This window comes from Mya arenaria, chromosome 11 (assembly GCF_026914265.1).
Source record: "Mya arenaria isolate MELC-2E11 chromosome 11, ASM2691426v1".
Taxonomy (NCBI): domain Eukaryota; kingdom Metazoa; phylum Mollusca; class Bivalvia; order Myida; family Myidae; genus Mya; species Mya arenaria.
Window position 1 is genome coordinate 39,464,309 of NC_069132.1, and position 258,912 is coordinate 39,723,220.

Here is a 258,912-nt window from a genome sequence, read left to right on the forward strand (position 1 = left end):
TCAGGCCAAAAAGTATGTTTTAAGATATATTTTGTTACATCCAATGATAGTTGATCCGAAAAAGCGATCTGACGATATGACTGGTGAGATGACCCTTAAATAGTCTCTTAAACAGGGAAGTCGTAAACGTTTTGGCTACTGGACTTGTCCATGTAGTTCCCGTGATATTATTTTGAGACGGCTATGACGTATTTTTTTCTTTCCGCGTACACTTGTTTATACCAGTGATTGAGGTTTTCCCAAGACAATAATTTAAAAAACAAATGTGAACATTTGAAGGATATGAAGTTGCTGATTGCATGCATTAACAATAACATATTGGTATCAGATTTATAATATAATGAGCAATGTATTTTGATAATGCCTTATTGTCAGATTCGGGTTGGTTATTGTAAGATATGTCATGGCAATATCGTAAAAAGGGAACAATTCAAATAACTGTAGCCGGATCCTTAACAGAAAAGGGTCACTGTATAACATTGAATTACGAGCTATTAGAACAAACATACTATGGGGTTTGTTTTGCAATAATAGACTCATGTATCGCAGACATTGAAAAAATACATATGTATCCATAAATTAGATGTACTTGATAAGTGTTCGACGGTTATTTAGATATTCTATATTCATGCGTAAATTGTATTTTTTCTTTTCATTTTTTTTTGTTAAAATGCAAGTGCAACACACAGGATTTGAGTGAACGTAAAGTAGCTTCAATTCAAATTATTACATGAAATACAACGTTTGCAACATTCTATCAGCTGTTGTGTTTTTATTGACAAAACAGTCAAAACACCATAACCAATGAATAGAAACTGAATACCATATTTATATCTTCAACTATAAGTAAAAACGCCCAAGATTGAATGCCGTTACAAAATAAAACTATGTCAATAAATATGAAATAACATGAAATAAATGTGCACTTATAATAAAATAAAAATATTATTCATAAACAAGCAAATGCCTAAGAATTTCAAAGAACTTCTTAAGATAAACTTGCATTTACCCTGTGGCATCACCAAACATCGCGATAACAATGGTTTTTCTGCCAAAGGTTATAACATTTTTTGCAATGAAATGTACATACACCGGAATAGCTCTGCTGTTCTAGGATTGTACAAAGCAGACATACCAATGTAAACAGTCCAATGTTCCACCTACGTAAGTAATTTCTCGCGCTGAAAGTCTGAATGGCCATGTGTTTAATATAAATACAAGTGTCTTATTGCTTCAATGTTACGTTGAATCAATTACTAACAAAAATGAAACTATGTCCCGATCGTTCAAAGTAAGTTGGTTGAAAATAATCGTATCAACATTGCGTCAATTTACCTGTTGTCAGTGTTTATTGTACTTACGTTAATTTTAAAATAGATCACAACCAGACAATGTAACCAATTGCGAAAACCAGTTTTGAAAGTTATAAAAGCATTTAAAATCCATGGCGGTTTCGCTGACGGTAAACATTTAGTCGAAATGTTGGAATCAGTTTTATACAAATGTTAGAATTAGTTTGTTGATACTCAAATGTAGTCGATGTTGGAATCAGTTTATTGATACTTAAATGCTGCTCAAATGCTGGAATCATTTTATTGATACTTAAATGTCGCCAAGATGCTCAAATGTTGATTAAATATTGGAATGAGTTCATTGATGTCTGTGACGTATTGTATACATGTTACAGTTGTCTCTTATTGTTGGCTTTTTTTAACCCTTACACCAAACACCTTGTATTCCGGCTTGTGCCTGTATAAGCCGTAGATGTAAACAAATCATGGAAACAATGGTAAAACACATTACAAGTGGCACTAACGAAGACACGTTTCATCGGACATGAACGCAACACATGACATCTTGCAGAAGTACAGTTATTTGCAACACTTCTGATTACGGCTTATTTTTTTTTCGTTTCTGATACCAGACACACTATAAAGTGTGCTTCTGCGTTTGTTACAGGTTAGTGGTAAGTACACGGATAACAAAAGATTGCCCAGATCAGTAGCGTGTGTCGTATAAAAAAAATAATTTCATTTTCGGCTGATTGTTTCGATATACGATTTTATTTTATAATTGGATGACCTTTGTGACTTTTATTATAGATATATCCATACCTGTAATTTAATAATCTAGATTGATATGTTTTCATTGCATCAAGATCTGCAAATATTTATTGCCGTTATTAGGTTCAATATGATATATTTTTGTTATAATAACATTATCACGTAATCAAAGTTTTTGAACAAGCCCCTTTATACACAACAGTATTTGAGAAATTAAATCTATAAACATTTGATACACTTTCAATTTTATTTTCAATCATCACAAACAATAACGATTTTACAATATGATTGAACATGTATACACTAGTTCAAAATGAAATAACCCATGAAACATTTATATATAGAATATATTTGCACCGCTTTATCTAAAAATCATCAAATACGTTTTTATATTGGGAAAACAAACATATCGTTTGATCTTACGGATTTGTTTTCTTTCATCAACACATTTTATCTAAGGAAATTCTGTCACTTAGGTTACTCGACTTTCCCTCCACGAGGTTCCACATTTTGCACACTCAATCACATAGTATACATACATTATACAGATATACATTTTTTCAATGGAGGTAAAATTAGTGCACAATCTCTTTCAGAACTTGAACATGTATACACTTAAACTAGTAAATGAAGGTATAGAGTGTAAACTTCAATATTTCACTTTTTAAAAGCATGGGGGAATTTATATCAAACTCATTTAGCATAGACTTGACACAACATAATTTTCCAACTTGAAAATATGAGATTAAAATGTATGTTAAATTTAATATCTAAACAGAAGCTGCACGTGAAAATGTACTTCCAGCCCTCCTTACAGGATTCTTTTCACCCATCAATATCTTCTTGTACGCTGTCCTGAAGTTATTGTCCATCAAAGTGTACACAACAGGGTTAAAACAGTACAACACCCAATCAAACATAGTTGTCCAAATGTGGTGAATAGGGTGTTTAAAACCTTTGTCCGTCACGTTTAAAACAAAGTACGGAAAGGTACCGAGGAAAATTATTAAAAATATACACATCATCATTGCTGACATTCGTATTGCCTTTGACTGGGGAGAGTTGCCCTTCCATCGGCTAACACGTTTAAAGCTTCTGTAAGCGGTGCATCCAATCCGGGCGTAGCAGTATATGATAAAAAGACAAGGTACAATAAAACCAGCGGTTACCATGGCAACTCTGTTGCTTTGGTCAGCACTTTTGTCAAACGTACACGAGAGAATCTGGACTGAAATCGAAATACACCCCACACCGAAGGTAGAAGGAATGGGGAAAACCAAAGGCAACACCCAACAAACAACAAGAGAAATGACGAGTTGTCGATTGTCTGACTTATATTTGTACTTACTGATATCAACGACATTTAGAAACCTGAAAAGGGCGATGGCAGCTAAGTGTGCCATTATCACTCAAGTCAGGGTATAACGAATTTCTCCTGCTGCCAGCAGAAGTCGTGCGGTATTTTGTGAGATTTCCTATGAAAAATCACTGCTTGCATCGACATGATTAGCGAGCAGTACAAAAATCCAGCGAAGCTGAGACTGCCTATCAAAATACAGTTACGCTGTATCGGAGGCTTGAGAATAATATAGCAAGCACAGTTACAAAATTTCCAAAGCTGCCCACTAGACACAAATGATGGCCACGGCTTCCAAAACAATCAGAGTGGTGTGTTCAAAGCACCACCATTCAAAACAATCCGTCCCATTGAAGGTTCCATCACCAAGTTCTGCTGAAATGTTATATTTGTCATCCGATACATTTACAATCTTATTAATATCTCCCTCGTTCATTTTGATGACAGATATTTCACCAATTACTGGCTTTTATATCAATTTTGACACAGACTTCAGTATAGTTTGTAAATGATCGTCTATTAAACTGATTATTTATGTCGTCTGATATTATAATGCATTTAAAATGCATGAGTTTTGCTCGTCGATATCCAAAAATTGGTTCACTTTTGTGGAATAAGTACAAAGTACAAAGCTCAATATTCATGTACATTTAGTAATTTAAAATTTGAGCAGTTTGCAGAGCTCTTAAAGTACAGCATTTGTGCTTTTATCGAAACATCGGAAACTAAGCCAGTTAGGCAATGTACATTTCATCGTTAGTTTATGACTCACCAAATGAAAGTGATTAAAATAATATATCCAAGGAAGAAATTTCCCTCAAAAATAGCACGTGCAATCAATTAAATTTGGCTTGTTAAAACGTTTCATCAGAGTTCACACTTCTTCAAAGTGATCAGTACATAGCTTATATCTCGGGTTGAATATAAATTAAAAGAATGGCAATTACACTTTAAATTTTCATTTCGATAGTATTAAGATGAGTTTGCCAATTTCAATTCACCTTCGTCTTTCAAACACTATTTTTACCGTATATAACTAAAACCAATCCAATCACAAATACCGCCAAGTAGTTCCTCGATATTCGAAACCAATATAATGGAGAAGTATCTTTGCAATGCCGTTTCACGATTAGGATCCAGTCAGAGTAATCCAAGCACAGTAAGTAATTGGTAGTTAACTTTGAATTAGTCTCGTTTGAATGCGCCTATTCCAGATGTGTTTATTCAAAACTCTTCCGAAAACAAACAATTTTCCCGAAATTCCAGAATCCTTTCAAGATTAGCACAAACGCTGGGTAGTTTCAAATAATTAGTTTGACAGTTTTCAGTTTGCTTTCTGTTCTACAATTGTCCGTTCTTGTCTATTGCGGACAGTTACTGGTTTCCTCTGTCTTATTTAAGATCAAGCTTCTTTGGAATTCTGAAAAATACAAACACATAGATATATATAAGTGTAGCCTTATATTATCAACAACATTAGGCCAATACTTACAATCGCTCTATTGTCTGCACTTATCAGTATTAGATACCCTGGGTTTTATCCAACATCTTTAAGATTTAGTGCTGACAAGTCCTTCGATCTTAATTACATTTTAAGCGATATGTTTTGATTCATTTCCTAGTGTGGATGACTTCATCTTTTTAGCACATTCATAGTGGGAGTTTGCTTGTAGAGTATCGGCATGTTTTTCTAATCTCGAAATATATATATAAATTATCTGGAAAGCCATAAAGGGTAGATTGTTGTTCTTACACTATATACAATTGCGTCGATAGTTAATACATTTTCAACCAAAATCAAGTTTCAGCTAACCATTTCGATTGTTCGTATGTTTTTGATATGTGTTTCAGATTGGATGTTACAGAAATAACACACATATCATATCAGTAGTATGAATTATTAAATGCAAAACATCCACACATTCATGAATTATATAGTTTATAAAAAAAGACCTCTTATTTCATGTATTCTTATTTCAATTATAAGTAAACAAATTATAAATCTATAAAAAATAATCTCGGTATTCCCACAACTGCGTGACACCATTACCTGCACTACGTCGCCCTTGTTGCTGTGTTCTTCAATAAAAATATTCGCAGTACAATTCAGTTATATCAATGTTTACATCAGAACATTACGAATAACTCTTTAGCATGAAATAAAAAGCCAACCATCGTTTATTATTAGCTCGATTCACGTTCAGGTAGCCATTACTTTCAACGCATATACTTTTTACTCATCAAACACACTAATTATTGCAAGCTACGTTTGTCCGTACTTCCTTTATAGCAATTCCACCGTATTCTATTTTGCTTAAAACAATATAGAACAAAAATGTTATGTAATTCATTAGGTTGTAAAGACCCCTATATGTGAATTGAACCAGTTATGTATATAAAACGTTTACGAGAGGATACACGCAGGACGCTATTCAATTTACTATAACAGGAGATAATAATTGATTCCTTCTATCATTATAGAAATAATCAAGTTAAACTGTGTTGAGATTGATGTCATAGTTTTATCAAGGCAAATAAACTTTTGCCTGTTTAGATCCATTATTAAAATCATAAACAATTAACTAACCTGCTTACATCCATGTAATATGATTCCGCTTTTCTATTCCCAGTCATTACACAAGGACAAATGACAATATCAATATTTATTTAACGTCCATGTACAAGACCGTATTGGTAATTGATCATTATTATCAGACTTACTAATTGACACATTAATATCACGGTCAGGAAGGAACATAATATATAATAAAACAACAGACAAAAGGTCAATATTTCATTTAGTTTGAAATCAGCTGCTTCACTTATCAATCCCGGAGGCTCTACTACAGATCACCTTACGGACTAATGAGAAAACGTTATGAGAACTGTTCAATATGTTTGACTTTTATGCGTTTTAGTAAATAGTATTGCAGTTATGCATTGATAAGCATGAGAACTACTACAAAAAAAATATCTTAAATAATATTTTAGACGTGAGCTACATTGTACCAAATGTATTTTAATCCAATATTTTGGATAAAACCGCCTTAAAAGGACATTCAACAGATATTTCGCCTTATTTATGCGTCCTTTTTCTTTTGAAACCGTGTTGTATCAAACAGCGCGAAAAAGGTTATTTCATGCCTCAGACACGTTTTAGAAGAATAAAACAATAAAGTATAAATGATTATTTCGTGAGGTTCTAAAATATTTTACTTAGATGGGAGCAAAATACTATACTTGATCAGGACTAACATCCGAAATATTAATGATAATTTAAAAAAACAAAAACAGTATGAGTATTGCTTTCAAAAATTATATCAACAAAATGCGAATTCAATGGGTGGTCCTCTTTCTTCAGCCCCGTTTTTCTTAGGTGAAGTACAACATTTATGTCCTACCCGTAAATAATGTCTGATAGGTGCTTTGGAATAAAAGTCGGAGTGAGAAACATCTTAGGAAGAAGAAAGGTTATAATTGTCCATATTTCTATTGCATTCCGTTCATACCGATCTGAGTTCACCGAAAGGTAATATAGATATGCAGGTTTCTGGTGGCAATATTTGCCTGATATTCAGACGGGTTTTTACAGGAGTTCACTCTTATTACACAGAGTTACACTGATGATTGCTTGACTTCATGCAATAGTATCGTTTCAGTAGTAAAGTTCATTTCAAAGCATCACGTAAAATAATTCACATAATTTGATAATATTCTGCTAGATCTAAACACGCATATATAAGTTATCTAAAGTTTCGACCATAATGACAAATGAATATCATTCGTATCTTTGGTGAGCAAACCGTTAAACTGATTTGAGATACATAACAAACCAAAACTAAATTATATTTAGTTATCGAACGCATCGAATCTGCGCACTGTGTGGTGTTGAACTTTTTATTTGTGTCATCCTGATTTGTATGTTTTAAAATGGTGTTTGCATTATCTTAGCTAATTGATTCCGGACACGAAAAGAGAATTGAAAGTAAGTGTGTAGAATGTTCGTTTAAGTGTGATTGCTCAAAATAGGCAGTATCAAAATAGTACGAGCCTATCGTAAGAGTAAAGAAGCTTTGCAGATAGGTTCTGACTTACTATAACATGTTTAACATTCCATAGTTTTGGTAGATCAAAGAACATACTGTAAATACAGACTTTCTAGAAATATTCATATCATGTATTTCGAGAATCGTATGTGTATTACAGTTTAAACATTCGTAACGTTAACAGGACTTTTTTTAGTTTGTTTTTGACAATATATGCAGCTTTAGAACGGTATCAAAGATACAATGGCACCAAATATTTTAACCATTATTTCAATCATGAACGCCAGCACATTTCTAAAGACAACACATATGTGTTGTTATGAAGTTGTTTTAATGGACTTCTCTTTCTCTAAATTAGACAATTATTAATTAGAACATAACACCTGCATTTATTTTGTGTTGACTGAGTCCGCCAAAAGTCCAAAGAAAACTGAGCTAAAGAAAATATTAGTTTTGTGGGAATCAATTTCTTTTCGAGACGATCTGCTGTTTGTAATTCAAGGTAGCCAGAAATATAACTTTACTCTTATCAAACCTGTCAATGTTAAAAAGTGTGTGGTCGTGCGGGATCAAATGTGTAAAAATTCAAAGCAAACCCTTCTGCAATGGTGAAAATGTTTTTTTCACCAACATAGCTCAACCATACTTTTTGATTATAGTATTTGAACGAGAAATTAGGCTACATCATCAAAACTTTTAAGAAATCAGTACATCATCTTTCAAAATTGCCTTCAAAGAATTTTTCTTGCTAATCATCCTCTTTGTAATATCGTTCGTGTTTTACTGAAGACGTAATGCATCAATAAAACGCACTGCAGTGTGCATATTACTTTTATAACTGGTTTACAATGTTGTTTTATTTACTTTGGCAGACCATGTTGAAAAAAATACATGCTTACTATGCAAACTACTACTTTGGTGGCATACGCCATAGTTCGAGCATGGCCTATAACATAGTTCACGAGTGTCTGATCTGTTTGTGGTGTTGGTATTTGTGTATATGGAATTTATACGTCTGCGTCTCCTATTCATTGTCGTTTGGCCATTGCCTTGTGCCTCTTTTGATTTTCTCTTTCGACTTCTTTGTCCATGTAAGTTCCATTGTAATATGTATTGTAAACCGGATAACTTTCCATCCCCGCAATGAGTTTTTAGTATGTTAGACTCCGTTTGCCATTAAACAGGACACAGCTTACATTTAAAGCCGGTCTTTTAATTGTTGTATTATGTAAGTTGACTTATGTAAATAATAGCGAACCATTCTAAATATGGCCGATAGAGTGCAATCCGAACAATTTAGAGAACGTTATAAGATGTGTTTGTTTGTTGGCAGTTAAAACAACGTATTGCATTAGCCTTTCATTGATGTAGGCAAACACTACTATTGAACGTAAATATATAATACGCACGAATCACAAAATGCTTTGCACTCTATGGTGCCGAATACGTCACTATGTTGTTGTTTTTTAAATTCATGTAAAGAGGCAAACAGTTTGATAATAACAGGAAAACAAACTTAGTGACAATCTGGAGGGTTTTCGTAATGTTACATTACTTGTCTCTGTGGAATTAAAACGACCCTTTATTAAAAACAATATAAATGCAGAGCATTTTACCAAATACATACATTGCAATCCATGATTTAAAAAAACATAGATGGAACACCGAATCCACTTGCATGTAGTTTATTCTCCAACCAGGCCAAAACGACAACTCAAATGTACGCTCATATCTCCTGGGTTATATATTGGGTGGTCCTGGGTCATCATACCAATGTTTCGCCTACGAAGAAATTCTCACCTGTCAGCCGTTGACGATGTATAGTTTGGGAGGTGGTAATGGTCGGGAATTTTATCGCGTTCAGCTCACGCCTATCGGAGTTTACCGGGAGTAAACTGCGATATACATAAGTAATGGTGCCGTTAATTGGTTGTAATGCAGGTGCATCTTGATAATGTTTTTCTACGCATGCATAAACAGACATTGGTTACACGTGTAGTACATGCAATTTAGACACCGGCAACAACAATAATCACACGGTTGTACGATTGAAGCTTGATGCAATTTTTCAAAACATTTGTTCATTTGTCAACTATTTCAAGTTATATTCCATAAAGACTTTCTGAAATATATATTATGATCACCGACAAGATCATCGAGCTGCTACAATTTAATATTTGGCTGTGGTAATAAATTAATCATATCGGTTCATGTTTTGTTCTCTTACGATGTTGGTAAATATTATTAAGTAGGGACATAAAGTCGACATGCCTCCACGTATCGTTTATTGACTTAAATCATTTTTCTATTATCACTGCCTTTATCATTTCGAAGACGATAAAGGATACGATACAGCTTATAAGACGCTGTCCGGAGTAGTATCAATGTTGTGTAAATTATCCACATGCGTTAGGGTACTAAATAAATCATAAGATTGTTAGAGGCTTTTATACTTGTATTAAAGGGAATTGTTCATGCTTGATTGGCTCAAATAATGATTAATATTTCGAGTAAAATGTACACAAAATGCTTAAAGCAATGATAGCTATCTACAAAAGTTTTAATTAGCTTTATTTTTAGTAATTATGGGAGAATGTGACAAGATAATTATACTCTACTGGGCCGAAAAATGTTAATAACGCTACTGAAAAATGTATCATTTAAGGCTTGAATTGACTAAATTCTTTTTAAATGAGTATCTGTCAGTTGGTATTTTGCCTTTATTCATTAAAATATTTAAAATATATTAATTTAAAACAATTTAAATAAGTGGAATCCCAACATTTGACCTTAACCTGGGTCCCTTTAACACGCTGGCTCAAAGATGTATTTTCAGGTATGGTTTAATAGCGAAAAACCAAGAAATCAGTCAAAAATATTCAATAGAAGTGCTTTATGGAGAAACAAAGAACAAAATAAACTTTTAACGAGTCTTTGTATTAACAGTACCGTACCTTACAGACTCCGTATATACTTTTATTTGCATTTTGTATTCACATTTTAATAATAAACCATCCCGATTCTGGTGTTGAATGATATGGCCGAAAGTATATTTTGTTCTGACAGACATTTACTTCTGCTACAAATAATTGAAAATAAATGCTATGAGAGAATATGTGTTCCCGTTGTAGAGCCCCAAATAACATAACTGGGACAAGACTTGCATTCCCGTGACAACGTGTTTCTCTGACTGTTCCAAGGCGGTAATTCATTTATCGGCTAAGCTTCTTTTTGTGAGTGTGTAGTCTGTTTATATTTGTGTATATTGTGTTTACACGTGTGTGTATATATGCTGTTGTCATTTTGGCCATTGCATGGCGACTCTAAACAGAGGTAATGTTTTATATTTTCCATTACAGGGCTTGTACCTATATTTTGGCACCCGTTAGTATATAGTGGATATTTCATTGCGTTCTAACTTTTTTTTCTTTTATTGGATATCTTCGTATGAAACACGATCAGTTATTAAATATATACTTATAACCTAAAGAGTGTTTGTCATGATGGCCTTAGATAGTAGCGTATGAAAGAATCCTAATTGTCTGAACTCTGCTATGCTGTTCCAGACATACGACTTAACAGAATGGTAGGCGATTAATTTTCCAGTTTGTACTAGATCACGAAATAATTTCCGTTCAGAACGGTTATTTATATGGTGAGAATAAACATCATGCAATGATAAAATACCTTAATCGCATAAGGCCGATTGTTTAAACTTTCAAATCTTTATTATCGACGTTTTATGAATAACTCTGTGGTATTTCAAATTAGAAATAAGACAGTTGTTTCAGCTGTTTGTGTTTTATCAAAATATAGTGAACACATCAAAACGTACTACACGTCTAAAAATTAACAGCGATAAAGCTGTTAAGTTCAGAGCAATCGGCCCATTGTCTGGTGTATTAACTGATACATCTCGCTCTGAGCTTCGTCATCCTCTTGTGACATGTTCAGTTATGAGTAAAATGGTGCCGTCGATAAGAAACCCATCTTGCATCCGTTATGACCCCACATCCGAGTTGCTTTTCTGGTTTTATCATAGTTCAAAAGTACAAATACAAACTACTTCAGATACATGAAACAGTTTATACAGTTCGTTTTAGCCAACCATACTAATGCCATTAAGATGCATAATTCAAAGACAGAGACACGGTGATGATACAAAGCGGATTCTTTCCGTCCACATTTTTCATTTTCGGGTTCTATCCGGCACCGATGCGGATTTCATCCGTCATTTTTACATGAAAAAGTGGAATGCCGAAATGTAAATCGGTGTTATTATGTTTGTGATTTTTTACCTAAAAAATAACTCCATCAACTATCGACAAACAAACAAAAAAATGAAAGCCCCATTTATTTTTATTCATCTAAACGAATGAAAAAAAAAAACAGCTATCATAATTCTGACAGCAAATAGCATGCAAACGAAACCTTAATATTTTCTTACTATCAGCTATTTACATCCTGATAATTACGTTTATCTTTTCAAAGAAGGTATCGAAGTAGGTATAGTTTAATTTCTTGCTTCTGTATATACTCTTTGCGATAAAAATGGAAATAAAGTCCACGCTTGTCGGTTCAGCGGAGCTCCGGATTCTGAGTAGTTGTATAGAAATTTGGGCACCGGATATATTTTGACACTCGCACCAGGTTCTATCCAAGATTTGATCTGCTTTTTTTTTGTTCGTTTGTTTACAGCCGGAAAAGAAGATCAAATCAACGCGTATATCATTCCCAGGCATTCTAATGACATAAACAACAAAATATACTAATTCTTGTTACTCTTAAGATACGGGATTAGATCGTCTTGTATGAATAAATATGGAGCAAAATCCAAATTCCTTAATTCACATATGAGAGTTATGAAGTCTTGAGAATTATTTGCTTATACAATTTAAAGTAAATAATAACTTAATGCTTCTTTCCTTTTGCCTGAAAACAAATGATTATTTTTGTTTGGTTTCGATTGTTGCAACAAGATCGTTATTTTTGGAGCATAGATGCTAATTAACAAAAGTCCTGAAAAGAAACAAATTGTTGATTAGTTTTAACTACTATCCATTTAGTCATTTATTGGCTTTATTACGTGAATCGAGAAGCTCGCGCATGCGCATGTGCACAGGCAAATATAAAGGCATGCACGAGACTTGTACAATTTCTACATTGCAATACTCCCTAGGCCGTAATCTGTAAACTAAAATACTTCATCCCTACATACAATAACGCACTTTTATTGATTACTTTCATTTTGCATAATTTTAATTCATCTTCCCTTTTAATGACTGTTTCCTATCAAGAAAAAGCATCATGATTATTTAATTACAGTAACAATGTATATGAATATAGAACTCATGCCATATTTGCGACACAAATGAGCAGTGAGTTAAACTAATACCTTAAATACACTTCTATCAGACTAAGACTAAAAAAATGTTTCTGCATGTGTAAAAGGCAACCTGATATACCTAGCATCCCTATTCCGGAACAAGGAGTGCCTTCGAGTATATGATAAATATATGTTTTGCAAACGTTATATTTGACCTTAGTGTCACGACCCTTCTTTTACGTTTGAGACCGCTACGATAAACACATATTTTTTTTTCTTTTTCGGCCTATTCTAGGCCCAACCCTTTATTCGGTCGAGCATACCAGAGTATACCCTTACTAAATACACACACACTCCTCTAGCACTAACTACTTACAGACTCCAAAACAATATAACATGTAACGTGCCAGTAGAATTCGGTGAACACAAACGCTAGATTCCGTTGCCGTGTTAAATCGAAAAAAAGTTCTTAAAACACGATTAAACAATGAATTTAGTTTGACTTGAAGCATGATTCTAAGGATAAAACTGCTATGCGTTCATATAATGTGTTAGAATAAGTGAAATTTCAAAAATAAAAACAAAAAACACCGTTTCTGCTCGTCGCCTACGTTTTTCATGTACAATTTCTTCATTTTTTTGGTTAATATGACACGACAACTCTTAAATAAAAATAGATTTACATTCACTAATAATATGGTCATTTTTTAAAATAAAGATATTTTCCTAAATCCAAAACGATAACAGTAACAATGCGAAGAAAATGCTGAGATGTACTAAACTTTGTTGCGATGTTACGGAAAGAATCCGCATCGGTGTCGGATAGAACCAGCAAATGAAAAATGTGGACGGAAAGAATCCGCTTTGCATCATCACCGTGAGAGATATACATAGGAATATGATCATTGACCATTTTATTTATATCCAGTCACCTTACTTCATAACTACGGTTACGTGTATCCGCTAATCGCATTCCTTTAATGATAAACGGTGAATTTATATGTATGTAAGTATTTGGTTTCTTTTCAATTGTTTTTTTTATATTTTATAGTTCAATAACTGGGTAAAATAAACCAGACTATATTGAATACATGTACCTAAACAAGAGCTTTCTCTAAAGTATTCGGTGATTAACATAGCAATAATTCAAATAATACCAGCATGGCCAACGGCTATTACAATTTCTGTTTCTGTTTCTGATAACTCTATGAATTCCCATCGGCCTTGATGCTGGTCTACTTATATGCCAGAGTGACGGTAATTTCTCAATGTAATGACTGTCAGACAAAATCATAAAATCCTTTTGTATGTATTTCTCACGACAAATGCACAAACATTGATATAAGAAAAATATGTCAATTCTCAGCAAAAACAGGAGTAATCCATTTATATTTATATCTCACGAGAAAAGCACAAATAGTGCTAAAAGAAAAAGTATGTCCATTCTCAGCAAGATAAGAAAGAATGCATTTGTATTCATTTCTCATGAGTACTGTACAGGTATTGATACAATAACTATCCACAAATAAAAAGTAACGTTAAGTACTAGAATCACCAAAACGAGTTTATAACACAGCTGAAGATTACCCAAATTCGGCAGTACATTCCAAAATATTTATATAATCAAAAAAAGCAATGATAATTGTGGCGCCAAAACCATCGCTTCGTCTAAAAACATCACATAGCATCCAATGCTTATAAGTATTTTATCATAAATCGTTTATATTTAAATTTATTTCACCCGTCTATGTCTCCTCTATCACTCCTGGATGGGATTCAAAGTGATGACATGCTACATCTACAATAATTTGGAACATCAGAACGAGGCTTTAGTTTGGGCTAAGCTACAAGTTTTAATTGAGAGTCCAACTTCTTTCCCAGAAATTGATATAACGCATTTATATAACTATTTATCGATTAGTTTATACTAATACTTATCTCTGTTGTAATAGTTTGCGACTACTCCATGTAGCGCAAACGATAAGTTCTGCTGATAATTTTGGATTCTCTCGTATAGTCGCTTACGTAAAACAGTCTTTTGCCAGTATGATAAAATAAATGAGCATATCAAGGCCTCATTTAATTTCGTTTCTGCTATCAATCAGCATTGATGAGATGCTTAATGGTTTTTAATTGCTTACTTCCGTTGAAACTGATTTGAAAACACTAATTGATGTAGGTCAAAAGCTTACTGCATTAAGAATGGCTTTACTTGAAAGTATACACATCTTCTCATGTAGACCTATAAAAACTTTAACAACGCAAAGATTAAAATCAGTTTACAATATTGCTAGAAATGACCTAGTTAGTTTGACTCACCTGAAAACAAATATGATTAATCAAGCGATTGTCATTTTATAAAAAGAAGAATTCTGCATTATGTACTTTTTTGTTACAAATAAAACTATATTTCATACAATTTGGTGGGACACTCAATGATTTAAACAATTACTGCGAATAAGCCGTTTCAATTATCACACTAAAATAAAATTAAAATGTTTTAGAACTTGAAAATTCATACAAAAAACTCATTTGTAAGAAATGATTTATACAGCGATTGTTTTTTAAGAAAACAGTTTAATATGAAACGAAATTAAATACTGTTAATATTATCTGAATATGTTTCAGATCATTTAAAATCGTACGTTTTTTTGAATGTATTTAACATGTGTTTTAGTACGTTTGCTAAAATATGAACCATTAACGTGTCAGCAAAATGTAACCATGTTCGTTGTTTGGTAAATCGATAAACTTTTAAGATGAGAGATGCAACAATGCAAATACTTTTTTCCCTCAAATTTACAATCAAGAAGTTCATAACTTACGAGTCGCACGTCTTTAAGGGAACCTTCAGTAATATTGTCCTACTAAACCTATCTGCCTGGTAGATGGACGGTCTTTTAGTCCATATGAACATTATTTTTACATTTATTATCAAAATACAGCGATAAAGACATCCGTTTATAAAGCTAACATGATTACAAGTTTAGAAGTATACTATATACCGTAAACGTTTTAAGCTTTATTTACTACAAGTTCTGCATTGCTGAGTGGCTGCTGTATAGATCACAAAGACGTTGAAGTATGGTGGTTATGCTTGTTTTTTGTTCTTGAGATTTAGTTATTAGTCGGTATGCTTTGAAACATGATTATTAACATTTTCAAATGGCATATTAACTGGCGTGTAAACTTTCTTTATGTGTTTCATCGGCGACGCAATTTAGTAATTCGTTTGTGCATCAATAAACTTAAACTGCAGTTTATATAATACTGTAATTGCTTTTCAACCTGCTTTACGTGTTTTGGCAAATCATGTTGAAATACTACATTCCTACCATGCAAACCGCTTCAAATATGACATCAATAATAATTCGAATATGGCGTTTTGGTTATAAAATATCATTAAAATAATTGGTAGCCTGCCGTCGGAAAATGATAAGTGTGCAAATGTTTGGTTTTTTAATTGGCAACTGCAATACTCATTCAAACTATTATTTCGCAACGTCCCTGGCACAAAAGAGAGTATAGGCCTTTCTAAGGGCTTAACACATGGACAAAATGTTGCCTAGGTTAGAATTACCCTAATTCGTGAAGAAGCGCAAGGGTATAGCACTGTCACATGGGACAACGTATAGCCTCAATCCCGGAAAACGATTAGTATTATGTGCGAAACCGTTAATAAATGCTTTAATTGGTAATAAATATAGCTCATGCTGACTTTCATCTTAATTCCTTTTTTTTCTCATTCATTGAAAGATGAATCAAGATTTGCTATGTTTATATTTTGATTTATTCTTCGTTTACAACAATACGCATAGGGGTTGCGATATTCTCTAAATGGTTGAGATGTTGTGGCATCGATAACGTCATATCATGGAACACATTCCGTTGACAAAGTGGCAATGTACATAATAAAAAAAATCACTCTTAATTCTTTAATCTTAAATTATTGACAAGAACCCAAGCGTTCTAATGAGAATAATAAAGCAAAATTTTGAAAACTGATCAAATTAGCATTGGTCCATGAATAACTGCATCAACGTTTGCTTGACCCATACAAACTTATCACAGACATTAGCTATTTATTATTCCTGTTTATCAAAATTAATATCAAGTAGATTATAAAGTGTAATAAAGCCAAATTTTGAAAACTGATCAAATTAGCATTGGTCATGTGATAACAGCGATTATTTCCTTTCTTACCTTTCCTTAGAAAATTGAACTCGGCATATCGAATTATGTGCTAATAAAACCATCATGCTTGTTTGACCCGTACAAACTTACCTCAGACATTGGCAATTCATCATTCTGGCTTATCAAAATGAAATATGTATTCTTATATCAAGTAGATAATTATTTTGACATTTATTTCGCCATTTTTGATGGCAGTGCTCAACACCGAGAATGTGTTTTTTATCGTATATCCAGTTTACAGCTTGTGAGAGATTCGCGATCATGTTAGTTTTATTCTGAACGAGGTACCTGAATTTGTACAGATATTACGAAGTGATACATTAGTGAACACCCTATTGTGCTGACCACGCCAACATTACCACAACTTTATGACATTGTTGTATTGTGGCGTTATGTGTCTCTCTGTCGTGTGCATGTTGGATTCGCGATTATGTTAGTTTTATTCTTAACGAGGTACCTGAATTTGTACAGAACAGATACTACGAAGTGATACATTAGTGAACACCCTATTGTGCTGACCACGCCAATATTTCCACAACTGTATGATATTGTTGCTTTATGTGTCTCTCTGTCATGTGCATGTTAGGGCCGCATAACCAACGAGCAGACGACAAGATGTCGTACGATCACGATCTTCAGACAATAACTTGTTGAGTGTGAGACATAAAGTTAAATATACAAGAAGTTGATATTAATTATCCAAGCGTAATACTTCAGGCCAAAATGTATGTTTTAAGATATATTTTGTTACATTCAATGATAATTGATCCGAAAAAGCGATCTGACGATATGACTGGTGAGATGACCCGTAAATGGTCTCTTAAACAGGAAAATCGTAAACGTTCTGACTACTGGGCTTGTCTATGTAGTTCCCGTGATTCTATTTTTGAGACGTCTATGACTGTTTTTACCAGTGATTGAGGGTTTCCCACAGTGATAATTTACAAAACAAATGTGAACATTTTAAGCACATGCCGTAGCTGATTGCATGCATTAATAATTACATATTTGAATCAGATTTATAATAATTAATAATGAGCAATGTAATTTGATAATGCCTTATTGTCAGATTCGGGTTTGTTCTCCAAGCACTTTTTGTGTAAGATATGTCATGTCAATATCGTAAAAAGGGAACAATTAAATTAAATGTAGCCGGATCCTTAACAAGAAAAGGGTCGTCATATTACATTAGATTACGTTTGAGTAGAAACAGACAAAACTTTATTTGCAGTATTAGACTGATGTTTCCGAGACATTGGAAGAAATATATATGTATCCTTAAATTAGCATGTACCTGATAAGAGTTCGACAGTTATTAAGAGAACCTCTATTCATTAGTAAATTGTTGTTTTTTTCTTTTCATTTTTTTGTTTAAAAAGCAAGTACAACACACAGGATTCTAGTGAACGTCAAGTAGTTTCAATACAAATTGTTACATGAAATACAAAGTTGCAACATTCCATCAGCTGACAAAAATAGTCAAAACACCATTTCCCATTAATAGAAACTGAAAACCATATTTATATCTCTAACTATAAGAAATAACGCCACAGATTGAATGCGGTTTCAAAATAAAACTATGTCTATAAAATTATCATAACATGAACTTAATGTGCACTTATAATACAATACAGTTATTATTCGAAAACAAGCCATTGCCTAAGATTTTCAAAGAACTTCTTAAGATAAACATGCATGTTCCCTGTGGCATCACCAAATATCGCGATAACAATGGATTCTTCATGCTTCAGGTTAGAACAATTTTACAGTAAGACGCACGTACACCTGAATATCTCTGATGTTTTAGAATTGTACAAAGCAGACATACCAATGTAAACAGTACAATGTTCCACCTACGTAAGTTCTTTCTCGCGCTGAAAGTCTGAATGTGTCTTATATAAATGCAAGTGTCTTATTTGTTCTATGTTACGTTGAATCAATAACTAACAAGAATGAAACGTCCTGATCGTTAAAAGTCAGGTGGTAAGAAATAATGGTGTCAACAATTCGTTAACTTACCTGTTGTCAATGTTTCTTGTTCTTACGTTAATTTTGAAATAGATCGCAACTACCAGACAATATTTGCAATTGCGAAAACCAGTTTTGAAAGTCATAGAAACATTTTAAACCTATGGCGGTTTTGCTGACTGTATACATTAAGTCCAAATGTTGGAATCAGTTTTATTCAAATTTTAGAATTAGATTATTGATACTCAAATGAAGTCGGTGTTTGAATCAGTTTACTGATACCTAAATGTCGCTAAAATGCTGGAATCAGTTTATTAATACTTAAATGCCGTTTTAATGTTAGAATTAGTTTATTGATACTTAAATGTCGTCCAAATGATGGAATCTGTTTATTGATACTTAAATGTCGTCCAAATGCTGGAATCATTTTATTGATACATGTACATAAATGTCGTCCAAATGCTGGAATCAGTTTCTTGATACTCAAATGTCGTCCAAATGATGGAATCTGTTTATTGATACTTAAATGTCGTCCAAATACTGGAATCAGTTTATTGATGCTTAAATGTCGTCCAAATGATGGAATCTGTTTATTGATACTAAAGTGTCGTCCAAATACTGGATTAAGTTGATTGATACTCAAATGTCGTCCAAATGATGGAACCATTTTATTGATACTTAAATGTCGTCCATATGCTGGAATCAGTTTATTAATACTCAAATGCCGCCTAAATGTAAGAATTTAGTTTATTGATACTTAAATGTCGTCAAATGCTGGAATCAGTTTATTGATTCTTAAATGTTGTCAAAATGCTGGAATCAGTTTATTGATTCTTAAATGTTGTCAAAATGCTGGAATCAGTTTGTTGATACTCAAATGACGCCTTAATGTAAGAATAAGTTTGATGATACTTAAATGTCGCTCAAATGGTGGAATATCTTTTTTTATACTAAAATGTCGTCCACATACTGGAATCAGTTAATTGATACTTAAATGTGGTTCAAATCCTGGATTCAGCTTATTAATAATCAAATGCCGCGTAAATGTTAGGATTAGTTTATTTATACTCAAATGTAGTCGATGTCGGAATCAGTTTATTGATACTTAAATGTAGCTTAAATGCTGAAATCAGTTAATTGATACTCAAATGCCTCCTAAGTGTTAGAATTAGTTTATTGATACTTAAATGTCGCTCAAATGATGTGATCGGTTTATTGATACTTAAATGTCTTCCAAATGCTGGAATCAGGGCGGGACGCACGGCAGAAACTCTACCCAATTTTTTCTGCCGAAAAACAGAAAGGACATTGTGTACGATTTGCTGGGGACAAACTTTACATCAATAACAAAGTGTACACCCAACCCCAAACAACTCCCCAATAAGTCTAAATTCATGCCTTGCACATGTATGTATTTTGTATTTGCTATAAACATGTATGATAAGTTTATTGCAATAAAATGTTGAATTGAATTATTGATACTCAAATGCCGCCGAAATGCTAGAATTTGTTTATTGATACTCAAATGTCGTTTAAATATTGGAATGAGTTCATTGATGCTGAATAACTGTGACCTCTTGTATACATGTTACAGTTGTTTATAATTTGGGCTCTTTTTAACCATACTCAAATCACCTTGTTGCCCGTCTTGTACCTGTATAAGCCGTAGACGTAAACAAATCATGTAAGAAACAGTAAAATATAAAACGAGTGGCACTAAAGAAGACATGTTTCATCGGACATGAACGCAAAGCATGACAACTTGCAGAAGTTAAGTAATTTGCACCACTTCTGATTACGGCTTCATTTTTTGTTTCTGATACCAGACACACTATAAAGTGTGCTTCTGTGTTTGTTACAAGCAGGGCTTGTGGTTGGTACAAGGTTAACAAAAGAGGCCAGATCTATATCGTGGGTCGTATACAGATATTTTTTTTTTCATTTTTGGTTGATTGTTTCGAAAAACGATTTTATAATTTATAATTGGACGACCTTTTAAACTTTTAGTATAGATCTATCTATACCTGTAATTAAACTATCTAGATTGAAATGTTTTTATTACATAAAGATCTGCAAATATTTTTTGCCGTTATTAGGTTCAATATGATATATTTTTGTTATAATAACATTATCACGTAATCAAGGTTTTTGAACAAGCCTATTTATACACAACAGTATTTGAGAAATTAAATCTAAAAACCTTTGATACAATTTCAATTTTATTTTCAATCATCAAATTACCAACAATAACGATTTTACAATATGATTGAACATGTTTACACTAGTTCAAAATGTAATAGCACAAAACAAATATATATAGAATATCTTTGCACCAAATTCATTGACATGTAAAACTGAGTTTTATGACAAAGATCTTAACATATTAAATAGCTTTCATAATATGTATAATCCATTAATTAAAGCAAGAAAGTATACATATTAACGCTTTATCTAAATATCATCAAATACATTTTCATATTGGGAAAACAAACTTATCGTTTGATCATACAGATTTGTTTTCTTTCATCGACACATTTTTTCTAAGGAAATTATGTCATTTAGGTTACTCGACTTTCCCTCCACGAGGTTCCTCATTTTGCACACTCAATCACATAGTATACATACATTATACAGATATACATTTTTTCAATGGAGGAAAAATTAGTGCACAATCTCTTTCAGAACTTGAAACATGTATACAAACTGGTAAAAGAAGGTATAGAGTGTAAACTTCAATATTTCACCTTTTTAAAGCATGGAGAATTTATCTCAAACTGATTTAGTATGGACTTGAAACAACATAATTTTCCAATTTGAAAATATGACAATGAAATGGATGTAATATTTCATATCTAAACAGAAGCTGCACGTGAAAATGTACTTCCAGCTCTCCTAACAGGATTTTTTTCACAATCACCCATCAATATCTTCTTGTACGCTGACCTGAAGTTATTGTCCATCAAAGTGTACACTACAGGGTTACAACAGTACAACACCCAAGCAAACATAGTTGTCCAAATGTGGTGAATAGGGTGTTTGAAACCTTTGTCCGTCACGTTTAAAACAAAGTAGGGAAAGGTACCGAGGAAAAATATTAAAAATATACACATCATCATTGTTGAAATTCGTATTGCCTTTGACTGGGGAGAGTGGCTCTTCCATCGACTTACACGTTTAAAGCTTCTGTAAGCGGTAAATCCAATCCGGGCGTAGCAGTATATGATAAAAAGACAAGGTACAATAAAACCAGCGGTTACCATGGCAACTCTGTTGCTTTGGTCAGCACTTTTGTCAAACGTACACGAGAGAATCTGGGACTGAAATCGGAATGCACCCCACACCCGAAAGGTAGGAGGAATGGTGAAAATCAAGGGCAACACCCAACAAACTATAAGTGAAATGACGAGTTGTCGGTTGTCTGACATATATCTGTACTTATTGATATAAACGACATTCAGAAACCTGTACAATGCAATGGCAGCTAAATGTGCCATTATCACTCCAGTCAGGGTATAACGAATCCCTCCTGCTGCAGAGCAGAAGTCGTGCGGTATTTTGTGAGATTTCCTATGAAAAATCACTGCTTGCATCGACATGATTAGCGAGCAGTACAAAAATCCAGCAAAGCTGAGACTGCCTATCAAGATACAGTTTACGCTGTATCGGAGGCTTGAGAATAATATAGCAAGCACAGTTACTAAATTTCCAAAGCTGCCCACTAGACACAGAATGATGGCCACGGCTTCCAGAACAATCAGAGTGGTGTGTTCAACGCACCACCATTCAAAACAATCCGTCCCGTTCAAGATACCGTCACCAAGTCCTGGTGAAATCTGGTATTTGTCGCCCGATACGTTCACTATCTTATTATTATCTCCCTCGTTCATCTTGATGACAGATATTTCACCAATTATTGGCTTTTATACCAATTTTGACACAAACTTCAGTATATTTTGTAAATGATCGTCTATTAAACTGGATCATTTATGTCACCTTTTCTTTTTATACATTAAAAATGCATGATTTTTGTCTCGTCGAATTCCAAGAATTGATTCACTGATGTGGAATAATATAGTAATTCGAGTATAAAGCTCACTGTTCATGTTCATTTAGAAATTTAAAATTTGAGCAAATTGTACATAGCTTACATCTCGGTTTGAACATAAATAAAAAGAATGGCAATTCCACTTTAAATTTTAAATTTGATAGTATTAAGATATTATGAATATAGTTTGCAAATTTCAAATCACCTTCGGCTTTCAAGAACTTTCAAGAACTCTTTTTACCGTATATAACTGAAACCAATTCAATCACGTAAACCACTCAATAGTTCCTCAATACTCGAAACCAATAGTATGGTTAAGTATCTTTACAATACCGTTTTACGATTAGGAAGAAAGTCAAAGTAATCCAAGCGTAGTAAGTAATTGGCAGTAAACTTTGAATTAGTCTCGTTTGAATGCGTCTATTCCAGATGTGTTTATTCAAAACCTTTCCGGAAACAAGCAATTTTTCCGAAATTCCAGAATTCTTTAAACATAGGCACAAACGCTGGGTAGTTTCAAATAATTGGTTTTACAGTTTGCTTTCTGCTCTTCTGTTCCCACGTTGTCCGGTCTTGTCTGTTGCGGACAGTTACGGTTTTGCTCTGTCTTATTTAGATCAAGCTGTCGGAATTCTGAAAAATACAAACAAATAGATATATTAGCCTATTAATATCAATAGCATAAGGCCAACACTTACAGTTGTCCTACTGTTTGCACTTATTAGCATAAAGAAATCTGGGGGATTTCAAACATCTTTAAGATTAAGTGCTGATACGTTCTTCGATCTTAATTACATTTTAAATGAAATGTTTTGATGTATTTCCAGGAGTGAATGTCTTAATCTTTTTTTAGCACATCCATAGTGGGTATTTGCTTGTAGAATACTTGCACTTTTACTTATATGTATATATCCATATATCTGATAAGCCATGATATGCAGGTTTTTGTACTTACAAAATAAAGAATCGTCGACAGTTAAAACACCTATGGCCAAAATCAATTATCAACAAACCATTTGGATTGTTCGGTTGTTTTTGCTATGTTTTTTTAGATCTGCACATGGGATGTAACAGAAATAACACACTTATTATATCAGTAGTATGAATTATTAAATGCAAAACATTGTCCACCCATGTCATGAATTATATAGTATATAAAAGAAGACCTCTTATTTCGTCTTTTTTTCTTATTTCAGCTATAAGTAAGACATATTATAAATTTCGGTATTCCCACAACTGCGTGACATCACTACTATGTACTACATTGCCCTTGTTCCTGTACTTTTCAATAAAAATATTCGCAGTATGAATCTGTTCTATCAATGTTTATATCAGTACATAACGAGTAACTCTTTAGCATGTAATAAAATGCCAACCCTCGTTTGTTCTCAGCGTCAATCACGTTCAGGTAGCCAGTGCTACATAGCTTTTAAAACATATATTTATCATATTTCCGCATCAAACATCTTCAGACACTACTTATTGCAAACAACGTATGTCCTGATTACATTTAAAGCAATTCTGCTGAAAACAATAAAGTACGTAAATAATATGGAATTCAAAAAATTGTAATATATGTGATTTAAACTAGTTATGTAAATGAAAAAAAGGTGACGAGGTGATACACGCAGAAATGATAACGCTATTCAAATATCTATAACAGGAGATGATAATTGATTCGTTCTATCATTTATTTCCGATTTTGCCAATTTGATTACAATAATTGGAAGTAATTGACTATTCCCTCTTCCCTTCAGAGCCATCAACAAAATCATAATCAAGTTAAACTGTGTTGAGATTGATGTCATATTTTTATCAAGGGCAAACTAGCTTTGGCCTGTTTATATCAAATTATTAAAATCATAATCAATCAACTATACTGCATATATCATTGTATTATGATTACGCTTATCTATTCCCAGTTGTCATAACACAAGGAAAAATGACAAAATCAATATTCATTTAACGTCCATGTACAAGATCCGTATGATGTTTGGCATAAACATTAGACATACACATTGATACATTACTATGACGGTCAAGACGGAACACAATATCAAATAAAATTGAAATTTTTATCAGCTGTTTCACTTATCAATCACGGAGGCTCTACTACATATCACCTTACGAACAAATAAGTAAAAACTGTTCGATAAGTTTCTCTTAAATGCTTTTTAGCAAATTATATTGCAGTTTTGCCTTTAAAATCCGTGAGAACTACTTACAAAATAAAATATCATAGATAATATTTAAGACTTGAGCTATAATGTACCAAATGTATTGTAACTCAGTTGATATTTTGGATAATCCTCTTTAACAGGGACTTTCAACAGATATTTCGAGTTATTTATGCACCCTTTTTTAATTACCAAATGCTACAAGTAAAATATTTGTTGATACCATACTGCATCAAACAGCGCAAATGTAATTTCATGTCTCAGACAAGTTTAAGAAGAATGAAACAATCATTATTAAACAATAATTTCGTGATGTTTTTCGATAATGGTATTCTAAGATGGGAGCAAAATACTACTTTTGTTCAGGAATATCACGCGAAATATTAATGATATAGGGAAAAGGTAAATTTTGCTCACTAGTTTTTTAAAGATTTTTTTTTTCATTTTTATAAACAAACGTGCAAACAAACAAATAAACATGCTTTCGAAATTCATATCAAACAAAACACAAATTCAATGGGTGGTTCTCTTTCATCAGCACACCATTAATATCCTACCCGTAAATAATGTCTGATGGAATAAAAGTCGAAGTTAGAAACATCTTAGGATGAAGAAGGTTATAATTGTCAATTTTTCTTTTCCATTCAGTTCATACCGATCTGTGTACACCGAAAGGTAAAATAGATATGCAGGTTTCTAGTGGCAATATTTCAAAAACAATACGTCAAATAAATCAAATAATTTGATAATGTTCTGCTAGATCTAAACAAGCGCTTATAATTATTTAAAGTTTCAACCATGATGACATACACTCGTAAATGAATATCATTTGTATCTTTGGTGGGCAAACCGTGAATCAGATTTGAGATACATTTCAAACCAATAATAAAATAAATTATATTTAGTTATCAAACGCACCGAATCTGCGCACTGTGTGGTGTTGACATTATTATTTATGTTATCCTGGTTTGTATGTTTTAAAGTGGCGTTTGCATTGTTTTTGCAAATGGATTCTGGAAACAAAGAGAAAATTGCAATTGTAGTGAGTCCGAAGAATGTTCGTTTAAGTATAATTGCTTAAAATAGGCAGTATCAAAATAGAACGAGCCTATCGTAAGAGTTAAAAAGCATTGCAGATATATTTTGACTTACTATAACATGTTTAATATTCCACAGTGTTGGTAGGTCAAAGAACGTAATGTATAGAAAGACTTTCTAGACATATTCACATGATATATTTCGAGAATCATATGTGTATTACAGTTGAAACATTGGTAACGTTAACAGGACGTATTTCAGTTTTTTTCTTGACAATATATGCAGCTTTAGAACTATATCAAAGATACAGTGGCACCAAATGTTTTGACCATTAGTTTAGTCCATACTTAAATACTGAACGCCAGCATGTTTCTAAAGACAACGCAAATGTGTTGTTATGAAGTTGTTAAAATGGACTTCTCTTTCTCTAAATTAGACAATTATTAATTCGAACATAAAATAACACCCGCATATATTTTGTGTTTATTAAGTCCGCCAAAATTCCAAAGAAAACTGAGCAAAAGAAAAATAATATGTTGTGGAAATGAATTTGTTTTCGAAACGATCTGCTTTTTGTACAGTCAAGGTAGCCAAAATATAATTTGACTCTTAGAGAAATTAGTTAGTATTTACTTATAATTCGAAAAGTGAAAGCAAAAAGTATTCACTTCCATTTAATATAAAAGAATCTTTTGCCCGTCTGTATACTCAACGCGATAATTTATATTATTTTATTATAATGAAACACCCTTAAGAAAAAACAAGAACCAAACATAAACCAGGTAGGTAATAAAAATGAATGAATTTAATCAACAATCAATTCAAATGATACACAATTTTCAGCTGTTTGTTCATACAAGTCAACTGAACGTAAGGATAATATATAGATTTCTCAACACAATTTCGGAACTGATTTAAGCCCTGCACGACATATACAAACAGACTGAGTCATTTCCTGGTATGGTTTATTCACTTTTAATCAGAATTCCTATTATTTTTAAATATATTTACAATTAAATGAGTATCATGCAATAACAATGTATTCATTGGTAGCTATCAAACATTAAATTAATAAAAGTAAAAAACATAATGTTTGGTTATTCAAGTATATCCACCATACACTAGTTCTGTTTCAAAACACAACCTTACGTTCTCCAAGCGCATTTCTTTTCTAAAATATTTAAAATTCACAATCATAAACTTATTATCAAATATTAACAAAGGATTTTGTCAACTGATACTGTTTTCAAATAAACAAAAGTTAATAATACGCTTAAAAATATGTATATCTTATATTACCAGTATGGGTTATAACAGCTATTCCTGTTTCAGAACACATCCTTACATCCTTCTCGTGAGGTGCTTCCCTCTAGTAACAGAGTTTTTTGTGCTTCCATTGGTTTTTATACTGTTACAAATGGCCAGTGGTACGCTCAGCATATCAATATTACAAGAAGATATTCTGCCAAGAAACTATTACTTCACGTGATTTCTGCTACAGATAAGTTAAACAGATTGTTTTGTTTTTTACGCTATGTAACATAACTTTTACAGAATAATAAGTATTTTAGGCGACGTAAATTGTATTCAATCTTTTTACACATGTTTATGACCCACTTCGAAAAAGCTAATGTCGGTCTTTCGGTCAGTCGTTTGTCCGGCCATCATTCGGTAGACTAAACTTTGCTCGATTGGTAACTAAATAATGCTTAGGTCTAAGGACCCCGAACTTAGTAAGAAGGTTGTTAATGAACTTGCTTTGCCCACATTCTTTACCTAATATTATCCATTTAACTTATGCACTCTTGTCAGGAGGACGCATTGCTCGTTTACTAGGAACTATAATTCATCAACTCATCAACTTCTATTACAACATTTAGAACTGGTCAATTACTATACCTACTAACCTCATCGATGTTCCGTTTAAATCACCCCAAAGACTTTTAAGGCGAAATGCCTAACTAGCTAACATTAGGTTTTACGAACAATTTTTTTGTTTGATGGTGTTACGGTTCAAAACCCAGCGCTTTATTTGAATAAACGAATATGCTTTTAATATTGGCTTTTAAATTGTTTTAATCACGCGACATATTTGTCGAAAAAATGATGAGTTTATTCATTTTTCGATAAAATGTTTGTCGCTCAATCAGTTGGGCAAAATGACATCAATGTCAAGATATATTACACTAGCGTAGTTTAAGAAAATGCCTTATAGTTGAGAGACTCTCAAAACAATATTTTGTTACATAACTTCTGCTTTCAATCAGCAATTGTAATAAGAATGCTGTTTTTTCAATGCTTATTTTTTATACGAACAGTAAAGCAGAATTGAGAAAATATTTTAGAGAGAATAATTTAAACTGTAATTAGTACTCCGTATAAACATAAGGTTCGACCTCTTTCTCGAATTGATTATCCTCAGTTGTAATATTCCAAAATTAAGATTATACTGGTAACGATTTAACAGAGAGTCTGACTTTGCAGGTGACTTTGCAATTAACTCACTTAATTCATTATGATATTTTCACGAAATCTTTTTTCTATAACTTGATATTGCGATAAAATGCCCTTAACGTCTCAAACTTGCTATATAATGAGTGATCAAATTTGAAGAAAGTCAGCCTTTCAGCAATGGTGAACATGGTATTTATTACCAACATAGCCTAACCTCTTTTGTTGATAATAGTATTTGAACAGGAAATCACGCCACATTATCAGAACTTTCAAGCAATCAGTACATCATCTTTCAAAATTGCATTCAAAGAATTGTTCTTGCTAATCATCTTCTTTGTAAACTCTTTCATGTTTAACTGAAGAGGTGGTGCACCAATAAAACGCACTGAAGTGTGCATATTACTCTTATAAATGGTTTTGATTTGTTATCTTTATTTTGGCTGACCATGTTGAAAAAAGTACATGCTTACCATGCAAACTACTACTTTGGTGGCAAACACCACAGTGCAAGCATAGCTTATAACCAAGTTCATGAGAGTTTGGTCTGTTTGTGCTGTTTATATGTGTGTATATGGTATTTATACGTTTGTGTCTCTACTTCATTGTCGTAGAAGCCATTGCTTTGTGCTTCTAAACTGGGATTTTCGACTTCCTTGTCCCTGTGAGTGTCATTGTAATATCTATTATAAACCGTTTAACTTCCCTCCCCAGCAATGAGTTCTCAGCATTTTGGACTTTATCCGTTTAACAGGACATAGCAAACATTTTAAGCCGTTGGGCTTGTTTGTGTACTTATAATTGTTGTATTTTGTAATACATTGTTATCATAGGTAGTAGCATACCGTTATATGGAAACGTATTACCGAACCATTCCCACTGATGGCCGACAGAGTGCGATCTTAATAACTAAGCGAAATTTATAAGATGGGTTTTTTGTTGGCAGTTAAATCAACGTATTGCATTAGCCCTATCATGGTGTAGGTAAACACTGCATTGAACGTAAATCTACAATACGCACGAAGTACAAAATGCTTGGCACTCAATTGATCGCCGAAAGTGTCACTATTTTTAAACTGCATGTAAAGAGGCAACAGTTATCTAGTAAAAGGAAAACAAGTTTTGTGACAAGCTTGAGGGTTTTCGTAAGGTTACATTAATTGTCTCTGTGGAATTTAAACGACCTCTTTAAAACAATATTATAAATGCAGAGCATTTTTTACCAAATATATACATTATAATCAATGCTTTTAAATCTCAGATGGAATACCGAATCAACTTGCACTAAGTTTATCTTCCAACCAGATAACTCAAATGTATGCTCATATCTTCTGGGTGATAAAATGGGTGGTCCTGTGTCTTCATACTCATTTCTTGCCTAGGGCGAAATTCTTAACTGTCAGCCGTTGACGATGTATAGTTGGGAAGGTGATAATGGTCGGAAATTTTATCGCAAACAGCTCATGTCTATTGGAGTTCACAGAGAGTAAAATGCGATATACATAAGTAATGGTGACATTTATTGGTTGTAATGCAGGTGCATCTTGATAATGTTTTACTACACATGTATTACTACACATTGGTTACTCATGAAGTACATGCAATTTCGACATCGGCAGCAATACGAATCATTTTGTTGGTTTAACCATTTCTATTTTTCAAAATACTTGTGCAATTGTCAAATAGTTTAAGACATATCCCATGCAGCCTTTCTAGAAATATGTTTTAATGATCACCGACGTGATCATCGAGCTTCAACAATTTAATATTTGACAGTGGTAATAACATCTGTTTATGTTTTGTTCTCTTACGACGTTGGTAGATATTGGCTTCACATTTCGTTTATTGTCTTAAATAAGTTTCCAATTATCACTGCCTTTATCAATCCGGAGACGATATAGGATACGATACAACTTATTCGACGCCGCTCGGAGGAGTATCAATGTTGTATAAATTCTCCACATGCCTTGGGGTTCTAAAATAATCATCAGTTTGTTAGAGGGTTTAATACTTGTATTAAAGGGACTTGTTCGAATTTTATAGGATCAAACAATGATCGATATTTCGTGTGAAATGTACACAAAATGCTTGTACCAATGACATCTACAAAAGCTCAAATGAGCTCTATTGTTTAGTAATTGTGAGAAAATGTGACACGAGATGCTTTTGTTTGCCGAAAAGCGTTAGTAACGCTATTGAAAATTGAATCGTTTTAATAAATTATGTCTGAATAAGTATCTGGCAGTTGCTGTTTTGTTTTTATTCATTTTGTAAGTAAAATATTTAATTTCAACAATTTAAAAAAATGGATTGCCAACACAAAATCTTTCAATTAGTCCCTTTAACAAGCTGGCTCAAAAGTTTATTTTCAAATGTATTTTGAGATGCAAACAAACAAGAAATTAGACAACTATAATCAATTAAATATGCTGTATAGAGAAACAGTAAACCAAATATACTTTTAACGGCTCTTTAATCAACCAGTACCGAACCTTACTTATTTAATACTTAGTGAGGTTCTCATTTCTATTCACGTTTAACGATAATTAACCCAATTCCGGTGTTGAATGATATGGTTAAAAGTATATTTTTTCTGACAAACATTTAATTCTGCTACAATATAATTGAAAATAAATGATATGAGAGATTATTTGTTGCCGTTGTAGAATCAAAGATAATTAGGATTTGGAAAAATTAACTTGGGACTAGACTCGTGTTTCTTGTGGCCTCGTATTTCTCTGACATTTCCAAGGCGGTAATCCAAACATTTATCCGTTAGTTTTTTTTAAATGAGTGTGCAATCTGTTTGTTTTGTGTATGTGGTGTTTCTACGTCTATGTTTCAATTATTTTGTTATTTTGTCATTGCATTCGGACTCTTAACAAGGTTTATGTTTTGGATTTTCCATTTGATGGCTTTTCCCTGTAATTTTTATTGTATTTTTGAACTCGCTAGCGGATAAAGGATAATTAAATGCATTCTGACTTTTTTTCTTGTATTGGATATCTTCGTATAAAACACGATCATTGATTTAATATATACTTATAAACTTTTAAGCGTTTTGTCATAGATGTCATTAGATAGTAGCGATTGAAAGAAGCCTAATGATCTGAACATTGATCTAACGCTCTTATGCTATTCCAGACATACGACTCAACAGAATGGTAGGCGATGGATTTTACCAGTGTACATTCGATCACGAAATAATTTCCGTTCAGAACAGTTATTTAGATGATGGTGATAGTCAACAACAAGCAATCATTATGATAAAATGTCTTTGGTCGTACAAAATCGCAAAAACATTTCAGAATACACTTGTAACACGCGGTATTTAAAATGATATATAAGACTTATATTTAATTGTTTTAGCTGTATTTGTTTTATTAACATATATTAACATATACAAACGCATTACACGTCTAATAATTAATTCTTAACAATCGGCTCATTGTCTGCTTTATTAACTGAAACATCTTGCTCTGCGCTTCGTCATGATCTTGTGACGTGTTTTAAGTAACTCGGTGCCGTCAATGACAAAACCATCTAGCATCCGTTATGACTCCGCATTTCAGTAACTTTTCTTGTTCAAAAGTACAGATACAAACTTCTACAGAGACAGGAACCCGCTTAAACAGTTCTGCCAACCGAATTATACAAATACCATTAAGATACAAAGTGCAAACGCATATGAATAAATAGGAATACACAAAATAAAGATGGACCAATTTATGCGAAAAAAATATATACCAAGTGACCTCATTTCTTTACTACGGTAACTTGTATCCGCTTACCTCATTCCTTGAATGATAAACGGTATATCAATATGTATGTAGATGTGGTTTCTTTTCCGTTGTATTGTATATGTTTTATAGCTCAATAACTGGGTCAAATAAACCAAACACTACTGTCATGAATACAAATAAAATGTCGATTTAACTTCACCGAGCATTAATAATCATTCAAATAAAGGTCATAACTTAACGAGAGCTCTCTCTTAAATTAAACGGTGACTAACATAGAAATAATACCAGCATGGCCAACGGCTATTACTATTCCTGTTCCTGTTTCAGTAATCAACAGAATATCAGGGGGATTTTCTCTATGAAATCCCATCGGCCTTGATGCTGGTCTTCTAGTAGACCAGTGTGACGGCGACAATAGGTAATTTGTCAATGCAATGACTGCTAGACATTACCAAATACTCAGAGAGAGAAACATCCGTTTGTATTAAGTTCTCACGAGAAATACACAAATATTGATTTCTAAAAAATATGTCCATTCTCAGCAAGATATGAAAGAACCAACCCGTATTAATTTCTAACGAGAAAGACACAAATTATGATATTCGAAAAAATGGCCATACATAGCAAGATAAGAAAGAATCCACTCGTATTTATTTCTCAGATACCGTTCAGATATGGATACACTAGATCTATCCACAAATAAAAAGAATCGTCAAATATAGGGCGTCAAATATGGTAAACTTGCTCGTTTTTACATGCAACGATTAAGACAAGACGTAAGCAACAATGCATAACGCTTTTCCCCTCAAATTCACAATCAAGAAGTTCATAACTTACGAGTCGCACATCTTTTAGGGAAACTTCAAAAATATGGTCATACTAAGCCTATCTGCCTGATAGATGGACGGTCTTTAAGTCCATACAAACAACTTTGAAATAATCTAAAACAAGCGAGAAAAAAATGCGTTTACGAAGCTACCATAATAATAAAATATGTTTGAAGTATATTGTTTACCGTCAACATTTTAAGCTTCCGTTACTTCAAGTTACTTAAAGTTCTGCATTGCTGAGAAGCTTTGCCAAAGATCTGCTGTACAGATCACAAAGACTTATAAGTTTGGTAGTTATGCTTGTTTTTGTTCTTGAGATTGATGTTGGTAGGTATGCTTTGGAACATAAGTATAAACAATTTACAATGGCCTAATCATTTGCATGTAAACTTTCTTTATGTGTTTCATCGTCGACGAAATTTAGTAATTCGTTTGTGCATCAATAAACTGCCACATCAATTTATATAATACTGTAATTACTTTACAACCTGCTTTACATGTTTTGGCAAATAATGTTGAAATTCTGCATTCCTACCATGAACACTGCTTCAAATATGATATAATTTATAATTCGAATAAGGCATTTTGTTATAAATTATAGTATTAATATAATTGGTAGTCTGCCGTCAGATAATAAAATTAATTTACAAAACATTTTTAAGATGTACAACGGCAATACTCATTCATACTAATATTTCGCAACGTACTGGCATAACAAGATAGTATAAGCCTTGCTAAGGACATAGCATATGGACAGAATGTTGCCTTGGTTAGAATTACCCTTGTTCATTTAAAAGTGCTAGGGTATAGCACTGTAACACGGGACTCAGTTTAACTTCAATCTCGGAAAACGATTAGTATTATTATAGTGATTCAGCGGGTGGAGGGGGAGGGGGAGTTGCTGCAACCCCTGGCTTGATCAATTTATTAATTGGTTTTAAATGAAGCTCATGCTGACTTCCATCTAAATTGGAGGTTTTCTCATTCATTAAATGATAAAAGCCTGATGTGTTCATCCAGATAGTTTTATGTTTATATGTTGTTGTTTTTCTTTGTTTACAGCAATAAGCATATGGGTTGCGATAGCCTCAAAATGGTTGAGATGCTTAGGGAAGCGATAATGTGATATAATATTATAATTAAAGTCATCATCAGACATCATATTTAACATGACAATATGTGGCTTTCCAAATCAGTCATTCTGAATATAAAATTTCGGAGAAATATCAACAGTTTGTAAATCAATTTCAATTGTTTGAAACTAATATTTAGAGATCGCCTTGTTAAATTAGGTTCTATTCACATGTGTTTAGGTTCCGGTTTCTATCAATATATAAATTGCGTAAGGATCTATCAAGAACACCGCATTTAAAAAACAACTGTTCAGACTTGGTATTGAAATATTTTTTCCAGCCAGATCGTTGGTATTTTTTGACGTGCCTGCTGTTTTTATCCTCTGGAAAAAAAACAATGTAAGTAACTTTTCACTACGAAGTGACATTTTAGCACAGAAAGGTCACGGCGATAAACAGGATTACTTTTGACATTAGTTGGTTGATACTTCAGGTACACCCTAAGTATTAAGTGTGTTCATCCAATACATACACTGACATGAGTTACCTGTTTACTTATTTCTACTTGCATGTTTTTATCTCGAAAAAAACACTCCTCACTACGGATGGACATGTTGGCATAGAAAGGTAATGGCGATATAAAGGATTACTTTTGACATTAAATATTTGATGCATCAGGTAATTCCATGGTATGCATCCGTTATATACTGACGTGGGTTACCTAGGTAAAATATGCTCTTTTGACATTAAGAACGACAATAATCAAATGTGTATACGAATATGACACGGCTTGAGATATACGTTGATAATATAACGTGAGCGGCTTTAATTTTCCATCGCAGTTAACGAGTTTTCAAAAACTGATAAAAATGCGAGCCTTGGACAGATTGTATGAATTTCAGAAAACAGGTTTTATAAATATGGTATGTAATTAACACAATTGTGTACTGATTTGATGATTTACCGCTAAATACATACAAACATCGCTATATAACGCAAATACTTAACAAGGCTATTACTTTATGACTTATGGTAAAAATGGTTATTACAGTAGTTATATACAAATAATTCATGGTGGCAACAACAGAATTATCACTGAGATTGTCTGTTTTTATACGACTTAAACATGACGAGAGTTGGTGTTAGCTCCGCAGGACTATTGTTTAGCGTTATGCTACTTGAGTCTGTGTGGTTCAAACTTGCATTTGACTTGTTAATTGTTATTGCCATTGTAGAGTTTCACAAATGTTATTGTATTAGTCAATTGTTTGGATTGTCGCTAACTTAACCGGCATTTCAAATGATTTATTTCATAAAACAGAAATTGGGTCCGTTATTAATGCAAGGTTTTCTTATTTTGATTATATTGATAATAATTTCGAACTGACCACTTTTTATGTCACGTGTTGGTAAGACTCGTAAAAGGTATGACAGACAATCCCCAAAAGGTTTATGAGAATACCACAAATGCTCGATCTATATTTATATTTATCAGTCATGACTTATTTATGTTAGGATATTGGTAAATATGCATAAGTTAACGAGATACATGTAGACACATTGGCGACATATTTCATGTATTGTCTTAAAATAGTCTCTGTTCCATATGCCTTAAAATACCAAAGGAACTAAGAAGAGAATACAGAATTATAGTGGAAACCAGTCGCTAACAAGATGTAAGTCGCTATAGTAATTTGATCCGGTATAGAAATCTGGTAATTATGACGCCTTATTATTCGTGCTCAACCTGTCAAAACCCATCGGCAAATAAGGACCTTGTGTACCAAATTTAGCTGTTGCCAGGCGATAAAAAACATTTTTATATGAATAGTCTATTTATATTGCTAAATACTAAATCGATAAGCGCTTGGCTGTTCTCTACATTGAATACATTGTAGTTGAGGATTGTTCGTTGCTTTATTCTGAATTTTGAAAAGGCGTGTTCTAGGGTTGTTCGGAAAGGTTGGACTCTGTTCATTGATAGATGGTTACTCGTTACGCTCTACACACAATTGCAACACCTGTCAGATGCATTTATTGCAGCCTGTTATTTTAAGCTTAATATGTTAAGGCATATATCGAAAACTTCATTTTATAAATACCACACTTCAGGGTTTGTATTAGAAATAAGTCAGGTCGTACAACATTGTAAAACAATACTCCATTTTACAATGCTTATTGAAAAAAAAATCATATAAAAGCTGCAATGTGAACACACTCATAGATTATTTAGAGGTAATGTCAACGTATTTTGATGTATTTTTCCTTTTACCTGACATCTTCCGATAACAACTGAAATTTCTAGCCAAATGGTACATAGAATGTCAATGTAACTAGGTTTTGTTCCTCGGGAAAGAAAATTTATTAATTAATATTTTCTCACTTCTGACGGACATTTTGGCACAGAAAGATTATGGTGAAATACCGGAATACTCTGACATTGTTTGGCTGATACTTCTGGTACACCCTTGGTATCATGTGTATTCATCCAATATACACACTGACTGACATCAGTTACCTGTGTGAAATATGCTTTTTCGACATCAAGGTCAACACTAAGCACATGTGTTTACAATTGTAACACGGCATGAGACATACGATATAACGTGAGAGGTCGGTCATGTAATACGGAATGGATTAAATGAGTCTTCTATTTTATGTCCTGAATCAAATGATTTACTGCTAAATTCGCTAAACGTCGCTTAATTACACACACACAATACAGAGCAATTTATTTATTAGATATGTCAAGAATACTATTAAAGCAGTTATATGTTACAATTTATGTATAAATGACTTAATTTAATGATGGCGACATCATTAATGTTTAAAAAAAAATGTTTTTGAAACTGCTATCTTAACCAGCATTTAAAATGTACCATTTAATAGAATATATTTGGACGATAATAAGCAAGCTTCAAATGCCTTAACTGGCCGTTCAAAGGTACCTTAACATGTGATTGTTTGGCCTTATTTACGTTGCTATTAAATAACATTACATAACAAAAAATGTCTTTAGTCAGCATTAAACGGCATACTCAAATGATATAAACCATAATATTGAACAGTGAAGACACAAATTGTTTTATAAAGACTATACATCTAAATTTGTATTAGATTTTGTAAACATAACCCACTTTTAGATTGTTTCAAGTTATTGAAAAACAAATTATTAATTGATATAATAGCTGACATCTGAACGCATTCATAAATTATTCAGAGTTAGGTTATTGCGTTTTGATTTATTTTGCCTTTTACAAGATATCTTCAGACAATATGTGGAATGCCGTCCTTGGTATTTAAAGGCATAACACCATTGTGACAAACATTTCACATTAACACTCTTGAAATATGTTGTAGTTTGACAGAAGCATACTTGTCTGAAATAACGGTGAAATAAACACGTTATCCGATGTTTACGACAATACAGAATTTCCTTCAAAGATTTAAACTGTGAAAATGCATCGGGGAGAGAATACCTTCCAAATTATAAGAATAACAAATGTAAGGAAATGCATTTTATCCTACACACACATCAGCATCTGTAAGCAAAATAAATAGCGAACTCATCGGAATAATTTTGCCATTGGACACGTCTATGGTATGGTTTTAGTTACAAGGTTTGTCCATGTAATTACCATTGGAAGTTTGATTCTAAAATAACAGGTACAATTACTCTCATTTTAAGCAGTACTGATCAGAGAGCATGGCCCCTGTTATTTCAATTGTTTGTTTAATTTTAAAAGAACAGGTACAATAGTTCTACTATTTAATCATCACTAATTAGATCACCATAGGGCCATTTTACAATCACAATGTACAATTCGCTGTATGCACAACTAACGTATGCGTACTCTCGTATATGCGTCAGTTAAAGAAGATATCGCTTGCACAATGCTTGGTCAGTTTTAGAGTACATTAATGAACTGCTAGAAATGAAAAGCTATTGATGTTTAAGGAGATATTGCTTGCAAAATATGTAAAGTTTATTTTTGTGTACATTAAATAACTGCTAGAAATGATAAAATAATAGCAGAAACTACCACTAAGCAACAACAAAGACTCAATTATGCTTAGTGATTTTTAGCATTCTTTCGGATATAGCACGGAAACCTTAGCGCACACACACCTTTAAGTCTGCCTTTTATTGGAGTTTTGCTTTCTAAATAAAAATGAAACATTAGACCAGAAAAACCTCATTATTGTAAAGTGTTTGTAAAATTGCATTTAATGAGAACATATAGACACGATGGCACTTCATACATTTTCTTAAATCAGACTCCTATTATGAATTTCTGTTTTTTTCCAAGACAACACCAAATTGCTGTGCAATTGAAGTTATTTTGGTGTATAATGAACATTCGTAATTAATAAAAAAGACATTTGTATTCCTTCTGAAATGGTAAATATTTAGGTCATTATTCCTCCGAAATACGAAGGCAAGATTAATAAGACAAACGATTATTTGTTAAAAAAAAATTCGCTACAACAAAACTGCTGTTTTTATGTTTAGTCTACTAAAAGCAATGGACATTTTATCAAAGTATAACCTGTTCTATATTCAAGCTTATGTGTTTTTAATATGATGTATTTGCGAATTCATGCAGTCTTACTAGTTATTCAATATTGCTGTATAATAGTATTTTATTTTACCATGCCAATTTAGTTGTACCATAAGCATTGTATGCACAATATGTCTTATGGTGAAAATAAATAGACCAACAAATGGTGATCTTTTTTTCTTTTGATTTTCTAATATTTTACAGAGCAAAAACATTCTTATTGCCTGCGTCACATAGACCAAACGTAGTTTTTATATATATATAAATTATGTGTAAAAATACTTACCTCGTTATTATAATTATCCCTCAAATGAACAACGATTACCAATGAATTAACGAATTACCTCCCCTTAATTATACTGCCATACAAACCGAAATAAAATGCACACTAATTCACCACAGGTAATTCAAGAATGATCAACTTTGCCAATAGCTATTAGAACACAACAGATCGTCCAAGTATTCGTATTGCTAATATCAATGATCTAGGAACTCCAATCGGCTTGCTTACAGTCACGTATGCGCTCTAGCTGAGTTTGTCAGAGTGATAGTGACAATAGTTCATTATGCCAAGGCAATGAATGTCAGACCAAGACTCATATAAAAGTACCCTTAGCAAAAAAAGAATATTGTTTTTATAATATATTCTGTCATTTAAATCTGCGCGAAAAAGGGTCAAAAATTAAACTAGTATCTGAGTGTCCACAAACTTAAGAAACCGTAAGCCCAACAAACAGACGGTATCACAAAAAGGTAAACGAAAAATGTCAAATAATTATAATTAAATAAAAAATATATATTTAGTATGGCGTGTTTTAATGTCTTAATATTGTGTTATGTAAAGGACGCATGCCTGATGCACATGAATCAAGCTCAAAAATGTTACTTCCTATTTATTGTTTTGATTATAGGTTAGAAAATGATTTATACTGTTGAAATATTACCAATTGTTTTCAAATTGATTGATTAATTCAGTTTCATATACAACCAGATATCGTGTGCATCAGAATCAAAACACACCAACAGTCAGTATGAACATCACCAAACTTACAATCAGTAGTGTCGACATTTGGATATCACTCACAAGGGATTACTTTTACAATTAAAACCCAATGCAACAATTGCTGTTGTATGTGCCTAGGAATGCAAACAAAGACAAAAATAGTGTTTAAATTAGCAATCGTCCTATTGCAAAATTGTTGTACAGCTATATATATAGCTTTCTGTTTCCATGCATAATGCTTGATCGTAGTCTATAAATATTCCATGCACTCATTAGTATTTAACAATGTATACGGAATAAACTTCACCGAATAAACTCCTATAATGAACACGTCCAAACAGCTTCCAGATGACAAATATAATTAAAAAAAGACGCAATCACCGCTGAAATTATCTAATAAACAAGAGTGTTTTTAACCGTTGATTCTTGTTTTATCACAACCTGTCTATGAATGTCGGCATAATATTTCTCCTTTAGTGCATTCAAAGTGAAAAGACAAACGCGCTCTGAAAACAAATGAACTAAATACACACTTTTAGAAAATGTGCAAAACTTTCATATTACTTAAAAATAGCTATTCAGTGCAGAATCTTGATTATAAATATCGGTTCAATTTGATCATTTAATGACAGTCTATTGATAATACAATGGAATTGTATTTGTAAGGTGGTTTAAAGCGGCAGACATCAAAGCCAATCAAAGTAATCAACGAGTAAGAGACAAACCAGACAACAATATCACAGCCTGCATGAATGTTAAAAAGCCTGCATCAAGAACTGTCGGCATTTCCGCCGCCTCGGGAAAGTCATTGAATATTGTAGTCCACTGCTTTTTAATCGTATTGACAAAGTCTCCACACTTGAGCAAACGTTTATCAATAGTAGTAGTACTTTAGACATATAATTGTATTGTTATATGATCAGCATTTTAAATTAAGCATGCATTAACATACTTAGACCCCTTGAAATATATTTTAACCTTAAATTCAGACAAAGAGTGTTTTAATGACAAACATATGATGATATGTTGTTAAAACAGGGACTATGGATGTTTGTTTTCTTCTATAAGGGCTTTGTTAAATTTGCATGAACTCAGAAGATTCAGACACGATCGCACTTTATATTTTTTCTTATTTTAATCCAACATTATAAACGTATGTTTATTCAGAAGACAACACTGCTGAAATGGAGGGTTGATGATGGATTGTTATAAGAGATCAGAACTCATAGAAACACATTTGTATTCATTTTCTTTTTTATAGTTTAGTTAAAGGTTATCAGCCCATCCCACGAGGAAGGAAAGATGATGAGTGTTTCTTAAAACTTACATACTCTGCAAGGAAATGATTGCCTTCTGTTTGTATTCGTGTCTGCTAAAAGCAATGGGCATATGGTTAATGATAATGTACAAAATAGAATAATATTTAATAGATTCTCATATTGATATCTCTGTCAATGCATACCTGGATCTTAATGGATTATGATACGTGAGAATTTGCTTAACAGACAACTGGAATAACAAACAAAATTGGTTTTAAAAAATTAAGGAGAAAGGTGTTAATGTTAAACGTCAAATAACTATTTATTATTCAGTAACCATCTAAAAATATTATATTTCATTGTCGATTTTAAAGTCAAACATTGTTTAGATAATTTATTAAATAATGATTATAATTAGTCGCACTAAGTGACAGGAAGAGTCAGTAAAACGTTTAAAATATTGTGTTTAAAAATGTTACAAATGTCATATAATCACATTTTCGTTTGACGCTGAACTTAAGTACTTACGTTTTAAGGTATTCGATGTATGAAAGTTTAAATACCCGTTGACCCAATATTATGTTGGTATCCATTAAAAAGGTTTTAACGTATTGGGAAAAATGCTAAATAATAAAAATACAGACATTTGTATTGCAATTACAAATGTTTGGCCTTGAGATTTCGCGGTATTCCACATTCAATTTTACATGAACTAAAGAACAGTATTATAAAATGCCTTAACTTTATCTGTAATGCATTTGTCATTTAGGTTAGGATAACCGTAATCAGTAAACAATATCGTTTCAAAACAAAACACAATTAAAACGGAATCACATTTACAATTAACACCAATGGTACAATAATAAAACATAAGCAAAATGTATTGTAATTCACTGAGCCAAATTAAGAAACAAACTAAACTAATCTTAGCTTACCTGATCGTAAGTTATTTGTTCACTGGAAAAATATAATACGAAAAACAAACCGAATTTGTTCCCTTAATTCATTCATCAAATAAAGATCAATGAAGTACACAGTTCAATGAGAATAATACCAACAAAGCCGAAGGATATATGTCAATTCCTGTTTCAGGAGACAACAGACCATCCAAGTATCTCTGTAATTATAGTATTGTTCAAAGAATCACAATCGGATTATATACAATTACATATGAGCTTGAGCTTCGAATGTTAGAGCGACAGTGACGTGGGTGTTTTGAAACGGCAAAGACAAATATGCGCACGTGATTATATTTATATATATATTTACTACAAGCAATAGGTATCGCATACGTTATTGACTTGGTGTTAAAACTTCCTGGTGTCTACTTGACGTTTCTTCATTGGAAAAAAGTAAAACAAAATGTTTTATAATATTACAAAGCTTAGTCGTGCGGAGAACTTGTTGATTGCGTTTTGGAGTTGTCTTTCAATCATCCTGCCTTGTCGCTGTGATTTTACACTTCACTGTAACATGTTTAGAGTAATGAAAGATTTGAATAAATACCGAAAAACCGAATACATTTACCTAACTTAAGTTGAGTTTTATTCTGAGTCAGTACATATTGTAGTTCCGGAAATGAATATAAACGTTGTCTAAGCATTCAATTATTCATCGTGCCTGTGAGTAAATCTTGGAAGGATTGGTAACCCATTCATAACCACCCAGCCGCAGGTGTTCAGAGGTTAAATCGTTAGCTGTCTGATGACTGATGACAGCCTTACAAATGTTCTTTGCCAGGAAATATTTATTCACTATTCACATCCTCGTTTGAAGATATCTCGGTTGCTGCACCTTTGTCAGTTTTGAAATGTTTTAAAAGACATAAAGCTGAGAATTTTTTTGTTCTTGTTTATCAAACAATATAATAATAGTATAGGCATTACCAATTTGGGGGCACATTCTGTGACGTTCCATTGAATTTTGTTTAATGCTAAATGTATTTAAAGAAAAAAGTACTGAATGTAATTATCCATTGACAATAAAAACAATTCAGCCATAACAACTAATAGCGTCTCAAATACAAGAGACAGTAAACGAAAACCGGCAGATAGTCCCCGAGAGCGTCTTAGTGTCTTATAACCGCATTGTGATTTGCAATACATTTGTGCTGGGTATCTGCTGAAAAAAACTGCCGTCAAACTATTCAACTAAATTTGCAGTCATCGAAACATCGCTCGATATTGAGTTGCATATGTTGGTGTGTTTTTTCTTGTTGCAATTGTTTGCTCAAATTTGCTCAACGCAGTTTATCCTCTTTTTTGTCAATACCGAAATTCAAAACTTTGATACAAAGTTTATTCAAATGTAGAAAGGTTGTCAAACACTAGTTGTGTGGGAGCGTGTACTTCATGTTTTTGGCTATGCTCCGTCATCCAGGTTCTAACACTGTACAAGTTTTGAATGACATGTACGATAGCACAGGGAAAGTGATGTATGGGTGTTTAATTTGCAAACGTCTTTTACATGTACTTAAAACTCGCGTACAATTACACGTACACGACCGTGTCCTGTCTCTAGTATTATTTTCAATTCCATTGCAACTTTTTTGAACTATAGAGATAAACTCAGAAGTAGAACTTAACCCCTACCTACCGTAATGATATGACGATCATGAGATGAAATAAAAGAGGAATTATGAAAGTTAGCTCTAACACAGAAAACACTTAAGCAATTTATTTGCTATTAATGGTAATTGAGCTTCCCACGTTGTCACGATCATACAATTACACGGAGGATATGAGAAACGCTCATCTTGGCATTGTTCCTAACGGTTGGACGTTACATATCACGAACAAATACAACGTAAAACGAAAGTATAGAGGATATCATTATAACACTTTGTTTTCTGAAGAATATAGAGGATATTTGTTGTTTTCAGTGTAAGGTAGTATTTTATTTCACGAGTGGCAAAGAAAAACGTAATTTTTCTATGATCACCATTTTCTCTATGATGACGTCTGTAATATGCTTTGTAGGAAGTCAAATGTTTTAACAATCAGCTACAAAATTCAAGACATCGTTTGAAAAACAAGATGATCATTTTTCTTATAAACGGTAGTTTGATTATTTCCAAAAATATCTTTATTTAACATTTTGCAACATTTTATAAACTTTGACCTGTCTCTTTTGGGAGGCTTTACTTGAAAGTTAACAAATCAAGGCACATAGACCTTTAAACTTTAACGAAGCTAGGAGCGAAATCATATTACAATATTGCTAGAAATAGCCTAGTTAATTTGAAAACATAAATGATTAATGAAACGATTGATACTTTAGATTAGAACACATGATAGAAATTCTGAATTTTGTATTCTTTTGTTACACACATTAACAATCATATGTTAAACTGAAGTGGAAAACTCAATAAATTATTCAACAAATATTGCAAATAAAGAGTCTGTCAATGATACTAAAAATGAAATACAATTGTTCAAGAAATGCAAATTCACTGCTTTTGTTCGGAATGCACAGTCAAGAAGTATTATTGTTTGTTTTTTTAAAAATATAATAATTATACTCTGTTCAAAGACATTGGTAGCAATAAATATCACTACGTACATAGCATGTTCTTTTGAGTAGCTTTCACTTATTCATTAACAAAAAGGTTTTCTCTTCAAAGATTGTAATTTACAATTGTGGGATAATGAAACAATATGAAAAAGAATAAAAGATAGCAAAAAGAAAAAAGGTTTGAGTAGATGAAAACAAAACAAACCAAATTGAAAGACAATAAAGGATTCGTTTTACCAGGTACGTGTTTAAGCCTGACTACAGCTCAAAAGTATATGAAATCATTTTTTTCTCGTATTGTCCCAATTTACCATTTCTTTATTGTGTATTATCTTAAATTGAATTAGAATAAGTTAAATATACTTAGCATATATATCAAAAGTGTAGAATATCGTCGACTTATTTAAAAGCAATATACATACAGAAGCGTAAATCATAGAGGGACCCTTAGTGATATTGTCCAACTATGTCAATGAATTAAGCCTTTTCTTCCTAGTAGACTTACGAATTTTGACCCAAAACGAATATTTCAAGAGTCAAAACATTGAATGGAAAATTGCAATTGCAAGTAAATTATTTATCATTAATCATTTGTAGTTGTTATATTCAATTCCTTCATTGTTTGGTTGATTACATCTGCTGTTTATATCTAAAAGGCGTTGATATTAAGGTAATTGTGCTTGTTTTGTTCTAAGATATTTGCCTGTTGCTAGGTGGATTTTGAGATATGAACCTGACACTAAATATAGAATCAATGTTGTGTTGCCTAATTATTGGAATGTTACCTTCATTTATGTATTTCATCGTCGATGTAATCTAGCAATTCGTTTGTGCATCATTAACCTAAACTGCAATTTGCATATAACTAATTGCTTTACAACCTGTTTAACGTGTTTGGCAAATCATTTTGAAATACTGCACTCCTACGATGCAAACTACTTACATTATGACAAACTTATAAATAAAATATTGCGTTTGGGTTATAAATTGTATTGTTACAATAACTGGTAGTCTGCCTCCTAATAATGATAATAACAATACTACACCGGCATACGTATTCAAATTAGTGTCTCTCGATGATGGGAGAGTGTACGTTTATTTCACGACGTCTCTGGCATATTCATGAGCGTCGGCACTAGGGAGTATTAGGCTTGTTAAGGCATAATCAATGATAGTTAACCATATCAGTCAGGCTGAATTATATTCGAAGGAGGTTGAACAGTTTGTTATATATAATTTCAAGCTTTTAAATTTGATGTTTCAGGTCGATTGTCACAAAAGATTAGATATCGTCTCCTTAATGCAAAACCTAAATATTTGCTTCTATTCCTATATGTAGTTGTTGAGTTATTGCGCTAAGGTGACGATAGGTTGTATTAACAAAGAACGTTTTCTTTCGATATGACAATTACAAGGGTCTTTATCGAAAGCCATAGTTAAAGAAATACTCCCCTGACTTGGTAATCAAAATTTTCTTTATCCAAATGGTAGATTTTAGGTCCATGCGCCTAGGTTTTGTTTCTAGAGGAAGAGAAAAAAAAACATAAGTCACTACATGCTGCTGATGGACATTTTGGCACAGAAAGGTAAAACGTTATAACTTTTGACTTTAATTGATGAAAGGGTAATATCACTTCAGGTACACCATTTGTATAATGTGTGTTCATCCAATACATTCACTGGCAACAGTTAGCTGACAGGTGTAAAGTACGCTCTATCGCAATCTAGGATAACATAATCGCACAAGTATACAAGTGTACCACGGAGTGAGGTATACGTACGGAAAATTACTTGAGTGGACGGTCATTCAATACGGAATGTTTTAAAGTGAAAATCTTTTTTCAAAATCAATACATACACATGTATAACAAATATAAATTTTGAGTTATACACTTTGAACTACTTCCCAAATAATACATTTATGGAAAATATTAATTACTGATAAAGAGTTTGTAACCGTGTGTGTTATAGCTTGAAAAAAAAAATATCATTTTTTTTGTAATTGCGAAAAGATTTACTGTGATCTACTATTGTCGCATTAGGTAGAAATATCGTATTTTCTACAACTTTCTTTCAAATTAAATTCTGTATTCTCTATGAAACCATTGTTTTCGACATTTCTCTCATCATAAAACATTTGTATTCATTGTGGTAAAATATTTTGGGAGTAAGAGTGCATCTTTAAACGAGTCTGGAGAAAGGAGTTTGATACATGTGGTATGGAATTAACGCAAATGTGATAATCTATTTAAATTATAGATATTAAATACATAAAAACGTTGCTATTCAGCGCATACAAGGTTATTAATTCATGACGTTTGTAAAAGAGTGCTTATCACAGAAGCTATATATAATTATTTCATAACGACGTCGTCATTTTAATAGAATTAATATTGGGGCTGCTGCAACCTTTGCTAGTATTATTAAACCTATTAACTGGCACATACATTTGGTCCATTAAAAGCGAGCTTCTCATGTTTTAACCCACTGTTCAAAGGCGGTAGTCTGAACATCTGAATTATTTTGTCGTAATTGAGTGTTTAATATTGCGTTAAAATTCCAAAGAAGATATCAAGACGATAAAGAATATTTGTGATATACAAGCCCTTAAATGTTATATAAGGCTATAATAACAGAAAACTACCAAACAACTCCACCAGAATAGAAACCCGGTCATTATTGGCGCCACATTATCTCACTCGTGCTTCACTTGTCAAAACCTATTGGCAAAAAAGACCTCGTTTACCAAAATAAGTTGTTATCATGCAAAAAAAAACACTTTTCATTCGATTGATTTTTGTTATTCTACCAAATATGAAATCGAATGAAGTTGTGCTATTCTCAACTTATACATATATTGTATCCGAGGGTGTTTGGAAGGTTATGAGGCTGTGTTTATTAATGGAAAGTTACTCGTACATCCAATACATTTGAATCATATGCATAACCCAGGTATTAAATTCCAGATGAGCTTTCAATTGTTAAAGGTCCCTAGTACATCCGCTAGGTTTAGAAGGTATCGTTATAACAAAACGTTTGATCAGTTTTATATCAATAAAGTGCAAGAAAAGAAATAAAAAAAACTATCGTTGTTTTAGGAAGTATTGCTTTACTTGTTTGCGCGTAAACCGTTTGTATGCTATCGGCATTTTTGCCTGAATGCATTAAACGTTGTTGTTGTTGTTGTTTTTGTTGTTGTTGTTGCTTGCACAATATGATTGGTCAATTAATTTTACATGAATCATCTGCTAGAAAAGGAAAATTATCTAGGTATAGCTTTTACAATATACTTAATTCATTTAAGAGTACATTAATCAACTGTCAGAAATGAAATTTTGTCGTTGTTTTAAAACGTATTGCTTGATCAATATGATGGTATCGCTGACTAAGCATCTTGTGCAAGCAAAAAGATTACATACTAAACACAAAATACAAGTAACAACTGAAAAAAGACAGGTAGAAGAACAATTTTATTACCAAAAAGAAACAACAAAGACACAGTTATGCTTAGTGCTTTTTAGCATTCCTTCGGATATTGCACACACACTTTATCTCGCACAAACACCTAATCTTGAACCTTTTCCTATTGTTGTGTGCATGTTTTATTTCCTTGTAAAGTTTCATACTGTAAAATTCCTTGAACAGAGCACCAAATTAATTTATGGTGTATGATTATGTGTGTGGGTATTGTATTGTTTCGTGTCAGTATTATTTTCGCTGTAAATTTGTGTGACTACTAACAGCGTCACAGAAGGGTATTCGATGTTGAGCTAGTCCTTGTGTTTTTAATTGTATTATATCTAATTTTTGTTTGACGCTGTTTATTTTTGTGTTGCCCGAAGTAAGATCAGCGTCTTTATTATCTTAAGCCACTACTTATTTGTATATTCCGTTAGAGAATTAAGATCGAGGTACGGAACATAATCGGTTTATCAATCGCTTAAACATCATTATTCAATAAATTGTTTATCAATAAATGTTGAGATTTTTGTTTATGAATGGTCAGATAACGGGCGATACACCTGTTTGCAACCTTAAACCCAACATTAACTTCAATAGGTATAAGCAATTATTATTACAAAGTACAAACCACATCAACAATGTAAAAATAACAGCCTCGGTTTCATTTAGACTGCTCATCGGCGGCAATGGTGAGTGTAAAACATTCACCAGGCATATAAGTAATTCTACTTCAAGAAACCTATAGTAAACCAAGCATCCTTATTGGAACCAGCATCAACGTACTGAATGTTATTAAGACACACTTTCTAGACATAGATATGTTATGAGATTAATACAAAAAGGTTTTAGGTCGACACTAGGCGACATAATCATGCTTTATATGTTGTTGAAACATGGACTATCCATGTTTGTTCTTTTAGAGAATTTGTTATTATGCATAATATGAGAAGATACAGACATGATGGCATTTCAAACATTTTCTGAAAACTAGACACCCGGTGTGAATCTCTTTTTCTTCCAAACAACACCATAAATCAATTATTTTGGCTTATAATGAGGAGTCAGAATTTAAAAAAACAACATTTGTTTTCATTCTTTTAGTGGTGAATATTGAAGTAGTATTTCGTATAAATACGAAGACAAATGAATACAAGAACATAGGAATCATGACTGATGCAGATAAACCAAAATTAAAAAAGGTTTCAAGCTGTTTGATTATTTAGTTTCATAAACAGCCAGGTTGGCATCAAAATCAAAACACAACATCAGGTAGTATGAAAGAAACTGAACAAACAATCGCTATTTGTCGACATTGAGATAACACATACATGGGATTGCTTTCACATCTCACTGTTGCAAGTTAAATATTCTTACAAATGCAAACAAAGACAAAATTTATGTTACAGTTGCCTATTGTCCTATTGTCAAATGGTTTTTGCTTGCTTTTAGCCTTCTTTTTCCATGCATAATGCTTGATCGTAGTCTACACAAATTCAATGAACTCAATAAGTATTCTACTATGCATACGGAATAAACTTCAGCGAAAAAACTCTTAACATGAACAGGTCGTAACAGCTTCCAGATGACAAACATACTTAAAAAGCGCAATCATTGTGGAAATTATCCAATAAATTGAGTTTTTTAGCACCGTTGATTCCTGTGTTTACACAACCTGTTAATGCTGTCAGAATAATATTTGTTTTTTCTAGTGCAAAAGAGTGAAAAGACATCAGCTCTGAAAAGAAATGAACTCAATAAATCCCATTAGAATAGTTATGGCACTTGCTGAAAAAAATGTTGTTTAAGGCATTTTAATTTGAAAATTAACAACATAACGAAAAGCTCTATGATAATTCCTGTTTCAGAGGATATTTGTTTGTTTCATTGTTATGTCGTAAGGTGAAATATATTGCTTTCTCACACTGTTTTTTCACGTTTTATTATATGCCTCAAATTGGAATTTAAAGTCATTTGATTGCACTTTCATAAAGAACGCGCCATTTTTTCTTCGGAAATGACGTTGTTGCAAATGTGTCCCGGCACTGTACGCGCTAAAGTTGGATTTGGAACCTAGAGCGGACTTGCAATAAAAAAACAGCGAACTATCACATTTTTCTGTTCACTGTTAATAACATGGTGTTTAAGAAGAGTCATGGAGTCTACTTTACGTATCTTTATTGGTCAGAAAATAATAACTTTGTTTGTAAAATATAATCAGGCTTAGCTCACTTAATTTCAACCCGCGGCCCAAATATCATAGAAATACTTCAGACAAATCTCACTTTATCAATCTCGACTAATTCAAAAATATAACATTAACAGCTTACTGGGGAAGCTTGGGGAAGACGTTACTAATGTTGTTAGAACTTGTGTTCAATCCATTTGCTTTTTGTATACTCTATATTATTGTTGTAAATACCGATTATGTTGAAAGAAAAAAGGCAATAAAATATGTTTAAATCAACAGCTTACTAAAATAGTATTTGTGTTTACCCATCTTATAAGCGCTTTTTTCTACATAATGTGTTGATCAAAATATTCGGTCACGATTCCAAAAGAAAATATAGTTTACAATAAAAAAAAAGTAATCGAGTACAATTAACTTCTGTATAAAGTTATTACTCAAGTACATTATTGCCCTTAAAAAAGAGGGTTTGCTGCTAGTGCTTGTCTCTGCTATTCCTAGTGCACTGGGAAAACGGTAGAACAAAACGCGGACAAATTTCAAAATAAACATTCAACAAAAACAAACTAGCTTCGATTGAGTATGTTCTATTTAAAAGACAGAACGTTGTTTAGTTCAAAAATGAATAAATTGTTAAACAACGTCATTTTCTAAGCCTGCAATTATTCATCGTGTGTGTGAGTAAGACTGGTAGCGATCATTCCCACCAAATAGCAGGTGAACACAGGTTAGAAAAATAGCTTTCTGGTGACTGTTGCTGGTCTGTTACTTGCCAAGATTATTTTTGACACTTAACACATCATTTCTGGACAACAACCGGGTTGCAATACGGTGCATCATGGTTAAAATACTTTCTGCATATCTTCACATCCAAATACCAATAAGGATTTTATGATTTACAAAAAAAATGGTTTGAGAAATATGATTTCATGAAATTAAAATCGATCTTTTTTCAAACTGTTTATTTTAATAAACTTTATCTTCATTTGGTTGTATATGTGTTATAAGCATTGACCACATTGAAGATTGGTACTATTAAAAGGTGCCGCACTGAAATTTGTTGTATCATTATTATAGCTAATAGAAATATTTCATATATAGGTTACACTGTTAGGAACACAATGACCATTATTGTGGAACACATCATGACGAATCACTTAAGAGTCTTATGTACCAGCTATTTTTTTCCACGATTCACCAAGGTCCGAGGAATAGCGGGGACTCAGACTTTCGGTCCTGCCAATCCCGGGTAAAATACCCGCACTATGGGGACACACTGATCCCCGCCAAAGTGCACCGCACTCCTGGGATATCCTAGGTCAGTCACATTCCCCGCTCTTTTCGGCGTGATAACAAACACACTGCACTCACGGGGCCACCTAAAAGGTTAAAACACGGCCCAATTCCCGCCGCTATCCCCGGTATACCCCCGGACCTGGGGGCCGTGGTTACAACTGACTGGTGCATTATTGCTAAACTTATTTTTGAAATCATCTACTTATTACATAAAAAATGCAATAACGGATAAAATAAGTTCATCCCTAACAACGGATATGGCCTAAAAAGAGAGTCAGTGAAGACAAATTGCAGCTTATACCCGGGGACGTCCGTGTTTCATGTTTCAATATTATGGCAATAAAATAGTATTTGCTGAATTTGGCCTTCAGCCTGCTGTAGAGTTTATCAACTGAACTCGCAACGTTGCATATGTTGCATATGTTTTTGTTCTTTAGTTTGTTTCTTGGTATACAATTGTGTGCTTACATATGCAATTGATCTCCTTTTTGTCAATACTGGAATTCCTTACTTAGGTACACAGTTTATTCACTAGTAGAAGGTTGCCAAACACTAATTGTGCGGGTACGTGTTCTTAGTGGCTACTTTGTCTGCACTACATGATCCAGGTATCTTTACATTGCACAAATTTATTATGACATAAACGATATCACAGGGAAAGAGATAATGGCGATAATGTGCGATAATGAAAAACCATATAGGTAGAGGCTAAACGTAAACTTCACAAACAATTTATATCATCGTTTACATGTAAGTGAAAAGGCGAACTACCCAACCCTGTCGTGTTTCGGAACAGTTCTAGTATTTTATTTTTAATAAGTTAAAGACCAACATGCAATACCAATGCGAATACTGCAAGTACATACAAAAGCTCCTTAGTAAGTCTCTACATTTACCTCTCCCTTCCGTTATGGTAAGGGAATAAGATAAAAGAGGAATTGCCAAGGTCAGCTCTCACGCAGAACCACTTAATAAATTGCAATTAATGGTTTATTAATGGTAATTGAGCTTCCCACTAAGGCACGATCATAAAATTGCGAGGAAGTAAGGATGAGCGCTCAACTCCATTAATGCTTAAGGCTGCACTTTTAAAAGCAACAGTAAAAATGGTATTATTATAACATAGTATTATTATTAATAGTAGAAGTAGTAGTAGTAGTAGTAGTAGTAGAAGTAGTAGTAGTAGTAGTAGTAGTAGTAGTAGTAGTAGTAGTAGTAGTAGTAGTAGTAGTAGTAGTAGTAGTAGTAGTAGTAGAAGTAGTAGTAGTAGTAGTAGTAATAGTAGTAGTAGTAGTAGTAGTAGTAGTAGTAGTAGTAGTAGTAGTAGTAGTAGTAGTAGTAGTAGTAGTAGTAGTAGTAGTAGGGGTAGTAGTAGTAGTAGAAGTTGTAGTAGTAGTATCATTATTATTATTATTATTATTATTATTATTATTATTATTATTATTATTATTATTATTATTATTATTATTATTATTATTATTATTTTATTTTTATTTTTTACTATTATTTTTGCTTATTATTATTATTATTATTATTATTACTATTATTATTATTATTATTATTATTATTATTTGTATAATTTTGTGTTTTTGTATTCTAGTAGATATCGGGGTAACACAAGGAATTGATAAAACAATTAAAACCTGCTATGACGCACTTTGTCTACATAAGTTGTCTGTATTAAAAAATGCAAATACAGTTGTAGTTTTTTGTTTTAATATTGTATTGTCCTTTGTCCTAATGTCGAAGTGTTTCAAAACGTAAAATAAACATTTATTCTTCTTATTCCTTAACAACCTAGCTTGGTCGTTGCATACAATACACTGTTATGTTTATGTTTTGTTTGTAGACAACAAAGCTTCGAATTCATATACGATTATTCCACATAAAATGAAATACAAAGATCAAAACCGTTATGCGCATTATTAAAATAGCATGTAAAATCAGATAAAGCTTTGCAATCGTGACATAATTCTATATTATTGGCATTCGTATTTTTAACAACTCAATTTAAAGCTCGTATATAAAAAGAAACATGAAGTCTAACATTTAAAATATGACCTTGACATTGTTGTATAAATGTATTTGAATCTGTGTCGATATGAATCACAAACAACAACATGTAAACGGTTTGAAGTTTAGCCAGGAAAATGGGCCGTCAAGAGAATAATTCGTAAAACGAACAAAACAAAAGCTAACATTTAACCATTGTTCAGAGAACAAATTTACAGTGCATACGCAATGAACTCTTTCAATGAACATCAGGTCTGAACAACTTCCAGATGACAAGGAGATAATCAACTGAGCAATGACGCAAACACCGGCAAAATCATCCAATAAACGAGCGTTCTTTACAGTTAGAAACTTTCCCGGCCATAACATGTCTGTGTTCTAGGTGGAACTATTTGTAATGCACACGTAATGAACTCAGTATACTTTTTTAAACAGGTACAACTATTACAACACTTGTAAATGATCGAAAATAATGGGTCATTTTCCAAATATTTCCAAGGGTAATGAGAAGAGCATGTCAAAATTTGGATCACCTACGGCTACAACTTGTTTGTCTTCACATAGGCAACCATGTATTACTACTTCTTTTCTCAGAATCACCTACGGCTACAACTAAATGTTATTACGTTGACAACCATGTATTGATATTACTTTGCTAAGAATCAACTACGTCTACAACTATATGTCCTCACATAGGCAACCATGTATTACTACTACTTTGCTAAGAATCACCTACGGCTACAACTTTATGTCCTCACATAGGCAACCATGTATTACTACTACTTTGCTAAGAATCACCTACGGCTACAACTTGTTTGTCTTCACATAGGCAGCTATGTATAACTACTACTTTGCTTAGAATCATCTACGGCTACAATTATATGTCTTCACATAGACAATCATGTATTACTATATCTTTGCTAAGAATCACCTGCGGCTATTACTTAAATGTTTTCACATACGCAACCATGTATCACTACTTCTTTGTTGTGCACCACATGGGACTACTACTTGCTTGCATGCATTCACAAAGACAACGAATATTGTTTAAATTATGTACTGACGTTACTGATACATGGCTTAACAATCCATTTTGAAATACATTGTAAAAAATGAGATATTTTCATCAATATTTAATTAAACATAATTATCACTTGACAATTCCAAGGGCCGTTACTCAAATACGATCAATGTTAGAATTTTGAGATTTGAATGTTCACCATTAGTTTCAGAAACGTTTTTGTCTTGTTAGTAATTGCTAAATGACTTCTTTCTATATATTGCTCTAGATAATCTTGTTTTTTTTGTTGATTATATTGTGATGTGTGTGCGCGTGCGTGCGTGCGTGCGTGCGTGCGTGCGTGTATATGCGTGTGTGTGCGCTGGTGTGCGTGTGCTTGTGCCGTTTGCGTGCGTGTATGTGTTTCTTCAAGACAATATGCATCTTTCAATTATATACATAATAATTAATATACATATTAAACCGGCACTACCTGTACTTTATTTTAAAATGCGACGACTTAATGTTTGTATGAACAATTGAACTTATTTAAATGACACTGGAGACAAAAATCTTTATCTAAGGGCTTTTCTTCAAACTCGGCGAAAAATAACGTGGTTATTTGTTAACTGGACGTAAATATTCATGAGCTTAAAACCACGTGATATAGACTTGATTTAATGCAGAGGATGACACTGACATAAATGATGCTAGATATCACCAGAAATCTAAAACTGAGTCCCTCCCAATAGTCAGCCGGTAATGTGGGGACGTTTTAAGAACTATTCAGGACGCAAGGTGACTGTACACTGTACGGAGAAAAATGAAATTTGGCAATGATTTTTGCACCCAAACTCTCAAAACCGTTTTAAATTATCTGTTACGCCTAGATTCAGGTAGAAAATGAAGGAAGGTTCGGTTCCCTACAACTGTCTTCCATTAGCCTTCCATAGTCTAGGACAATATTATCAGACAAAACATTTTATAATCAACGACGTATTGGTCTGAAATCCCTACAATTCCAAACATGTTAGTCGTCTGCATCTACGGAAAACATCTGTATAACTATTAACAAATGTTTAAGTTTAAGATAAATCAATTTGCTGTCCATGTTTGCAATTTGTTATGACAACAGTTTCTTCAAAGAAGGATACACGATGTAGTGCTCCTGTGTGTAATATTCAGAATGACTGTTTTCCTAACACTGCAACTTCGATTGCGTTAGGCCAACCATTTGCTCTTTTCATTTTTGTCATGTGACATTTGTCATTTTTTCCCAGTCAATTTAAAAGACAGGTATATGACGAGTGTTCGTAATTAAACCCCTTCAACATTAACGATTACTTAAAACTGCACTAAATTTAATAGATTTTATCGAAAAACTTCGTTAAATGTCAATGCAATGAAATGGCAACACATGTCAATGGTTTTTGCCTATGAAAATGTGCCTGTCATGTTACCAAAGGCATATTATAAACAACTTTAACTTTAAATGGTTTTTGAGCACGAAACAAGTAATATGATATACAAAGAAATTAAGATCACATAATATGAATGGCATCAATCATAAGGAGAGTGTACACAATCATTTTGCTATTGATTATAAGATCATTAAATGAAATAACATATTCTTTTGATATGTGTAAGAAAGAATATTGACATAATCACTTTTAATCAACTTACCTCTTGAATCAAAAGACCATTTAATCGAAATGTATGAAGAAGGATGTCCGGTTAGCGCAGTGGTAAGCGCACTCACCAAAGCAACCCTGGTTCGATTCCCGGCCTGGGCGCATATCAGTTTGGTTGGTGGTCACCATGCCGGACAAGTGGGTTTTCTCCGGGGTCTCCCACAACACAAGACCACACTCTCGCGCAGCATCGTGCCAATGAGAGTGACTTAGTATAAGTTAACTTTCTTCACAATCGTTTAAAATCAATAAAGTTTAAACTAAATATAGCATGCACCTCGATCAATATGACTTCCTGCCAGTGAAAATCAGATCATATTCAATGCCTCGCTAATCAATAAGCGTATAATATTGCATTAACCAGGTGTGTCTTTGTCATCAAAATGAAAGTGTACTGCAAAACAAACACAACTGTCTCCAAACCTGAAGATGATCAATCAACATACTTCTATAAATGATTATAAAAGATATCCGTTTGTTTCAATGCTTGATCCTATTTCGATTACAAAGTGTACGTAGAAAGAATGTCTCATTTAATACCGTTTTAATTCTCCAAACATTTCAAATAGGTTACCATAAGAATTGTTATTATCGAATTAATAGTAGTAAGCGTATTTGCGTTTTGCATCCGGTGTTTTATTGTTGGCCATCGAAATCACAGTAATAGTTTGGTCTACTCTGGATCGTTAAGATGGAATCTAACAAAAAACTAAAATTGAAAGCTAAGGCAATGACTTCGTAAAATTTAGCAACAGTTTTCAACAGCTTCCAACGACAAAGATTATACAACGTCACGCAAATATCAGTACAATAGTATAGACATTGATTATAAACCAGCGTTTTTGACAGTTAAGATTCCAGTCAGTACATACCCTGCTAATGATGTTGGGAGAAGGAATGAACTCATCCACCCTTTTAAAAATATAAAAAACCAATCTCACCACTTGAAAATGATAGGGAGTAATGCGTTATTTTTAGACTTTATCTTTTATGTCATTTACGAAGCTCATCTGAATTATCGGAATGCGTTAAGTTTTATTTCGAATATTTTGCACATGGGTTGATTTATACTGAGACAATATTTTGATCATTTTATGGGGATTTTTTGTTCATATATTACAAGTCAGTAAATTAAAAATTGAATAAATTATATTTATTTTTTCAAATAAATATTAAATAAATAAATCATTTCCGTAGTTTGCGTGTTATGTTAATTAATAAGAGACATATTACCAAAAAACACAAATGTTTATCAAGAAAATTGCAAAAGAGGGCGTTATGTTATAGCTGAGACGACAACATTTTGTACTTTAATGTCAGTTATTTTAATTGAATAGATTTGTTTCTATGTAAAAAACAACAACTGCATCGTCTGAAAATATTTTTTTTTAATTATTGACACAAATATTGTTTTGAATGCAAATCAGTTTTGCCCAATGTACTGCTATTTCGTTCGGGGAGACTTTATCTATTATTATAACTTATGATTTATATAAACTCAGTTGAAATCATCTTTATATGAAGTTATAGTCTATCAAATCATCAGATGAAAAAAATGGAAAAGTTAGTATTACCTGTTACATCAAACGCTAAATATTGTGTTAAGATCCTCACCAAGGGAACATACTCATGGCATTACAAAATGGGCATACGTTCTATCTAGGCATTGTACTCGAGCGAACTTCTATATATTAATATATTTCGTCACAATAGAGCTTAAAGCACGATTTTGTTCGTTCTTTAAGATCATTCAGTCGTTCCTATGTTTCAAACAAAGAAAATGACCTCTACAAATTTGTTCTGGTGGTTGAAGACAAAATGGGATTACTTTTTCTGCAAACAACACCTGATAATTGTCATTGTGTTCGCCATCGTGCTTGGCTTTGTCTTAAACCTGTTGTTTATATACTCTCAATTAAAAGCATTAAAGTCAAATCAAATGTCAAATATCTTTTTAATAACTGTTATTAATTTACGATCAATGCTCGAAACTTTGATAGGATTTATCGAACATTGTTTTAATAGAATCAAATGATCATTCATTGGCAGTTTTTCAACTATTTGCTCTCTTATATTTTAATGGGCAACAGAGTGAGTTGCAAATAAAACAATTATGTTGTTTTGTTATTTTGATAAGAATAGTGTTAAAAGAAGTAAGAATGTACCATGAAAAGAAAACTAAATTATTATCATGAAGATGTCGTTAACCATAAGTACAGCTAATATTCCAAGTATGTTATAAATAACGATAACATCTAAATTGTAATTAAAGTGTTAATAGAGATGTACATACATACCACAGGTAAAACAAAAAAAAACAGCACATCAAATAGCTATTCCTGTCCCACAATAGTAGATTTCTCCACTAATATCAGTCTTTCTGGAACTAGATCGTCTTTTATACAATACGTCTTAGCCTGGAGCTCTGCTCTGTTTATCGATATCGCAGTGACTAGGTGTTTTTTTGCTTAGACTGCATTGCCAAAACCAAATGTAACCTCCCCTTGAACATGGGTATACGCTGAAGATGACCAGTTGCAAGATTCAAAATATCATTTTATTTTTAATATGGTGGCGCCAAATTTGTGCTTGAAAGCTCTTTTGTTTTAATGCTTGATATATATAATGTCTTCAAGGTTGTTAACAACTGTTTGAACTGAACGTTTGTTTCTTAACGACCTTATTCATATTTGTGTTGGATTTCTATTTTGCACTAATTGTTTGTGTGTTAAGCGTTTGGACCGTGTTCACGGGTAAGTAAAGAAATCACAACATGATGAAATAGCGTGGCTTGTCTTAGTTATTCCGATACATTTATAGATTTAATAGATTAATGTTTGACAAAGGCTTAAGAAGGACGATTACAATATAATAGAAGAATTATTTTTAATTACACTTCAGTTTTCACACAGAAAAAGCTTAAGCAATTGATAGTATATTTAAAGTGATCGAGCTTCCAACCCCAAGATCACAAATTGCAAGGAGGTAAGGAAAAACGCTCAGCTCCATTTTCCCTAACGTATATCCTATCACAATGACAAAGACGGACACTATAAAAAACAGTTTAAAGGTTTTAGCATAACACTTTGTATTTTGGTAGGTATTGGGATAAAACAAAAAAATATATATATATTTCTAATAAAATTCTATTATATATTGCTGTAACGTGCGAGCCGAACAAGGCCAACAGATCTCTTTAGAGAAAAACATGCTCGATCCTTAAGGGATCCGCTGGTCTTTATATACATTAAATTCTCAATCCACACAGAGCCCGAGTTTTGCAAATTTCCATATTCCCAAACAAGTAAACAAACGTACTAAGAACGTACTTCCGGCTATATCGGAATGTAAACTATGCACGCACATCCGCCGCCTACAGCGGACAGTTACATTACTTTTCCTTCCGAGAAGACTCGTCCCTGAGAAACTCATGGGTAAGGCAATTCCAGTCCGGCAGTTGTCCTTATCCCACCGCTGCAACCCTTTTGTAACGCGCGAGCCGAACAAGGCCAACATATCTCTTCAGAGAAAAGCATGTTCGACTAAAGGGATCCGCTCTCAATCCACAAAGAGCCCGAGTTTTGCTACTTTGCATATTACCAAACAAGTAAACATACGTACTATGAACGTACTTCCGGCTATAACGGAAGGTTACACTATGAACGCACATCCGCCGCCTACAGCAGACCGTTACACTGATATGCATTGTTTTAGAAAACAAAGCCCCGAATTCATACACCATTATACCAAAAAAAGGTAAAGAACAGAACAAAACCGTTAGAAACATTATTGAATTAGCCAGTGTACAATCAGACAATGAATTGCGATCTCGAAATTAGATTATATTCTTGGCATCAGTATGCATTTAAACAACCCAATCGGATCTTGTGCATACAACCAAAAAATTGACGTCCAGCATTTGAATGTCATCTTACCATTGTTGTATCGATGGATTCGTTATGTATGACGATAAATAACAGAAGGTTTGAAGTGTAGTCGAGAACAGGTGACGTCATGAGAATACCTTTTAAAAAAGAATATATAGCTCATATTTAACCATTGTCCTGAGAACAAGTTTAGATTACGAACGCACTGAACTCTTAAAATGGATTATCAGGTCTTAATAACTTCCAGATGACAATCTCAAAGTTATCTGAACAATGACGCAAACACCGGCAAAATGATCCATTAAAAGAGCGTTCTTTCCAGTTAGAATATATCCATGCCATATCATTTCTGTGTTCTGCTGGAACTTGTGTCTGGTGCACACGCAATGAACTCATTATTACTTTTTTAAACAGGTACAACTATCAAAAAAACTTGGAAATATTCGGAAATAATGGGTCGTTTTCCAACTATTTCCAAGGGAAATTAATATGAGGAAAGCATGTCAAAAATCAAGTATCACCTGCAGCTACTGGCATGTCTTTAAATAGGTAGCCATGTATCACAACTTCTTGCTTAGAGCCACCTGCGGTTACTAATTGCACGTCTCCACATAGTCAACAAATTGTGTTGTTGCTATGAACTAACGAAACTGATACAGGCTCAACAGTCCATTTTAAAAAAAAATGTTAGAGACTTGACAAAAAAATTAACAAAAATTAACTTTAATGTAATGATAATTCAAAGGGACCTTTATCGAGTACGATTAATGTCAGACTTTTGACACTTAAATGTTCAGCTTTATTTTTAGTAGCGTATGTTAATATGTTACATATATATGTTTATATGTTTAAGACAATATGCATTTTTCAATTACTTGAATATACCATCCACGTAGGTTCGTTTTCTATTCTAACCATACTTACCTGTATTACATATTTCACCGGCACTACCTGGTTTACTTTAGTTTAGGAAACAAATTCGACGACTTAGTATCTGTATAATATAATTGAACTTATGTTAAGGATGCCGGATACAGAAATCAGTATCTGTAAGCTTTTCTTCAAACGCGGCGAAGATAACGTGCCATTTCTCAATTCGACTTGAATTTCTCATTGGCTATACTATTATGATATTGACTTATTTTAGTGAAAATGAAAACAAATGCATTAAATGGTGCTAATATCACCAAAATTTTTAAACTGAATTCCTCCTGTAAAGTGAGCCGGTAATGTGGTAACTTTTTAAGGTCTACTCACCACAGGATGATGATTCACGGAATTGATGTGGTCGCTCCAACTCGTCTCGCTTAATTACGAGTATTCGGTTCTCTACAACTTCAATCAGCTGTTCATAGTCAAGGATTTTTAACTGAAGACGATACATTTTTCAATTCGCCGTATTGATCTAAAATGCCTACGTGTAAGACGTCTTCTGCTTTTACGAAGACACTTCTGTATCTGCTTTTAAAATCCATGTGATGTCAAAGTTAAATCAATAAACAGTCCATATTTGCAAAATGTTATGACCACGCATTCTTCAAAAGTAGATACAGATTGTAGCGGTGTTGTGTGGGAAACAGATTATATTAAGTAGCACTATTTCCCTAACACAGTATCTTTAAATGCGTGCGGAACATTATTTTTTGCTTTCTGTATATTACGAAGTGCAACTTGAAAGTTCTTTTTCAAACTTAGTACAATTTCAAATTTATTGTAGAGACTAGAACCAGTCAATTTAAGTCACAAATACATTACGGATGTTCATAATATAAAATATTCAACGTTAACGTTGTTTGGAATTTTATTAGTTTCTATAGATTTTATCGACAAACTTTGTTTATTTGAAGCAAATGATATCACATAGACAATATTTCAATCATGTATTAACTTTTGAAATGCAGTCCAATTTTAATTTGTAACAAAACAGAGCTACCAAAACAAAGGCATTAACACATTAAGACATGTAATATTGAATTTTGAGGGTGCACGAAAATGTTATATAATAAACAAGGAAGAAGTTAATTGCACGAAGATGTCGTCATTTATAAGGACAAAATTCAAAAATAGTTTCTCTTTAATTATGTAATCCTTGAATTCAATATAATATTCATTTGTAATATGTAAGAAGGGGGGTAAATTGGTATCATCATTTTCAAACAATTTATCTTTTTAATTAAAAGACTTTCATATTAAATAAGTTTCATGATCGATTTTGGCTTAGATACGATGGTATGGTTCTGATTGGTGCATTATTAACCGTTATATGTTCCCTATCACACGACAGTCTCATTGGTGAAAAAATATATATATTTAATATTCACTGTGCATTATAGAACGCGCCTACGTTAATAGGACTTAAAACTCATATATCAGTGACCAAATTTAATAGCTCACTAGGCAACAGTTCTATAATATTGCATTGACAAAGTGTGTCTTTGCCAGCAAAATGAAAATACCTAAAACAACAAGAACTGTCTCCAAACCTAAAGATGAGCAATATATATATATATATTTTAATGAGTGCCTGATAGCTTTTGGTTTCTATGAATATTCCCTTTACGATAACGAATTGTGCGTGAAATGATGACTCACTTAATACCACTTTTTGATAAGAATTTAAAATAGGTATCCACACCGTTTCTTATTATATGATTTGATATTTGATTTCATGTGTGCATATTGCTTCCAGTTTTTGACTATTTACCATTTATCAATATCACAGTATAATTTCGGTCTGTTCTGGGTCGTTAGAATAGAATCCGACAAAAACAAAACACATCTTCCATATTTAAAGATTAAACGCCATCATACAATGAACTCCTACAATTTAGCAACAGGTCTGAGCAACACTCAAACAACAAAGATTATACATCAAACATTGCTGCAAACAACAGTTCAATCTTTTAGACAATCGTAATAAAACGAGCGTTCTTGACAGTTAAAATTCCTGTCAGTACATACCCTGCCAATGTTCTTAGGAAAAGAAATGAACTCATCCACCCTTTTTGAAATATAACAAAAACATTAACACTTCAAAATGATAGAAAATATTGTGTAATTTCTAGACTTAATCGTTTAATACATGGCAAATACAAAACTCATTTCGAGTTTTGAAACGCATTATTTTCACTTCAAATACTTAGTACATGGATGCAAGATGCCAAATGTGAAGTAATAATCAACTGTTGCTTTAAACGTTTACAGTTGTTGATTAGATCCCCACTATGGACTCTTTTTTATAATTTGATTCTTCTAGTATTAATTAATGTTTTCTTAACAGGGCATTGTTTAGTTGCGTTCCTATCATGCACTTTCCCCTCCTTTATCGTGATGAAGAGATACCCAAAGTTATATTTTAAACGAAGAAAAATGGCAATAACAAATTTCTTCTGGTGGTCGCAGACAAAATAGTATTACTGTTTTGTAAACAAAACATAATAACACTTATTGTATTGGCATTTATGCTCGACCTTGTTTTGAACTTATTATATTAATACTTTCAATTAAGAATACTCCACAGTCAATTTAAATAACAAACATCTGTCTGATAACTGTTATTGGACATTGTTATTGAACACTTTACAACTTTTACGACATTACGCTACTTCATGATGTATCGATACGTCTAATCGAACATTATTTTAACATAAGCAAATAATCATGCTTTGGCAATATTTCAACTATATTGCACTCTTACAACTTAATAGGCAACTACTAAACAACTCTGTTATTTTGTTGTATCGTTAAGAAATGCGTTGTATAATGTGCGAACAAAACTAAGTCAATATCATAAAGATGTCGTTAATAATGAGTGCAACAAATAAAACAATATTATTATTTTTAATTATTAGATCAACTAAACTGCAATTAAACATAAAATTGAGATATATTTACATACCACAGGTGAAACAAATATAACCAACATATCCTCTCACAGTATTAGTCTTCCCCGCCAATGTCTGTCTCTTTAGAACTATATCGTCTTTTATACGATACGTCTCTGCATGGTGTTCTGTCTATCGATATCGCAGTGACTAGGTTGGTCGTTGCTTGTCAGCAAAACATTTCTTATGCATACGGTTCAAAATTACCTATATCTTTATTGGGAATCGCCAAACTTGTGCTTGGTTGCTTTTTTGTTTTAATAATTTGTCCTATTACGTGCAATTATGCATTCAAATTAGTTAACATTTTTCTTAAATGTGCGTTTGTTACTTAAAGACTGTTGATATTCATGTGTGTTTTACTTGCATTTTATATTATTTATGTGCAATGCGTTCTGTTCTTGAATATGGGTTATTACACGAATCACAAGATGATGTAACAATCTTGCTTGTCATAATAGTTTCCATGCGTATTTAGAATCTTATCTAACAAAAACTTTAAGAAGACAATTGTCCAAATATTTTCTTCCTTCTACTATTTCTTTGTGGGATGCTGTTTGTGACGAAACTCAATCAGTCCATACTTTCAAGCTTTTAAACGCAGTCTAAAAATGAACCCCAACAAAACTGTTCCTCAGTTTTAGTACGATCTCCATGAAATGGTCTCTTTTTGAAAATGACAAACGGGTCTGTTCATTTTACAGATTTTGCAAAATTCGATGCATAAAAAGCGAAATCATCAAATGATCGAGCGTTCCTTCGTACAGTTAGAGTACTGTATGTATATAAAATGTTTGCAAAAGATGGTATAAAGTTTGCCTGGTGCAAATGCAATAATAAGAAATGTACTCATTAAACCCTTTTAAAACACGAACATAAATACATCCCTTAAAAACGATTGGAAATAATGAATACCTTTCTGACATGATCGTAGATTAATGCTGAAGAGGAAAGCATGAAAAGACAATATCCAGATTTAACTTTGCACATTGGTTCATTTAGTACCTTTCGGCCATTTAATTACATTTTAATGTTTTACTACATATTTTATTATGAACTTATATATTTTTTTCATCCAGATATATAATTATTTTAATTTCTTGTTTACCATTGTTAGGAGATAACTTCAGAAGACCATAATTCTGTAAAAAATCTAGTAAATAATTAAATCCTGCCATATCTTATAAGCTTTAATGCAAAATTGGAAAAGAAGGTGAATCTTATAATCGCTTAAATGTGTTTGTTTGTGTTTTGTTGTTTTTTGTTTTTAGTTTAATGATATCAAATCGATTCAAGGATCAAAGGGAAATAGACACAATCGCGGTGTCTTTAACCAGTTTCTACAACTTGTCATTACAAAACCAACATTCTTTTCAGTTGTAATCAAATTTCTATTGGGTCCCAATTGTACATTAAGACCCAATAGGACTCACCTTATATTCAATCGTAAAACAACCATACCTATTATATTGTAATAGATAAACATTTTGCGAAATGGGTTAAGTGCAATTTTGCAAGAAAATTATCCTGTATTTGAGCACAAAGAAATGTTTTCTTTAAGATAGGTTTTGTTTGTGTTATGTTGTCTTATTGCGAGATTTCCGACGCGCTAAGCGCTGTTTTATTTGTTCTCAATAGGACTCAATTCATAGGACATGAATAATTCTATCCTTTATGTCATGAAACGGTACTTCAAGTCAGTTTTCAAACAAAATTTCATGTCAATATCAGCTTTGATCGAGAGTAAAAACACGGAATGCGATATGGCTTTGTCAGAAAATGAAAAATATAAAGCTGTACTTAAAGTCTGTCTTCAATCTAAGAACAATGTCAACAGGAGCTTTGTTCAAGTAAATCAAGACAAAATTGATTTATTTCTCTGACAACAAATCCTAATAGTGGTAGGGTTGTTGGCCAACTGCCACGGCCAACTAACACACTGGTAATCAAAAGTATTTCACAGTCATATTTAACTACAATAATATCTCTTTGGTGGAATTAAAATAAATAAATACAAGCAAAATGCTACAAATAATCTTGATTCAAGATTTCTTAACTCGTTTACGCTGCTTTTGCAAAGCATTTGATTGATTTTATCGTATATTGTGTTTTCCTGAAATCAAGTCAACCCTTGATAAAAGAGAGCAATTATTTAACTATTCTGTAGTACTCTTACATTTTCATCAACAACATATATTTGCAGACTGAAAAAATAAATACCCATACAAGCGTTTTAATATTCAATTGACTTGAAGAATAAAACCATGTTTATGAGATGTATCTTCATTTACTAGTACAGTTAACAATCGAATAATCAAATTAAGATCATTCAAATATCAATTTATAAGTTACTTAATGTACAAAAACATACCACAGGTAATGCAAATATAACCAGCCTGGCCTGAAGATATTCCTGTTTTAGATTATAACATGCTCCTAGAAGTTTCTCTTCTGATACTAGACTCTCAAGAACTCTATCGGCTTTTATACAATGATGCGCCATTGGCTGGTGCTGGTCCACCAATGTGACAGTGATTTGGTTTTGTCTGTCGGCAAAGTGATCATAAAGTTAACGCAAATAAAAAAGGCTTCAGACATATAGATTGATTTTTGTACGATCCTACAGTGGCGGGATGCATATACTTTCGTTACGGAATCGAAATAAAATATGGAACGAAATGTGCCAAAACAGATACTTATTTGCATTGTAAATGTTTGACATTGGCATTTTCTGTTAAAAAGCGTTTTTCAAAAGATGTGAATTATATGTTTTCATAACAGACATAAACTAATTCAATAAAGACATACAAATCAAACCAATAAAAAGAACAGAACTTTATTAATGGGAATGAAAATAGCTGATATTCTTTCGAAAAGTGGAAACAACAGCAGAATGAACAAAACTTGTCTGATGGTATATGAAATCTTCACGAATGCAGTCTAGCAAATCAAAACTTCCAGACGCTCATCAACAATTATTTAAGTAGGATCATGGTTCAAGCCTCGTTCATAGTTCAAATTCTTTATGATAAGAAAACTTCTGTTATTTTGGTTTCATCAGAAATAATTGTATATAATAACAGACATGAGCATTGGATACTCCGAGGAACATATAATGTATTCAAATCAGATCCATGCATATCAGTGGTATACAAATTGAAGAACCGAGATGTAGCCCGGATCTGTATACACCCGAATCTTCAGTCTGAATTTGTGACACAGACTCAGAAAAGTGATTTTGAAATGTCACAAATTATCTTTAATGTAGTCATTGTTGACCAAAAGTATTTTATAATTGAAACATGTAGTGTCAGTTTTAACATAATTGCACAATTATCTAACACGCTGTACCAAAAAAAAGTATAATTACAAATTATTTGTCAATTTTTTAAACAATATTTCAACATGTACAGAAAAAAAGATCATTCAATCAAAGAGCAACATGTTATAGTAACATGTAACCTACATTTCATTTTTCACGACTTAATATTTTATATCACTAATAATTCGAAACACTGTTATATTCTTATACACCGAACCATCACTGGCCCAATTTTTTTTATCTGAGTCCCTATGATTTCGAACCTACGGTGATTAAATACAGTCTTATTTTCTAACCTTAAAGAATTATCGAAAAGCGTAATCCCCAAGACAATTTATGTTCAGTTAATAAAAGTACCTGTGTCTTCTTCACCATTATTTCATTATTAATGTTGTGTATGTCAAAAACATGTCTCATTCCCCAAGAAACAATGTGTGAAACACATAGCACTTGTATTAATGCTTGTTAAAATTCCCCCTGAATTTGTATTCTGAGAGAGCTTAGTCATTTAAAAAAACACTATAACCTTCGATTACTTTGCTTAGTCATACAGTGTCCTCAAATACTACTAGCATATGTAAATATATATTACTCAAGTGTTCAGTTTAAGTCTTTGTCTTTATTTTGCAACAGATGAGTATACATAAGAGAGCCTTAGAATATTTGCCATGTCAAGGATATAATAAAAAGCTATACATTTCATTAATTCCTACATGTTCTTGTCGTTAGTAAGAAAAGCATATATCTACATTTAAAACACTTTGTCAAGCATGTCTAGAATTTCATTCATTCTATTAAAGTGCATGATGTGAACAGACAGTTTGCAAAAAAATACTGTGCAAGCATTTGCTGTTTACACGAATGTAATGTTACTAAAGCAAAACAAAATTCAGCAAACTATGTTTGCTTTTTCATGTCAAGTTTTCACTGCCAGCAATTTTGGAATGACCAAGCATACCATAATGGTATCTTTAATTCATTTTACAGAAACAGTTGTTTTTTTCTGCTCTTAACATTCTTATAGCTTGGACCGTAGAGGTTTGTAAACTTTCTACGTGTATACTTTCAGAACAAGTTAGGGTCAGGATCGAGTGGTAATAACCTGGTATTCAACGCAGGGAAGAGACAAAATTAAGGTTGGTTCAAGTATTGTTCTTTGATAACGTGGTGGTGAGGGAGAGAGCTTGAATATCAAATAAAGCCATTATTACTGGCGAAGTATTCGCCTCTTTCAACGCACCAGGGAATCAAAGGCTATAGCTCAGATCAAATAAGAGCCATTTATTTCCAACCATATATTAATCTGTGACATGGGATATGACGTCAAAGCCAAAAGTCACAGAAGAAAGACTTTTTTTACTGCTGCAAGGCAAAACATTAGTATTTCAATAATCATCTTACGGAAATTTTAACACATTGTCTAACATCTATTTTGCAAGGTAAACCTCACATTACAAAGTCCGTTGCAAGTGCGAAGTTATTCCAGTAAAACTGCAATTACGTTAATGAGATAACCAAATAAATAACGTTTTAATGCATTTTCGTGGCAAATATAATTTGGGCACTTGTCATTTTGTGTGAATAAGACTATAAATACAAAAATGATTTATTTGTAGCAGAAATTTGCAAGAACACGCAACACATCATGTATATGCAAATATGCACTCGATGCTTGAATAAAGCAATCTTCTGTAGTAATAACGTATTATTTACGCTCTGATAAAAATGATTGGTCTTTCTTTTCATCATTGTTGAAGTGCTACTGCAACATTAACTTTGAACGAAATAGCGATAACGGCTGGTACTAATTATTTGGAAGATAACAATAAGACTTCTTGACTTTTAACTCATAGCAGGTGTTTTTGAGATTAGTTTTTTTCCATTAACAAACCTCGGGACTTTTAAAAAAGGTTGATAGATAAAGAGTTTTGTGTTTTAAAAATTGTCCCAAACAAAGTTAAATGCTTTATTTAAATTCAACTAATTTGCCCATAACTTCGCTTTTGAAAAAAGGGATGATTACAAACAACCGACTGTACGGTTTTGACACAACTACACAGAGAAAAACACCATAAAGAACGTTTGCTGTCAAATGAAAGTTTTATTAATGCAGTATATTTAGGGAATGGAAATCGATTCAAAAGTCGTACATCGGAAACATAGGTAAAGCCATTTTTATCATTTTCTGATTATGTAATCGAAAAAAGAGTTTATATCGATCTTTCTTTCTTTATATTAAAGAGAATAAGATTACGCTGAAAAATACAAATAGAATATCTCGATTGGATTAATACATAACAAACGGAGTTATAAAATTAAACAGTGAATTTAACAATACATACACCCAAATTGTTATGCTGTATTTTGCTTTTTAAAAGATTTGTTTAAACGAAACTTCGGCGCTATTTACCTGACCTTAAAAAAGCTGAAACTATTGTTCTATCATTTGTTGTTGTTGTTTTAATATTAAAGAATTAAGCGATATTCCAAGATTATTAATTAAATCAACAATCGACAACCTCAATCGAAAAAGATTTATATTCGACATTACACGATCATCGCTTTATCACCGAGTAGGAGGGGCATTCAATAAAATGTGTCACTTATGGCCTTCCGTAGAATTCATGTGGCTTAAGAGCATATGATTTCATGTAGTTGATTGCGGGTGTTTATTCTGGCTTTCATTGACCAACATGTTTTGTTGACAAGCTAACATTTCAGCTCGATATACTATTTCCAAGATAACTAATAGTCTAGGCATTAAAGAAGATACCGTACACAATATTTTGACTGACTGTTTGAAATTAAAGAAGCTCTATGCAAGATGGATCGTCTACTTCTTAATACCAGACCAAAAGGCCTTAAAACATAAAACTTGTTTTTGAAGATGAAACATCGTTTGTTATATGGAGCCACAGCGACGCATTAATAAATACAATGGCTTAGTAAAAGTCGGACAAGAGAACAAGTAGCGCCAAAAAAGTTGAGATACCATTTTCTTCAATTCAAGTGGCCCTTTTGTACAAATTACATACCAAGTGAGAATAACATTCACATGCATGAACTTATACAGCACTTACATCTGTCAAAATATGTATCGAAACAAACGCCCAAGTGATGCATACAGCTTATTCACGACAAATGCTTCAGCCCACCAAAGAAAAAAAAACGTTACAATAATTCTTAAACAACAAAATAGTATTCAGTTTATCCACCATCTTCTTCCCCTGACCTAAGCCACTGTGTCATTTTCTATTCCACTTGCCAAACATTGCACTCAGGTTAGCACTATGCTTCTTAAAGAGCCTTTTGTGCTGCAATATCTCATTGTGTCGTCAGTATTCCGAGATATACTACCGTGCAGTATTAAGATCGTACGTAGCAATATTTCATAAGAGTGTATCTATGCATGGAGTATGATTTAAAGATAAACATGACTATTTTTCGGTGCTAAAAATATAATACATTCGTAGACCAATGACTTCTATTTCAGGATTTTTAATGATTTACGCAAACTAGCTTACGCTTCACGTTTTTATTCTATTAGGATTTGAATTAATTGATAATCTACATTAGAAACACCTCCTCAGTATTGGGAGTGTTAGACGCCAGCGTAAAGCTAGTGCATTAGAAAAGTATTCAAACCATCAAAAGTCGATCTGTATTGTAATTGGTTCAACTTTTGTAATCATGTTGGCACTGAAGAAGTTACTCATTCTTACCGTAACGTATATCATGACAAGGAAGTACGAACAAATGTCCGCTTGTGCTTTCTGTCAGGCAAATTGTGGTCCTAATTTACTCAATATGGGATCCTCGTAAACCGGTAAACCTCGTTTCCGCAAAACACTCTACGCTCGGGTCGGAATGAACCTATCTTACAATCTCGGCCACTGTTCATGTGCCATTATCAAAGTAGCCATTTAATCATTCCGAAAAACCATCTGCAAAAACTGATAGAGACACAGATTTGTTTAAGTCTAACAGCAAAAGCTAACTTATTTACGGACAAAATTCTGTTTGCTACAGGAGAATCAGCTTGAATAGATATCGCAGAAATAAAGAGGAGAGTAGCATAATTTTCCAATGATTAGTGTTTCATAGCGGAAGCCAAACATGCAACACACTGTCATTCTATAACAATAATTATTTTAATCTAACTATGGTATGGCAATGTTTAATGATGAAATGAATGGCAAGCAACAACCCTTAGGGTTTACCTAAGTTGCTTTTGATTAGAGTTTTGGAAAGTATGCACATTTAAACCCGACTCACTTATTGAAACAATTGACATTCGGGTTATTATCATTAAATACGGTAACGACTAATTACAATCACAAACCCACCGACATTCATATTAATATGTGAGAAGTTCTTATAATTATCAAATCCTTTTATAAAATAAGCTAATTATTTATTAAAAATATGTTTTCTTGACAAATTTATTATTTGCTTTCGACATTACAAGTGATATGGACTATTAATACGAAATTGTCTTCAAATGTAATAGAGATGAGAGAGGTAACTCATTTTTAAATTCTTTTAAGTGGTTTTGATATGTTGTTTCTACCGGTTGTCGTTTTTTCTAAGTGTATTAATAAGTTTTTCAAATAATTATAAGTTTAAACACGTCCTTAAACAAGATATCCAGATTTCACATATCAAGTTAGTTTTGTTGAAAAACTACCGAATGCCCTTTTGACAACATGAGATAACCAATCTGAACCAAAGCAAAGTTTATCAAGGTGCACTTTTTCTATATGTTAATGTTGAAAATATTCAAGGTTTTATGTAGAAATAGTACAGCTGTTTAAAACTTGGCATACAATCAATAACCAAATTTAATTCAATGGGATTCGCCTTTGTGTTTGGAACAATATTTTCTCACGGCAATGCATCAGAAGACACTTATATTATAACTTTGTTTTTCTTTGATACCGAACTCGCAGAAAGAAAATGCAATTCACGTAGAGAAATGATTAATGTGGGAAGCGAACTCACAACGGTACAGCAAGAAAATTAGAGAAAACTGACACGAAAACAGCTCACCCACCAGGACTCGTACAAGTTCCGATCGAAAATTTAACCTTTAATCCTTTTGTTTATTCGCGTAACTAACGTTATTCAAAATTTTCAAAGACAATATTGGAGCATATATCAACATTGAAGGGTTCCAAATGTCAGTATCTTAGTTATAACACTCCTTATAATTTGCCACACTTTTTGTCAGAGAAACTGCATCTTACATGAGCAATTTCTGTTATTATGAAAATATCTACACGCCAAACATTGAAGTAAAAAATCAAACATTCAAAATGAATTCAAAATTTTGAAACTTAAGCTCATTTTTTGACTTGTAATGACTTAAATTTTGGCTCAAAACTGACATATAGTATATATGCAATAGTTAGTACGTTTTTTCCACATACATAGCTTATCATGATTAAATGTAACTGAATTAATGTTGTTTTTTTTTCATTTTTCACTAAATCCAAATTTGACAAATTACAAACGATGAGGTGTACATGTTGATACAATTGTATTGCCTTTTCTATTATCGAAATGAAGCTTTAAATATACTATGAACATTCTTTTTTATAAATCAATTAATAGATCTTCTGACCTCAAGCAACATAAACTGATTGGAGAACTACTGCAAAATGAGAAAATCTCAATTTTGAATTTTAGATTAAACTAATACTCCGTAGTGTCAACATATTTATTATGTTTTGTTTTTTAAATCAATTTTCTTAAAATTCTTGTTTCTTAAACTGGCACTCTCCGTGTTTGTACTAGTATTGAGTTGTTTCATTTGCATACCGACGATATAAATTCTCATCTTTTAAGATATCCTTCAAATTTTGAGATAAAAAACTGCTTTCATTTGTTAAAATGGGAACCTCGCTGATTTGTTCTATACATGTACTAGTAAATTTCCATTTGGTATACGTAGACACGGTGGCGCAATTTATCAAAAAATGTCCTAAATCAGCCTCTTATTTCCAATTACCATATAAGAGTGAAGACCAAGGGGAACTATTATTTCTTCTTCTCAGAATTCCCAAAAGTTCTTTACTAGGAAGCGGTCAGAATTAATAAAACCTCATCCTAAAATTGCATACAATGGGAGATTGTTTTTGTATTTCATTTTCAAGAAACAGTTGAAATTCCTTGGAATATAAGATTCACACACCAGGCACAATTCCATGATTTAAAATTCAATAACAAGTCGAAGTATCACCTGTAACTGCACAGATAAAAGGAAATTCATCATTTGAAGGACAAAAAAAAACATTAAAAAGTTAGAAAAATGTAATTATTTCTTTGAAAAGTCCTTCTTTCAGACAGAAATCGATTTTCTACTTCTTGACTGTGATCAATAGCTTCTTCAAGGTTTAATTTGAACAAATGAGTGATAATGGCTTTGTAATTATTCTGAAAGAGAATGCAAAGAAATGTTGTTGACTTTGGCAAACACAACTTAATGAAATCAAATTAAAGTAAAGTTTTTTTTTAAATGAGTTTCGCAAACGAATTTTCTATACATTTTGATTTATTTTTTTTGTTTTAATTTTGGCAAATTTTGACCAGTTCAGCTCAAATTGTACCTTGCAAACCCTGTATTTGCCGACTACCTTGACATTGCTTATTTGACATATTTGCTTTGGGTTTATTAATTTAGCATTGATGATTCAAAAAAGGTAGAATTCTTGTGATTAAGAATTATATAATTGCATCAGAATAGAATTGAAATTTCTTCAAAATGCATGATTTCTTCGCAAGTTAATCTTAAAATACCATGAGAACGATCTCTGTTAACAGCAAAAAAGAGTTAATCAGATTGTTACTGATGAAAGCTAAGGTGTACAATTGGAATGCAGTCAGTGAATGAACAGGCTCTCAAGGCTTCTTGGTGAGATCTGAAATGTCCTTCTGCGCTGATGTTATATGATTTCATTTTATCGAAGACTGTTTTCAATCAGTTGATTAAGGCACCAATCATAACAAGAGCGTATATAATGCAAACACATGTACCTATTTTAAAGATGCCAAACAGCATGCAACAATCCAAACCAAATTCGGTCGACGTCAAAAATGTGCTAATCCAAACTCCAAAAATTCTCTTCTTGTTCATGCCAAACCGTTTTATTTTATCTGCGTGTATAGGTCGATGGATGGACGCAAATATGAGCTTAGAATAAAACAATTGAGATTCCGATAAGTTCTCGGTTTCATCCCTAAAAGTTTTCATCCTTCAAGTATTTGCATGTAAGTTTATACACAAACGTAACCGTTCTATTTTAAGCATCATCTAAATTTAGAGCAAAAAGCTGTACTGTCAGTTAATTAAGTAACCATGATCAACTTGCTAAGCTAACTGTGGATCTTGTTTCTTGATAAATGTTGCTTGTGTCAAAATAATATAAGCTTAACGAAGAAATAATGAGTACGGGGTAAAAAGATAAACTGCTTTGCTAATTGCGTTCTATAAAACATTCGTATATATCAGACATTTGCATTGAATCTTTAGAAAAATACTATTAATGTAATTTATGTGTATATGTTAGAGTAAAGATCGTCGCTGATACCTGTACAACCATACTTAAAAACTCAAGGAGAGCTATTAGAAGCTACATAAAGATTATAATAAAAGTATTATAACAGAAATCCTAGAACTTTCGCATTTCATTTAGCCAATTTAGATTGATTTAACAAAACAATAATAAAAATAGTTTAAAATATTGTTATACAAACAATGTCTTTGTAAAATCTAAGGTTTTCTTAAAAAAGAAAAAAATGACATTCCGAAAATGTCACGCATTAAATAATTAGACTGATGGTATTGATTTGATTTAAATAAAAAATATATACATTCGATTACTTCGCTTAGTCATACAATGTCCTCAAATACTACTATCATATGTTTAAATATATTACTCACGTGTTCAGTTTAAGTCTCTATCTTTATTTTGCAACAGTTGATTATGCATAAGAGAGCCTTAGAATCTGTGCCATGTCAAGGATATAATAAAAAGCTATACATTTTATTAATGCCTACATGTTCTTGTCGTTAGTAAGGAAAGCGTATATCTTCATTAAAACCACATTTTCAAGCATGTCTAGAATTCCAATTATTCTCTTAAAGTGCATGATGTGAACAGACAGTTTGCAATTACTGTGGGAGGATTTTCTGTATACACAAAAGTAATGTTTATAGAGCAATACAAAAAATTTCGCAAACTATAATTGCTTATCCATGTAAAGTTTTCACAGCCTGCGATTTTCAAATGACCAAGCATTCCATTCAATAACATATTTAATTCATATTACTGCCCTAAACATTCGTATAGCTTGGGCCGAAGAGGTTTGTCAACTTTCTACGTGTATACTTTCAAAACAAGAAAGGGTCAGGATCAGATGGTAATAAACTGGTATTTAAAATTAACGATAGACGAGACGCTGTTATCAAGAAGAGGAATATTATCTTCAAATACGTCTTTGACAACGGGGAGTAGAAATAAAGGAATTTGACTATTTGTCTTTTACAACGCAAAAAAAGAGACGAAATTAAGGACGTTCAACAATTGTTCTTTGATAACATGGTGGCGAGGAAGAGAGCTTGAATATCAAATAAGGCAATTATTACTGGCGAAGTATTCGCCTCTTTCAACGTACCAAGGAATCAAAGGCTAAAGCTCAGATCAAATAAAAGCTATTTATTACCTACCATACATTAAACTGTGACATGGGATATGACGTCAAAGCCGAAATTTACCGAAGAAAGATTTTTTTTCCTGCTATCAGGCAAAACATTTGTATTTCGAAAATCACCTTATGGAAGTTATAACGCATTGTCTAACATTTACTTTGCAAGGTAAACCTCACTTAACAAAGTCCATAGCAAGTGCGAAGTTTTTCCAGTAAAACTGCAATTACGTTAATTAGATAACCAAATAAATAACGTTTAAATGTATTTCCGTGGCAAATATATTTTGGGCACTTGTCAGTTTGTGTGAATAAGACTATAAATACAAGAATGATTTATTTGTAGCAGAAATTTGCAAGAACACGTAACATCTGATTAACATGCGAATGTACATTCGCATGCCTCAATAAAGCATTTATCTGTTGTAATTACGTATTCTTAACACTCTGATAAAAATGATTGTTCTTTCTTTTCATTATTGTTGAAGTGCTACTGCAACATTTACTTTGAACGAAATAGCGATAATGGCTGGTACTAATTATTCGGAACATAACAATAAGACCAGGCTTTTGATCTTTTAACTCATAGCAGGTGTTTTTGAGATGCGTTCTCTTTTCTTTTAATAAACCTTAGGACTTTCAGCTGTATTTTAATTATTCAAAACTTATGTTTAGACAAAAACGTGGCGCTCTTAAGCTGACTTCAAAAAAGTTGATGTTCTTTTTTAATTTAGAGAACACAGCGATATTCCGAGATTATTAAATCAACTATCGAAAACGATCTATTTTCGACATTAGACGATCATCGCTTTATCACTTAGAAGGAGGGCATTCAATACATTTTGTCATCTATGGCATCCGTTGAATTCATGTGGCATACGAGCACATGATTTCATGTAGTTGATTGCGGATGTTAATTATGCCTTTCACTGACCAAAATGTTTAGTTGACAAGCTTACAGTAAAGCCCATTATACTCTTTAAAAGATGGCAAATTGTCTAGGCATTTTATAAAGCACCGTCAATTATATTTTGACGGATTGTTTGAAATTAAGAAATTGTGGAAGCTTTGTGCAAGATGGATCATCTATTTTTTATACCAGACCAAAAGGCCGCAAACAAAACCTTGTTAATGAGGATGAAACTTCGTTTATTATATGGAGCCATAGCGACGCATTAATAACAAGCAATGACTCCGTAAAAGCCAGACAAGGTTGGTCATTGCAAAGAGAACAGGAAGCGCCAAGAAAATTCAAGATGCCATTTTCTTCAACTCAAGTGGCTTTTTGTACAAATTCATTGCAAAAAACATCACATGCATGAACAAATGAAGCACTGACATATGTCAAAATGATGTTTCAAAACAAACACCCCAGTAATGCATACAGCTCATTCATGACAAACGCTTCAGCCCACCAAAGAAAAAAAAAGTAAAATCATTTTTAAACAACACATTTTTTTTCAGGTTAAGCTCCAACTTATTCCCCTGACCAAAGCCACTGTGACCTTTTCTATTCCCCTTGCCAAACATTGCTCTCAGGTTAGCACTATGCTTCTAAAAGTGCCCTTTGTGCTGCAATATCTCTCATTGTGTCGTCAGAATGCCAAGATATACTACCTTGCAGTATTAAGGTCGTAGATAGCAATAGTTAAAAATAGTTTATCTATGCATAGGGTATAATTTGTAAGATAGACATGATTTGTTTTCGGTGCTGAACATTTTATACATTCGTAGACCAATGACATTTTTCGAACGACCTTCTTGTAACCAGTATGCCGACACCTTTGGTGAGTTCTTGTTCGAATCCCCGTTTATAAATTGAAGTTAAGTCTTTTAAAGTATATATGGAATTCAATTGCAGGTTTTTTTTAATGATTTACACAAACTAGCTAACGCTTCACGCTTTTATTATGTAAGGATTTGAATTTATTGATAATCTACATTACAAACAACTCCTCAGTATTGGGAGTGTAAGACGCCAGCGTAAACCCGTTTAAAGCTTATATATCCTAGTGCATTAGAAAAGTATTCATCCCTACCGAAAGTCGATATGTATTGTAATTGGTTAAGGCATACTTGAGTTCAATTTTTGTAATTATGTTGGCACTGAGGAAGCTACTCATTCTAACCATTACGAATATCATGACTAGGAACTAGGTACAAATGTCCGCTTGTAATATATATCAGACAAATGTTGGTCCTAATTCACGTACTATGGTTTTGTATACTAACGAAGATCACACACTTTCACATCAATTTCGTTAACTTATGAAACGCTTAACGTTGGCTGCTTACAATTCCTTCATAATTGATATGTCTTCTGTCAAAACATAGTAAGTTTATGAAGAAATTTTTTTAACGTTGGCCGCTTACAATTCCTTCATGATTAATGTGTCGTCTGTCAAAACGTAGAATGTGTAAACATAAATATAAACGATTATATGGTTGATACACCACGTTGCTAATTGAGTTCCTAATTACAATAGTATGCTTATGAAAACCTTTCTACCCCCATCAATTCTAAGAAAAAACATTTTTGCACAAGGAAAAGGGCATTTCTTATGATAAAAGCGGAGTGGAAAATTCCGTTTAGAATCCTATGCCAGAATAATCCAACGCTATAAAACACCACTTTTATATATTTAACTGTATGCGTTTAAAGATGATGGAACGTGTTGCATTCAGAAGTGTTTGATCAAATATATATTTCTACAATAAATAAAATCAAAAAATAAATAAAAATGATCGTTGAAAACGCGAGTTCAGAGCAACTTTTTGACGTCAATTTTAAACTTAAATTAGTACAAGCTATGTAGACCGATGTTAAAAACGGGGAACGCGCTATTGTGAAATGTAAAGAAAACGTTTTTTAACGTTAATTTTTACATTTATGTAAAAAATAAGTTCTTGAAGAGGAATAAGATTTTTGGGCACGCGACGTAACGTTGTCTGTAAACCGGCAATCCTTGTGGTTTTAGCACTTTTCATGTCCCAGTATCAAACTAGCGATTTAATCATTCAGAAAAACAATCTGCAAAAACTGATAAAGGCACAGATTTGTTTAAGTACGACAGCAAAAGGTCACGGCCATAATTTTATTTGCTACAGGAGAATCAGCTTGAATAGATATCTCAGAAACAAAGATGAGAGTAGTATAATTTTTTCAATGGTTAGTGTTTCATAGCGGAAAGCCAAAAATGCAACACACTATCATTCTATAACAATAACCATTTTAATCTAACTTTGGTAGGGCAATGCTTAATATTGAAAGAAATGGCAACAACCCTTAAGATTTACATAAGTTGCGTTTGATTTGAGTTTTGGAAAGTATGCAAATTTTAAATCCGATTCTGTTATTAAAACAATTGACATTCCGGTTATTATCATTAAATACGGTAACGACTAATTACAATCACTAACCCTCCAAACATTCATATGAATATGAGAGAAGTTCTAATAATTACCAAATACTTTAATAAACTAAGCTAAAAAATATTATGTTTTCTAGACACATTTATTATTTGCTTTCGACATTACAAGTGATATGAGCTATTAATACGAAATTGTCTTCAAATGTAATAGAGATGAGAGAGGTAACTCATTTTTTAACTCTTTTAAGTGGTTTTGATATGTTGTTTCTACCGGTTGTCGTTTTTTCTAAGTGTATTAATAAGTGGGGGGGGGGTTTCAACTAATAAGTTTAAACTCGTTCTTAAACAAGATAAATTAATATTCAGATTTCACATATCAAGTTTGTTTTCTTGATAAACTACCGAATGCCCTTTTGACAACATGAGATAACCAATCTCAACCAAATCAAAGTTTACCCAGATGCACGTGTTTTATATGTCAATGTTGAAAATATTCAAGATTTTATGTAGAAATAGTTCTGGTGATTAAAACTCGGCATATAATCAATAACCAAATTTTATTCAAAGTGATTCGCCCATGTGTTTGGAAGAATATTTTTCTGAAGGTTATGCATCAGAAAACACTTATATTATAACTATGAAAATGCAATTAACGTAAAGAATTAGTTGAAGTGGGACGCAAACTCACAACGTTACAGTCAAGAAAATTATAGAAAACTGACACCAAAACAGCTCACCTACCAGGACTCTTACAAAATCCGATGGAAAGTTTAACCTTTAAGCCTTTCGTTTATTCGCGCTACTAACGTTACTCAAAATCGTTGACTTCAAGGACAATATTGGAGCATATATCGAAATTTTTGAAGGGTTCCATCTGTAAGTATCTTAGTTTCCGGATGTTTTGCCACACTTTATTTTGTCATGAAAAGTAAGCTCATTTTTGGCATGACTTATATTTTGCCTAAAAACTGACACAAAGTGTTGTCTAAGCGTAATTCTGTTGTAAGGGACTTAAATAGCTAGTACGTTCTTACCAGATACAGAGCTAATTATAATTAAATGTAACTGAATTAGTGTGTTTTTTATTCATTTTTACATCCAAATTTGACAAATTATAAACGATACGACGAACATGTTGATACAATTGTTTTGCCTTTCTGTTATGGAATAAAGTTTTAAATATACTTTGAACATATTGAATTTATTTAATCATTTGAGAGACCACAAACAACATAAACTGATTGAAGAACTACTGAAAAAAGAGAACATCTAAATTTTGAATTTTAGCTTAAACTGATACTCGGTACTGTCAACATATTTATTTTTGTTATATTTAAGTCAAATTTCTTAAAAAAAATATTGTTTCTAAAACTACCACTGACTCCATGTTCGTTCTATTATTGAATTGTTTCTTTTGCATACCGACGAAATAAATTCTCATCTTTTAAAATTTCCTTCAAATTTTGAAATATATAGTACACTGCTTTCCGTTGTTAAATTGGGCACCTCGCTTATTTGTTCTATACATGTACTAGTAAATTTCCATTTGGAAAACGTAGACACGGTGGCGCAATTTATCAACAACAGTCCTAAATAAGCCTCTTATTTCCAACAACCATATTATAGTGAAGACCAAGGGGAATTAGTATTTCTTCTTTTCAGAATTCCCAAGAGTTCTTTACTAGGAAGCAGTCAGAATTAATAAAACCTCATCCTAAAATTGCATACAACGGGAGATTGTTTTTGTATTCCATTTTCAAGAAACAGTTGAAATTCCTTGGAATATAAGATTCACACACCAGGCACAATTCCATGATTTAAAATTCAATAACAAGTCGAAGTATCACCTGTACCTGCTCAGATAAAAGGAAATGCATCATTTTCAAGGACAAAAAACATTAAAATATTAGCTGTTTATATCATTAATACTTTGAAAAGTGATTTTCTACATAACAAGTATTTTCCTAACTTCAGACAGAAATCGATTTTCTACTTCTTGACTGGGATCAACAGCTTCTTTAAGTTTTAATTTCAAAAGAGCGATAATGGCTTTGTAATTATTCTGAAAGTGAATGCAAAGAAAAGTTGTTATTTTTGGCAAACACAACTTAATGAAATCAAAATAGGGTAAAGTTTAGCTGAAATGAATTTCGCAAACGAATTTTGTATAAAAAAAATATGTTTTTGTTGTAATTTTGGCAGATTTTGACCAGTTCAGCTCCAATTGTGCCTTGCAAACACAGTATTTGCCGACTACCATGACATTGCCTACATTTTTGCTTAAGGTTTTAAGGTGCTAATTGAGCATTGATGATTCATAAATAGTTTGTAAAGTTATGAATATGGATAATTGCATCAGAATAGAATTGAAAGTTCTTCAAAATGCATGATTTCATCGCAATTTAATCTTAAAATACCATGTGAATTATCTCTGTTAATTGAAATGCAGTCGGTGAATTAACAGACGCTCAAAGCTTTTTGGCGAGATCTTAAATGTCCTTCTGCGCTGATGTTAATTGATTACATTTGATCGAAGATAGTTTTCAACCAGTTGATTTAGTCACAATTATAGCGGAGATAACGCAAAGACTCGTCTGTTCTTGTTTTTCTAGTTTAACAAGGAGCATAACTGAATAACTATAAAATCCAGATTTATGAGCCGTTTTATTCAAGTGCGTATTGTCTCTGGCAACTTGTGAACCAAGTTTCATTTGAATATTTTGAGCAGTTTTTAAGGTCATGGTTAAATGGTTTGCACCACAACGCCCTCATGGCTATTACAGTTACTCAACATTTTTATCATCTTAAAACAGACGGTGTAAAGGCTTGCCAGACTTGTATATTTCAAGCACATGAACCTATTTTAAAGATGCCAAACAACATGCAACATTCCAAACCAAATTCGGTCGACGTCAAGAATGTGCCACTCCGAATATTCTCTTCTTGTTCTTGCAAAACCATTTTTTTTAATCCGTGTGTATAGGTCAATGAATGGACGCAAATATGATCTTAGAATAATGATACGGTGATTCCGATAAGTTCTCGGTTTCTTCCCTCAATAGTTTTCATTCCTATGTATTTGCATGTAAGTTTTAAATTATATACAAACGTAATCGTTCTAACATTTTAAGCATCATCTAAATTCAGGGCAAAAAGCTGTACTGTCAGTTAATAAAGTATCCATGATTAACTTTCTAAGCTAACTGTGGGTCTTGTTTCTTGGTTAATTCTGCTTCTGTCAAAACATAATAAGCTTAACGAAGAAATAATGAGTACTGGGTAGAAAGATAAACTGCTTTGCTAATTGCGTTCCATAAAACATTCGTATATATCAGACATTTGCCATGAATCTTTAAAAAAATACTATTAATGCAATTTATGTGTATATGTTTGAGTAAAGATCGTCGCTGATGCCAGTGAAACCATACTTAAAAAGCTCAAGGTGGGGGGGGGGGCTATTAGAAACTACAAGAGGACTATAATTTAAGTTATATTTTAGAAATCCTAGTTTCATTTAGCCAAATCCCGTAAAATTAAAATTGATTTTCACACAAACAATGTCTTTGTAAAATCTCACGACTACAAAAACTAGAAAGCATGACATTCCGAAATTGTCATGAATTAAATAATTAGACTTAAGGTATATATTCCATTTAGATGTTTAAAGGACGTCAAAAAATCTTAAACAAATATCAGACCATATCTGAAAAAAGCGAAATATATTCATTTAAATATTGTAGACACTGTTCTATATATTTTTCACGTTGTCTTGGTTTAAGCATTATTTATTTCAATAGAACAGTTTTTGTTTTCAGATAAACACATTTGAGCATAATCAAAGGTTACCGCAATGAAACTGTAGACAAGTGGTATATGATTAAAACACAATAATCACAATTGATATGGGAGGAAAGATTTGACACACTTACTTACATATAGTGAGACAGAAAATCACTATCATGCTTTTTAAACAGACACACGCCTTGTTCGCTCATTAATTGTGCTTTTACATTTGCATACTGGAGACATAAAACCTGAAAAAACGTTCCTACAAATAAAGGGAAAAGGGGTTATATATCAGCATTGTATTAATAAATTTGCATTTATTGAGGAAAAGTAGACAATGTGGCGCTGTATATCAACAATTATCTTCAATCAGCCTCTTATTATCAATAGCCGCACATATTAGTTCTATACTGAACTCCCAAAAGGTCAATATTTTTGACGAAGAATCCTTGTTTTGAACCGTGTTTTATTCAAGGCATGTTAGATTTTTAAACCAGTTGAAGCTCCATTGAATTCGATATGTACATACCAGTGAACATATAAGTCAAAATACCTTCGTTGAATGCTAGGTTTACAAACAAGTCCACATTCTTTTGGGTGTAGATGCACAATTCGGTGGAAAATAGAAGCTGAATAATAAATCGGAAATACATCATTTGCAAGATAAAATAGCTTTTAAGTATGTAACGTTAGTGTCATGTAATTGATCCTTTATATTAGAAATAATCTGCAGTATAAATATTTTCCTAATATTGATACTGAACTTGTTAGTTTTACTGTTTGCCTTAGATTTTTCACCTTTTTAGGTTTTTCTTTTAACAAATGGGCGAAAATGGTTTAACAATTATAATGCAGTAAGAAGACAAAGACTTTATTTCATTTTGTCAAAAAACATCATGCATTCAGACAAATTTTAGCTGACTATTTTACGTGTTTTATTTTAACAATTAATCTAAGTCATTGGGTCGGTATATTGTGCGTTTAAATAGTTGTCAGCACTTAATATTCGATGTCCTTTTTTTCGTTATTCGTTTGAAAAGACTGTATGAAAAGTATGATAATAATAATAAATAGTTAAAAGACGAAAGAGATGTCGTCACTGATTTGTTAATTTAATAAACCAATTATCTTAGTTATATCTCAACTCATTTATATAAAATCATCAATTAATAGCTACAGCAATATCGTATACCTAACATCGGTGATCATCTATTCCGGTGTCTACGGACAACGGTCAATCATTCTTGTTATTTCTTTCTCAAATGCGACCTAGAATTAAGATAAAAAAAATCAAAATATCTTTGAACGATGCACAGCCGATCAATGTGAATGATTTTATGACTGATTTGCCAGGAAACTATTCGACCTTGAAAAGAAAAGGAATGTGAAAATTGTGATCTAGACATTAAGAGTGCTGCTGTAAGCTATCAAATGACTTTGGCAAAATATTTTTTCTTAGAATTCTAGCTATAGGTTCATTCAATTATGAGTAGCGGGGAAGAAATCTTATTTTCTTATATTCACACCATTCTGATTCAATTGTGAACCTTGATATACCTTTAATTGCTTCAACATCTATGGTTTGATTGAAAGGTAATAAAATCCGATTCAGACGTGCATATTACGGTACTACATGAGTCTATGCCCGCCATTTTGTCTATTTCCTTGCGATGCGCAATATGTCCTTCTATCCGGTCGGCATGAGTTGAACAATACGACAAACATTCTTATAAAAAATAATTAGTAGGTGACTGAAGGAGATGTTCAACTGAAAAATGGCAGATTAATTTACAGACGTTCGCGGCTTGTTGGCAATCTAATGCGTTTCTGTTTTCCATAATATTATTTTTCTATCAAATGATCGTTTTCTACAATAGTTTTAGGCTCACATCACATAACAACAGCACCGGAACGAACGCTAACGTTCGTCTGTCGCAATTTTCTTCAGTCAAACAAGAGCGTTACTCAAAACAAATGAGAGTTTTGTGCCGTAATCACAATGTAGGTAATGTCTCTGGAAACATGAGCACCAAGTTCCTAAAATGTGCATAGGTTTGACAGGTTTGCATACTGTAAAGACATTAACTTTTTCTGAAGCTGCCAAAAAGCATGTAACTGTCCCAAGGAAATGATGTCGACATCAAGAATCTGCCACTTTGTAGGAATATGCCGAGTTGTGCCAGTATGTTTATATCTGCGTATACATCGGGGTACGAAACACAAAAGATTTCTAAGGGCACGGAAGGTCATATTAGATCTCATCTATGGAATTATTTATTTAAACGTAAATGTTATAACTAATTATCACAAGCTGTTTCCGGTTTTAAAAAGCCATCATGTATTTATCTGTATTAAAAATGTGTAATACAATATTGCTCTATTTTTATTGGACTTTATTTCTCAGTATATTTGTTAACGAGTTTCTTGGCAAAATGATGCTGAATTGGCATAATTCAGGCAAGTCATTTGTTTAACAAAGTAGTACATTTTCCATGCATATCTTAAGAGCAAAACATGATATCATATCCTTGGCAGATCCTTTATTTATTAAACAATATCTCAACTCAAATCGAATATAAATATGTACAGTCGGTCATTAACGTTTTCGTTCTTATTTAAGATAACTTTGTTGTTTTCTTCTGATTAATGTGTCTTTCAATATCGCATAATAAAGATACACCACTGGCCTAATTTAGATCCATGCGTTCGTATTAATCTCGCATCGGTCGTTTATCTTTAAGTAAATGCAATTTAAAATACATCGACCATGATTTTACAGTATTCAAAGGTTAAATCCAAATGTTAATATCCTAAGATAAAGATATTTGCTGATACCTAAGAGACAGCACTTAAAACATCATTATCTAATACCTTAACGCGTGTATACTCATTTGAAAAAGTATTGTGTGAAAAGAAAGAATATGCAACAACTAAACCAAAATACATGAAAAATAACTGTAACAGACTAATAGTTTGGCCATTTTATCTGCTCTTTTTTAGGTTAGGTATTTTACATGTTAATTTCAAATCATACCAAAAGGGTATCGGGTTACCATAAATTAGTATATATATATATATATATATATATATATATATATATATATATATATATATATATATAGTTGATGTAGGTATCAGGGAGATGCTTTTAACAAAGTAAATTTCCCGAATGATACCAAATGCCTCGATGATCGCCTTGAATCGATATCAATATATACTGGATGGAAATATCAGGGAGATGCCTATTTTTAAGGTCGAAGTCCCCCTTTCTCACTTTCGTAACATGAACCAATGACTGTTAACATTAATATCTTTATGGTATTTTACTTCCCCTCTACAACAATGTTTTCGCAAGTGTTATAAACAAAATATACTATTCGTATGCAATTGTTTGAATTACAGTACAAAAAGCAGCAGTTTGTAACTAAGTTATACCAAATAACGAAAAGGTTATTATATCGTTTTTATCAAGGTGCAAGATCATATTTACAGTTAAGTTTTTTATGCCTGTAATGATGGCACAACAAGAGATAGTAAGAAAAACACTATGCATGTATGTGCATACATTTATATTATTTTTGATAAACATGGGCCTAAGATAAAGTGATATAAACGCTAGATTTTTGTTTTCTTTTTATCATCAGATGATTTTAACCATTATCATAGGAAAATGTAAAACATATTGAGAGAAAAACGGCAATCTCTTGATGAGAATGTTTTGATGAACATGTTGAGGGAGATCTTTCCTCAATATTAGATCTATGAACATGGCATATTTAGACTGGGCACCATATTTCTTTCACAGGATTCAAAAATCAAAAGCTTACCCAACCACGCTGAATTTAATATATAGGCAAGTTCCTAACGAAATAATTTATGATATGACGAATTTGTTAGAAAATTTGCACCAAGTCTTCACCGACCAAACTTAAATAAGTCATGTAACTTGTAAAACACATTGCAAAAAAAAATGTACTCATGAAAAATTAGATCCTTCGGCACGCTGCGTTGCCCTCAGATCGGATTGTTTCTATCCGGACAGAAAACCTATTCTAGATGTTCTCGCTTTGAATGGATGACAACTTACAAGCTTATTCTATTAGTGAATGTCCTTTGAGAAAAGGTAACATGAAACCGTCATCTTCGTCATACAACGTTTTAGACTATTGAATATAACATCAATTTAGATAAGAAAGAAACGAAATAAGCAAAAATAACACTAATTGTTAAATGTCTTTGGTCCATCGAGAGTTATTTATGCGAAAGAGAGAATTAATAACTTCATGAAAGGACACATTTCAACCGGATGCAATGGTTTCATATACGCTTATACGAAGCAAGCTTATTCTTACAATGACAGTCTCTTGACAATCATGTCTGGAACGGTAATGATATATTTGAAATCTTTATCGTAACACAAATCTTATATTTACAGATTAACATATACAACAACCGCTGGTGGTTTAAGTAGCAAACACTGTTCCGTTGCCAATGTCGAGGAAACCATTTAATCATCCTGAAACACATCTTAGAGACCTGATAGAAACCACGATTAACGTTATTGTTTGATGTAAAACAGCAGAAGGTAACTCATTTCCGGCCGAACTATAGTCTGCTTAAGGAGTGACAGCTAGAATGTCGCAGAAATTAAGAGGGGAGCGGTTGTATTATTCTCCAATGATAAGTGTTTCATAGCGGTTATACTATGTGTTAACTTATCAAAATTTGGTAAGGCAATGTTGTTGTTCTTTTCTTTTCGAGGTCTAATAGGGACCACGGGGTCGGGGCCTTACAATATTCAGAAACAATAATATCTCATACAGTATGTATGCAGTTATTAGGTTACAAAATAACAATTTTAACAAAAATGTTTTAATACTTAGAATGGCAGTGCATGTGTATTGCACGGTGGTCGACGACTATATAACGCATATGTTTAATGCATCTGAGATCGAAATATCTTTAGCTTCGTTCGCAAAAACGATAAAAACATAGCAGCAGATACAATGTACTTACACTTACCTTTTTAATGATTTGGGTTAGGCAATGTTTAATATTGGAAGGATTGATAGCTATCCACAGGTTTTGCCCTAGATTTTGCCAGGTTGGTTATTACCATAACATAAGGTTATATCTAACAATAACCATTTACCCTCGAAATATTTATATCACTTTCTTTATTGTTTTTCGAATATTTTAATAAAGGAAGCTAAAAATTTACCTGTAAATGTGTTTTCTCGACAGATATACTGTTTACACTCGAGACTTAAAGTCAAATGAACTATAACTACGAAAACATCTTTACATGAAATGGCGATGAGGAAGGAAACTCTTTATTTAATTACTTAATATGTGTTATGATATGTTGTTCCTACAGGTTGTTTTAATGATATACTTACGTAATACGTACTGACACTAGAGAAACACTTATCTATAGCTGTATGGTTTTATATATATTTATGAACATAGTACAGGTCTTATGAGGTTTTATGTATAAATTGTACAATTGTTTTCAAACGGGAATATAGTCTACACCTAATTTCAATTTAAGATAACAGTAAAGAGATATTATAAGTCATTATTTGTCTAAATTTTGCAAATGGTACTAAACGCAAAAAAAACTGAAGTAAAAAACATTATAACAGTCCGAAATTTGAGAACATCACCAATGCTTCTTAAAAGCTGACACATGTTTCTATGTAATAGCCAATACATCATTGCATCCGATTAATACATGCATGAGATTTATCATTTCTCACAAACAAACAAAAAATGAAGTTGCCAAGTTTTTAACTTTAATATGTACAGTTAGTGCAATTGTATAGTTGTTTTCTTTTTATGATTGAAATGAGTTTAAAACTAAAGTTGATATAACTGGGCCCATATGTTACGAGTAACCATTAACAAATTTAGATAAGTTCCTTATATGGTAATTTAAGATTCGGAAAATATTGATTATATTGTTGTTTTTGAGAATCTTCTGACCACGAACATGAACTAATTGTCGAAAAGCTAAGAAACTAGCAGTAAATTTAGATTTTGAGCAAAAAGGTCATATTTTGGTGTAAACAACATTATTTTTTGTTTTATTTTTTTAGCCCATTTTTCGTTAAGAACTATTATAAGAATAAATACGTTATTTCTCAAAGACATGCAGACATAATTACATTTCCGCCCACTCTTTCTTACATATATGAGAACAAAAGAATTCATTTTGTTTCTAAAACTTGTACTCGGCATGTTCTAACTATAATTGAATTGTAGCAAACACAATTGAATGCAATCAAACAAAACTAAAATTGACCGAAATGAGATTGTGTTTTACATTTGAATTTCATTGACTAATCAATGCATTATGAAATGCTCAGTTGTATCATTTACAGATAAACAAATATCTAACATGATTTTGGAAAGGACATTTTCCTTTTAGATTTTGGGAAATGTTAAAAATGAATTGCTTAAATAATACCTAAACAACAGAGTTTACAGATTGATCCTGTTAAAAGCGGCTTAAGATTGTTGGAATCCATATAAATCTTAAATCGAATTGGCATGCAGAACTGCAGCTGCAGTTTGATTTGTAATCGAATCCTCAAAATGTTCCAGAATTAAATCGATACACTTATGGACTAGATTAGATTCAACAGTTTAAAGGACGATCAATACTTTTTAAAATCGAATGTCAGACCATATCTGAAAAAAAAATCAATACTTTCACATATTGAAGAACACAACATTTTAAACAATGTTGATTTCTCTGAAACATTTTTAATTTCGGGATATACAAATTTGAGCATTATCAAAAGATTTGCTATGGTTATAATACGTGAACAGTAGGCAAGTGATACATGCAAAAACAAACAAAAAATCACGACTGAATTGATAAGAAAAATTCCTTACATATAAAGAGACAGAATACTACGTGTATGCCGTTGGTTTAAATGATATTTATTCAAATATTTTAATTACACTGTGTATATAGTTCGGGTATAAACATTAGTTATTTGCATTGGTAACATTACATGACAAGAAGATACGTGATATACGCACAAACCGATAACTATACAGAATAGTGAAGAAAGCTTGAAAACTTATACTATGTCTCGATTCTGTTAATTCGTAAGGCTGCTTTTAATGGTGTTTAGGCTGTTTTGTTTAATCGACAATTAACAAAATGAGATATGAAGAATAAAGATGGGGGATATGAGGCAAAAAAGGAACAGTAATATAAGCGAAAATATGAATATAATAAGGAGGATGAGCAAAGGAAAAAAGAAGAGAGTAGGGGATGTGGACAGGTCTGGTCAAAAGTGGATTTAGGTTTGTACTTATTTAAATCTAAAATGCGTTAAATTTAAGTTTATGCTGTGGAAACAGACACACGCCTTGTTCACACTATAACTGGGCCTGTACATTTGCAAAGTGGAGACATAAGCCCAGATATGATAACAAAAGAATCCTAATAATAAAGAGAAAATGAGATTCTTGTGAGGAAATGTTGTTGAAATGGGCATCTTTCTTATTTATACCAGAATCAATCAATTATTTTGCATAAACGTAGGAACAATAGACACTGTGGCGCTGAATATCACCATCCTCTTTATTGCCGTTCATTATTATTTCCTTACTGGAATAAAGGTCTAATGGTCCTCATTTCTGAGAGGTCAGAATTGATTATACTTTATTTTCAATTGGCTTTAATTTGATGAGTGGAATGTTAGACGAAAAAAAAACATTACAATATCCATTTACTTAAACTGCACAAACCAGTGAAATCTACGAAATTTTAAGGGCAGAATCAAGTCCAAATTTAAGAATATAAAAACTGAATACCTTACTTTCAGTATATACAATGGACATCATATACAACAAATCATCGAAACATTCAATGTAAAGGAAATTTTATTAATGCTTTTAAACCATCAGCAGTTCATATATTTTCCAAAACATTGAGACAGATTATTTTTCTACTTTTTGGCTGTGAAGAAGTGTTTCTATAAGTTTTACTTTAAACAAATGAGCAAAAATTGCTTTGCACTTATTCTGCAGACGGAAGAGTACGATATTTTTATATTACCGCAAGCACATTGTAATGCATTCTGACAAAGGTAAAGCTGACCAATTTCTGTGCATCGATTTTACCTTTTCACTTGGTCACATCGAACATTGGCTCGTATCTTCATAAAGTGTTTTACAGGTTTATTAAATTTTGGGCATAAGAAATATGTGTTAAAGGCGTAGTTTATGTTTGGCATGATGATTTCCTGCTGTGCAGCTCCTGCTAATTGCACTGGTGTCACAATAGGGGTCAATTTCCTGTAAATTCGTTTATTGGCTCAGGGCCATTTAGGGTCAATTTTTATAATAAAACATCCAAAACTTCACAGCAGGATACTCAGATTTGAGATCTGATGAGACAATTAGGCAATAAGATTAAAATGATGTGATGGTGATATTTCAGATCGGTTCAAGACGAAAGAGATGTCGTCACTGAAATGTATATCTAATACATCAATAACCCTTATAATGTCAACATCAGCCATTCATACATTATCATCAATTTATATCTACAGAAATGTCATTTGTTATTCCAATATCTCCAGCATGTGACTGCACAAAAATATCTATTCTTCTTTTGACTTCCTATTATTATGCAGATTCCAGAATTCTGATAGACATTTAACCATTGTCTATATGATTCTTGCTTTTTGCATCTTTTTGACTGATTTTATGAGAGCTTTTTGTCAGTTTACCAGTCAACCATGAACGAAAATGAATGTACCGAATGTAACGGTCTACAGGCATTGGGCTGATTCTGTTTGTGTTAGACAGCACAATGATTGTAAATCACAATGAAACAGTTTCGAGACATATAGATGATTCACGGTATTGCCATGTAACGTCAACAGTTGTTTTTGCCATAGATTTATTACCGGTTTCCGAGAATGACTATCGTTTAATTTGAATAGCTTGATACGTCAATAATACATTTTTGAATACACTCTATGATATACAACGTGTTATGTTATATACGATTGAGCGTCATACGGTCTGTCTATAACGGTAGCATTGCATAGTTGTTTTAAGGATTTTTGCCTGTATTTGAGAATCTGGTTGCATATTTTGAATGCTACATCCTCGTTTTCATTTAACAATAATTACTCTATGATGTTGTATTTCTTTTTCTTTCTTTTTTTTTTTTTTGGGGGGGGGGGGGGTGTTCATTGTGTTTTTGTTGGGTGTTTGTTTTTTATATTTACACGTGAATGTGTACATATCATCATACATGTAGTCCTGCTGAATGTTATTTGTATATTTCATGATATATGTATATATTTATAGACAATGTACTATGCACACGTCGTAATAAATAATTATGTTTGTCTGTCTGCCATAGATTTATTCAATTGAAGGTGGTGGTGAAGAAAACTTATATTTATTCCATTCCGATTTATTATTGTATGTAAACAGGACTTTATCTGCTTCAACAGCAATGCTTTGATTGTAAATTACTCTAAAAATAACCGGTCAACAATCCTTGTGACCATGTATAAACAAAAACAAATCAACGGACAGAGAGTTGTAATACAAAACTATTGAACAATGAGATTTTTAATAAAATCCGAATTAGAATGATATTTTACGGATTTTTTTAGTCTCAGTCCGCCATTTTCTCGTGTCTCTTCTAACGCGTTATATGTTATGCTTGTGAAAAGTAGGTGATTGATGGACATGCATAATCAAAACATGGCTCGGTAATTTACATACACTCATGGCCTGTTGGTGACTTCTTGAGTTTATGTTTTCCATGTTATAATTATTATCGATGTGTTTTGTATGAATGTTTTGTATGAACAGTTGAAGGCACAATTATATTTAAAACATTGCGGAATGAACACAAATGTTCATCTGTACTAAGTGTTTTCTATATAAATCGAGATTGTGGTGTTACTCGATTATCACAGTTACGTTCCTTTTTGTTTAGGAATAAACCTTATCTGGACGGAGCATAATTTTTACAGCAAATGCCTAAATACCTACTTTGCTATAACGGTTGCATTGACAACATGTATAAGATACATGGACGTTTCTTTATATTCGTCTTAGCAGAAAAAACATGATGGCATTTTTTTTATATTTTCACAGAGTAATACATTATCGTTATACAATGTCATTAAGTTTTTTTATATTGATTAAGGAATATACAAACATCCAACGTCCACCATTAATTGTATGTCATATACTTGGATGAAGACCTTTGTATAAGAAGTATGTACTTTGATTTTATGATTCTACCGGTCATGGACTAGGTTGAACGTTCAGATAATACCTTTCGTCTGAACTATTGATCTTGTATACCCAAGATAGGTAATCAGTCTATGCCCCAAGAGAAATAAACATATTCATTGTTTTAATTAGTTATATTAATAATAAGGAACTCCTCGAATAATTGGCTGTTTTATTCAGAAGAAAATTTAATAATACTTATAAAGCGTTCGGCTTCTGTAAAGAGCTAACTAACATAACATGATTATTAATTTAGTAACTAAATTAAATTAATGACTTCAGCATCATATTGAATTCTTGGCCGGTTGTTTAAGTTTGCAGAATCAAGTTTAATATATGAACATGTAGGAGAACTGATGTCCAATAATAGGGTGGAATTCATATTTACTTCTTAAATGTATATTCAACTAAACGTAACAGATAAAAAGCAACAACATATTTTTAACCCTTCATAGCGCAGATTCGCAATACAAAAATAATCATTTAAACGATTATCTAATCGAAATTAAAAAAATCAAAACATATCATGCCAAATAGTAAACTTTTTTATTATGGTATCAATCAACCTTTACATTCGCCTAGTTCTTTATGTAGAGAAAACTTGACGTTTACATTGCAAAACACGCAGGGACATATGACGTCATGACGTATTTAAATATTGCGCTTCGATTGAATAAGTCTAAAGTCATTTAACCAATGGTATACGACGTTATAAAATCAGCTAATGTTTTATACAAACGTATGTTTTCGTTTACATTTCTTTCAAAACAAATATTCAACAGGAGAAGATGCCGCAGATTTATAATCGTATAAGTTTTGATAGCAATTTTCTTGTGTTTGTGCTACATGAACGCAATAGGGTACGCGCTAGCATTCAATCTTAAATACAAACTACAATGAGGCGTCCAGATAATGACCTAGTTTTAAAACCAACGCCCGTCAGGCAGTCAGCAAGACAAAGTAGTATGAAATGATGATGGTAGATACATCAACATTGAATGATAAGGTCAACGCCAGTGAATTTCGATATTTATTAAATCGATTTAAAAAAAAAAAATCTTATGAGTTGTTGTTTCACAAAAAAAAACATTTCAGGATCAATCATTCAGATAGTGGAATATGTAATACATGAAGCTAGCTGAGGCTAGAAAAATCGAGAGACTAGCAGAACATGCACTTGACATATGTAGTAATAAAAACAATGATTTCAAAAAACAAAAAGGAAGTGTTTGTCTATCCTGACTATTCTGAGAACTATTGTGATCAGTGCTTAGTTGTTTTGTCAATCAAATGATTTAAAATGGCACAATCAATAATGGTTGATGTAATTAAAAAAAATGCATGTTTATATTTAACTCATCATATTTGACTTATTTGGAAACAGGTATATATGTGATTTGTGTACACATAAAATGATAATGTGTGCGCTGTTTTAACTCGGGAATGTGTGGCTTAGCTAATTATTGGAAAGAAATTATTTTAATGGCTTGTATTTTTTATCTGTACACAAATTATATTAAATAAATGTTATCATCATTACAGTCGAAAAAGTTAAACGAAATAATTATTTTAAATAATTTATTATGATAAAAAAAAATGTTTTTGTATCTACCTTTATTGTGCTCCTTTAAATGGACATATAATAAGAATTGTCGCAATCGCATCAAACAACACTTAAATCACATCAAAACTGATGGCATCTCTCTTTTGCTTAACATACACTGCTATGTTGGATGGAAGTGATATTATAACTGTTTGAAGCATTGGAATTTTATTCTTATTCACTTAAATATTAATAAACCACCGGAATGCACGTAGTCTTTGATCTGAATCACACTTAAGTGCCATTATGACTTTTCAGACGTTGCAGAAGTTGCTGACAGAAAAATCACAAACTTTCAATTCCTTTCTAGAAATGACCCCAATCATAAAGTTCCCAGACATTTACTAGACCTATTCAGACAAACGTTACTTTCTAGCACTGAATACACAGTTACAAAGCACGCAATTCAATGGCTTTTAATGTAGATAAACTGGCTGTATTTTTGTCTTACGGGGTTTTTAACATTTCTTTCTTTCTTACACCTATAATTTAGTTTAATATACTAAAAAGCTGCTACAACTCACTCTCGAGACCGTTTCCTGTACTGATATCCATTTTGAGAGGCCATTTGAAAGTATCCCTGGTGGGAGTCTAGCCCAGCCTCAGTTGTCTTCTTTATCACAAGAATACTAACACCTTGTTCCTTTTATTTAATGGTAAACGTTCTTGAAACCAGAGTAAGCTGGAAGCGATCGATGCTCCCCAAATGCCAATTTTCTATGAACTGGTGCAAATAGAAAAACAATGTACTGGTAGAAGGTGAATGGTTGTAGCACCATTATAGACAGGTGGAAACATATGCAAGGAAACGAATATTGGGTACTGCCTCTAATTGCCATGAATTTACATTTCAGGTCTCATTTTTAACTTAGTATTTTTGAAAATAGGGCCCGGACCAGCATCCATTTTTCAATATCAAGTTCAGGGGAGTTAAAGGGGAGATAACTACACAATATGCAGGGTAGGATTATGGCTCTTGTGCACAGCTCTTTCTCTCACTGCTATCTAGCTATATTTTTTAGTTCCATTCCAATTTCCTTTCCAAGATATGGCCCGGACAAGAACCCATTTCCGAAAACTATCAGTTTGAGGGGAAAACTAACTAAAGAATTACTTTGGGCGGGGTAATGGATCTTTGGCACTGCATTTCCTCTCAACGTCATCTGTCTATGTTTCATGTTTCATTAAAATCCTTTTAGTCCTTTCCAAGATATGGCTTCGACAAGCACCGATTAAAAAAATAATGGTGGTAAAGGGGATATTACTTAGTAAAAATGCATGATAGGATTATGACTATTCAGCACTACACTTTCTCTCATTGTCATCTGTCTATAAACCAAGTGTTATTTTGATCCCATCAGTACTTTTGAAGTTATTCAAGACACCTTGGAAATATTTTTTCTTCGTACGATAACTGAATTCTCGAAAAGTGTCTGCTATGGAGAATTCATATTTAAATAGATACTCATTGATCATTATGGTTATGAAGCAATGCAACTTAGGTATTTCATCCTGCAAAAATTGCTAGAGTGCAGTTAAAGCAATGCTCAATGAATAATTACTTAATATTACTTATGAAAAACACCTTAAATATAAATGCGTAGGTAAAAGCGATGGATGATCATACACAGTTTATGCAGAATGAAATATTTTAAACCATCGGACAGAATAAAGAGAAAATGTTTGTTTTATTTCGGTGTAAGATAAAAAAAATGCTCAAATCAGCAGTAAGTTCCCTTAATAATTATGAAGATACATGCAAATAATGCACTAACTTGTTTAGACTATCACATGTTTGTGATTTAGTACGCCTGAATGACTAAAATTGAACAATAGAACAAAAAAGCGGACAAATGTCTGTTTCCGATTTCTCTTAATAGTGGCCTTGTGGTGACTGCTGCAACTAAAAATATACATATGCATTTGATGCAAAATAAATCAACTACTTTTTACTAGTGTGTCGAATATTAGTTTAATTTCAAAATGAATCATCAAATCAAATTTGATTTACACGTCGTCATTTTGACTTGCATCACATATTTGTGCGCGCACATTATTACTGATAAAACAACAAATACTATTTGTCACAAAAGACATTGTTGATCATTGATTTTGTTTTTTCAACAGCTTAATCCATTCGTTTATAGCCCTCTGTTTACAGAGGTGAATCTTACCAATTTACCACAAACGTCAGAATTGGGTATTATTGGTCGAATAATCGAGAAACAACAATACATTGTTGATTGAGTAGTCTGGAGCATTCTCGACAAAAGTATATTATTATTATTATTATTATTACTCTTTTATTGACCATAGCATAATAGATTATAGAAGCTTCTCAAAACAATGCAATTAAACAGTCAACAAACTTTAAAATGTGATTGTAAAGTTTCATAATAAAAATAAACATTGTACTAAAACTGGGAACAATCAAAGAAAACATTATTGAAAATAAAATAAACGATATGTATTAGCTAAACTTTTCTTCAGACTTCTAAATAAATACCTAAGTTAAATTTTACAAGAAAGAGACGCCACACGCTAAAGCATCTCTAGCCAGCAGAAAAAAAACGGTTGTAAAGATAACATGAATCTGCAATTTTTCATAAAATCAAAGCACTAAAAGTTTAGTTATGTAAAGATAGGTTATCGACAAATTACTTTTGCATAAGATTATAGCCAATACTTATGTGAAAAACTACAGAACTAGCCCAGTAGCAAACAGTTTAAACATAAACCCGGTTTAATGGCACTAGGTAAACGCCAAAGACATAGAACAAAAACAACAAATCACAAACAAGAAACATGGAAGAACAGCACAAAACTCCACAAACAGCACAGTGCTTACATACTATATACATAAAAAATAAAAAAAATATAAAAAATAGGTATGTTTATCAAGGATTATTAGGTACCGCCTTGGAACGGTCAGTAAGATGGAAATTTAGTGGGGGTTTAAAACTTGTAAAAGAGTCGTATAGCATTGGTTTAATATCGTCGAACTTATCAAATCTGAGAGCGCTATGGAAATAGACAATGACGTCGTACACTATTTTGGCGTTTACCTGATGTACGTCAAGTTTGCTGCTTCAAAGAATATTTATATACAAAAAACAATGTTTCAGCTGTTTCAGCATTATCTAAACTCAGTTTCAGTCAAAGTTGTAAGCAATCTAACCAAATGTTGTGACCTGCATTTTTTCCATACAATAATTTGTTTAGCAGGCTGCAATAAGCTCATTGAGAGAGATATAGGTTATAAATGGGAAAAATACTGCTATGCTTATTAAAGTCCGCATAAAATTTGGATATATATGATATTGTCCAAACATCTTTATCAATCATGCTTTTTAGTATTAAACATAACATTTTCGTAAATAGAAGTGTTCCATGACGAGTAATAAATGTTCAGTTTAAAAATATTAAGTCTAAAAAAGGTTAGTATTTATTACTTTTTTAAGTTTGGCCAAGGACCATTCCAGATTTATATCCAAATTTGAAGCCTTATTCTCTATATATATAGTTTCTATTTAGAAGAGTTTAGACCCGTCACTGAACAACGCTGTGTAAAAAATTGAGATGTGCATTAAACTGCTTGAAAGCACTTAAACACCTTTCAAATGTCATTGCTTCTTTGTAAACATCAAGGAAAATTGTACGTGGCCTATTAACAGTTGGCAAAGTAGTGCTATATTTCAATTAGCATGTGGTTATTTGATAAGTTGGAATCAAAGTTAGACTTGACCGCTCTTTCAGAAGTTGAGATACGATTCCCTTTGCTATCCAAATATCTACGGATAAGAAACATGTGTTTGAAAAGATCAGCCCAGTTTAAGGAAACCTTTAGAACTTCTTTAACACATACGATTCCGACTCGTGTTTTCAATTAAATAGACTAGATTAAGTTTGTTTTGACAAGCCATCTATATAAGATAAATTAAGCTCAGAAGATAAATTAAAATATTGCTAATTGATTAAGTAAATTACCGAAGTTATCTTCCAGGTTGCTTTTTTTCCTAAAGATATATCACCGATTAGTGCAAATCGGCTTCAATCTAAAATAATTTGTATAAATAAATGCACTACTTCTCACGAGGAGAAATGGAATATGTGCGGCATACATGCACGTTAAAGGACGTCTAATAAAACACACTCGGAACGATTCTTCTATCATATGTATTATCAAATATGTATCTTTATGATATACTTTCAATTGGTTTATAACTATTTATCAATGAATATACACGTTCGATTTCATTTATTTAAACCTTTCTTAAATTCAATATTAACACCAGCAGGCGTAGGGATATGACACATTTGTATCGACGTCATGTTCAAAGACGTCGTGCGTATAAAGTTGTGTGTGTGTGCTTTTAAAAAATTACAAATAATAGAATTTTTATTCCAACTTTAGATATATAATTAAAATAAAGATTGATTCAGATCGCAATATATTTCACCTCCTAAATACAGTTCTTCAACGTTATTTTGAAATCGTAGGGACCCAAAAATTTCAAAATAACGATATTTTGGATTAACAATTTGCAGAAAATGAAAGCGTTCGCAAATTATAAATGGCGTGAAATATGAAGTCATGAAGATTCCAATGTCGGCTACACGTTACCAATACGATACATTCGGTTTGAGTTATATTTCGTACATAGCGAATTATTGTTTAATAAATGACGAATAAATCGTAATTATACTTCTTTACTAAAACACCATTAAACATTTAAAACAAAATGACGGCACATGTATGCAAATCGTATCCTCCCGTGTTGGTTACCGGGTCATTTTCCGGATGGTTCGGTAGCGGTTCGAGTTTACAATGCGGCGATCGAATCTGATGAGACATTTTCGAATGATATTCAGGTTTTGTTAACCAACAATTATATAGACTACATCACCCAAATGAATCGCTCATTTTTTACATCGATGCTGCTAACATACGCGTGCTCAATGCTAATCTTTAACAAACGTTAATTGTGCTTAATTGCCACCTCAAGCTGATGCCTGAGTGCATTTGCATGTGGTGTAACAAAATATGCGATGATCAAGTTCTAAATAAGGATTGATAAATAGATGAGATATACCATATCGGGACCGTATTTTTTACATCAAAATAGCGAATTTTTGGGAAGCGATTTCGGATTTATTTATAGATTATATGTAAGATAAACAAAGAATGAATAAAATCGGGACCGAAAAATAAGTTCGAAATAGCGATCATTTCGGATAAGCGGTGTTCAACTGTATTAAATATATCCTTTGGTGCTCAATCGGTGAAAAATACCACGATCTTACAAAGACAAACATATCTATAAATATCTGGCGCAAAAATACAATTCCATCAACAAAATCACAGTTGCGTGAGGAAAGCAGCATTTTAAAGTGATGGTTAATTGTAAGCATGGTTGCAGACACTCATTTCTCATACAGTATCTTCATAGACTTGTCTGAAACTCCAGAGATTTGTTCATTCCAGGATGGGATGACGATGAAGCAAAATGCTTTTGGTGTTTACTTATTTTGGGCTACTTCAATACCAGAGTGTGATTGATTAGGACTTTTGCTCTGCAGACGTGTCTGACAGGAAGATCACATAAACTGTTTATTTTTTTCTAGAAATGACCACGACTGTCATTTTCTATTTCGAGCGAAGCTATTCACTATCAAGAAAATGTAAAATTGCACAAACGGAATTGTCCAGCACTATGATTTTTACAATAAATGCAATTAGATGAAGTAGAATTTTATGTAGCAAAGTTTCCTGCATTTCTCTCGTTCTGGTTTTGCTTTTCTCCATCCTTTCTTGCTTGTTCCCTTATATACTATATCTATCTTTAAAATTCATGATATTATTAATTCATTAACTAATTCACTAAATGCATTTTTCTTTTCACTCTTTTCATTTTTTATCGCCCTCACCCCTGCTACTACATATTTTCATAGTGATCGATTCTCAAACTCAAGTCGTTTCGGAAATGAACTGCTTAACAGTTGTAATCGATAAATGTGTATGTAATGAGAAATAAACATTTAAACAAATTAAGGAAAATGTCTAGACTAATCGATCTTACTTTCATGTTTCTTTTTTGTTTTGTTATCTGTTAATGTATTGCTTGGTTACTAATCTGATACAGATTAATCAGATAAGAATGTGTGTAGCACCTTGGATATATTTTATCAGAGTCATCTTTCAGATTCTAGTGGCTGTGTTAGTGATGTGTATGAGAAAGGCAGTTCGTATTGTCAGAATCCTTTCAAGTCGAACCACTGCTTGTGCTTGTACAGCGAGGGTATACTTTGAGATCAGAACATAATTCATTGAATTAGTCGTGAAATTAGGTTTTACAAAAATGTTCTGGCTTAATGTCCTATTAATAGGCTACTTTTGTGTAATTTCAAGACAACGCATATAGGAGTCCATAAATTACTGACACAAGTCTTACTTATCTTACCTCAAAACAAAAACGTAATGACAAAAATGACACAAATTGTCGCTTTTTGGAAAAACAAGCCGGGACGAAGGAGAAGTGAAACGAAACAAAATCACCAACGGTAATCTCTGCTTTCGTTCATACTGTCACGGTCTTTGACAAATAAGGGTCAATTCTCGCTTATTGTGTGCGATATTGCTACTGAAAAATTTAAACTATATTGTTGTTTTGCATTGTAAAACCGGTTAGAGAAGAGTATGTTTGGTTAAAAGTACAATATGAAGAGGATAATTGTTTGTTTCAGTGTAAGATCGTAATATATATTGAACTGAATGAGCACCAAACTGAATTTTCACTTTTGGTGATCATAAGGTGTTTTTCTTTAATTTATACTTGACATCTATAATAAAACTGCTCCGAAGAATTTGTTTCAAGAAGTAATTGAGCAATTAACTTTATGAAGAACGTATGAATTATCGATAAAGGTGTTTTCTTGGCAGGTCTAATACATTCAATTGCCATTTCTTGTGAATTGGACAATAAACAAAGTATTCGAAGATAAACCACAAGTACACTATTAGACTTTTTTTACAGGTAGTATTTCATTTTTGCTAGTATCTCGCATGCTGCAAACGCAGCATGTTCTAATTAATGTGGGTTATTCCGATGAGTTGGTACCTGTAAAACTGTCTCTAACATAACTGAATATTTGTTTTTCTTGCTACAAATCTTACTGATATTACAGATGTAAAAACGTATATACCCCTTAGCATTTGAATATATCAGAATGTCAAAACCACAATATAGCCTGAATAAATTCAAAGGTTTTATATTCTGCTTATTCGAAAGACAAACACTTATCTATAAAAGTCATTTGGCTTCCTGCTAAATCCTCAATATCACACATATAAAATGTTTTATGCGCTGCAATTGTGTCGATAGATACTCCTTGTATTAGTTACAACAAGATAAACCATTCAATTTGACTGACCTTTGATGGTTATCTCCACAAGTATTCCTTTTTCTCACCGTAGCCACATTGATGACGTTCGGTCAGTTCTGAAAGGAAATGCATACTAGATTCATCAGCTATCGACATCCTGAAATATGTTAACATTACAGAGCCACATTTTCTTAAGGTATATCATCAGTGCGTGTATTCCACATGACAAATTGTGTCATAAATGCTACATCGGGGGGCAATATTTTTATTTGAAAATACTTTAAACAAAGATAACTTCACTATTCCTTCACCATTTTGAATCAAACATAGCGCAGTTCACGCCGCCGACAGAGCCCTATCTTCTGAGTCTTTAACCAGAGTTTGATTGAGATTTTAGTTTTTTAAAACACTTCGACAAACCTTTTCACAACACGGCTGTCTAACGGAGCACTGTCAAAATATCATTATTGAAATAGGTTCGTTGAAGTGTAAAAGGCAGGCCCTTTAGTACGGTTTAGACTGCCATTTGTTTTATTTTAAATGGTGTAATAAAAGAAGAGTTATATTTGATTTAAGTCTTTATATTAATCAAAATGTTGCCTTCCGGCGACGCATATATGACGTAATTTATCACGTGGTATACACACACTGATCATGTACAATTAGATGTATCACAAAAGACTGGAAACCCCATTCGTTTGGAACCGTTTGGTTTAAACAATAACTATTCAGATATGTAAATTACAATTTGTCAATAATTTTAGCATACTCATGAATTATTTTCATGGCTGGCATAACATGAAAAATAGACACGTGATATATGCACAAAACAATAAATACACAGAATAGACGAGGAGGCCTAAATACTTATACTATGTTTCACTTCTGTCATTCCGTCAAACTACTTATAATGGTATAAAGGTTGTTATGTTTGATCGAATATTGATAAACTTAGTTACGATGAGTACAGAAGGATGAGTGCTGTAAGTGATAAGATCGAACTTATACGAGGGATGAGACGGGGAAACGATGAGGGTGTGGGTGTGATCAGGTCAGGTCAATAGTGGAATCAAGTTTGTTCTAATTAATGTAGGAGATCAGAATCATTTAGTTTGTTGAATATAGTGCTGAACTTGTCTGAATATCAAGGCCTCATATGAAAGATTTTTTTCTTTTATTCGTAGGGAATGAATTACCAGAATCATTTTACGAACGAGTTTGGTTTGCCTTAAAGAATGCACTATAAGAAAGTTATTGATGGGTAGCCGTTTAAAAAAAAACAATAAATACTGTATATATTTTTATTATAGTTTATTAAACATATTAGTAATTAACATGAAGACCGTTCGGAATGATACCAATTTATATGGGGTCACAAGGCATCTACATTTAACATTATCACAATTGACCGATAAAAACAATTACACATCAAACACCCAAATACAGTTGGTTGATAATGCAATATTATATAATGGTAAGGGTGTTTGAAAGAAAACAATCTTAATAATCTTAATAATTACCGTGTTATAAGTGTTATTTATAGTGTTTGTTGTCGTAACCCGTTAGTCAAGGTCAATCATCAGTTGTATTAATATAGTTACATCATTTTAATATAATGCAATACTGTTTTCGTATAACTGTGCATATCCATGCCCCTGGAGTGGTGTATAGCGAGCGCAGCCTTAAGAAAATTGACTAAACATTAAGTACGGGTTAACATGTTAACATGGATTCGAGCCAAGAAAATAATCGAAGGTTTAAAGCGAAAGCGTTATATCAGCTTATTTTAATTATTCCACATAACCCATTCTTCCTCTGCATTTTTATATGAACACTTTATAAAATCTGATCTGATAGAAGCCTGTTCCTAATGGTTTCAGATTCCCGAGGGTCGGTTCAAAAGTTCAGTCATACACCAATAAAATCATGTGATGTTTGCAAAGAATAGACGACCAAATATTGGGATATGCCTTCTGTTCATGTTCACTGCAAGTGTTCTTTAACGGGATATTTCATTGTATTTATTTGTTTGTTTTCCCCTTTAGCAATGCCGGACTGCGTATTTTTTTATTAATTTGTCTTAACCTCGGATAAACAATTCTCTAACGTCCGTCAGTTTCATACTGTAATCTCGGCACAAGTATTGCGTAATGGGGATACATGGTTAACGTTAACGATATTATGATGACCTTAAAACAATAATTGTTCGTACATTTCAATATTATCCGCATAATTACCATTTCTTCAACACATAAGACTTTTGAAATTACAATATGTAAACAAATGACAATATGCGTACCACTTTGAAGGACTTCGATATACTTGATTGATTGGTTGGTTGGTTGGTTGGTTGGTTGGTGGTTGGTTAGTTGGTTGGTTGGTTGGTGGTTGGTTGGTTGGTTGGTTGGTTGGTTGGTTGGTTGGTTGGTTGGTTGGTTGGTTGGTTGGTTGGTTGGTTGGTTGGTTGGTTGGTCGGTCGGTCGGTTGGTTGGTATGGATAGATAGATTGATCTATTCATTTAGTGATTGATTGATTGGTTGATTTATTGATTGACTGATTGAATCTTCAATTTATAAAATATTAATCATAAGATTAAAAGCTTACATTTAGCAGTACTTCAAAATATATCACAACATAATACATTTAAAAATATAAGTAGGATATTGTAATACTATTAAATCGTTTGTGCGTTTAATGAACAATAACTTAGATCTATAAATTGTTCCTCGACATAAGACAAATCCTTTTGTTAGTTTTATATAACCTCGGATGGTCCATGACAGCCCTGGATCTTATCTCGATCCGTATGTAGGATTCAACTTTGTTCTCTAAATGACGTAATAAAGTAAGCAATTATATAACACATTATTGTCACATGTATTCTCGCAAAGACGTGTCAAACATTGTGATAATATCTAGCGCAGCATTATAGTGTTTCAAACAATATAATTTCCAAACATACCTCATTGATCGCGATTTCGTTCTTTTTGGCCCAATGAAATTGTTCTAGAGGCGAACAGGTTACATTTCGATTTTTTTAAATACATTTTACGCCAAAATAAACATAAGCATTATGCCTAAGTTCTAAATATTACAGTATTTGTTACGGTTATATATGACATGTGGGACAGTCGTCTCCTGGAACATTATTATGAATACTTTGGTTTATGTTCTTAAATGTATGTAATATAGCAATGAACATTTGTCGATTCCAATTAAAGAAAGACCGAGATAAACACAGGATTAAAATATCAAAAAAGCATAGTTTTATGATTGATGGGCATAAACATTATATTGACAAAATGTACTTGAATTTTACTCACCAAAATCATAGAAACATTAATTTACTTTTTAGAAACAAAATTAAAGCATTTGGCACAATTCCTTTATTTATTGTCGTAGTCATTTTAAATATAACGCAAAAACAGAACTGGAATATTTGATACAATCCATTCAAGAACAAAATATTTTGATGGTACTAAACCTGAGATAAATGACACATACATGAGGTGCATTTTACGTTTCGCTTGATTTCACTGAAAACAAGTTAATTTATAATGTTCGACATTCTAGGATAGGTTTAATTGTTTGATGCCTTTTTATCCCCATGTGATTTTTTCTGTTTATCAATATTGCAATTTCCAAAATCATGTGGCCAGCCAAGCGTCGATCACAGTTTCTACTAAAATTAAGATTAGCACATTTATTTCCATCTAGACTGGAATTACTGTCTAAATACTAATGTATGCCCCATCAATTGCAGCCAACTAGTGCATACAGACAAGAGTTTTGGCCAAAAAACAAGTTCCAGTATTTTGCATACTTAAGCAGAACTACGTTTACTTCATTTAGTAAATGCAAATAACTGCTGGTTCTGACAATAAAGCTTGGCCAAAATCTATAGATATCGACAGCTTTATTCAACAAACGAATGGGGTGATAGCACGTTCTATTTTTCTAGTCTGTAACTCAGCAAACACTCCAAGGGGTTCACAAGCAAAGTATCGTTCAATACAACATTAATAAGGAACTTTCATGGAAACTTGATGTTCGCCTTGTCCACCTTTTTTATTGAAAATAGGCACTGTGAAATATACCCGTTTTACTAACATTCATTTTAAAATTGAATTCTGGTTTTATATCTGATGTATATACATGGAGAATAACCTGGTAAAATGAAAATTATGAAAACATTTCTTGTCTTCATTATATTCAGTTTTAAACGATGGCTCAAAAGTTCAACTATACCTTAAAAAGCCAATGCATGTAAATTGAAAATATAGTTTTGAGTTATATTTCAGGAGAAATGAAAAAAAATGACAGTTATTTCAATAATTATAGCTTGCGAGAACTGCTTCTACGAAATATATTGTCACTTACACGTCAACTTAGCACACGCTTGTTTCTCAAGAAAGTTACACTCTTTCTCATAATATGTACTTGTTGAAGTTCTCGTTTTGTTTCATTAACTTATTATCTCATTGACAATCCAACCGTAAAAATCAGTTAATAACATTGAATGTGCCTCTCTTGATCTTTCTCATGATAAGAATAAAACTAAAAAGTTAAAGCTGTAGAGCAGTGAAAGTCTTGTTTTTATCTCGCTCATATGCGGTATCCATAAAGCTTGAACAACACATCCAGAATGAATGTGTCCATAAAATGGTAAGGAAACATTCGGTAATGACTGAGCTATAAACTTACCAACATGAGTAACGGGGACCCTTTGGACGTTTAATTTATATGGAAATGTAATTTAGTGATGCATTTTAAAATCCATGTCTTTATATGTCATTTGAATTGTGATCGAACCCCACTTTCGTCTGCATTTTTAATGAATTGTGTCCAAGCTTAATCTAGTATTGAAACATAAGGTGATATCATGAATTATTACAGAATCCAATGTCATTATTTGTTTGATGTTATATTCAAATACGGTGTGTCTTTCATATTTTTTTTATGTTTTACCACTATGATGCTGACTATGTTACTTCTGCAAGGTGATAAAGTGTGACCCATTGCTCAATATCAAATCCATTAACGGCATGGAATCTATTTGGCAATATCCGTTTCTAATGTTATATCTCTTAGAGCAGAGATAGTGGGGGCAAAAAAAAAATGAAACTGGAGTAAGACATTGAAGCTAAAGTATTCTTTTTAATTAATTGTTTGTTCTTATTTGATTTCTCTCTTTCAAGAGATGTTACTGATGAAATAGAATCAATAAATATAAGTCATTGAAACAAAATCTGAATACAACTTTTAGATGTTTCTGAAAAACTTGATTCACAATATTTCAATCAAACACTTGAATTATGTTTATGCTATGCTAAGATGATAATTATAAAATCATTAAATGATATATTATCGAAGTCAAAAAGACTAATGTATGCATATGTACATATCAGACAGAGTTCTAGACATCTCAATGCAGTTCTACGAACAGCTAATTGCCGAATACATTCAAGAAATTGACAAAAGACTATTGGCTAACACAACTTTTTTCAAAGTACATTCTGGACGAAATTCTTATCCCTGCCATATCTGTGTTTCTAGAATGGTCAATAACTTTTATACGACATTAAGACCTATGTTTACTTTTGTTCTTTTTTTCTGTCATAGTACCTAGATGTTTGTATTGTCTTCGTATTTTAATAGTCGTTCTGTTATAATATGTATATTTAAGGCTATGGCATATGGTGATACGTCTCTAGTTTAAGTAATCTACTAACATCCTGCATCAGCTGATACGCTTTTCAAGAACTGATATATGCATTGCTTTATACCAAGATAATGCAGATACTCCCGAACATAAGCAGCTTCCCTGACGGAAAAATTAGAATGTGGCCTCATTTTTTGAGCCACTGCCAGTGTTGGATCTTTCTAGTAATCAAGTTTTGTTTTTTGTGGATGAAAATGTTATTTTGTTGTGTTTTTTTGGTAGCTTTGTCATACAACAAAACATATTTTGGCCAATGAAGACTAAATTTATGTGAAGCATTTGGAAAAAAGTATCATGGTTAAAACACCAGTTCTTGGTTTGTTTCATGATAAATTGGTGTTAAATTATCCCTCTATGTCAGGGACCAGTCTGATGCGCTTGAAGATGATGTATAGAGTGAAGTTCACGCTAGGTTGTTAAAACAAATTTAGACGTGGGTGAGTAAAAATACATCAGTTAATATGTTAATTGTTGTATGAAGTTTCCTGGGAATTCGTATTTAGTTATACAACGCCAAACAGTTATCTGACGATGATATGACATCGTATTTAAGTTCAAGCAGTTGTTTCATTTGTAATTTGTTTGCATGAATGTAAATGTTCGAACATTCAGCTTCAAAGATCAAGAAAACGTTTGATAAAACAGGACAGCTATTTTCTAATAAACAGTTGTAAATTTTTAACTATAATTTTTAGGAACCTTTTTAAAATTTCATTTTTTTGGCATTATTTTCTGACTAAAAAAGTGACGTGTTTAGTTTCGAGGAAGGGGAAGTTAATAGATTTAAATAGTTCTTAAATTTGATATTTTCCCTCCTTAAATTGATATTTTCACTGTTAGCATTTCACTGTTAAACTCCTAAGTTCATCGATAAGCATGGAATGCATGTACAAATCTTTTCTCAAAGCTTTGCTTTTTTGATTATTCAACTCAAGAAAATACAAGATTTGGGTAAAATCAAAAAGTGAAAACAATCTTCTTTCATTTTATTTCATTGGTGAACTTCTACACGTAAGAGACATGAAAGAAGACAACATATCTCATATGGACAATTTCTTCATAACCTTGGTTGAAACTCCAGAGATTCTTTCATTTCAGAATGGGATAATGATGTAGCAAAATATTTGTGTGTTTATTTATTTTTGGCTACTTAAGTAACAGAGTGTGATTGATTGTGATTTTTTTTCTGCAGACCCGGCTGACAAAAAGGTCACATTTATTTAATATTAGAAATGAACACCACTGTAACTTCCTTTTTCGAGCGACGCTATTCACTATCGTGGGAATGTCAAGTTAAGTTACAAAAACGGCAGTGTCAAACACTATATGTAATACAATTAATGCAATTAAAAAAGTAAATTTGATTAAGTAAAGCCTTCTGAATTTCACTCGTCCTTCATGTCTCCTTACATTCATTCTTTCACCCATTCAATAATGAATTTACTTTAAAAATGCTAGTTCCCTTATATCTATTTATTCTTACTCCAAAATGATAAACATTTTTCAGGTGAAGCTCCAACCCAAGTCGATTCGGAAGTGAACTGCCCAGCATTTGTATACCATAAACTTGTTTGTATTGTGAAATAAAAGATAAATTAAGAAAATGTCTAGACTCATCAATCTTACTTAAATGTTTCTTGTTTTTGTGTGTTTTTTCGGTAAATTTATTTGCTAACTCATAACAAATTGATTAGAGAAGAATGCTTGTTACACCTTGGATATATTTTATCACAGTCATCTTTCAGAACTTAGTGCCCGTATCAGTGATCTGTATGATATAGGGCAATTCGTATCGTTAGAATCCTTTCAAGTGTGCTTGTAGTGCAAGGGTATGCTTTGAGATCAAAAAATAATTAATTGAATTAGGCGTGAAATTCGGTTTTCAAAAACGTGATTGTTAAATATGTCCTAAGAACAAGCTAGAGTTGTGTTATTATCAGACAACCCATATAAGAGTCCATAAATTACTGACACCAGTCTTACTTGTCTAACCTCAAAGCAAAAACATAATGACAAACAGTGACGCAAATTATCGCTATTTGGAAAAACAAGCTTGGATGACGAAGAAGTAGAAAGAAACAAATCCCCAACGGTTGTCACAGTTTCCAATAACACTGTCACGGCCATTGACAAATCAGGGTCGTAACTCGCTAATAAATTGCGAGTTTGCTACGGAAAATGTAAAACTATTATCTTGTATTGCATTGTAAAACCGGTAGGGGAGGAGCGTTCTCGGTGAATGAAAAATATGTTAAGAATATTTGTTTGTGTTTGTTTTCCTTTAATTCATACTTGATATCAATATTTAAACTGCTCCGAAGGAATTGTTTCAAGAAGTAATGGAACCCTTAACTTTCTAAAGAGCGTGTGAATTATCGATAAAGGTGTTTTCTTGGCAGGTCTAATACATTAACTTGCCATTTCTCGTGAATTGGACAATAAACACAAGTATTCGAAGATAAAACACAAGTACTCTATTAGACTTTTGTACAGGTAGTGTTTCATTTTTGCTAGTATCTCGCATGCTGCAAACGCAACATGTTTCACTTAGTGTGAGTTATTCCGACGAGTTGGTACCTGTTGATCTGTCTCAAACATAACTGAATACTGAATACTATCTTACTGATATTACAGATGTAAAAACCTATATACCCCATAACCTTTCTGTATAACAGAATGTCAAAACCACAATATAGCCTCATCTACAATAAATTCAAAAGTTTTATATAAGTATTCTACCTATTCTCAGGACAGACATTGCTCCATAAAAAGTTATTTCGCTCCCTGCTAAATCCTCAATATCACACATATAAAAATGCTTTATGTGCTGCAATTGTGTCGATAGATACTCCTTGTACTAGTTACAACAAGATATTCAATTTGACTGACCTTTGATAGTTATCTCCACAAGTATTCCTGTTTATCAACGAAGCCACACTGATGACGTTCGGTCAGTTCTGAAAGGAAATGCAAACATAGATTCATCAGCTATCGACAACCTTAAGTATGTTAACATTACAGAGATACATTTTCTTAGGGTATATCATCAGTTTGTGTATAACATAGCGCAGTTCACGCTGCCTACAGAGCCCTACCTTCAGTCTTTTACCAGAGATTGATTGAGAGTATAGTTTCTTAAAATACTTCGATAAACCTTTTTACAATACGGCCTTCTGACGGAGCACTGTAAAAACATCATTTTTGATACAGGTTTGTCGAAGTGTTTGATGAAACTAATCACCTTATCAAACTTCGGTAATAAAATGAAGTCGGGACTCTTTAAACGGCATAGACTGCCATTTGTTTTAGTTAAAATCGTGTAGTTAAAGAAAAGCTATCTTTGATTTAAGTCATTTTTTAAGCAAAATATTTCCTTCCGACGTAGCGTATATGACGTAATTAATCATGTGGTATACACACACTGATCAAGTACAATTATTTGTATAACAAACGACTGGTAACCGCATTCGTTTAGAACCGTTTGGTTTAAACAATATCTATTCAGATATGTTAATTACATTTTGCACATAATTTGAGCATAAACACAAATTAATTGCATGGGTATCATAGCATGTAAAACAGACACGTGATATATGCACAAAACAATAAATAAATAGAATAGAAGAGAAAGCCTCAATGCTTATACTATGTCTCACTTCTGTCATTTCGTTAAACTGCTAATAATTGTGTTAAGGTTGTTATGTGTAATAAAATATTAACAAAATGAGTAAATGTTCTGATGAGAAATGAAGGATGAGTGGAGTAAGTGATAAGATGGACATATTCGAGGGATGAGACGGGGAATCGATGAGGGTGTGGGTGTGATCAGGTCAGGTCAATAGTGGAATCAAGTTTGTTCTAATAAATGTAGGAGATCAGAATCATTTAGTTTGTTGAATATAGTGCTGAACGTGTCTGAATATCAAGGTCTTATTTGAAAGTTGTTCTTTTATTCGTAGAGAATGAATTTGTAAAACATTTACCAGAATCATATTACGAACGAGTTTGGTTTGCCTTAAAGAATGCATTATAAGAAAGTTCGTTTAAAAAAAGAACAACAATAAAAACTGTATATTTCTTATAGTTTATTAAACATATTAGTAATTAACATGAAGACCGTTCGGAATGATACCAATTTATATGGGGTCACAAGGCATCTACATTAAACATTATCACAATTGACCGATAAAACAATTGCACATCAAACACCCAAATACAGTTGGTTGATAATGCAATGTTATATAATGGTAAGGGTGTTTGAAAGAAAACAATCTAAATAATAACCGTGTTATAAGTGTTATTTATAGTGTTTATTGTCGTAACCCGTTAGTCAAGGTCAATCATCGTTTGTATTATTAAAGTTACATCATTTTAATATAATGCAATACTGTTTTCGCATAACTGTGCATATCCATGCCCCTGGAGTGGTGTATAGCGAGCGCAGCCTTAAGCAAATGGACTAAACATTAAGTACGGGTTGACATGTTAACATGGATTCGAGCCAAGAAAATTATCTAAGGTTTAAAGCGAAAGCGTTCTATCAGCTTCTTATAATTATTCCACATAACCCTTTTTTCCTCTGCATCTTTGAAATGAACACTTTATACAATCTGATCTGATAGAAGCCTGTTCCTAATGGTATCAGATTCCCGAGGGCCGGTTCAAAAGTTCAGTCACCAATAAAATCATGAAATTTATTTGACTTTTCCCCTTGAGCAATGCCGCACTGTGGTCAATTGTATTTCGCGACAAGTGTACTTTTTGATTAATTTATCTTAACCTCGGATAAAGAATTCTCTAACCCCCGTCAGTTTCATGCTGTAATATCGGCACAAGTATTGCGTAATGGGGATACATGGTTAACGTTAACGATATTCTTAAAACAATAGTTGTTCGTACATTTCAATATTATCCGCATAATTACCATTTTCTTCAACACTTAAGACTTTTGAAATTACAATATGTAAAAAAATGACAATATACATACCACATGTAGGACTTTGATATGCTTGATTGATTGATTGGTTGGTTGGTTGGTGGTTGGTTGGTTGGTTGGTTGGTCGGTCGGTCGGTCGGTCGGTCGGTCGGTTGGTTGGTTGGTTGGTTGGTTGGTTGGTTGGTTGGTTGGTCGATTGATTGATTGATTGATTGATGATGGATGATTGGTTAGTAGATTTATTTCTTAAATTATTGATTGATTGTTTATTGATTGATGGATTGATTGATTGATGTGTGGATAGATGGATTGATTTATTTATTTAATGATTGATTGATTGGTTAATTTAATGATGGATTGATTGATTGATTGAAATTTCAATTAATTATACATAAATCATAAGATTAAAAGCTTACATTTAGCAGCACTTCAAAATATATCACAACATAATACATTTAAAAATATAAGCAGGATATTGTTATACTACGAAATCGTTTGTGCGTTTAATGAACGATAACTTAGATCTATAAATTTGACAAATCAGTGTCAGTACTCAATATTAAATTGAGTCCGAGTTTGCTACTGACTAATTTAAACTTTTATGACGTATTGCATTGTAAAACCGATAAAAGAGAAGCAATTTCGGTTGAAATTAAAGTATGTTGAGGATATTTGTGGGTTTTTTTTCTTTAATTTATACTTGACACTAGTAATAAAACTGCTCCGAATGAATTGTTTCAAGAAGTAATAGAACAATTAACCTTACAAAAAAACGTATGTATTATCGATAAAGGTGTTTTCTTGGCAGGTCTAATACATTCACTTGTCATTTCTTGTGAATAGGGCAATAAACACACGCAGAAGAAGAGAAAACACAAGTACACTATAAGAATTTTGTACAGGTAGTATTTTATGTTTTGCTAGTATCTCGCGTGCTGCAAACGCAGCATGTTCCACTTAGTGTGGGTTATTCTGATGATTTGGTACCTGGAGAACTGTCTCGAACATAACTGAATACGTGTTTTGTCCTACTAGAAATCTTAATAATGTTACATTTGTAAAAACCTATATACCCCAAAACCATTGAATATACCAGAATTTCAAAACCACAATATAGCCTCATCTACAATAATTTCAAAAGGTTTATAAAAGTATTCTGCTTATTCTTAGGACAGATATTGCTCCATAAAAATCATTTGGCTTCCTGTAAATTCCTCAATATCACATATATAAAATGTTTTATGTGCTGCAGTTGTGTCGATAGATACGCATTGTACCAGTATTTGTTACGGTTATATATGACATGTGAGACAGTCGTCTCCTGGAACATTATTATGAATAATTTGGTTAATGTTCTTAAATGTATGTAATATAGCAAAGAAAATTTGTCGATTCCAATTAAGGAAAAAGACCGAGATAAACACAGGATTAAAATATCAAAAAAGCCTAGTTTTATGCTTGATGGACATTAACATTATATTAACACAATGTTCTTGAATTTTACTCACCAAAATCATAGAAACATTAATTTACTTTTTAGAAACAAAATTAAAGCATTTGGCACAATTCCTTTATTTATTGTCGTAGTCATTTAAAATATAACGCAAAAACAGAACTGGAATATTTGATACAATCCATTCAAGAACAAAATATTTTGATGGTACTAAACCTGAGATAAATGACACATACATGAGGTGCATTTTACGTTTCGCTTGATTTCACTAAAAACAAGTTAATTTATAATGTTTGACATTCTATGATAGGTTTAATTAACTTGATGCCTTTTATCCCCATGTGATTTGTTCAGTTTATCAATATTGCAATTTCCAAAATCATGTGGCCAGCCAAGCGTCGATCACAGTTTCTCCTAAAATTAAGATTAGCACATTTATTTCCATCTAGACTGGAATTTCTGTCTAAATACTGATGTATGGCGAATCAATTGCAGCCAACTAATGCATACAGACAAGAGTTTTGGCCATAAACTCCAGTATTTTGCATACTTAAGCAGAACTACGTTTGCGTCATTTAGTAAATGCAAACAACTGCTGGTTCTGACAATAAAGCTTGGCCAAAATCTATAGATATCGATAGTTTTATTCAACAAACGAATGGGGTGATAGCACGTTCTATTTTTCTAGTCTGTAACTCAGCAAACACTCCAAGGGGTTTTCATGCAAAGTATCATTCAATACAACACTTACTATGGAACTTTCATGGAAACTTGATGTTTGCCTTGTCCACCTTTTTTATTGAAAATAGGCACTGTGAATTATACCCGTTAAACTAGCATTCATTTTAAATTGACTTCTGGTTTTATATCTGATGGAGAATAACCTGGTAAAATGAAAATTATGAAAACATGTCTTGTCTTCATTATATTCAGTTTTAAACGATGGCTCAAAAGTTCAAATGCAAATTGGAAATATAGTTTTGAGTTATTTTTCTGGAGATATAAAGAAAATGACGGTTATTGTAATAATCATTCTAAGCGTGAACTGCTTGTGCGAAATATGTTCTCACTTACACGTCAACTTAGCCCACGCTTGTTTCTAAAGAAAGTTACACTCTTTCTCACAATGTTTATTTCTTGAAGTTCTCGTTTTGTTTCATTTACTTATTATCCATTGACAATCCAACCGTAATGAAATCAGTTAATAACATTGAAATGTGCCTATCTCGATTATTCTCATGATAAGAATAAAACTGAAAAGGTAAATCTGTAGAGCAATGAAAGTTATTTATCTCGGGCATATGCGATATCCATTAAGCTTGAACAACACAGACAGGATGAATGTGTTTATAATTATGTTTAGGAAACATTTGATAAAGCCTGAGCTATAATTTTTTCGAACATGAGTGACGGGGACCCTTTGGACGTTTAATTGATATGGAAATTTAATGTCGTGATGCATTTATATTAATCCATGTGCTTATACATTATCTGAATTGTGATAAAACCCACGCTCGTCCGCATTTTTAATGGATTGTGTTTAAATGTATTGGCTTCGAGGATAAAACATTCTAATGTTTTATCAATGTTTCAAGTTTGATTTCAAGAGAAATTGCTGAACAAACATAGTTAATAAATCAAGAAATATAAGTTACGGAATCAATGCATTTAGATGTAACATAAACTCTTTATTTACAACATTTAAAAATCTTTGAAATATGTTCATGCTAAGATGATAATAATTCAATACCTAAATAATAAATTATCGAAGTGAATATTAGTAATATATGCATATGTACATATCGGAGTGCAAGAACATTTCAATTAAGTTCTATGAATTTAAAGCTATTTGCCGAATACATTCAAGAAATTGACAAAAAAGTGACATGCACAACTTTTTCAAAGTACATTCTGAACTTTATTCGTATCCCTGCCATAACTGTTTTTCTAGAATGGTTAATGACTTTTATACGGTGTGTATATGTATTACGACTATGGCGTCGGATGGTTTGTCTCTAGTCTAAGTAATCTACTAACATCCTGCATCAGCTGATATTGTCCTCATACATTGATGCATGCATTGCTTTATATCCTGATAATACAGATAATTCCTGACAGAAGCAGTTTGCCTGACGGAAATATTAGAAGGTGGCCTCATTTTTTGAGCCAAGGCCAATGTTGGTTCTTTCTAGTTTGTTTTGATGATGCAAAAATAAATTTTGGTATATTTTTCTCATCACTCTGGAATAAAACAAAATATATATTTAGGCCAATATTGATGAAAGCGTCAGTTTGCTAATATCACCACATTATGTTGCATAAAAGTGCCATAGAAAAACAACAACTCTTTTTGTTGTTACGAATGTATTTATACAACTGACAAAACTAGCAGGTTGTTCAAATTAACACCATGAAAACATACTGAACATTTACAGGTCAATACAACAAGAGATTCAGCCTGTATAATATATATATATATATTCACTCAAAGCTTTGCTACTCTAAAAGATGCAAGGTTTCGGTAAAATAAATGTGATTTCTTTTTTCACTTTTGAGGGTGAAAACCTACCCGTCTGATGACCTATGTATACAAATTGATTGTATGGTTCTTGAACAAAAGATATATATTACCCTTAATGGTCAATTCGTGCATATTAGGTGTTCAAAACAATTGAGAAGAAATAAGTTGGATATGGGTATGAAGTGTTTGGCAAAGCCGAAATATCTGTAGAGGCTCGTATTAAACACAGCATAGCTTTTGAGTGATTCAAATGGTAAATTATATGCACTACAAGAGATGCACATCTAATGTGTTCTTTGTAATCATGATTTTTAAGACAAATGTCACCTGTAAGAAGCCCGAGATACAAGAAGAAACTCACGGCGCCATAACCTTTTTGTTATTTTACACATGCCGGTGATACAAATTACTGGGGAAATACAGCAGCGTGGCGCTTGATCAAAACAGGCCAGCACAGTTATGCAAACAAGAACTTTTCAATATATGATGAATGTTTGATAATGTTTGGATCATTTCCTAATATTTATGTCGTATATAAAGTGTGACTTCAATCTACTGTGTACAGTTTTATTGCTTTTTTTTTTCTTCAGCCTCTGTATATCTTATTTCTTAACCATATTTTGGCAACCCCTACAAAACAACAAAATAAACATGAATTTAGCAAAATTACAACGGGATAAGCCCAAACATAAACTATAAATATATACCGTGTTAAGGGCCTTACACACACTGAACGAGAGAAACAAAACAACACAAACGCGAAGCAGATTACACCTTTAGGACCTGGAAATTCTAACATCACATTCTAATCTCGTAGATGTCATCACGCCACTTGGAAGACTTTCTCAGTATTAATTGAAACCGTTACAAGTTCACTGTTATATAAAGATGACCAAGACAATGAATAAATACCCATTAAAGCATAAATTACAGAATTATGACTACATGACTACGCCTCGTACTAAATATTGTGCCTATGTTAGTACTATTTCGCTATGTGTGAATGTTAAAGATGCACACTTCGTCCCAAATTGTATGTACCATAGTTAATACAAGTGTTTTAATTTACCCAAAGGGATGAATAAATATCATCACCAGTGTTTCTTATGAAGGATACTGTGTTAAATTTTAAAACACGGTATTTCTTCGTTCTTCTTTCTTCCTTATGAGACGATAGTTGATATGTTTAAATCTTTTATCACTCACCAGTCATTTTATATTTTTGCGTTTTCAGCATTAAACATACAGCTACAATCTTGTTATCAGTAATTAATATTTTACATAAATGCATTATTTAGTAAGTTGTAACAGGTTAAGCATTCAAAAGTTATGTTTGTTAGACAAGTGTTTGTAGTGATTTTAAATAAGAGTGTCACTTTAAACAGAACCCACGAGACAAAGTTGATGTGGAGAAGCTTTCTGTTTTACAATCATGCTTTCTATCGAATTTAATCTAATTTAGCTTCATGCATTTCTATTCTGAATCAAACATTTTCGAAGTGCATTCCAGTCTATTTAGAGTGCTGCCGGAAATTCATTAACTGAATGCATTATCATTCCCAATGAAACATTTCAGAAGTACAATAGAAAGCTTATTTACAGTTATTTTCACAGGTAAAACATTGCACACAGTAATACAGTAGAAACTTCAGGGACCAGTCCAGCTAGAGTTTGTTAACCATTAATGATCATCGCACGATGACCAAAAGTTGAAATTAAATAGACAATGTTATAACATTGTTCATATTTGGTCATATAAGTACATGTACGTTTACATAAATATAAAGGATAGACACTGCCAAACTACACATGGTGTGTTAGACGTCTAATAAGATTTTGCCTTTGTATTGTGCACGATTATTTAATTTTGTCTTTGTGCACTTTTTAACTAGAATTTTAATAATTTAAAACCCCTTGTCTATTTCAAATTTCACGGCAATGCATTTAAACCATTATATATTTTTTGTGTTATAGTTTATATATTACAAATGAAACGAATGGATTTCAAGAGAACGAAAGCGAACTCTGGAATATGTTAACTGACTGTCATACAGAATCGTTTCAGTCACAAACTTCAATAACCAAAACAATGGACACGTAATACTACGCTTTATTGGTTTGTTTGAAATGAGGATTTTATTATAATATTTATGGTTCAGACTGGTCTAGTAGTAGAGGTGTCCGCCAATCACATATAAGGTCGTAGGTATGATCCCCGCCTGTGTATTTTTTCTATAACCTCTCCAAATCTAAACTAGTATTTGTTTGTTTCATGGAAACGGCCTCGAACTTTTGTCCCAATCGACCGAACAAATTTGTATCAACTAAAGTAAAGAATTCCTGTATTAAATAAATAGTTAGATACAACTGGTCATTAAACTTTTATGTAAAAATGCCAGAATCTGGAAACGAAACATACTCCTGCAATACCAATTATTGTTTTTATAGTGTTGTTGAATGTTATACTTGCTGGACAATAGCTGTTTTAATGAGTTGTTACAGCTTATATATTTTAAGAAGATAAACGCAAAGAATTTTGAGCAAAACATTATACAATTGAATTGAATAATATGATTAAAGTGAGACATACAATTCGAAACACAATTGATAAAAAACAAATTTAGATAAGCTTTTGACACAAAATTATTTCATACATTTATTTCTTTAAATCGTATGCCTGACATATGCTTTAATTTCAATTTATCAGTCGGACGTAATACAGCTCGTCCAATGATCCAGATTGTCATTTAAGGGAGGTGTTGTAGTGCGTAGATGTTTTCAGGTATGCTGTGGCATTTTCCATTAGACAAAAAAGTACAGGTACAAATTATTTGCCGGCAATACTTTTATAATTATATGTTGATGTTTTTAATTCAGTTTAGTTACCGTTTGACGTTGTGTAGTTTCCTTTGTACTTAAAATAATCATTTAACGCACTAATTACCGCAATTAGCTTGAACAGAAATACAGTTATAAATACGTTACATAGGGAAAAATATTAATGCATATGATATTCCTGTTTTCTGTGTACCGAAACAGAAACATTCGTGGTCAGAACAACATTGAAAGCATTTAATGATAAAAAGTATGTTATCCCATTTATTTTATTTAAAGAGTCTTCCACAAGGCAAAAGTTGTTTTGAAAGATTAAAACATTACATTTCATATTTCAGTTTATGTTTTAGGTTGACCATTTAGCAAGCCTTGTATAAAAATACCTTCTAGCATGTTCAGTTGTAAAAGAAGATGAGCAAAATTTACGATTCATGCTCAAAAAGCATTTGCATTTATATCGGAAAAGTCTTCTTCAAAACGAATATGTTTTGTGCACACTATTAAAGGGTTTTCAATCGACAATGTGTTGTGGATTTGTGGCGATTGCTTCCATTTTAAGAAAGGTATGCATATTTGAGTAACCTGGAAATGAGTCATTGACATTAAACATAGGGAGTCGACAGACCTCTAAGAAAATAAACGCTTTTGCTGTTTAACAAGAATAAAAGCATAATGATTAAATTACATCCGTAAAATTTGCTCAAATTCTTATAACACACTAGCATGTTGCAGAGGACATATATTTCACCCTTTGAAACACTTTAAAGTGACACTCGTATTCAAAATCAATACATACAAAAGTATAACAACCATCTATTTTGAGTGATAATCCTTTAACTTCTTCCTAAATAATGCATGTGTGGAAGGTATTAATTACTGATAACAAGATTGTAACCGTGTATTAAATAGGAGAAAGTGCAAAGTATATGAAATGATTGCTAAAAGATTTACCGTGGTACACTATAGTCTCATAAGGTAGAAATACCGTGTTTTATGCGCATTTCTTTCAAATTAAACTCGTATCCTTCATACGAACCATTGTTTTTCGACATATATTCATCCTTTTTGGAAAATTCAACAATATCATTAATTGTGATATATCTTATTTGGGAGTAAGAGTGCATCTTTAAAGCATCTTTTAGAACATTTTAATTGTTGACTTTCCCCCACCGCTCCTTCCACCACTATTCACTGTTTTAAATTTATTATGGCCATAAAATTATTGCCATAAATCAAACGAACCAGAAAGTAGGCCAACCTTTAGAGCCGAGGTAATTGATAAATAAAAGAAGTCGTAACACTCTACTGAAGTACACCTCTTTATTGTCAGAAACTCCTACTTTCTCCCATTGCTTGAGAACGTGTCCTAGATTTCCGTCTTTATGTAAGAAGATCATGCGATTCATTAATATGATTTTATGTATCCTGTTTGCCACATTTCTCAGAAAAACAAATGTTTCCTTTTTAACTTGCATTACAATATTACTCGAACAAACAAAACGGAGCTTATAACTATTCCGTTACGATTTGCAGGAGTTTCCTAAATACGTGTTATTTTGGAGTTTTAGTCCCATTACCAAAATGGTTATTGGGTTGCGATGAAAACCAAGATATGACACCGTTGCTGCCTCTTCAATATGCAGAGTTAAACTTTATTATTTTCCCTGAAATGTGAAATATTTGCCTAAATACTGGTATAAACTCAATGAGTTATAGCAAATTTTATTTATACAAGACTCCATTATCTGCCTTAATATTGATATATACTCAATAAATTATTTACAATTTAGATATTCAAGACTCTAATATATGCCAAAACACTGATATAAACTAAATTAGTTATTGTCAATTTATTTATTAAATACTCGAATATCTGCCTAAATACTGCTATATACGCAATCAATTTTCATTTTTTCGATGAGAATTTTTCTTTCGGCCTTATGCAAGTAAATAACATAAAACACTTATCGGTGCATGACTTGACTAACAAAGGGAGTGAATTTTCTAAGGAGAAAGATAACAATTAATTATAGGAAAACGTATGGTACGAGTATCCTATCAAATGAATCATTTACGTGAAACGCTAGAAATGGAATTTGTCTATCAGAGTTTTGCATTTTGACATTGCAATGTATAAGGAATGTAATAAATAGTCTGTAACCTAAAATATTGGCTGTTCAACTGACCTAAGTGCATGAAGGTTTTTTTCAAGAAATATATTATCCCGAACATACATATTCAGTTAAGCCCACATGGCCCATGCTCAAAGTTATATGATGATAAATGTATTTATACTGTCCAATAACTTGCCAAAACAATAGCGGCTATTGTGCTGCATATCATAGGTACGTGGATAAACAATTATTTTAACAGCAAAGACAGACGCTACGATTTTTTTAATATTTGCCTAATGCTTGTCATGTAATTATATAATTACTAAATACCCCTGTAGGGAGCTTTTTCTAACCATGATAGATTTATTATACATGTGTTTATGTTGATTAGTACCCCTGTAAAAAAAGATAATTAAATCTGAAAGTAAAAAGTACTTTAATTATGATTTAAAAAACTGAAGTGCCGACTTGCCGTAAAAGCCGTAAATTGGATATATAAGCTCATAGCTGTATTTAATAGAATCTTAATGTAACCATATCTTTCGTGGGTGTCATGCTATCAATATGATCACGAAATCTTACAAAAAGAGTATATTCGCATTAAAACAGCTCTTACCTAACTTAGTACGTAAACGTGCCAATGATTTAATTATTAGCTTTTTAGCAATTTATCTTGCTTGTTATCCCTTTACAATATCTTTTCTCAGGGAGAGTTACAACGTTTTGACATTGATTTCATTTCTATAAACCGAGGCGAGGAAAATAAAATGTTTACAATATTCCATATAACCTTGAATGTATAGAATTACAAAATTAGTTTAATCGTAAACAGTTAAAAACTCAAAAAAAAAACGTCTTATATTTCTTAATTATAGCCACTAGTAAAATTTACGATGCTGATGAGAATACGCCTACGTTAGATACTATAACAATATCTGCGTATTTGAAACGATTTCACCATTAAATTACTATTATGGACGGGTTTTGTGTATGGAAATAACGTGAGCATTTAAATCTGTACATGGTATGAACATGCTGGATATTATTGCATGTGTTATATCAACAAGTTTTGTTTCCAAATAATCAGAATTCTTATCAAAAGTGTTGAAAGTCTGCCATCAAAATGTTTATCAAGAGTTTGTCAAAATGGTCTAGCTGCATTTGAATAATATCATTAAAAAATATTAAATAACCAAAATGATAATTATATATTATATAACTTAATATAAATTTATTGATTTTAGTTCGTTTGTTAAATAATCAGACAAAGAAGGATAGTGTGAGACGGTCGTCCGCCAGGTTTAACTCAATTATCAACAGAATGCCGACAGTTTATAAACGGTTAGTGCGAGACTGAACAATAAGGAGTCCTTAGAGTTGGACTGGCTACAGGCTCATTTCGAAACTAGAATGGCTTTTTATCATAGTGGCAATGCAACTTACAAATACCGTTACATCAAACCATTGAAGTCAAAGTCAAAACTGAGTTATATGGGATTGGTAAGAGTCTGATTAGGAGAATATAAGGGGTTTTCAAGACAGTTTTAAAGAAGCAAGAAAGAGGGAAATCAAGCTCAAGGAAAGAGTAAAGAAAAAAAATATTTTAAACCTAGGAAAATGAAGTGAAGGAAACACTGTTTAAAAAGGTTGTATTATAAAGGGTTGTCAAGAGGCATGTTCTTAAACTAAAGTGAGTTGTAGTGGAGTGGTAAGGGAACCAGAAAGAGAAAAAGCAAAGATCGAAGAGATGCAAGTATAAGTTGAAGTAAACCAGAACGTCAAAATATCATGTTTAAGACAATAGTCGGGCTGCCACAAAGAGGAGAACCAACCATTGGTGAGAGGGAAGAGAAATCAATGTTTATTATTTCGTCAAATAGAAGGCAAGATAAAAAGAGATGGATTGTCGATAAATAGGCTTCTAAACTACGTTCCCGTTTTGCTAATCTCTGCATCAGTATTATATGTCCACTGTTAATAAAATTAATGCTTTAAGTAAGGTACAATACAAAATGCAGCTGTTTTGAACTCATTTCTTAATGAAACTTCTTACGTGAAAATTGAAGACGTAAAACTGTATGGCAAAAGAAAAATAATATCCAGACCTAGAAAATTAATAAATAAAGTTGCCGCCTGGTAAATGCAAACCTGGCAAAAATATTACTACGTCGGAAATTGATTGTGCCTTTCAGAGCGCCTTTTCTTCTAAAATGTTAATGCTTTATTCGAAAGTTAGACAGACTTTTTTCCAACGAGACAGCTTGATATGGAAATGTTATATCTTATGCAATCATGTTCTCTTTCAACGTTGATTTAAATTAGCTGCATGCATTCTCATTCCTTACATACAAGCCTATTAATAGCCTTTCCAAGAACTAGCAATGCACTTATAATTCAGTAGAAAATGCAGGGATGGACCAGCCCAACAGCAAAATATTTCTTGTGGGCTTTTTCATTGACACAATTGTGGAACAGAATTTTAGACTAACAGACAACGCACTTTTAATGCAGTAGAAATTGCAGGGGTGGACCAGCCCAGCAGCAAAATGTTTGTTGTGGGCTTTTTCATTGACACAATTATGGAACAAAGGTTGAGGCAAACAGACAATGTTTTCACCCTTGATGTTTTACGCTAGGCATTTTACTAGTAAAACTCCACTTTGTTTGCCAATATTTCCTTATCGTTGTCAGTTTCTCACCCAAGAGCCGGATGTTCACCCTATAAGAAGAATTTTCCCCAAGCCTTTGAATGTGTTCACCATGTGCATTCTTCCAAGCTAAAGGTATCAAACCTTCGTCCTAATCAAGCTACATGATTAAGTGTAAACACAAACGTAGACTTATCATAACATTTCTTGAGTTGATATCATCCGTATTCTACCTAAACAATTGTATTCATTTAAAGTGACAGAATACACCAAAACATTGTTCTAAACCTGTTGGTACTTTATACAAAAAAAGTCCAGTCGTCGAGAGCTTAAACATAAACCTCGTTCAATGGCACAGGGACAACGTCAGAACAATAACACACACGTTGACAAACAACACATAACAGATATAATTTATAACACTAAGGCTGTATCAGGGATTGTTGGGTACCGCCTTTACGCGGTCAGCAAAATGTTATTTTACTGTGTGTATCGCCTAATGTAGAGAATTTACATTAAAAAAAACACTTTCGGTTATATTTTTAAACAGATTTGTATTTCCGAACCGCTGTAGAAAAGAGTTATGCTATATTCGGACTTCTGTTTTGTTTACATAACGCTTTTTTTATTTCACAAACCAAAACGGATTGAGTTAATATGAAGTGAGTTCTTATACTAATTCCGAATGCGATTTACAAATTCACGTGAATCCCTATATACAAAATATGTATTTATAAAAATAAGGTTAAAGAGTAAATGTTGTTGCACTAGTTTTCCTGAAGAAAGAGTCGAATGTAGTTTATAAACGGCGGCTGAATCGTGGAGCAAATGAAAGATTTGATTACTTAAATGCACGTGACTATTCAATAACAATCTATTTAAAGAAACAAATGTGTATTTTTAACTTATCATTTAATTGTTTAAGGCAATATTCGGGATACATCCTTTGGTCTTGAATTTATTCTGATTCATGTGTAGTTTTCGTCGCTCTCAGACTAACAAAGTTAAATAAAAGGTATTTGTGAACTGCTGTATTGTCAGCAATCAAATATCACTGCTGAATATAACTACAAAAACAACGATAGGTGGTGAAAATTTGAAAGTTTTTTGTTTGGTTGTTGTTTGTTTTGGTCTAGTTTCACAGAGACTGAAAACGGTAGTCTTTAGTTTACATAATCTTAGATGTGATATGTCTTTGGCGTTTACCCAGTGCCATTAAACCGGGTTTATGTTTAATCTTTTTGCTACTGAGCTTGTTTCTGTAGCTTTTTGCATGAATATATCATTATCGTTTTTCCGAAGCAAACACGCCAATGTGCGATTTAATAACGTTACCTGCTATTTAATTATAAAAATATCATGACGTTTTTACAAGAATGACATAGAGGTTTTCATCATTTACCATGATATACAAATGTTAGATAATGCTGCACATGGTATAACAATTAGGTTTTATTGTTATAATCTGTATTGTTATCAAACACTCTGCCTCCCTAATAGATTGTAGCGGTTTTGCTGCATTTAATAATATAATCAAAAAATTAAATCACAATCTACAAAAAAAATGTTTAACAACATTATTATGTTAACTATTAAGCTCAGGAAATCACATTTCCTTGCTTGATTTGATTAAGGGTATTGTTTTTCCTTCATGCCAAAGGTACAAAATGTACCAATTCAAAAACACTTAAGATAAAACTATTGAAATATATTTTTTCTGACTGGTTTCTAGAATATCAGCAGTGATGCAGTCTAAAATATATTTTATATCACGAACGTTATACAGAACTGATTATAAACTACATGTCGTTTTACCAATGAAATGAATGGGACTTGAATAGGATGTAGAAGCTTTACGTTTACGATAAAATATTATTTTTGATTTATTTAATATGTTCACGTTTATGCATTACGAATATCGAATTCTCTTAAACATTTAAAGAAGCATAACTTTTTAAATTACGTTAAACCATAATCCATTTCATGTTAAAAATGATGAGTAGTCGTTTTCTGACTTTAACAAATAATTTGGATAGTATTGGGAGTATGTGTAGACTGTAAAACTATGGTTTTTGTGTAGTAAATGGTTAAAGGTTAAACGTGGAGGAACCTTGTGTAGTCCATGGTTGTTTTATCTTTTTCTTGCTGCCTGTAAACTAGGCCTTAACAAGTTATGCATCTCGGGTATATATTGAAATTTTATGGTAATGCATGTAACACATTCCCTGTATATATTTTAAGGTAGAAGTGGGCTAGTGATTTATGCGTCAGCCTTTCACCACTTGACAGTACATTGATCACAAGGCTGTAAAAACCCCAGAAAAGGCTAATTAATGCAGCGGTTAAACATAATGGTAGCCAAACCTTTGCCTCACTTATTATATCCTTTTACAATCATAAACTCATACTGTTTCTCCATGTCAAAAACTGCGTCGAGTATTTCTTAAAAGTGTAAAGTATAAGAGTGAATAATTGAAGATCAAGAAAAAAAACGTCAGAGAGACAAACAGGAGCAATGGTATTCAACGAATTTTGTTTACTGAATTTATGATCATTATCTAAACAAATCGGAATCATTTGACACAATTGCATTGTAACCGTCGGCGACATTCCTGGAATATATGTAACAGAAACAAATGATGATACTTAAATTTAAAAATATTATACGTTTGATCAATAATATATTATGGCATTTCGTAATAGTATACTTTACTACTTTTATCTTGTTAGACATTTTAAGACATGTTTGATCAAATTTATATCTTGTTATCCCCATATGATTCTTTTTATCTATCGTTATTGCATTTTCCTCAAAATAATGGTCAGCAAAGCGTCAATAAATGTCATTTTACCCTGAAATATAGCGAACTTTTATATTTCCATTAAGACTTGGAGCTGTGCCTTAATACTTTGATGTGTGCTTAGTCAATTCGATCAAGCGTTGTAGCCCAAAACTAGTTTCAGCTATTTGCCTGATTCAGAAGAAAGATATTTAGGTCCTGATTTTTAGAAAAATATTTTAAAATGTATGGAGAGTTTTGTAGAACAAACAAATGAGTTTAACACCAAAACACATATTCAAGTGTCCATATTTCAGAAACTTAGCGTAGCGAAATATCGTTCAATCTTTTTTTCGAACACGTTTATTTCAATTAATCTTAAGTTAAGAATTACAACAATAATTGTCAGTCCAGTGGACTTTCATTGGTTCATTATGTTCGCCATTGTAATCTTTTATATCTCTGCTGACAAGAAACATATGAAAAACTAAAACAGGAATTTCAGTGTGCATATATCAGTTAATTGTATCCAGTAATGATGAACGAACTTTAAATGCCCTTTTATTATCAGGGCTATCATGTAATTATAGTGTGTCAAAGAAAAATTGTAAGATTCTTTGAGTGTTCATAGTGCATATCATGGTTAAAAAATAAATAAACACAAATGGACAGCCTTGTTGTTAGACGAGTGATTTTATTATATTTTGAAATTTTCAAATGACAGTTCAACAGAAACACAGAGAAACTGAAAAGGATGATATTTCTCAGTTTGTGTGAGTTGCCTGATTCGTTACGAGAAGTCACTAAAACGCGACTTCGCACAACAAACCGTATCAAGGTACCAATGTTATTTGTTGAAGTTGTTTTTATTTCTGATATATGCATTACATTGCCGATTCTAAGGTGATACAATGCGTTTATGGCATAAAAAGTCCCTCTCCAGCTGAAGGTCATTTCAAGATTTTCATTAAGAATCGGCTGAAGATAAAGTTTTAGAAAGTGGAAAAGATTTTTTTTATTCTGAGTATAGGAGCTATCCTAATGCATTTGTTCAAAGATTGGTTTTTCACAGCCAGCAACGTTTTCTGCACAGGGACATGACCTATGAGCACGATAATGATATGGAATGCATTTATACGTCACTAGTTCATGTAATCTTCAAACAGCCGGTACCTACTTCAAGAACCTTTAGGGGATTAGTTTTACGAAGATAATGCAGACATTTGCTTGCATTTGCAGCTTGATTTTGAGCATATTCCTGACGTAACCATTAAAATGTGTTAATGATTTTTCGAGTCCAGTGATAATTTCAAGAATTTTATTCTGCATGCCATAGACATTATATTAACATTTCCGCCTAAAGTTCTAATCGATGCAAAATAATTCCTAAGTATGGTTGTCGACGCCTTGTTTTTTTGTTTGTTTGTTGCTGTTTTTTGTTGTTGTTGTTTTTTTGGGGGGGTTGGCTAGTGTCTTGAAAAATAATTCAGTATTTAAGATAAAACTAATCAATTATGGGCCATTTGTATATACTAGGTGTCCACATAAATAGAAACAAGCCACCTATCAAATATTCGGCGAAACCGAAATAGATGTTGATGCTTTACGTATTGCACAGAGCATATCATTTAAGTGCTTTAAAATGTATATATATATATATATATATATATATATATATTATTTAAGACGCATGCTTAAAGTATCTTTTATTTCTCCATGTTAGTGACAAATACCAGCTGTTAAAACGACATTATACTGAAAAACCTCAAGGCATCGCGACTTTGGGTTATTTTAGACATGCCGGTGCTGCAAACCACTGGGAAAAACATCAGCGTGGCCTCATCTGGCAATTATTATGCAAAAAACAACTCATAAATATACGATATAAGTCTGATACTGTTCAAATCCTTTTCTGATATTTATGTATGTACTGAATGAGACCTCTACAGCCTCTGTTTTTATAGTATTGCAGTTACCTTTATAGGCAAGAAAACTCACATCACTATTCAATTCTTAACTATGCCTGAACTAGTTAATAATATAGAAACTTCTCAGTAGCAACTGAAACATTTAAACTGCCATAAACTATCAAAACAATTAAAAAAAAATTGTTGCAGAATATATGACATTTAATTCGACAAATATATGCCTTTAAAAGCGCTATTTTAACAGAAATCTTACCCACGGGACGGACTATTTTGATTTTAAGAGATCGTTGTTTTTAATATTCAAATATCTCAGAAGTAATTTCAAACCTGTTTATGGCTTTCCCAGACGAAAGATTGCATTTATAATCCAATACCATCTTACTTTTAACCCCACTGAGTTTGTCTGCTTTCATTTAATACATAAACTTTATAGAATTGAAAGTTTGGAATTGTATTGGTGTCCGTTTCTCATTCAAGAAGAAGATCGAGGGTGTTATGAATAAAGTTTTCATAATCTCTCCATATGTTTATAATACGTGACACCTTACAAGGAATTGACATTGGTATATATTTTCTAAATCAAGCTAAAGAAATTATTATCAATTTAAATATTGATTTGATATAACAAACAAATTCAGACAATATCCGTCATCTACGTTTGAAGATGAAAGAATATATTAAAACACATGAGTCTCACTTTTGCAGGTTTAGTATATATATCAATAATTAATAGCAGTGCTTTTTTTCAAATTGTTCCATTGTGTTGACGACAATGGTAAGTCCATTGATGCGATGGAAAAGAATAATTTGCTTTGAGGTTTGACGAGAAATTATTGCAGTGATAATTGATTAAAAGGGTCGTAACTTTCTCCTTCAGTAAGCCATCTCCTTTTTATTTCAGTTGGAGGTGAGGAGTGCCAGAGATCATGTTTTTTTTTTTTTTAATTTAACCGTGTTAGCCGCGAATTGCCAAAGAGAATAAGTTCCAAACTTGCATTGTTTTACACTTACACAGACGAATCGCAAAAAACAAAAACGTTTTCTGAATACGTGATTGTTTTGCTGTATCTGTTAGCGCTTTATATAAGCTCATCAGTGGTTGTTGTGCTGCACATCCAATTAAGATATGATATAAATTGTTTCGTGTAGTAATAAAACCTATAAAGAAGGAACCGTATGGGAATTGTTGAAATAAATTGTGTTTTCCAGGCAGTTCTATTAAGTTCACTTGTGATTTACTGAGAATCGGGCAGATAATACAAGCATTTAAAGTACACTTCCAGATTATTTCACAGGATAAATTGCAATCGTTGATAGTATCGCCCATGCTGCAGACGCTGCATGTTTCAATCAGTGTTGAATAAGGTTTGACAATTTAATTATTATTATAAAACTTAAAAACAAACCGCGCAACATGCTTAGGACAGAAATTATGTTAGAAAAATGTCTTTAACAATAAACTTTTTATCCCGTTTCGTGGGTATCTGCAGAACAGTTTCTAAAATAACTTAAGTTTTTTTCATTCCTACTACAAATTCGAATACTGTTACAGATCGAAATACAACATCTATGCCATACCTTTTGCATAAAATTGAATGTCATAACCTCAATATAAAGGCATTTAGCCTCGGACAAGCAATTACCATATGTTCTTCATTTCATTCATCATTCGCCCATCTCGGCTCAATGAGTATTGTGAATTGATTAATATGGATAACGTGTACCATAACTTGTACCAGGAACAACCCCATTAGTCGAAAATTCAAAAAGAAACTCTGTGTCGAAACAGCATCGGCTAGTAGACTTGGGTTTTAAAGATAAATAGCGGCCTTAAATAATAGTATTCAATTAGTAAATTACAAAAAATCAGCATAGTTCCTTTACTTTATAATTACATAGTTATTTTTTCACATCATAATTACACAATACAATTCACAATTTGCGAAACACGTCTTGGTACTTTTGATTAATGATTGATTGTTTTTACTGATAGTTTTTACTTTTACTGATGGATGGATGGATTGATGGATGGATCGAACGATGGATGGATGGATGAATGGAATATATAGATGGTTTGATTTTAATTCAGTTCTCCAACACTCAGTATTCAATTTGTAGTACATAGCACATTCGATTAAATGCTAACATTTAGCAGTTCTTTGAAATATTTAAAACAACATGATGAGATCCAAAAAACAGGTAGGATTTTGAATAGCTACAAAATATTAAATCTTTTTTGTACTAAGAAGTTAATTTAATATCATTTGTATCTCGACATAAAAATGCTCAATTATATTTTCTTTCATATAACCTAGGATGGCTTATGAAACAATAAAGCTAATTTTGATTGAATATACCCGTCATTATTCTACTTTCAACTCTCTTTCACAAAATGGGCTAACAGAGTTAGCAATAATAACATTAAAAGCCTAAAGAGTATGTTAATTATCGACATGAAGTGCCAAACAATGTCATTACTCCTAGCAGCATTATAATGAGTCACCATGAATAAACTTTCGAAACATCCCTTTTTGATCGCGATTCCTGCTTTATTGTTTCCATTTCAAAATATCGTACTTAAGTAATTACACTGAATACATAAACATAATGCCTTAGTAATAAGTTTTCTGTATTTGTAACAGTTATAGAAAATATACCGACGTTTGCGACAGTCGCCTCCTAGAACATAATTATGAATGTCTAGGATTGAGCTCTAAATAAAGCCTCCTAAAGAAATTGCTATATCAAGGCAATATCGTTGTACAGATTAAGTTGGACGAACCGTTATAAAAGAAGGAATTACTCGAAATGTATTCGCTCAAATGTGTGTAATATAGCAATGAATAATTGAAGATACATATTAGAGGAAAAGAGAGAGATCAAAAGAGGAGAAAATATATTTAATACAAAGGGTTTGATGCATTTATGAGTATTATATTTATGCCAAAACACTTATGAATTTGTCTCCCCAAAACCTTAGAAAACCTATTTCACTTTTAAGAAACAAAACTAAGGCATTTAATACAGTTCCTTTGCAACCGTTGGGGTCATTTGTAACAAAACACAAAACCGAATGGAATATTTGTTACAATTCCTGTAAGACCAACGACCTAATTGGTACTTTAGCTGAGATATAAACAAATTTCTTACTTAAATTGTACGTTAGGTGCCTTTCACGTTTCGTTTCATTTCTCTTAAACAAGTCAATTCATTTGGTTCTAAATTCTTCGACAAGTTTTATCAACTTAATTTCTTGTTATCCCTGTAAAATTCGTTCATTGAAAAGTAACTGTAGTTACCCGAACTCTGTGGTCAGACAATCGTAGATCAATGTTTATAAACCAAATTAGTTACAGACAACTAATGTATTCCGTTCTATTTTTCCAGTCCGTGATTTAGCAAACACAGCAATTATTTCAGCTTATACAAACAAACACTGGTTTTGACAAATAACTTAAGAATGGCGTGATATTCCATTTTATATTTCTAGTCTTCAATTAAGACAATACTACAAGAATCTTACAAGCCAAGCATCGCTCAGTCTTTGACTGGCATACGCATGAAAGACTACACCAACACTTTTTTCAGTTGAGAAAACAAAAGAAAAACTGCGTGCATATATTAATTAATTGTACCTGTTTAACCAGCATTCACTTTTCAAGATTTATCTATAATACAGAAACACGTACATTTTTCAGGTCTGTCATGTACATAGTGTAGTTATATTTTACACAAGAAAACTGTTTGTGATTCTGTTTTTGATATTTGATGGATATTCATTGTGATTGACATATTGTTATCTTTTTCCAAATACTAAAGTTCAACCATAACCTAAAAGCCATTGCGTGTACATTTGGGAATATATGTAGAAAGTTGTTTTACAGAAAAAATAAATACGCATGGTTATTTCTGTAATCAATGCGTGAGGTGCCTGCTTTGTATACTGATTGGATTTTATGTCGGCCAAGCACGATATATTTCTTCTGTTGTCCAACAACATAGCAACCTAGCTCCGCATATGTATTTGATATTAACGAATGCCTTGGCTCATACACATGATTATGTAACCGAAGTCTTTAAAATATTTTGTTTTAACATTTGATTTATTCAAAGGTTTTGTAAATTAAGAACATTTTGTTGTTGTTTTTTATTTTGAGTATACATGTAGAAGATATGTCCATATGTCTAGTGTGCTTGTTATCTTTCATCACATTAAGTTTCTATATAAATTGAGGTAACATTTTTTAAATCCTGAGCAATGTTATTATTAATATGTTTTTCACTTAAGTGACAGTATAATGATATGGAAATGTAATGTCGTAATGCAGTGATGTTAATGCATTTGTATCTATTTATCTGATCAAAACACACATTTGTTCTGCATTTGAAATTTAAAACTCATTAATTTCTTTGAGTTATACGCAGAAACGGTATCTCTTAAATTAAAAGCTTTTTCCATTAAAATGCTGAATGTGTTTGAAGAGTTCTGTAAAGTGATACATTTTTTGAAAAACTGCAACATATCATAATCCATTTATGGCATGGAATCTATTTGGCAATATCCGTTTCCGGGGCGATATCTCTTAGAGCAGAGATAGTTTATGCATAAATCTTAAAATATTAGAATGAAACTGGAGAAAAATAATAAAATATGTTCAAAGCTTAAACACATTTATTTGTCATCATGTTTCCAACTTGATTTCACTCTTTCAAGAGGGATTGCCAATGAATTAGTAACAGTACATTCAATACAAGGAAAACATGGTATAAACTGTAACTAATGCATTTAGATGTTACTAAAGCTTGATAAACACATTATAAAAACTATACTTGAATTATGTTTATGCTAGGATCATAATGCAATCATAAATTATATATAATCATCAAAGACAAAGAGAGCCATAAATGCACGTAACGTATCACACAGTGTGCTAGAAAATCAGCCTCATTTCAATAACTTATAGGTTTTTGCCTTACGTATTCCAGAAATTGACAGCATGACCAATGACTGACAAAGCTGTTATTCAAAGCACATTTATTCGAGTCCCTGTCATATCTGTCTTTCATAACTTGTATACGTCTTAAAGGCTATGACCTATGTTTTTTCTGTCATCGAACAACCTGTCGTATTAATTTACGTCGTTCTATAATAAAGTATGTATATGTATGGCGACTTTGGCATCGGGTGTTACTTCTCTAGTCCAAGATATCTACTTACAGCCTTTATCAGCTGATATGTTCTTGAAGGACTGATATGTGGTTTTACCAAGATAATACAGATAATCCTTGACAGAAGCAGCCTGCCTGACAGATAAATTAGAATGTTGACGCAATGCATTGTTTGGTCTTTTTGCCAGACTGAATCCATGTTTAGAAATGATAAACATTATATACATGTATAAGACCATACAACAAATCCTCTGGCTGTTTATGATATAACTTGACTATGTTTTTTCGTTCATCCTACGGAATAAATACCTGGCCGCCAAAATGCCCATCAAATTCGAGGTGATTGAAATGTCTCTTAAACAAAATATACATTTTATGTTGTAAATCTTCAATTAAATCAGAAGAATTAAGGTGAATCTACCAACGAAATGTTTGACAAAGCCGAATTATGTGAAGAGGCTTTTCGTTTTGATCTAGTCATTACTTTTGAGCGCTTTAAAAGTTGAAATACTAGTGTTTCGAAATATGAATATTTAAGAAATAATACATATTCTCCTTGTCAGAGACAAATTACCCTTGCAAAAACATGACATACTGAAGCAACTTCATAGTGCCGTATTTTTAGACTAAACAAATCACTGGAAATGTATATACGTGGTCTTATGTCATGTCTAATCAGCATTATTATGCAAACAACAACACATAGCAATCTACGGTATGTTTTTGACATAACATCTTTAATGACATTTTTGTCGATATTGACTGTCACTCTGACCTTTAGTAACAGTTCGTATTGCTTTTCCTTCTTGGACCTATTTTTTTCTCTTTTTAACTACCATTTGTGGATCGATAATCGTGTTAAGAGGCGCAAGGTGAAAATCTGACAAACACGAAACGGGAAACACCAAATGCCCAAACAACAATACAGCTGATTAAGCATTAGGAACCTCGAAGTTCTTACACAAACTCTAGAATATGCATAAACTTTTTCGAAATAATACCGAAACTTCTCAGTTATAATTTGAAACCGCTGCATCAGCACTGCACTTTCAAAATGATCAAGATTGTTTTATCCTGGTTACAGCAAATATGACAGAATTATGACTTCTTTACATTATCTCGTACGAATGGTTGTACCTCTGAGAGCGCTTTGTCGCAGAAACAGAACCCAGATACAATGTTCTCTTTTTTGCAAACATGTTGTCTATCGACGTAGATCGGACTTGGCTGCGCATGCATTATTATTCTTAATTAAGTATTTCAGAAGAATATTCGATTATATTATATTTACAATGCAGTAGAAATTGCCGGGAGGCCAAAAAGGTTTTGCCTTTTTTCTTTAGTGGATGGATACAAAATGGAAACAAATTCCTGGTATTTAGATTTGCCTTTTAAAGTTGAGAACTATCATAGATATCATATAGTATCATATAGTGAAGGTAAAACTATGGCATTTGTGGAGTTCATGAATGTTTGTTTAGGTGCGTTTATGCAAATATTTCATTAATTAGTATCCCAGTGAATGTTAATATTCCATCATCCTGGAAATATATTCAATACATTGAATGATAACCATTTTTTTTATTCTGTCCTACGTTATCTGTTTTTTATGCACCAGTATAGATTAAAATACTGCTTTGGGTAAGACAAATTACAAAACGCAGCTGCTTTTAACTTACTTCTTGCTAAATAATAATAATGTATGACCTTTGAACAAACGTCGCGCTAACAGTAGATATGTACGTCGGGACGTTTTGGAAATTACAATTGGAAATTATCTAAAATGTACTCAAGTCAATAACAAACCTGACAAGATATGACTGCCTTTTTCTTTCTGAAGGTAATTTAGTATGCCTTTGAGATAGCTTTTCTCCTTCAATGTCATATCTTTGTGCGAAAGTTAGACAGAGCTCATTCCTACGAGAGGGACATTATATCGATTGATTTCTGTCTTGCAAAAATGTTTTCTAAATTAGCTGCATGCATTATCAAATCTAATGAAATCTTTTAGAAGTACATTTGCGCGCAATCATAATTCAATTCCGAGACAAAATATTGCCCTTCATGAAGTAGAATCTAGTGGGACAAGCCAGGAAGCTATAATTTGTATCACCACCAGCGTAAATGTCCCATTGTATCCCATTGAATCTCAATATCTTAAATTTTAGTTGTTTGTATCAAAGAAACATACCTCGAACTGCCGTCATAATCGAGCTAATAATTAAGAATTTACTAATGTATAGAATTCCCATAAGAAATGTACATATTTGTAACCAATCGTTATTAACTTTTATTTACAAGTGACAGACCCTGGTAAGAAAACATGTTCTTTCAATATAAATCGTTATTTACAGTGTCGTCAAGTATTCTGTTAGCTGGACAATGGCTGTAAAACCAGTTGTTGAAGTTATATAAAAAGAAAGAATAAGGAGAAAAAGGAGCAAAACGATAAACTTGAAAAAATCATTAAAGATATGTATTTAGAAATTTAAGTTTTGTGTTACCTTTGGTAAAGACCAACTGTAAAACTTTGAGCTTTTGGCAAAGGAATCTGACGTTTGCTATGGTTTCAACTTATCAGTCTGACGTTAAAAGCCGCAGCTAATGTTTTAGACTGGCATTTATGCGAGATGTTGTAGTGTTGTCGTCACTATATAAAGACTTTTCGGGCCATTTTCAATTAAAACATATATACAGATACATGACACTCGTGGGCAATTCGATGTTGATGCTTGTATTTCTGCTTCGTTGCCATTTAACGTTGTGTAGTTCTTCTTTATATAGAACGCAAAGTATTCAAAATAATTAGTAATCTAAATAATTAAAGCAATTCGAACGTAAGAAATGCATTTCAAGACAAGCTATAGGAGACAATAATGTTACGTATATATTCCTGCTTTCTGTGTACCAAAACATTCGTGTTCAGAACTGTTAACAATTACTCAAATTAACTTCACTTCTAGTGTCAGTTCTTTTATTAAGGTCTAAAACACAAACTATGTCAATTTTACATTTCCTTTAGTTTTGAAGTTCAACAGTTAACGAGCATAATATATACATGCTTTTATGCCGAGATGATTGACGTTGTCCAACTTGGGGACTATTTCATAAATTGCAGAACAATGTTTTCAATAGTATTCACGTTGCATGATAAAGTATGAAGATTAGTTTGTTTTATAAAACTGAACACTTTAATTGATAATGAAACCTTAAATTATAACAGCCCTGCTTATCATTTTGAAAATTTTGATTTTAAATACCAACTTAATCATAACAACTCGGCCATCTCCGAGAAAGATACAGGCCGAGGTGTTCCGATTGATATCTAATAGATGAAGGTTACACGATACTATTAAAATATCCTTTATGTTTGTAAACCTCCTACGCAGTAATCTCCCTTGGTGACAGCAAAAATGCCGAGTTTTGAAAATTAAGCTTGAGCTTAATTGTTTGTTTTGAAAATGTTATTCGAAGGAATGAACTCCAGATAATTCCCCTTTGATGTATAGTGTTTTTATTCCCGTTCTATACACTCATATAATGAGTGAAATGTGTTACAAAACCTTATACAAAATATAAAGCAAGGAATTAACTTAACATGCCGGTACGAAAAAAGGTAAATTTCATGCTATTGAAATTTATGTATTAGATACCATTGACTCTATTTCATTCGAAGAAACGTATGTATATTTTAAAAATACGCCTCCGACACTAGGGAACATTCGTTTTAAAAACAAGAGAAATGAAAATTAGAAACAACATGACAGTGGTAGCAAAAAGGTTTTTTTTATTTATTAAAAAAATCGAATATTCGAATACCAATTTTGACATTCGAATACCAAATGTTCGATCGAATATTCGAATATTCGTTTGCATCCCTAATATTTCTGTTATAATTTAGTTTTAGCCGGAGGATTAGCTTGGGGAAAAAACAGAATATCTTTAATTCCGGTCTTAAACTATTGTAACAATATTATTAACCATAATGTCCTTCGAGCATATGTACACCCAACATAAAACAATATATTATCATTGAAATAATAACCGTTTTTGGTTATCTGCATGCACGTTTTTCTTCTAATTTCATTGCGCCGACTTGATGCTATCCATCAACTTTTTTTCTTGTTATATTACTGTATTTGTTTTTGGTAGCTCTTACATCACATATGGATGAGAGAGCTTTGTTTATAGCACCTGAGATTTTTTTATCTTTTTAACATGTAATAAATATGGAGTCTATTGCATAATTGATTATTGCCAGTACATTGATGTCAAGGCCGAGCAGAACTAGAAAAGTGACCAGAATTTATTGCAGCGGTAATACATGCATAAAATCTTTCTACTGTATCAAAAAACCGCTTTGAACTTATTAAGGTTGACAAAGTACCACTGAATGACTTTGACTTTATTATATAAATGGTGTGTAATAAAAATGAATGATTGGTGAAAGCTATCATGGCACGAAGACAACATTAAAAGAAGAAAAGCGTTAAACGTAAATGGATCGGTGCCTTCATAATAAACAATGAAGTTTCATGCATTTGACTCTTAAGCAAAGATCAAGAATTAAGGTTAAATGTTTGGACACAAATCAAAAGCATTCGACGTAATCAATGTCTTACGAGTCATTGAAAGGAAATATTTGTATTTTTAGTGCGTATGTGCAGTGTGATATTGCAATAAATGAACAAGCTATTTAATTTCGATACCGTTTTAGACGGTATGTTTTTTTATTATATCTCTTGATATATACCCGAGTTTTTTTTGAAATTTCGTTTTCATTACCCAACACAAGTTCATTACTTAAGCAAAAAGGTTAAAGGCAAGACGGAGTATCTGTTGTTTTTTTCTCTTATGTAACTCGTTTATTGTAAATTCCACAAATTTATGGTCATGATAACGTCTATAAATGTTTCCTTTGCCATAACATGCTTTATTTGAACTAAGGTACAATATCTGCCTTAGTTATAATACAAACGCTGTCGATTATTGACAATGCATTCATACGAAACTCGACTCGACCTATGTGCCTAGAAACCCGATAAATACTTAATAAATGAATGCCAATGTATTCATACACGACTCGATTATCTGCATTAATAAGGGCATGTACTCAACCAATTACTGTCTATTTATGTATACAAGACTCTCGAATATCTGCCTTATTCACTCAATAAATTATTGACAATTAATTTACCCGGTCCAACATCTTTCCAAAACCATGTTACGACTATTGTGCCGCAAACCAATAGTATTTGGATTAACTATTTCTTCAATGGCAAAGACAGACGTGAATAATTTTTAAATATTTTTTTCTCTCAGGGTTGTCATGTTATCATATTTTTGCTAAATTTATCTTTAGAAATTAGGTAGTTGTTTTCTAAAAAATATTTCTGTTAGTTTACATGTGTATGATCCTTTGCATCCCTAGAAGTTAAAGATAATCAGCTTCAAACGAAAAAAGTGTTGTAACAATGGTTCAAAACTCAAATGCTTACATCCCTAATAAAAAGCCGTAAATTGGATTCATAGCTTTGAACTGTATTTTAAAGGATTCTTAATGTAACCATATCTTTTATCATTCGTTCAATATCATCCGAATGTCCTTAAATTAGTTTTATAATATGTTCTCATGAACAATAGCACTAAGAACATACAAGTGCCCCTGATTTAATCATCAGGTTGTAGCAATTTATCTTACTTGCAATTCCTTTCCAGTAATTTCTTGTCAAGGGAAGTTACAACGTTTCACCTTGATCTCATTTCTAAAAACCGAGGCGAGGAAAATGAAATGTTTACAATATTCCATAACCTTGAATGTATACAATGGCAAAATAAGTTTAATCGTAAACAGTTAAAAACTTTAAATTAGTTTTTAATAGCGTCTATTTTTTCTTAATTAAGACGACTCGTAAAGTATTCCATGCTTATGAAAATACGCCTACGTTAGATGTAATAACCATATCTGGTTAGCTGAACGATTTTACCATTAAAATTATATCATTGACGGGATTTGTGTTTGGAAATAGCGTGTGCATTTAAATATCTGGAAAGGTATGAAAATACTGGATATTAATGCATGTGTTATATCAACAAGTTCTGTTTACAAATAATATGAATTCTGATCAAAGGTGTTGAAAATCTGCCATCCAATAGAGTTTATCAAAATGGCCTAGCTGTATTTGAATAATGTAATTAAAGGAACATTAAATCAACAAAATGATAATTATATGTATGATAAGGTTACCTTAAAAAATCGTAAGGGGCATTTCCTAAAACTAAAGTGATGCACATGGAAGTGGTAAGGGCAACGGAAAGAGGAAGATCAATGATCGAGTTGAGGCTAGAAGAATTTAAAGTAAGCCATAACGTCAAAAATTTATGCTTAAGACAATGGTAAGGCTGCCACAAAAAGGAACACCAAACCAGTGGTAAGAGGGAAGAGAAATCTGTTTATTATTTCGTCAAAAAGAAAGCACGATAAAAAGAGATGGATTGTCGATAATTGGCGTTTGAACTACGATATTGTTTTGATAATCTCTGCATCAGTATTCAATGTCCACTGATAATAAACTTAATGATTTAAGTAAGGTACAATACAAAACGCAGCTGTTTTGAAATCACTTTTTAATGAAACTTCCTACGTGAAATTTGAAGACGTAAAACTGTATGACAAAAGAAAAATAATATCCGGACCAAGAAAATGAATTAATAAAGTTGCCGCCTGGTAAATGCAAACCTTGCAAAAATATAACTACGTCGGAAATTGATTGTGCCTTTTAGAGGGCCTTTTCTTCATTAAAGTTATCTCCTTAATCGAAATTTAGACACAGCTTTTTCCCTTAAGACAGCTTCGTATGGAAAAGTTTCATCTTACGCAATCATGTTTTCTTTCGACGTTGATTTAAATTAGCTCCATGCATTTTTGTTTATTACGCACAATCCTATTAATAGCCTATCCCAGACCTGACATTGCATTTATAATGCAGTACAAATTGCAAAAAGATGGACCATCCTTGCAGCAAAATGTTTGTTGTTGGCTTTTTTATTGACACAATTATGGAACAAAAGTTGGGCCAAACAGACAATGTTTACACCATTGATCTTTTACTCGAAGCATTTTGTTACCTGTTTTACTGATATTTAATTGGCTTTGATAAAATTTACCTTGGATATTAGGAAGGTTTGTTATTATTCAGAGTGAAATGTGGCATATGTGTAGTTTATGGTTAATTTAGCTATGTCTATTTGCCTTTATACATAATTCTACTAGTAAAACTCCAATAATTTATCTTAATTTCCTTATCGTTGGAGGACAATCAATACGAATAATCAGTTTCTCACCCAAAAGGTGTATGTCCTCCCTAAGATATTTCACAAAGCCTTTGAAAGTGTTTACCATAAGTGGTTACTACCAAGCTAAATGTATCAAACATTCGTCCTAATTTGCGACATGATTTAGTGTAAACACAAACGAAGACTTATCATAACATTTTCAGAGTTGATATCTTCCGTATTCTACCTGTTAAATAATTGTATTCATTCAAAGGGACAGAGTACAACAAAACATTGTTCTAAACCTGTTGGTATAAACAAGTCCATTATGTGAGACATAAAACATAAACCTCGTTCAATGACACAGGGCCAACGCCAGAACAATAACACACATGTTGACAAACAACACATAACAGATATAATTTACAGCACTAAGGCTGTATCAGGGATTGTTGTGTACCGCCTTAACGCAGTCAGCAAAATGTTATTTTCTAGTGTGTAATGCCTAATGTAGACAATTTGGCATTAAAAAAATACTTTCTATTTTATTTTAAACAGTTTTGTTTTTTCGAACAGCTGTAAAAAGAGTTATGCTACATTCGGACTTCTGTTTTGTTTACATAACGTTTTTACAAATCAAAGCGGATTGAGTTAATATGAAGTGAGTTATAATACTAATTCCGGGTGAGATTCACACATTCACGTGAATCCCTATATACTAAATATATATTTATTAAAAGAATACGTTTATCCATTTGATTCTTAAAGCCGCACTCTCACAGATTGAACGTTTTGACAACTTTGTTTTTTTTGTCTTGGAACAAAACATGAGATCGCAAGTTGTTTTTTTATTTAAATTCCAAAATTCTTGTTTTATGCATTTTTCTTAAACGGTTTAAGCCATAAAACGTTAATTTTCGAACAGAAATATTAAAAATATACGATCTCATTTTTTGTCAGCAATCTTATATCATTGGTTTGAAAATAATAACGCAAACAAAATGCTCTTTCCAAGATAAAAAATCAAAAAGTTGTAAAAAATGGTATATCTGTGAGAGTGCAGCTTTAAACGAAATTGAGGTATTGGACTAAAACATACAAAACAGAAGCAATTTACACAATCATTTTTTAACGAGTCATTTAAGGATAATTTATATCATCCATGCGTGCATGCAGTTTGATGATGCGGGTGCGATATTGCTATCCATGAAAGGCTTTCAATATTTGACACGGTCATTTAAAAATAAACAAAAATCGCATAATTATTTCTTTAGAATTTTACTATGAAGTGTCGTTTCATTTCATTAATTTTGATCAAAGATTTTATCTTTGTGTCTTGTTATTTTATCGTTTAATTGTTTACTTTATCATCAGTGTGGTTTCCTCAAACAATGGTCAGTATTGCTTAGATTAATCTAAAGGTTACCAAGAAATACAATCCATTATGTTTATTAAGTCTAGAATATTTACCTTAGAACCAATATATACTCAATAGGTCACTGACAATTTATGTATACAGTCCAACATAGTTGTCATAACCATGTGCCTGCTACTGTGCAGTAGTTAGCCAAAACATGTATGTTAAGGTTGCAGAGTTAAAGTTGGTGTTCTACTTTTCCTGAAGAAAGAGTCAAATGAAGTTCATAAACAGCGGCTGTATCGTGGAGCAAATAAAATGTTTGATAACTTAAATGCATGTGACTATTCAATAACAATCCACTTAAAGAAACAAATGTGTATTTTTAACTTATCATTTAACTGTTTAAGGCAATATTCGGGATACATCCTTTGGTCATGATTTTATTCTGATTCATGTGTAGTTTTCGTCACTCTCAGACTAACAAAGTTAAATAAAAGGTCCTTGTGAACTGCTGTATTGTCAGCAATCAAATATCACTGCTGAATATAATTTCAAAAGCAACGATAAGTGGTGCAAATTTGAAAGTTTTTTGTTTGGTTGTTGTTTGTTTTGGTCTAGTTTTACAGAGACTGAGAACGGTAGTCTTTAGTTTACATAATATTAGATGTTATATGTCTTTGGCGTTTAACCAGTGCCATTAAACCGGGTTTATGTTTAATCTTCTTGCTACTGAGCTTGTTTCTGTAGCTTTTTGCATACAAATTTCATTATCGTTATTCTGAAGCAAACACGCCAACTTGTGATTTAATTACGTTACCTGCTATTTAATTATAAAAGAATCGTGACGTTTTTACAAGAATGACGTAGAGGTTTTAATCATTCAACATGATATACAAATGTTAGATAATGCTGCACATGGTATAACAATTAGGTTTTATTGTTATAATCTGTATTGTTATCAAACACTCTGCCTCCCCAATAGATTGTACCAAAGCGGTTTTGCTGCATTTAATAATATAATCAAAAAATTAAATCACAATTTACAAAAAAAAAATTAACAACATTATTATGTTAACTATTAAGCTCAGGAAATCACATTTCCTTGCTTGATTTTGTTTAAGGGTATTGTTTTTCCTTCATGCCAAACGTAAAAAATGTATCACTTCAAAAACACTTAAGATAAAACTATTGAAATATTTTTTTTGACTGGTTTCTAGAATATAAGCATTGATGCAGTCTAAACTATATTTTATATCACTGAATGTATACAGAACGGATGATAAACTACATGTCGGTCTACCAATGAAATGAATGGGAGTTGAATAAGGTGTAGAAGCTTTACGTTTACGATAGAATATTATTTTTGATTTATTTAATATGTTCACGTTTATGCATTACGAATATCGAATTCTCTTAAACATTTACAGAAGCATAACTTTTTAAATTACGTTAAACCATAATCCATTTCATGCTAAAAATAATGAGTAATCGTTTTCTGACTTTAATAAATAATTTGGATAGTATTGGGAGTATGTGTAGACTGTAAAACTATGGTTTTTGTGTAGTATATGGTTCAAGGTTAAACGTGGAGGAAACTTGTGTAGTCCATGGTTGTTTTATCTTCTTCTTGCTGCCTATAAACTAGGCCTTAACAATTTATGCATCTCAAGCATATATTGAAATTTTATGGTAATTCATGTAACACATTCCCTGTATATAGTTTAAGGTAGAAGTTGGCTAGTGATTTATGCGTCAGCCTTTTACCACTTGACACTGCATTGGTCACAAGGCTGAGAAAAAAACAGAAAAGGCCAAAATTAATGCAGCGATTAAACATAATGGTAGCCTTAACTTTTCCCTTACTTATTATATCCTTTTACAATCATGAACTCATACTGTTTCTCCATGTCAAAAATTGCACCGAGTATTTCTTATAAGTGTAAAGTTTAAGAGTGAATAATTGAAGATCAAGAACAAAACGTCAGAGCTACAAACAGGAGCAATGGTATTCAACGAATTTTGTTTAATGAATTTATGATCATTATCTAAACAAATCGAAATCATTTGACACAATTGCATTGTAACCGTCGGCGACATTCCTGTAATATATGTAACAGAAACAAATGATGATACTTAAATTTAAAAATATTATACGTTTGATCAATAATATATTATGGTATTTCTCTGAAATTAAAGTAATATTATACTTTACTACTTTTATCTTGTTAGACATTTTAAGACATGTTTGATCAAATTTATATCTTGTTATCCCCATATGATTCCTTTAATCTGTCGTTATTGCATTTTCCACAAAATAATGGTCAGCAAAGCGTCAATAAATGTCATTTTAGCCTGAAATATAGCGAACTTTTATATTTCCATTAAGACTTGGAGCTGTGCCTTAATACTTTGATGTGTGCTCAGTCAATTCGATCGAGCGTTGTTGCCAAAACTAGTTTCAGCTATTTGCCTGCTTTCGAATAAATATATTTAAGTCCTGATTTTTTATTAAATAACAAGCTGGATTGGAAGAAAAATATTTTAAAATGTATGAAGAGTTTTGTAGAACAGACAAATGAGTTTAACACCAAAACACGCATTCAAGTGTTCATATTTCAGAAACTTAGTGTAGCCTAATACCGTTCAATCTTTTTTTTCAAACACGTTTATTTTAGTTAATCTTAAGTTAAGAATTACAACAATTATTGTCAGTCCAGTGGACTTTCATTGGTTCATTATGTTTGCCATTGTAATAGTTTTTATCTCTACCGACAAGAAACATATGAAAAACCAAAAAAGGAATTTCAGTGTGCTTATATCAGTTAATTGTATCCCGCAATGATGAACGAACTTTAAATGCCCTTTTATTATCAGGGCTATCATGTAATTATAGTGTGTCAAAGAAATTGGTAAGATTCTATGAGTGTTCATAGTGCATATCATGGTTCAAAAAATAATAAACACACATGGACAGCCTTGTTGTAAGACGAGTGATTTTATCATATTATGAAATTCTCAAATGACAGTTCAACAGAAACATAGAGAAACTGAAAATGATGGTATTTCTCAGTTTGTGTGAGTTGCCTGATTCGTTTCGTGAAGTCACTAAAACACAACAAACCGTATCTAGGTATCAATATTATTTGTTGAAGTTGTTTTTATTTCTGATATATGCATTACATTGCCGATTCTAATGTGATACAATGCGTTTATGGCATAAAAGGTCCCTATCCAGCTGAAGGTCATTTCAAGATTTTCATTAGGAATCGGCTGAAGATAAAGTTTTAGAAAGTGAAAAATATTTTTTTTTATTCTGAGTATAGGAGATATCCTAATGCATTTGTTAAAAGATTGGTTTTTCACAGCCAGCAACGTTTTCTGCACAGGGACATGACCTATGAGCACGCTAATGATATGGAATGCATTTATACATCACTAGTTCATGTAATCTTCGAACAGCCGGTATCAGCTAGTACCTACTTTGAGAACCTTTAGGGGATTAGTTTTACGAAGATAATGCAGACATTTGCTTGCATTTGCAGCTTGACTTTGAGCATATTCCTGACGTAACCATTAAAATATATTAATGATTTTTCGATTCCAGTGCTAATTTCAAGAATTATATTATGCATGCCATAGACATTATATTAACATTTCCGCCTAAACGTCTAATCGGTGCAAAATAATTCCTAAGTAAGGTTGTCGACGCCTTGTTTTGGGGTGTGTTTTTTGGCTAGTTTCTTGAATAATAATTCAGTATTTAAGATAAAACTAATCAATTATGGGCTATTTGTATATACTAGGTGTCCAAATAAATAGAAACAAGCCACCTATCAAATATTTGGCGAAACCGAACTAGATGTGGATGCTTTACGTATTGGATAGAGCATTGCTTTTAAGTGCTTTAAAATGTGTATATATATATATTATTTAAGACGCATGCCTAAAGTATCCTTTGTTTCTCCATATCAGTGACAAATACCAGCTGTTAAACCGACATTATACTGAAGAACCTCAAGGCACCGCGACTTTGGGTTATTTTAGACATGCCGGTGCTGCAAGCCACTGGGAAAAACATCAGCGTGGCCTCATCTGGCAATTATTATGCAAAAAACAACTCATAAATATACGATATAACTCTGATACTGTTCAAATCCTTTTCTGATATTGATGTATGTACTGAATGAGACCTCTACAGCCTCTTTCTTTTTTTGGTATTGCAGTTACCTTTATAGGCAAGAAAACTCATATCACTATTCTGATAAAAACTTCTCAGTAGCAATTGAAACATTTAAAAGTGCCATAAACTATCAAAACAATAAAAAATGGTTGCAGAATATATGACATTTAATTCGACTAATATATGCCTTTAAAAGCGCTATTTTAACAGAAATCTTACCCACGGGACGGACTATTTTGATTTTAAGAGATCGTTGTTTTTAATATTCAAATATCTCAGAAGTAATTTCAAACCTGTTTTGGCTTTCCCAGACGAAAGATTGCATTTATAATCCAATACCATCCTACTTTTAACCCCACTGAGTTTGTCTGCTTTCATTTAATACATAAACTTTATAGAATTGAAAGTTTGGAATTGTATAGGTGTCCGTTTCTCATTCAAGAAGAAGATCGAGGGTGTCATGAATAACGTTTTCATGATCTCTCCATGTGTTTATAACACGTGACACCTTACAAGGAATTGACATTGGTATATATTTTCTAAATCAAGCTAAAGAAATTATTATCAACTTAAATATTGACTTTTTTATAACAAACAATTTCAGACAATATCCGACATCTACGTTTGGAGATGACATAATATATTAAAACAAAAGGGTCTCCCTTTTGCAGGTTTAGCATATATATCATTAATTGATAGCACTGCTTCTTCAAGTTTTCTATTGTGTTGACGACAATGGTAAGTCCATCGATGCAAAGGAAGAGAATAATTCCCTTTGGAGTTTGACGAGAAACTATTGCAGTGATAATTGATAAAAATCGTCGTAACTTTCTACCATAGACCATTATTTTAATTTGGAGAACATGTTCAACTTTCACTTTTTTATAAGATAAGTGCCTTAAATCATGTATTTTAATGTCGTGTTTGCCACGCATTGTCAGAGAAAAAAAAGGTTCAATGCCTTAACTTGCAATGTTTTACGACTTAAACATGCAAAATGCAAAATATATCCGTTTTCGATTTCGATCAGTTTTCTGAATACGTTATGCATTGCAATAGCTGTAAGTGCTTTATGTCAGCTCAATGTATATTGTGTTGCACATACAATCAAGATATGATATTAATTGTTTCGTGAGGTAATTAAACCTTTAGCTCAGGAACATTATGTGAATTGTTAAAATGTTTTTACTAGGCAGTTCACTTGTGATTTAGTGTGAATCGGGCGGATAAGTACACTTCTAGATTAGTGTACAGGTTCTTAAATTGTTGATAGCATCTCTAATTCTTCAAATATAGTTTATTTCACTCAGTGTTGATTAATGTTTCACAATATAATTATTGTTATAATTCTCAAAAACATTCTTCACAACATGCTGAGAAAAGAAATTATAATTACAGAATTTCTTACACAATAAACCTATAATGCCGATTCTTCCTACAAATCCCAATAATGTTACAGGTCGCTAAATTAATTTCTTGATGGATCGATGGATGGATGGATTGATAGATTGATGATTGGATGTGAATTCATGTTTAACACACTTAATTTACAATTTGTAGTACATAACACATTAATCTGAATGCTTTTATTTAGCAGTGCATCATATGAATATAAGATAACATGATGAATTTGATAAAAAAAAAACAGGTAGAATTTCTAAATGTTACAAGATAGTTGATTCGTTTTGGACTAGGAACCTAAATAAGAATAAAAATAAAAATTAACTAAACATATTTTTGGTTATGAATAACCTAGAATGACCCATGAAAACCATGAAGCTTATTTTGATATGATAAACCCCGTCATGTTCCACTTTCAAATCATTTTCACAAAATGAGCACTAATAACATTAAAAACATAATTATTATGTTTATTATCGACAAGCAGTGCCCAATATCGTCTTAACACCCTGCAACATTGAAATTGGTCATAATGTATAAATTTCCTAAACATACATTTTTGATCGCGATTCCTTGACAATGACATTAGACTTTAAGTAGACAGCTCCCATTTCCATTTCTAAATTTTATGCTTACACTGAATCGAACATAAACATAAAGTCGTTGTAATGAATCTTACTGTATTTGCTACTATTATATACCGAGTTTTGCGACCGCCGTCTCCTACAACTAGTTATGAATGTCTAGTTCTGTGCTCTGAATAAAGTCTCCAAAAGTAATTGCTATATCGAGGCAATATCGTTGGACAGATTAGGTTGCGCGAACCGTCATAAAGAAAGGAATTACTTGAAGTTTATTCGCTCAAATGTGTGTTGTAATGAATAATTGATGATACATATTAGGGGAAAAGACAGAGATCAAAAGAGGATCAAAAATATTGAATACAAAGGGTTTAGTGTATTTGTGGTTACTATATGTAAGCCAAAACACTGATGAATTGTCTCACCAAAAACTTGAAGACATATGATTTCACTTTTAAGAAACTAAAGTGAAGCATTTATCACAATTCCTATGCAACCGTTGGAATCATTTGTTGCACAACACAAAAATGAATGAAATATTTTTTTCAATTCCTTAAAGAAAAACGATCATTTTCGTATTTACGCTGAGATATATACCACGCATGATGAAATAGATATGATCACATATTCTTTTTTAAAATTATACGTTAGTTGCCTTTAACGTTTCGCTTCATTTTTGTGAAACAAGTCAATTAATTGTGTTAGACATTCTACGGCAAGTTTTTTCTACTTTATTGTTTTGTTATCCCTGTATAATTCGTGAATTGTATAGTTACTGTAGCTGCCACAACTCTGTGTTCAGACAATCGTCGATCAATGTTTATAAGCCCAATAAGATAAAGACAACTTATGTTTTCCGTTCTATTTTTCCACTCCGTGATTTAGCAAATACAACAAATATTCGCGCTTAAACAAACATCCACTGGTTCTGACAATAAATCGTTTTCAATGTACAACTTTAGAATGGGGTTATATTCAGTTTATATTTCTAGTCCGTAATTAAGGAAACACTACAAGAACCTTACAAGCAAAGACTTGCATGCGCAGGAAATACTACACCAATATTAGTATTGTTTGTCGTTGGGGATTTCATAGGTACTTGATGTTTGCCATTGTAACTCATTTGTCAGTTAAGAAAACAAACAAAATTTGTGTGCATATATAGGTTAATTGTACCTGTTTTACCAGCATTTACTTTTAAAGATTTATATATACAGAAATATGTGAATTCATGTTGAAGTCTGCCATTTACATAGTGAAGTTATGTTTTACAAAAGGAATTGTATGTGATTTTGATTTTGATATTTGATGGATATTCATTGTGATTGACATATTGTTATCATTTTTACAATCTCTGAAGTTCAACCATAACCTTAAAGCCATTGCGTGTACATTTGGGTATATAGGTAGAAAGTTGTATTACAGAAGAAATAAATACGCATGGTTATTTCTGTAATCAATGCGTGAGTTGCCTGCTTGATATCCTGATGCCCTTTTATGTCGGCCAAGCACGATATATTTCTTCTGTTGTCCAACAACATAACAACCTAGCTCCGCATATGTATTTGATATTAACGAATGCATTGGCTCATACACATGCTTATGCAACCGAAGTCTTTAAAATATTTTGTTTTAACATTCATATTATTCGATTTATTCAAAAGTTTTGTAAATTAAGAACATTTTGTTTTTATTTTGAGTATTGTCCTTTCCGATAACTCGATTATCTTTCCCTGAATACTCTTCAAGTGGGCATGCGCAAAAAGCGGAAATTTACTTCCGGGGACTACACAAACCAGGAAGTAAACAGCAACAAGTGAAAATGGAAAGTAAAGATTCAAAACTAATAAAGAAAACGGGCAGGAAAACCCCTAAGTACTGTTGTATTTGTAAAGGAATTTACAGAGGAAAGGTTATTGATGGGAGAAAAGTGTCATTGCACCGTTTTCCTCAGAACAAACGTTTAAAACGTGTGTGGGTGCAGCGATGTAAAACGGTCATGAGATCGTTCCAGTGGAATGAACACAGACGATTGTGTAGTGAGCATTTTGTTGGCTTCAGAGGACCTTCATTCCAGCATACACTTCCATCTATGTTTCCAACTGAGACTGGTGCTACCAAAACCTTCCAGCCAACGGTATTTTTTATTTCTTATATTAGTTTAAGTTCTTCCTTACATGCACCTCAAAATGAATTATGTTATATCAACGGTGCTTAAAAACAATGTCACAGCACTTATTTGTAAATTTTGTAATTTAAGAAATGATTAAAGAATTGTTTTCAAATACAGCCTGGAAAAATGTGTACCATATAGCCTGGCAGATTTTGTACTAAAACATTTATCTTATACAGTTTCATTTGCAATTTCAGCTCCTTGATGAAGACGTAGGTGATGATGATGATGGTGATACGGTCAATGACGATTTAGACCTAGAACTGTCAAATGATGATAGTATACAGCCACAACTGTCATTTGTATCCCCTTCCGGGCATGCCATTGATACCTCTGTCCACCTGCATGATTACTGCATGGGACCAGTACTACAGCCACAGAATCAGTCCTTTAGGTATTGTTCAATATATATATATATTGCTTCTTGTGCTATGAAATCGATCTGATAAGTTAATTACTTCTGATCATTTTTCTTCATTCTTTAACAAAAATAGGAAAATTTAAGTGTTTGTAAATGTTTAAGGCCAAAAAAACAAACATTTGGTTAGGGTTACCAGACTGTACATGTAAGATGTGGTAAATGGGTACATGATCAATTTGTATATGTTTCAGATGTTGTGACACACAGACTGAGAACAACTGTGCAGTGATGGAAGTACAAACTGAAGAAAGTTTCCTGGGAAAAACAGCAGACTTCAGTTCACAAACAGAACATTCTACTAGAGACTTTGGTGTACAATGTCAGCTACCTATGCTCACATATGATGACGTAAAATACAATGACGATTTGGTCAGTTTTTACACCGGAATCCCTAATCGAGTTGTGTTTGAAGCTTTGTTTGATGAAATCAAGGATGAAGCTGAAGTGCGGACATCAAGGCGGAAACTTAACTATAAAGATTCAGATGGAGGACGGCCAAGAACTCTAAGTGTTCTGGATGAATTTTTCATGGTGCTGATGCGCCTACGTCTAGGTCTGTTATTTGAAGATCTAGGTACTAGGTTTTGCATATCCACTTCACAATGTAGTGACATTGTTGAAAGATGGATCAACTATTTACATGTACAATTATCCTTTCTTGTTCAATGGCCATCTCGTGAGGTAGTGAAAAATAACATGCCTGAACAATTTAAAGAGAAATATTCTAACACTAGAATTATTATCGACTGCACTGAAATTTACAGTGAAACATCCAGTTCTCTTTCTTTGAAAAGTTTAATGTACAGTGATTACAAGTCTCACATGACTCATAAGATTTTGGTGGGTATAAGCCCAAATGGTGTTGTAACTTTTGTTTCTGACTGTTGGGTGGGCTGTACCAGTGACAAGAAACTCACAGAAAAATGTGGACTCTTGGACTTGCTTGAAGAAGGACACGCCATAATGGTTGATAAGGGTTTCACTATTACAGACCTTACTACTCCAAGAGGCATTCATCTCATTATTCCACCATTTAAACAGAAAGGAAAACAATTCTCTAAACGTGAGGTTCTCCTTACAAAAGATATTGCAAGTTTACGAATACATGTTGAAAGGCAAATGGAGAGAATCAAGAACTTTCGAATATTGCATGGCAATATTCCTATAACACAGTCAAGGAGAATTTCTAAAGTGTTCAAAATATGCACATATTTGACAAATCTATGGCCACCACTTGTTCAATAATAACTCATGTGTCAATGAAAGCGTTTGTATATATCAAGCATTAGATTTAGGGATAAAAACTTGTATACTTCTAACTAGAACAATGAAATTACAATTTTGTTTTAAAATCATTTTTTCGAGCAAGTTATATGATAACATATGAGATTACACATTTGATTCAGGTTTGACAAAAATGGATAAGGAAATATGCTCATGTGAATGGATTTCAAGATTTGATTTGAAACATGTATGCATTAACTGATCAATTTATTGATATAATTTTTTGTTTGTGAAACATCTGCTTTGTATTTTGTGGTTTTATTATTTGTAACATTTCTAAGAATAAAAGTCAAAGATCACTTATTAAGTTTGGCTCTGAAATGAGTTTTTTTTTATTTGCCATGTGTAATTGATCTACCACGTACTTCAAATCATTAGTATTGAATTGCTTAAAGGATTTTTCAGTATGAACCATTTTCATATCAGTTTCATAATTGAACTAAGTGGAAATAAGAATAGGCAAGAGTGCCATAGATCAAACTGAAATGCCCGACAAATGTTAACTTTAAGATACATTAGATTAAAAAAACTAGCCCCATGCTAAATATGTCCCAATGTTTAAAGGGACTGTACACCAGATTGGCACCAATAAAGTTTTTTTCTGTAACAAATCTCAGGACAAATTATTTAATAAAATGTTTTACTCTTCTGATATGATAATGGTAAAGAAATACCAAAATGTAAAAGAAAATTGAGCTATGGATTGAACTAGTGTCACCAAAATAGCTGTCCAGTGTTGTATCCACTTTGCTACGAAGGCTTATCCGAAACCATATGAATGCTTAAGCTAATATACCTTACTTGGTTATATCCCATGATATCATCAACTAGCAAATCACGCATAAGAATGAATTCTACTAGGTATACATACCCAGTAAAAGAAAATTAATGGAGAAATATGGAAAAAATAATGCGAAAATAAATTAATTGTATACTACGGTATGTGGTACTTCAGTTAGTTAGTTTCAATGCATTGTACACATTGATACCAAGTTTATGTCAGTTTTTGACAAGTTTCTTTTTTTTTTCGATATTTCATCACACGGTGTATAGCCCCTTTAAGTTTTGCACCCTGCAAACATAAGAAAGTAACACTCATTTGTTGTTTTTAATTAGCAAGTCAGAAAAGGAGAACAACTCGACAGTCTTGAGTTATGGGCCGTGCAGTAGCTACATGCAAACCAATATTCAATTGAACATCTTCAATTGTTTTAGAGTAAAACTCAGCTACTTCTTTAAACAATGGCAATATAAACGCTATCACTATCCTGCACACAAAATGCAATAATAACACACTTGAAAGGTTAAACATATGTCCATTTATTAAGCTCAGAAATACATCCCTGAAAACTAGATAAATGGAAAGGAAAAGTAGAAAAGGTCAAACATAAAACAAGGAAATAATTAAAGTAGATTTACAGCATCGCATAATCACAATATGTTGACAAAAGTACACATACTTTCAAAATACTGCCCAAAATTTAGATTTACAACTTTTTTATTCATGGTTTCAAATTATAGTAACAATACAGTCATTTTGGAGTTTCATTTTGAATATAGTTATGAAAATAACTGAAAGCAAACAAGATATTCACATAAATTGCCATTATTGATCATTCAAATGTACATGTATAAACAACACATAACTAGACGATGTACAAATCAATTGAACAGACTCATTCCCCTTTTAACACGTTGTGCGTACAGTTCAGGAATGTATGATTCAAGGCAAAATCTGTCAAGTTGACACAACATTTTCAGCCAAAATGATTCACAAAATGCAATTCTCTGTATAGAAAGACCTACACATGTCCAAACTACAAAATCACACCATTTCCTCCCGGTGATTCCCATCTGCCCTTGGACCTGGTAGTAATATTTGTGTGTTTCCTTGAGTAACACCTTGCCATTCTCTAACTGACAAAAAAAATCATTGTCTTCACAGCATTCCTCAGGCGTTTGCATCCTCCATTTCTTAGAGGCAGGACACTTAATCTCAACCAGACCAACACTTTCTGTACAATGTGAACAGAACACAAGCCCATCTGGACTGGCACCAAGGTAGGGTCTGTCGGCACATACAACTAGACCACTGTCTTTAACTGCTAGTCCTTTGTGGTCAGTTTGCATTGCTTTCGCATACATTCTCTTTGCAGCCTTCTCATGTTTAATTCCATATTCTGTGTACTTGCTTGTGAAATTGGAATACAACATCTGCCGCAGGAGTCCGTCAGGTTCAGTTGATTCTTTCCTACGACAGATGCTGCCAAAGTTTGAAGCTGTTAGGCGTTCTTTTCTGGCCTCTTGCCATTTCCCACTTTTTTGGCCCCTTGTTAAGATTTCAGTTAATTGAATTTCTTCAGCGCTTTGCTTCAAAGAGTCAAAATGATCCAAAAACACTGTCTTACTAGAACTGTCCCTCAAGTTTACACTATCATGGTAGTTGAATGGCACAGAATGTAACACAGGGAGATCTGGTTCATTTTCAGTTGTTTCAATTTCAAAGTTTTTTAACCAGCCTACATTCAACTTCGAACCAACCAGTTTCTGCCTAAATCTGTCAATGTTAACAGTGCATCCATTGATAGAGTTCAGTTCATGGTTTTTGTTTACAGAAACTTTACGTACTGACACGTTGTACAGTTTCTTCTTTGAGAACATAAGATCTTCAGATTTCCTAGGCGACAGCTTACGTTTCCGTGGTGCAGACAGCATGCTGAAGTTGTTCCAGGCACAGGGTTTGGATGTTGGAGCAAGGGTTTTTTTACGCGTCAGGTCTTCAAGTCCATACAGCAGGGCACCAATATGGTTGCAGCATTCACCTTCACTAGATGAAAATAAAAAAAATCATTTACATGTGTGCCTTTTTACTTGTTATACTTACATGTATATTCCAAAACATTAAAGTTTGAAAATGGAGGTGAATACACAGTATTTTACACTTAGTATTTCCTGGTAGGCCATGAACATACAAAACACAAACAGTGCCATAAGTAAACACCAACACGGTGAAGGGAGTTCAATGAATCAATACATAAGCTCGCCTGTTCTTTCATTCAGAAAAAAATAGCAAAACTCAGCTAACCATGAAAGCCAAAATTATGACAGTTATAACATGTGCTTTTTTGTCTCTTGTAACAAGTGTACCAAGTTTGATAAGAAGATATGAAATAGTTTGAAGAATGCCCCAAGTTTAAGTATTTGATAATACTGACAAAATAGCCTAGCGTGTGTGGGTTTGACACCTTTCATCAATGCAGATCAGAGACTTTGATTTATCACAAATTAATTCAACTTACCCAGCTGGACAGTTGCAGAACGCGGAGTGTATGCAGCCAGTCACTTTCGACAGAAGGATCCAGGGTTGGTACTCTGGTGACTTTCTTTTGTCTGCAGTTGGAAATGATGGCAGCACGGAAGCTTGAACATAACAGTGGCTGCACTCTTCGCTTATGAGATGGACCTGAAGAATAAATTATAAATAATATTTTAATTTAAATGACAATAAATAAACAACATACATCATAGAACATATGAAAATTGTACAAAATACATTATTTTTTTTAAAATTAAGATAAGTATATAGTCAGTGTGGTTCGACACATACATGTGCTTGCATCCACCACACCCCCCTTAATTGTGGCTAGCCCCGCCTACATAAAAATGTTGAGTACATTTTTCACACCAAATTATTTTTATGTCCAAGTCAAAATAGTCCCCTTGAGCTAATTATATAACTAGATGAAGTAAACATGGCAGAAAAAACAGCCTCAGACTTATTATAAACTCACTATTTGACATACCTCAACTTTCTGTACATGTCCGTCCACATAATAAGTCCTCGCCTTCAATTGACGTTTCGAGTCTCTTTTCAGTACAATGTAGTTGTATATATCCTTTTCCTCTACAGCAGGAAACAGATCAATAGTGGACTTCCATGCCTTCAGTGTTGATGGCGGTGGAAGACCCTCGCCACATGGGAGGATAAAGCGTTCGGTTGCTCTTCTCTCTCTTTCTTCCCGATCTCTCTCCTCCAGCACGCGTTTGTCAGTTATAGAAAGTCTATATGCGCCTTTTATCCTCTCAATCAATTCGCATTTAAGACCTGATACATTCAATTTCCGGTTCGCAAGGTATCTTTTCAAATCGACGACCTTAAATGGTGTCAACTCATTGTTATTCATACACGCCCCAGTGATCTCATTGTCTACGTCGGCCATCTTGCAAAATGTATTCCCCGGAAGTAGGAAATGGAGTAGCCTCCCTTAGAAATCAGGGGAAGTAACCAAGTTATCGGAAAGGACAATACATGTAGAAGATGTCCATATGTCTATTGTGCTTGTTTTCTTTCATCACATAAAGTTTCTTTATAGATTGAGGTAACATATTTAAAATCCTGAGCAATGTAACTATTAATATGTTTTTCACATGAGTGGCAGTTTAATGATATGGAAATGCAATGTCGTAATGCAGTGATTTTAATCCATTTGTATTCAGTTATCGGCATGGAGATCAAAGCACAACTTTTTCTGCATTTGCAATTTAAAACTCATCAATTTCTTTGAGTTATTTTCCGAAACGGTATCTCTTTCATTAAACGCTTTTACCATTATAATGCTGAATGTGTTTGAAGAGAATTGTAAAGTGATACACTTTGAAAAATTTCAACATAACATATCCATTAATGGCATAGAATCTATTTGACAATATCCGTTTACGTTGCGATATCTCTTCGAGCAGAGATAGTTGATACATAAATCTTAAAATATTAGAATAAAACTGGAGAAAAAAGAGCTAAAACACATGTCTTTGTCATCATGTTTTCAACTTGATTTCACTCTTTCAAGGGGGGTTGCTAATGAATTACTTATAAAACATACAAGTCAAGGTAAATATGGCATAAACTGTAACTAATACATTTAGATGTTACTTAACAGCGTGATAAAAACATTTTAAACACTAAACTTGAATTATGTTTATGCTAGGATCATAATACAATCATAATTTATATATCATTAAAGACAAAAAGATCCATAAATGCACATAACATGTCACACAGTGTGCTAGAGAGTCTGCTTCAGTTCAATGAATTATTGATGTTTGCCTAACATATTCCAGAAATTGACAGCATGACCAATGACTGACTAAACTATTGTTAAAAGCACAATTATTCGAGTCCCTGTCATATTTTTCTTTCATAACTTGTATACGTCTTAAAGACTATTAAGGCATCGGGCGGTAAGTCTCTAGTCAAAGATATCTACTTACAGCCTCCAGCAGCTGATATGTTCTTCAAGAGCTGATATGTGGTTTCCTTATCCAAGATAAAACAGGTAGTCCCTGGCAGAAGCAGCCTGTCTGACAGAAAGTGGGCTGATATCTTGAGGCAATGCATTGTTTGATCTTTCTGCCAGACTGAATCTATGTTTAGCGTCTATTTCAAAATCTACCGGCTGTTAAAGATCAAGAAAGAAAGTGTAATAGAATGAAAAAAAAACATATTTTCTTTTTCTAACACATGTATATATATTTTCCATAATAGCAGACTGTTCGAATAAAAAAAAAATACACAGAAAACATCCTTTACAAGTATAGGTCCATGCAACTGGAAACAGCTCTTATGCCTTTATAGGATACATGACTTGACTCATAACTTTGATATTTTACTTGATATGCTCTTGACAATCAAATTAACCTTCATTCATCCTAAAGGCTGTCACCTGGCCGCCCATGAGAAAAATATACATTTTATCAATTATGGTATATTTGTATGTAGTATATGTTTAAATAAATCAGAAGAATTAAAGTGAATCTACCAATAAAGTGTTTGGCAAAGCCTAAATATGCGTAGAGATCTTTTGTATTGAACTAGGCGTTACTTCAGATCGCTTAAACAGTTGAAATAATAGGTTTTTCGAAAAAAGCATATTTAAAGAATTATATATATTCTCCATGTCAGAGACAAATTATCCTTGTAAAAACACTATAAACTGAAGAAAATTCATAGTGCCGTAAATTTGGATATATTAGACTAGACACGCCGGTGATATAAATCACTGGAAATGTATATACGTGGTCCTATGTCTGGCAAGCATTATCATGCCAACAACAACATAGCCATCTACGATATATTTGTTACATTGTTAGCATCTTTCATGACATTTTCGCCGATATTGAATGTCACTTTGACCTTTAGTAACAGTTCGTATTGCTTTTCCTTCTTGGGCCTATCTTTTTTCTTTTTTTAGCTACCATTTGTGGATCGATAATCGTGTTAAGAGGCGCAAGGTGAAAATCTGACATACACGAAACGGGAAACATCAAATGCCCCAACACCAATACAGCAGATTAAGCATTAGGAACCTCGAAGTTCTTACACAAACTCTAGAATATGCATAAACTTTTTCGAAATAATACCGAAACTTCTCAGTTATAATTTGAAATCGCTACATCAGCACTACACTTTCAAAATGATCAAGATTGTTTTATCCTGGTTACAGCAAATATGACAGAATTATGACTTCTTTCCATTATCTCGTAGGAATGGTTGTACCTCTGAGAGCGCTTTGTCGCAGAAACAGAACCCACTAAATATACTTTATCTAGAAATGTTCTCTTTTTTGCAAACATGTTGTCTATCGACATAGATCGAACTTGGCTGCACATGCATTATAATTCTTAATTAAGTATTTCAGAAGAACATTCGATTATATTATATTTCCTAGCCAAATTTTGCATTTACAATGCAGTAGAATTGGCCTGGAGGCCAAAAAGGTTTTGACCTTTTTTCTTTAATGGCACAGGGATGGATACAAATGGAAATAAAATACTTCAATGTTCTACTCTGACATTCGAATACATGTGATAACACAAATTGAAACTCCTGGTATTTAGATTTGCCTTTTAAAGTTGAGAATCATAGTTATCATATAGTATCATATAGTGAAGGTAAAAGTATGGCATTTGTGGAGTTCATGAATGTTTGTTTAGGTGCGTTTATGCAAATATATCATTAATTAGTATCCCAGTGAATGTTAATATTCCATCTTTCTGGAAATAATTTCAATACATTAAATGATGTCCATTTTTTAATTATGTCGTACGTTATTTGTTTTTATGCACCAGTATTGATAAAAATACTGCTTTGGGTAAGACAAATTACAAAACGCAGCTGCTTTTAACTTACTTCTCAGTCATCTTCCTTGGTGAAAACTTGCTACATAATAATGTACTACCGTTGGACAAATTTCGCGCTATAAGTAGATATGTACGTCGGGACGTTTTGAAAATTACAATTGGAAACGATCTAAAATACATAAATAACAAACATGACAAGATATGACTAGCTTTTTCTTTCTAGACGTTATTTATTATGCTTTTTCTCCTTAAATGTGATATCTTTGTGCGAAAGTTAAACAGAGCTCATTCCTACGAGAGAGACACTATATCGATTGATTTATGTTTTGCAATTATGTTTTAAATCGTCGTTGATATAAATAAGCTGCATGCATTATCAAACCTAATGAAATATTTCAGAAGTACATTTGCGCGCAAGCATAATTAAATTCCGAGACAAAATATTGCCCTTCAAGAAGTAGAAACTAGTGGGACAAGCCAAGTAGCTATAATTTGTATCACCACCAGCGTAACTGTCCCATGGTCTCTCAATATCTTCAAATATAGTTGTTTGTATCATACCGTCATAATCCAGCTTACAATTTAGAATTATCTTAAGTATAGATCTATCATAACAAATTTTCATATTGTATCACCACTCGATATTAACTTTTATTTACAACGGCAGACTCTGGTTACAAAACATGTTTTTTCAATTAAAAACGTTGTATTTACAGTGTCGTCAAGTATTTTGTAAGCTGGACAATAGCTGTAAAACCAGTTGTTAAAGTTATAAAATTAGGAAGAATATGGAGAATAAAAAGCAAACCGATAAACTTAAAAACAATCATTAAAAATATGTGTTTAAAAATAGAAGAATTGTGTGACGTACTGTTCATGTTACCTTTGGTATAGACCAACTGTAAAACGTTGTGCTTTGGCAAAATAATCTGACTTTTGCTATGGTTTCAACCTATCAACCTGACGTTAAAAGCCGCATCTAATGTTTTAGACTGGCATTTATGCGAAGTGTTGTAGTGTTGACGTAATAATATACAGATATTCGGGTATAGAGTGCCATTTTCAATTAAAACATGCTTACAAATACATGACATTGGCAATTGCCATTGGCAATTCTATGTTGATGGTTGTATTACTGCTTAGTTGCCATTCAGTGTTATGTAGTCCTTTTGAACATAGTTTGCAAAGTATTCAAAATAATTAGTAAACTTTATAATTAACGCATTAATTATATAAGAAATAAAATAAAATGCATTACTAAACACGCTATAGGAGGCAATATTATTACGTATATATTCCTGCTTTCTGTGTACCAAAACATTTCTGGTCAGTACTGTATATTAATATTCAACAGTTAACAAACATGATATAAATGCTTTGAAACATTTGAAGTTGTAAAATGGAGTTGAGCAAACTTTACGATTTTGACTCAAAAAGCATAACAAAAACGTTTCGGAAAAGTCTCTAAACAAAATGAATATGTATGTGCCTTCATAATAAGAGAAGACTATAAAAGCCACAGTGTATTTTGGACTGTTGGTGTTTGCATGTAATTGAAGAAAGACATTTGCATTTTTGTAACTTTCAAACGTATTTAATTTGAACTATATTATTGAATAACTTTTAAAAACATCCTCCCAAAGCCATCAAACATAATTCATTGTAAAGTCTAGAGCATTTTGACATAAAAAACATTATGTCGTCGACAGACTTTTGTAAAAAATCTACTAATGCTTTTAGGGCAGCACTATGACTACAAATATTGATTACACCAAAACTTGTCTCAAGGAACGTATCCGTTATATTGTTGGTAATGGCCATTACTTAAATATTATAGATCAAAATAACCTGAAAACAGACCAGAATTTATAGCAGCGGTAATTGATACATATAAGTGGTCGTAACTCTTCAGTTAAGTACTTCTCTTTATTGTCAGAAACTCTTACTTCCTCTCTTTTCTTAACATTGTGTCCTACTGTTCTATCTGTAAGAACAAGAAGTGGTTCTTGAGTATGAAATTGTAATATCTTGTTTGTTATGTTTGTCAAAGCACAAAATTAATGCGTTATTTATCAATTGTTTGATGAGAAACTACCTGACAGAACAAAACTGAGCTGAAATAATTACATTACGATATCGTAATGGCTTGAGGGTTATTAAGCCACACTTGCAATTAAGATTTAATACCGTACCATTACTTCCACTGTCTTCAACATGCAGGGTTTAACTAAATTACATTCCTTGTAAAGTATTCGTACTAAAATTGTCCATTTTGATATCTTATGTTGATGGATTGTTTCCAGATGCATTAATATAATTAATCAAATAAGATAACATTGTACAGTTTCTTTAAATGCCTTCTTTAAGCATATTTATGAAATGTACATGGCCAACAATGCAATGTTTCATTCAACAATTAATTAAAGCATGTATTTTTTCATTTGAAATTGATGCAATTCAGCTGAAATATTAAGTGATGTGATTTGTGCATGAAATTCATGACATTTTGATTGAAAGCAACTTGTTGAGTAACGAATGACTTTACAGTGTGCATTCCTTATTTAAATTGATTTGTTTAACTGAATTCCATACATTAAACGGAGTTAACTTTAACAAAAAGCCTGAATATTATTTTTGGTACGGAAAAATACGGACAGTAGCGACAACAATTTCATGTTACATCAGTATGAACTTTGTTTGACCACTGACGACTGAATAGTTTGTAATTTCTTTTATAAGAAGTTTGTTGTAGAAATACTTGATGAAACCTATCAAGCCAATCGTCAAAGATGACGCAAAACTAAGCGTTGGATGTACAAGGTTCGATGCCTTCATGATATATTTAAACATGAAAGCAGTTTTTACATTTGACCCTTTAGAAAGATTAAAAAAATAAGCTAAGAATTTCAGATGCAAAATTAAAATTAAATTCAATCATTTATCACAATCCCTATCTTGCATGTCACTTCAGGGATATATTTGTATTTTCGTGCAGTATAATTTTGCAAATCGATGAAGCACATTAGATTAGTAAACACTTTATTTAAAAAAACGATGAAGTTTGATACCGTTTGTTTCTAAGAAGTTAATTATTTATCTTGAATTATACCCCAGGAGCCAAAACAATTTCATTTTCATTTCTCAGAAGTATTTTCAATTCTTTTTACTTAAAGGTTTTAGACCAACATATCACCTGTTTGTCATGTTTTTGTTCCATCTTACTCGTTTAGTTATCTTAAGTTTGTGATCATGCAAGCGTCAATAAAATTGTATTTGCTACAAAAGCGCTTTAATTGATTGTGCCTTGAATATCTGCCTAAATACTGATACATAATCAATTATTGCCTATTATTAATTCAAAACTCCAAAATATGCCTTAATTATGATGTATACTCAGTCAATGAAATTCGAAAATCTGCCGTGATACTTATATACAATCAGTCAAATTTGACATTTTGTCTATACGGTCCAACTTCTTGCCAAAACCATGTAGCGGCATTTTTTCCACAAAACAAAAGGCATTTAAACAACAGTTACTTCAACAGCAAAGAAGGTCGCTTCGATTCTTTAAGTATTCCTTTTTATCTGAGGGTGGTCACTTAATAAATAATTGCACACATTTTGTAGGTACACACAATGGTTTATAAATGGATTCATTTTGACCAATCAGCAATAATTTTGCTAATTTTGATCAAAGCGAAGTATTAACTTTTTTAAAGAGGTTTGCTCTAGAGCTCCTCTTAAAGAAAAAACGAGTAACATTTTGAGCCAGTCAAATCAAATTTTGGTCAATATTTCAAATATAATTTACTTGAAAGCAAGAATGTACTTGACTTATAACTTCAAAGTTTGAAACTCCTCTAAACCATTTCTAACATAAACATGTCTTTGATGATTTGTACCGTTGTAGATACAAATAATCAAACTAGAGAGAAAAAGTTCATTACTTATGATTAAAAACACTCCAGTTCCTACAGTCGGTAAAAAGGGTAAATTATGTATAGAGCTTTGAGCTGTATTTTAATAAAATCTTTATATAACCATATATTTGTATTTGTATTATTCTTTTAATTGCTTTCGAAAATTCTGCAAATAAACCTCCTAATATGTTCTCGATAGAAGTTACACTTAGTACATAAAAGTGGCTCTGATTTACTCTTTATTTTTGAGCAATCATTTTGCAATTTCGTTTTCAGTAATTTCTTGTCGGGGGAAGTTACAACGTTTAAAAATTGATCTTATTTCTATACACCAAGCCGAGAAAATAAGATTTGACACCATTGTTACTTATGTCTTGCAGGGATTAGCATTATTACATTCCTTGCAATGTGTAAGTAAAAATTTCACCGTTTCTTATTGTTTTTGGTGAGTTGTTAAAGGATTCATTAATATAATTAAATAAACTATATTACCTTGTACAGTTAATTCACACGCTTTTCCAGGCCAATGAGACAGTAAAACCACACCTTTTTATGGTTATCCATCCCTTTTACCAGTTTAAAATGAACATTTGTTAGTAAAATTTTATATTTCTGATTTTAATCAAGTGAGTTCCTAAACACAGATATAAAACATTATTTGTATTTATTGAACTAAGTTCAAAAGTACACACTTTATTCATTTGGCTCTCACACAAGCTTAAAGTCTTGGCCTTAAATTCTTCCAGACAAAACTAAAGTATTTGACACAATCCTTTTCTTATGAGTTAATTTAAACATTTCTCAAGTAAAGTTCGTGCGTTTATCCAGTTTAATGGCTCGTGAGCGATTTTGTGCGCTGAATATTTACCAAGGTCACTTTATTATGAATTAGTCATAAAAATATAATTACGTTAGAAGACGTTTAGGTGTTTATAAAGATTCGCTTCATTTTTCATAAATTCAATATATTTTCTCGATGGTTTAAGTTTAGTTATATCATCTAATTTCTAATATAGCGCAATGTTTCCCTCTCAACTAGATTATCTGCCAAGATACTGATATTTACTCGATCAGATATTTACAATTTATTTATACGGTTATATATGCTTGCCAAAACCGTGTCCTTGCCAATGTGATGAAGTTATCTAAAACCAATAATTTTGATTATTGCAAATCTCACTATTACTAAATAGAAGAGAACATGTTGTCGTAGTATTTCTTTCCTAAAAAACGTTGAAAGCTAGTTCACGAACAGCGGCTGTATCGTGGAGGAAATGTCTAACTTTTTAAATACACGTGAATTATTAGCTTCTCTTACATTTGCAATACATTTGTGTATGATTCAGTAAACATTTAAAACAGTTTTCGCACACATCCTTCTGTTTTATATCATGTTTTGGATCATTTTTTGACAATAATTCCGATATGTTACACGTCTATGTTGATTCATACAAAAAGGAGAGTCAGAGTTGAAACAAACAACTACTCGGGTTATGGTTTGTTCAACATTTATATCACCTATGTCAAAAAATCTGAACATTAGAAATATCTCTTTGAAATGGACTTTAAATGAATCTGATATTGGCAAAAGTATTCATAATAACACATGGTGTGAAATTTATGTCTCCAGCCTCAAAGAAATATATTTGATAACTCAGCACGAAAAACGGTCACGGATTTATTATTAAACCACTTTTGCTTGCAAATGTTTCACACGATGTATTATTAGAGTCTTTCAAAAACAATTACATTTCTAGACGCTGACGTCAGAATTACTCTTTTTACAAAATACTAAATTAAGCATTACATAGAATGCACCTTAGGATTAAATTATCGTAATCTTAAACAATTATAGTGCTTTAAATCGGTTTTTTAAAGGCTCCTTATATGTTTACCACTAGTAACGTACATGGTGTGTATGCAAACACGCCAAAAATAAGGTTGATGGCATTTTCTGCCGAACTTTGCCAATTCAATTGTTAAAAGTATTTTAATAGATGTTTTCTGTACGAGAATGACATAGAGATTCAAATCGATTTGCATTATATGCAAATGATATATAAAGCTGCACGTGCTATATTTATCAGGTTTTATTGCAATAATCTGCATTCTGATCAAAGCCTTTGAACATTCTGCCACTCAAATTTAGTGAACCAGATTGGTTCAGCTGTTTTTAACAATACAATCAAAATAGATAGTATACAAAAAATATTTAGGAATGTGATAATATATGCAATATTTTTAGTTCGTTTTCGTTAATTACACAAGTGTCAGTGAGTGTCTCTCACAGGTCTCAACTGTTTTGTCAAATGTTTGCTAACAACGTTTGCATATTCCTAAAGCATAATAAAATGGAATTCATTGCACCAAATAACATCCATTAATGACATGAAATAAAGTTGGTAATTTCCGTTTCTGACGCGATATGTCTAAGAGCTGATATAGTGCAGACATGCATTTTTAAACATTAGAATAAGCTGTAACAATTCAAATATTTCGATGGAGAGGAAAGGATAGATAAATGTAAAGAAATGTTTTTTAAACCAACGTCTTTCGCTGTATAACAAAATCGTTATATATTAGTATTAGCATGTGTAATTGCTAGTAGTTAAAAATAACGTCAAACTTACTTAACCGATGAAATAGTTTGTTTCAGAACTTTGTCATACAATTATATGATGGTATAATTGATAAACATATTTGTGGAATATAATGAATTCTATTTAACTGTTAGGATTCAAGCCCAAAATGTTTGTAAATACACCAAACTACATTCCATATTCTAGAAATAATCTTCATGATGACATATGCGTTGAAGTAATCTTATCTGCTACAGTAACTTCTGTCAAAACCGCATTGATAACTTGCCAAAATTCCGGCATCATTTTCCTGTGTTCAAGACACAAATATTGACCTTTTAAATTTATTTATTAATATTATTGTATTCTGGTTATATAGAATTGTACCATTCATTCAATTACCTATTCCTGACGCAAAAGTTGCATGTGTACGTAGACTATATCGTTGGTTGCTAAGTCTCTAGTCCCTACCTATAATCAGCTGGTGTTCTGCAAGAATTGATATTGTCAGCGCTTCTAGCAAGAAAGTACAGATATTCCCTGGCAGCAGCAGCTTGACTTAGTTCATGTTCCTCACGTAACTTAAGAATGCTCTGTTTTTTAAGTCAATGCCACTGTGTGATCGTTCAAATTTTCAAGATTTATATTATATTTATTCAATAAACGAATTTTGTACATTTAGTATATGTAAATATTTACATCACGCTTGCTTGGACCAAACCACATAGACTATGTTTAGCGTCATTTGATGTTACAAGACCAACCTACGCTGCTGGAAGAATACAAACAAAGCCTTATAAAAGCGTTCTTCTCCATCGTTACCTTCTTTCAAGCATAACCTTAACAATAATTTAACCACAGTACCCTAAGTCTTTTATGATGGAGATCGCAAATCTACTGTTGCTCCCGCAAAACAACGTATGCTTTACATCAGTCTTAACGAGCAACTGTTCTCCAAAAACCTTGCAGATAACCTCCATTGCCAATGTGGAGAAATCGAGGATACATATCATTCCTTCACCTGTCCACTTTATCATGCTCAACGAAAACATCTTTTTGAAAAGTTATCCAATCTCAGGCCATTGTCTCTCCAAATGATACTATTTTGATGAATGGAAATCCATTATTCAAGGAAACATAATAAATTCAATAATTTCAGCACTAAATTCGACAAACTAAACGTTTCTGATATTCTACATAAATTATAAATCACCTTTGACCTAACCTGTCCACATCACCCACTTTCATCGTTTTTCTTATTTCATTTTTCTAATTATTTAAATATTATCGCTAACTCTACTTTAGCATTCTTTTGCCTGAAATCTTATTCATTATTTTTCATTTTGCTTATATCGTTTAAACATAACACCATTTACACTATAACAGGTAGCTTTACGAAATGACAGAAGCGACATAGTATAAGCGTTTAAGCATTCTTCTCTATACTGTTTATTTATTGTTTTGTGCTTATATCAAGTGTCTATTTTTTAAATGTTACTATGCGAACTAGTTTTATGCTTATATTGTGTAAAAATGATAATTGAAATATCCGAATAAATAGTGTTTCAATTAAGCGTTATAGAGCATAATTAATTATTTTTAATTTGTTGTATACATTTTGCCTGTTTATTAACTTTACTCACATCATTGCTATTTTTAATAATAAGCTCTCGGAAACAACATTTATTTGCTTAATTTTTAGATAAGCTATGGGTTTTTTCTTTCATTCTGAAAGCTTTAAACATCACCATTCTTTGACGCTTAAGATAAAACTAGTCTGGCGTGGCCTTAGGGGTGTTGACGAATTGCCTTTTTTCTGAAAGGTCTCTGGAATAGAATATATGTGTAAGCATGAATGCAGATTTACCTATGAAAAGTTTGGGAATTGAGGTTTTACGTTTATAACAGAACATTACTAATATAAGGATTGATTCCATATGTTCACGTATATGCATTACGACATACAAATATCGAACTTCCCTGAACATTTCAATTATCACAACTTTGTAACTTGCGTTTAGTCACTATTCGTTTAAATACTTAACCTTGGTTAGAGACCATTTTTTTAGTATGCCAAAATTGTCTTGAATAAAATTACATTCTGTTTTCCGGATGCTATTTCAAAAATACTTTTAAATCTATATATTAAAAAGGCAGATCAGTAAATAAGTATTTTTGTTCAAGTCATCAGTAACAATTCGTCAAGAAAGATGAATGCTCGTTTTTTCTATAATGCATGTCTGATGCAGTATGAGGAGTGTTGATGATGTTTTGTTATCGTAATTGCATGTAAGTTTAAATGATATATATTATCTTAAAAACCATGTACACTGTTAATCTATATTGTGTTATAGTTGATTCCAAAAATGGCAGTATCAGTCAGATATTGTGGAAACTTTTTTTTGAGATTATTCGAAACTTTCCAAGACCTAACCCTATAAACATTGAGCTATCAAGTGATGAAACAAATTTAAGAAGCAAATACCTGCATTTTCCTTAAAGAAACTTAAGCGAAAGGCCTGTTTAAAAACAGCTTTTGCGAAGTCCAACTGTGTATCGTACCTGGTTTGGGTTATGATTTGCCTTGTAAAAGGAGATACTATTATACGGAAAAGGAGAGTGTAAGTTTATTTTATCCGTTTATGTTTCTTGGTGCCTTTAAACTAGACAAGATAAGATCGGTTTGACACCAATGGCCTATATGTCAATATCATGAAAATTTATTTAACTCATTTTCTTTTTAGACTTTAAGGTTAATAGAGGTTGAGTGGTGTCCGTCTCTCAGATAAGAGGTCGAGGACTTCATCACCACTAGTGTTTTTTTCCAAGTCCAAAGTGGATTCTAAAACATTATGAATACCCGACGAATACGCCTGGACATGGTCATTGACGAATATCGTGTTTTGGAAATAACAGCATGTGTGTTTGAAACTGACCGAGTAAAACATCATACAAATCGAAGGCCAGTAATTGCCATTGCTGACTCACAGTCTATGAGTTTGCTGGAATACGATTGGATATACATCAGACACAAGGTTTTCAGACCATTTCCTGATAAATCAAGAACATGCCTTTGTTACACTGAGTGACATTTCAAACAATTCGCAGGTGCACGATTTTCAATGCTGATTAAAATTATGAAAAACGTTTATAGGTAAAGATGCATACTTATGGAGCAACATACGACGAAATCTTTTTCTAAATCTTTAGTTTCCTTTCTAGAGCCATAAATATTACTAGATCTTGCGAAATGTAATAAAAATCTTTAACGCACGAAATCCAATGCTAACCTAAATGAGTTTTATTTATAAGAGTAAGTGCATAACATTTTCAGCTACATTCAACATATTGTTTTCGACATCGTTTTATAATATAAAGGGCTATAACTAGTGTAAGACCAAATGAAATGACAACCAAAATGTAGATGTTCAACATTCCTTTGACGTTTATTTGTGTGGTAGCGGCACAAATGGCGCAATATTTGACACAAGAGGTTCTAGTGACGCGATCAGACGGGCCGCGGCTGGATGTAACAGACGCAACTAATAATCATTACCGCAAAGATGGGAGGATAATAAGTAGCTATATACATGCAATAACAATAAGATAGTTGCCACTATCCTTCATCGTACTTTCAACCACATGAATTGTATCATTTCTATAATAAGTCAACATTATTCTGGAAACAAAACTTTTTCTCAATATCAATTGTTTTAATGGCTGAGATACAAATGGGAGCAAATATAAGCTTTATAAATGGAAACTAGCAAGAATCAGCAAATATTTGTTTCGTATAATAAATATGATGTGAGACGTTATTTCACACCAACATTGTGTACGTCCAAATGTATCAAAAAGTGTCATATATTTCCATTTATTGTTTGTTACAAATTCTTATTTCTGTTCTTTGCATTGGTTTCAGTTTATCATTCTGACGTTCGCAGACACATATTTTAGAAATATGTTCTCAGTCTCAGACTAAATGATAATATAGCAATTTGTGAGAGGTTTTGTAATATTAGCTTTGCTATAAACTATTTATTACCTTGAACTATAAAATGATATTGTTGAATAACATAATACTCATGGTATTTACAGACGAAATGACGCTTTACCTTTAATGAGTTTCTGAGGCTTTTAATTCCGTTGATTTAATATATAACGTTGTATTTTTCCTTGTATGGTATTCAAATTATTCGGATGGATTATACATATAAATCAACGAAATTATAAAGAACTTTATTTCATTCTTACACATAGGAGACTCTTTTATGTTAAATATGTTTTCTGTGAAGCAAAAGACGATAGTTCATGGTCAGAACTGAATACTGATATTGTTTAATGAAAATGTGCATGCTTATCAAAGAAGTCCCCTTTTATGGTTCTAGAAAAAGAAACTGTCATTGTGTTAGTGTTAAGGATGAGATCAAACAAAACAAAACCAAAACAGATAAGTGGTTTGAGATTATTGCAGCGGTAGTTCATCTAGGTTGTCGAAGCTTTCTTCTGAATATTAAGTTGTTTCTCTTAACTGTCAAGAGCTTCTCTTTCTTTACTTGTGACATCATATGCATTAAGTGTGTGTCCTACAAACCATTCTGAAAATGTTAGGCGATTTGTGATCAAGAACTGAAGTGTTTGGAATCTATTCTCTTTCAAGTGTGTTATATAGCAATAAATAATTAATGATACAGATTATTTTTAAAATTCGGTTTCATTTGAAACATACCGCACTAACAGTCTGTTACTCTAACGAATATACTTAACTTTTGAAATATGCAACGAATAATCTAAAGAATATAATAGCATACTCCACTAAAATAACGATTTTATGTCTTGTAATATCAATACTAATCGTAATTGCAGTTTCCACAAAATGATTGTCAGCATAGCGTAAATGCATGTTTTTGCCATGAAGTACAGCGCACTTATCTACTTCCATTTGGACTGGAATGTTGTGCCTAAATACTTTTCTGCGTGCTCAATCAATTTGTTCAAGCTTTGTTATCAAAAACACGTTTCAACTATTTGCCTCTTTTTGCACAAAAATGCTTACGTCATATCGTTAATGGATGTTAAGTATTTTTTTTTAAATTGAACGGAGAGTTTTATGGAACACATGAATGATGTGAACACCACCCCATACATTCAAGTGTTTATAAATCACTGAACACCATAATGGCGTTACCCCTAAGAGACCGCTCAATCTTTTATTTTAATATATTCATTCACTTAGTATGTACGGTTTATTTAACGTTAAGAAATACAGCAATATAAATATGATGTCTGTCCCGTAGACATTGATAGAAGCTTGATGTGATTGTATCAGTGAATAATATTCAGCAATGATGTACGATCTTTTTGTCCTTTTACTTTCAGGGTTGTCCTGTCACGTTTTGCCACAGAAAGTTGTAAAAAAAATGTATGTCAATTAAGGTACATGTTGATTGCGCATAGTGAATACTTTTTATTAAATTATGACAATTGCAAATGACGGTTAAAAAGTTCACCAATGCCTTATTAGCCAATTTATACCAATTTGAAACATGGCGAAATTAAAAAGAATGATATTGTATAGTTTGCCCGAGTTACGTAAAGTCACCAAAACGCGACCTAAAACAACATACCGTCTCTACTTTCCAATAATTGTTGTTGAAGTTGTTCTTGTTTCGTGATACATTAATTACATTGCTGATCCTTAGGTGATGCAATACTTTGATAAAAATAATCACAAAAGTGTGTTTGAGTATGCAAGTGGTTCTCATGCGTTTGTTCATAGATTTAAGAAACATTCTTCACAGCCTGCATCATTTTTGCACGTGATTGACAAGGATATTTTAGGACGTCGCTAATTGATATGGAATGCATTTATACTCCACTAGTCAACTACATACAGCCGACATCAGCTTGTACCTACTTCAAGAACTGATAAGGGTATCGCTTTAACCAAGATAATGCAGACAGTCGCACTTGCATAAGCTGCCTGACTAGAAGCATGTTCCTTGCGTATGCATTAAATGACTAAGTTTTTCGAAGTCATGACCAGTATCAAGTGAACGATGAAACGCACTCCTAATAAATTTTTTGGCTCTTCGTATAAAGCAATGTGTTTGATTTCGTTAAAATGGTCAAATTATATGTATTACATAAGACACATATTTAATGTAACCTATGCCTGACGAAAAAATCCTGTTTTAACAAAAATATACCAAACTCAAGGCACCGCGACCTTTAGGGATTTTAGACAAGCCGATGCTATAAAATCACTGATAAAATAGAGGAGCTTAGTCTTAGGGCAAGTCTGACATGCATAATTATGTAAATTTCAACTCCTCCATATACCATTTCAGTCTGATACTGATAACATCTTTTCTGGATATTTCCATCGATACTTATGTGATCTTGACCCTTTCTTTGACAGCTCTATCGATTCTATTTATATTTCTTCTTGAGTGTATGTTTTATTGACGACTACTATTTCAGTTTTTGAAACAGATACTACAATGAAACAATACTCAAACTTCTGGCATCCATTCTTAACAGTACCTAAAGTAGTTTTTTTAATAACTTACCTTATGATACAAAATAATGTCTTAATTAGTTATAGAACACAAATTAATATGATACATTACATAATTCTATGTTTAAAAAGACAGATCGGTTAACTTACTGCTCACAGAAAATATTAAAATGCTTGCGTCTCATTTTTTTCAGTTGGAGAACGTGACCTTGTTTCGTTTCTATTGTTATGTGAGAAGTTTCTGAGACATATCTTTTTTATATATCGCGTTTGAGACGTTTTGTTCAACAGAAAATTGTTCAGTATGCTTATTAGCAATGTTTAACGACTTGCATAGACAAATTCAGTCAGAATCTTATTTATTTATTAATTCCATTTCTAGTTTTGATCAGGGTTTTTTCGGTAATACGTGACGCTTTGTTATTTTTTATTATCGTTTTATGATCAATGATTGCTGTGTTGCACATATAATCAAGATATGAGATTATTTGTTTCGAAAGATTTTAACAATGACCTTTAAAGAAGGAACCTTGTAAGAAATGTTCGTATAAGTAAGAATGATGCAAACGCAGCATGTTTCACTCGGTGTTAAAACAAATTTATATCGCACAACATTCTGGAGAGAGAAATGATAAAAATTAGGATGAACAGTAAACTTGGGTTTATTTACCAAAACGTCTCTGCAGAACGGTTCCATCAATAACTGAATGCGTGTTCTTTTTCTTAAAATCGAAGAATGTTACATTTGTTAATATTAAATAAATATCTCGGACCTTTTGCATATGGATGTCAATATGGACACGTCTATGCTCAACTCAACAGCAATTTTAGATATTAAGTATTCTTCGTATTCTGCGAACAAACAGGGTTCCATATCCATCTTAATCCTCAATTTCATATTGTCAAAACTGTTATACATGTATAAGTATGCTGTAATTTATTTGAGGATGAATTCTCCTTGCGCTAATTTAAGTGGAATAGACATACAATTTGAATGAACTTTGATCTTGATTCGAATAACAATTTTTCTTGGTATCATACATTTACGTTGTCAAATTTTTAAGAACATATTTTTTTATTACAATTTTTGCTGACTATAAATAATGCAACGCATGATGGATAATCACATATTTTATGGCATTGCACCTTATATGCCTTTTGTTTCATTTTTCTCCAACAAGCTTATTTATTTGAAAAGAAAACAAATTTACATATTATTGTAGCGTCCACAAATTTTTAGCCAGATAAGCGTCAACCTACGTTATTTTGAACTTGGAATATAGCTTGTTTTGTTGCATAAGGAGATCCATTGCATTAGGAGTTTCTGTCTAAACAATTGCCAATGCTGATCGACATTCTTGTGGATATATGGAAATATATGGATATATGGATATTTGCGAATGCAAAAAAAAACTATTCGCAGGTGTACAAGTAAAAATGCTGACCGACAATATGTTAATAACACAAAAGGATATTTGCCGTCATCTACCTTCCAACAACATGTATCAATATGTAAGATTACGTAAAAATATCAGTTTACAAAACTATTTTTAATTTTCTCTATTGTTGATTTCGCAGTGTCGATAGGTATTGTATTTGCTGAACAATAACAATAATACGAGTTCAATACATAGCAGGGAAAAAAACTGCCACTACCGAAACTTGTTCAATTCAATATACAATTGTTTTTTCACGTTCATATCGTGGCAATGTTCTGTAAGACCAAATGTTTGAAAAACTACACAAAAATTCACTTTATTGCTTTTATTGCCTTTGCTTATTGTTCAAAGTATCAGTATGAAGATCGAATACATATTTAGTTTCCATTCGGTCGAGCATATTCGCCAATCTTTTTTTTTTGCTGATTTTGTATAAAGATGTCCAAAAGTAAATTAAAATATCGTTTTAGCCAATTAAACAAAAATTGTACTACTCTTTCTGAATAAAAAGTCAAATAAAGGGCTTATCAACAGCGGTTGCAATGGAAAGTGTAAAAAATTAACTACGCGTGGTTATGCAATAACTCTTGCTGTAACAAAAATAAAGATGTGTATGATTAGTTCGCAGGCATTTAAATAGTGGCGAAGAATTTTCCGGTTTGTCATTTAACTGTCACGTTGCATGTGAAAAATTTAGTCTTAGACTACCTTCGCTAAATAAATGCATGCCTTGTAGATGTTTAGTTATTCGGACCATTGAGTAATGTACTATCACTAAGCAACTGCTAGTAATTACTGCAATTGGAAAGATAGACGTTACGAATGTTTCAGTATTTTTTCATGGTTATCATGTCATTATTTATCGCGAAATATACACTTAGGAAATTAGCATTTGTTACTTGCCATTGACAGTAATTCTTACTCCTGGAGCATAACATGGCATGTAAATATAAAGATATGCAAAACTTGATAATTCGATTGCATAAAATGTGGTGTCAAGTTCTCAAGGGAAGGTTCCAAAGCTCAGTCGTAAAGGGGAATATAGCTTTCAACTGTTTAATGGAAAAATTTAAATAAAGTCAATATCACATTTGGCGTGAGTCTCATTTGTCAATCTTTTACGAATATCTTGAATGCGATCTTCGTGGTGATTGTATTTAAATGTAAACTCAGAACGACAGAGGGTCATCCAACTGTGGCAAGTTATCTTTCTCGTGAATCGTCTTCATGTTTTGGTTCTCCAAACTATTCTTGGGGGAGATATAACGTGCTTCAATGTTGAAAATTATTGCATTCTAGTCTAGGTATACATTTTATCCACATTGATATTTTCATGTGCAATAATATATTCCTTACTCGAATTGTGTACTAGGAATATGGTATGTTTTAAAATCTTTACCGTTAAGGCAGAACAACACGTTTGGTTAATTTAAAAAAAGTGATCTTACGTTTTAACACATGCCTTATAATTAACAGAAATAGATTCTAGAATTAAAAAACCAGCTACTTGCAAACTTCTGAAATTTTCGGTTTGACTGAAACTGTTCATTGAGAGTTAGGAAAAGTGTTCAACTGCCAACGCTCTCCTTAACCGGTTTGAGCGGATTTTATTTTCAAATGTGATTCCGACGTAAGCAATGATTGCAAAGGATCAGACCATAATTATAATATAGTGGACGACTTGCTAATATACTGCCTTTAGACGCCACACAGTGCTTAAGCCTTAAGACTAGCTTTTTATATTGTAATTTATATGCTTCAGAAGGACAATTATTTGACTTTATTGTTCAAACCAGACCAAACGCTAAAATGCAAAATTATAAACTACAAACCCTCGATTGTAAATGTTGTGTTACGACAAAATGCGGATTTCATTTCAAGAGACATCAGTAACAAACAGCTGGAGAGAGAAAGAGAGAAATTTGACGATACGAAATCCTTCAAAGATAATTGGCAAGAGGCTTATTTTTGTTACAAAAGGTGATTCTGATAATAGGGGCAATGGGGCCTCTAAGACGAAGACCACAGCACTAACAGAGGCGGGGGGATAAATAGAAAATTATTTGGATTTGGAGGTAGACAAGAAACTGATTCTGAAATGAAAGTGATTTAAAGGAAAAAAACGATCCCCGCAAATGGAGAGAAGAGAAATCACAGTACACCATAAGGTCGGAAAAAATGGAGATCAAGTGGAAGTAAAACTGAATACCTGAATGGTTGGTTGGCAACAGGCTGATTTTGTAACTAAAACAGGTCATGGGGATAATGGTATAGCCAAGAGGAAGAACAAGGCAATGGAAAGAGGAAGCAAAGTAAAAATTGACAAAAATATCAGAAAAGTAACAGCTATCAGCAGATTTAAATGAATTATGTCGATTTTATATATTGGAAATCATGACTTACCCTTGTTAAGTGGGCATCAATATTTCATTTATTACTGCTTATAACGTATTTTTAGGCACGACGAATGACATAACGCAACATTTTATTAACTATCTATGCCCTTTGAACCACATTGAAACTTCCTAAGAATGATTGCGTAAACATGTAGGACAAACGTGACGCAAACAATGTATAAATATAACGACACAATTAAAATAATCTTTCAATAAATTTTGAGTTCGTTGACTGGTCAGGGCAAACATAAAATAAATATGACTGTTTTGGTCTTTCTCAGAGGAAATTGATCGCGCCTTTCAGGGCGCCTTTTCTTCGCAAGTATTATTTTTTGTGCGAAAGTTAGACAATGTATTTCCGTAGAGACAAATATTACATAAAAATGCTTTCCATTATGCAACACTGCATGTTGTCGACGTAGATCTAAATTAGTTGCATTCCAAACAAAACCAGAAGAATATTTCAACATATTTATAGATATTTCCAGACAAATGATGCTAGTAGGTGGACTTGTAAAATGTAACCTCTGATTCTTAGTGACATTAGATATAAATAGAAAATTGTGAAATGCACCTCTGTTAGTTTCCAATTGAATGTCAAACCTTTCTTTTTGATAACATCGAGTCAGATTTTTTGTCAGTACATGTCGTATTATTTAGTCAAATGGTGATATATAATGCCAGAACAACAAGAGTACGTCGCTATTAATCTTGTTGCAGAACATAGACTATAAATATATTTTTATTCATATTTTTTTCTTTTATCTCATAAGCTATTTTATAGCTATATACCTACAGCTAAACAATGGCTGCTAAACAAGTCGAAAACAAAAATAGCAACGTCTACAATACATTTATTGTATAATATACATTTCTTTTAATATATTTTTTAACATTATTGTTTAAGTTTTATCTTGTATTCGACTTATTCTGTTGTCTGCTATTCTAATGATTAAGTGTGAGATTATTTCCTTATAAACTTAAAATTTACTATTGATGAGACGTAAATACATTTTGGCATTCCTTTTGAAAAAAAATAAAACTGTCTTTAACTTAAATAAGTTTTAGCCGGATTAGATAAAAGTATACATTGGTAGTAGAAATATTCCCTGTAATTCAAGGGAAATCACTGCGTATGAGATTGCGAATATGGCGAGGGTGGTCCGTTTCTATTCCATGCAATCTACAAACAGTCGGAAGCAGCTAGGGTGTACTTCAACAACTGATATTTGCAATGTTTTTGGCATAATTATACAGATAGTACGCAAAACTTTGGCTTAAAATTCACTTTGTGTATTTACCTGTCGAAAATAACAACTTCACTGTACGCATTTGGAAGCTTGCACCATTATATTTGGCAGGCATGATTTGAAAAGCTTTATTTATAATAAGCATTGTAATCGCACTGCTATGGTTGTTTATTGTTCAGTAAAAGTAGACCGTAAAATGGCAATCCCTCTCGGATTCAAACAATGATTTTATCAAAATGTAATTTCACTGCTTCTAACATGTTAGGGCGTTTTAATGTAAGTGTTTGCATGCCGTTCAAGAGATACAATTATACGGAGCTTAAGGTTATAGCATGTATTGCAAGTGTAGGTACTATCAACGATGATTATTTATTTATTATCACAAAACGTGTTCATAAATTGTTTTCAAGTAGATCCAATTTTATGATTGCATACAACATTTATATGAATATACAACTTTTTGCTTGCATTAATTCGTATTTTAATGATCTGTGTATTTCGTGGTTTCGTTTGTGACGTCATTTTTGTGCCCGCATGCTTTTAACATTTAATTTGATAATATTTAGGGGCCAGGTGTGAATTTTGGTACCCACCAGCAGGTTTTCACCTTTATTATGTTTGCGTTTACCGTGCCATGGTGATTATCCCAGCAACATCCAATGATGATATTTGCTTAATATCTATTATTTTGAAGACTTGTGTCTGCTGTTAGGGGTTTTTGGCTAGGATCGTTGTGCCATTAAACAGGATCTTGGTTATATTGTAGGCTTTCGGCTTGTCCCTATAATTTAAATAGTTTTAGTCACACTTGGATAATAAAAGGTCGGCGTAAGGTGTCTTCAGTATTAGTTTTGTGGCGTGCCATTTGTTTATACTATTATGTAATATTTGAATCTATAGCATTTTTCTTTACAATGTTATGCGAGAGGTTTGATAAAAAAATACCAATTATACGTGCTAAAATAACCAAAGATTAGATAAGGCTGCTTATGACCTATTTTTTTTGTTAGATATATATGAAAGTAGAGAGAAAACATAGATATCAATATCGATACTTTGCCATGTCATTTCCATCCACAACAAAAGCCACATTACGTTTGTTTTGATGTTCGACTATTGTGAATCAAAGACAAATTAATGGAAGTATACATAAAATAACATATCCAATCAACATCATTATAATTATCGAATACAAGCTGAAAACATCATTCATTTCCAATTCCTTAAACATTGAATGGAACTTTTGCCGGAAGACTTCTTTGTTCTGCGAATTATCTATTAACTCGCGATAAGTTTGACAGTCCGAGGAATGGAAGACACTTTCTAGAAATAAAATATGTATTTGCCGCCTGGTGATGACTTAACTGACAGAAATATGACGGCATTTATCTTCCTCAATAGAATATTAATATTGCCTTCCAGACGTGTTTTTTTCTCAAATCTTATTTCTTTGTGCAAAAGACAGACAGTATTCCTACGAGACTAGCTTTTATGCAAATACTTTCCCTTTTAGATTTTATATTGACGTTGATCTAAACCGCAAGCATAGGCGTTTCTAATCAAGAATTTCAGAAGTACATTCGAACCTTTTATTCCTTAAGGTCATTTTAATGATAAACATATTCTGACGACAGGTCCTTCGAATTACAAAACAAAACGAATCAAAGAATGGACACATCAGTATCGGCTTGGAGTTCATCATACAATTAAAACAACATGGATTCAAAATAAGAGCTTGTTTAAAGAAATAATGATCAATGTCAGAGAGACAACTAAACAGAAAATCAACACCAGAAGACAATATTGAATAAGTATTTGCAAAAGTTTAGATAATATTTAAAGAATTATGCTTATGTAATCTGTTTTTTCTTGAAATAGATCAGTTTACAATCTCGTGGTTCACGTTTTTTTCAACTGGAGTGTTCGTAGTACTTTTTTGTTTACCACCCATGTGTTTTAATTGTCAATATTCCAATTTAATGACCACTCATTCAATGCATGCATTCATTCACTGCAGTGTAAAGGCTTTTAATCATAATAATCTTATTTGTCAGCATGCGTCATCTTTATTCGAAATAATTTTGAACTGTTTTTTCCCTGAAAAAGAGCTATTTTCTCATTTCCGTCAACTCATCACAGTTATTGCAAATGTCCAAATTGTTACACTTAAAATCAAGAAATGACCCTATTGAAATAGTTAGGCTTGTCATGCAGGCTGAATGATAAATCTACATTCCTGGTTATGGCCATTCGGTGCGGTCGCGGACGACCTATTAGACCTATGCAGAGCTACGCCTTTTATCGGTAAATACTAACATTAACCGTTTGCATTCCTTATCGTTTTGCTGAATGGCTTTGAAATACATTCCCATAATGATTGAGCTAATTAGAAAACCTTGTTCAGTGATTTAAAATGTATGCTTCTAGCATATTAATTATATTCTAAAGTCATTCCGCGCAAAGTTGACAATAAATATTCACAAGGGCAAACATTTTAACAGCAAGAGTCTCTTTCAACTGAATATCAAAAGTTATTAAGCATCATTATGCAGAAGTATGTATACATATGAAGTAGTATGCAGTGTTATGCAGACGTATTAAGCAATGTGTTGTTTGTGAGGTGAACGCATGCATGTCATAACACGTAAAGTTGATTAAGGACAACATCCGCAACAGCACCTCCACAATATTTCAAACACTAAGGCGTAGTCCAATTAATACAAATCTTGCCAGTGTTTAATTTTGGTAAAATTTTCTTTCATCTTGCATTGATCGTCTGTTTAAGTTATGTGTGAAATAATTCTTGAAGTACATTTTAGAGAGTTAATCTTTTAAGCCTTTGAAATGCCCTGTGCCCGAAATTAAAATTATATGCACATTTTACTTTATTATTAATACACACAAAGGTTGGCAGCTAACATGTGTCATGCGTGTAGCAATTCTACTAAATACTTGTTGATTAATGCTCCTTGATTATCTGAAAGAAACAGACAAGTGTGTGCAAGCGCTTGCAGTGTTCTCGTTTATTCCTATCGATATGGTCTATATGATAAAATTAAGCATTAATGTTGTTTCAGAACGTAAAACACGCTGACCTCACAAAACTGTAAACCATAGAAGCAATACTAAACCAGAATGCCGTGTCATGATTAAATTAGTTATTCATCGTGCATGTCCAGTTCAACTGTGTTTTGCATTTCTGATCGATGCTTTTAAAATAAAATGCAAGTAATGTTCTGGTATTTTATAGTTCTTGAATCTAATTGATATTGGAGATAAATGGAAAACAGGAAACGTTTGCTTTTAAAATAGTTCGTGGTTATTAAGCTCATTGGAAACCGTGGCGTTTTTCTTCTCCAAACTAAGTTCTGGATCATTAATTTTGTTCAGTGTGATAACCACATATCTATTGTGGAGAAATGCAAATTCATTGTAATTTTATTAGTTCGAAAACTGCCTATAAATATAACAAAATGAGATGTTTTATTTGTCAATATTCCAATTTAATGACCACTAATTCAATGCATTCATATACTGAAGTGTAAAGACAATGAATCATAATAGTCTAATTTGTCAGCATGCGTCATCTGCATTCGAAACAATATCGAGCAGTTTCTTTTCCTGAACAAGACCTTCTTTGTCATTTCCGTCAACTCATCACAGTTATAAGAAATATCCAATTAGTTGCACTTCAAATCAAGATATGACACTGTAGAAAAAGTTATGCTTGTCATGCATATTAAATATTAAATCTACATTCCTGGTTATGGCCATACGTTGCGGTCGCGGACCTGAATTCCATTCACATTATACTTTATACACACACATGTTGACTGCTTACACTTATCATGCGTGTAGAAATTGTATTAAATGTGTGTTGAGTTATGCTCTTTGGTTATCTAAGAGAAACGAACAAGTCCTTGTTTATTCATTTTGATATGGTCTTTGTGATAAAATTAAGCAGCAATGTTTTGCAGCACGTCAATCAGGCCGATCTCACAAAATTTTCCAGCGAACTGTAAACCATGAAAGCAACACCAAACCGGAATACCGTGTCACGATTTAATTAGTTCTTCAATCGAGCATGTCCATTTCAACTGCGTTTTGCATTTCTGATCGATGCTTTAAAATAAAATGCAAGTAATTATCAGGTATTTTATACTTCTTGAATCTTATATCGGAGATAAATGGGAAACCAAAAACGTTTGCTTTTAAAGTAGTGTTTAAATATTTAGCTAATTGGAAACCGTGGCTTTTATTGTTCTTCTCCAAACTAAGATCAAGGTCATTAATTTTGTATTGTGTGATAAACAACATATCAACTGTGGAGAAATGCAACGTTCTTGTATTTTTATTATTTCGATAACTACCTATAGATATTACAAACGGATGTGTATCAATTCATTTTATATTATATTTTTAATCTTTTGAAACTTTAACTTGTTTCAACGTCAAATTTTTTCGCAGTATTAGTGGTATGTATTGTGTCATAGTTGTAACAATAGGTGGCATTATCATTCAGAGATGGTAAAGAATGTTTTCTTTAAATGATACATAATTATGATATAAAAATATGTTCATCATCTCTGACTTATACTGCCGCCTGTGGTTAGACCGCTCCTGTAGGTACCCTTGCATGTATTTTTAAAAAATCCAAAAAAAAATGGTGGCCTTTTCAATGTTTTAAAGCAAAAGAAATGGAACTTGGAATGCAAAAGAAAATTCATCAAAGGCATCTTTGAAGTGCATAATACTTGTAAAACACCTTGAACAACACTTACGATACAGAACTGTTTATGTTTCAAGATTATTTTAATTGAAATAAAGTTTAAGGATAAGTGGTAATACGTTTTTGTGTAATCAATCACCATTACCTTAATTAAATTTTGTATCTGGGAGTTTGATTGTCTATACTTGTGATGTAAGTCAATTACAGTCAGTGTTTATTACGCTGGTGGTCCTTACTTTGTCAATGGTTGATCTGGAATGCTTAGTTTGGAAGCACTTATCGTAAATTATAATATAATTTTGTATTATTGTCGACTTACTCAATGATTAACTATTGTTTGTCGATAAATAAAATTAAACACATTAGGTCGATATAATTTTGTCAATCAGATTGTTCGTGACATGCCTTGTCCAGTTGACCTAAAACAAGTGGAAAAGACGTATAAGTCAGTATTTACGATATATATTTCTATAGCTCAGTATGTCGCTTATTATTTATTTCATATTATTTGGTATACTTGTTTACTTATACTTTTTTATCCCAAAGTTTCATATTTACTTATACTTTTTTATCCCGAAGTTTTATGAAAAACTTGTAAAGGTGACTTACAGATGTTTACTTCTACCCCAATATTGATGAGCGATTTGTTGAAGAAAAAACATCCGCTCTAGGTCAAAAATCGTACCAACTACTTTTGATCGTCATTTTTGACCGAACGGCATTTGCATACTTTTAAACCCAATTTTCTCTGCAGAAGGACCTAATAATTTATTAACATATTTGATCTTCAGCATAATGATTAATTGATATAATTAACATGCATTTATTACGTTTTTTTTCAAAGAACGTTAAGCGCTGCATGCTAAAACACACCAACATAACACTTGAATTCATCCCCCGAGTATCTTATGCTAGTGCAATTGTCATTTTAACCTATTTCATTGACCACCTAAACAGACAAAGTAGGATGGTTCCGTGACATACGTAACCACTCAGGCGAGATAAGGCGTAGTAATGGATTGGCAATATCCGCTAATTAAAAGTGTGTCAAACCGATGAATTATTCATTTTTTTATTAAGGCAAAGCACTTTTATGAGCCAGACCTTGTTTAAACGAGGAAAGAACACACATGAAAGACCGGTTTTATGCCATTTTTAAATAGTCTGAGTATGACACGCATAACGATTTGAGAAAAGGACACAAAAAATACCGCCTTTTCTGTTGATCTATTTAGTAATACCTTATAAGCATTCGAACGTCTGGCTATCATCAGTGAAGCTATGTTCTGTGTAAACATTGGCAATAACGTGCAAAACTAAGAATGGCGCTATTGGGATTTTTTGGTTGTGTTCCTGCCTGTAAGTAAATTCTTCCTCATTGATGATCAGATTGCTTGTACCCACCAACAGGTTTAAACCTCCAGTTGGTTTTTCATTAGTTTTTACTGACCTTGCCATGGCGGTTATCCATACATTTTTAATGAGTATTTTGATATTTGCTTAATATTTATTTTGTGTAACCATAAGTCTGCTGTTAGATGTTTGTTTGGACTTGATCGTTGTGCCATTAAGCATGATCTTAAATTAAACGCTATTGGGCCCGTCCCTGTAAATTCTATTGTTTAGTCACATTTCGATATAAGAGATCGGCGTAAAGTGTCTTTAGTTTTTATTTCGTGGTGTGCCTTTTGTATATACTTGTGTGTATTTTTAAATTGATATTGTTATTGCTTCAGAAAGCGATGCGTAGTGGTTTGATAAAAAATGCGATTTATGCGTGGCTAAATTGGCCAAGACCAGAAAAAACTGGTGAAGATATTTATGTGAGTAAGGAAAAACAAAGACATCAATATTATGATACTTTGCATTGTCTTTGCCAGAACAAAGGCAACATGACATTTGTTTTGATGTTCAACTATTGAGAACTGAAGACAAATTAATCGAAATATAAATAAAATCTCATGTCTAATCAGCATCATTATAATAATCGAATACGAGCTACAAATATCATTCATTTGCAATTCTCTAAACATTGAATGGAACTTTGGCCGGAAGACCTCTCAACTCACGATAGGTTTGACAGTCCAAGGGATAGAAGACACTTTCTAGAAATAAAAAAAAATGGTATTGCCGCCTGGTGATGACTTAACTGACAGAAATATGACTGCTTTTATCTTCCTCAATAGAATACTAATATTGCCTTCCAGACGTGTTTTTTCTCAAATCTTATATTTTGGTGCAAAACACAGACAATTTTCCTACGAGACTAGCTTTTATGCAAATGTTTTCCCTTTTGGATTTTATATCGACTTTGAACTAAATAACAAGCATAAGCATTTAATATCAAGAATTTCAGATGTACACGCGAGCCTTTTTATTTCTCGAAAGCCCATTGCATTGATAAACATATTCTGACGACAGGTCCTTCGAACTACAAAACAAAACTAATCAAAGTATTTAAACAACAGTCTCGGTTTGGAGTTCATCTTACAATGGAAACAACAAGGTTTCCAATTATCAGCTTGTTCAAGGGAATAATTATCAATGTCAGAGAGACAACTAAACAGACAACCAACGCCAAAGTGCTACCAGAGTGTTCGTAGTATTTTTTTTGTTTACAACGCATGTCTTTGTCTATTTCGTGACCACTCATTCAATACATTTATTTACTATAGTGTACAGACAATTAACGATAATAACCTTATATGGAAACATATGTCATCTTCGTTCGTAAAACATTTCGAACACTTTCTTTTCCTGAACAAGTGCTTTGTCATTTCCATTAACTCATCACAGTTATTGCAAATATCCAATTAGTTGCACTTTAAATCAAGATATGACACTGTTGAAACAGTTATGCTTGTCATGCATGTTAAATAATAAATTCGCATTGCTGCTTGTGGCCATCGTGTGCGGTCGCGGACCTACGGTGCCTATGTGGAGATACGCTTGTTATCGGTAAATAATAACATTAAACGTTTGCATTCCTTATCGTTTTTCTGAATGGCTTTGAGGTGCATTCCGATAATGGTTGAGCTAATTAGATAACCTTGTTCAGTGAATTAAAATGTATGCTTTTAGCAAATTTGTTATCTTCATTCCTTGCAAAGTTGACAATAAATATTCCCAAGAGAAAAACATACTTATAATACATTTAACAGCCAGAGTCTCTTCAACTAATTATAAATAGCTCTAAAACTCTTTCGTGCAGAAGTATGCAGTATTATGCAGACGTATACACTTATTTAGCAATGTGTACTTTGTGTTGTTAACGCGTGCATGTCCTAACACGTTAAGTTGACTAATACAACATCAAGAACAACACTTCCACAATATTTAAAAAATATGGTGTAGTGCAATTAAAACATATCGTGTCTGTCTTGTTTTGTATAAAATTCTTTGATCTTGCATTTTATGGTCTGTGTAAGTTGTGTGTTAAATACTTCTTTGAGTACATTTTAGAGAGCCAACCTTTCCAACCCTTTGCAGTGCTATGTGGTGGTAACCAACATTATATTCACAATACCCTTTACACAAACATATGTTGACACACAGCATTTGGCAAGCGCGAAGCAATTGCACTAAATACTTCCTGAGTTATGCTCCTTCGTTATCTGAGAGAAACGAACAAGTGCTTGCACTCGCCTGCTGAGTCCTTGTTTATTCATTTTGATATGGTCTTTGTGATAAAATTAAGCAGCAATGCTTTGCAGGACGTCAAACGCGCCGATCTCACAAATGTTTCCAGCGAACTGTAAACCATGAAAGCAATATCAAACCGATTCACGATTTAATTAGTTCTTCAATCGAGCATGTCCAGTTCAACTGCGTTTTGTATTTCTGATAGATGCTTTTAAAATAAAATGCAAGTAATTTTCAGGTATTTTATAGTTCTTAAATCTAATAAATATCGGAGATAAATGGGAAACAGAAAACGTTTGCTTTAAAAGCAGTGTTTGAATATTTAGCTTATTGGAAACCGTGGCGTTTTGTTGTTCTTCTTCAAACTAAGATCAAGGTCATTAATTGTGAACAGTGTTATAAAAAACATCAACTGTGGAAAAATGCAACTTCCTAGTATTTTTTTTATTATTTCGATAACTACCTTTAGATATAACAGACGGAGATGAATCAATTCTATCACATTATATTTATTATACTTTTGAAACTTTCACTTATTTCAAGGTTATTATTTTCCCTCAGTGTTGATAGTATGTATTGTGTCATAGTTGTATTGTAACAATAGGTTGTAGTATAATTCAGACATGGAAATAATGTTGTTTTGAAGTGTCTCATAAAACAAAATGTGCAAGTATTCACCATCTCTGACTTATACTGCCGCCTGTGGTTAGACCGCTCATGTAGATACCCTTGCATGCATTTAAAAAAAAATCTTTTCAATAAAAAATGGTAGCCTTTTCAAGGCTTTAAAGCAAAAGAATTGAAATTTGGAATGCAAAAATTCTTTAAGCACCTTGAACAACACTTACGATACAGAACTGTTTATGTCTCGAGATAATTTCAATTGAAGTAAAGCTTTAGGATAAGTGGTAATACGTTTGTATGAAATCAATCACCATCACCTTAATTCAATTTTGCATCTGGGAGTCTGATTGTCTATACTTGTGATGTTAGTCAATCATAGTCGGTGCTTATTACTCTGGTGGTCCTTGCTTTGTCTACGGTTGACCTGGAAAGCTAAGTATGGGAGCATTTATCGTAAATTACAATATATTATTGTATTATTGTCGTCTGAATCACTGATTAACTATTGTTTGTCGTCAAATAACATTAAACACGTTAAGTCGACATAATTTTGTCAACTAGATATTCGTGACAAGTCATGTCCAGTTGTCCTAAAACAAGTCGAAAAGACTTATAAATCAGTACATACGATATAAATTTCCATAGCTCAGTTCTTTGCTAATTGTTTATTTCATATAATTAAATATACTTGTTAACTTATACTTTTTTATCCTAAAGTTTATACAAATCTTGTGAAGGTGACTTTAGATGTTTATTTCTAACCCTATATTGATGAGCCATTTGTTAATGAAAAAAAACATCCGCTGCATGTCAATATTTGTACCCACAAATTAGGCCTTCTGATAGAACAATTTGACTTAACTGCATTTGCATACTTTTATACGCATTTTTCTCTGCTAAAATACCTTATAATAATAAAACAGATGACATATTCAATATTTTAATGAATAGATATTACAAACATGCACTTATTACGTTTTAACACAGAACGTTAAGCGCTGCATACGATCGCTAAAACACACCAACATAACACTAAAACTCATCATCCGAATATTCTATGCAAGCACAATTGTAATTTAAACATTGACCACCTAAACATATTAAGTAGGATTGTTCCGTTAAATGCAAAACAACCCATGCAAGTCTTTTATTGGCATTGCTAGGATTGGCAATATCTGCAAGCTTAAAAATGTCCAACAGAAATGAATCATACATTCATTTTATCAAGGCAAAGCGATTATATGAGCCCGTCCTGATTTAATCGAGGAACGCACACATATTAAAGACCGTGTTTATGCAATCTTACTATTATTTGAGAGTGACACGCAAACCAGTTTGAGACAAATATCAATTTTCTATTAATCTATTTTGTTATACCTCATAAATTCACAATTCATTCGTCTGGCAATCATCCGTTTTACTACGTTCCATGAGTTCATTGGCGAACACCGTGCAATACCATGAATGGCGTTATGGCTTTTTTAAAGTTTTCCTCCTGCGTGAAAGATAATACTTCCTCGTTGATGATCCCATTGCTCGAAACGTTACGCAAGTGAAGCATTTTCATGGGCATTTGTATTTTCATTTTACAGCAGTTAATACTAAATTAAGAGGTGCAATTAAGAAATTTAATTGTAAGTGTCTCATTTCTGTATGCGGTATCATCTGTTTATTTCCAGCGTATGGTATAATAACCTGAACCATTCAAAACAAACAATTATCCATCAAAAGAATTCCAGGTAATCATGGTTATATGATAATTAATCACGGTAGAGACAAGCGAAACAATCACGTCATTTGCAGGAATCCACTTCTGGTGTGGTTCGCGTTACATCAAATTTCCATGAAAATGTTTCCCATTCAGCTTTTAATTTCAGGAAGAGTTTGAGACAAAAACATAATCTAGTCGGTAAAATAAACACTGTCAATAGCAAAGCGTATCACCAAACTGTGGATGACCGATAATTTTTTTTAGACTGGGCCAAATTCGACCAAACATATGATCTATTTAGTAGTAGGTAGTGAGTTTCAATGATATTGTTTTAACATTTCCGTTGCACTGATGTGTCTAATATAATTGATTTAGAATTCCTCAGTAAATTTGGTAAATTCTTTTGAAAATGATAGTGTAAGCAATGACAAATTGTGTCTAGCCAACTATGTTGTATAAACAATTTTAGGCGATAGTTTCCGACTTTTTACACTTATGGTTAATTACATCCTCAATCTAAAATCGTTTACTTTTATAGGTTTTTGTAATTCTTACGTCAATGTCAATGTTATAAATATATGACCTTGCGTGAATTGTTTTAACTCTTATATCAAACAAATATCTACTCAAATGTTAAAGATAGGGTTTAATGAGGAATTGTAATAAAGATATAGCTCATGTAGAATCTGACGATTTTCTTTGTGTACTACTTTTTATACACTTTCTCTAATAATAATGCAACGATTACTGCAGGTTTCCGTTGCTAATGTCCAAAACCTGGCTTGGCCTAGTCACATTAGGAACAAAGACCTAAGCCAAACAAGCTATCAGCAAGAGACACATACGACACAAAAGGTCTTAGGTCTAAGCAAAACAAGCTATCAACAAGAGACACATACGACACAAAAGGTCTTAGGTCTAAGCCAAACAAGCTGTCAACAAGAGACACATACGACACAAAAGGTCTTAGTCTAAGCAAAACATGCTATCGAGAAGAGCCAAAAACGTCGAAAATCATAAAATGTCGATCATCAGTAGATACTGGGGCTACGGATTTAAAACTATCGGCGAAAGCAAAGGCGTCGTTGGGGGTTCTCTCAAACCCTTACTTGACCCTTCTTTAACGATTAGAGCAAATCAAATCTATGAGACTTATATTAGCCAGCAACAACTTTAAACGTCATTACTTCAAAATAATATTAACTTATAAATTAAGATTCATTAACATCACAACCATATTAAGACATATCTTGCTAATGGATGACTTAATAATTCAAGACGGAGCAACATTGTTAAAGGTGACAACGTAAACAAATAATCAATTTGAAAATCGTCCAAAACGAATAAACAATGAAGTTTTGATTTGCAATAAATGATTAACACTAAATGATCAATACCTAAGAAAACAAACGGTTATTTGTCTGTCTGCTTCCAGAAATAGTGACTTTTAGTGTCTTCACCAAAAAGGCCAATGATTTCCCAAAAGACCCTTATGATTACAAACCGTTTTATTCGGTTCTGCAATGTTTTGGTTTATGATATTACTCGAGTGTCTTATGGTTTTGATTGGAAGTTCAAGCTTTCAAACCTATATCAAACTGAAAATTTCCCTTTTCACTAGCTGAAGTGTTTTTATATTTTCTATAACCTCTCAATGATTCTAAAGGACCGAAAATTAAATAGATTCCAATAGAGAGACTTTTAAAATAAAGAGTATTTACGATCGGCGTGTACCTCCAACTTGCTGCCAATGATTTTCCTATAGACCATCAATGTTTTTAAACCCTTGTATTAGATTCTACTTAAATTGGTTTCTATAGGAAATATATCAATCATGTTATAGGTATATGCTTCGAATTGCGTGATAGGTTAAAGTGACAGCTGAAGTCCAATGCATTTGTAATGGTGATAACAAATTACAACAATATGGATTATCTATGTTTGGAAAATATATAAATCTTGAAGCTGATGGTTGTCATCAGGGAAATATCACAGCCCATAGAGCAACAACAACAGTGACATAGATTTATGATACCATAGATAACAGCAATCCTATCCATATCAAGGTTAAGAAACAATAATATAAAGACAGCAGATGGTATATTTAGCAAGCACAACACCTGTACAAATAGTTTGATATAAGTATTATTGCAATACGACAAAAAAACGACTGGAAACAATACAATTATGGTTGAAATATACATGCATATTGAAAACGAAATAGCAAATTGAACAATGAAAACATTGTTTAAAAAGTGTATTGTTAAACTTATATAACAAAATAACAGTATGTTAGACCAGACATTTGTTACAGTCTAGTATTTGGACGGTAGTGGCTATTTGAAGCTTCGCCAGTGATCGTTAAGTATTGACAATTATAAACGTTTGCATTTTTATCGTCGTGCTAAATGGTTTCCATAATGATTGAGCTATTAAGTCAACCCTGTACATTATTTTGAAATGTGTTATACTGTCATATTTGTTTATGAACTAACGTCATTTTCACGCAAAGTTGACAATAATTAATCTGAGCAGAAAAAAAACACATTTGTTTCATTACACGCAAACTGACAAAAAAGAACTTCCATCCTATGTCTGCACCTATATATCAAGTTTTAGTTTAATCTCTTCAGTACTTTCAAAGATATGGCACACTTAACCAAATTAACCCTAGACTGCTTTATTGAGACTCTCACTGGTGTCTTAATATATTTGCAGACCTAAACATCCTCTTTACAACTACCATTTTGCAGCATAGATGTTTTGCCGCTGTATGGCATTTTACCATTGTATGGTATTGAAGCCTGTATACGACACGATGGCCTAAGGAATTAACCCACTTAACCAAATTAGCAACCAGACTGCTCTTACTGGGGCTCTTATTGGAGCATCTATACAATACTTTCGCCTATATTATAAGACGAGTTTTTATATAATTTTGTATATATATCTTCAGAGCCTTAAATGGCGTTCGAGGGCAATGGAGCCATAATCACATCAGGTACAGTGCCATTAAAACAGGTTGTATCAGTTCTGTGTATATAGATTTCTTTGAGGTTGTATTATTATCATTTGTTTATTTCCACACCCAAGCATGTCCAGTTCAACTGAAATCTGCATTTCTGATCAAAGCCTTTAAAAGGCAATGTCTGATATTTTCCTGTTGTTAAGTACTTAAAGCCAATAAATAGCGGAGATAAAAAGTGGTGGAGGAAACTCTTCCGTCGAAAAACATTATCAAATGGGGCGTTTTAAGAATAATTGAAATCCGTGGAGTTTTATTGCTATTCTCAAGGTCATTTATTACCTGTACACATTGTGATTTACAACATATCAACTGTGGAGCAATGAATCTTGTCTTTAATTAATTTCGACAAAAATGTATTTATTCAGCTGTATTGCATTGTACAATACCTTTTGATTCTTTCACTTATTTGAAGAACTTTGATTGCTCCTCATCTTAGCGTTGGAAGTATGTATTTTGTCGTAGATGAAACCATAGGTGGTAGAATCAGTCAGACATGGTGTAAACAATAAATACAAGTTAAATATTAGAGTATAAAAATGTTCACCATCTTCTGACTGACACTGCCAAGTTTGGTAAGAACGTCTGCATGCATTATTCAAAACTAAGCATTTCTTATCAATAACAAAAAAAGGTTCTTGGCATGCAAAACACATTCAAAAAAGACATTTCTCTAGTGCGTATGTATCTAAGAAGCTTTAAATGTGACTTAAGAAACATCATTGTTCATGGTGCTCGACAATTTCAAACGAGGTGAATTGTAAGGATAAGTGATTATACGCTCGTTTGTTATCAATTACTATAAGTTTAATTAAACTTTGCATTTGGGTTTTGATTGTCAGTGCTTGTGATGTAAGTCACTTACAGTGCTCGATCTTGTATAGTTGGTGACTTGCTTTATAAATGATTGACCTGGAAATGCTGATTCTATAAAGTATATACTAAAAATGTGATTATGCAGTTTTTAGACTTGTTTTAAGGTGTTTGTAAGTTGACATACGGCAAAAACTTGACCGTTGACTTACTTTTGACATATCGACTTTTTGGTTTATCTTTTAACGAGATCCTTCATTCCACGCTTTGCATGTTGTTGATTTTGTACACGTGTTTCTAAATGTCGGGTTTGAATATTTTGTAGCCCTTTGCCTAAAGGTTAATTACAAAACCTTTCTAGTCAAACAAAAAATTAACGTCGGAAATGAAAGTTTGACCAAAAATTTGGTCGATTCAAAGGGCCGCATAACGGGTTATATGCAAAATAAATCCAGTAATTATCACTACAGGAACAAGATATAGGTCCTACGTTTTTTTTTGCAAGATCATTGTTCTGAAAAAAAACTTTCATCGCCATATAATCAATTCAGAATTCTTAAGTAAGATTAACAATGGCTTTTGAATTGATCTCGTAAGCAGCAAAATGGCATACTGTATGTAGCATGCTATGTTAGATAAACAATTTGTACACGAGGGTCTCCGATATTTAAGCACGTGCTGTATCCCCAATCTCAATGCAGTACAATGACATATTGTATGTAGCATACTATATCAGATAAATAATTTTAAGTTTCCGATTAATAACTCTTCAATCTCAAAATGTGTCCTTATTTAACGTGTATGCAAAACATTTCTAACATCAAAGTCAATGTTATAATAACATGAAATATTGCGTGAATTGTTTAGACTCTTAAATAACAGATATATACACGCATGTTGAATACATTCTTTGTAGCTCTCCTAAAAGAGGAAAAATACAGTTAATAGTATAATAATTATGTACAATCTGACGGTTTATTTTGTGTTATACTTTATGTAGTTCAGCACACAAAGTTGTGTTTCTTTGTTAAAATGTCATCATAACTGCAGTTATAAAAATGTAGATCGAATATATATGGTCGAAAGTAATATTTCAAGTTGTTTAGAACATTTTAAAATGTGTTACTTTCGATTTTAATCAATAAAAAACAACCTTCATTCAGTATTACCTTCTATCCTAATCCGCAATACATTGACACTAACAACAAATATACCGGATATAAAAGCTTGAAAATACTTAAAACTGACTAACTTACTGCGGTTGTTATGGTTTACTTACATTATAACTAAATATCAAATACCTTACCGCATAACGCACCATGCGTGTCATGTATTCTAAATTTGAAGGCTGTATTTCTGAATAGACGTAAGCTTTTATTTATTATTAATTCGTACGATGTTCATAACCATGACACTATTTCCGATGCAGACACTCCTGGCTGTATTATAATTAAATATACTAGGCCCAACAGCATGTTGTTTTTATTAATAAAGATGTATCTCTTACGGGGAAGGAGATTTATGTACCATGAAATAATACCACAGACATGTGTATGATCTATACAGATACTAAAACGACAATACTATACACATAGATGAGGAGACAATTGCAGAATGAATGAACAGAGACTAAAATAATTACCTACACTTTTAGTATAGTTGCCAGCAGCTGTATACCATTATTCATCAGTATCTGTTCGTAATTATGAATACCTTGCGAGAAGTGTTACGTTTGGCTCTTGTAGAACCTGAAATGATATCAGAAAATATCTTAAGTCCTTTTCCCAGTAAAGTTATTTCCCTCATTTAAGCATATCACTAGGTCTTGATACATTCTGAACAACTATATTTGCATTGACATTAAAACATTATTATAAGAAGACCTTTGTATATTAGTTTCTATTAATTTGTGTTATGAATACCGCAACCAAGTTTAAATCACAAAATCATTTTAAACCACCTCTCTACGTTATGCAATGCTACTAGCATATAGTTACCAGGTTTCAAATACTCTAACCGTTCAGATGCCTTCGCATCACTTCGCATATTTGAATACAATTTAAATGTAACATATATATTAGCATATAGATGGCTAACAGCTGTAGGCCGTACATTTGTTGCAAAGAACATTGCGTTCACCATCTATAACTGATACTTCCTAGTGAGGTTATAACGTCAACATGCATTATTCAAAGTTGAGAACTTCTTATTAAAGAAAAACACAATAAACGGTTCTTGGCATGCAAACCAAATTCACCAAAGGCATCTTTATAGTGCGTTATATTTTTAAAAAGCGTTCAACGACACTAACAAAATGACATTGTTTATGGCGCTAGACAATTTCAAATGAAGTGAAGTTTATGGATAAGTGGTCATACGTGTGTTTGTAATCAATCACCATAAGATTCATCAATTTTTGCATTTGGGATTTTGATTGTCTATACTTGTGATGTAAGTCACTAACAGTGTTTAGTATGGAATGCTTAGAATGTACGCGTATATCGTATAAACTGATAATGTGATGATGTTGTTTTTTCGAATTGTTTTTAACGTGTTGATAAGTTTTTTTACGGCCAAACGCTTTGAACAAATGACCGTCGATTTTCTTTTGGCATATCGACTTTATGGTTCATCTTTTACAGGGATCCTCATTTCACGTTTTGAAAACCACACCATTTGCACGTTTCTTTATATTCCTTAGTTTTATGCAAAACCTGTAACGTTGACCAAATATTGGTTACTTTTTACCTAATATCAATAGGCTTCTGTTTCAAGAAAATTCGTCCGCTGAATATCAATATTTTACAGTCAACATAGGCCTTCTGCTCGACCCTTTAACCGAATGACAGTTCCACAGTTATTTGCCAAACTGCCCTGCGAGAGGACCTAAACTCATCCAAATTGCAGCTATTTAGTAATTGATAAACTTAACATGGATGTATAACGTGCTAAAAGTTTACAAACGCTTCATGCATTCGCTTATAAAGAGGAATAAACACAACAATGAACGTCCTCCGACTATCCTTTGCAAGTATAATTGTCATTTTAACATACTTCGTTGACCACATAACCAGACAAAGTGATAGTTCTGTTAAATACGTTACAACCCATGCTAGTCTCATAATGGCATTGTAGCGATTTTTCAATATCCGCTAGCTTAAAAGTGTGTCACACCGATGAATTATTTATTACTTTATTAAGGCACAGATATTTTATGAGCACGACCTGGTTCAGAAATAGAACAACAAAAGGATTAACCGAATTTTAATTCGTTATCATTAGGTTATAACTTATATGTATTTATACGTTTAGTAAAGTTCCATGTGCTCATGTTGTATAATGTCAGTACGAAAATCTTACAAAGTCATAAGGGCTTTCTGCTTTTTAAGTGCGTCCTACTGGATGTTTACCGAATGAAACAAATACTTCCCCATTTAATATTACATCGCTCGACTAATTCTTTACCATAGATTTAACCAGCATAGCAATTGAAGGTGCATTTGTATTTTGAAGTTCATTTTCATTCACCAAAATAAAATGGTGCAATCAGGTATTTTTTAAAGTTTAAGAATCTCATTTCAGTATGCAATATCATCTGTTTATATCCAACTCGGGGTTCATTAACCTGAACCACGCATCCTAACAATTATCCAACAAAATCACCTCAAGGTTATCATGGTAATATGATAATCAATCACGGCAGACAGTACGAACAATCACGTTACGGTGTGCTTCGTGTTGCATCCAATTTTCTATGAAAATGTTCCCCATTCAGCTCTTAATTTCAGGAAGAGATTGAAACAAATAAATTATGATGTCATGTTAAATAAACACTGTAAATAATATAGTGTTTAACCTAACAAAGGATGACCTTCAACATTTGCTCACAATTGGTGCATTTTTTTCACAGAAATGTTATTTAAATGAGCTTTATTGACATTATTCTCTCTGTATAATATATCAAATCCGATATCTGGAATCAGCGTGACTGAACATGCGATACTATAAAAACGTTCGAAAAAGTAGCACCTGCAATGGTTTGTTTCGAAAACTCCAAAACGACATTGTTAAAAAAGTCTAGCACTTAAAGGGGCTAAAAACAAGATGGTCAAAAATCAGCAAAAATGTACTTTTGAAAACAAAAACATTTGCATGTTTTTATTTTTATTCCGAAGTTTTATGCAAAAACTGTGACCTTGACCAATAAATGTTTACTTCTTACCCAATATCGATTATTAACTGGTTTAAAAAAAACTCATCCGCTGCAGATCAACATTTTACAGGCAGATCTACCATCTTAACGAATGACAGTCTCACAGTTGTATGACCAAAAAATATGCTAAAAGACCTCAATTCAATTTAACAAATTGCAGCTTCATGCTTATGAGTAATTTATCAAATGAAAACGAATTTATTAAGTGTCAACAAAGAATATTAAACGCTGCATGCAATCGCTCATCAACAGAAATAAACACAACAATGAATGTCCTTCGAGTATCCTTTGCTGGTTTAGTTGTCATTTAAACATATTGCATTGACCAATTAAATTGAGTCGTATAATTGTATTATAACAGATTGGCAATATCTGCTTGCTTAAAAGTGTGCCACACCGATGAATCATTTTTTTTCTTTTATTAAGACACAGCGATTTAATGAGCCCGATTTGGTTTAAACGAGGAAAAAACACACATAAAAGACCGTTACTTAAGCCATCTCAATATTACTTTAGTATGACACCCAAACAGTTCGGCTGTTACTCAAGACACCACTTCATAAGGCAATTGTTAATTTAATATATTTTGTTTTAACTGATATGTAATAATACATTTAGCTTATTTATGTGTGTTCATTTTGTATGATGTCAGTTCGACAATCTTACAAAGCAATACAGGGCCGATCACTTTTTAAGCGCGTCATTCTGCGTGTTTACCAAATGAAAACAAATACTTCCTCATTGAAGATAATATTGCCCGACCAATTCTTTACCATACGTTTAATGATCGTGGTAATTCGATGTGCATTTGTGTTTTAAAGTAAATTTTCATTTACCCAAATAAGATGTGCAATCAAGTAATTTATAAGTATCTCATTATTGTATGCAATATCATCGGTTTATATCCAACTTAAGGGTAAAATAAACTATACCACGAACAACAAACAGTTATCCAACAAAAGAAATTCCAGGTAATCATGGTAATACGATAGTTAATTACGGCAGACGACAGTCGGATCAATCACGTTTATTGCAAGGAAGAGTTGGATACAAATAAATGATTATGTCGGTGAAATAAACTCGGCCAAAACTGGCGATTTTGTCCGATCATTTTATTTTTGTTTACAAGTGAAGTTGATACCGAAATGATATCTAGTAAGAAACATAAAATAAACGCTTAACTTTAAATGAAATTTGCTTTCTTTTAAATGGTGACATCAAACCCGGTTGGTTGACGTTATAATTTGTTGAATGCTTATGACGTCATTTCAACCTTCAATACAGAAAGTGATGAAGTTTTACAAATCGTTTTCATGAAATGAAGAGAAATCATTACGTTTTCCTCTTATAATTGATATAAAAGATCTCTTTAAGTTCTTTATTTAAACAGTTTTTTTTATTTTAAAATGAAATTGAGAAATAAGCGTACAACTTTGTGGAATATTACCAATTAAGCAACTGTTGTTTCCGATTAAATTATTTACGATCATTTAAAATGTGTAATACAGAAAATACGTGATCGTTGAAGTAAAATGGAAACAATATTATGCATGTCATAAATTTATACGCTATGGTGACATAATAAAATATAAGCGGTATGTGGAATCAGTTCGACTGGATATCTGGGTATGTGATATTATCAAAAAAGATCGCAAAACATCTACAACGTTTTGTTTTGGGAACTCTAAAACAAAATTGTATAAAACATAGAATTTCCGGTACACAAACACATATATCACATTTATCACACTCCACCACTTTGAATTACAAATTAAGTGTCTGTTAAGAGCTGTGGACTGTGGTCGTGGTTAAGATGTTACTCGTGTAAGATAATATGATTACCCATTTCAGACATGTTCAATTGTTCCCGAGTGCCCGGTTTGATTATTTTTGTAACCCTTGGGCTAAGGGTTGTTTTCAAAATAGTTGCTTGTCAAACGAAACGTTACCGTCGCAATGGGCCATGGTTGACAAAGGGTCTGGTCGATAAAGTAAAGGCCCTATTATTGACCCTATATTTATTGATAAGATCGAATAATTATTAGACTAATAGAACCCAGCAACAACCTGGCGGGAAAAAGGCAATATAATAAACAACAATATTAACCGATGATTATATTTCAATTACAAGACCACAATCGTATTCCGAAACAAATCCAATTCAAGTGTTAAAGGTCGTGCTATGATAACTAACTAGAAACTGCTTACATGTTTTTGTATTTCATCATTGGGAACAAATTATAGCCTATTGAATCATATCTGGTATAAATACATATTAGAAGATGGATTCTCCGAAATTAAAAACAATGTAGATTTTAAAATAGCAATCACTGTTAACGGACCCTTAGCAAAACATTTTACAGTATTATATTTCCAAGACAAGCTTAGTAAACATAACCAATAATCCCAAATGAATATTTATGTGAAGAATTACAGAAACACGCTTAGTAGCCAAAGGTTTAAACATAAATCCCGTTAAATAGCACATGTTAAACGCCAAAGACATAGAACACAAACACAAAAAATCATAAACAAGAAACATGGAACCACATCACAAAACTCCACAAACAACACAGTGCATATATACAATATAAAAAGTTAGGCATGTTTATCAAAGATTGTTAGGTACCGCATTGGAACGGTCAGTAAAATGTAAATTTACTGGGTGTTTGCACAACCTTACTCTTATCCCAATAATCCCGAATAAAGTAAAAAGGTAAATGGACACACACAAGCTAAATATACAATGAAGAGGTTTTACTTTATTATCAATACAGTACTCTGTTTGCTTTTAAAATGTAGTAACTTTAAGGGGTTTTTTTTACAAGAAGGCCAATTATTTTAACACAATACTCCCTTTTATTCGATCCTGCAAAAATGTTAAGAAGGAATATCATGTTGCTTTTGATAATTCAAGTCTTAAGGGAAAGCAGATTGATGTAACATGGAAATAGTACCACAGGCATATGTTTGATTTAGTCAGATACTAAAACGACATTACCATACACATAGATGAGAACATTATTGCAGAATGCATGAACAGAGACTAAAATAATTATCTTCACATTTTTGCATAGTTGCAAGCAGCTGTATGCCATTATTCATCAGTATCAGTTCGTAATTTTAAATACCACTACAGAAGTGTAACGTTTGGCTCTTGAAAAACCTGAGATGGTATCAGAAAATATCTCAAGTCATTTTCTTACTGAAGTTATTTTCCTAATACAAGTATTGTCTGGGCATTGGTACATTCTGATGGACTTTTATTTCATTGACTATATTTACAAAATCACATATTATCAACCTCTGTAAAAAATATATTTTAATTTAACAATTCAACATTCAATTAAGTAAGAAAATTACTTAAATTGTTGCGTATATACCGCCTTATTTAATGTTTCAACGCACCTATGTTAAGCAATAAAACCAGCATATTATTATCAGGCATTAAACCTCTTCACTTTTCGCCTCATTTCACAGTATTTGAATTCAATTTGTATGCAACGAAGCATATTAGCGGACGAGGTTCGGATCCGTGTGTTTATGGGCTAGTTCATATAAAGATCAAATTTACAAAATACTAAACGTGTTCGTTTAAAGATTGAATTGCGGGATTGATATCATTATCGGGGTACGAACGCAGTTTTTCTGGTTAAAGTATGTGAAGTCCGAAGGACTCAACGCGTACTTTAACTAGACCAACTGCGTTCGTATCTCCGAAAACGGCATCAATTACGCAACTCATTACTTATATTTACACCAATAGTTCATTATTTCATTCAAGAATTGTTAAAAAATACTTCATTTCATTATGCCAGCGATCAGTAAGTATTAACAATAATCGTTTGCATTTCTTATCGTCTTGCTGAATGGTTCCCATAATGATTGAGCTAATTTGATAACCTTGTTCAGTGACTTGAACGTATTTATTATGTTTTAACGTTATTCCACGCAACATTAACAAAACTATTCCCAAGGAGAAAAAAACATTCATCGACAGTATGCACTATAATTCACTTCTCTAGCAATGTGTATTTGTGTTGTTAATTCATGCGTTTCGTTACACGCAAACTGACAAAACATATGAACTTCCATACTAAAGACAGTAAAGTACAGGGCAATTAAAACGAGTTGTGCCAGTTTTATGTATTTATATTTTGTTCAGGTTGCATAATGTTCCTTTGTTTAATTTATTTATCGATTTCAAATGTATTGAAATAAAGTTTTGACAGTCTCTTTTCGGATACGTCACTCATGCAAATCAGTTCAACCATTTGCAATGGTTTATGGCCATATCTAAAAATCCATTCACACTGTATACACACATAGCTTGACAACTCACAAGGCATATGAGTAGCAATTGAACTTAAATGCTTGTTGAGTTATACTCCTTGGTCATCTCAGAGAAACGGACAATGATTGGCATCCGCAAAACCGTCAAAAAATGCTGGTCTCATATAGCTTATCAAATTATTGTTAGCCATGGAACCAATATCAAACTGAAATGCCATGCCAATTAGTTCTTCAATCAAGCATGCATAGTTCAAAAGCGCTTTGAATTTCTAATCAAAGCTTTTTAAAAGTAAATGTCAGTAAATATTCTGGTATTTTATAGTACTCGAAGCTGATAAAAAAACAGAGATAAAAGGGGTAGAGGGAAACGTTCAAAAAAACAGAGTGTGATTATTTAAGGTTGATTGGAATCCATAAAGTTTTATTGTTTATCTACAAAGTAAGATCAATGTCATTTTCTCGATACAATATCATTAACAATTTATCAACTTTGAAGTAATGAAAAATTATTGCCTTTAAATGATTTCGATAAAGACTCATTGATATAACCAACGGTATTGTATCAGTTTGTAATACCTTATATTTATTTATCTTTTGAAACATTTAAATATTTGGAGATCTTCAATTTATCCTCAGTGCTGGTGGTATGTATTTTGTCATAGTTGGAAACATAGCATGCAGTATCAGGCAGAAATGAAAAAGAAAGCTTTTCAAAGTGAAACATAATAATATAAAAAGTGTTCCCCATCTCTGACTGGTACTGCCGCCTGAGGTTAGAACGCCCATGTAGGTACACTCGCAGGCATTTTTCACAAATGAGAATTACTTGTCAATGAAAGAAAAGAAGACAAATGGTTCTTGGCAGGCGTAACAAATACATCAAATGCATCTCTTTAGCGCGTTATATTTCTAAAAAAGCTTTAAAACACTTAGAAAACAGCTTTGTTCTTGATGAGTGACGATTTCAAAAGAAGTGAAGTTTAAGGATAAATGGTTATATTTGTGTTTGTAATCAATCACCATTAGCTTAATTAAAGTTTGCATCTGGGATATCGATTGTCTATACTTATGATGAAAGTCATATACAGTAAGGCTTTTACCCTGGCGGTCCTTGACTTGCTTTATGAATGGTTAACCTGGAATGCTTAGTATGGAAGTATTTTTAGAATGAAATCATGTAGTCTTGTCGACTTGGCAATGTTGACTTAACCAGTTATTACACAATATGTCAACATTTTAATGTCAGCTTGTTTCAATTATAAACTATAATTTTGTCGACAAATAAGGTAAACGCGCTATGTCATAATCATTTGTCAACTGGATTGTTCGTGGCAAATTTTGTCAAGATTTAGAGGATAGAAATTGAAGACTTCTGATCGACCATCCTGACCGAACGGAATTTGCAACCTTTATACCCACTTCTCACTGCGAAAGAACCTATTAGTAATATCAATTTAATAAATGGCAACTTCCTTCCAATGATTGATAAATATAATTATTATACCTCACTTTTGTCTACAATGGTAAAAAATCCCATTACCCGAAAAAGAGTTATTTTGACTGTCAGAAACCTTTTTCTACATTTTTGACACGTGACCAAGCGACAATTCATTGTCAGGTCATGTGACCGCAGTGACATTTTGAATGCCATATAAGGGCAAATAACTGCTTCAATATTTTAGCTAAAAAATGACGCGATTGTCTCCCTTATACACATACAGTAGTGACGTCACTATTCAATGTGTACACAAAAACATCACACGGCAGGAAATTAACTGTGGAATTTTGTTCTAGATATATTTATTTTATTATGTTATATTTTGTTAACTTTGTTCAACTTGTTTTATTTAATGAATAAAAAACATTTCAAAACTTGTACTAACGCCTCTGGTGACATTCTGCTCTTGGGTTGACAATATCAATGTCAAACATGTTGCGATATGATATTTATATATAAACATGCATTTGTTATATTTAAACACAACGTTAGGATCGCTAGAAAACACAACAACATCTCACTCATCCTTCGAGTGTCCTATGCAAGAACAATTGTAAGTTTAACATATTTCATTGACCACCTAAACAGACGAAGAAGGATAGTTCCGTATAAACGTAACAACCCATGAGAGTCTAATAATGGCATTGTAACTGATTGGCAATATCCGCTAGCTAAAAAGAGTGCCACAACGTTGAAATATTTATTAACTTTATTAAGGCACAGCATTTTTATGAGCCTGACCTGGTTTAAACGAGGAACGAACATACATAAAAGACCGTTTCTTAAGCCGTCTTACTATTATTTTAGTATGACACGCAAATGAATTCGGTGGGTACTGAAGAAACCTCTGCAGAAGGCAATTACTGAAGAAACCATTTCAGGAATAGAATAACAAATGTTTTACCAATTATCAATTCATCTATTTTGTTAAAGCTGATAAGAATTTTACTTTTAGTTAATTTCTGTGTGTTCATGTTGTATGATGTCAGTGTGACAATCTTACAAAAGCATATAAATGGCCTACTGCTTTTTAAGCGCGTCCTTCTGCGTGTTTACCGAATGAAAACAAATACTTCCTCAGTGATTATAACGTACATTACTCAAATAATTATTAACTATACGTTTAACAAGCGTAGTATTTCGATGTGCATTTGTATTTTAAAGTACATTTTCATTTAACTAGGGTTTAGTGTTGATTGCGGATTATAATTCCTAAAACCTGTGCGCCAGATAAAGTTAACCATATAAGCAATTGTGCATGACCTCATGACACAAGAAACAAAGTCAATCAAGCTATCAGCAAGGGACACATAAAAAGGTCGAAATACGTATCAAAGGGTCGATTGTAAATAGATGTTTGGGTTACAGCCTTTCTTGACTGCAAATTTGTTAAGAAAGGATATTACTCTGTCACTGTGTCTTTTGGTTTTGATACGAAGTTCTAGCTTTCAAATCCATAACATACTGTCAATTCCATTTTGTACCAGCTTAAGTAGTGTTCTATTTTCTATAACCTCTCAATGTTCCCAAACGGCCGAATATTTCTCCAGTTTGGACGCAGCACAGAAAACTGCATTTTATAGGAGACACCGGAGAAAACACATAATTATCAAGATTATAATTATCCCATAGAAGGGATTTCACAATAAAGTGTATTCACAAAAGGCGTCGAACCTATTGCCAATGATTTCCCGACAGGCCATCATTGTTTGTAAACCTTTTTTTATTAGATTCTACAAATCGTGGCTTCTTATACTAGATTTTTTCTTCATCAAGTCACTTTTGGTAATGCTCCTAAATGCTTGATAGGTTTAAAGCAACATCAGAAGCCCAATGTTTTTAGATTGGTGATGACACAAAATACAACAATATGGAAAACCTATATTGGAAAATATGTTAATCAGATAGCCTTCGCTTTTAATCCTTCAATTCTCATAAGCAATATAGCAACAACAACAGTGACATTCATTTCCGATAACAAAAATAAGAGCAAATCTATCTATGTGCCGGAAAAGAAGTGTTAAAAAAACATTAACAAGTGAACACATAGTTTAAAACATACATAACAATAATTACAATACGACTAGAAGATAAATCTAATCATGATACGAGTTAAGGTAAAATATAGTATACTATGTTAATACAATGTTATGTCGAAGATATGACGAATATGCGTACAAATGTCATACCAAAATTCATATTCCAACTGTTAATTATGAATATAATGTTTATAAGTCTGTTTGTTAAGAAGTGAAGGCCATGAATGCAGGTCTACACTTACAATATTCATTCTGTAATTGACCGGATATAGTTCGATACTCATTGCAGATCCAAATATAATAGATGTGAAAGGTTTTTTCCGGTAGATCACTTTCACCACTTTATTCTCGGACGTTCCTGCGCTATACTTTTATAAAATTGATGTCAGCATGTTTGGATTAGTTTTTCTTTGGATAAAATATTGGCATTTTCGTCCTCAAATGCTAACTTTCTTCATAACTATAATAATATGGTATGAAGAGAAAACCTGATGGGCAATGTTCTTGAAATGCACCATTCTATGTTGTTCATTAAACTTTTTTTACCCTTTTTTAAAATGAGATCATAACTGCAGTTTTACAAAAGTAGATCGAATATATGGTCGAAATTAAAATTTCAAGTTGTTTAAAACAGTTTAACTCTTGTTACTTTCGATTTTAAACAATAAAAAAAAAACTTACATTCAGTATCTTGTTCTATCCTAATCCGCAATACATTGACACTTACAACGAATATACTTGATATAAAAGCTTAAAAATACTTAAAACTGACTCACTTACTGTGGTTTTTATGGCTTATTTTCATTTTAACTTAATATGAGCTACCTAACCGCATAACACACCATTCGTGTCAAGCGTTCTAAATATAAAGGCGGTATCGCTTAATTGACGTAAGCTTTTATTTAGTATTAATTCGCATAATATTCATGTGCATGACATCGCTTGCGATGCAGACATTCCTGGCTGTGTCATAATTAAATTTACTATGGCCAACATCATGTTGCTTTTATTAATAAAGATGCATATCTTAAGGGGAAGGAGATCGATTTACCATGAAATAATACCACAGACATATGTTTGTATATCAGTATCGGTTCGTAATTTTGAATTCCCCTAGAGAATGGTAAAGTGTGGCTCTTGAAAAACCTGAGATGGTATCAGAAAATAGTTCAAATCATTTTCTAAAGATTTTTTTTTTCAAATTCAAGTATTGTATGGGCCTTGCTACATTCAGATGGACTTTAATTTCAATTTAATTACAAAGCATATTAGCGGCCGATGTTCGGATCCGTGTGTTTATTGGCTAGTTAATATTAAAATCAAATTTACAAAATAACTAAACGTGTTCATTTCAGGAATGAATTGCGTGATTGAAGTCATTATCGGGTTATTAACGCAGTTAGGCTGGTTTAAGTGTGTGAAGTCCGAAGGACTCGACGCGCACTTTTACCAGCTAGACTGCGTTCATATCCCCGATAATGACATCAATCACGCAACTCATAACTTATATTTACACCAATAGTTCATTTTTTCATTCAAGATTTTATAAAATATACTTAATTTCATTTAAGAAAACAATTGAGTAATTATTTCTCACCCATTCTGTAAATAGAACGACCCGACCGTAACCAGAAACACTTGATCAAACGACGTCACAATAACGCGGGAAAAAGTCATTTTTAAACGTAATATGAAACACTAATGACACCAATACATTTAATATATCATAAATTTGCACCTCTTACTTTTTACATGATTTAAGTTTCTGGGGACCAGCTGACACAATACAAACACTGACAAGATAAACTATTTTCAATTTACATGTATATTGTTATGCGATTATTTGCGATCCGAACATATCCGAAAATATTGCGTTCATCGAAAAAAAAATCGCAATCGCCGAAAGGCAGCTCTTTTTAAAGGAATGGAAGTTGAGGTGTAAATATTGGTAGCTTAAACTGAACCTTGTTGTACCACTACCAAGTAGTAGTAGTAGCAGTAGCAGTAGCAGTAGCAGTAGCAGTAGCAGTAGCAGTAGTAGTAGTAGTAGTAGACGTAGTAGTAGAAGTAGTAGTAGTAGTAGTAGTAGAAGTAGTATAAACAAAAATAGTTTGCATTTCTTATTGTCTTGCTGAATGTTTCCCATGGTATTTGAGCAAATTAGATGAAAGAAACTTGTACGATGACTGAAACATGTATATTATGAACTAACGCAATTCATTGCAAAGTTGACTATAAATTTCCCAAGGACAGAAACATCGATAGTACGCACTACAATGCACTTCTCTAGTAATGTGGATTTGTGTTGGGAATCCAAGCGTTTCGTTACACGCAATCTGACAAAATATAAGAACTTCTATACTAAGGCACAGTGCTATTAAAACGACTTGTGCCAGATTTATGTAAATACTATATAGATTTCTTTAAGGCTGCATTTTCATCCTTTGTTTTATTTATTTACCGATTGATTTCAAATGTATAGAAATAAAGTTAAGAGAGCCTCTTCGCTCATGTCAATCTTACAAATCATATCAAGCATTCGCAATGGTTTATGGCCATAACTAAAAATCCATTCACACTGTATACACGCATAGCTTGATAATTCACACGGCATATGTGTAGCAATTGGACTTAAGTGTTTGTTGAGTTATAATCCTCGGGCGTCTGAGAGAAACGGACAATGGTTTGCATCCGCAAAAACGCCAAAAACGCTGGTCTCACAAAGCTTATCAACGAAGTGTAAACTATAGAACCAATATCAAACAAAAATGCCGTGTCATGATTCAATTAGATCTTCAATCAAGCATGCACAGTTCAATACGGCTTTGCATTTCCAATCAAAGCTTTTAAAAGTAAATGACAGTAAATGTTCTGATATTTTATAGTACTCGAAGATGATAAAAACCGGAGATAAAAGGGGTAGAGGAAACGTTTGGAAACAACAGTGTGTGATTATTTAAGGCTGACTGGAATCCAAAGAGTTATTGTTAAGCTTCAAAGTGAGATCAATGTCATTTTCTCTGTGCAATAGCATTGACAAACTATCAACTGTGGAGTAATGAAACAGCATGGCTTTTAAATGATAAAGACTCATTTGTATAACAAACGGTACTGTACCAGTTTGAAATACCTTAATATATTTATTTCTGATTTTTTATTTATCCTTAGTGCTGGTGGTATGTAGTTTGTCATACTTTTAGTCATTAAAGGCAGTGTTAATCAGAAATATTAAAGAAAGCTTTTAAGTGAAACATAATAATATAAAAAGTGTTCACCTTCTCTGACTGGTACTACCGCCTTAGAACGCCCCTGTAGGTACAGTCGTATGAATTATTCAAAACTGAGAATAACTTATCAATGATAAAACATTGTTCTTGGCCGGCACAACCAATACAATAAATTTAAAAATAATATGGAACACCTATGTTTCATAAAAATATAGATCTTCAGACTAATGGTTTTGATCAGAAAAATATCATAGCCCATACAACAATAACAACAGTGACATACAATTGCGATACCACAATCATTTCCATATGTAGGTTAAGAAACAATAACATAAAGGCAGCAGATGAATAATTAAGCAAGCGCAACAGCTGTAATAAAAAATGATAAAAGATACATTACAATGCGATTACAAACGACTGGAAACAATACAATATGAAATGTCAATAAAAGTATAAAACCAATATAAATCTGATCATGATTTTGAATTTCGATCTTGTTTCCTATTTGTTTTGGGGCATTTAACTTTGTTTTAACTCACTTTAACAAGATCATGGTTAACATCTTGCCTACTGAAGTGTCCTTAGTATTTACTGCCACGTGCTTTTTTATATTCAAATTTCGTGGCAGCTCATTAAATACAATTATAGATTCGCTGGAAAGACAATTCATAAAATTAATATTTTCGTCAAAATGTGGATTTACATTCAGAACATCTGGATACTTCATATGCATTCATCTTAGAACATCCACTCTTTTGTGATAATCTGCTATTGCTGGACAATACGTGTTATACATCGGAAAATTCCAGTAATTCTTATTATTGTGGTTCAAATGTATATGCAGCTCGAAAAAGCAATAGCAAATTGACCAATAAAAACACTGATGAAAAGTCGATGTATGTTTATCTTGGAGAGATATGGTCATATCAGTTTTTAATTCAGCTTTTGTACGGTTTTTAATATCGTCAATTGTTGATAAAGGTCAGAACACTGACCAGAAATTGTTGTGACGGTGGTTTATAAATAAAAATGGTAGTAACTTCTACTTCAGTTATTTACTTTGTTGTCAGAAACCTATACTTTCTCTTTTTTAATGTTAGAGAAAACTCAGTTATACGTGTATGTATGTGTTGTAGTTTATTGTTTTCCACGTATGTTGTTGCTTCCTTTGAAAACACATAGACTACATCAAATAAAATGGATTCAAAATAAGTTTGTTCAGTTTATTTTGCTGAATAAGTTCTTCTTTGTCATTTCCGTAAACGCATGACTTCTATAGCAAATATCCAAAACGTTGCAGTTGCAATCACGATTTGACCAAAAAGCATTAATATATTGCAAGAACGTCAAACAGGCTGGTCTTACAAAGTTTATCAACGAAGTGCGAATCATGTAACCAATACCAAACCAAAAAGCCGTGTCATAATTCAATTAGTTCTTCAACCAAGCATGACCAGTCTAACTGCGCTCTGCATTTCTGATCAAAGCTTTTAAAAGTTATTGTCAGTAATGTTCAGATACTTTTTATCACGTGAAGCTAATAAATAACGAAGATAAACTGGGTAGAGGAAACGTTGATTTAAATCATTGTGTTATTATCTAAGGCTATTTGGATCCGTGGAGTTGTACTGTTTATCTCCAAAGTAAGATCAATGTCATTTCCTGTGCACAATATTGTCAACTGTGGCACACTGAAACTTCATCGTCTGAAATCTGTTTCGATAAATACCTATTGATATAATAACCGGTACTGTATCAGTTTGTAGACCATTATTTTGATTTACCTTTTAATATTTTTCACTTGTTTGGAGGTTTTTCTATTTATGTTTAGCGTTTGAGATATGTTTTAGCGGTTGTTAGAGCCATAGGAAGCAGTTTTAGTCATATATGGTGAATATTTCTTTTAAAGTGATCTTAATATTTCATCATATTATATATAAGTATATAAAACAAGTAACTCTGACTAATACCGCCCTCATGTGGTTAGAAAGGATGTACATTAACTTGCATTAGTAATAAAAAAAATGGTAACCCGTTCCAAGGTTTAAAAGCAAGAACAATGGTGCTTGGCATGCAAATCAAAGTCATCAAAGGCATCTGTATAGTGCGTTATATTTCTAGAAAGCTTTGAACGACACTAACGAAACGGCATTGTCTATGATGCGACACAATTTCAAACGAAGTGAAGTTTAAGGATAAGTGTTTTTACGTTTGTGTGTAATCAATTACCATTAGCTTCATTAAATGTTGCATTTGGAATTTTGATTGTCAGTACTTATGATGTAAGTTATTTACAGTGCTCACTTTTCGTGCGATCTTTGACTTGCTTTATAAAGAATTGACCTGGAAATGCTTAGAATGTAAGCCTATATCGTAGACACTGATAATAAGATAAGATCATGCAGTTTTGTACACTTGTTTTTAAAGTGTTTGTAAGTTAACTTACGGCCAAAAGCTTTGAACAAATGACTGTTGATTTATTTTTGATATATCGACTTTATTGTTTATCTTTTAACGAGATCCTTCAAACCACGTTTTGAAAACAACATAATTTGCATGTGTTTTTTTTATATTCCGAAGTTGGATGCAAAATGTGTAACGACGGCTATTAAGTGTTTACTTCAAACACAATATCGATTAGCTACTGTTTGAAAAAAATCATCCGCTGCAAGTCAACATTTTACAGAAAGATCTTCTTACCGAATGACATTCGCACAGTGATATGCCCAAATTATATGCGAAATTCACTCAATTCACTTTAACAAATAGCAAGTGCATCCTAATGATTAATTGATATAATGAACATGCATTTACTACACTGAAACAAAGAATGTTAAACACTGCATGAGAAAGCTTCTACATAGGAATAAACATAACAATGAATGTCCTCCGAGTATCCTATGCTGGTACAATTGTCATTTTAACATATTGACCAATTAAAAAGATGAAGTAGGACTGTTCCGTGAAAAACGTTACTTACAATCCATGCGAGTCATATAATGGCATTGAAACGGATTGGCAATATCCGCTAGATTAAAAGTGTGCCACACCAATGAATTATTTATTTCTCTTATTAGGGCACAATGATTTTATGAGCCCGACCTGGTTAATCTAGGAACGAACACGCTTTAAAAACCGTTTCTTAAGCCATCTTACTATTATTTTCGTATGACACCCATAACAAATTCCATTGTTACTGATGGTAATTAATGAAGAAACCATTTCAGGAATAGAACAACAAATGTTGTTTTATCAATTTTCAATTCATCTGTTCGGTTAACGCTGATATATATTAATACGTTTAGTTTAGTGTCTTGTGTTCATGTTGTATGATGTCAGTGCGACAATCTAACAAAGTCATAAATGGCCTTGCGCTTTTAAAGCGCGTCCTTCTGCGTGTTTACCGAATGAAAACAAATACTTCCTCATTGCTATTTTTTACCAGACGTTTAACAAGCGTAGTAGTTCTATGTGCATTTGTATTTTTAAGTAAAGTTTTATTTACCCAAATGAAATGGTGCAATCAAGTAATTTATAAGTATAAGGAAAAATGATAAATAAGCATACGCCTTGCTAGAATATTACAAATTAAGCAATTGCTGTTTCCAATTAAATTGTTTACGATCATGTGAAGTGGTTATGTTATAATAAATATATGTAATACAGACAAATACGGATTTCCAGTAGTAATTTAACATACAATCACAACGATATCTGACAATAGGCCGCTTTGAATAACTTCAAATTAAGAGCCCCTCGAGAGCTATGAACTGTGGTTGTGGTAAAGATGTTCCCTAATAAGAGAATATGATAATGACCTATTCGGACATGTACAATTGTTCCGACATGCCGGGTTTGAATAGTTTTTGAAGCCCGTGGCCTAACGGTATATAACAAATAGTTGATAGCCAAACAAAACGTTACGGTCGGGAATGGGCCAAGATAGCCAATAATCTGATCGATAAAGACGAGGGCCGCATAACGGGTCATATGCCAAATATATCCTGTAATTATCAGCAACAAGATATGGGACGTAATAACTGTATATATTTTGGCAAGATTGTTGTTTACAAATAAATCCCTTGCGCTTATATGACCATATAATCGATGTAGAATTCTGAATTTAGATTGGCAAAGGCTTTTCAAATGATATTGTAAGCAGTACAACTGCATAGTTTATGTATCATACTATGTTAGATAAACAATTTTAAGCGAGAGTGTACGGCATTTAAACAACTGTTGTAAAATACATCCTCAATCTCAAATTAAGATCGTGAAAGCAGTACATTGAGATAGTGTATGTAACATAATATATTAGATAAACAATTTTAAGCGATAGTTTCCGATTTTTAACACAACAAGTCACAACACTTGTAAAATATATCTTCAATCTAAAATTATATCCTTATTCTACGTGTTTGTAAAACATTTCTTACGCCAATGTCAATGTAATAATTATATAAAAAATATTGCGTGTATTGTTTAAACTCTTAAATCAAACAGATAAACACACATGTTGAATACATTCTTTGTTGCACTCTTAAATAAACAAAAATATATAGTTCATGTAAAATCTTAAGATTAACATTGTGATCTACTTTTCATTACTTTTCCTTAATAAAAGTGCAGGGTTTATTGTAGAATGTGGATTATAATGCCTAAAACCTGGTAGCCAGATGACGCGTACCATATAAATAATTGTGCATGACCTAATGACACCAGAAACAAATGCCTAAGGCAAACAACCTATCAACAAGAGACACATAAAACGGTCGAAATACATATTGAGGGCTCAACGCAATACTGTCGTAACTCCATTTTTCAAAATTGTTTAGGATAAGGAAAAAACTTTCTTAATTAATTTGTTTTTGATATATTTGAAGTATTTGAACATGACAATGCTGTACTGTATGTTAGTTTTAAACCAAAAAATATATTATCTTCAAACATTGAACACAAAAGATGAATTTGATAAAATTTGACTTACTACAGTTTTCCATCTCAAAAGTCAGATTTCATGATCATAGTATATATTTATGCAACACTGTCGTATCTTGACTTACGACAGATTTCCACCTGATATTATTTTTATTTGAGAAAATATATTTATGCAACACTGTAACACTGTCTTTGTCATTATCAATGAGAGATAATTATGGTTTCTAACTAAACAGATAATGGACAACTTTTATTATATGATAATTGTTACAACCAAGTAGTGCATCACTTTTGAAATTGCTTATTATTCGAGTTGAATAGAGGTCTAACTTTACACTTAAATATTGGGAAAGGGTTAGGCTGTATGAGCCGTAAACAATGAAGCATAAATCAGAACATAACAAAACATGACTGTATTCCTTTTGAACATTTAATCACTCAAGTCTTTAACTTGCACAACAAGATTTTGTTTATCCTGTGTCTAAAATTTAACAACACTGTTTAAGCTTTAACAAAGCATAGATTCATGATTTAAACATAAGTTCAAAAACAGCTCTAATTAACATCATCTTCGCAAAGCTATACAGCACACTTTCAATATTATCATTCAATTTTGAAATAATGTATATCTATTTTATATTATTTACTTTATAACAATCATTCCCATATAACTGACACAAATTTGCAAATTTCTTGATAATTCCATCTGACTGTCCAATTAAATTTCATTTAAAAAAATCAGCGAAAATGTTTTTGAAAATATCAGACAAAAAATTACCTTCAAAGGATTCTAATAATGACAATATTGACCATTGTTTTCAAATATTTGGTTTGTTTTCATAAGGCCACAACAAATTGATCATTTGTTCGTCGGATTTGCCGCACCTAAATTTGGAAAAATGAAAAAAAAAATGCGCCCGCACATACTATTTGGCCGCACACATTTTATTTTTTTGTTTACTTCTGAATTTCCTCTATTTTCTTTATTCTACTCTAATTTCTTTTACTTAGAATTTAAACCTGCAACGTCGACTACGCCTTTTTTGAAGGTATTTCCATGCTTTACATTCTTCGCGAGCAAACTTTCCTCGTGTCAGGACAAAATCAGGTCCGGGTACCCGCAAAATAGCCGATATTTGTTGACAGTCTTTTTTGTCGGGAATATTTTGCAGGACGCGCCGTTGTTATTTATTTCCGGTATTTATTTTCAGGTTACTTTCAGTTTTCGTAATGTAAAATACACGTTTTAAGTGAAAATCAGTGTCATAGTCAATGGATTATAGTCTTCAGTAAACAGCAACAGGTTCACAGCGTCGAAGGCAATAATTGTTTATGTGTGTTTTAAGTAATTCATTGTTTTGTACTCAAAATTTAGTGTTAAATAATAACTAAATCGGATTTTGAGTGCAAAACTTATAACAAAACACACGGACACACGACTAATAACAATTGAACATGTTTTCGTGAGTTATTATTTTAAATTCTAAAATGAATTTCTCAACTTTCATATACTCATAATTGTTATAAACATATAAAAATAGGACTTGTAAATGTTTTAGAAACAGTCTGTATTTATGCACCAGTCAAATGTAACCATGGACCCCCAGGTCCGGGGGTATACCTGGGATAGCCGGGGAAATGGGCCGTGTTTTTACCTATCAGGTGGCCCCGAAGTGCCGGGTAAATGCGGTGGATTTACCCGGCGTTGGCTGGACCAAAAGTCCCCGGACCTTGGGGGCCGTGGCTACAATTGACTAGTGCATAATACATACACGTACGGTATAAAAATAACATCAGTAAAATCAGAAAATTAAACCCTTTATAAGTAAAATGACTGTTTTAATGATGTCAATTCTTTGTTCGTATCCACTTATTTTCTTTGATTGATTTATAGTAAAGGGCCTGTTTCTAAAGTGACCTGTTTCTAACGGGCATTGAAGCTATATAGGTTGTCATGTTATTCTTTTTCAAGGCACGGACCTATAAACCATAGGTTCGTGGTTAAGGCGAGGTTTTGAAAGGCAAACATCTTTATTCCACCACCTGTTCTAGATAATACAATGACCGATGCCACATTTGCAGATTTGTTTAATACTGCTTCAATTATGTTGTCCCGCAATTCAATCCACAGTGTCTTTTTTTAGAAATGTTCTCTGTGTTATTTACTTCTGCAATGTCAAAGTCCTTTTAACCCATAACATACTGTCAATTCCACTTTGTACCAGCTTAAGTAGTGTTCTATTTTCTATAACCTCTCAATGATTCTAAACGGCCGAAAACTGCTCCAGTTTGGACGAAGCACAGAAACACTCATTTTATAAGAGACACCGGAGAAAGCAAACAATTATCTGTCAGGTTATAATCATCCAATCGAAAGAATTTCAGAATAAAGTGTATTCACAAACGGCGTCGAACCTATTGCCAATGATTTCCCGACAGACATCATTGTTTGTAAACCTTTTTATTAGATTCAACAAATTATGTTTTCTTATACTAGAAAAAATATTAATCATATCATTTACGAGTATATGCTTCGAATTGCCTAAAAGGTTTAAAGCAACATCAGAAGCCCAATTAATTTGGATTGGTGATAACACAAAAAACAACAATATTGAAAACCTATATTGGAAAATATATGAATCATATACCTTCGCTTTTAATCATAGAAATCTCATAAGCATTATAGCAACAACAACAGTGACATACATTTGCAACTTCAAAAATAAGAACAAATCTATCTATATGTAGGAATAGAAGCACTTATAAAAAGTAGGAACAATTGAACACATAGTTAAGTACATGTATAACAATAATAACAATACGACTAGAAGATAAATCTGATCATGATACGAGTTAAGGTAAAATATAGTATAATATGTTAATACAATCAAACTGTTAATTATGAATATGATGTTTATAAGTATGTATGTTAAGAAGTTAAGGCGATGAGTGCAGACACTTACAAAAATCATTCTTTAATTGACTGGATATAGTTCGATACTCATTGCAATTCCAAATATAATGGGTGTGAAAGGGTTTTTTTCCGGTAAGATCACTTAAACCACTTTATTCTCGGACGTTCCTGCGCTATACTTTAATAAAATTGATGTCAGCATGTTTGGAATAGTTTTACTTTCAATAAAATATTGGCATTTTCGTCCTCAAATGCTAACTTTCTTCATAATTATAATAATATGGCAATTTTTATGAAGTGAAAACCTAATGGGCAATGTTCTTGAATTGCACCATTTTATGTTGTTCATTACACATTTTTACCCTTTTTAAAATGTCGTCATAACAGCAGTTTTACAAACGTAGATCGAATTTATGGTTTAGTTGTTTAAAGCATTTTAACTCTTGTTACTTTCGATTTTGAACAATAAAAAAAAACAACTTACATTCAGTATCTTCGTCTATCCTAATCCGCAATACATTGACACTAACAACGAATATACTTGATATAAAAGCTTGAAAATACTTAAAACTGACTCACTGCGGTTTTTATGGTTTACTTTCATTTTAACTTAATATGAAATACCTAACCGCATACCGCACCATTCGTGTCAAGCATTATAAATAATTTATAAAGGCGGTATCGCTTAATAGAAGTAAGCTTTTATTTAGTATTAATTCGTATGATGTTCATATGCATGACATTGCTTGCGATGCAGACATTCCTGGCTGTGTTATAATTAGATTTACTTTGGCCAACATCATGTTGCTTTTATTAATAAAGATGCATATCTTAAGGAGATCGATTTACCATGAAATAATACCACAGACATATGTTTGATTTATACAGATACTTTAGAAAAGACAATCCCAAACACATAGATGAGGAAATAATTGCAGAACGTAAGAACAAAGAGACTAAAATAATTATTTTCACCTTTTTGCATAGTTGCAAGCAGCTGTGTACCATTATTCATCAGTATCAGTTCGTAATTTTGAATAAGCCTAGAGAAGTGTAACGTTTGGCTTTCGAAAAACCTGAGATGGTATCAGAAAATATCTCAAGTCGTTTTCTAATTGAAAACTAATATTTTCCTAATTCAAGTATCTCACTTGGCCTTTATACATTCTGAACAGCTTTATTTTCATTTACATGAAAAACATCTGTATATTAAATTATTTTATTTTGACAAAATAACTTTCCAAAAATAGAGTGAAGTTTTGGAAATACTTAAATTGTGTTATGAATACCTCCCAATTAAAGTTTTCATCCCAAATTTAATTTAACTCTCTACGTTATGCAATGCTACTAGGTATCAAATACTCTAACCGTTCAGGTGCCTCTGCATCACTTGGCATATATGAATACAATTTAAATGTACCCTATATATGTAGCATACAGATGGCCAACAGCTGTAGGCCGTGCATTTGTTGCAAAGAACATTGTTTAAAAAATATTCAACTGTTGTGACCGTATAATTTATTAAGAAATATTTAATTGAGTTTTGTTTTAAGATTGTTCAGCATGTATAGCATTAGCGATACAATGGTATATTGTATGTACTTTAGTTTCTTAAACAATTTTAAGCAACAGTTTCCGACTTCTTAACATGTGTTTCATCATCAATCTAAAATTGTATCCTTATTCTATGTTTATGTTTCAAAACCTTCTAACGACAATGAAAATGTTATTATTACATGCACGTGTACATGTTTAAACTCATATACAAATATAATAGCATATTTGTGCTCAATAAAATTGAAATTTATTGAACTTGTTTAATTTAAGAAACGGGTTTAACAACGTTCTGTAGTCGTGTTTAACGACTCAAGGATCTATATATACACTGGATTCGATTAAAAACTACAGTAAAAACTATTTGCATCTATCATAGTTGTAATTGCTGTTCTCCATCACTGTTTGTTCTTTCTGCTATACTCCTATGGGACCAAAGATAATTGTGTCGATTCATATCATTTAATTGTCATTTATTAATATTTAATGCAATGTATTGCCTTAAAACTTTGTCAATGCTTAACAAGAAATATGGGTATGTAAAATACTGGGTTCTCCTACTTATTGTAAATAGTAACATACTCTCCTATTGGCAACATTAGGTTGCTAGATAACCATAATCTACGACACGAACACAGAAAAAAAACATTAACACTATTTAAAATCGAAACGTAAATCTTATCAGTTCCATCAGTGACTGAGCAAAAAAAGTAACACACGTTTCAATTCAAACTGTAGTGATCGAAATTATATGTTGTCCAGTTGGATGGCGTTGTTTTACAAATATGCATAATTTATTTTAGCAAATCAGCAATTAGGCCTTATTTATTTTACACAGGTAAATTGGAAGACTTGAACAGAGGCGGGGTCAGTGGATAGAAACAATCGCAAACACCAAAACGGGTTAGGAGTTATTGATATACGTTAACCAAATAAATGAGACAAGTGTCTGTCTGCAACGCTTCAGATTGATTTAAATGCATACTATCAATTCTACTTCTAGATTCAATTATTACAGGTATGTCTATAGATATTATTCTGGCAAGATTGTGTAGTTCAGCAGTTGTAACTAAATGAAATGCTTGGTATAAATACATTTTGGAGATCGATTCTCCAAAAGGATTTTACACCATACATATTAGAGGTACTCGATCAGGTTGAATAGAGTAAGACATGTTTACCCTTTTAATTGACTCTGCAAGTGTGTACTTTCTTTGAGCAAGATATAAAAGTCGTGCGACTTTTGGTGTTGACTTGAAATTCTTGATATTCATATTCAAAATCCATAACACTGACAAAAGAAGATAAACAGAGACTTTAAAGAATCAAATTTCGTATTTTGAAATGTTCCTGTTACAGCCATTTCTAATTCATTTAGAGACATTCAGGAAAATTGGTCCTTTGAAACACAGAATGCATCCACAGCAAAATAGCAGTCTTGTTTGTATTAGCATTTATGGAAAGTGACTGTCAATCATTTTATAAGAAATCCTAAAATAAAACAAACAATTTACTGTCCGATTATGATCATCCAATAGAAAGGCTCTTAGAATAAAGTGCATTCATACGAATGCCTCCATCTTGTTTCCAATGATTTCCCAACAGACAATTATTTCTTTGCAAAACCCTTTTTATTTGATTCTGCATTCTGCAAATATGTCGCTTCTGCTCAAAATAAGTATTAATCATGTAGCATATGGTTTAGAATGGAGTTGCTTGATAGCCTTTAGACAATAACATAAGACCAATTTATAAAGAATGGTGATAACATAAAAATGGAATATCTATGTTTGGAAAATTAATCTCGATGCTAATGGATTTGGGTGAAGGTTCTTAAAGTCTTATAGCAACAACCAGAACAACAAATATACATCGGCTAAAGATGATTAATTTATCTAGCTCAACAACTGGAAAAGATTATATGGATTTTACTACGACACGAATAGAAAGAAATGTCATTAATTGGACAACAATTACAACAACTATACTAGGTATACAGTCATAGTTTATGAGTATGAATATAGTACCAAATATATGACAAAAGGGTAGACAAAATTACGTCATATTACATGAGACCTCATCAAGCAACGGTTGTTGTTGTTGTTGTTGTTTCGTTTTTACTGTCAATTCCGATAACTGTTGTTGTTGTTTTTTTGTTCTTTTTATAGATATAGTGTCAACACGTCTGTTAAGAAAATAAGGACATACTGTGCAGACACTAACAAAATGAACACATCTGTATGGATGTGAAAGGCTTTTTGCGGTAAGATCACTTAAACCACTTCATTCTCGGACATTCCTGCACAATAGTTTTTAATAGTGTCAGTATGTTTGATTTTTTTTAATACAGCAGTCTTCCTGATGATAAAAAATGATAAAACTTGAGGCGGTAATTACGAACAGACTAAAGTCTGAGTTCAGACTCAAGACTCACGATTGTAAATCTTCCTTTCATTGCAATTTTCCATCGAAAAGCATTGATTGGAAACCTTGCTTAGTTGTAATACTTTTTGAATGTTAAAGTGATATTTACGTATTATTTTTGATAAATGAAATAGTATAAAGATGGGGTTTTTTCCTCATAAAAATATTCTCCATACTCTGAATCTGAACTCAGATTTAAGAATGTTCCTAATCATGGCCCCATATTTACTAGCGTCTAGAAACAGACTTAGAAAACAGAATTTTAATGTTTTATAAAATTGAATATAATTATATGTGTAAAAATGCTAAAAACGGTAGTTTCAACATATTTGTCCTGGTTGAAATTTATATGAAACCCTTTAAACTTAGAGTTTAAACTACTCACGTTCATTATTTTCTGTTTTAATCCGCAATAGGTCGACACAAACCACAAATATAGCGGATATTTTAAGATTTGCAAATACTTCAAACTGACTCAATCACTGTGATTGTTGTGGTTTACTTTTAATAAACTTGGTGTGCATAGCCGGCCGCATAACGCACCATTTGTGTCAAGTATTCTAAATGTATTTAAAGCCTGTGTCGTTTAAAACACATAAGCCTTTAACTATTATAAAATCGTAGGATGTTCATAACCATAACACTTCTTGTGAAGTTGACACTTGGGGATGTTCGTATTGAAGTTCAATGACAACATCCTGTTATTATATTAGTAAAGACGCATACCTAAAAGGAAAAGCATATGTTTGACTTAAATATATACTTAAAAAACAACAAATCACTTAGGCATAAACGGGGAAGTACTTACACAAAGAAAAAAAACAGGAATTTAAAGTAATCGTTTTTACTTGTTGTGCATAGATGCAAGCAGCTGTATACCATTATTCATCAGTATCAGTTCGTTATTTTGAAAACTCTTAAAGAAATGTAACGTTTGGCTATTTAATAATGAGGACCCAATTTCTTAAACAATGTTTAGTCCAAGCGGGTTCTCTTTTTGGGTTTGGTATAAATTGTGTTACTGTAAATCGATAGATTTCAACAGATGCGGAGACAGTGGAAAGAAATAATTACAAACACCAAATCGGGTTAAGAGTTATTGGTATAGGTTAACCAAATAATTAGACAAAGTGTCTGCGACGTTCCAGGCTGATTGCTCTTTTGGTAAATGCATGCTAACAACATTACTTTTAGGTTCAATGATGAGTGTATATCTACTGATTTTATCTGACAACAGTGTGTATTTCTGCAGTTTTAAATTATAAAGCTGTTGAATCATACCTGATATAAATACATTTATGAGATCATTTCACCAAAAGCACAAAACAACATAGGTATTTAAGGTACTCAATCACGTTGTATAGAGTTAAAAGTACATATCCCTGTAAAACACAATACTCGTTAAAATGATAAAACATCATCAAAATGTTAACTTAACTGCATGTCATAAAACATATGTTTTGCTTCTGTATACACAAACTTGACCAGCTGTAGGCCATAAAACTTTTCTGCACATGAAAATTAAAAAGTGACTTTATGGTTAGTCCAGTTGCATGTCATAAAATGAGCCCTTTCTGCAGGGCCTTTGAGGTTCAGTTGAAATCAGTTTGCAAATGTATATATGTAAGAATATCTACACTTATGTGCAATGACATGTAACAATTGATGTTTTTTTAATTAGTTTCAATATACGTTGGATTGAACAAAATGATGATTTATTTATCTTGTCAAAAACACTTTTTAAAGCTATTTTTATTCAGCAATCTTTATAATAAAATAATATAGAATAACCTAGAAAAAGCCCCAATACTGGTATAATATACATCTAGTGCTTGCCATCTGCATGTTTAAACAGTTGAGCCCTGCCTTTAAGCTTTGATCTCTTTGAAAATAAAACTTCAGTACACAATTTCATTTAAATGAATTACAGCACATTCATTACTGTAAATTGATGTTACCATGTTTTACTTTTAATACATAAAATGTTTAAAATCACTTGTAAAGGCCAATAGCATGTATGATCAAAGTGGTACGGATAATATTCCCCCCAGATGATTGCCCACCCCCCCCCCCCAGACATTAGCCCCTAGGACCATAGCCCTCCCGGAAGATAGCCCCCCCCCCCCGTCTTAGTGAAAAAATGGACGATATCCCCCCCAATATTAAAATGCATATTATAACCATTTTATTTAAGCAAATTTGCAAAACAATGATTTTTATTATAATATGAAACAACCCGAAGGCATAAATCAATGAAAAAAAATCATGAATAGTGAAAAATAAACGGAAAAAGCATGTGATTTTACAATGAGACATTTATTATTTTAAAAGTTAATTGTTTTCTCTGTAATTTGTTGACTAAGCACTTATTTAATAATCTTTGATCAGTAAGTTCTCACCTTTAATTATCATTTGCATTGACCTTTAATTATTTAATAGGGTGATAATCCTTAATTCGATAATGACATTATATGTTTTATTTCTTTTGAAGATGTTTTAGTGCAATCCAGTTAATAATTACTGATTGACCTTACACATTAATTGCATAATAGTATACTATTCACATGGTGGAAACATCAAAGTTGTTTGTCTAATTGAACGTCAAATAATACTTTTTAATGTTTTATGAGTTTTATGAATATGCAAATTTAAAAGAGTGTATATATGTAAAGTCATTTATATATATGTAGGGGGCTATTGTCTGGGGGGGGCGCTATTGTCTGGGGGGGGGGGGGCGCTATTGTCTGGGAGGGCTATCATCTGGGGGGGGATATGGTCCTAGGGGCTAATGTCTGGGGGGGGCAATCATCCGGGGGGATATCATCCTACACTCATGATCAAATGGGATCTTGGATTTGCATGTTGTTTTATTGTGTCATTTCAGTCAAGTGAATGTCCCAATGCAGAGCACAATGGTCAACCTACCCGTCTCACAGTATATACAGAGAGTCAGCTTCCATCAGTACCGAAAAAGCCATTGGTATAATATAGTTTGACTTTGAGCATTTTGCATACTGATTTAGTTTGTTTGCATCAACCTGACATTTATAATAGTATGGTTCAATTGATCTTAATATTGCAAATATAAATGTAAGTATGATTACTTTATTGATTTTGAATATACCTGACAAAAAAGTATGAGAGTGGTTATTAGTCTCTTTGTGGTTGGTCAGTAGGTTGGTTGGTTGCACTTGTTCTTGTCCGGAGCTTGAAAACAAACGGAAGGATTTAATTTAACTTGATACGATGGTAAAGTGCAGAACGTAAAACTGTTACTTTTGCCCTTTGTTATTTTTTGGTCCATAGCATAACTTGCAAAACTACTGCATGTCATTTGATTAAACTTAATAATATGGTATTTCTAACTGGTATATGCCTTCTTTTCCATTCAAAGGGAATTTTGAGCTGAAATTTAACAAGCTTTTGGAGATGACAGCTTCAGCAGTTTTTTGTTTAAATGAAATGGAATAAAGAATGCACAATGCCACCAATATATTTGTTGCTTTGATATTCATTAAAATGAAAATTCTTGGCTTGCTTTTTCAGATGGGTCCTTCTCGTGATGTTCTGGGAGATGTGACGAACACAGTTCTCCATCGTACAAGTCCAGCTCATCCAGTTGTTTCTTCAGCAGTTCCAAGAAAGGTATGGACCAAAAAACTAAACATAAGACTGCTCTACAAATGTAGTGACTAAACATTTCTTACAAAAGTGTTGGATATACTTTTGTACACTGTACTTATAAATGTAAACATCATTGTTTGTTTCATAGACTGTAGTCTCTATTTTTTTCTTATTATTTATTTTGTTCTCTTTAACTGCACTCTCGTTTTGACACCTTTTTTATTTTTTGTCTTGGAATGAGCAAACTTTTGCTAGCTATCTGTAAACCAGCAGTGATGCAAGATTGCTGACAATAGATCAGTAAGCAGATTTTTATATTTCCGTTCGTAAATTGATGTTTTTTTTGGCTAAAAGCGTTACTAATGGTTTAAAGCTGCACTCTCACAGATTTACCATTTTTACAACTTTTTTATTTTTTGTCTTGAAAAGAGCAAATTTTTGCATTACTATCTGCAAACCAATGATATAAGATTGCTGACAAAAGATCAGATCGCATGCTTTCATATTTACATTTGAAAATTTATGACTTTTTATATAACTGGTTTCCATGGATTTTCGCCAAAAAAAATGCTCGTTCCAAGAAAAAAAATAAAAAGTTGTCAAAACGTTCAATCTGTGAGAGTGCAGCTTTAAGAAAAATGCATAAAATATAAATGTTTGATCTAAAAATGAATATCTGCGATATGATTTGTTGTCAGCACTCTTTTAATACTGGTTTGCAAAAATACAAAAATTTGCTCATTCCAAGACAATTATAAAAAAGTTGTCAAATGGTAAATCTGTGAAAGTGCAGATTAAAGAACTCTATTTGTAAAAAAAATGTAGAGTATCAGATGGCTACTCATCTTTTTAAATTAACATGATGCATTCATAGCCAGAAATTAAGATTTAGTTCATTGTCGATAAAAATGTTTGCTTTGAGGCTATATTATGAAAGGATAAAATTAAGAGTATTTTGGATCGGGTATAAAAATTGAAACTCTGTGTGGAGCGCTAATTCTTATCAAGTTTTTGCCTCACTTACTCAATGGGAGTAACTACTTGCTGATGCCTATCCTTCACTGCATTTGTCATGACCAGGGGCATAGCTAGCCCTCAATTTATGTGAATTCATAATTGTGCAGGGGGGGGTTCGGGGACATGTCCCCTCGGAAAAAATTGTTGCAATCTGGTGCATTCTTGGCATTCTGGGGTGCTATTTAGTACTGGAAAATTGACAGTTTTAGGTTCATGTTAACAAACTGCAACATTGGCAGATTTCTTGACAGAATCATGTGGATTCAGTTGCATACTCATGTATAGGCATATTGGTTGATCATTGTAAATAACTTATTTTCAGATGCCTCAAAGGGCCATGGTGGACGTCAGCACACAGACATGTTATATTACCCAGCATGCTGAAACACAGACAGAGGATCAACCAGTTGACAGCTCCACCCAGTGTGACCCCGCCAGTATATCTATTGACCATTCATATACTTGTCCCAAGATGCATTCACCCCCTCGCCCCAAGATGTCTACACCAACCCGCCCCAAGATGTCTTCACCAGCTCGCCCCAAGATGTCTACACAGTCGCGGAAACTGTGTGAACTTCCGCAACTTGACATCAGCTCAGTTCACCTACTGGACTCTACAGATCTCGAGTTTGAGTTGACCTCGGACGAGTCAGAAACGTGTGTTGATGATGAAAAGTGTGATCCAACCTTTGAACCTGCGACCGAGGAAATCACCAGTTCAAGCTCAGGAAGTTCTTTGTCTGTAGAAGACTTGAATGAAAGTAGTTTTATTGTTTATGGCCAGTGTTTGAATGAACTTCTAGCTGGTGTTCGTTGCATCAAGTGTGACAAACAATGCATGATTACAAACACTTACATGAAAGGATCATCTCTGACTGTGTATTTCCAGTGTTCTAACTTCCATGACTTTCAATGGAGTACACAGCAATCATCTGGGAGATTTCCTCATGGAAATCTACAGATTGCTGCTGCAGCCTTGTTCAGTGGCCAGAACTATAGTGTGCTCACACAGTTTGCAGCACTTCTTGGCTTACGCTTCTTGCACAGAACCTCTTACAATGCCATTCAGTCGTCTCACCTCTTCAGACTTGTAAATGATGCCTGGAATTCACACCAGTCTGAATTGTTAGAAACATTTAAAGGAAAAAGAGTGTGTTTAGCCGGTGATGGCAGATGTGATAGCCCTGGATTTTCTGCCAAGTATGGAACATACACCGTGATGGACATTCAAACAAATGTCATTTTAGGTTTCCATGTAACTCAGTGTACAGAAACCAGCAGCTCTGTCCACATGGAGAAACATGGTTTGGAAAAATGCCTTGGTCATCTTCAAGACAATGAAATAACTGTTGATGTTTTGGCTACTGACCGCCATGTGCAAATAAGGAAATACCTGACTGACAAATGGCCTGATATAAATCATCAGTTTGATGTATGGCATCTTGCCAAATCAGTTGGGAAAAAACTTAGCAAGAAAAGTAAGCAAAAAGGTTGCGAGAGGCTTTCAACTTGGATTAAGTCGGTGGTGAATCACCTATGGTGGTGTTGTGCCACATGTGATGGAAATGGAGATGTGTTGGTGGAAAAGTGGCTATCCATCGTCCATCATGTGTGTAACCGCCATGTATTTCCTGGACATCATGTCACTGAATGTTGCCATGGACGGCTAGAGCCAACAGTTGAAAGAAAAACGAAATGGCTAAAGATGCAGTCACCAGAGCACCAGGCACTTACAAATGTTGTAACCAACAAGCTGTTGGTTAAGGATATCAGACAGTTAACTCTATTTTGTCATACTGGTGCTTTGGAAAGCTATCATGCTTTGCTGCTGAAGTACATGCCGAAGCGGATCCATTACAGCCTGGAAGGCATGATAGCAAGAACCCAGCTGGCTGCCCTTGACCATAACCATAATGTAAACAGGGCGCAGGCAACAGTAAAAACAGGAAGCAGGAAAGGGGAGAAACGGTTTAGAACAGAATTTTCCAAACTTTCCAAATCATGGATTGCGAAGAAAATGTATGAGAAAAAGTCATATGAATATTTAGAGATTTTGATGGAAAAAACGCTAGAAACTGAAAAATTAAATTGCACACGGCCCAACAGAAGATCGCTCCCACCGAACATCAGTAGGAATGAAAAACCAAGAAAAGAGATCATAGTTCAAGGTCGAGTCTCTCGATTTGGAAAATGATTCATTGTGACTTACATGTTATTTGTTAATTGCATTCTGTTATGGATTTTGTTTATCTTGTTAATTTTATAATGTTAAGTTTTGCTTTTTACTGGTTTTAAATATTATCATTAATTTATGCTTCATCTAAAATGTGATTGTCATTTTCATTACAACAGATTAAATGTAGAAAGTTGGATTTTATCTTTATGTTTTTGTGCTACTAGTACATAGTACATACAATGTTTTGAATGAGTGGCATCCTAACTTGAGTGACGAATGACCATGAAACTTCAGGGTTAGGTTGCCCGTGAGCAGTAGATATTCTCGTACCATATTCGATGTCAGTAGGTCAAGATCAATTATCAATAGTCATATAACATAAATGTCCGGAGTTAAATTTTTACCTTTGCTTTCCTCAAAGCGTTTTGCAAGTAATAAAAAACAATGCAGTGCTTAAACATATTTATTTACATTCAACATGTTCTTCACAAAGCTGAGCTCATTAATTGTGTCTTCTGTTTGACAAATATTTTTTTCAAACAATACAACAAAATTGTTGGTAAACCCACTTCCTAGAACATCACCATTGTACATGTATGGCGACTAGCCTATTGGAAGTACTTTCAGCAAAAATATTTTAAGATGACTGTTTTAAAAGATGCTGTACTTAATACAGGAGTGTCATGGAATCAATACAAACATGTAATTTTAGACATTTCTTAATTTTACGAGCTAAGGTTTTTTACAAAAGCAATGCCAACTAAAACATGCAAAGGCTATGACTATCCGTTGACTGCTTTTCTGTGAAACTGGTTGTTAAAAGTGAAACATACATGTTATCTTAATTAATGCCCTAATGTGTTTACACAAAGACTTCAAGAATACACCTATAAATTTCTCAATTGTACATTTATATGCCGATTCAAACTGCTGTACACAACAATAATAGTAATCTCAGTTTGCCTCTTCGAACCCCACAAAATTGTCTCTTCCATCAAGGTTAGGGAACTGGAAGCGAACCTTGTTTACAACACAAGCTGGCACCACTCTTCTGTTATGTCGACCCAATTTGCCATAGATCCACAGCGTAAATTGTCTATACGCCGTCAACCGAAAAAAACTGAAAAAGATCAACATCGTCTTAAAACGGGCATTACAACATTTTTAATAACCAATGGTTAACGGAAAATCATGAACTATTTAGTATGTGTTCTATATGCATTAATTTAAATTATTATTTAAAGTTTTCCTTAAATTAATTTGCTATAGTAATTAAGCTGTACTCTAATAAATTTACTGTTATTTTAGGGTAAATGTAGGTAAACCAGTTTTTTCGGCATTAAAAATATTTTTTTAGCATTTCAATCAGGTTTATCAATAATATGATAAGAGTGGTATAATTTCAATATTTAAATATTTTTCTTTTTGTCATTAAAACATACGTGTCAGTTACTGGCACTGGTAGAAATGTTCCCATCATTGCAGATACAGTTATGGCTGCTACTCCCAAAACATCTCTATCCAGACAGAGGGTAGAGAACTTCGGGTGGTTACATATGCAATCAAGCTGAATTTGTTCATTATTTTCCTTTCCATTTATTGCAACCAATTCACGGCAACATAAACAGTCAATCTCTTTCTGCATATCTGAACAACATCCGCATAGGCACCAGGCTCCAACGTTGCCAACTCGATCATTTCCAATAATATTATGGTCTTGCAAACTTTCTTCGTCAGTATCCCCATCAGTTTCGGAATTCTCGTCGTCTGTATCTCGCTGCGGTTCAAAGCGATATGCCTGTATGTTTAAATCATCTAAATTCAATTGGTTTTCATCATCAGACGAAGAATCTTCGTAATTATTTGAACTATCGGCGTTATTGTTGTCCATAGAAGCCATTTTGACAGATGGGCGCTTACTGCGCATGCGCGGTTAACTCTCGCGATATTGGAACGCGAGCTCGCCTACGTCATCGGTCAAAGATGGCCAGTGCATAAGCTGTATTACGCGTTAATTTACCTGTCACATTTCATGATCAGTGTGTCAAAAAAAACCATCGTCACAAATAATCATGATATAAAACCTGTATTTATTAGAAAATCGTATTTTCCCATTGACTCTACAACTCCTTTAATATAATTTAAAATTGTTTCTGAAAAAGTTGTTGTTTGTTAATGAAATCAGGTTTAGAGTCACACACAAAATCAAATGTGTTTCTGATAGATAGTTTTGTCTTTTGTTCATTAAGGTAATAATATATCATAACTAGATTTCAACCATTTAAATTTAAAAAAAACTTCGTTGCCTCCGCTGTGAAATCCCTTTCAAATATCAGTGTCTTTTTGAAAGTGTTCCTTGGCGGTAATTAAAAAGGCAACATTGTTCTAGATTATAAGTATCCTCCATGGCCGAGAGTGTAAGATAGGTTCATTCCGACCCGAGCGTAGGGTGTTTTGCGGAAACGAGGGTCGGGATGAACCTATCTTACACGAGCGGCTATGGTAGATGCTTTTTCTCCCACCTCAGTTTAACAAAATTTAGTTAAAATGTGTTTTTTTGCTGAAACTCTTTTGTACTTAGTGAAAATAATTGCGTACGGATATGCAATACTTCGTGGTTGTCATGGATATTCGCGCAGTGATTCAGAGTGTGTTAATGGTCTGATCGGTCTTTAAATAGTTCTAAGAAGAGTGAAACATTATTTCTTGAAAGGTGCTTCAAAACTGTTTTCTGGTGACATTTGAAGCGAGAAATAATAAACTAGCGTTCTAAATATTGCCACAAGACAAGGTTTCCATGACGCGCTACAGACGACAGTCTTCAACAAGGGAGGTAATTACAATGTGGTGACCACTACAAGAAGTTCCATACGGGCATTTAATCTTCGCCCGTGGGCAAGATAAGAATTTCTAGCATGGTTAAATTAATGGATCTACTTATCTATGGTGGGAGAAAAAAATCTCTGTTTTACAACGTCAGAGACAATAGTTTTGCGTTTTGTAAGATGGTTGAAATTAAAATTTTAACCCTTTTTATTTAAAGTTCAATCAACAAAAACATCTCATTATCTTCTTAATACACAAAACGTCGACACATATCACAAATATACCGGATATTATTATATTACAAATACTTCAAACTGACTCACGGATCGTTATGGTTTTCCTCTGAAATAAGTTAATATGGAATGCATATCCGCATACGGATCATTTGTCTCAATCATTCTAAATATAAAGTATGTAACGTTTAAAATACGAAATCCTATATCTAAATAAGAATATATAGATATAAATATAAAATCGTAGGATGTTCATAACCATAACACTAGTTGTTCGTGTTATAGGCGAATATAGTATGGACAACATCCTGTTGCTTTTATTGATATAGATATATAAGGGAAATTATATGTTTGACTCAAATAGATACTTAAAAAAATCGCTTAGATATAAACGGGGAAGTACTTACAGAAAGAAAAAAACAACAGAAAATTAAAATAATAGTTTTTACTTGTTGTGCATAGATTCAAGCAGCTGTTTATCATTATTCATCAGTATCACTAAGTTATTTTGAGTACCCTCTGAAAAGTGTTACGTTTGGCTATTTAATAATGAGGCCCCAATTCTCAAACAATCTGTTGTCCAAGCGAGCTCTCTTTTTGTGTTAAGGTATGAATTGTATTTGCTATTTCCACCTTTTAAAAAATGATAAAATTATATTATCATTTTTTAAGATAATCATGAATCAATATATTTTGTTTAATTAAGATTAAGCAAGGAATTTGACTAAATGAAAGATTATATTTTAACATGCTGTGCTTATATTTCATGATAATTGTGCCTGTGTAACAATGTATAACTGCCACTTTTAGGATGCCTGATAATCTCAAATATGTTTGTAAACGTTAAGTAAGTGAGTAATAAATATGGTTCGGCCGATTGACCTATTTACTGCATTATGCAAACATTTGTAGGCACATGGTCAAAATGATACTTTACACTTACACCAAAATGATTCTGAAATGGCAGCTAAAGATATAATTTTACTTTTATAATTATACATTGTAGTTTTTCTAAATCATTTGCCTACTATGTGTTAGTAAAGAGCCAAACGATATTACGAAAAGGGTGTTTTAGTCTTATTCCATTTGAAACACCATTGGAAACTTGAAAATTGAATTCAAGATTGTCCATTAAAATTCGATGCATACTGCCACAGTGAATAGGTGTTTCGTTCGACGGATTTATCTGACCTAAAAAAAAAATCAGAAAATGCAACAAAAAAAGTTGGGGGATTTCATGCGACCGCTCCATTTTTTGTATCTGAAAGAATCGAAGACCATGCCATAAACGTTTTCTTCTTAACCTGTCTTGCGAAAAACAGCGCAAAACCATGGTTCACTATGTATGTGACAACTCTGATACAGTAAAATTGGTTCACAGAATAAAAAATGCATTGAGTATTTACTGTTCAGTTACACTTTGATGGTTGAATTATGTTTTAAGACGTTCGATACACATGTTTTAGCTGTACGTGTTTTATCTAAATATATGAACATGTTTCAAAATAGTTCACCTTTTAAAACTTACAACGATGCAGTTGACAATGTTGTTTACTTGAACAAAGTTCTGCACAATCGCAATGATCTCAGTGAGTTAAGTAAGTTTGCCTGATAATAGCACATTTACCAACCATTCTTGTCAATAGAGAAAATTAACCAAACTATTTGGGTCAGGGTGTGTATTATTTAATATTATACCATTCGTTATCTTTGCCCGAAGATGGTTATAAAACTAGGTTACTAGATTGATGTTAAAGAAATAATACATTTTTTTTTCGTTAAATTGGATTGATACAATTTACGATTTCATTTCCAAACAAAAGTATATTAATTGTAGTGAAACCAAATCATCAGAGTGAACATTTTATTATTGAAAGACAATTTTCAAATCATGAAAAACATAAAACGTAAAACTTATTATGTTGCCTTTTCCTTATTTTACTATCGGGAATATATTCATTTTTAATATTTATTTTTGAAAGCATTCTTTTCTCGCGGGTATTTTAAACGTGGCGTCATATTTAAACTTTTCTTCTTCTACAGTCATTAAATGGCCGTGACGTCTGACAGCCTTTTTTCTAAATCCTTCAGAGCATACTAAGAGTGCTTGTGTCAAATATGCGCCGGCTTTTTTAGTATTAAATGTCAACGTATAATTTCTCTACAGCTTGTAAGTGAATGATATGTGTATCCATTTAAACTAGCACTGGCCGATAGCAATCGAGGCTTTGTCTCATTTGGCCTGACGTTTTACGGTAATTAACTTCAAAAACATAGTGTTATACAATGGAAGCTTTTGGGTCAAGTCCAGTAGCCAAATATTTAACTATTTAAGACCCTGTTTATACGACTATAAAACAGCATAATTAGACAACACATTGATGCGAATTAAAAAACAACTTAAAAACTGTTTTCGGTTACCGGTTTGGAACGATCAGCGAAACATGACTTTAAACGGGGACTCAAAAATAGTTTGTGAAGACTTAAAAATAAAAAATATATATGTTGGCTTACGAACCAGTCATGAGCTGAAGCAAGACAAACGCGGTGTTTCCATTTGTCTATGTTGATCAAGAGGAACAATTCGATTTGTTTTTGAAACTAGAAATATTGGCCGTCCTTCATATATGTATGTCACTTGTAACATGAATCGAAGTGTCATTTGTATACCTTGAACGGTTTTTGAGCTACGGTAAATGTTAATGTTTTGCAAGACGATAAAACAAAGGACATGACAACATTTTTTTCTGTTTTCGTTCGTGAAGAACAAACAGAGAACACGCTGATATATTCTGGCACAACGATTCTACGAAGCCTTAAAACATCCGAGGTATGAAGTCAGAAGCGTCGGTTTGGCTGAATCTGTTCTGTTTAACCAATGATAATAGCATTATTAACTATTTTCTATTTTAAAGTATAATTGAGACGTCTCTACCGGTCAAATGAAATAATATATATTTGCCAACTGCACCTCCGAAGTGCTTGAGAATGAAGTGTTTGACAATGATTTCTGAGCATTGATAAAATGCTTAGGCAGCAGATCAGAACCTAAGGCCACATTGGTACAAGACTCGTCCGGACTGCTGGACAAGGACATCTGAGCGTTAATAAGATGTGTTGGCAGCAGCGAGGTCGTTTGGTTTGTACAAACCCTAAGGGCACATTGGTACAGGAGTGACCCGGACTGCTGGACAAGGACATCTGAGCGTTGGTAAGATGTGTAGGAAAAGGGGGGTTGTTTGTTTTGTACAAACCCTAAGTCACATTGGTACAATAGTGATCCGGACTGCCTGACAAGGGCATCTGAGCGTTGGTATGATGTGTTGGCAGCAGCGGGATTGTTTGTTTTGTACAAACCCTAAGTCACATTGGTACAAGAGTGACCCGGACTGCTTGACGAGCAAGGACATCTGAGCGTAGGTATGATGTGTTGGCAGAAGCAAGGTTGTTTGATTTGTACAAACCCTAAGTCACATTGGTACATGAGTGATCCGGACTGCTGGACAAGGACATCTGAGCGTTGGTAAGATGTGTTGGCAGCAGTGTAATTGTTTGCTTTTATACAGACCCTAAGGTACATAAAAACAGTGATAAAGTCACGTTACTGACCCGCATTGGTCAGAAGTATGTGATTTAACCAGGCATGCTAGCTCAGGCGGTAAAGCACGAGGGCCAATGAATATAAGCAGTCTTATTTTATGATTAATAAAACGGCTACAATAGTCATAGAAGAACACTACCATTTATCAATTTTTTGAAATGCATTTACACTTTTTTAAGAATTATGGATCATATATAAAAAAAATTATGATATGTTATTATATTATCACGCAATTCTTGTTTTCTGAAACGTTTTGTAATATTGTAATAAATCATTTTACTTCCTTTAATATTATTCAGGCCAGTAACCATTTCATTTATACATTTTATAGTGCTGTTGTTCTTAGTGGGTTTGTTTGTTTAAATTGAACAAATGGCAACTTTGTACTAACGATTCATTGCAATTATTCACATGAATTCATTACATTTCTGTCATTAGACTTCTTCATAAACCAACTAAAGAAATTAAGTTATAAGTAGGGTTTTCTGTAAAGTACCTAACAACCTATCCGGGTCTTATGATGGCATTGTAACGGATAGACACTATCCGCTAGCTTAAAAGAGGGCCAGTCCGATAAAATATTTGTCTCTTATCAAAGCAAAACAATCGTTTGAGACCTGGTTTAAATGAGTAAAAAAACATATAAAAACACTTAAAATTTCTTTAAGCCATTTTCCCTTTAATGTGATATTACACGCAAAACAATTTTCCAGTTACTAGAGAAATCATTTGACAAATAGTACCCAAGTTTTACCAATGTTCTCTTTATCTTTGCTTTTATGTTATACCTGGCATGTTATAAGAGGTTCATGTTGTATGATCTCAGGTCAACAAGTCAAAACTATGAAGGGCGCTATTTTTTTAAATGCCCTGCTGCAAGCATACCGAATGAAACTTAATACTTCCGCCTTCCATTAAAATATTAAGTAACATTTCAGGAATGGGAGTGGTCCATTGGTATAGGTGTCCGCCTCTCAGTCAAGAGGATGTGGGTTCAAGCCCAACCAGGGGTACTTTCTCATGGCCTCCCATAAAGGACATAGTCCTGATTTTTGCCCAGGAGACGGACTCGGGAGTGATGTATAGCTTCCAGCTGTCAATACAATCGAGCGAAAATAAATGAGTATACACCAAAACATTAAGCATCACATTACTCGATAACGTCTTTAAATTACGTTTCGCCAGTGACATAATTAGATATGCGTTCGTATTAAGAAGTACATTTTTTCTGAAACTAAAATTATATGGTGCCATCCTGTTATTTATTAGTTTCTGTTAGCAATATCATCTGTTGATATCCAACCTTGGTTATAACAACCTGAAACATGCAATACACAAAAGTTTCCAACAAAACGTCAAGGTAATCATGGTTATGCGATGATAAATCACGTCAGATGATAATCGGAGAAAGCATGTCATTTGATCGTCATTTGCAGGATTCGCCTCCGATGTGATTCGTGTTGCATCCAATTTTCCATGTAAATATTCCCCATTTAGCTCTTAATTTCAGAAGTGTTTTTCATCAAACTGCAAATGACTGTCGATTTACGCTCAATTTTGGAGCAGTTCACTGTTCATTATTATAATTGAATTTCCGAAAAATAAACCCATTATACGTACTTTAATATATGCAATATCAGGAATGAGTCTGAATTTGGCATACTACATAAACGTTCTTATATCAGCAATAACTATTGTTTTAAGAAACTCTAATACAATGGTGAAAACAAACATTTCCGGTCGTAAATCTATCATAACAACACCAACGATATCTGAAAGTAGTCCACTATTAAACGTCTTAAATCAAATATCTCAAGATTTCTGTCGATTGTTATCCTGGTTAAGATGTTATTATATAATAAATGATGTATGCGAAAGTGTCCGGGCTTGAATAAACTTCGTAGTACTAGTAACTATGTTCTTGGTCAGGCGGTTGAATGCAAGGGTTGTTTCCTTTGCATGTCAAATTTGAAATGGTGACCATCGGAATTTCGCTTAGTTTGAAGACATAAGTTTAAAGAAGCCCACTAGCCGATAAACATGCTACATGTGTAGGAGAAACTACATGGAAAGCGATACGTCGTGTGTTTGTTGGTGAAAACATTGATTTAAAACCTACCGTTCGTCTGCTGTTAACGTGGAATTGTTTTGTATTCTCAAGAAAGTTTAGTGTATCTTATTTCTAGGGTTTTTAATCATTTAGCATATTATTCAGAAAAGGGAATTTTGATAGCTCCGAGTTGTACATCTAGTCTTTTTCCTAATGCTGATTGGTGAACAATCATTTCGAGAATATAATTATGATTCTTTTGTTTTTAAATGTAGTGACAACATTTATGTACAAGGTAGGAATACGTCTACAATATTTGTTAAGATAAATCTACTAGCGATATCATGGTAGTAAAATTGCATTGTGATGTGTAAAAACAACTCGTATATGTAACACGAAATAGGTGCATGCATTTGCTTCCCTTGATCGCATTGTGTAAAGACAAGTGAATTAACGGATATTTCCAATGCATTATATTTTTGTGTTGTGAAATGTTTAAAAAGTATATTTTAAACATTTGATCATGAATAATGTATTAATTCAATGCATTAAAACGCTACTTTGTTACCGGTTTTGAATTTTTAATAAGCACTTAAGAGCTAGTTAATGCAAATCAAGTCATTCAAATCGCTAAATTAAATTCGAATCATAGGTCTTTCGTGCATTGTTTACGGTAAGCCAGGTTTAATGGCAATCTGGTGATAATGAATAGAGGGTCTTTAGATGAAATGTAGATGTGCAAATTTTAATGATATTCTAATTAATCAAGGATAAGAGGTTTCTTGTAATTCTTATAAAAACGAATGCTTAAATAGCTTGATATGTGACTTACAAAGCCAGAGCTATAGGTGTTTTGGATAGCTAGAGACCCTTTTGTGACTCTTGACCTAGATAGCCAGGCATCGAGGCCCTTCTGTGATATTTGCATAGAAAGCCATGGCTTGGGGCCCTTCTGTGATATTTGGCTTAGATAGCCAGGGCTATAAACCCTTCTGTGCTATTCGGCTTAAATACGCAGTGTTTTCTGTGATCTTTGTCTACGATAGCCAGGCTTAGAGGCCATTTTATGATGTTTGGCATAAATTGCCAGGGATAGAATTATTGTTTTATCTTTTTACATGTGAAATAGAGAGCCAGGATATATTGCCTATTTTATTATCTTTGTTTTAGTGCATTTGTTCAGTTAAGCGCAGTTTGCTTGTATATAGTTGTTGAGTTGATTCTGATTTGCAATGGTATTAGTATTACAGGTGTGGTTTTTGCATTAAAGCTTTTTGTTTTTTAACATATAATACTTTTTATAGTTGTGTATTTTTTTTAAAGTTTATCTTTCACCGTATTTGCTTGTCTCGAAAAAATTTACAACATACAAATTCCATTTCCAGAACTGTTTGTGTTGTTGTGTATTTTGAAATAAATGAATTACTGATTTACTCACGTTTAAAGTATTGAGGGATTAAAATAAGTATTTGTTATATGCCCATTGTGGGTACTGTATGCATTATATGCATACAACCATATGACTTAAAACGAGATAGATGGGTATGTTAAATGATTGGTTTCTACAAATTGCAAATACATGTAGTACAAAAAAATCCTTTTGGTTACAATATCTTGCTAGACTAGCGAGCTATTAGCTATGACCTTGATTGTCGTGACTTACAACAAAAATAGTAAAACAATCTTAATAAGAGCATCCTTCTATCAGTTACATCAGTGACTGTGTGCACTTGGCAATTTACTTTTTAATGGTTTGAATTGTGATAAACATTGGGTCTTATAGGTGTGTTGCAAGGACGTGCGGCTCAGCAGTAAAAACAATGTAAGGCCTTTTGAATCATACATCCAATACATACATTTTACGTATTCCAAACAAACATTATCTAAAAAAGTTTTTCTTCAAATGAATGTATTGACAGTTTATTCCTCATATAAAAACTTCCTTTATTATATTAACACGGCAAATGTTTATGTGGAGCGAACCTGTATGAAAATGTGAATGAACTACTACGTAACTTCATAATTTTTTATGTTTTTCATCTGAGACAATAGTGAGACAATAATGTTGCGTTTTCAAAATGTCACCATAAGTGTTGATTGAAAACTTAGTTCTTATATATATATACACCAGCGTAATTTCGTGTGAAACACGAAATGAAATTATATGAAGTTATATAATTACGTTGACTGTTCAAACACACCAGTATTCTGATTACACTGTGCAACACTAGACCCATTAAGAATCGTAGGGGAACAAAACTCATAAACCTAGTCGAAGTTAAAATTTCAAGTTACAAAAACATGTTCATTTTCAGATTTTTATCAAAAATGATAACGTGCATGCAGTATCGTCTTCAAAAGCTACAAATATTCGGATATAAAAGCATTTGAAAATTCTTTAATCTGACTCACTTACTACGAATGTTATGGTTTACTTTCATATAAAATCAAGTACGAAATACATCAATGCATCATTCTTGTAAACCGTTCTCAATAGACTGTAAGTCTGTCTCGTTTTATTATTATGTATATTATATACAAAATGGCGGCATCGTTTTTAAATTGAAGATAACATTGGCACCACCCTGCTACTTTTATTACTAAAGATGCATATCTGAAAGGAAGGGAAATTGATTAACGATGAAATGAAATGACCAGATATATGTCTGATTTAGTTAGATACCTCCAAAACGACAATGCAATTTACACAAATGAAGAAATAATAGCAAACAAGAACAGAGAGCCTAAACTAATATCTTTACTTCTTTCATAGACGCCAACAGCTGTATACCCTAAGAAAACGATTTTTAGTTTTGAAGTTTTTTAACCACACAAAAAACTCTATATTTGCTCTTCTTGTTCTCAGATTTCCAGAACACTTCCATTGTGCTCCAAGGCACACATCCAAGGGATCGCAGTCGCAGCTCTAAAAGTCCTACCTAACAGATGGCTGGGTTACATACTACTAGTGACAAAAGCTCCGCCACGACACTCTCCCCAACTTTATAAATAAAAGACCCGGTATTGTTGGAAGAGTTATCCAACCTAAAAGTAACCTCCTTTTAACTAAGTGCCGACAGGTTGCATATTTGACCAAAATTAGACTGAAGCTTAGACTAACCACCTTAAACCTTAATTAGCCATAAACTGGTGACTGATCTGTTGTAAACCCTTAAATAATGATAACGCTGTGGTGATTCCTTACTATATTAGTACATGTTTTGACCCCTTAAATCATAATTAACTGGGAAAATTCAAGATTGCAAGAAATAAATTCTTGTACCGGTTAGCCTACAACTTCAGTACTGTTTTAGCAGTGAAAAATACCACTATTGCTTCAGGAATGGTAAAAAATACCATTCCTTGGAGATAAGGGTATGCCATTGTAATAAATACCATATCTTAGGAACATGACGGAGTGATTGTACTAAACATCACATCTCTGGAACATTCAATTTTGATTAATACTTGTCTCTATGTCAATAAGGTGTTAAATAAATATCTTAACTTCTCCCCCTTTTACAAAAAGACTTCCCAAAAAAATAGCGCTTTGTTTGTTCAAAATCAGTTTTCAGATGTTCAACATGTTCCTATTTCATCACCTAGCCTTCTCTCTTTCTTCACTCCTTTCTCAAGCAGAGCTGTTATTTTATCCAGCTTTCCATTATAATCTTGATCATCCAGAAGCTTTTTCTGTGACGCCCCCAACAAGATGGGCTATTCGTTGTCTCTCCTTGTGGAAACTTAACCAAACAGGTAGAATCAAAGTCACGTACTTGCTTGCCGTCAGATACAACATTCAACCTGGACTCCAAAGTACCAAAAACTCTGTTCAAACAATCCATTTTCCCTGTGTATCACTAAGAACTTCCCAGTTGTGTACACTGGTATTATCTTCTCGATACGGCTCTTTGAAAATGCCTTCCCGAATAACATCGGTAGTTCCCTGATACTCTTCACCCCTGAGTGCTTTCCCAACTGACAAGTTGGTTTTATCTCCCTAGTGCTTTTGATCAGTAGTTTTCAGATAACCATCAACCCTGAGTGCTTTCCCGACTGTCAAGCCTGTTTGATCTCCCTGGTGCCGTTGATCAGAAAGTCCCTGGCTGTAACCGCCAGTAATTCCGTCTAGACGATTAGCTTTCTTTTCCGCAACTGAATCTGACCGCTCAGTTCTCTCTTCAACATGAACTCTGCTTAAACCTACACGATTGGTTCTGTAGTTTCCTTTCCTGCTCCTTCTTTATCCAACAGCCTTGAGAACTCACCCCAGCATTCAGCTAACATGCCCTGCTGGCTTTCATCTAGATTATCATTAGAACTTTCACACAAGTGCCCTAAATACTCTGGTACCTTCTTTTCACCTCTTATTGCAGACAGTGACTTATTTTGAGAAGTGGTGGGAATCGAACAGAAAAAATTCTATCGATAATCGGTTTATGAAACCGATCAATGATCGATTATTTATCGATTTATTCAATATTTAATTATATTTGGTCATCATATTTAAGGCATACAGATACATTACATGCGCCAGTTTTAAGCATCAATGATCCCTTACAATATTACGTGTAAATTTCTTTGTATACACTACATTATTTATTCAGAACGCAACTATCCTTAAGTGTTTACAAGATACTATTACAGAATATGAGACCACAGGCATTTTTGTTTTTCATTTAGTAGTGTATACATGTGTAAAATAAACGCAAAGAAAGATATCAATTTATTTTTAATATTCAGTCAGTAACAAGTACAACAAGCAGTTGAAAATTCTATATGTTTTGAAAGAACGTTTTCTTTCAGAAAACTGAGAAAAATTAATTCTTACATGGTAAGAAGTTAACAGTTACATGTTTTAAAAATCACTTTTAAACCACAAAGATAAGAAGTTGAGAACCAATCCTCTAGCAGTTAAATTACAAAGAAAATCTGTTATAAGGTACTGTAGTGCCTTACTGACTAGATGACTAGATAACTTAACATAGTTACATCTTAACATTTAAACATTAACTAACATTGACCAGAAACAAATCATATTTTCATGACATATATTTTACTGTGAGTCGGTAGCAGTTAGGTCCCTTGTTTCTATAATCGATTGTTAAAATTTCGCTATCGCTTGTCGCCGACGTAGGCCTTTCCGATCAATTATCGATTATAATCGATCATCGGCACAACACTAATTTTGAGGTAAAAAACATCCTTTATCACATATGCATCCACCATTTCACTGCTCTTGGCATCCTCCTGTACTAATCCTTCTTAGCTGATTTTCTTATAACAGAATAAGGCGTTTTGACCCAACCTTTTGCAATTGTTACTCTTGAAGTACTAAATACTAATGTTACTCAAATCTCTTCCTCGTCGAGGCAGATGTTGTTTTTTTTCCAGGTCATATACAACTGCAACCTCATCTCTGCTTAAACATTTTTCCACCTTCTTTTCCCCCTTTTGCGCAAAACTTTTAATGCAAATGCCCTTTTTGAACACAGGGACTAGCCTGTTGACCCCGGCCCTTCACCGTTTAACCTCCTTACGTTTCAGACAGTCAATTTTAGAATGTTCCAATTTCCCACAAAATAACAAGATATTGAACCAGGTACTTTTTTTCTTGTTTGCAGCATTCAATGCATTCTTACTTTGGGCTAGACATTCAATAATCTTAACTGTCTGGTTTCATCCACAGTATTGACGTGCTCTTGCTCCAGATCCTTCTTACGACTACTGTCCACGGCCTGTGTTGTAAACTGAAAGTCCTTAATTATATTCAAGGCATCTTCCATGGTTTCATGATGTTGTCAAAATGCATATTGACCTGCTTCCGAGTCTTCACAACCTTGACAGAACCGCCTGATAGCCTTACACTCTATTATAAAGGATGAAAAATACCAATACGCTGACATAGCTAAAAAAGAGACCCGCCTGCCCAATCATTTAAACCCTCATCCTCATTTTGGCAAGCTTGTTGAAACATTGCTCTTCCATTTTCTTCAGATTCGGAAAAGCCATAGCGTTCATTCATTTTTTTCATCAAACGACGAAACGTTTACCTGTGACCAGATTGAACCATTAAAGAATAATGGTCCAACGCTTTACCCTGCAAACTACAAGCAAGATAATCATAGCTCTCATCATCTGACCATTTAAGTACCCGCCGGTAACTTTGAAATTTGACCATCATACCTCAAATTATGGGACAACTTCCTGAGATCCCCTATTGCACCACCGTATGAGTGTTCCCTCATACTAAAAGAACTTGACTGTGTTCGGTGCAGCCTCCTATGATGTGAACTTGACTGGCTTTCAGAAGATGAACTGTAACTTCGATGTCTATTTTAACGTCTTAGCCTTGACCTTGAGCGCTTTGATTTTGTATGTGACCGTAGTGATATTTTGGTTTTCTCTTCTGTTTTGACTTGTTAGTTTTCATTTCATTCCGACTAGGAGATCTGGAAGACGACTTATTTTTCAGTCTTCTTCTCTTTGACCTACGTCTAATCGACCTTGACCAACATGCTGATTTTTTCGAACTGTGCAAACTTTTGGACACCGGACGAAATCATACTATCATCAGTATCTGATTCACTACTTTCGCATGTATCAGAGTCTGTGTCTTCCTAACTGGGCTGGCTACTATTCCTTACCATTTTGGTGCTTCAATTTATTTTCTACAGAATAAGCCAAAAACAACACACTCTCCTCAACTTTATAAAATAAAGTCAATTGCTAATCCTACAATATCAAAATATCAACCAAGACTTTCCCACAAACCTCTCTGTCGATCTTTTTCGTCTAATGAAATATTTCTTGTATGAATCTGCAACTCCTTTACGTCACTACATTTTCACAGGCTAAAACACTAAACACACTGCACAGTCCTCGACCCCCTCAATTTTACTGGCTAGTAAAAAAACCTAAACACACTGAAAAGTCCTCGAGTCCTAATTTCACACCAAATTCTATAGAAACCAGAAAGATGGTTAAAAACAGTCTGTAACTTTTACGGATGATTTCCCGCAAAATAATTGCAAATCTCGTGAAAAACACGAGTTCCAAGCGTTTTTTCTTTAATATTCTGACACCACTGAAGTGTGTTTTTGGTGTCCTGGTGCTAAATACCCTTTATCAGCGGACTTGAACCCTTTAAACCCCACAAAAACACTCTATATTTGCTCTTCTAGTTCTCTAATTTCCAGAACACCTCCATTGTGCTCCAAGGCACACATCCAAGAAAGCGCATGCGCAGCTCTAAAAACCCTACCTAACAGTCGGCTTGGTTTCATACTTCTAGTGACAAAAGCACCGTCACAACAGTTTGTTGTAACGGTAATGGAAGAGGAGCACCCACATTGAACTAACTCTATTTGGCACGACTAATAATGTAACGAGGAGCACGTCACAAGCCTGCGTTAATCTACTGCCTGCAGGTACAGCTGTTACTGCTGCCTTCGCCCAAACCCAGGAGATTGCCATTCCATTGATCAACCAGTTGCCCGATTGTAAGACCGAGAAAAATATTCAACCACTCATGATACTCAATATTTCTATCAATAACCCGAACGGTCAAACAAATGCTTAAAATATTTCAACAATCAGTAATGAAACGATGCTTTTTTGGTGTACTGTTCAAATCATTGGCCGCTCACCTCCGAAGAACCAAAGAGAAACCAAGAATTGGGTTGACATAATACCTGTGGCTCATGAAAATGCTTGGTTTTGCCGGAGCAAATGTTTTGATTATAACTACAGGCAATGTCAGTAACCCCAATGCCAATACCAGTATTCTTGCAAAACATTCAACAAAGATTAGCCATAAGTCCAGCGATTCAAATAGAAGGGAGAATAATTTCTACAGTGACCAACATCATGTCCGTAGCCCAGCCTTCCGCGCGTATCCTGCTCTCAACCGCTGGTACTCCAGCTCCGTTCCTAAGCAGCACGTTCGCTTCCCCCAAACAGGCAGACCACATAACTAAATAGCGTATGATTATGTATTCTGGCTATTCACCATCAATGTTGGAAGATAGTAAAACTTTCTTTCTCAATTTCCTTATACGAAGCACGCAAATATTTTTGAAACTGGTTTCAAATATTATTTCCAGATTGTATATTCTGCTTAGTGAAACTATTCAGACAATGCAAACACAGTTATCGTTTAATACAAGATGAATAGAGAAATTTAAGGAGGCAGACTGGCAGTGCCCTTTATTTAAAATTCTGTTTCTGATCTTCATATATCGCCTTAAGGTCTGTTTCCTAAATATAATGGTTGGCACCACCTTACAACATATCTAAGATTTCGTAAAACATGTTGAATCAATTGGGATATTAAAGAAGAAACTAGGTGTCTTGTACGTTATTATACGATAAAATGATTTGGGTCCTAAATGCTTGTTAGCTAAAATACATATAAAATCAGCGTTTCGGGATTTTCCAGTGACACTACATGACTTTATTTTTTTTGAATGAATATACAAGAGAAAATATTCATTGATATAAACCTTCCAATTGGCGCTAATTCCATTCGCTTTTATGTCGAGGCTTTCTTAATGTTTATACATTTGATCGTTTAATGATAATTTTATTGGATCGTCTGGATCACTGTCATCGTTGGGCCAATATCTAGACAAAATTGTTTTCCGTGCGGCTCATGAGACAAATGATTTGAATTATTGCTCTTAACTTATCATACAATATGCACCGAACTTGGATGTAGGGCTCATAACTGTGCTTATTTTTTTGTCTCGAGATTGACTCACGCGAATTGATCATACTGATCCGAATATTTCAAATTTTGGAATTCAATTAACTGTTACATTATTCGAACAAAACATCATTACTGTGATAATTGTGTTACTTCGTCCAAACTATTAGCTTGGGTTGGAAATGAAAAAGTTTGTTTTTAAATTATGGATAACGTAAGGAGTGAGTGAATATATATGCATGTGGTTGATTTGTTTGACGGAATTTAATGGTATTTGTCCTATTCATGAAAAGGTTTGGTGTCAGCTAGCACCAATAGCTATCATCAAAATCAACTGCCAAAAAGGATTCTGTTGATAATCTCCGAAATAAAAGTACAATACTTAAATCTTCGTCTTTGTCAGTTATTTCACTAGAGTCAATATATTTAGGTCTCAAGAGAATTTGAGATTTTCTGCATCTGATCAATACCGAGATAATTGGCTATCAGAGTTAGCACACATAGTCATGTTTAAATCATATCAGTCATTAAAAATACGACAAAGCTTTACAAATGCGCAGTGTGTTGTCAGTGCAAACCTTTTGGTAATCCAGATATTGCAGAAAGGTAGATCATAGTTCGCAAAGCTAATTGTTATAAAACAGAGAAAACATCTTCTACAACAAGGCTGCCTTTAACCATGAGCATAATTTTAAGAGATGCTAATTTTTGTATTTTCTCCATCTGATGCTGTTTAAACTGCTATGAAAGTCAGTTGTAAACCGCTGCTTTCTGTGTAGCTTTCGAGAGGGGGGCGGGGGGAGGGGGTCTGCGTTATTGAAATTACTGTGATAAAACAAGATCTAAAGAGTGGATTAATCGCATTGGATTTTTGATTGTTTATGAGAGGACAGTCAATGTCAACGTCGTCATATTTTGTAATTGAAGGGCCAAGACTTGTTTAATGCTCAATAAAGAAAGTTGTCAACGTGAATTGAGAACGGTCTCAACTCCAGTTTTAATATAATGATCTTACTGTTGATTGAACTAAGTCAGGATATTATGCCCGAGAAGTAGTAAGACTGGTTAATAAATGATCAAGTTGGAGAGTGGACAATGTGAATTTTGTAAGGTTTTGACAAATCAAGGGCCATAACTCCAAACTGTATAATGCGACATGACTGTCGATCGGATTTAACGTCCATAAACACTGTATCCAAGTTTTTTAAAGTTTGGATTAAAAATGATCAAGTCAGAGAATGGACAACGTAAATTGGTAAAAGTGTTAACAAATAAAGGTGAAATCCTTCTCACCTTGCAATTACTCTTGGCATCGGTTGTCAGAATTACAAAAACCCAATTAACATATTGTACCCATATCGACAAAACAACACCAACGAACCGAAATTAAATATTGCAAAGAATGTTGTCGGAGGAAAATAGCGGCAATGGGGGTATTCTGAGAGGTGTGTCAAAGATCTATATTTGCTTGGATAAGCGCTTACTAGAATTGACAATTGGCGACTGGTTAATTGGCTTACAGCTTTAAAGAGAATCCGTCCATAGTCAACAAATCAATCACATTGCAAACAATGATACACAACTACTTCTTGTGACAATTGCTCATACTCATAGGGTACCATGTATTTCAAGATTCTATATTTGGATGTTTAATATATAGATTGTTTTATTATAACATATCATTTAGGTATTTAACAGTGTAATTACGACATATATACATTGCGATAAAGAAATAGATGTTTAACAATTTAACGAGGAAGTTTAATATGACTATTGTGTTTTAAAGGTTGTATGCTTGAGAGTTTATCAATTTTTTATCACATGTCTGTGTCCAAAATTTCCGCCTCACAGCTAAATAAATGAATAGGCCGTCTGTTTGAAGAAAGGGCACATTCAACTCAACCATGCACTGCATTTCGCTTATTTTCATCAGTTGTTTTCTCAATATCGCGCTCGGCGAAAGCGTGGACGAGGATAATGTTCGTCCTGAGAATTTTGAGGAGAGACTCAGTCGATTAGAGGAACTCGTTGACATTCAGTCACAAACCATTACGGATCTACGGGAAGATAATACAAACCTGAGGGAGACATGTCTCAACTCTTCTCTTGTGATGGAATCGCACCATATATCTAGTAAGACATCGTTTTATGCGGTCGATATTTTCTCTTAAGAATAAGTGTATTTTTATTTACGTATTTAATGTGTACCCTTGTTGTTATTTTATGTATGTAGTAACTGTTAAGTGTTAGGTTTCAAATTATTTTTGTATGACGATATTTTAGTTTGCGCTATACATGAACGTAACTATCAAATGTTCAAGATCGTTTATTGACGTCGGGTCGTCAATTTTAAATAGGTTGGAATGTTGTACCATGGAGAGACACGTGCTACTGTAAAATAAAACTATAAAATATGTCCTAATAAGTTTTATAAAATTATCACCTTTGTGAACAAACAATTGTATAAACTGATTAAAGAAAAGCGTTGCATGAAAAATACAAAAAAATGTATGTTTTATACCATTATTACACACTTTTGATAATCGGTATTTAATAACTTGTCGACAAAACAAAGGTGTCGGTTTTTCAAAGCTTGGAACTTTAGGGCCCGCTTCATCAAAACGAATAAAAAGGTTTCGAAGTATGTTCTTCTTATTAAATATAAGGTGATCTTTAATAAATGGGTAAACTTGAATATTCAATTATAATTCATTATATACATTAGTAGTAATGATATAATGTAGGAACTGTAACCCAACGATTTTTCTCAGTTAAATTTAGATAAATGAATAAATATTACTATTATTTCTATGCTGAAGCAGTTAAAACATCTTCTTCAGGTTCCAATATGATTTTTTTTAAATATATCATTTTTTCAACGAGTATTCAATAAAATATTCAAAGATGCTTCTGTAATACTTCAAGTACTGTTTTACTTGTATCATTCAAGTACAGTGTTTTTTTTCAGACCATTCTAATATTGCTATTTGTTGAATATACGACCATTTGAATTTGATTTTAAATATCATAAATGCTCATTTTTGATAATAAATACCATTAAACTTTTCATAATTACTTTAAACTTCTTTCCCGTTATGTGCTCCTGGGCAGGTATTCATAAAACATCCTAGGTCATTTCCTTCAGTCAATATTTTTATCGCACTGGTCTTTTGATATAATAACTTAATTATATCGAAAATACTTTTTTTCATTAATTTAATGTAATAGACACACTGTTGTGTTAAAAAAACTTCTTTTTAATTTGACCATGAACATTTTAAAAAAATGATTTAAGTAAAGAAATGACTTTTTATGTTTTATGATTACCAGCTCAGTTGGTCAAAGGTCAATGTTGTGGTGACCTTAAAGGCCTAGTTAAAGCCTTCTTTAAGTGACCTCCCCACCCCTACACCGTGTTTAGTACGCAACTTCTGTGTTTTGATATTAATCTTTATTAACTTGTGTTGTCTATCAGATCTCCGATTTGAGTGTCCTGAAATGGTCAAAACATCTTGCTATTTTTTAAATAATAATGATATTATCACAATGACTTTGAATAAAAATAAGAGTATGTATTTTATATATAGTACATTAATATGTTTTTAACATGATGCTTCACAATTTGGATATCACAAAGGCGACCTTGCATTTAAAGTGGATTTAAATATGTATGTTATATAACTATTATTAGTGCGACAATGAGATTATCCAATTTTTGGATTATCTTCAGCTGAAAATCGGTTTCCGATCAAAATTAGAAGAGCACAAAGGCTCAGGGAACTTAAGTAGGTAGATCATGAGCATAGTATGAACTCTATTGATTTTACGGTCAGTGACTTAAAGGTCAAGGTCGTCGGTTCACATTCAATATCTAAAGCACGCTTTGGCTCAGGGACCTCAGACTTGGTAGTATGATTGGTCATAGCCAGCGAATGAACCATATAAACTTTGTGGTAAGTGTATCAAATTGGTGGTGCCCGTAAACTGAAAATTGATTTCCGATCATTATCTGAAGAACGCTATGGCCCAAGGACCACAAACTTTGTAGACACATAGTCAAAGGTCAAGGTCTTTGTGACCTTGAGCTGAAAATACGCAGTTTCCTACCAATAATTGAAAAACGCTTCGACATAGAGACCTCAATATTGGTAGAGGTTCATCAAACATGAAAAGCACCCTAACTTTTTGACGTCAGTTGGTCAAAGGTCAAGGTCGTGGTGACCTTGAGCTGAATCCAATTTGAAGAATGCTTGTATCAAGGTATCTCAAACTTGGTATGCTGGTGACCTGCCGCTGTTTCCTTTTAGTCATGTTTCAAAAACATAAGCGGCTTCTTTCATATGATGTTTTACATCCAAATTGGTCTTGTATTTACTGGGTTGATAACTTATATAATTTCAGAAAGATACAGTAATGAACAGGTTGCATTTTACGCCTACCTCAGCCAGGGTAAATGCTTCAGTGAACACGAGACGTTCATTTTCAACACTGAGGTAGGTTTTTTGTGTTTTCAGTTCAGATTTTGTCCCGAAAATCAATATGCAAGGCCGCACATTGTAATTAATGTATTATCATTTAACTTGATCCATTGTGGAAACAATTGCAAACCTTTTTTTCTATTCAAGTCTTTCGGTGTCTGTTTTCTTCAAATCCACTACCATATTAGCCTAGTGCCTTAATTACTTCTTGAAGTTTATGTTTTAGTATAAATATGCAAGTTAATATTTTGCAATTATTAATGTTTACCAAATAGGTTCTTATTTTATTGTCTTTTAAAGTGAGGCGATCAACGCACCGAGATTGCATACTGTTGCAAGTGTAGTCCCAAAAGTTGCTAAGAAAAACCATTAATTTAAACGCTGCGGAATCCCTGAATATGTAGACGCTTCCTTAAATGAATGAGTTAATAAGCATAAAAAATTGTAGCTACAATAATGAGCGATCAGGGATACTTTTTTTTATTATTTTGACATTTCTTATGTATCCCTGTAACGCTACAACTCTCTACCATTTAACACCAGGTGAAAGAATATATAGCAATATCATGCAACGATGTTGAATAATAATGACAAAATTGTTCAATATATACCCGACAGTGATCTAACCTGGATTGAATTTGTCATTAGTCGTTATTTTCTCATAAATATATTCTGGGTCACGAATACCGCTCAACTTGTCAGACTTGTCCCAGATTTACAGATATCAGGATACTTGATAAACAATCGACACATGTAAGTGTTTTATGACATCTGAACATGTTTGTTTTGACATAATGGCATATATAAATATTAGTTTAATAGAAGGCAATAATATTTACGTAGGAATTTGAATTAATAACGGAGATGATTTCAAAATTGTGGCCGCGAGGATTCTCTGCGCAAGGACCGTTTGCTATTTTTTGCTGAGATGGTGGACGGACTACAAAAAATTGATACATTTAATATTAAACAAACTAGTTCTACATCTAACTAAAACATTTTTCCATTGCAATAATTTATGTTGCACAAATAGAAATTCCATTTTATAGTTTTAATGATTAATTATGTACTGTTTAAAAACATTGTTCGGAATTAGAAACTAGTATTCAATAAAATGATATGCTAAGATTTGTATTCCTTATTTAAATATCAGTCTAAAATACTGCTACCTCACACAAACATTTGCAAAATTGACTACTTTTTGTTTGACATGATGTAAACATCTCTCGCGTCATATCTGCCATTTCAGTTGCTAGACAGTGCTAACAGCTACTCAACCCATGTTGGCGTTTTCATCACCCCAGTCACTGGGGTCTACGCTTTCTCGTTCAATGTTGTTTCTGCATGGCTCGAACATACTCAGGCTGAGCTGATGGTTAACGGACATGTGAAGGCCAGAGTGTTTGCAGACTCTGATACTGTTAAAGATGTTCACACTGCTTCAAACACGGTCGTCCTTGCACTACAGATCAATGACCATGTCTACGTTAGACGGGGGAGTAATGCTTTTTGTACCGTTGTTAGTTTAGAGACAGCACAATGGACGTATTTCGCCGGCTGGCGGGTTTTCTAGCGAGCCATTCAAATGATTTGATCCCTTCGTTATCTGATTTAATGAAATCGTTCTCCCGATTGTGTTGTGTTATGGAGTATTAAAAAAATAATGTCTCAAATTTCAGCATTTTTTTGTATATTTACAAAAATTAAAATATGATTCTTTCGTTACTGTGAATACAGATAGTGATATTAAGATCCCTATATCAGGTGGAATAATTCAACTATTTGTGATTCATTGCAGCAGTTCAATAATTATTCTAGTAAATGTATGCCTGTGCTATAGAACTCCCTTCCCGAAGAATAATGCTCTAGCACAATTTTTAATCAGTTTAAAAGTTTAATGACAAATTGGAATGGTAAAGAATGTAAATGTGTTGCTTGTTCACGGGCCTAAACAACATAGCACAGGTATACCTTTTTCTGACCTGTAGTATGTTAAATGCATAATCTGTTCTTTTTCTGTGTACTTGCATTTTAACTGTGTTGTTTGTATTGCTCTGTAGTATCGCCTTACTTGGCATTGTTTTGTAATCTTACATTATTTTGCATAGTTAAGCTTTTGTATTACTGCTTTATTTTGCAGTGTGTTGCTTGCGTTATTTTGCCTTTTGGTTAGCTGCTTAAGAAAATATCATGCATGTCTGTTTATCTGGTATAACCTGGATACCTGTAACCTAGCATTATTTGGATTTTCTGTGTCTTTTGCTTAGCTGCTTAAGAAATATCATGCATGTCTGTTTATCTTGAATAACCTGGATACCTGTAACCTAGCATTAATGTGATTTTCTGTGTGCCATGTCAGTAATAATATAATATTTAATAATTTATACCAAATGATTCAGTTTTATTTACTCTGAGTAACATGCTAATCAGGTCACTTCAAATCTGATTTGAGCTGATATTTTGATTTCTTATGCCATTTTTTAAACAAACACACTTGTGTCATTTACATTTTTTGTCTTGTACTAATGTCTTTTAAGCTCTTTTAAACCTCTTTTGGTAAGATCAGCATGTCTCCCATGGTTTTTATGCTGTGATTATGTAAGTTTTACTCTCTTGTCGCTGCTTTATATGTTATCCATATACATTTGTTACGTTGGTTATCTAAGCTCATCAGAGCTTATGTTGTCTGTATATCTATCTTGCCGAATTTAAATAAATCTTATCCTTTTTTTATCTTATAGTTTGCTTATGGGGCTGGACATATTATTCTGAACGGTGTTGCAACATCATCATTTTTTGGCAATAATTTACTTGTAGTATTTTTATTTTTTCATTTGATAGAAAACTATAAATACTTTGCAATATTATATGTCTATTGCATATTTATTTTACAAATGTTCTTTTGTTCGTAACAGATCTACCACGTCAAAAGTTCATGTTCAAAATATATATCGTTAATGCTTATCGCCTTAAGCGCATTTTGTTGTCAATATGTCTTATTTCTAATACACAGTATGTTATGTAATATTAACTAATAAGTAGCTCTATGACAGTCACGTGATAGATACTCACCAAAATATAAAGAAAAGGGACACTCGATTTTAAACATCTCTCTAAGGAAATCCTACCTTATGTATCTTTTCTCATTTATGTGTTTTAAAAGGAATAATATTGCACTTTTGGTTATTTGGTATCATCACAAAATATAATAAAATACTTTACTGGAGGACGATTTTGAATACGTATTAAATATTACGTCATAATACACATATACGTAGTGTCGCAGTTTATCTGCTGGGCGTTACGACACTGTGTATATATTTTTTAACTTTGACCCAAGTTTCGCCGAGATAACAGTTATATCCTCAAAATCATGGTCCATATTCACTAACCTTTTAAAATTGAGTTTCATTCGTAGACTCAAAACCAAAACAGCGTATTTCAAAAGTAATACATACTTATCAATGATATCTGCTTTGAAGCGGGTGTGTGAATAACAGCAAAACTTATACAGTTTTCACCGTATATCCTCGTCTAGTTGCCATTTAACAATGAAAGCTATATTTGCATTTTCGAGTCGTCACAATCATAAGTATGAACGAAACTCAGATGTCCCGAGCTCAGACTATATACATTTGTGAATATGAGCCAAGTCTTACAATAAGTGCATTACTAGTTGTCTCAACAACCACAAGAAAGATAGAAATCATTCTCTCCGAACCGTTTCACCTATCGGATGATCAATGTTGCAAAATAAGTCACATGGATCTGCGACATTAACTCATAACCTTTAATGACATAAAACATAATTACTTGTTGGGTGACCCTTGTATTCGAGGATGACCTCAGCACACAGGTAACACATAAAAGGGATAATATGTATCACCGTAAGAAAAATAAAACTGATCTCTTATACACTGCATTTTAAAGAATTCATATGTAAACTTAAGCTGAAAAATATACCATTAAGGCGCCTGTACCGCGAAAAATTATCTACTTTACATCCACTTAGAACAATATTTTTTAAAAGAAACAACAACGCGCTATTATGGTTTTCTATTGTTGGACCTTTGCAGACACCAGGTCCTCAAGTGTTTGCACTTCAAGTTGGTAGAGCAGTGAATGGGCTTTAGAAGAAACACTTTGGGAATATGAACATGATGGGTTTACACGAAACCATAATATAGAACATATGAAGTGATTGAAAGTACAAAAAAATGAAAGAACATCAAATTTACAATTGTATCACATGCTATACCTTGGCTTCGGTTGAATATTACTATCTCGTTTGTTTCTTTATTACACATGTGTAGAATAACACTGCTCAATTTCTTTTAGTCAGAATATATATTTCTTTACATCTGTGTAAACAAAGTAGTTGGATAAAACAATTGCTGAATTGTTTTTACGATAAAGAATTATTTAAATAAAGTAGTTCATTTTCCATCAGAATCATGAGAGGAAAACGCGATATTTCCTATTGCTTTCTTTAAATCGTTCTTGATGATTTCATTGACCAAGATAATGAAATTATTAGTTGCTTAGTTGTGTAGATCAGTTTAAAAAGATTCATTTCGATATATTTGAATTACGCCATTCTTTTCACATATTTAATATTTAAAACATTTTACTGAAAAGTAACTGAATATGGAGGAAATTAATATTAACTTTTCGACAAACACATTTGTAAGCAAACAAAAATTAATGAACAAAACAGGAAAATAAGTACTGGAGATGTCAGTTATGAATGTCTCTACATATCAGAGTGTGAAATAGATACAAGACACGCATATATATATGGGTTTAAAGGCGCACAATAGGTTTATGCATGTATGCAGTTCAAAATAAACTTTAAAGGGGATAGACAATAGATGGTCCCTAAATCGGCAAATTCAGTATTTCCTCAAAACAGGCATAGAATTGTAAATTCCAGCTAGTAGGAGGCCGATAAAACACCATTATACATGATCGATATAATTGACACAACAATCAAGTTGCTGTATCATCTGTGTTTCCCCTTTTATTAGCGCATAATGGTTTCCCAGTTTAACTCAAATCTGATGAGTACAGATAAATATACCGAAAATATTTTTTTGACTTACTGGGATTGACGTGTTAGACAACCCTAGTAATTTTCAAATAGGAAAATTACGCAAAAAGATGCATGTGTCTTAAGCGATGCGATACATCGGTAAGTAAGATTTAATGAATTGTACACAACGATGTCAATTTTATGTTAAGTTTTTGACAATTTTATCTTCATGCATTCGTAACATCTGGTGTCTAGCCCCTTTAAAGCATTGCACGTTGACACTCATTTGAATGAAATTGCGGATTCTTTTCAAGCAAACAGTGTCAGTGATTTTACCAGCTAGCATCGATTACTATCGTCAAAAACAATATCACAAAGTATTCTGTTAAGGGTTTCCGAAATGGATCTACAATACTAAAAGCATCGCCATTGTCAGTTCATACACTGGTGTCAAAAATGTATAAATATCACGAAATGTTCGCCATCTGTATCAATTTCAAGATTGTTGACAAACCTCAAGAGGTCATAGAACAAAAATCCTTAGAACTCCTCTAACAATATTTTCCCTGTAGATGTCATTAAGCAGTTCAATGCTAGACAGGGGTCATTGGTTTTTTTCCTCTTAATAGCAGACCATTGACCCGTGTTTAGTTCTGCTTTGTTTTTAAGAAGAGTCACACCAAACACCAAATACAATACATATTCCATAGGCGCGGCAACAACCGGTAATGACATCGGAAGAATAAAAATCTTCTAATATTCAAATGATACCATTGCCATGGTCAATGACAAAAGGCGGTTGAATGTTTTTTTGCAAGAAACAACAAAATAATCATTACATAACGATAGAACGCCATTGTAGCGAAATAAGACAGAGATTGAATAAGAAATGCTAGAGTTTGACCAAAGTACATTTGGTCAAATGTTGACAAAAATAATGCGATCACTTTGAAATTAATCTTGCGGTCTGGCTGTCGCGAACTATGACAATTTACATAAAGTGTGGATGACAAATGCAAACCTCAAAGAGAGAAAGTAAAAGTGTGAGGCGCCGACATGGAAGACAACACTGGAAAACATGAATCCTATCTGTTTGCCATGCTATGTAGGCGACATAGTAATCCATGAAATAATATGAATCTTACAGAGCAAAACCTCTGTTACTATTTTCAATAAGGTATGCTGTAGAGTTGAGTTAGTCTCTGAGTTTATACTTAGGTATTGCTTTGTGAAATTGGGGCCAGGCTTCATGCTTAGGTACTGACATCAACATAAATAGGGGTTATATACAAGTATATAGATGTACTGTGTTTTTACATGTATTATTAGTTTTCAATGTTATCATTAACAGCAAGTATTTTCTCCGTTTGCCATCTAATAAATTCAATCCTGCCTACTAATCGCTCTAGGTATCGGCTGTCAGAAATGCACAGACCTAATTGACATATTATAACGACGAAAAATCGGATATCGCAAACAAAACAAAACTGGCTATTGTAAACGATGTTGTCAGAGGACAGTGGCGGCGATGCGAAAGGCTGAAGAGATTTGTTAAAGATCGATATTTGATTTGATAAGCGCAAACTTTGAATTACAGGTGGCCACTGTTTAATTTGGTCTACTGTTTTCAAGAGTCCGTATTGACAACGATCCCAGCCCATTGTACATTGCTCGACAAGTCATGTTTGTGATGATGTCTCATACTTATATGGTTCCATGTATTTCACGATTTTATGTTTGGATTTTTATGTATATATATATATATATAATCTAAACATATATAACTAAAGATTGATATCAAATAATTTAAGTAATATGTCTAAATATACGCATTATATATTATGTAGATATCTAACAAACCGAAGTGGAATTTTGCTAACTACGCACATTCAACAAATATAAGAAAGGTTGTACACTTGAGCGTTTATCAATTTGCATGGCATACTTACGTCAAACATTGCCACATACAGATATAAATACGCCGTCTGTTTTAAGTTAGGCCATATACGATTCAACCATGCACTGCACTTTGCTAGTTTTCGTCAGTTGTTTTCTCAATTTCGCGCTCGGCCAAAGTGTGAAAGAGGATTATATTCGTCCTGAGAATTTTGAGGAGAGACTCAGTCGATTAGAGGAACTCGTTAGCATCCAGTCAAAGACAATTGCGGAACTGTGAGAAGACAATACTAACCTGAGGGAGACATGTCTCAACTCTACACTTGCGTTGGAATCGCCACATCTGTCTAGTAAAAGATCGTTTTCTCATTTTTTGACTTTCTTAAGAATTAACGGTTTTACCTATTTGTTAAATTGTTCCTTGTATCATAGTTATTATTGTATGTAATATGTCTGTTTCTAATAACAATATAAAGTAACTTATATATGATTAAATCATATTTATGACGTTTTGCTTAAGGGGTACATATATGTGATCATAGTGGTGTGAAGTACATCTCAAACTTCCTATCAAAGGTTCCATTATCTATACCAACCAGACTGCTATTTCAGAAAGATACAGTTATGAACAGGTTGCGTTTTACGTCTACCTCAGCCAGGGTAAATGCTACAATATACATGAGACGTTCGTTTTTGACATTGAGGCAAGTTTCTCATATTTGTCATAAATAGCAATAAGTAAGGAGGCATACGGAGGAACAAATTCATATTAAATTTAACCTTAAAAGGAAACCATAGTAAACAATTGTTCTCAAAGAACAGTTTAGTTCAGTTTAAACTTATTTATCTAACAACGATTGTTATAACAACACTATATTTATCGTTCACTTTGAAGCGATGTAATGTGAGATGTTAAACTCACATGCGGCCAGGCCGGGATCCGAATCCGGGTCGCCTAGGTAAAAGCAAGTACGCTAACCACTGTACTAACCGGAGATTTCGGTGGTTGTTTTCTTTCCAATCACGGACCAATTAAATGCAGTGTACGGAAGTAGGAACTAGTCCTGTATTCAATAAAATTGACATTTAGAAAATTCACTCAGTAAAGTCTTAAGTACAATGATATACTCTTATTTATTCCTTTTAAATTACTTACGTCTTCACAAACAATTGCATTCCTTGTTTTGTAAGCAATTGAATGTTTTGTTTGAAATCACTTCAACTTCATCTTTTGTGTTTTATCTGAAATTTCAGGTGCTAGACACCACTAACAGTTACGCCACCCATGATGGCATTTTCATTGTCCCGACCAATGGGGTCTACGCTTTCTCGTTCAATGTTGTCCCTAATTTCTGGCATTGGACTCAGGCTGAGTTGGTGGTAAACGGACAGGTGAAGGCCAGAGTGTTTGGAGACTCTGATGAAATTCACGATATTCACCCTGCTTCATCCACGGTCGTCCTTGCACTACAGAGCAATGATCATGTTTACGTTAGACTTTGGCATCAGTCGGAATGTAACATTGTCAGTAGTGAAGACTTTCAATGGACGTACTTCGCCGGATGGCTGCTTTTCTAGAGAATCTACCCAGTGCATTCTTACTGCAATTGAACATTTTGCCGACCCTTGATCCCTTTGTTTTTGTATTTTATAAAATAATTATCTCGAATTTGTTGTCTTGTTCAGAATCAATAAAATAACTTGTCACTGAGCATTTTAGAGTCATTGTAAAGTGGTATCAGTCATTCAATAGAAACTACAAATGAACAAGCCTAGCGGCCTGACCCTGTTAAGGCACAAAAAAGGCTCAATGATGAAGGTCAAGCATAAACTCAACGAGTGCGATCAAGGTCAAGCACCCACTCAACAACGAGAGTGATCAAGGTCAAGCTCCCACTCAACAACGAGAGCGATCAAGGTCAAGCACCCACTCAAAAACAAGAGCGAAAAGGTCAAGCACCCACTCAACAACAAGAGCGATCAAGGTCAAGCTCCCACTCAACAACAAGAGCGATCAAGGTCAAGCTCCCACTCAACAACGAGAGCGATCAAGGTCGAGCACCTACTCAACAACAAGAGCGAAAAGGTCAAGCACCCACTCAACAACAAGAGCGAAAAGGTCAAGCACCCACTCAACAACAAGAGCGATCAAGGTCAAGCTCCCACTCAACAACGAGAGCGATCAAGGTCGAGCACCTACTCAACAACAAGAGCGATCAAGGTCAAGCACCAACTCAACAACGAGAGCGATCAAGGTCAAGCTCCCACTCAACAACGAGAGCGATCAAGGTCAAGCTCCCACTCAACAGCGAGAGCGATCAAGGTCAAGCACCAACTCAACAACGAGAGCGATCAAGGTCAAGTACCTACTCAACAACAAGAGCGATCAAGGTCAAGCTCCCACTCAACAACGAGAGCGATCAAGGTCGAGCACCCACTCAACAGCAAGAGCGATCAAGGTCGAGCTCCCACTCAACAACGAGAGCGATCAAGGTCAAGCACCCACTCAACAACGAGAGCGATCAAGGTCAAGCTCCCACTCAACAACGAGAGCGATCAAGGTCAAGCACCCACTCAACAACAAGAGCGATCAAGGTCGAGCACCTACTCAACAACAAGAGCGAAAAGGTCAAGCACCCACTCAACAACAAGAGCGAAAAGGTCAAGCACCCACTCAACAACAAGAGCGATCAAGGTCAAGCTCCCACTCAACAACGAGAGCGATCAAGGTCGAGCACCTACTCAACAACAAGAGCGATCAAGGTCAAGCTCCCACTCAACAACGAGAGCGATCAAGGTCGAGCACCTACTCAACAACAAGAGCGAAAAGGTCAAGCACCAACTCAACAACGAGAGCGATCAAGGTCGAGCACCCACTCAACAACGAGAGCGATCAAGGTCAAGCACCCACTCAACAACAAGAGCGATCAAGGTCGAGCACCTACTCAACAACGAGAGCGATCAAGGTCGAGCACCTACTCAACAACAAGAGCGAAAAGGTCAAGCACCAACTCAACAACGAGAGCGATCAAGGTCAAGCCCCCGCTCAACAACGAGAACGAAATCCAGAGAACAATTTCA

At 32.9% G+C, this 258,912-nt stretch overlaps 4 protein-coding genes and 1 pseudogene across 14 annotated transcripts; 2 read left to right on the forward strand and 3 right to left on the reverse strand.

Annotated features, from left to right (window-relative positions):
• Positions 1–2,503: 2,503 nt before the first annotated feature.
• LOC128208527 (G-protein coupled receptor moody-like) lies at positions 2,504–3,856 on the reverse strand (annotated as a pseudogene).
• A 17,310-nt stretch (positions 3,857–21,166) lies between these two features.
• On the reverse strand, positions 21,167–220,795 carry LOC128207121 (G-protein coupled receptor moody-like). Of its 11 annotated transcripts, none has more exons than XM_052909881.1 (5): positions 220,577–220,795; positions 194,805–194,839; positions 111,137–111,204; positions 102,573–102,640; positions 21,167–23,632 (listed from the first exon to the last, which is right to left on the reverse strand). In XM_052909881.1, the coding sequence occupies exon 5, from the start codon at positions 22,839–22,841 to the stop codon at positions 21,807–21,809; it is 1,035 nt and encodes a 344-aa protein (XP_052765841.1). In that variant the 5' UTR covers positions 22,842–23,632; positions 102,573–102,640; positions 111,137–111,204; positions 194,805–194,839; positions 220,577–220,795; the 3' UTR covers positions 21,167–21,806. The 11 variants fall into 11 exon arrangements, with proteins under 11 accessions (XP_052765841.1, XP_052765835.1, XP_052765836.1 ...); XM_052909875.1 differs by having other exon boundaries at positions 194,738–194,839; XM_052909876.1 differs by having other exon boundaries at positions 194,734–194,839.
• Positions 151,265–152,986, forward strand: LOC128208528 (uncharacterized). Its single transcript, XM_052912087.1, has 4 exons — positions 151,265–151,565; positions 151,799–151,995; positions 152,214–152,575; positions 152,925–152,986. The coding sequence occupies exons 1-4, from the start codon at positions 151,428–151,430 to the stop codon at positions 152,984–152,986; spliced, it is 759 nt and encodes a 252-aa protein (XP_052768047.1). The 5' UTR covers positions 151,265–151,427.
• Positions 220,796–227,962: 7,167 nt separating the features above from the next.
• LOC128208529 (P2X purinoceptor 7-like) lies at positions 227,963–228,908 on the reverse strand. The gene is made up of 2 exons (XM_052912088.1): positions 228,451–228,908; positions 227,963–228,128 (listed from the first exon to the last, which is right to left on the reverse strand). The coding sequence occupies exons 1-2, from the start codon at positions 228,906–228,908 to the stop codon at positions 227,963–227,965; spliced, it is 624 nt and encodes a 207-aa protein (XP_052768048.1).
• A 17,390-nt stretch (positions 228,909–246,298) lies between these two features.
• LOC128209303 (cerebellin-4-like) lies at positions 246,299–252,130 on the forward strand. Its single transcript, XM_052913283.1, has 3 exons — positions 246,299–246,558; positions 248,827–248,918; positions 250,153–252,130. The coding sequence occupies exons 1-3, from the start codon at positions 246,330–246,332 to the stop codon at positions 250,474–250,476; spliced, it is 645 nt and encodes a 214-aa protein (XP_052769243.1). The 5' UTR covers positions 246,299–246,329; the 3' UTR covers positions 250,477–252,130.
• Positions 252,131–258,912: the final 6,782 nt, after the last annotated feature.

Coding starts and splice junctions, on each gene's coding strand:
- LOC128208528 (XM_052912087.1), top strand. CDS start 151,428: ATGAGATCGTTCCAGTGGAATGAACACAGACGATTGTGTAGTGAGCAT. Junction 151,996..152,213: donor CCACAGAATCAGTCCTTTAG/GTATTGTTCAAT, acceptor TATATGTTTCAG/ATGTTGTGACACACAGACTG. Junction 152,576..152,924: donor GCTGATGCGCCTACGTCTAG/GTCTGTTATTTG, acceptor GGGCTGTACCAG/TGACAAGAAACTCACAGAAA.
- LOC128209303 (XM_052913283.1), top strand. CDS start 246,330: ATGCACTGCATTTCGCTTATTTTCATCAGTTGTTTTCTCAATATCGCG. Junction 246,559..248,826: donor GGAATCGCACCATATATCTA/GTAAGACATCGT, acceptor ATATAATTTCAG/AAAGATACAGTAATGAACAG. Junction 248,919..250,152: donor CGTTCATTTTCAACACTGAG/GTAGGTTTTTTG, acceptor CTGCCATTTCAG/TTGCTAGACAGTGCTAACAG.
- LOC128208529 (XM_052912088.1), bottom strand. CDS start 228,908: ATGGCTTCTATGGACAACAATAACGCCGATAGTTCAAATAATTACGAA. Junction 228,129..228,450: donor CCAGTGCCAGTAACTGACAC/GTATGTTTTAAT, acceptor GATCTTTTTCAG/TTTTTTTCGGTTGACGGCGT.
- LOC128207121 (XM_052909882.1), bottom strand. CDS start 22,841: ATGAACGAGGGAGATAATAATAAGATAGTGAACGTATCGGGCGACAAA.